Source organism: Balaenoptera physalus, assembly GCF_965194825.1.
Source record: "Balaenoptera physalus genome assembly, chromosome: 11".
NCBI lineage: Eukaryota > Metazoa > Chordata > Mammalia > Artiodactyla > Balaenopteridae > Balaenoptera > Balaenoptera physalus.
Genome location: NC_138896.1, coordinates 61,302,172 through 61,525,645, shown reverse-complemented (window position 1 = coordinate 61,525,645; position 223,474 = coordinate 61,302,172). Strand labels below are relative to the sequence as shown.

The 223,474-nt window shown below is 41.1% G+C and overlaps 1 protein-coding gene across 4 annotated transcripts; it reads right to left on the bottom strand.

Annotated features, from left to right (window-relative positions):
• Positions 1–20,934: 20,934 nt before the first annotated feature.
• Positions 20,935–121,491, bottom strand: STAC (SH3 and cysteine rich domain). 4 transcript variants are annotated; one of them, XM_082412946.1, is made up of 11 exons: positions 121,124–121,490; positions 84,834–85,077; positions 61,446–61,546; positions 59,842–59,923; positions 58,644–58,759; positions 55,390–55,468; positions 47,837–47,901; positions 46,401–46,489; positions 30,189–30,240; positions 29,957–30,094; positions 20,935–22,716 (listed from the first exon to the last, which is right to left on the bottom strand). In XM_082412946.1, the coding sequence occupies exons 1-11, from the start codon at positions 121,232–121,234 to the stop codon at positions 22,618–22,620; spliced, it is 1,176 nt and encodes a 391-aa protein (XP_082269072.1). In that variant the 5' UTR covers positions 121,235–121,490; the 3' UTR covers positions 20,935–22,617. The 4 variants fall into 4 exon arrangements, with proteins under 4 accessions (XP_082269072.1, XP_082269071.1, XP_082269073.1 ...); XM_082412945.1 differs by having other exon boundaries at positions 84,834–85,110; positions 121,124–121,488; XM_082412947.1 differs by lacking the exon at positions 29,957–30,094 and having other exon boundaries at positions 84,834–85,110; positions 121,124–121,491.
• Positions 121,492–223,474: the final 101,983 nt, after the last annotated feature.

The window sequence follows — 223,474 nt, the reverse complement described above, 5'->3', positions numbered from 1 at the left end:
TTGGTCTCACCGCATGGCTTGAAATATTTTTTTTGGTCTCACCGCGTGGCTGACCAGAAATTGAACCTGGGCCCTGGCAGTGAAAGTGCTGAGTCCTAACCACTGGACCGCCAGGGAATTCCCTGTAGATGTATCTTTGATATATTTGTGGGAGGAGTTGAGTTCCATGTCCTACTCCTCTGCCATCTTGATTCTCCATGACAAAATAAATCTTCTGTGTGCATGTTTAGATCACTGCCTAGCACTTAGCACCCAAGCGGTGTTGGCTATTATTATCTTATTGCCATACTTTATAATCTGTAACCTAACCAGCTGTACTCCCCGTTGCCTTTATTCGCTGGCTCCTCAGATGCTGGTCAGGGTTCCCCACCCTCCCACCAGGTCATCCGTATATGACAAACATAGCCTGCCCTGTGCAAGTTCCAGTGAGCCCAGGTCTCTAGGAGCCTAAGGAGGTGATCTGGGGGTTGTAGCCATCATGAGTGTCCCACAGCCTCATATAAGTCTGCAGGGACTGAGCCAACAAGAGAACACCCCAGTCCTCAACCCCCAAACCCCACAGGTTTCTGGATGTGATACACTGGGAAGGGTATGCATTGGTGGGTGCTCTGCCCGCTTTAACCTCTCTCTCTTTGTAAAAGGAGAAAGATGGTGTGTTTGTGGAGACCTTTTCTTCATTGGTGCAGACTGATCTTTCTTGCCACAATTAAAACACAGTTGGGGGACCTCCCTGGTGGCACAGTGGTTAAGAATCTGCTTGCCAACGCAGGGGATACGGGTTCAAGCCCTGGTCTGGGAAGATCCCACATGCCACGGAGCAACTAAGCCCGTGCGCCACAACTACTGAGCCTGCGCTCTAGAGTCCGCGAGCCACAACTACTGAGCCCCGTGCACCACAACTAGTGACGCCTGTGTGCCTAGAGCCCACGCTCTGCAACAAGAGAAGCCACCGCGATGAGAAGCCCACACACTGCAATGAAGAGTAGCCCCCACTCACCGCAACTAGAGAAAGCCCGTGCGCAGCAACGAAGACCCAACGCAGCCAAAAAATAAATAAATTTTAAAAAAAGAAAAAAAAATTTTAAATGCTTTTAAACAAACAAAAACAAACAAAACAAACAAACAAAAAAATAAAACATAGTTGGGGTGTGGGGTGAAAGGCTGTTTTACCCTTAAAGCCCAGAACACTCCTGTTTGTTGTGGAATCTCTTCCTGTGACCTCCCAGAGTGGCGTCTGGGAGGTCACAGCACATCCGATTGTGATTAGACTTGCTATGCTGGAAAAAAATTGAAGGCTGGGCCACAGGCTGGCTCTAAGAAGCTGCCGTCGAGGGTGGAAAAGTCTCTTATTCACACTCCTGGGATGACGTGTCAGAAACCTGGTGTTCTGGTCTCCCCTCTGAAGTCCCAAGTCTGCCCGACCATTGTCCCCCCACGCTGATCCTCCTCCCCATCTGCTTTACTCAGGCCCTTGAATTCTTCCTTTAGATTTAGCTTCACCGCATGGAGGAATCCGGATGGCCCCTCAAGTTTTTGATCAAGACCATGTCTGAATGGAAAGTCTTGGCTCGAAACCACTTCAACACTAACCTGTTCTGTCTGACTCTTGACCCTGCTGTCCGCCTGCCTCCACAAGGCTCATGGTGAATCCCTCTTGTCTGAACAGAGGACCTTTCTCCTTCCTGTCCGTGTGTGTAGTCCTCTTGGCCTCACCCCTTTAAGCCAGGAAGTCTTTCCTGGGTGTGGACATTTAGCAATAGAAACAACAACTTTAACCATTGGCTCAAGTCCCCTTGGAGGTTCCCTCTCATTCTGCTTCTGTGTGTATGGTCGTTTCATGCTTTTCTCCCACTGCAGACTGGATCAGATACCCACCTAGGAGCCAATAATTGGTGGCCAGGGGAGCCAGCAGTTACAAACATGACAAACCCAGGAGACTCATGTATACAGAGTGGGGGGTGGAGGAAGTGGGGGAGTTTGATGAAGAAGGGGCAGATCATCCCTTACTGATCATTATAGTAGGGATGCTTAGCTTGGCAGGAGAGCAGATACTAGGCATTCGTCAGCTTTTGCTGTAGTAACAAAGAACCCAGTTCTCAACAGAATAAAACACTTATTGCCTTCTGAAATGAAATGAAGCCTGCGAATTGGCTGCGATTCTGGAGGGCTTTCCTGGGCTCAAGGCATCTTCTCATTCCAGGACTCAGGCTAAAGCAGTAGCCTTTCTTTTCCATGCTGTTCTCATGGAAGAAGACAAGAATGCAAGAGTCCAAAGTAAAGGAAGTGAGCACATTCAAAGTTTCTGCTCATAAGTGGCAAATATCATGTTTGTCCACATTCTAGTGACCCACTGCAGTCCTGTGTCCAGCATGTCAGTGGGGGAGCCAGGGAAACACTCCAAGTCAGGTGGCAAGGGCTGTTGATGAATGATCTTCATCACTTATTGTGTGGGAGGGAGCAGGTGGTGAGCGTGAATGGGAGTTAGGGCAGGACCACACGTGCAGACTCCTCTTTCACGGAACTGGACATTTAAAGAAGTGGAGATGGTGGGACTTCCCCAGGAGTCCAGTGGTTAAGACTTCGCCTTCCAATGCAGCGGGGTGCGGGTTCAATCCCTGGTCGGGGAGATAAGATCCCATGTGCCTCGTGGCCAAAAAAAAATCAAAACATAAAACAGAAGTAATATTGTAAGAAATTCAATAAAGACTTTAAAAATGGTCCACATCAAATAAATAAATAAATAAATAAAGAAGTGGAGATGTGGTCAGTTGTGAGGGTGAATCGTAGATCAAGTTTTAAGTTTTTTAACGGAGGAGACTTTTCTGCATAGAAGTTGCAGAAGACACAGAGAGAATATGATGAAATAACTTAATTCTTTTAGCCTACATTCTTTGAGAAGTTACTTGGTGTGGCCATTTTACATTTGTCATCTTACCAGTCTTCACAGCTTCATGAGGCAGGTACTATTATTATTTTTGTTTTACCAACAAGGAGAGTGAGGCCGATATTATATAACTTGCTTAGTCACAGAGTAAGTGGAGTTGTACTTCACCCTAGTAGATGGACTGTAGTCTTTCCTTATTACTTATTTACTATATAAAGATGGTAGAAACATGTTCTTCTCCTCCCCTTCTCCCGCCGCATCCAAGAAATCCCATACACATGTAGGTGGTACTCTGCATGTCCTGGGGTAGATGGCAAATGTTTGAGATCATTGAAAGGCACGGGGTGAGCTCATCCTGCTCACATGGACATTTTGCCTTCCTAACTGACCCCAGGTGTGCTAAAAGTGTTGGGCAGCTTCACAAAGAATGCACTGGGCTTTTGGTAAGGCTTTCTGCATCTCTGCTAGATGTGGCCAAAGCAGCCAGAGCTCTTGGTGATTGCATCCAGATGTTGCCTTTAGCTGGAAAACAAACAAAGTCTACCTCAGTCTCTTTCTGGATCCAACAGAAGTTTTGGGTTTAGTGTACTTCTTGGTGGATTTGCTGACACATTTCTTTTTATTTAGGGCCAAATGTTCTGAAAGCAGAGCCTGCATTGTATTTGCCAAACATGCATAAGAACACAAACAAAACTCATGTTTGCAAGCCCCAAATAAGTGCTTCTTATGCCTTAAGTGCTTCTGGAAACCATCCAGCACCACAGTGTGTAAGCTCTCTGAACAATTCTTCATAATTGTGTATGCAAAGGATGTATATTCACAATGGCATGAATGTCTCTAATTGCCTTTGATTACATGGCACACTCTGTCCTACCCTCCTGAAATGAGGGTTCTTTAAAAACCAATGGCTTCCTAAATTTGATATAGGTTCCTGTGGAGTGGAATTTTGTACAATGGAATTTTCTAATTGGAGCTGGGATGAAAAGAGAGGGAGGAGAAATGGAAGGGACACCAAATTCTAAACAAATAAAAGAAAAATCCAAATGTAAATTATTACATCCACTGCTTTTCTCCCAAACAACTCTGGAGGCAGAATAGAACTGGCTCCTTGGCCAAGTTCCTGCTGGGTGGTAGACTTGTGCAGCATTAAACAGCATCTGATGCTTCTTGGAGTCTTGTTGGGTAAATGTAAAATTCAAAAGGGCCAACAATAGGCAAGACAGAAGATGTGGGAGAAGTGTGTTGCATATTTTCTTTTCATGCCTTCATAGTCCCCAGTACCAATCCCTCCCTGTCCAGGCTGGGGATGGGGTTGAACAAGACTTATGAGGGACCCTAGTCATCCGATGGTGGTTGCCCATGTGGATTGTTTGGATGGGGGATGGAGAGATTCTCCAGGATTACTTCACACTAGATGACAAGGAGTAATGCGTTGGCCGCTGGCAGTTCGTGATCCTTATCAGAAGGCAATGGAGTAAGTCAGAAAGAGAAAAAGAAATACCATATGCTAACACATATATATGGAATCTAAGAAAAAAAAAAAAAGGTCATGAAGAACCTAGGGGCAAGACGGGAATAAAGACACAGACCTACTAGAGGACGGACTTGAGGATATGGGGAGGGGGAAGGGTAAGATGTGACAAAGTGAGAGAGTGGCATGGACATATATACACTACCAAATGTAAAATAGATAGCTAGTGGGAAGCAACCGCATAGCACAGGGAGATCAGCTCCGTGCTTTGTGATCACCTAGAGGGGTGGGATAGGGAGGGTGGGAGGGAGGGAGACACAAGAGGGAAGAGATGTGGGAACATATGTATATGTATAACTGATTCACTTTGTTATAAAGCAGAAACTAACACACCATTGTAAAGCAATTATACTCCAATAAAGATGTTAAAAAAACAAAAACAAAAAAACAAAAGAAGGCAATGGAAAAGACAACAACTTAGCACCATCTTGGTTTACTCAAAACTCTTCAGTACTCATGCTACAAAGCTGAGCTGATTCCTGCCTGCTCTGGGTCCATTCATGTCCCTAGGGGCTAGGCCTACTTTTGTGTTCATATATTTGCTTAGTCATTCACGTTGGGGGAAAACTAATCAGACATAACAAATAAGTGCAGAGGTATGCTGACAGGGAAATATTTTATAGGCTATACATTTTATCAATTATACCCAGTTGTCACACAAACATTGTACATGTGCTTCAAGCAGAAAACTTAAAGCCAGCAGTGATACACATCATAACCAGTTTTCTCTGGAGTTTGAAGAATACTGTTGACCACACAATGTTTAAAAAAAATCTTTCTTAGCCATAGGTTCATAGCCAAAATTTTTCTTAATGAATTGAACCTGAATTTACCATTTTACAAAAGGCAACAAGAATATCAATCACACAAATGGACTACACACTCACACACCAGAAGACAGAACTGTCACAAATGCACTGAGAGGAGGACGGATATGGAGTCCCAAACAAACACTTCCCGACACAAATGGTCCTCAACATCAGACACACGTCAGAACCAACGGGCAAAATGCCCAGATAGCACCTCATGCTCAAAAGAGAAGTTTGCAGCGTGCGCACCGGTGGACTTACTCGGTCTTGGAGTTCGTCAGCTCGTCCTGAGGCATCTTTCCGTTGCACCAAGGAAAAGCGTTTGTTGGCAACCAGTGCCGAGCAGGGGAGAAACAGAGAGGGTTCCCAAAACGAATGGTTTGGGCAGCTGCTAGGAATGTCCCCCCAAATCCCCTCCCGGGGCCAGTGACGCAGGAGTAATGGGCTCCTCGCAGCCACCCGAGCGCGACGTCATGGCGGTGCCTCTGCTGGTGGGGAAGGAACCACCCCCTCACCGCACTGGGAGCCAGATATCGCGAGAGCGCAGTCTCGTGTCGGGAGCCAAAAATCTGTTAGCGAAAGTGGGTCCAGTTGCTTACCGCTCAAAAGCCAATAAAGAGGCAAGGTTGGTGGAAAGGAAAGTTTGTTTTATTTTGGAGGCTACCAACCCAGCAGTGGGGAGGCATAGGGCAAGAGCTTTTATAGGTGAAGGGAGGGGGCTGCATGCAGAAACAGCAGAGTCGGCTCTGACAGTCATCTTGAAATTGATCAGGCGGTGGTCTGATCAGCATCGTCTTGATTGTTTTAAGTACAGTGAGTCTTCAGTTGGAGGCTTAGTTTGTTCCCATTTGTTTGAGGCCAGTTCTCAGAACTGTGGCAGCTTAAGTCATGGCTACAGTCTGGTCATCATCATGTATTGAATAGTTAACTTCTTCCACCTGGTGAGGGTTTCAGTCTCTACAAAACAGCTCAAAGGATATGGCTTGTCTTCCTGCCCCTTTCCCCAGTGCTTGGTGTCTTGTAATATGTTTCAGACAGAGAAAATTGCTCAATAAAAATGCAACTCTACTTTTCTTAGCTGTGCTCTAGACCGTGGCTTTTTTGGTTAGTATTTGAGTTTTGTTTATTTGTTTGTTTTTGGCCACGCCACGAGGCTTGTGGGGGGGTCTTAGTTCCCCCACCAGGTGAAAGCACTGAGTCCTAACCACTGGACCACCAGGGAATTCCCTGTTTGTGGTTTTTGTTTGGGTTCTGCAGGGGATAAATCCAATCCAACTGTTTGGAATTGGGGAATGAAGAAGTTCAGTGAGTGAGAGTGGGGAGCATAGATATATGTCTTTGCAATAAAATACCATTTATTGAGCTATGTGCGCAATGAGCACTGCATTAGGGGCCTTTTGAAACATTTACCCCTCCAACAGATATGCAAGGCACATATTATTATTGCATTTTAACCAATGGGGAGACTGTCAGTCAGAGAGCATCAGACACTCTCCAGGCTTTGGAATATAACTGGATATGTCTGAATCCAGAAGACGTGATTTTTCTGATAATAGTCTGACTCATTTTGGAATTGCCAGGGTCTGTCCTCCAGTCCCTTTTTCCCTTGGATTCCCTTTTCCTAATCCCCAGTGCTCAGTGACAAGTCCTAGTGTGATCCTCTAGTACACTGAAGATTGATCTGATAGCAATAATTTATACTACTGCATTACTGATGTTGTTTCTATTTTGGAATGCATTTCGGAAATGGGGTTTTGGAGACCAGTTTCATGTAGAAGAGCTAACTGTTCCCAAAGGGCCTTACAGAAGTCTGAAGATGCTGGAATAAGGTTTGCCAGCATTGCTGCTTACAGAGTTTCGGTGGACAAAAATGAGGCCAAACAAGATAGTACCCTGCAAAGGGACCATGGTGCCCCTCCAAGATCCCCTATATTGAGCTGGTGTACCATCTTCCCAGCTTCCCTGAATGTTGGCTGCTAATGTTTCACAGCTGGAAAATTGTCCTGGGCTGAGGGAAGATACCTGGCCTGCAGAGCTACGGAAGTGACTAACATGGGAGCAAAAGCTCCTTTTACTTTAAGAAGTAGCCCCTCTGTAGATCAGGATAAGGCCAGACTGACTACACCTGAGCCTCTTCCTCTTCTCTTTGTTTCTCTAGTTCTTCACCTGTGAAATAGGAATAATAATAGTGCCTATCTCCTAGGATTTTAGTGAGGATTAAATGAGACAATACACGTGTATCACTCAGGGTTCGATCAGAGAAGCAGAACTGCTGTAAGTTACATAGAAAACAAAATTATTATAGGGATTGGACTCTGCAATTGTAGAAACTGGTGGAGGAATCTATGCCAGGCTGTTGTCTCTTCATCTAATGTTAAGCTTAAAGTAGCTTTATTTTTTTCCCCCAAGTTTTATTGAGATTCAATTGGCATGTAATGTTGTATTAGTTTATAAAGTAGCTTTAGGTTAAGCAGGTCCGCAGTAAGCTAGGGAAAGTGGGTGTGGTTGAGAACAAAGACAAACTGGAGCCCATGAGAATGAACTAGGACCCATGTCTGTCTCTGCCCACCTGCAAACTCAGTGCCATGGCTGACATGCAGGAGAAGCTGGTGCCCTTCACCAAGACGTCATGGATGCCTGTGGAGAAGCTGCAGGAGGAAACAGAGCAAGAGTTGGAGGAACTGACAATGACCACACGAGCCAGCTGCCATAGTGCCTGGTGCCTCATCCTGACCTTCGAAGCGTAAAAAATACGGTGGCTGCTTCACTTCCACATTTCAAGTCTCATGCAGAATTTCTCTTGTGACTACACTGACCTGGAACCACTCAGGGAAGGGAATTCTGGGAGATGTAGCTCCAGCTCAGCTATGTGGTCATAGTGCAAAGCCTACAAAGCCCCCACAGCGTGTTAAAGACTGGGCGTGTAGCATGATAATAAATGTTAACTATCGGTGTGCCTGAATTATGAGAAGAAACAGGCAGAGGGTTTCTGGTCTGAGAAATCCAGGAAGAAGGGTAGCGGTCCCCAAGGATCCACTGGAGGTGCACGTTTGAGGTGGAGGGGGTTACTCTGCGAGGTGGAAATCTTTCTGCTTCTTGATGTCATAGTTGCCGACACTGCCCCCAGCTGGCAAGTTGGACCTCCATCGTCTTGCGGCATATCAGAGCACTCTCCCCGTCCTGATGCACAAAGGCCTTCCTTCTTAGCCCCTCTTGAGCTCCTTTTCTTCTGAGAAGAGGCTGACTGTAGCCACAGGAACTCAGCTCAAAGGGGGAACTCTGTGTTTTGCACGACAGGTGCCTCAGCCTCTGGAGTTCTGGCTTATTTGCTTGTGTGATGTCAGTAACTCAGACTTATTTACCCAATCAGAGCACCCTCTGCCTCAATAACACCCACTCCTCCCCATCCTGTCCCATAAGACTCCTAATCATGTTAGCAGAATGGTGGGCTTTCTCCAAGAGACCCCGACCATGCTCTCTGGGGAGCCCTGTTGACACTCCGAGCGCTCCCGTGAAGCACTGACCGGTCTTCACGTATAAACTGAAAGTAAACAAGAGCGAAGAATCTGTAAAAAGCCCTCTGATGTATCCCCTCCATGCCTCAGTTTATTTGTATGGAAGATAAGGTTGTCAACCACCTTCCTCAAAAGGATATTCTGAGGTTTCACACTGGAGACTTGACATTTATTAACCAGGGTCGTATGAAAGCCCCGATTTAATCTCCAGAAAAATGCTTTGTGTTTCAGTCATAGGGACCATATAAGCATAAAGAATTTTGCCCATAGCTCTTGAAGAAGGCTGCAGGCAGTCAACAGGGGCGTGGGCCAATCCTTGGCATGTTCTGTTTATAGCTGTGTCCAGACAAGTGGAGAATCAGAGGAGATCAGTGTATACTAGGCCGGTTTATTAACTATTAACTGTTCACATACTGAACAAAGATATTCCGAAAATATTTACCGTAGAATAGAATAGAATCCTTCTAGTCAACAGGTTACAATTGGGCAACAGCCTCTTAATAGGATAAGACCACTCTTGGGGGACAACAGTAAATATCGTTGAGCCTTCTGTGTGCCGGCCACCACACTATACACTCATAAATATCTCCTTGAATTCTCGCAATAATTCTTCCAGGTGGGTATTATTATCTTTGAGGCTCAGAAAGGTCTAGTAATTTGTCCAAGGCCACAAGTTAGGAAGGAACTAAATCAGGGTTCTAACCTAAGTTGTATTAAAAAAAAAAGCCCTGCTCTTCTCACTGTATTATCAAACACCAATAGTTGCCTTCTGGGTCAACAGCTATATTATTAAGCACTTACTATTTATGCTCTTTTTGTGATGAAGTGGTAATATAAGTAGTAAAGATAAAACAATCTTTTAAGGACTATAGCTATTATATTTTAGAGTGCACAATTATTATGAGTTCTTATTAGCATAATATATTAATTAACCATATTAGTATAATATAATTAAATTATTAGTATACCTAGACTTATAAAAAAGCAAATAATGTCACTATTCTTGTGCGTTTGTGAAGCAGATTATACTCCTTGAAAGAAAGATTGTGTGGGAATTCCCTGGCAGTCCAGTGGTTAGTACTCTGTGCTTTCACCACCGAGGGTGAGGGTTCAATCCCTGGTCAGGGAACTAAGATCCTGTAAGCCTCGCGGCGCAGCCAAAAAAAAAAAAAAGATTATTTAAGTGGAAAACTAGTAACAGCTAAATTCTTGTGAAGGGGAGGCCAAATACATCCAGTTCTGGGAAGGAAGCTCCAAGGAACTGAAGAATACAAATGTTAAGAGAAACCAGAAGCATGATTTTAAAAAGCTTACTTGTGTAGTAAAATCATGGTACTTCAGGTCATTCCATTTCTGCCGTTTGGTCAGGAGTGTAATGTCTATTTCTCCAAGAGTAAATCATCACCAAGAATCCCTCATTGCTTCTTGTCTGCGGTATGTTGGAAAGGTGACTTTCCAAAAGTAGTCTATTTGCTGTAATTATCCAAATTTCAAATTAGAAACACAATAAAAATCCTTTTGTGCTCAGCATGGAAAGAAGACATTGGTAAGCAAATGAGCATGCATTTCACTCACATCAACAGTCAGCTGAATAAGCTGAGCTTACTCAATACATTGTACTTTTAACATCACTCATAACTTGAGATTTAAAAATAATAAAATGCAAACAATTCCCATTCTTTTTCCCCATTCCCCCACCCAACCTGAGCTGTGTCTAAAAGCAATACAGATGGAAAGGGGTAGGTGTACAAAGGGCCTTGTGGAGCCATGTCAGCAAGTGCTTTTTAAGTTGTTTTTCTGGAGGTGGTGATGAATCCGCCTCACTTTGTGACAGGGACTGGAACGGCATTCCCTGCCAAGGACAGAACAAAATCCAATCTCTAGTCCAGGTCCTGAATTTGATCTCTAACCTGGTGGGCTTTGCTGACTGATTTAACATGCTACAGGCAGACGTCATGGTCGTCTATTGCCATGACACAGATGTGCGAATAGATTGTGTGCTGGTCATGGCAGATCGGACTGGGGATTTTCCTGATGATGTCAATACTCATGGTACTCCGAACTTATCACAAAGATAGTGATTTCCTTCTCCAAGGCAATCTAGCCTGGCATTCTACCCTCAAGGAGTTTAGGGTCTATTCACTGAAATAAATGTAAAAAAATTACCACCAGTCAAGCAAGAAGTGATAGATGGCAGCTAAGTGGTTCTGGTCAGGGTTATGCAGCTTCAGAGGTGCTGAGCTTGGTCTGGGGCCACTGGACTTGCTGGGCTTGCTTCTGTAGAGCCTGGGAAGCCACTAGAGGGTTTTGTGACTAAGCCTGTGTGCCACAACTACTGAGCATGGAGGCAACAGGATCAAAACGATGCTGTAGGAAGATGATTCTGGCTTTGAGGCTGACTCTGAAAAAAACCCACTAGTCTTGTAGGTGGCACAAACTGGAGCTGTGATGTGATTCTCATCCAACAGTGATTGCTGTAATTTTTCTTTTAAAACTCCCTGAACCAATATTGAAATTTTCCAAGAATATTTTTAGAATCTCTTCACTTAAAACTGGTTCCTTGGGACTTCCCTGGTGGTCCAGTGGTAAAGAATCCACCTTCCAGTGCAGGGGATGTGGGTTCCATCCCTGGTTGGGGAACTAAGATCCCACATGCCACGGGGCAACTAAGCCCACGTGCCGCAACTACTGAGCTCGCGTGCCTCAACGAGAGAGCCTGTGTGCCACAAACTACAGAGCCCACATGCTCTGGAGCCCATGTGCCACAACTACAGAGCCCACACACCTTGGAGCCCGTGCGCCACAACTAGAGAGAAGCCTGCGTGCCCTGGCTAAGACCCAATGCAGCCAAAAAAATAAAGAAACAAACAAACAAACAAAAAACTAGCTCCTTTACAGTTTTCTCCAGGGAGCTAAAGAGAACGTTTACTTAGGAAATGACTTTGGTGATTCATCCTAAATGTAGAAGGGGAAGCTGTGGTGGAGAGCCCTGGTTGGCATTTCCTTCCTCCAAGGGCCGGCAGTAAAGAAGTGATTGGAGGTCCTTGCAAGGTGTCTCTCATTTCAGTCCCACGGCTGCTTGCTCTTGACTTCCTTGTCTTTAAGAAAGCACATTAGCAAAAGTAAATGAGAACATAGATGACCTGAATGTTTTAAGCATTTATTTAGTAGACACATACTGAGATTTACAGACTGCAGACATAGCTTTTCTTTTTTTTTGCCAGCATCCATTGAACGTTAGTAAGATTATTCACATATTAGAGAAAAAAAAAATCCAATTAATTCCTCAAAGCAGGAACCAGATGGACCATATTTTCTGAAAATGGTTTTAATCACATACACATGCACACACACACATGAAATAAAAAATCTGAGAGAAAAATCAAAACTGTAATTACAGAGTATTTTAAAATGAATGAAAATATGGTCAAAGCTGAACTCAGGAAAAGTTGTTGCCCTGGATGAGATTTTACCTTAATAAAGAATGAAAATAAATGAACTAATAAGCACATTTTCAAAGAGCTGTTTTAAAAGGAGTAGTAGACAAAGAAAAATACTGCCATGCATAGAAAAACATGGGGTCAGGTGAGTAACCTGAGAACCTGAGTAAATGAGGCCAGTGTAGGAAATCTAAAGATGACCCATCATTTTTCTTGGACATAGGTATTTTCCTTTTCCAGGGTGTATGTTCAGTACTTCAGTATATCCTGACTTCCATGAAGACATGGAAGATGTTTAATAGCTGTTTAAACTTGATGATGAGATGATAAAAAAAGATCTGCCACTTTCTCATTTTTAAAAAGGAACTATAAAATAAATTGCTATTAACTTGTTAAAATTTCAAGGTACCGTTAACAGTTTCTATTACCCACAGAAGACTGAGGACTATTTAAAACTCCTTATTGGAAGCTAAGGAAAAAATATATTCCAAGGGTCAAAAACACCAGGTGTTGTACAAAGCACACAACAGAATGGCAACTGAGAAAAATCTAAGAGATCGTTACAGGATGTCATCAAACTGTCGTTACAGGATGTCATTTTTTGTCCGAGTTGTTTGTAAGGGTTTTTGTTCTGTGATAAATCTGTGGAGCGCAACTGCTCACTCAGTTTCCTGGGGATGCTATTTTGGGTGATGCTGAACTTTCTTTTATTCTCAGATTTATACCACCAGCCTACGCCCTGCTGGTCAGTATTTGCTAAAGTTATCAGAACATGAAAAAGCCACTCTTCCTTGTGAGTTTTTCATCCCTTGGGGACACAGATCCCACTTTCTTCTACTCCCTGCTGACTTAGATTCCAGAGTAGACTATCTTTCAGCCTTCATTTTTTACTATGATTGCTCACTTTTGTCCTTTGCAATACCTCATAGGTATCTTAGTGATATTGTAGGAAGAAAGGGGCTATTAGGTGGACCCGATATTATATAAGAATTCTCTACTGAAGAATTTTCCAAACTATGTTCCTGAAGAATTTTCCAAACTATATTCTTTGGAATGTTCTAGTTGATGCTAATAGGTATTCCATAGTTCTAGATCACTTTATTTAAACCTAAGTTTCTATTTGAGCACACAACACTTTTTCACAGCTACCTGGGCCTGTCTGTAGGCTGGGGCTGACAGTAGGTTTCCTTCCTGGCTCTTTTGTCCTTGGAGCAGCCAGTGATCTGGACCAGCTTTTGGACTTCCATGGTGCTTCTTTTTTTTTTTTTTTTTTTTTTTGCCTTTTAGCAATACTTGGCACCAGGCTATTTACATGTGTTGTGATCTTCCCACCGATTTTATTTTTCTTTCTTTAATAGCAAAGAGGACAAACTCGAATAAGTTCCTATCATTTCACTAGTTGCTTTCAATATGTAATACAGCTGCTGGACTCTTCATCCTGATGGGAGTGTGTGTGTGTGTGTGTGTGTGTGTGTGTGTGTGGTATAGAGCTGTGGGGGGGAGCAGTCTGTGAAATCAATCCTACTGGTAGCCAGCTGGACATCTACATATGGGCTTTCTTTGCAGCCCCACTGCCCACGTTAGAGGTGCCTCAGATGTCTGCTAGTGATGGGAGGGTGAAAAAAGTTCTATTCTTCACCCCCTGGAGCCCTGAGGAAGGTTCAATGAGTTCTTCATTTCAAATTCACCACGATGGAATCCAATCCTACAGCACTGGTGGTGAAGTGTTGGGCACGGCACCTGTGGTTTAGCTAGATGTGTGCCATCCCTTAGCTGGAGGCAGGGGGAGGTAAGGGGATGCAAGGTTGTTCCTTCACACTGTGAAGAATATCCCCAGGCCCCCTTTTTCTTCTTCATATTAGCACTTTCCCCTCCTTTCCTGTCCCCTCACCTGGGTCTGTCTCCTGAGGTCTTCATCTCATCCCTATTCCAAAACTGTGGTCATTCTTCCAGACATTTCTTGAGTTGTGGAAACCTTCAAGACTTTGGTAGGTCGAGATTGGTTCAAGATGGTGCAGTAGAAGGACATGCGCTTACTCCCTCTTGCGAGAGCACCAGAATCACAACTAACTGCTGAACAATCATCGACAGGAAGACACTGGAACTCACCAAAAAAGATACCCCACATCCAAAGACAAAGGAGAAGCTGCAATGAGATGGTAGGAAGGGCACAATCACAATAAAATCAAATCCCATAACCACTGGGTGGGTGACTCACAAACTGGAGAACACTTATACCACAGAAGTTCACCCACTGGAGTGAAGGTTCTGAGCCCCATGTCAGGCTTCCCAACCTGGGGGTCTGGCAACAGGAGGAGGAATTCCCAGAGAATCAGACTTTGAAGGCTAGCAGGATTTGACTGCAGGACTTTGACAGGACTGGGGGAAACAGAGACTCCACTCTTGGAGGGCACACACAAAGTAGTGTGTGCATTAGGACCCAGGGGGAAGGAGCAGTGACCCCCATAGAAGACTGAACCAGACCTACCTGCTAGTGTTGGAGGGTCTCCTGCAGAGGGTAGAGGGTGCTGTGGCTCACTGTGGGGACAAGGACACTGGCAGCAGAAGTCCTGGGAAGTACTCCTTGGCATGAGCCCTCCCAGAGTCCACCATTAGCCCCACCAAAGAGCATGTAGGCTCCAGTGCTGGGTCGCCTCAGGCCAAACAACCAACAGGGAGGGAACTCAGACCCAACCATCAGCAGACAAGTGGATTAAAGCTTTACTGAGCTCTGTCCACCGGAGCACACCCAGCTCTACCCATCACCAGTCCCTTCCCATTAGGAAGCTTGCACAAGCCTCTTAGATGCCTCATCCACCAGACGGCAGACAGCAGAAGAAGAACTACAATCCTGCAGCCTGTGGAACAAAAACCACATTCACAGGAAGACAGACAAAATGAAAAAGGCAGAGGACTCTGTACCAGATGAAGGAACAAGATAAAACCCCAGAAAATCAACTAAATGAAGTGGCAACCTTCCAGAAAACGAATTCAAAATAATGATAGTGAACATGATCCAGGACCTTGGAAAAGAAATGGAGGCAAAGATCGAGAAGACACAAGAAATGTTTAACAAAGACTTAGAAGAATTAAAGAACAAACAAACAGAGATGAACAATACAATAGCTGAAATGAAAACTACACTAGAAGGAATCAATAGCAGAAAAACCGAGGCAGAAGAACGGATAAGTGACCTGGAAGACAGAATGGTGCAAATCACTGCTGTGGAACAGAATAAAGAAAAAAAGAATGAAAAGAAATGAAGACAGCCTAAGAGACCTCTGGGACAACATTAAATGCAACAACATTCACATTATAGGGGTCCCAGAAGGAGAAGAGAGAGAGAAAGGACCTGAGAAAATATTTGAAGAGATTATAGTCGAAAACATCTCTAACATGGGAAAGGAAATAGCCACCCAAGTCCAGGAAGCGCAGAGAGTCCCAGGCAGGATGAACCCAAGGAGAAACACCCCAAGACACATAGTAATCAAACTGACAAAAATTAAAGACAAAGAAAAATTATTAAAACAAGGGAAAAATGACAAATAACATACAAGAGAACTCCCATAAGGTTAAGAGCTGATTTCTCAGCAGAAACTCTACAAGCCAGAAGGGAGAGGCACAATATATTTAAAGTGATGAAAGGAAAGAAACTACATCCAAGATTACTGTACCCAGCAAGGATCTCATTCAGATTTGATGGAGTAATCAAAAGCTTTACAGACAAGCAAAAGCTAAGAGAATTCAGCACCACAAAACCAGCTTTACAACAAATGCTAAAGGAGCTTCTTTAAGTAGGAAACACAAGAGAAGAAAAGGACCTACAAAAACAAACCCAAAACAATTAGGAAAATGGTCACAGGAACATACATATTGATAATAACCTTAAATGTGAATGGATTAAATGCTCCAACTAAAAGACACAGGTTTGCTGAATGGATACAAAAACAAGACCCATATATATGCTGTCTACAAGAGACCCACTTCAGACCTAGGGACACATACAGACTGAAAGTGAGGGGATGAAAAAACATATTCCATGCAAATGGAAATCAAAAGAAAGCTGGAGTAGCAATACTCATATCAGATAAAATAGACTTTAAAATAAAGAATGTTACAAGAGACAAGGAAGGACACTACGTAATGATCAAGGGATCAATCCAAGAAGAAGATATAACAATTATAAATATATGTGCACCCAACATAGGAGCACCACAATACATAAGGCAAATGCTAACAGCTATAAAAGAGGAAATTGACAGTAACACAATAATAGTGGGGGACTTTAACACCTCACTTACACCAATGGACAGATCATCCAAAATGAAAATAAATAAGGAAACAGAAGCTTTAAACGACACAAAAGACCAGATAGATTTAATTGGTATTTATAGGACATTCCTTCTGAAAACAGCAGATTACACTTTCTTCTCAAGTGCACACGGAACATTCTCCAGGATAGATCACATCTTGGGGCACAAATCAAGCCTCAGTAAATTAAAGAAAATTGAAATCATATCAATCATCTTTTCTGACCACAACACTATGAGATTAGAAATAAATTACAGGGAAAAAACCGTAAAAACACAAACACATGAAGGCTAAACAATACGTTACTAAATAACCAAGAGATCACTGAAGAAATCAAAGAGGAGATAAAAAAATACCTAGAGACAAATGATAGCGAAAATACGATGATCCAAAACCTATGGGATTCAGCAAAAGCAATTCTAAGAAGGAAGTTTATAGCAATACAATCCTACCTCAAGAAACTAGAACTATCTGAAATAAACAATCTAACCTTGCACCTAAAGGAACTGGAGAAAGAAGAACAAACAAAACCCAAAGTTAGCAGAAGGAAAGAAACCATAAAGATCAGAGCAGAAATAAATGAAATAGAAACAAAGAAAACAAGAGCAAAGATCAATAAAACTAAAAGCTGGTTCTTTGAGAAGATAAACAAAATTGATAAACCATTAGCTAGACTCATCAAGAAGAAAGAGGGAGAGGACTCAAATCAATAAAATTAGAAATGAAAAAGGAGAAGTTACAATGGACACTGCAGAAATACAAAGCATCATAAGGGACTACTACAAGCAACTATATGCCAATAAAATGGACAACTTGGAAGAAATGGACAAATTCTTAGAAAGGTATAGCCTTCCAAGACTGAACCAGGAAGAAATAGAAAATATGAACAGACCAATCACAAGTAATTAAATTGAAACTGTGATTAAAAATCTTCCAACAAACAAAAGTCCAGGACCAGATGGCTTCACAGGTGAATTCTATCAAACATTTAGAGAAGAGCTAACACCCATCCTTCTCAAACTCTTCCAAAAAATTGCAGAGGAAGGAACACTCCCAAACTCATTCTACGAGGCTACCATCACCCTGATACCAAAACCAGACAAAGATACTACAAAAAAAGAAAATTACAGACCAGTATCACTGATGAATATAGATGCAAAAATCCTCAACAAAATACTAGCAAACAGAATTCAACACCACATTAAAAGGATCATACACCGTGATCAAGTGGGATTTATCCCAGGGATGCAAGGATTCTTCAATATATGCAAATCCATCAATGTGATACACCATATTAACAAACTGAAGAATAAACACCATATGATCATCTCAATAGATGCAGAAAAAGCTTTTGACAAAATTCAACACCAATTTATGATAAAAACTCTCCAGAAAGTGGGCATAGAGGGAACCGACCTCAACATGATAAAGGCCATATATGACAAACCCACAGCAAACATCATTCTCAATGGTGAAAAACTGAAAGCATTTCCTCTAAGATCAGGAACGAGACAAGGATGTCCACTCTCACCACTATTATTCAACATAGTTCTGGAAGTCTTAGCCACGGCAATCAGAGAAGAAAAAGAAATAAAAGGAATACAAATTGGAAAAGAAGAAGTAAAACTGTCACTGTTTGCAGATGACATGATACTATACATAGAGAGTCCTAAAGATGCCACCAGAAAACTACTAGAGCTTGTCAATGAATTTGGTAAAGTAGCAGGATACAAAATTAATGCACAGAAATCTCTTGCATTCCTATACACTAACAATGAAAGATCAGAAGAGAAATTAATGAAACAATCTCATTCACCACCGCAACAAAAAGAACCTAAGAATAAACCTACCTAAGGAGGTAAAAGACCTGTACTCAGAAAACTATAAAACACTGATGAAAGAAATTAAAGATGGCACAAACAGATGGAGAGATATACCATGTTCTTGCATTGGAAGAATCAATATTGTGAAAATGACTATACTACCCAAAGCAATCTACAGGTTCAGTGCAATCCCTATCAAATTACCAATGGCATTTTTTACAGAACTAGAACAAAGAAATCTTAAAATTTGTATGGAGACAGAAAAGACCCTGAATAGCCAAAGCAATCTTGAGGGAAAAAAACGGAGCTGGAGGAATCAGACTCCCTGACTTCAGACTATACTACAAAGCTACAGTAATCAAGACAATATGATTCTGGCACAAAAACAGAAACATAGATCAATGGAACAGGATAGAAAGCCCAGAGATAAACCCAGGCACCTATGGTCAACTAATCTATCACAAAGGAGGCAAGGATATACAATGGAGAAAAGACAGTCTCTTCAATAAGTGGTGCTGGGGAAAATGGACAGCTACATGTATAAGAATGAAATTAGAGCACTCCCTAACATCATACACAAAAATAAACTCAAAATGGATTAAAGACCTAAATTAAGACTGGACACTACAAAACTCTTAGAGGAAAACATAGGAAGAACACTCTTTGACATAAATCACAGCAAGGTCTTTTTTTGACCCACCTCCTAGAGTAATGGAAATAAAAACAAAAATAAACAAATGAGACCTAATGAAACTTAAAAGCTTTTGCACAGCAAAGGAAACTATAAATAAAATGAAAAGACAACCCTCGGAATGGGAGAAAACATTTGCAAATGAATCAACGGACAAAGGATTAACCCCCAAAATATATAAATAGCTCATGCAGCTCAATGTTAAAAAAACAAATAACCCAATCAAAAAATGGGCAGAAGACCTAAACAGACATTTCTCCAAAGAAGACATACAGATGACCAAGAGGCACATGAAAAGCTGCTCAACATCACTAATTATTAGAGAAATGCAAATCAAAACTACAATGAGGTATCACCTCACACCGGTTAGAATGGGCATCATCAGAAAATCTACAAACAACAAATGCTGGAGAGGGTGTGGAGAAAAGGGAACCCTCTTGCATGGTTAGTGGGAATGTAAATTGACACAGCCACTATGGAGAACAGTATGGATGTTCCTTAAAAAACTAAAAATAGAATTCCCATATGATCCAGCAATCCCATTACTGGGCATATACCCAGAGAAAAACATAATTCAAAAAGATACATGCACCCCAATGTTCACTGCAGCACTATTTACAATAGCCAGGTCATGGAAGCAACCTAAATTGTTGTCAACAGGCGAATGGATAAAGAAGATGTGGTACATATATACAATGGAATATTACTCAGCCATGAAAAGGAACGAAATTGAGTCATCTGTTGAGACGTGGGTGGACCTAGAGACTGTCATACAGAGTGAAGTAAGTCAGAAAGAGAAAAACAAATATCGTATGTTAATGCACATATGTGGAATCTAGAAAAATGGTACAGAAGGAACTGGTTTGCAAGGCAGAAATAGAGACACAGATGTAGAGAACAAACATATGGACACCAACGGGGGAAAGTTGGGGGGAGTGGGATGAACTGGGAGATTGGAATTGACATATATAGTCTAATATGTATAAAATAGATAACTAATAAGAACCTGCTGTATAAAGATTAAAAAAAGAAAAGACTCTGGTAGGTCATAGCAATCTTTGTTCTTGCCATTTCCACAGACAGGCAGGAGGAGAAACAGAGTGATGGCTCCTAAAATCTGTGTGTGTGTGTGTGTGTGTGTGTGTGTGTGTGTGTGTATAAGCATCCATGTCAATCTGTGCTGTAAGGAACATCTTGTTTTTTCTCTGATTATCTGCATGACTCCAGATCTTTAAGGAGCACTAGACATCTTGCATTTGGAGGGTTAACCTCCTGCCAATATTTGATGTTTGCAAAAACGTATGGGCCACACTGTGCAGAAAGTTTTTTTTCTCCTTTCTAACGCTGGCTCAAATTACAAAGTCCCTGTTCCAGTTATCTATTTCTGTGTAACAAATTACTCCCAAACTTAGTGACTTAAAAAACATATTTATCTTGCTCATAAATCTTACACTTGGGCATGGCTCAGCCAGATGATTGCTGCTCTGTGATGTCTGGGTTGTTCTCAGCTGCAGAAATGTGTGGTCCCGCACTGGTTTCTCTCCAGCATTGCGGCCTCAGCATAGATAAACTTACATGGCGGCTCAGGGTTCCAAGGGGGTAGTGTTCCAAGAGATCAAGGCAGAAGCTTCAGGGAGTTTTTTGACCTAGCCACGGATGTCATGGAGAATCACTTCTGCTGTAGTCTACTGGCCACATAAGACCAGCACAGACTCAGTGTGGGAGGGGCCTAAACAAAGTCAAGACTATCAGGAAGCAGGGATCACTGAGGGGATCACCTTGGAGCCTGGCTACCGTAGCCTCCTCCTGTTCAACTTCAAAAGGAAAACTGATCTTTTAAAATGCAAATTAAATTTGCATAGGATGTAACAAAACTGTACCCAAAAGCTTCAGTGGATATTCCACCAGAAAGAAGAGATCAGGACACATGTTTTCGATGCTCTTTCCAGCCATTGTGTTGTCTTTATTAAATGGAATATTGAATTAGAGGCAAAGAGTGTTCGTTTTCTGGCGTTCCATTTCATGGAATGGCGGTCATGTTATTCACCCTGGCTCTCGAAGAATCCATCTTGATTCTGTACACTCAGTTTTGCATGTTGTATCAGAGAGGGAGGAAATTCTGGATGCTGGCTTTAAAATGAGAGTAAGGCATCCAAACTACTGTGAAACCAGCAGCCATCCCGTCTCAGCTCCCAACTTCACACTGAGCAGTAACAAAAGAAATAAACGGAGACTAATGATGCTTTGGTTTGGGAAATAATGCTTACATGCACAGGATGCATCCACTTAAGTCTTTTAAAAACCAATTGCTCTAATGATTTTATTGCTCCGTAACAAAATAAACCAAACTGACATTAATTCGAAGGTCATTGTGAATTGAAGTTTAACTGCATTAATGACTGATAAGATGCAAGTTTGAATGCTAGGAGGAGGCTTGAGAAGGAAGGCATCACAGTATATTTCATTCTTGTAAACATTAGTACAAATACAGAGTAATAGAGATTCCTCTAGTTGATGCTTAATAGGCCCCAAGTTCCTCTGCTTTCAGAGGGATGAAGCATTAAGGATTATTTTCCACTTTATATATCTGCTGGGGCATAATATTCTGCCCTAAAGAAGAATGGATTCCTATTTGGCTACTTTTCTCCTAAGATGCTGTTTCTGGTTCTCCTCCGTGTTTCTGGTTCCCGGCAAGGTGGGCTCAAACTCCCTTCAAAAGGGAGTCCTACAGGATGGCAGGAGGGGAAACTGTCCCCAGACAGAGGATGTCAAATGAAGATGAAGCATTCATGGAGACTTTTTTCCACATTCACTTCCCCAGCTCCATCTCCTTGGGGAAAGGACTTCATAATTGAAAGGGCTGTATAATCATCAATAACTAAGAGCTCTTTGCCCCACCTTACCCCACTGGGCCCACTGTTTCCTTCCATGCCTCGTATCCTGCCTCCGTCACCTTTGTCGGTAACTAGAGTAGCAGGAGGGACTGCCTGACAGCAATTTTGGGGCAGATCAGATCTTTGCAGTTGGTGCCTCATCAACTTATCCCTCACATCTAACGCACGCCACCAGGACTTATTCGGAGGCCAGAGAGACAGCTCGATCACAGCGAGGGGGGCTTGCGGGGAGTACTGGGGGCTAGGAAGTAGGGCTTCCTGATGCTCTGCAGAGAGACTGCTGCGGGCTTAGATGTGATGATGCTGATTGGTCGGTACTGGGGACAAAGGTCTGGAACCAGAATCACACTTGGCTACGTGGATCTGAGCGTCAACCGGGGCCACTCCACAGACTGGAGCATACTCCAGAGGGTTAACTGACACCACATGGACAGGGAGGGAGTTGAGTCCTGGGGGACGGCGGTGGTTACCGCCTGCTGGGTACGGCACTCGGCTCTGCTGGCCGACTCTCTCAGCCTCACCCCCATCTCTGGGCAGCCTGGGTGTGCTGTGGGAGGCGCCTCCTGCCTTGTGGCTGTTCCCCCACAGTCTCAGACCCTTGAGTCTTGTCTCACTGTTTCCTGGGTGGCGGGTCAGCGCGGCAGCTCCTCTGGGTTAACACAGTGTGAGGTGAGGCATCACCGCAGTTTGCCGACTGCAGGAGGAGGAGGGGCCGGCAATCACACGTTTTCTAGAACGTCGAAGGGGACCAGACCTTTCTTCTTTCCACTGAGGACTCTGATAAAGCCGTCTTGTTCTTCTTCAGAAGTCACACAGATCTGGAAAAAAGGAAGAAAAAAAGAAACGTGTCAATGGGAAAGAAGCTAGAACCCGTGGCTTGAATCACCGCTGGTTGAAGTCAGTGGAACACCAAATTGGAAAAGGGAGACTGGTTTAGGGAAATCGTGCCTCGGTGAGAAAAATATTTGATAAGAAATTAAGCAATGCCCTGGGTTTGAAACTAGGTCCAGGCATTGAATGTTTTCTGAGATTCAGCTTTATGAATGAGGATCAGTAAAGCAGGATTGATGATTCTGGGTCCCCCTGCAGAGTCCCTATGAGGACAGAATGAGATAATGCTTACCATAGAGCCTAGCATGAGGCACGCAGTTGAGTCCTCAATATATTATTTTAAAATCCAAAATAATGGCTATCATGTAGCAGGCTCCTGTCATATGCCTGGAAGTTTATACATACAATGTCAGGAAGTCAAAGGAAGCTATTTCATTCTTGGTCACAAGAAAATAGATGCTATCATCTTGCATATTCCAGAGTAAGACCACCTATGCTGGACTTAAAAAAGGAGGTGGTTAAGATCCATTTGGGTATTTTGTCATTCACCACTAACAGGCCATTGCAGGGCGTGTAAGGGTGGCTGAGGCCAGTTGTCAATGAGAAGCGGTTTTGAAGGGCTGTTCGTGTGCTGTGAGCTTCTCCTGCTGAACCTGCTTCCAAGGGTGGTGAGTTTTGTCCCTGGTTGGACTGCCTAGAAACAGAGCCTGAGACAGGAATCCTTGTGCAAGTGACTTGCTGTGGGAGTGCTCTCGGGAGGTGGGACGTGAGGAAAGCAGGATGGGGCAGGAGAAGGAGCTAGGCAAGGGTGTGGTCTCAGCTGGAGGTGAACCTCAGCCTGATCCTACAGCGAGCGCCGGAGCGTTAACTGTGTCATAGGATTGACCCACTTTCAAGCAAGGGGTCTGGCATTTTGGACCCCACGTTAGTCCTTGGTCACTGGCTGACCTGCGGAGTGAGAGGCGTACCTCTGGTGAGGCAGCTCTTGTTCCACCAAGGGGTATTCGCTGGAGAAGGGGCAGCTATGAGCTGTTAGTCGCTGACATAGCAGCTGCAAGATGGGTTCACACACCTAGTGAAGGGGATGTAGGCAGGGCACCAACAGAAATCAACAGAGAGGGTTCTTCTTTTACACAGAATAAAGAGCTTTATGATTAAGTATTAGGATACTTAAAGAGCTTGATTTGTGACTCCTGAGGCTTGGGGCACACAATGGACTGGTATCTGATTCATGTTTCAGAAATCTACTACCTGCCGGTTAAGTGCCCCTCTTGGCTCAGTTCCATTTTAGTCCTATCTGGCTAAAGTCCTTCAGTCTAACCCACTTCCGGGAGCGCATATGCTGATAATGTCTAAGGTTTCCCCCTGCATTGCCTCCAAGCTCATTAACATTTAAATACGCTGCCACTTGGAGCAGAAGAACAGTCATTTTATTTAAAAAGATTTCTTGCCTAGCATTCTTAGACTCAGTCTTCCCCTCAAAATACCTGTGAAAAGATAGGGAGTTGGAGGTGGGGAAGAAATGTCAAAATACTGAACGCCCAGACTGACAGCCATTCCAGAAGCTGAAATTTCCATAAGACCTTTGGAGCTGAGCTCAACTGATGACAGAAGCAAGTTGTGCTGCTGGACCAAGGATAAATATCTACCAGCCTAAAAGATGATGCAGACCTTGTTGGTTGATATCAACAGTCATTACTGCCCCCTTCCCATGCAGCAGAGTCCGGACTTTTGCTCTGTTGTCTATGCTTACCCTGCAGGACTCAGGTAAATCCTAATTGGTCCAAGTCTGTTTCTATCCTCCTTGCTAATGATTCTTAGTGGTTCCCATGGGACTCAGTTCCAGCCAATGAAACAGGATGGAATATCTGCTCGGAAACTTCTGGGAAGGGTTGCTTTCCTCTTAAAAGAGATGCACTAGGAAGAAAATCTCTTTCTTGTTCTGGCAAGGATTCCTGGAGTGGCTGCAGCCATCTGTGACCACTAGGGCAGGTGGCTAACATTTTAAGCATAGCAGAACAGAGGGGTGGAGGAATCTAGATCCCTCCCTGATCATGGGATCAAGCTGCGGAATTACGAATCCAAGAACTGCCCTGTATCCAGACATCTTATTATATGAGTAAAATATACCTTTTGCGGTTGACTCAATTGGAGTTTTGTGACTTGAGATATGTATTAGTTCACTTCTGCTGTCATAAATTACCAGAAATTAGTGGCTTTCAACAACACAATCTATTATATCACAGTTCTCTAAATCCTATGTCTGGTGGGCTTGGGCAGTTTTCTCTGCTCTGGGTTTCACAAGGCCAATACCAGGGAGTCAGTAGGGTCCTATTCCTTTCTTTCTCTTCTATTTCTCTAGGAGAGACTCCAATTCCAGGCTCATTTAGGTTGTTGCCGAATTCAGTTACTTGTAGTTGTAGGACTGAGGTCCCTGTTTCCTTGCTGGCTGTCAGCCAAGGGTCATTCTCAGCTGCTAGAAGCCACCTGAAGTCCCTGACTTGTGGTCCCTTCCTACAGCTTCAAATCCAACAAGGGTGGGTTGAGTCCTTCTCACACTTAATCTCTTTCTGACCTGCCCTTCTGCCTCATCTCTCTTCTGCCCTCTTTTGCTGCATCTCTCTTTCTCCAGCCAGTTACATTTCACTGCTTTTAAGGGTACAAATGATTAGATTTGGCCAATGTAGACAATCCAGGCTACCTCCCTGTCACGTGGTCAATAACCTGCAACATAATCACATCTGCAAATTTGCTTTTACATAGGAAACAAATCCAAACAAATCTGGATTTGTTTCCTATGGTGGCTATAACAAATTACCACAAATTTTGTAGATTAAAACAACACAAATTTATTATCTTGCAGTCTTGGAGATCAGAGTCCCAAAATCAGGGTGTCATTAGGTCTGTGTTCCTTCTAGAGGCTCTAAGAGAGAATCTGTTTCCTTACCTTCAGCTTCTAGAGGCCACCTGCATTCCTTGGCTCATGGTCCCTTCCTGCATCTTCAAAGCCAACAGCACAGCATCTTCAAATCCCTCTCTTTCTTCCTCTCTACTTCTACTGTCACATCTCCTCTGACTCGGACCCTCCTGTCTGCCTCTTATAAGGACCCCTGTGATTACATTAGGTTTACGTGGGAACCTACTTAACTTAAAGAAAACCTGCTGTAGAGGAAAGTGGGCTGATTGGGAAGAAAATACTACAAGGAAATAAACACTAAATTAAGATCAATGTTAGAAGTGATGAAAGCCTGAATCAAACTTCAGAAAATTAAAGTGAAGTGCGGGACTATCTTGAAACATTCTCCTAGGAAGAAGTGAAGTGATAAAGTGGGAAGCAATAAAGAGATTAAAACCATAAGGGAAATACGATAAAACAGAGATGATTCAACTGAAGCATTATTAAGTCCCTGAAGGAAGAAGCATTAAGGTCAAAAGGCAAAGGACCAACTGGGGGAAACGTTGGCCACACATGATAGATCAGGTGTAAATATCTTTAAAGGACAGAAAACTTTTCCAGCAGTGTAAGAAAACAAGAAAGTACATAAACAGATTATTCGTAAAAGAAATACAAATGTGTTAAAATTTCAACCTCTCTAACCATCCAGGAAATGAGGATTAACATGAAATATTATTCACTTATCAAAACGACAGATATCGTTTTGTATGATATACAAATATGTAAAAAATAGTAACGTTCAGTTCTGGCAAGGATGTGGTAACCTGAATATCCTCATAAACAGCTGATGTGGGTGTAAATTGGCACAAATGTTTGGGAGGCAATTTGGCAGTATGTATCAAGAACTGTAAAAATTGTTTATCTGTTTTCCTGTAAATTCTAAAGCATATCCTAAAGAAGTAATCAGAGTTATAAAAAACAATTTAGGTTTAGAGGTGTTCATTGCAGTTATCCATAATAGTTTTTTAAAAACTCTGAATATCCAATCATAGAGGAAAACTTAATACATTCTTGTACACCTACACTAGGGGTTGGCAAAATTTTTCTGTAAAGGACTAAACAGGAAACATTTGCAGGCCACGTGGTCTCCACTGCAATGACTCAACCCAGCTGCTGTGGTGTGAAAGCAGCCACAGGCAACGCAGGCAATACACAGATGAATGAGTGCAGCAGTGTTCTAATAAACTTTATTGTAAAAACAGGGCCAGACTGATCCATTGGTTATAGTTTCCCAACCTCTGATCTACATGATGATATGTTATACAACTGCTAAAACATGTGTTTTGATAAACATTTAATAACTAAGTTTAAAAAAAAGTTGCAAAACTAAATATAATATGATATCAAAATAAGAATTAGAAGAAAAGTCTGGTGGGAAATAACACGAAAGTATTTATGTCGATAGTCGCTTGATGGCTGAATTACCTGTGACCTTTATATTCTTCTTTGTAATTTTTGAGGGTATTTTCCAAATTTTCTCCACAATAAAAGCATTTTAGTTTTATTGATCTAAAAATGATTTATCCAGTTTTCTTTAAAGCTTTTATAGAACACAAGAATCAATTAAAATAGTTCTCTGGGGATGACGGAACTATGGATGAATTAAAACATAGTTTTATGGTGTTTAAGTTGATTTAATAAGGATAGTTTTTACATTTCAAAAATGAAGAAAACATACTACTCGTGTCAATGCAAACTCTAGGTGTGTTCACAACAAAAAGATAACTTAATTCTATTTGCAGCAAAAGTTCTGTGAAAAAATAATGTAATAATTGTGAGACAAATTAACCCCCGAGGCAGAAATTTAATCGAAGAGATGCATTACATTTGTTTTCAGGATCTAATTTCTCCTACTTCCCAGCTAATGACCATTTGTCTCTTTACACTTTTAGAGTTTAAATATCATGCTATTTTCTGATGTTTACTAGGTAATTTTAGGTGGCACTGGCCACTGTAGATGGATTTCCCCTTTAGGCTTTTCTCTGAACGATGATGGCAGCAAGGGTAATGACCCCGCTCAGCACCCACGGTGGTCGGGCACTGTGCTGGTGCTTTACACAGGTGATACATGTAACTCTCACCCCCATGTCAAGAGATAGATGCTACTATGCCAATTTCACAGATGAGAACATGGACTTTCAGAGATGACTTTGTCAAAATCTCACAGGACATAGATCCATTTCTGTATGATACTGGAATCTGTGTTTTGCTACTACATTAGACTCCCCTCAATCAACAAGCATGTTTCGAACTTTTACACCTAAAATAATTTAAGACGTTAAAGTGGAGACAAATTTAAAAGTTTTTCTCAATAATAGATTTTTAAAATGGACTTTTCTTTCAGAGGGCTGATATTTTCCAAAACTTGGTAGCCACATTGATGACAAAGATCGAAAATAGAGATTTGTATAGGAGTAAAGAGATCTCAGTGCCTTTTGTTGACCCACATGTAATTGGAAATAAAAATGCCTTCAGTTGCCAAAGAACTACTATAGGACTTAAAAGTGAGAAATGGAAATGAAGGTCATTCTCAAATTTTAGCTTTGATCGGAACACCTGGGACGTCTGTAAAAAAGGCTGATTCCCTGCCTTTGCCCTGAAAGTTTCTGCTTCAGCAGGTGTGGGATGGAGTTAGAAATCTGCATTTTCAGGGACTTCCCTGGTGGCACAGTGGTTAAGAATCCGCCTGCCAATGCAGGGGACACGGGTTCAAGCCCTGGACCGGGAGGGTCCCACATGCCGTGGAGCAACTAAGCCCGTGCGCCACTACTTCTGAGCTTGCGCTTTAGGGCCCGCGAACCACAACTACTGAGCCCGTGTGCTGCAACTACTGAAGCCCGTGCGCCTAGAGCCCGTGCTCCGCAACAAGAGAAGCCACCGCAATGAGAAGTCCGCACACCGCAGCGAAGAGTAGCCCCCGCTCGCCGCAACTAGAGAAAGCCTGCGCGCAGCAACGAAGACCCAACACAGCCAGAAATAAAATGAATAAAAAAAAAAAAAAAGAAATATGCATTTTCAGCAAGCTCCCAGGTGATTCTGATTCACGTGGTGCAAAGACCACACCTTAGAAATACCAGGCTACACAAATATCAGGGTTACAGCCCTTCCTAAACAATTACGGGTAGATTCATGCGGTTCCAGGTTCAGGCCGAAATGCTGTGTTGTGTCTCAAGCATGTCTAATTAAAGATGCTGGGTTGTCTGTCTCACCCCCACCCCAGCAGGTTGTCAGTTCAACCATGAGAGTGGAGAATGTGAGTTCATTCCCAGAAAAATTTTTTTCGGGGGGAATATGGCCAAGGAATTGGTAGAAGTCTTTGAGCAACTGTTCTGCTTCTGGAAATTGATCAACTTAGGCAAATTTTAACTTGCCTTCTGCTTTCACTGATTTGTATTTTAATAACATAAAACAATGTTTAATCTCAAATGGGGAAGCACAAGATTATTCTGAGAAAAAAAATAAAACAAGCTAGCAAAATTATGTAATAATGCTTTGCCAATAAAGATGAACATCCTTCCCGAATGTATTTCATTCAAAAGACTTCCCAGATTTTGTAACAGGAAGGATACAGTGGGTAATCTTGGAGAAGTTTGAAACACTGGTGTGGAATCCAGCTGGGAAAAGTCCCATTTCCTTTGTGGGATGTTTATGGCATTAGAAATGGGGTCTCAGTCTGATGAGGGTGATTCCATTGCCTGTAATCAAGAATGACTCAGTAGGGCTTCTGTATGAGCAAGAATTTGTTTCCAAGGGCCCTTCTGGTCCTAGTACACTTGCCCTGAGGACACTTGCTTCCCTGGGAACCAAACTATGCAAAAGGCACTTGACATTCCCAGTTTGTTCCACATTGTCCAGGGCACATGGCTCAGTGGAAGGCACTGACTTGAAGCTTGCAGACCTATCTTTAAGTTCCAGCCTGGCCACTTACCAAGTTTTTGCCCCTTAAGCAAGGCACATCACCTCTATGAACCTTTGTTTCCTCATTTATAGGCCATGTATAGAAGTTCAAAAAAATGTAGGTATATAAGCTCTGTAAATAATATATAATCTATATGTTTGGTTCCCAGGGAAGGCAAGTGAGCTTCCTAACATTTTGGTTTTGCATGTTTAGATCCTCCTACACTAATATCATTGGACTAAGAATATCTTTTCTCAAAGTGAATACATCGCTTGTGACTCCACTTATTCAGACTTACATGTACTGCTATTTGTCAAAATGACTGTTACTCTGTTTTGGTCATACTTGGTATGAGTTTGTGTGCTTTACTCACCTGATTCTCTTTCAGTGTTATCTGCCCCTGTTCCTTACACCCAATGAAGGTTCTAACACATTTAAAAATCTTCTCATTTTGTTGTACTCTCTGAACAAAGTTGGCTGGAAAGAAGCCAATCCTGTCTTGAATTTTCCCCTGAAAGGAAAAAGGAGGCATGCATCCACAATTGTAGCATTCATTGTGATTATATTTACCAAATGACTTTTCGTAAAGAAAAAGAAATACTTACTTTCCACCAGTCTTCATTGGAGTCCTCTAGAAGAGTAATCATGTCTCCTGGCCTAAAATGAAGAAGGAATGAGTTGGGTGGGGAAGTAGAGGGGGTAAAAGAGAAAAAGATGGTCCTTTAAAGTCAGAAGTGGTAGCTTTTCACTTACACAAATAATCCTAAAATAAATAGGACTAAAATAAACATGACTTTTACCTGTTCTTCCCACCCATGAAAATAGCTTTGTTAGATACTGAAAGCAAGTGTAATTTCTGTGCTGTATTTTAAAAATAATCTTTAGCTTTATTTTTATACTATACGTAGATGATCATCTTTTTTTTTAAATTAATTAATTTATTTATTTTTGGATGTTTTGGATCTTAGTTTCTGTGCAAGGGCTTTCTCCAGTTGCGGCGAGCGGGGGCCACTCTTCATCGCGGTGCGCGGGCCTTTCACTGTCGCGGCCTCTGTTGTTGCGGAGCACAGGCTCCAGACGCGCAGAGCTCAGTAGTTGTGGCTCACAGGCCCAGTTGCTCCGTGGCATGTGGGATCTTCCCAGACCGGGGCACGAACCCGTGTCCCCTGCATTGGCAGGCAGATTCCCAACCACTGCGCCACCAGGGAAGCCCCCAGATGATCATCTTTGCATTGAAAAAACCTCTAAAATTTGGAAGTCTGAAATATGAAAACTGGAGTTTTTTCATATTCTGCCCCATAATCCTCCTCCCATTGCCCAGAGGTGACCATTGTGAGTGGTTTCCTGTGCCTCCTTCTGGACCCTTTTTCATGCACTGACATTTATATAGAGATATAGATGTATTTGGCTGTTTCTTTTGTTTACTAATGACATCTGGAATGAGACATTATCTTTATTATCAGCTATATCTTCTCAGTACCTTCTTGAAACCATTTTTACTTAGTTCCACTTCCCTTGTCTGCCACCTTTTATGCTGGTATAATCTGGAATTTTGTTTTAGACTTGTGTGTGTGTCTGTTATATCCTTCATCAAGAATTACTTGGTTTAACTGAAGAATTACATAATGTTTTTGCTCTTGGTATTGTTGTAGATATGGTGATTACTTGCCACTTCTTATTTGATTTTCGCAGCCACGTGTGTGTGTGTGTGTGGATGTGTCTTTTCATTCCTCCTTCTCTGCACCTAATGACACTTTTACAACCTGAAGATTGTACTCTTTTTCAACTTGGGAAAATCTTGTCTATTTTTTTCACTGTTTTCTCCCATTCATTTTTCTCTCTTCTTTCTTCCTGGAATTTCTATGCAACACATGTTGGACCTGCTGGATCAAGTATCTATATCTTTTGTCTTTCTTACACATTTTCTATCTTAAAAAAAAAACTCTGTTTGGGACTTCCCTGGTGGTCCAGTAGTAAAGAATCTGCCACAGCTAGAGAGAAGCCCGCACGCCGCAATGAAGAGCTCGTGTGCCGCGAGGAAAGATCCCGGATGCCGCAACTAAGACCCGATGTAGCCAAAAAACACAACAACAATAACAACCCCTACCCCCCAAAAAAAACAACTCTGTTCTAAAATTTTTTTCAATTTAATCTTCCTAATTGCTTAATGGGCTTGTCTCTTCTAATATTTATTATAATACTGAGAATTTTAAAAAAAATTGAATTTCCAAGCATTCTGTATTATTTTCTGAAAGTTTCCTTTTAACATTTGTCACTTTATGTTATGGATGGAATAGTATGATGGATCTTTCTGAGGATATTATTATATATTTAAAACAATATTTCTTCCCTTTATTGAATGATTTGTTTCCACTAGGATTAGTTAGCCTGTTCTTTATCATATTACTTTACTTCTCCTTCATATCAAGGGATTTTCTCCAACACCTGTTTCTCGGCTGTCTCTTTATATTCATGCTGAAAACAGAGAGTGTGAATCGCTGGTCAAGTTTCTCTGCTATCACATACATCTGTATCTGCAATGTATGAGGGTCAATTTCAGGCTCTGCTTAAGAGAGCAGGGTGTGTCAGTTGACGCATCTCATCTTTGGATGCTTGAGAGTATAGCAGACAAGCAGTCTGGAGCCTCCTACCACCACCCCAATGGCTAAAACAAGGGCGGCTTTCTTAACCCCGGGGAGAGAGAAGGTTAGATTATTTTCCTCTAAGTAGAGCTATCTTTTCCTTCCCTCCTGCTCTCTAGAAGCTCTGGAGGTCCAGAATTATCTCAACACAATTCTTTTTCTTTCTCAGTCTTCTGTGCCCACACAGGAGCCCTCCTTGGGCAGGGGTTCCCTTTCTTTAGAGTACAGGTAATGATTTAATTCTAGAGTCAAACACCATTGCTGCCTATTTCTCATTCTAAGTAGTAACACGGTGTTATGAACACTGTTGGGACTCTGTATCAGTTATATATTGCAATGATAATGCTGTGTAACAAACAGCCCCCAAACCTCAAAGACTCACTCACATTCTTGAGTGTTGGCTGCTGGCTGGGATGACTGGGTTGATTTTGCCTTATTCCATGTTTCTCATACCCCAGAAGGTCAGTTTGGACTTTCATAGCATTGCCAGGGCAGCAAATGGAAATGTGAAAAACACATAAGACCTCTATGGCCTAGGCTCAGAACTGACACATTTTCATTTCTGCCTCATTTTATTGGGCAAAGCAACTCTGCAGTGAGAGGAACTGTAAAGTCTCATGGCAAAGGGTATGGATACAGGGTTGGTGAAGAACTGGGGCCATTAATACAATTCAGTCACCAAGACATCATCATGCTCTTTAATGAACTTGTTGTGAATTCAGTGTCTCTTCTGTGCTCTTACATTTAAAGTTGTTTTTTTTTCCTGAGCATCCTTTGGTCTCTGGTCATCTGCCTTGTTCTCTATTTGCTGTAGTCTCCCAGGAAACTCCTCTAAGATTTTTTGGTCTCTGATAGTGTTATTTCTTATTTTCTAGTACTATGATGGATGTATTCTTTAAAAAATATATTTTCTGACATTTTAAGGGATTGGAGCAAGAAGGGAAGTAGATTTGTGTGCTCCTTTTGCTATTCTGGTTCAATCTCCTCTGCTGTCATTTTCAATTTTCAGTTAATATCTATCTTCTTAGGGGATTCCAAATACAACAGGCTTGTTGCACCTGAAGCATTAAACACAACTGGCATTTTGGTATTTCAACAGTCATAGTATCACGCTGATGCCACACAAAGTGAGAAGGCTGAAAATCACTCTTTTCTCAGGTGAGGGATTTAATTAAGCAGCAAGGATAAAAGTCAATGTAGAAAAGTCCTTCTAGCTCCAGCAGTTTTTATTTAGCCTAGTAACCTAAGAAACCATGTGTTAGCAACTACAGTGACTTTACTGATGGTTCAGTAGAAATTGTTAAGTAGGGAATCAAGGTTGGAAGAGGTGACTTTTCTAAGGGTGTAAAACAGTGCTGCCTGAATCCAGCTTCTATTTTTATGGTACAGAGAGTCAGTCTTCACCATGCCCAGATGTGGACAGTCCCTGAGCCCATGACCTATGTTAACTAAACCACACATTAGAATAAGGCACTCATTGGAATACAAGCTATAATTTTATGAGAAAGACCAGACATCCTGACATCCTGACAGCGTGATGGGGTTTCTGTCTTTTCCTATAAAAGAGCACTGCCAGCATCTAAAATTCCTTGGTGAGTGAGGAGAATTACATTCATCCCTTTATCCTTTGTTGTTTTGTTTACCCACTCATTCAACAAATATTACAGAACACTGACTCTGAAAGAGTGATTTTACTAGGCACTGGGTATATTTTGGTGAGTAAAGTCCTCACTGGAGCTAATATTCTAGTGAGAATGATAGATAACAAGCAAATGCATAATTAAACTTTTAATAAATATAGAATGTGTATATATAATAAATATATATGAAGGAAATAAACAGGATGCAGTCACAAAGAATAAGAGTGGACCCCTAATGATATGATTTAAATACTCTAATCATCAAGCAGAGACAGCTAATGTCTCTTTTTCACTTTGGGGAGGATCTTGCTCTAGGGCGGCACTTGAATCCAAGACAACAACTCTCTAACATCTGGGCAAGCACACATGTGGCTTGTGGGATTTCTACTGCCCTCTTGCCTCTGCCTGGTATTCTTTTCTTCTCTTCCCAGCATTCTTCCCCACTGAGGCTGCTTTAGATCCTTTCCCACACTGGGCTCCAGGCAGTTGATCTGAGTAGGCATGCAAGGTAAAAATCACTCTGTGTAATATAAGATTTTAAATTTATTTTTTAAAATATGTCTTGACCAGTTTTGAAACTCTGGCAAGAGATTGGTCAGTTCCCCCTTAAACATCTGATTAAATCAACACCCACACCACTTCCCTTATGAGGCTCAGATGCTCCCGGGCACTATGTACCAGCCCCATCCCTAAATGCCCTGGGGCCAGGTACCAGACAGCTAGGGACAGCCTCTGCACCCTGGAGCCTGTGAAATTATTCAAATTAGCTAACCCACAGGAAGCCTGGGAAACCTCACTAATCCCAGCTGCTGACCATATGTAAGCTGCTCCTACAGCTCCAGCTGCTGTTACCCTGACTCCCTGGTCGGCCAGTGTGGCCCTGTGTGGCAGCCCTTCACTCTCAACTGTGAGTTCTCTTCTAACCTGTTCTCAACTTAGTTCTTTTCTCCTACCTGTGGTGTCAGAGTGCCATGTCCTGCCATCAAAGAACTAAGTCAACACTCTGCCTACGTGCTGTACCTAGGAAGAGCCTTGCCATTGATCCTGGAGGAATGGAGGGCTAATGCTTAAAATTCTCCTTCCCTTGGTTGGTCCTAGGATGGACACTGCCAGCGCATGACTCTCTGTCTCTAGCTGTTTTTCATGCCTCTGTGGCTGACCAGGCCCCTTTCCATGAAACAGTTCTTTCTTATTTCACATTATCACACTCCAGGCATGTTAGTAGAAAGTCCTGCTCTGGTCTAACAGCTATTTTCTTTCTTCCAGGTGACTTTATGTTCCTGATCCATTATACATAGATTTTATAATTTAACTCTCTATTTCCAAATCTTGGAGATGAACTCGTCAGGCTCCCAAATAGTGAAAAAAAAAAGCTTACTTTTGCTTAATTCAATCAATCAGAGCATCCTAAGTTCAGGTAAAAATTCTGCTGTATTGTAACCCAGAATTTTATACATTGATAAAAAGTACAATGCTCTTCAGAAACAATACAAGCATGAGCCTCCTACTTGGAGCAGATAGATCAGAACACCGCAGCTGGCCTTTTCTTTTTGTTTGTTCAGTAAAATTGGTCTTAAACCCAGAGGAAAATTTTCAGGTTGATTATGTCATGATTCACGGAACATCCTGAAATGATGAGGGAACTGTGGGTTATCAATAGGAGTAGGAATAAAATAACAAAGCTAACTACAGAATCGTGGCTTCGTGGTGAGGAGGACAGAGCTTGTGTGTGTGTGTGTGTGTGTGTGTGTGTGTGTTTACGTGTATGTGCATGTGAGCCTGATGGTTGCTATCTGGGGTCACTTCCAGCAGTCCTCTGCCTCCCTCATTTCTCGATTTTCCACTTGGACACAGAACCCATCTCGCCCTCAACCAGGTAAACTGGTTTCAGGGACGCAGAGGGCACAGGGTACATGCAGCGTATGAATGATGCAAGCGAGCCTGGCTATCTACAGAGAACTCTTCTGCAAGGTGTTATGAAGATGGTTGAGTCTTTCATGGGTGGGAGCTCCTGGAGGGTGGATTGTGAGCTGTCCTGAGGCCCCCCATCCAGCCTCTCTCCAGTCCCCACATACAGCGCAGATTCCTAAGGGTGGAGATAACTGACACCCTTCCGATGAGGTCACTGCTTCCGAGAAATACCTTCTCCACTGTCTGAGACAACCTGAGACCTCAGCTCGGCCCTCCTATGGGAAGCCCATGGGCAAGGCAGGATGCTCTGGGCCTTCTTTGCTTTCATAATGTTTTGGATGTACTGAATATTTTGGACAACAAAGGAAATTTGTCTTTCTTTATCCCTCCATCTTTGTCTCTTGAGCCGAAGGAAATTATATGGCATTCAAGTATTTTTTGAATGCTTATGACACGTTAGGTGTTGGGTGTGCACTCAGGGTACAAAGATGAAAGGATTATTCTATGCATCAGTTTTCTTATCTGTCAGGTGAAGATAATAATTGTACCTACCTCAATTTTTTTGAGGATTAAATGAGTTAATACTTGTGAAGCACGTTTAGATAAGCCCACAAGAGATGGTGGCTATTATGGTTGTTAAGACATAGTTATTGCCATCAAGATGTTGGTGATCTCAAAGGGGAAAGACATGTAAACTGGTAACTTATAGTGCCATTGCTAACTGAGAAGAAATATGCTCGAGGGGCACAAACGTGTCGAATTGACCCTAAACAAAAATCGCAAACATACATGCCTCTTTGAGACTCAGCTACCTCAATTATATTTACATAATTACAAACTATGCATTATATCTATATCTGTATATCCATCTCTATACAGTGAACTACATTTACTTGGCAAAATTGCTATGTGAATTAAATGAGAATGCATATGCTGAAGTCTTCAGCACTGTGACTGATATACAATAAAGGCTTACAAATTCTAATTTCCTCCTAAAAATACAAGTTTTCACTGGGAAATGAGATTTAGTAATTAGTACTTTTAAATGAGGTTCTGGCAGGGACAGTTCCTTAATGTGATAGCCTTTGACCTCTTAAGTGGCTTCTGACGCTGAAGTTTGATGTGATTCAGAGTTTCGGAAAAGTGTTTCCCTCTCTTCATGCCCCCACCCCTCACCTCTTCTGCCCCTTGACTCCAGGTAGTGACCACAAAGGTGTGGCAGGGCCCGGGGTGGAGTGAGGATTCTACCACGCAGGTGGCTGATTGCAGGGGAGATGATGGAAGGGTTGAGGGGCTCCCACACAGCCTGGAGGGGACGGCAATGCTCACTGAATGAAGTGGGCGTGACCAGTAGCATTTTCACACAAGTAAGAAGGTCAAGAGAGACTTTACCACTTATAGGCAGGGTTTGATTCCACCACTAACTCCACTAGATCCGGCTGCCTCTTGTACCACCCAAACTTTGTGAAAACTCCTTGGAATTGCCCATTTTACCCTGCAACTATTTGGGGATTTTTAAAATTTCTTAACACTTTCCCATTTGTTAGGCAAAAAGAACCCCCAAATCAAGCTTACATCAACCATGGTCACTGGGCCCAAACAGATCTCCTGGAGAAACCAAGACAAGGGGAATAAAAAAGGAGCCAGCCAAACTGCTCCATTAATTTTAGATCTACTGCTTAATTTTTCGCTAGGCCCATTTCTCAATTTCTATAATCCTGGTCCAGAGACTTTTACAGTCTGAGCACATGGATCGATAACAAGGAACTCCTGAACTCTGTAGTTTGATTTTGTCTTAAGCCTGGCATCCATAAGGCTGCCTGCGTCTTCTCAATTCCAGAGACCAGCTCAGAGAAAAAGCATTCAGCTAAAGGGCCATTTGGATGGGATTTGGTAAATGTTCCTGAACTGTCATGGATCATGCTCTCCAGAACCTAATTGAAAAAGGCATCTGAGTGAGAGGGAGGCTCCTAAACACATTAGTGACATTCAGGAAGATCTGGGTTTCTTGACATAGTGCAGCATCAGAGCATAATATGCATCAGAGACTTTCCTCAAATAGCCTTAATTGCACTTTGATGTCCTGGTGACTGTGAAGATTATTTTTAAATCAAATTGGTACATAAGAATTACGTTTAGTTTTAATTAAGTTGATGCATTTGCCAAGCAGTAATGTACTTAGAGAATGGAAACGAGACACCAAATGAGTCTTATTTTGTCCTACCCTGTCTCAAGGGCTCTCCTTTTCTTATCTTATGGAGGGTTTATAAAACCTTACAGAGTGAAGCACATTACCAAATAAAAAGCCCCAATGCAGACCAGTGTACTGAGCATTGGCTGAGGGTCAGGAAACCTGCATTTTGGGTTGGCCACTGGCACACTACGCATCTTTGGAGAAGTCAGATAGGTCACAGTTGCTCTCAAATCTGGCAGGTAATCAGAATCCAGAGAAATACTTAACCATACAGATTTCCAAGTGGGATATGACTCTCTAGATCTGGGTGCAGCCCAGGAGTCTCTATTTTAATAACATTCTCCAGGAGATTCTTAAGGATTGGAACACGTGGTTTAACCATCCTAACCATAATTTTCTCTGTAAGATACTACTTGCTTGAATAACCCCACAGATTTCTTAAAAGAATGCAAGGGGCTGTCAGGGACAATTTGGAAGACTTTGAAACGGGCAAAACCGATGACTCATCTGGTGTCCTATGACACCATACCATCTGTGTGGTATGCCCTTCTGGGTAACCTCCCCCTTTCAATGTCTTTGAGCTATTGCACATCTCTGCAATAATGCAAATGATCCTTATCTATAGAAATGCAAGTGAATTGTGTCTGGCAGAATGTAGTCAATTACTACCCTGTGAATATCGACCAGTTTTGCATCTATTTGTAAATTCACATCAGCACTCCTAATTGCCTATATATGGGTGCTGTGTGAATTCTCCTTTGTACTGGTTCTCTCATTCATTAATGATTCAAATTAAATTTCTGACATGTGCTCATTTTATAATTGTATAACAGTTGTGATTTTATCTTTATTTTTAAAAATTGTCCTTGACCAGGAGTGACTTTTCATGAACCCACTGTATAGATCACAAGCTTCCTGTTCTTTTGAACCAGACTTAATAATCCAAATAGATTTATAAGGAGTGATGTGAGTGGCCAAAATGGGAGAAAGTAATGCATTATCTGAATCTGCTGATTAATATAAATTGTCAACCTTATCAGAGAGAAAACCTACCACAGTCAATGTAGGATGGAAGGTTTCGGGTGGGAGAAAGACAAGTGCACTGAGGGTCAGCCTCCCTGGGTAACTGCTCCGAGCCTCCACTTTCCACTTGTGAGTTCTTGGACTTGGTTCTCCCTCCCTCCCCTCAAAAGGGTAAAGGACCATAAACTGTCTCATTGGCATATGAACTAAACAGCTAGGTGTCCATTTGCTACACTTGGACACCTAGTCCATTCGCTAGACTGGGAGGAAGGTAAGAATCTAAATATGCTTCCGCGATGAATTTCCACCACTTCTTTTGTAATGGGGTTTGCAGTTGGCTCGCATTTGGCACCTCTTAAAATAATTCTCTTGTTCTATAGTTTAACCTATTCTTCCGTTATCCTTTCCTCCCTGGAAAGAGAGAATAGAATAACTGCTCACTATCCAAGCCGCACAGGCACCCGTGTCCCCTCTATCTGGAAGCCTTGGCTAGGCTGTGATGCCACCTCCTTGAAAAGCCTTCCCTGGCTTCCCAAGGCTGCTTCAATGCCTTCTTTTTTTTTTTTTTTTTTTAAGATTAAATGAAATGATGTATTGTAAAGAACTTGATACATAGTAGATGCTCCCTAAATATTAGTTTCCTTCCTCTTTTCCTCTTAAGTTTTAGGTCACAATCCTATTTTGCAGTGGGATGATGGTGGTCGGAAGCATTGATTCTTCCTAGGTGATGGTTCAATGCCTTCTTGAGGTGCAGTAGCAGCATCCTGGACTACATCCCCGCCCACAAGACCTCACATTGGAGGTACTTTCTTGTCTAGGGCTCTCAGCCTTACGGCCACTGGAGCTCTTTGAGAACAGGGCCTGCGAACTGCTCACCCTGCAGAGAGTACATGCTCATTCACCACGTGATGAGTGGTGGGTAGATGAAACAAATCCTGGAAACAGCCATACAAGGGTTAAAATCCCTTTTATCCTGATTGCAAGTGGTGCTTTCAATAAATCAGGAAGAGATGAATTCAGGCCATCCCATCTCCAGAGGTTCTTGTGAATATTAGCTAATGAGACAACGGGTTGCTTGGCTTTGTTCAGACTCACCCATGGAAAAATCCAGGACTCACTGCTTCCAAGAAAGAATTTGGCAATTCAAGACTATAAATCAGGAATCTAACTTGGAGTTACAAAAGAAGATATGTTTTTCTTTTAAGGCCCCCAAATTTAGGTGTTCTGACACACACACATGGAGTGGCAATTAATTTGTATCTCCCTTAAAATTTAATAATTTTAAATAATATTTTATTATTATAAATATTATAAATAATATTTATAATAATTTTAATAATATTCGAACAGCAGTCTCCTCATTCCCTCTCTTGACCCATAAGAATTTTTTTCCTCTCTTTTTTTCCCCCTTATGAAACATGGCCATTATCATATAAATCCATCTGGGGAGAAATAATAAAAATGAAAATGATTTAGATGTGGAAAACCAAAATGGATTCTTCGGAATAGGTATGGTCACTAAAATATGTATTTGAACCTTAGAGTCTTTTATTTATTCTTGATCTTTTATTTCAGAGTTGCTACCGTTGTTTTAGGGGTTTGTGCTTACTCAAAGTTTTTTACATCTGCTGATTATTTAAATGGTATGTCAACTTGGCAAAGCCACTAGAGTTATTCTTATTGATTTTAAAAAGATGCACTGGTGTGAATAATAAGTGATACCTCCATGAATGTTTTGCAGACTTCTGAACCCAGAAGCAGTGAGGGTAATGAGGCTGGTTACAGTGTAAATGTGGAGGGCAGGATTTACTTTCATCAAAAGGCTAAGCATGGGTTGTCAAGCTTTTGCTAATATGTGTGTGTAAAAATGCATGTGTATTTGAGTGTGCATATGTATGTGTGTGAGTGTGTGACTGTGTGTGAGTTTGTGTGTATCTGACTGTGAGTGTGTGGGACTGTATGTGCATATGTGATGTGTCACACACATACTCACGCACTTGGCCAGAATGATTGACACATGACCTTTGTGAATTCACGAGGCAGCGTAGGATGATAATGAAGCCAGTCCTGATTATAATGGGGTTCTCCAGTTTGTATTTCAAATAGCATTTTAAAAAGCTTTGCTCATGAATTAAGCTGGTATTCCATAAAGTGTAATTTTCAGGACTCTTCAAAAACTTGATAGTAAGGGTTCTTGGTGGAAATTGTCTAAGACCCTTAATGACAGAAAGTTATCTACTACACATGCTCATTACACTCAGACAGAGGAACCCGGGTGCCTCTTTAACGTTATGAGACCTTAAATCATCAGCAACGGTCTGGAGAGCCCTGCATGATGGCATCACAACTTATGTATCAGTGGTGAAATTCCATACCTAGAGCATGTCATGTCAGCAACCACAAAACCTACTCAGAAGATGAGGGGCAGGGTGTCACAGCATCCTTATCACCAGACCAATTAGATAAAGTCTCCTTGGATGTGCTCGAAGGCGAGACAGAGACTTAAACTGTGTTTTCTCTACTATATATCTTTAGGGTAATTGATCAGAAGACCAGGAAATAAAACACATTGTGAAAAGATGCAAATTATGAAGAGACGGTATCTAAAATATATTGTGTGGGCTTCCCTGGTGGCACAGTGGTTAAGAAGCCGCCTGCCAATGCAGGGGACACGGGTTCGAGCCCTGGTCCAGGAGGATCCCCCATGCCACGGAGCAACTAAGTCCGTGCGCCACAACTACTGAACCTGTGCTCTAAAGCCTGTGAGCCACAACTACTGAAAGCCCGCGTGCCACAACTACTGAAGCCCGCGCGCCTAGGGCCTGTGCTCTGCAACAAGAGAAGCCACCACAATGAGAAGCCTGCACACCGCAATGAAGAGTAGCCCCCGCTCGCTGCAACTAGAGAAAGCCCGTGCGCAGCAACGAAGACCGAACGCAGCCAGAAAAAAATACATATATATTGTGCACCTCACTTTGTACTGGGCATGAAATCTCACTTTTTTTTTTTTTTTAACATTATCTCGTTAAATAGGAACGAGATAGGAAGGAGAAAACGGAGGCTGCAAGAGATTAAACAGTTTGCTCAAACTGATGTAGCTAGCATGTGTCAGAGCTGGAAGGCAGACCCAGGTGTGACTCTTAGACACTGCTCCTTTCTGCCCTATGCCCTTGTTCTCTCCCGCTCTCTGCCCATGATGGTGGGAAGATTATCATGATCTGTAAGCTCCAGAGATTTGGGGAGGTAATAGCAGATGAATTTATGAAGGAAGTTTGCCCTGAAACTGTAGCAAAGCTGACTGTGTGAAGCCTCTGCCTTTAGACAGCGTTTGGAGACCAGCGATGGGACCACAGAAATTCTAAGAGGAGTACCATTGCCCTAAGAATAAGGAGGTAGCACTCTGGGCTCCTCCTCTCTAAGGCTCACTCCTCCATGCCCAAACTGCGTTTGGTTTAGCAGGGCTTCTGCCAAATTGTCTTAAACTCTTGTTCTTTGTGAATACGACTATGGGCTACTTTTGGTCTCTTTTTCTACAGTTTCTTCTGGACAAATCATATTCATCCTGGGCTCAAAGCCCATCTCCTCCAGGAAACAGGTCCTGGTTAAACCCTCTGAGTTGGGTTTGCTTCCTCTTTTATAGTTTCCATTATGTTATCATGGACTTTCTTTGCCCACTAATTGTATATGCCAGGCACGACATTAGTTCATTCATTTAATCTCCACAATACTCATTCATTCATTCATGAAATATTTATTAAGCATCTACTATATCTCAAGAACTGTACTACACTCCAGGGACATAAGGGTTCGCAAATGCAGACTCATTCTCATGGGCTTTACAAGGGTGACAGAAGTTAACCAAGTAACTCAAGAAATATATAAATACAAGGTGAGATAAGTACTTTGAAGAAAAGAAATATGGTGTCACGAAAGTATGTAACAGAGGATCTCACCCAGGTTGTGCGTATCAAGAAAGGCTGCACCAAGGAAGAGAAATATGAGCTGAGATCTAGTGGGTGCATAATAGTCAGCTGGAAGGTGTGTGTATGTGTGTGTGTGAGATGGTGGTGGTGGTGCGTGGGTAGGAGGGTGAGGGGAGAGGAGGAGCAGACCGCAGGAAGAAAAATTCCTTGGCAGGTGGTAGTGTGGTCCTTTTGGGGAACAAAAGATGGAGCAGAGAGGTGAGGGGAACAATGGTGCAAGACAAAGCAGAGAAGTCACCAGGGATGACACTGTGCGGGTCCCGGAGGTCCCTGTAAATATTCTGGTCTTGACCCAAGGAAGTGGGAGGACATTAGAGAGTTTTAAACAAAGATTTGAGTGTCACGAGCAGATCTAAGGCAGGCACAATGATTATCTCCTTTCACAAGTGTAGAAGCAGAGGCTCAGATGGCTTGTGGAACTTTCTCAGGCTTCCTGGGGGTCACACAGCTAAGTGAGTGGCTTGGCTAGGGCTTAAATCCAGGTCAAGTGATGCCCACACTCTTTATTCCTAAACATTCGGTGAATCCATGTCGTATGTCATTCTTTCTCTCTCACTTCTTAAGTCTGAAAAGGAAGCATCTACCTCTGGAGTATGAACAGAACTGATTGGAACCAATATTATTAAGCTCCTACTATGTTATCTTATTTAATCACAGCCATCCTACAAGGGCAGGGCTTATTATCACTATTTTCAAGATGAGAAAACAGAGGTTCAGAAAGTTAGGTAAGATGCCCTATTGTCAGAAAATAGAGATGAGAATGGTATTTTGTTAAAAGGATTTTTTCTACCGCATGGTTTAAGGAGAAAAAGATAATTCACAAAGCCCCAGTTCATTCAAGGAATGATACTAAATCCCCGAAGCATTGCCTTACACATTCTAAATCAAGAGCTTGGCTTTTAAAATGGGAACCTACAATCTCTTTGCAAAAAAAATGAGTATGATTTATCACTCCAATCTTGCAGTCTATGTAACGCAGACATTTCACTTCTGGGAATGAACAGTCCTGGTTTGCCTCGAAGCAGACTGTAAACGTTTGATTCGTGACCAGACAACTTGACTTTTAAAGGCCTGTAACCGACTAACTTAAGCATAAAAACTTACGACCACTGCCAGGCAGCTAGACTTTACTCCTCAGTACCCCAATAATTGTCTGGATTTCTCTGGAGTTATTTTTTCCATCTGATGACTTCAGAACAATCTTCTAATACAAAATTGTGGGATCTGCATAAAGGGGAGTTGTTAAATTTTAAATTCTAGACACCCAAATGATAATCTCAAGAAGGACCCAGTATACTATTTATTGCAAAGTAAATTTAAGTCAGCAGATAGTTAATGTGGACTGTCAGTTGAGGGCAAGGCACCACCTCGGCGATGAATTCTAGGCAGGCTCTGACTAGCAGAGTTTGCTGTATCTTTGATGGAATAGGGCTTCACCTGACAAATACCATCTCATCCTGCTGCACCTAAGCCAGGCTGTTTAGGTAATGTTTACAACTCCAGCCAGTGAGTTCAGCATGGTGATTCCTCCTCAAGGATGGAGAACATTCAGATGTACAATAACCTAATTGTCTGAAGGAATCTAAGGAGCTAGGAACCAGGCCTGAACTCTGCCCTGGAAAGGTCCAAGAATCAACTGGAAGCAGACCACAGACGAATAATGAAAACTGACCTTGGATGTGAGCGGGGGAGTTCCCAGACTCCTGCAGGACACCCACATCTGCAACGGAGTCCCTCTGGGTGTTGCACCAGGAGGGGCAGCTGAGCTGCCAACATTGACCCTGGTGGCATATGGGACCCGGGAAACAGGGTCTAAATGGAGGTTTTTGGTAGCTCTCTCCTTTTAAGGGGCTTTGGGGAAAGTGGAAGAGAAGGCTGATTTCACTGAGGAGGAACCACATTCAGGCAAAAGCCAGAGGGACCATGCCGGGGAAATGGCACAGACCTGAGATGCGGAAACGTTCAAAGAGCTCCAGGGTGGAGACAAGGCGTTCCAGAGCCATCTTCAGGGATGACCGGTGACTGACAACTTGACCTACACGGCATTCGGACAAGTGGAGTCCGCCATAAAAATGGAGGCTATTTCCCTAATACTCTGACATTTAAATGGTCTTCTGTGCTAATTTCTCTCTCCATGCTCTTCAGAAGAGGAGAGAACCCATCTCTAAGGGCCCATCTGGCCACAGAAGCAGCCCCTCGTATCCCGCTCTAGGACTGGGAAACACCAAAGCCCTCTCCTGAGATTACTTGTGTTTGGGGTCATAAATGGAGGGAAGGAGTGAGTTCTTTTCTTTGAGACAAGCCAGTGAACACGACATGGCAAACACCTTACTGACTACCAGTTCCTGAGTGTTTACCATGACGGTGCTGTATGTTTTAGGAACCTTACTCATTTCACCCTCACAAGTGCCTTAAGGGGAAAAGGTCATTATTATCCATTTATAAGGAAGGAAACCAGAGTAATGAGATGTTCAGACACTGCTTAAGGTCACACAGCAAGGAGGGTGTGAACACAGGACTGACTCCAGTCACAGTACCCCTGAAACGCGAACAGACTGTGGTCCAGAGAAGGGGTCAGACCTCACGAGGGCCCCGGGGCTCACCTGTCCTCCCGTTTCAGTTACCATGAAGTGGGATGGTTCCTGAAACAGAAGTAGCTCCGGGTAGGAGCCAGGGGGAGCTGCCAGTCTCCAGCAGGGTGAACAAAGAGTTTTAATTTGATTGGTCAATCAGTGTTAATTTGGGCAGTAAGTACATTTTTGGTTCCCTATTAGACCCCACAGGATGCCAAGTACATCTGATGCTCAACCTTCATGAAAACTCCCAGCAGCAGCTCTGGTGATGATGTGCTAACCGCTTTATTTATTTAATTTATTTATTTTTGGCTGCGTTGGGTCTTTGTTGCTGTGCACAGGCTTTCTCTAGTTGCAGCGAGCGGGGGCTTCTCTTGTTGCAGAGCACGGGCTCCAGGCACACAGGCTCAGTAGTTGTGGCGCATGGGCTCTAGAGCACAGGCTCTGTAGGTGTGGCGCATGGGCTTAGTTGCTCCGCGGCATGTGGGATCTTCCCGGACCAGGGCTCGAACCCGTGTCCCCTGCCTTGGCAGGCGGATTCTTAACCACTGCGCCACCAGGGAAGCCCTAACCGCACTTCTTAAAGACTGGTCCCTGGACCAGCAGCATCAGCACCGCTTGCAGACCAGCCAGAAATGCAGATTCTCAAGTCCCACCCCAGACGTGCTGAGTCACAAACCCCCAGGACAAAGTCCAGCGATCCGTGTTAACCAGCCCTGCACACTAACATTTGACAATTGTTGCTCTAAGACACTTGGAGGTAGCGCAGATTGAATTATATTTTTTCACATGGAATGATACTGACTTAAAATTTTTCTTTCATTCTATTTTTCCTTTAAGAATATTTTTACCTCATTTCCAGATCTTCATTCTCTTGTGGTAAAAATTTGTACAAGGCAACATAGGTGTTCATCTGTAATTGGTCTTTGGAAAGAGGTCCCTGAAAGAGAAAATAAAAGAAAAGTGAGAGAAGGAAGGAGGAAGAAATGGAGAGAAGAAAGAAAATAGGAAATGGAGAAGTTAAATGTAATTCCAGTGTATGGATCTTAAGTGTTAAAATACCTAACTGTTATTAAATACTTCGTTCCAAACATAGATTTATTTTTAATTTCCTGGCTGAGTTTGATTTCACCACAAACTATTTGAAAACATTAATGTAGAACTCTTTGTCAGAAATACTGCAATTTTCTTCAAATCAGTTTTTTTCTTTGATATAGTTGTTCATGAAAGGTGGGCGCAGGCAAGAGAATATTCTCTCTATAGACAGGAGACATGTGAATAGTAGTAAACAACTTCCATTTCCTAAGATGGACTTTTTATCAGTTAGCCTACAACTTTGTATCTAGCATATCAAAGGGATCTGGGTATATTCATCCTGAAATTCGTTCGTTCATGTTGTGGAAAAAGTACAGATTTTGGCATTAGACTGATTTAATTTATGTTATGGTATCACCATCTACTGGCTATGAAACCTTGCAGTAATGATGATAAAAGCTATCATTTTTGATAGCTTACTGTGTGCCAGGCATTATGGTACATGGATTAGCATACTCAAACCACACAACAGCCCTGTGAGGTCGAGTCTATTGTGTCCCCGATTTGTACACTATACAAGAGTCTTACAGGTATTGTATAAACATTAGCTATTATTATTAACTACATAAATGTTAATCCTGTATAAATGTTTATGCTTTATAACATACATAATTTAAAATTATATAATATGTAACAGATATTGTATGTTATATCATTATATATGTATATACTATATATGTAATATATAATTGTATACTATATTTAAATGCATAATATAATAAATATATGCCATATATAGAAAACATAAACAAAAGTTGTACACAACTACATTCTTTTTATCTGTGATTCACTCTGCTATCCAAAGCTCAAGTACTTTATGCAATATTATTCTATTCTAATTGCATATGTAAGTTAACATAAAATGTAATAAATATATACTTATGTACTTTAAAATAGTCATAATATATTACATAATTATATAATTAACACACTGTAGAGCATATATCAACTTGTATGTGACATACATAACAGAAACAAAAGCATACAGTATAATGCTTATCCTTTGTACCCCGGATGCACTGTAGTATTTGTTTTGCTCAATACTGTCTATGCTATGTGCCTTATGCTACATTATTCTCTAAAAATGCTGGTCTGGGTCCCCCTAAATCAATTTCATGACCCACTTGGGTGGTGACCTACAGAATGATCTAAGGACCCTGTCTGGTCTGTTTTCCAAGACGTCCATAAATACCTGGTGGTTTATGTTCTTTGCTTGGTCTCTGAAATCGTCAGTGCCATTTTCTGGATACGTAAACACTGAAGGAGACAAGAAAAAGCAGGAGCTTTATGAATCCAGTCACGCATGTTTTGGAAACATGCTTGAAAGATGTAGCTTTATTTCTTCCCAGCACCATACCTTCGACTTGACCTCTCCCCGCCTTTTCCTCATCCTCAGTGACCCAGCTCTCGTGTCATCTTCCACGTGATGCTCCCCCTGTCTCCCTTGAGCATCTTGCACCACCCCCTCTGCACGCCCACACCCTCGTACAGGCCTCCAGGCCAGCACACATTCTCCTGCATTGCTTGGTCTCATTTGGCAGAGTTCTTCTCAGGAGCCGAAACCATGTCATTAATCTTTGTTAAATGTATCAAATCATTTGTTAAGGGGATGGTAGGTGAGCTATGGCCCAATTTAATTGTATTTGAATTCAGTTTTTCAAATATCAGATTCTTTGATCTCTATTCAATATCTTGACTCTAGTTTCTTAATGATTTCTACATTCTATTTGCAGAGTAAAGCTTTAGTTTTAAACTTCAAAATACTTCCTCAATCTCTTATTGTCAATGCATTGGGGCTGCTGTTGAGAAAGAAAATTAAATAGTGGTTTCTCATTTAGTTTGTTCTTAGAATACATAATTCTCTGCCTTTTGCATTTAAGCAGCCACTCTGTGGCCTTCTCTGAAGAATAAGGCTTCTTACAATGGGCAGGAGTTTTCACTGTCCACACACACAGCTGTGGGAGGTCCCTGATGGGTATGGGGGGCTCTGCCTTAGCTAGTCCAATCAGTCACAACTATCTCAGAGACCAACATCATGTATTGTCTTAAATAAAAATAAAAGGTAGCAAGTGTTTCTGAGTCTATACAATAGGGTTGTAGTGTTGAAATTAATCTACCTTTTAGATGACCTGACATTCAAAAATAACACATTAGTCTTCCCTTTGGTCCTCCTTCAGAGGATCAAGGATACCAGCAGAGGAAGAGAAACGCACCATGGAAAGCTCTGTACCCTCTTTCAGTTAGTGCATCGACAATCTCCAATGTCCTTAAAATGGGCTCAATAACTGTGATGTAGAAAACACACTTCAGAACAAGAGCCCCTGTAAATGTACTGATGCTTAGCAAACATCTGTTGCCCATGGTTTATAGTTCCAGAGCCTGTGGGTGCAATTCCATTATCCCTAGGAAGCCAATATGCAGTCACTGGAGGCGCTCTGCTTTGTAGGAAAATGAAGGGCCTTGTCTGCCTCAATATTTGGCTACGCAACTTCCCGGTTTAAAAAGAGTAGAGACGAGCAAGAATTTTCTCTGGTTTTAAGTGATTACCTGAAATCTTGGCATAATTGGATTCCATAAGTATAAAACTGGATACATTTAAAGAATACTGAATGTCTGAATGGAAACATGGGAAGAGCATCTTAGAAAATTCTTGATTGATCTAAAAGGGGGACTACATAAGGTACATAGGCAATATTCAGTTTGACTGATTTTATAATTTTGTAATTTCACATTATTTTAGCTTTTCATTGACTATCTATTAGCCATCACAAAAATGTGTATCATTTTGTGAACTATGCTGAAAATTATTTGAAGTGACTCCCAATGTGTTTTCAGCTATATGGTTGCAAACAGAACTGGAACACTGCCAAAAAAAAAATGATTTTTTAAAAAACCCATTCCTTCTGGCTATTTCTAAGACTTTGATTTGAGGGGAAATGCATAAAGAAAGGTAACTATTTTACCAAAAAAAAGTATCAGACACCTTTTATGTTTGGTACTTTTAATTCATTTCATTAAAAATAATTTGGCCATTGATTTCACCATGGACACATTCAAAATCTATGTGCATTACACAGGCATATTTTCTTATGTTAGAGATGCAAAATGAATCTTTAGGTTTTGCTAGTCCCCAAAGAGCTTTCCTCTTTTCCATTTCTATATTCCGTCTTTTCTTTTTTACTTTGCAGTCCTGGGAGGCCCATGTCTGCCTCGAGATGATGATTTGGTTTTTCTTCTTTAACCTGGTCATGTACGAGTTACATTATCAGCTTATTTGACATTGACTCACATTTGCATCCCCGGAACAAGTTCAACTTGGTAATTATGCACTGCTTTTCGAAAATGCATTATTGGATTCAGTGCACTAAGATGATTTTGTTTCAGATTTCTGCATCCATATTCACGAGGGGGACTAGCCAGCGATTTTCTGTCTCGTGCTGTCTTCCTTTGATTTTGAGGTATTACACCAGTCCCATAAATTAAGTTAGAGAATACTGCTGCCCGTGCTCCCGTGCACCTCCTGTTGTCCTGAAAGAGCTTATGTAATCCGCAAATTTTACCTTCCTTAAATGTTTTTCTTTAAATAAATTTATTTATTTGTTTGTTTATTTTTGGCTGCATTGGTTCTTCATTGCTGCGTGCGGGCTTTCTCTAGTTGTGGCGAGCGGGGGCTACTCTTCGTCGCTGTGTGCGGGCTTCTCATCGCGGTGGCTTCTCTTTGTTGCCGAGCACGGGCTCTAGGCGCGCGGTCTTCAGTAGTTGTGGCTCGCTGGCTCTAGAGCTCCAGCTCAGTAGTTGTGGCGCAGGGAAGTCCCTCTACCCAACATTTAAGGAGGGACTTCCCTGGTGGTGCTGTGGTTAGGGATCCGCCTGCCAATGCAGGGGACACGGGTTTGAGCCCTGGTCTGGGAAGATCCCACATGCTGCAGAGCAACTAAGCCCATTCACCACAACTACTGAGCCTGCGCTCTAGAGCCAGTGAGCCACAACTACTGAGCCCACGTGCCACAACTACGGACGCCCGCGTGCCTAGAGCCTGTGCTCTGCAACAAGAGAAGCCACCACAATGAGAAGCCCTTGCACCGCAACGAAGAGTAGCCCCCGCTCGCTGCAACTAGAGAAAGCCTGTGCACAGCAACGAAGACCCAAAGCAGCCAAAAATAAATAAATAAATAAATTTATTTTAAAAAAAATGTTTGGTAGAGTTTATTTATAAAGTTGTCTGGGATAAAGTTGTCTGGGCCTGGTATTTTTGTTGTGCAAAATCATAAAATATTGATTGTTTCCACCATAATTGGAAGCAAAGTCAAGTTCTCTGTATTTCTATTTCCTCTTGAGTCAGACTTTGGTCATTGATAAGTTTCTTGGCATCTGTCCATTTAAAAACAGTTTTAAATGTATTGGTGTGAAGTTGGTCATAAGATTCTTTCTTGTCAACCTGTTACATTCCTCCTTTTTAATTACTTTTTGTTTCATCTCTCTCTCTCTTATTCATAAAAAATTATTAGTGATTGTAAATTTTATTTTTTTAAAGAACTGTTCTTAGAATTTATTGACCTACCTGTGTCACTTAATAATTTCTTGTCTTGTCTTTATTAATGCCTTCCTTCTGCATTCTTTGGGTTTGTTCTATTTCTTTTTCTGACCTCTTGAATATGATGCTTAGATTATTACTTTTCAGCTTTTATTTTTTAGTGGAATAATTTTAGCGCTAAATACTCTAGGCACAATTTTAGCTGCATCCCACAAGTTGTGATGGGTGTGTTTTCATTATTATTCAGTTTTAAATATATTTCAATTTTCATTATGACTTTTTCTGACATATGAGCTTTTTAAAAATATGTTTTTAATTTCCTAAAGTATGGGTTTTCCTAGTTATATTTTGAATATTGATTTCTATCTTGTTTGCATTGTAGTCAGAAAAATGTGTTTTGTATCATATTAATTCTGTGAAATGTGTGAAGCTTGCATTATGGTCCAGTAGGTGAGCAATTTTATTTATTTTTTTGCTGCATTGTGTGGCATACAGGATCTCAGTTCCCTGACCAGGGACTGAACCCACGCCCCCTGCAGTGGAAGTGCGGAGTCTTAACCACTGGACTGTCAGGGAAGTCTCACCAATTTTTATAATAGTTCCATACATTCTTAAGAAGAATGTGAATTTCCCATTTGTTAGATGGAGTGTCCTTTTAATTTTAATTTAATTTTTTATTATCTTATTTTTTAATTGAAGTATAGTTGGTTTACAATATTGTGTTAGTTTCAGGTGTACAGCCAAGTGATTCAGATATATATTCTTTTGGAGCATCCTTTTAAAGTCAATTAGATTTGGATTGTCAAGTGCATCCTCAGATCCTCCACGTCTGTACTGAATCTTTTTGTTTATCTGATTTGCCAGTGACTGAGAGGAGTGTTAAAATCTCTCATTATGAAGCGCGATGCCAATTTCCTAATAGTTCTGTCAATTTCTCCTTGAGTTTTTGTCATTTTGAGGCTATGTATTAGATAGATGCTTCTCTCTCTGCTCATGACCTTGCTTCCAGTGGAGTTTCTGGCAGTTAAGCCAAAGGTGAAGACCAACAAATTTGCCCATGTATATTTCTGATCCACCCAGGAATAGCATTGAAAACAACAACCAGAAACACTCAGACCTACCCAAGAGCTTTTATAATATAAGAGAGAAAGCAGAGACTGCACTCTTAGCACTAAAGACATGAGTATGAATTGTACCTTCTTCTGAGGTGGCCTTGGAAATATTTCTCAAGGATTTTGACATAACATCTGGCTGGCAGAAATAATACCTGTGTGCCCTATGTACATTTTAGAACATACATGAAACAGGTAAAGCAGAACCGGAAGATCTCCTTGCCAAGACTGTGAGGAGACGAGTGGGAACTTGGACTATATAAGCAGGGTGTTTTCTCTATGCTGTTTCTCAAACTACATGGACAGAGCATTAAATCCAAATCAAAGGAACACGTTTTGAAGCAAGCTGATGCATAATTAATCCCTCTCGCTTCTAAGAGTGCACATGAAGAAAGCTACTGCTGATCAAAGGAATAGCTAATAGATCTCCAAAGCTTTTTAGAGGTTTATCACTTGTTAAGTTCTTTCAACAGATTTCTTTGAATAAGACTGTGAAAATGCCCCTTAACATGAAAGAGACAGCAAATCATCAACTTTGTGTCCTTGAGTGTATTACTCCACGTCTCAATTTCCTTATCTATCCAGTATTTGCTGTGTGTGTATGTCTGTGTGTCCCTGTTTGTGTGTGTATATTGGAGGAGAGGGGTTAGACTAAATGGCCTCTAATCTGGCTTCTCAAACGTTAACAAGCATATGAATCACAGGTCTATATGGAAATTCTGATTTTTCAGGTCTGGGTCAGCCTGAGATTCTGCATTTCTAACGGGCTCTCAAGTTCTGCCCAGACCGCTGGGCCATGGGCCACATGTAGATTAGTGAGGCTCTAGGCTGCATCTCTGACACTTCGTGACCTGACGATGACTTCATTAATAGCAATGGTGCTTCATACTGACAATCCCTAAATACAGCTGTTCACATTATAAAACCCTAAGAAGACCATTTTTGAGTAAAGAAATCCCCAGGGCAAAAACAGACCTCAGCTGCTGAGGAATGGGTGACAGCATCCATAAAGCTGGACCAGGATGGTGGAGGCAGAGAGGGAAGATGTGGGCCCATGCTGGGTGTGATTTTGAAGAGCAGCAGATAAGATCTGCCAACAGATTGGATAAGAGGTGTGAGAAGAAGGGTGTCAAGGCTGATGCCACAAGTCTTGGCCTGATCATCTAGGAAAATGGCGTTCCTACAACTAAGCAGGAGCAACTGAGGAAGAGCTGGTTTTGGTAGGCGGGGGTGGGGGGTGAGTGAGGGAATCAAGAGTCCATTTGGGTGTGTTAACTTGAAGATGCCTGCTCTCCATTCAGATGGCCATTTCCAGTAGGCTACAGGCATCCAGAGGCAGCAAAGAGGCCTAATGCTAGGAATGAAGTTTCAGAGTCATCAGTGTATAGATAGCATTTACCTTTGTTATCTCATTTAAAGATCACAACACCCTATGGATTTGTGTTATTATTATGCTCATTTTAGAGGTGAGGTGACTGAAGCAGAGAGAGGCTAGGTCTCTTGAAGACCACATGATCACTAAGTGAAGTCCAGCATCTACCTCCACAGCAAGGAGGGGCCAAGGACCAAATATGTCCAGTGCAATTAATGATGAGGATGCCCCCTGCGATTTGGTGAGAAGTGCCAGGGGAAGAGGGCAGGCAGAACTCAGACTCAGGGGACAGAACAGCTGACAGACTTACAGCACTGAAATGCAGCTCTGGCTTACATTCCAGCCTCTGGTGAGTTTGGTCCTAAGATACTGACAAACTCCAGGGTTGCTCACCAAATTCAGTTGCTGGATCTGCAATGCTGGACAGAAGTGGGCTGGGAGGTCCTGCAGGGTTACTGCTCTGCCACGAGGTCCTCTGGCAGCTGGCACTCTCTGATTTGTCTTTCTAATGGCACTGCTAAGTGCTTGACGGATGTCTGCACTGATCTGAAAGTAGTGTTCTCCCCATTTGATGCCAAAGACTTCTTACCCTAGCAGTGTGCTTTAGCAGCTGGGTGGGCTTGGCAAAGGGGGCCCTAATGGACGCTGACGCTTATTTAGAAAGGAGGGTCATGGGGAGCTGCCTGAGGGAATCGCAGAGGCCCCATCTTAACTAGAGAAGAGAATGAATGGATTCCTAGAGCTAAGGAAGTGAAGTGATACCTTGTAAGACAGCAGCTGACAAAGCAGCTATGGGGTATTTGATGCAGAAGTCCTGCTTCCAGTCTGGAAATGGCAGGGACACTTAGTCAAGTGGAAAATCTGTCCAAGGTGGTGCATCCCTGTGCTTCACCTGCGGGTATTAGAGCTTCGAGGGATAACTTCTGCCAGGAGAATGCATTCAGCCCAAGGTAACAACGCAGGTCAGGACCTGCAACCGTGCTGGGTTATGAGTGACCCGAGGACAGCTTTGTGACCTATGTAGTTTTGCTGCTGGTAGTAAATACTTCATAAATAGTTTTTGGATAAATGAGTGGAAATTAAGTAGTTGTTGACATCAAGAGGCTCATCAAGATTCAGGCATAAGGTGCTGGTTATGTTTCTTTAAGTTCTGGTTTAAGAAGAGGTTCTTTCTCAATGTTAGCAAGCAATAGCATGTAGTCAGCATCTAATAAGTATTCTAGAAATTATTATAAGAAGGGCTTATGCTATTAGAAAACTAAACAATATTAATAAAGAATGTCTGGCTAGATTGTGCAGATCAGTTTTTGAGTCTCAGTTATCTCTGCTGGGGAGGAGCCAAGGTGAGGCCCACACTCCCCGGCACCACCCCTCACCTGGAGTACTTCCGGTGTAGGATGGAGTGGCTCTCTCTGGGATGCTTTGTTATCCAGTGTAGGTCAGTGGGGGAAGTGACGTGTTAACAGAAAGGCCTGGAAGGACCTCTATGTCCTTAGGGCATGAGAACTCAGAAGACAGAACTTAGGGAATGTTAGAGTCAAATCACTGAAATCCACCAGTGATTATGTCCGGTTTCCCTCCAGAATATCAAACACTTGCCCGGATTGAATTCCAGAGCTGGCAGAGAGAGGATCCTGGAAGTCAGGTGTGCCTGCCTGCTGACCTGGATGACGGATGTGATTCCCGTTTGTGCTGGGCGGTGCTAGATCCCCACACACCCCACTTACCGCTGTTGCTGCGTTTCCGTAGGCCATACACGCCTGCTGGCCCGTCAGCCTCTTCAGGAACCTCCACAAGATCTGAAATCTTGAAAAGAGGGAACAGTGTGGAATGAGCAATGTCATTTCAGGGGCCGACTGAGCAGAGACTGGGATACCAGTAGAAGAGCTAAGGTGGAATTTACATGACACTGTCTTAAGAATTACATCATTGCTCTTCTGTCTGTTTGGTTAACTTCAGAGAGGCTGTGTGTTGTCTTACGGGCACTGTCCCTCCCTCCCAGTGTCCAGAGCAGGCTCAGGGGTTGGCACATGACAGGTGAATGAGTGCCTATCTGCACAGGCCACAGTTAGGCTATTTCCCAGGAAGAGACGACAGAGAGAAATCAGAATTCCTGCCCACACCCTGTCACTTAAAATGGTCAGTAGAACTACAGCTCTTTCTAGGTGAGTGTTAAATATCAATTATAGAGAACAAGATGCACTACTGAGGGATGCATTACTTAGGTATGAGTTAAATGCTGTTTCCATTGCTGCGAAAAGTAATTGCTTTTGTAATAACAAATTCTGCCCTTTCTTGTGTATAAGAGAAGTCATAGTTATAATTTAGGTTACAGAAATAACAACAATAATGAAGCAGCACTCTAAATAGATAATTATTACCAATCATCTATCACGTGCTGTTTTTACATACTTTATATGAATCATCTCATGTATGCTTCACAATAATCCTCTGATAGGCCTATTTTTCAGATAGGAATCTGAAGCCCAGAGACAATCAAGAACTCAACTTGAGGTCTCAGAGCTCGTAAGTGGTGGAGCTGGAGTTTGAACCCCTGGTGTTGTCTCCAGAGCCCATGCTCTTTTTTTCTTTTAAAGTATAGTTGATTTACAAAATTATGTTAGTTTCAGGTGTACAGCATAATGATTCAGTACTTTGCAGACTGTACTCCATTAAAGTTATTTCAAGATAATGGCTATAATTCCCTGTGCTATACAGTAAATCCTTACAGCTTATCTATTTTATGTATAGTAGTTTGTATCTGTTGATCCCATATGCCTAATTTGTCCCTCTCCCCTTCCCTTTCCCCTTTTGGAACCATAAATTTATTTTCTATATCTGTGAGTCTGTTTCTGTTTCGCATATCCGTCATTTGTATTATTTTTTAGATTCCACATATAAGTGATATCAGACAGTACTTGTCTTCCTCTGTCTGACTTATTTCGCTGAGCATAACATTCTCTAGGTTCGTCTCTTAAGCACTGTGCTTCACCCAGCAGTATAGCTGGACTAGCTCACATGGGCTGGTGAGAGCCTTTAGGGTCATCACACTGGTAAGCTTGAAATTGGCCACAGTGGGAGTATTTACACCATGGAAATTGGCAAATGCTACAAATCGGGGTCCAGCCTTCGTTGGTCATTAAACAGTTACACCACAGATCGCCTCTTTCAAAGGGCCAGATGCCCTACTTCTATCTGTGCATCTCTCGTCTCTTTAAAAGAGGAATTTAGGGGGCCTTAGAGGACAGTCATATTTGTAAAACAATTTATTTATATCTTACTAGAGAGGAACAAGTTTGCCTTCCTAACTCTCCTCATCAGCTCCTAGAGTACTTTAGTACCACCTTCCTGAGACTGATTTCTTCTTACAATTTAGCTTTAAGATTTATTTCAGCCATTCTTCCTTTCACGACACATCAGAAAGAAGAAAAAAAATGTCACAGGGTCGCTAAGTCACTTGTACCCTGTTCCTCTGAAGCTCACTATTTCTGAATAGAAGTTGCTATTATTATGTTAATTTAATCTTACAAAACTGAAGATTATTCCTAAACTAGCTAACCAACTCCTAGAAAGTTTTCGAATTTGGTTTCTGCTGATCTTCCCAAAGCCGTCAAGCCTTCTCTATTCTAGAACATTTGAAAGCACTTGAGAAGAGACCTAACGATTTAGAAACAGCCAGGCAGCAACTTCCCAACAATGTAAAGCAAATGCCTCTACAGCCCTGGAAGAAAATCAACCTTTGCTATGTGGGAATATGTTCGCTTTAGGATATAACAATACTGCCAGGATGGCAAGAGGCTGAAGTTCATTACTACCTACCCTGCAGGAAGGAAGCAAAGTCATGTTAAAGTAGCAATCAATTGTTTCTGTTTGCTTCCACTGAGGCAAGTTGGACTCTGGGGAAAGAGTGAAGTGACAGATATTTAAGTACAATTTGATTTGTCTTTGTCTCCCTGCAGCTCTCAGAACAAAGCCTTCACAGAGCAAAATTCCGAGAAATATTTACTGATGGAACCAGTGCCAGGAAGTATAAGTGGAATATGATGAACGAACATGTTACTGACATTGAACAAACTATGCTTTTTGCCCCTAAAACCAGTCTGTAGGGTCGAGACACTGCTAGAAACAAAGCTGTTTTAGACACAAAAGCAGCCTGGACATCCCTCAATTATGCCTGTGATGGTCTTTCTGCTCGTAGCATCAGTCACAAATGTGGAGGCGAAAACGTTCACTGTCTCCCGCGGAGTGTTTCTCAGGATGTCTCCCTGCTGTGACGAGCAAGAGCTCAGAACCGCAGCAGCAGACATCGCTGCTCATGCGGGCAGGTCAGGCCCATCTCTGGGGAGCCTTCTCTCTGCTACAGAGTTGTGTGGCATCTTGGGGCATTCATAGAAATTCTGGTTGGGAAAGCCAGAGAGAGGATGATGACACCAGGCCACAGAGATGCACACAACACTCATTTTAGATCAGGTAAAACATAAGAGAGAGGTGCTTGGGAGGGTGTGTGTCCCACGGAGGGAAGCCCCCCCCTCCATTCCCCGCCCTCTCCCCGGGGAGGGCAGTGTTTGTGTGAAAGAAATCCAAGGGTGCACCTTGCCTTAGAGAGACAGGACTGAGAAAATGTGAGAAATGGCTGTATTCTTGAACTGGGATGTAGCTGGAAGGAGAACTGGACACAACTGGGACTTCTCTGCTTCTGCCCCTTGTTTGGGCCGAACCTTTCTATGTGTCGGGCGGATAAGCTAGTAGTGGTGGGAGGGGGAGGGAGAGAGAGTCAATGAGCCTGAGGCCAGGAGCTTGTTCTTTAGGAGGAAAGTAAAAGGATCTCTGGGGGTTGGCCCCAGAAGGTTAACCTTTAGTGGCCCAAAGGCACTTGGAGCTCCTTTTAAAGGCTGCCTGACCCCCAAGAGACTCCCCCCGCCTGATGCATTTAGGTGGGACCCACACTGCACGGTGCCCGAGGGAGGAAGAGGACAATTACCGAGGTTCCGTGAGGCGAATTGGAGCCGCTGCCAGAGCTGCCCTTCTTGGTTCTCTGGGCCAGGGAGGTGCCGAAGCGGAGGGTCTCATAGACAGGGTCCACCTTATTGCCGCAGGCTGCAGCAGAAGAGAAAGCTCACCTGAGAGAAGGGTTTCCTCATATCACGGTCAGGATAGATAACCACCTATCATACCTCCCGGGTTAATGGCTCGAAAAGTAGGTCCTGCACAAGAGACCCTCTTACCCCTGGGAAAATGGGGCTTTTGTGGTCAAGTTTCCTCGCATGCTGCCCCAAGACCTGTGCCCATTTCCCAGGTCCCTCCTCTGCACTCAGCCCTCTGTGCTCCCAAACCTTTGCTGATTGACTGGCTTTCCTCTTTGTTATCCACCCGCAGGACTCCAGTGCCCAGGTTCTTCCCAGAGACCAGCTTTATTTCCTCTAGTGAAAGGCCCTGCTCACCAAGGTACGAAGTCTCGTGACACAAAGTCTGCAGTAGGAGGTAACCGTTTTGAAAGACTTGGACATTACCAGGCTTCCTGGAGTTTCTAATTAAAAGCTTTCTAGTTTGTAAATTTCTAGTTTAAAAGTTCCTCCCCCTGCCCCCACCAAAAGGCAAACATAAATGTAGAGATTTTCAGAAAGGGAGAAGAAATGGAACTGAAAGATATTGTTGAGGAATATATTCAAGCCAGAAATACCTAAAAATATTAGACATTTTTTTCCTCATTAAAGAATAAACAATATTCAGTAAGCTCCTTCCAAGCATTGGTTTATAATGTATACCTATTTTCTACAAAAAATTATGCAAAGCAGCCATTGCTGTTTTCATTGTATAGGGTCCAGCAGGTTGAGTAGCTTGTTCAGACACACAGTTGGCCAATGGAGGAGCTGGGCTTTGACCCAGGTCTATGGGACGCCAGGCTCCATGCTCCTTCCACTCTGCCATGCTGCTGATGGCCTTTGGGACCTGGGTTCTTTGAAGCTTCATCAGGGAGAGGACAAAAATTTCTGGAGAATTTGGTTCACCTTAAGTTTCCCCTCCAGCAAAACAAACAACCATAACCCAATTAGCCACCAAACGAATGCCACCCCCTGGCCCCCCACTGGTACGGCAGCACCGGGACCTGGGAGAAGAGCAGCCATCAGCTCTGACGTCACTGCTCCAAACCCAGCTCAGCCCACCGGGTCCCAACTCACCAATGGGCATAACTTCTTTAATGCATCCAAATTGTTCATGAATGAGCAAGGGGGAGCTGTAGTAACGCCGAAACCCCTTTGGCTGGAGACAGAATGAGAAAGAGAAGGGCTCAATGTTATTGATGAGATGGAGAAAACCCCACGAGAACTCTAAAAATGAAACCAGTTGGTTCCTCTAGGGGTGCCTCCGTGTCTCCCTTTAAGACGCGGACACGTCCTATAATTTATCCCTGGGGTCGGGTCGGGAGGTACAGGTGTCAATAAGCAAGCTCCACTCCCTCCAGAAAGCAAGCCCCCAGCCCTGCCCTCCCCCGTCCTGCTTCTCCTCTGCAGGTGCACATTGCAGCCTCCTTTATGTTGGGCTCATTATTTCCCAGGATACAAATGGACCATTGTGTGTTATTTCACCACGTGGTTTATTAACATCATTAGAAGGCCTGGGCATGGGCAAGCAGACCTCATAGGTAGACCTGAAGTCCCTTGTATGTCTGATGAGCTCTACGCAGAGCTTTGTGTTCTAGATTCCGTTCTGTTTTTCTGACCTCTCATCCGTGGCTTCTGCCTTGGCTTGTGGGAATCACCACGGGAGGAGGAGGAGGGGAGCACGTGAGGCAGGGGTTTTGGAGAAAAGGACACTGCCAATCAGAGTACGGAGATGAACTCTCTAAGAATCCTGACTTACTGTACCCCAGTGTTAGAAGGGAACTTAAGGGTCCCACCCCTACTAGAATTCCAGAATCCCTTCCAATGTTCCTGGCAAGTGGTATCCTCCTGTGAACACTGCTGGGGATGTGGATAGCAGGAACTCTCACTAATCCTGGAGGCAGGTCTTTGGTGACATGATCTCTGATGGTTAAGACTTGGAACCTACTGATCCTAGGCCTTTTCCCTGAAGCCACAGAGGATGACAGAATTCTGTGTGACAGATCTTAAATTTTTCTGAAGACAGCTGTCATGCCCTAAGTATGTCTAGGGTAGACATTCTTGGTCCCTTCTATAATTCTTTGGCCATCTTAGTTTCAACTATTCTCAAAAGTGTTCTGGGTGGCTTTTTTATCATTGTGTGGCACCAGTATTGAAGTCCACCCCTGAGATGCGACAATCAGCCCAGGATGGGCCAGGCTGAGCCCCCAGCCCTTGGTTTGGCCACCATGATCTGTTACAGTGGTAAAGATGTTTACTACTCTCTCCACTTCTGTGGGGCGGTTCATCTCTATATCATTCTTGATACGCACTGAGCTGTCAGACAATTAAGCTGGGGCTGAGGGGGTTCCTGGGATGCCTGCTTTTTACTTGCAAAACCTGGACAGTCCCAATGCTAAAACCGGGAAAGTGCCAACCCAGGACAAGTTGTCCACTCTATGAAGGACACTGAGCCCTTTCCACACGTGCAACATGCATCTCCTAAGTTGACAAAGCTCCTCCTTGCTCAATCTTTATGCCAACTAGGAAGCCAAGTTGTCCAGCCAGAGACGTGCGGGGTACCTTCCCGGTGTCCAGTTCTCAGGGTGCTGCCGTGAAATATTTTGAATGGAGTGATCTCACCGGGCAGGCAGGGGCCCTGAGCAGCGGTTCCGGGGCACACTCTGGGCACCAGCCCTTACCAGCTTGCCCATGCACCGCTGGGGTGCCAGGCCGTCCATGCACTTGTGGTGGACACTCATCTTACAGGCCTTGCAGCGCAGTCCATGCTTAGCATTTGTTCCTGTCAGATACATGGTGAGCTTTGGTTAGGATACAACCTACTCTTCCCTGGCAACTTGTATGAAATCACTGAAAAAGTGGCCATTCCCATAACCCAGCTAATTCCTCTTTCCTGTGATGTTTATATGAACATTTAAAAATGGACAAAATATTACAGTAGATTCTTTTACCTTCTTCCATACTTTCTACCCAAAGTATCAGCTCTGGTTTCCTTCTGCCCCTTTCTTGTTTATTCCTCCAGACAATCTCAACCTCCTCTGCTTTCATTGCTCACTCAATTCAAGCTCGCAAATCCCACTTTCTTTGCTCTTCATGTGGATCACATTTCTGCTCTTCTGTGTATCTTGCTGAGTTGTCCAAGTCCTGAAATTCTACCCATTTTTACCTGAATTCCCATCACACAGTCTGAACTATTGGGCAAACTCTCTGGAAAGTGACCAATAAAGGGGCGACAGCGTGGTCTGTGTGAAAGTAGGGCTGATGATGGTCTAAAGTGGGGGATAGAGGGCTTGATCAGACACCAGCCCCTGCCTGGGGGAAAAGGAAGAGGAGGTGGGGGGCAGTGAAACTACCCCTGCAGTGAGTCACTTAGTGTCCTGGGACAGGGTGCCATAACGGGTGAGAAGAAAGCAAGCAGAGGAGGGAGGAGAGGCAGAGAGTCATCCTGGCCACTGTGTCCAAAATCTTGGCCTGCACCAAGGCCCAAGGCAGCAGCACTGGAGAGGCATCTGGAGGACAGACCAGAGGGCGGGATGTGGGAGCTTCAGGAAGACAGGAGTGGTGCTGGGCACCTCATTTGTTGTTTTAGAAAGTGGCTGGATGGAGGCGAAGAGAGGATGTTAAAATGGGATGTCTTCTGTCTCCACTGACTCCAGGACAGAGGATACAGGACAAGAGGTGCCATCTGCTCTGACTTATGAAAAGGAGGTAGTAGGCTTCCAAGGAGGTCTTAAAAATGAGGCGCCAAAATGGATTTCACAGTGCTTAGGTGACCAAGCAAATCAAGCCTATTGGAAAAGCGGAAGGGAGGTGGGAGACTGGAGGGAGAATTTCTTTGTAGAGTTGTTGAGGCACTATTAGTTTTATCCCTAAAACTATGCTTCTCTACATAATGAGAAGAAGGAGGTGCTTTCTTCTCTTCTCAGTCTCCTCCTACTGAGAGGGATTTTGAGGAGATTTGGACACATGGCTGTGGCCACACCCATGGGAGCGTGTAGGTGAGGGATATGGGTGACCAGTGGTCCTGCCAGCCTACCAAGGAGAAATAGCCATATAGGCAAGGCCCGCACCTTAAAAGCTTGTCAGCAAAAGGATGTGTGAATACTTTCCATGGATCACGTGGAATGCTGCCCAAGAAGACCAGCTGGAAAGGCAACGAGCCTCCCTCAGTAGGAATTAATATGTCCATAGGCCCTGACACATGAGGTCACAGGTCTCCCGGTATATCATAGCTGACCACAGACACAAAGCTAGGACAGCCCAACACACAGAAAATCCACCCTCTTCTCCACCACTGCCTCCTCCAAACCATCACCATGCCTTGTCCGGACCAATTCCTGACTGAATTGCCTTATCCACTTTTGCCTTCCTCCACTGTGTGTAGAACCTCCTACTTAATGGTCTCTCGGTAGGTTCTCCCTGCTTTTCTGATGTTATACAAAATGCTCACCATGGTGGCGAGACTTTGTATGATTTGGTGGGAGCCCATTTCTAACTTTGTCTCAGGCCGACCCCTCTTGTTCACCAGGGTCTAGCCACATGACCTTCTTCAAGTTCCTTAAATGCATGAGCTCTTGAATCCCTCAGGGTCTTTACACATGCTGCCCTGTGTGCCTGCAATGCTTGTCTGTAGCTCCTCACTTGTTTCACTGTCCTCATCCTTAGGGCCGCTTGTCACTTCTTCAATGAGGTCTTCTTGGGAACATTCCCCCTCCTCCACTCTAAATTATCTCTTTTTCCTGTTAGTCTTTTCACAGCGCTCTGTTGTTATCTTTCACAGGATTTATCACAGTTGTTATTTATTTGAGAGTTCGTTTTTGTCTTTTCCTCTGGACTATGAACTCAATGAGGCTAAGGACTGAGTCTGTCCATTTGCTACTGTATACCCAGCTCTGGGTATGATGCCCAATAAATACGTATTAAAGAAATTAATGAACGAATTCTTTTGTAGTCAGTCACACACACAATGAAATCAGTGGTGACTGATTTAGATAATTAATTTAAGTTGATTTCATCGATGGTGTAGGAATGGCATTCAAGAGCTGAAAGAGGACTTGGAGATCATCTATGTGTATGATTTTATTTTATATTATTTTTTTAACATCTTTATTGGAGTATAATTGCTTTACAATGGTGTATGTGTATGATTTTATTTCACAGACGAGAAGCCTGAGGGTCCAAGCAGTAGAATGACTTGCCTCACGTCAGAGGAGGTCCTGCTTAGTTTCACTCTTTCCCTGCTTGACCCAAACATGTCCTCCTTTTATTTGGCTTGTTTAACCTACATGAGGATGCAGTTGAGGATAATGAGATGATAAAATAGGGACTATGAGAACCTGACAGTCAGCTGAGAAAAGCAACAGGAAAACTCTTGACTGGACAAAGCCCTAGAAACCCTTCAGGAGGTATTACCTGAAAACTCCCTTCACGAAGGCAACATTTAACACAAAGTGTGTCTGCTGTTATAAACACAGAAAGTCGAAGTGACATATAAACACACCATAAATTACTGGGTATGTGTGCTTGTTCATAAATACTAGTTGGAAAATCTCTTTTTCATTTTGAGAATAACCACTTAGCTGAAAGTTTGCAATGTCTTCAAAAGACTGGACTTTGAAGGCAGTAACTTAATTTTTGTTTTCAAATAGAGAATGCTACTTGTGCCTTATGTCAGAATGTAAGTAAAAGCTTCAAAGAGGAAAGTTATTTCATTGTGTGCTGGACTCTGAAATAGAGCCATTATATGTTAAGGTATATTTTCCTTCAGACCTGAACACCATAATTTCACTTTTCCTTGCTTGTTCTAAAACACTCCACTGTATGAGTCAGACCACCGGCAATTATTTGGTTTTAGGTGTTCCAATTTCTACCATGGAATAACAAAAGTGATTGAAGAGGCAAGCTTGTATTCTGTGGCTCAGAGACTAGTTCAAAGGAATAATTTACATCCCAGCAGTGGCATTAGTTTACTGTAGCAAGATATGGAGAAGCTATAATCTAAGTTGTTTTATCACCACTGATCTGCATCACAAAGGCATCACTGAATGTGACCGTTATGCCTCAGTAGGGTGGGAAAAACATGATTTTAAATTTGAATCTGTCTCATGTGGGCTCTTTAAACTTAAGAAAACTACTAACATTCTTGGAGCTTCAGCTGTCTCATCATAAAATGGGAATAGTACTAACTACTCTCAGGGATGCTAATAGTAATAGCATCATAATATATGCAAAGGGGATGGCATGGATTTACACACTTGGAAAAATAAAGATATTACTGGATTTTGAGTAAATATGGTGGACTGGCAACATGAGTTTCCCACTTATTCATACCAAAACCCCACTAAAATTAGCAAGAATAAAAAAAATGGTATAAACGCCCAAATAACAGAGTTACTGGGAGGAGTGGCAAGAGTAGAAGAAAGTTCAACATACATTTGGAAGATAGCAACTGAAGGTGTGGTAAGCAATTTAGCAGAAGAGAGGAAGATTGGATTTCCCAATAGCAGCTTGGAAACTAGAAAGTCATGGAGCTTCAAAAACTGTGGAATTTCAAAATTCTGCAAGAAGAAAATTTCCAACCTAGAATTTTATACCCAGCCAAATTACTAACAAGTATGAAGGCAGAATAAACACATATTCAGATCCTCAGGAGTTAAAAATATTTAACTTTCCATACACGCTTTCTTAGAAAACTACTGAAGAATGTGCCTTAGAAAGATGAAGAAATAAATCAAGGAAGAGGAAAATATCAGACTCAGTGTGCAACACAAGAACAACACAGAGGACAGGTAAATGATATGCCCATATGACAACACAGTAATAGCCCTAGACAGGAGCCACAGATGAAGTGAGGCAGTAGACTTGGGAAAAAATGGAACTTAAACATTTATAGCGCTTTTTTAGATTTGGATATCATAATAGATATGGCATTAGACAGATATATGAGAGTATATAAAAAAAACAATTATAGGTGCATGAAAAGTCAAGGCAATGAAAAAGGCAATTTCCAGTATGAAGCAACATAAAACCTGTGTAAGGAAAGAAACGTAATCATGGTACAATACTAGAATCAGAAGTGAGCAATGGTCATAATAGTGTATAAAGTGACTAGTTAACACAAAATTGTGATAAAACTACTTGGGGAGATGAGAGAGCAAGGGAGCAGCAGACTGTGATGTGACTCTTGTGGGAAAGTGAGAGTGAGGAAGAAGTGAACAAGCAGGGGTTGCTGGAGGGGTTAGAGCTGAATCCTCATCCTCTATAGCAGGAAGCCAAGACATGTTTGATTCATCAATAAATAGTAGTAGAAGCACAGGATTTAGAAATACTGAAATGAATGCCAGAAGCAACAATTAAAAAGGATGAAAGTGGTTGCCTTTCAGAAGCGAGTCTGGGTTATAGGATGAGACAGTTTCCATTGTAGTATTTTCAGTACCATCAGTACCACCTTTAAACTAGTCTCATGTACTACTGTGACAAAAAGCAAAGTTGAACTTGCAGGAAACCAGGTCAAGTCAGCCCCTTGGAATGCTGTGGTCCTTGGAATATGGAGATATAGCGAAGACATGGGGCCAGATCTTCACAGAAACCATCAGTTCTTCCCTGGGATATGAACTTCTAGGAAAATCTAAGATAGTTCTATGAGTTACAGTTGAAAATTGTTAAGAATGTGACTTATGATATTGAGATGGATTTTGGAATGGATCAATGCAAACCAATACAACACTGATTAACTGTTGGGCACTGAGCCATTTTATGAGCCTGGTATCATTTGCCACTATGGATAAGTGAGCTGTCCATAGAAAACCAAGTGTTGAAGCTCCAGTGAATGAAGAAGTTTATATATAGATGTTAGGAGAAAATATTGAAGGGGTTTTCTCAATGCAAATGGCTGAATCAACTACATTGGATGACAGGCTTTTTAAAAGAAATGATATCCATTACAGATATCTATAAAACAATTGGCCAGACTAATTTTGATAAGATTTTGCCATCGAGGCATTGCTTACCCCTTGGTTGAATTTCATATAGTATCAGAGTTAAAGATAAAACAATTGTTGCCCTTGAGATCACTTACCTAGAGGAACAATATGGAGAATGGGTAAAAATAAGAAAAAGAAATGTGTAAGAAAAGAAATGTAATCAGTACGGTACTTAATCAGCGGTGAACAATAGTTAACATTGTTACTGATAATTAGTTTGCTTCCAGATTGTACAACCATGGCATCACTCCTACAATTTATTTGATAAAATTAATGTAAATTAGACAAGAAAGGTACCTTACCATGATATGGGAAAAAAAACTTTAAAAAATCTAGAAATAAATAATATATATGTTATAAATATGAATATCTAGAAATAGATTCATAAATATTTCTTGGATTACATAAAATATATATAAATGATTCAAAGGTAAATATAGATGAGATAGTTCAAAGATGTTCTAGGCCCCTGTTCTTATCGGTTTAGCTACTGGATTCCCCTCAGCCTCTGGCAGTACAGGCCACGGCTGGGAGAGGAGACTGCAAGGGATCAGGAGATCGCTTGCATCAAGAGTCTGCAAAGCCTCGGAGGGCCAGAAGCCAGGCTCACAGAAGGGCCTCAGAGCCACAGATGAGAGCAAAAGTGGAGGGTGTGTTTTCAGTGCCTGGGCAGACCAGAGGCATTTAAGGGCTAGGGACTATGCAAACAGTAGTAAAGATGACAGAGTTAGTATTTTTAAACTAAAGGCCTTAACAAAACCTCCGCTGGGTGATAAAAACCGGCATTATAATGCAGCTAGCATTATTCATGGGCCATTTGCCTTTGAATAAACACTAACGCAAGGAATGAAACAGAATTCCGTAGGATTCCCTCCCCGATGGGACCTCTGCTGACTCTCCTTGCTTCATTTTCAATATGCTCCACCTTGAGCTACTCCTTGGTTTTACCAGATCATTTGTGGCTCCTGGCAAGGGTGGCCGGCTCATGCCGCTTGAGCGTTGCTCACATTGCCTCCTCTGCCTTTCTTGCTCAGTTGCTAAACAGCTTCCCATTTTCTTGAAGTCCTTTTAAGGATTTTCCAAAGCCTCCTGCACACACACTCTCCCTGCTTCCATCACCTCAGGACCGACACTCTCCTCTGTTTCCAGGTACCTTTCACAAAAGGCCCTTGACTTGGAGTGATGGCTTATTCACCTCTAGAACTCCTGTGGCCAGGAAAGGGCTTGGCACAAAGAACATTCCTGTCCGTGAGGAATGATCAGCCTACTCAGACCTGGGCCAGAGAAGCGCCCAGGCTGAGAGAATGCTGGGGTTCTGCTCCACTCATGCTGTGGAAGGAGTGAGGTTCCTTCTTGTGGCCCCTGGCTCCTGGAGGTGTGCGTGACTACGGGGTTCTAGTCGCCTGCAGGTCTTTACTGTCTGGGCTCCCAGCTGGTCAGTCTTGCTTTTCATGCCGAAGTTCCAATGTGACTGCATCCTGGTTTGTTGGGACCCAGAACTCTCCAAGCTCCCGGTTGACCCTACAATCCAGGCCAGAATACTGTTCCATCTGATGACTGCCTGACCTAGGAAGGGGCTGAAAGCCGATTCTGGGAATCACTCCTTCCATCTCTGCTACTGATTCCTCAAACCCTCCTCAAAGCAGATGCTGATAACTATCTGGACCTGTCCTCATAGTGTGGTGTACTAGAAAGAGTGTGAGCTTCAGAATTCGAGCAATACAGCTTAAACTGCCCCCAAACTTCGGAAATCACTCAATAGTTAGAAAGTTTTCTGATAAAGGGGAAAAAACGGGAACATTTTTCCCATCACAGTTGAACTCTACTCATGAGAACTTGATGAAAAATAACCCATGCTATCTGTCCCCTACTATGAGTTCAATTGAACAAGATGGTTTGAAGACCCCTGGGCCATCTTTCCCTGACTATATTCCTCACTCCCTGCCACATTACATCTTTTCCAACTCCTTCCTAGCTTAAAAAAATTAATGGCATTCATTGTTTATAAATGCTTCTGTTGATCTTTCCTATTTCGGTTTCTGACTCCTAGTGGAAAAACTCTCCCTACTTCTCCCGCCCCTCACCCACACTGAGCTCCAAAAATAGCAACAGGAGTTGGGTTGGCTCAGGGCTTTGTGTTTGGAGTCCATAGCCTTTGCCCTCTGGGTCACCAGTTCACGTCCTAACACCATGGCCAGCAAGCTTTCCTTCTGTTACATGTGTGTAGCTTGAAGTTTTGAGACATGTCTTCTTGAATGATCACTTTCTCATGACCATCTGGAATACCCCTGACCTCAGTAATAATCTCTGCTGCTGTCTTCTCCTCTTCTCTGAGGTCTGCAGTTTTCACAGTCTCATTTGCTTTCTTCAGAATTGTTCTTCTAGCTTAGGGCTCAAGAATTTGTATTTATCCTCAGCTCTCCTAAGAATGGATTGGCCAATCTATGCTATACCCCGTCTCTCCATCTCCAAAGTGCTTTCCGAGGAATTTGGCATGCTATTAATCTCAACCTTTCATACATACAGATAGCTTTAATCATACTGAACAATTTTTGAGTTTTATAATCCACAAACAACATTCACTTGTATCAATGTATTTAATTATCAGTAAATTCCATGAAGTAGGTATTGTTATTTTCAATCTCATTTGAAAGACACTGGGATTAAAAGATGCTCAACATTGTTAATTATTAGAGAAATGCAAATCAAAACTACAATGAGGTATCACCTCACACTGATCAGAATGGCTATCATGAAAAACTCTACAAATAATAAATGCTGGAGAGGATGTGGAGAAAAAGGAACCTTCCCACACTGTTGGTGGGAATGTAAATTGGTAACAGCCGCTATGGAGAACAGTATGGAGGTTCCTTAAAAAACTAAAAATTGAGCTACCATATGATCCTGCAATCCCACTCCTGGGCACGTATCCAGAGAAAAACATAATTGGAAAAGACACATGCACCCCTACGTTCACAGCAGCACTATTTACAATAGCCAAGACATGGAAGTAAAACCTAAGTGTCCATTGACAGATGAATGGATAAAGAAGATGTGGTATACACACACACACACACACACACACACACACACACACACTGGAATATTACTCAGCCATAAAAAAGAATGAAATAATGCCATTTGCAGTAACATGGATGGACCTAGAGATGATCAGACTCAGTGAAGGAAGCCAGACAGAGAAAGACAAATATCCTATGATTATCACATATATGTGGAATCTAAAAAAATGATACAAATGAACTTATTTACAAAACAGAAATAGACTCACAGACATAGAAAGCAAATTTGTGGTTACCAAAGGGGAGCCAGCGGAGGAATAAATTAGGAATTTGGGATTAAAATATACAGATCACTATATATAAACTAGACAACCAGCAAGGACCTACTGTATGGCACAGAGAACTATTCTCAATAACTTGTAATAACCTATAATGGAAAAGAATGTAAAAAAGAATATATATTTATATATATGTATAACTGAACACTTTGCTGTACACCTGAAACTAACACAACACTGTAAACAAACTGTATTTCAATAAAAATTAAAAAAAAAGAAATTGGGACTGAGAGAAGGTAAAGCAATTGTCCAAGGTCACTCCATCTACTAAGTGTAGAGGCAGAATGCAAATACCCACCCCAACCTCTCTGCCCCATTCTGCCTCTCTCCTGGCTCTCTCTTGCAGTTCTGTATTTTGAATTTGTTTGCAATGATCCACTTGTAGATGCTCACTAGTGCCACTGATGATGACTGTCAGAGCAGTGAAAAAAGTTTCACTTCTATAAATCTGATGGGACAAAGCCCTTCTTTGCCTTTGTCAGCTACTGGAGGTTTTAGAATAAGCATCAAGCTAAGGAGCTTGAGTATAATTCTTTGGGCAATCAGGTCGAGCAAGCATTCCTGAGAAAAGCAGTAATTCGATGTCAGTTTGCTTTCAGAAGAGGATTGGGAGCAGTGTCAAGGGAAGATGAGGCAGTAGAGATGGATAAAAGAACATAGTTTAGGAAGTTCTTGAAACAGTTCACGTGAGATGTGCTGAAGCCTGGCCTGAGGCAGGAGCAGTGGGAAGAGGGGAGCAAGTTGGCCATGGAGAAGTCACAGAAGTAGAATTGACAGAGTGTGCTGCTCATGGGTGGGGTTTCTAGAGAGAGGGGCTGGGAGAAGTCAAAGATAGCCTTGAGGCTCTGGCCAGGTAGATGGGAGCACGCAGGTGCCATGTGCCCCAGTAGGAGAGGCCAGCAGTAAAGTGGCAGGTTTTATGGGGGAAGGAGATGATTTGCTTCACTGTGGGAAGATGTAGGCATTTCAGCATCCACAAGGCATCTGAGCAGCAGAGTTCTTGTAGCTGAAGTGAGAGACCAGAGCTTGGGAAAGAGGCCGGCCAGCACCAGTACGTGCCCCCTGGGACAGCAGGACAGGAAGACAGGGATAAGCAAAGAGCCCTGAACCTTACTGCTAAGTGGGCACCACTGCTTTGGGGCACTGTCTCATTGCATCTTTATGCCACATCTATCAGAGAGATATTTTTATTTCTATTTTTAAAACGAGAAAATGGATGCTCAGAGAATGTTCCTTGAAATCTCCTTCTCAAAGAGGGCTATCAGGCTGATCTCACGTGAAGTGATACAGTCCTTCTGGGTCAGAGTCAAGCTGGTTCACTGTCCTGCCTCGGTTATAATAAGTCATTCTTGTGACTTCTCTTTATGGCATTACAGTGCTTGGATCTTAGACTGTAAGGGATCAGAATGAAGCAGATGTAAACTCTTGAAGCCATGTTCTTGCCGTGTCAATGAAAACATACATTTCCCTGATTGAAGGTAAAGTGTGTGTGTGGTGAGCACACGTGCCGGCAGGTATCTACGTGTGCACTCCTGTGCTTGCTTGTTGTCATGTTGTTGGGACGAGGAGTGTGGGGTAGCTATAGGCTTCTGGATCTTTCCAGGTAAGCTTAGCATGTGATAGAATAGTCTATGCTTTATTTTTCTGGTTCAGCAACCAGACAGTGTTTGATCAACTACAAAGAAAATGCTTTAGTATTTCTCTTCCCCTCATCTTCTGTCCTTCATAGCTGGGTCACAGTGTATAGGTGTCTCCCTTACACACACACACACACACACACACACGTATATACACACACACACCTGCCGGATGCTTTGAGCCCCAGACACACAAAGGGCTGTCCTATTTTTTTTTTTTTTTTTTTTTTTACTACTGGCCCAGTTCTGTCATTTATGTGATATCCCTGGGGCTGCACAAGCAAAGGGACCTTTCTAAAGTAGGTCAGTGGAGCGTTCCCTGCCCTGGCAGCTGAATGCAGGCACAGGATACACATCTTCCAACAGGTCTCTGCCTCCCCTGTTTTTAACAGCAGATGGCCTATTCCAGGAGATCCCTAGCTTCCAAACACGGAATTAATCATGGGTCCTTTCTACATTTCTCTGCCACGGCTTGGTCTTAACCTCAAGCAGGAAGGCATAAATCGGCAACATCACAGTCAGGAAAATGTTTTGCAGCCACAAATTTAGAAAAGGCTTAAAGTGTATCCAGAATTCACCGTCTACTTTCTGTCCACCCAACTCCACCTTGATAGATTTCTCCTCCTTTCCTTCTGTCCTAGGCAGGTTTTTAATTTCTTGGTAGGTGGGACAAGGAGGAAATATATGAAGCACAGAGGGTCTCAGAAGAACATGGAAATACATATATTCAGAATCTATTGGCTATGATATTACTAAATAGCATCTAGCTGGTGACCTAGACCTTCAGAGAATGACTAAAAATGTAACAAAAGACTGCCTTGAATTATCATTCTCCCCTGTCCGGCCAGTTATTTATGCAGTGGAAATACTCTCCTGTACTGTCATTTCTTTCCACTAAGGTATGATTTTAAAAGGCTCCTGAAATACAGATCTCTTCTTTGGGGCACGAATAACATTATTTCTCTGGAAATCATGTTTATGCTGTGATTCAAGAAATCACCAAAACATCTGCAAACATCATGATGGATAATAATTTAAGAGGGACAGTCTCTTTCCTTTGGCTACCTTTTTTTTCACAATTTTCCCCTCAAATTTGGCCACTTAAGACTTTGGTCAGTTACTAGTAAAATAAACAGTTCACAGGAATGAAGTCCCTCATTTTCTTTCGTACACTGATAGGATAGCAGCAGTGTCTGACAGGCTGGGAAGTTTTTATTTTATTTTTTATGCATATAAAGATTCTCTCATCACCACCTGGTCCCTTTCTTATTCTCAATAATCATGAGATGTTTAAGGACAGGGTGGGAGGCAGTGCCCATGCCTTCCTAATGTCAGCAGATGTGTACCTTAAGAAAAACAACTTTAGGAACAGATGTGGAAGTATGGCTAACATCACTGAGATGAACCAGCCTCTAACAGTTCCTTTGGGTGCCCGACTTCCCCAACTAGTCCCCCAAACAGGACTCAGATATTCTCCCATCAGTGATGTGGCTTTGGGACATCCCAGTCTGATGCTCTGGATGGGGGTGTGGGATGGGATGGCCTTGGAAAGCCAGTGAGAGCATCACGAGGCCTGTTAAACCCACCCTCCCCAGTGGACACTGCAGCATCTGCATGGGAGGAGGCCCAGCAGGTCTTCATTTGAAAGAGTGAGGGGCTCCTCCTCACTTCTTCCAGTTTCTAGATAATTCTGGTCTCTTCTCCTTTGGTACCTCTCAGTGTCCTCACTTGAATTTATGAAGGTATTAGACACCAGCACCGGGCCGGTACACAGTTGGTGTTCAATGTTTGATGGATCCATGGCTGTTGAGATTACCTGCAGTTCTACCTTCTTAATTGTGAATATTTTTCTGTGTATAATAAAAATAATCATAACCATAATTCTGATAATAGTCATCAATGGTTGAGCAGTCATTTATCTATTAATTCATTCAACAGATTCATACTGAACACCTGTTACAGGATGGGTGCCAGACTCAGTGCTGAGGATGCTACAGTGAACACAACACACCACAGCCTCTGCCCTCAGGAGGTTACACCGTCAGATTTGCCATTCACCTCGTCTACGTGACTGCATTAATCACCTGTCTCCTTTGCTCCTTTCACAGTGTTGTAAGGGAAGATGCATTTTAAAGAATTATATTATACTAAACAGAAGACAATTATAGACAGCATCTGCTTTTGGTTGACAATAAAATAAAAGAGAACCAGATATTACAATAAAGGAGTCAAAAGAAGGAATAGGAACTTCCCTGGTGGTCCAGTGGTTAAGACTCCACGCTTCCATTGCAGGGGGTGAGGGTTTGATCCCTGGTTGGGGAACTAAGATCCCACATGCTGAGTGGTTCAGGGGGCCAAAAAAAAAAAAGAAGGAATAAAAAACCTGGAAGAATGCATGGGGAATACAGGACAGCAAAAAAATAAAATTTCACAATCAAAATCCTTATTAGAAGAAGTGAAGGTTAGAACTGATAGTACAGATGATTTAGTTACTATCATAAAGCAGCAGTTCTCAGATCTTTGGATTTCATGGACTAAAGTAAAAGGGGAGAGTGTGCAACTAGCTTCAGTGAGAGCAGAGTGGACAGAGGACAAAGCCGCAGAACAGGCTGAGGGACATTAAGTGGAAACCGCAGGAATTCCCGGATTGGACTCTGCTCACCATTCTGCCCCAATCTGCAAGAGACGCGTGAGCCAAGCAAGGGGGCCCATGGCAATGTCCTTCCTTATGCCTTTGGTGCCATATCCTCTTGAAAAATATTACTGGAAATATTCTGAACAACTGAGAAACAAAAATAAGAGCTGAAGAATGGAGATGTTACGTGAGAATAGAGCTGGTGGTAAATACTAAAATCAGTTAAAACTGGAAATGTCTAAATCAATGTATAAATCTTGTTATAAAAGGTATGTATATCTTAAGATTGATTCTCAAATGTCTGAATTGCAAAACATCGGAAGAGCAATAAAAATATGGATTGACAAGAGGGCCGTACTTAATTCGCAAAAAACAAGAAGTGGAAATACTATTGCTGGCACGATGGGAGTTGGGATTAAAAGTTGGATAAGCTTATCTGCAATAATAGAGGAATAAAAATATCATATTTATTTTACTTTTTAATAACTTGAAAAATGTGGAATAAAGAGTGCTTTTTGAAAACCTCAGAGGTAATTGTTAGGAGAAGAATATATTATATATCTTTCAAACTGTGGAGGTTCTAAAAGGAAAGAACATATAAATCACACATCATGCACATGCACACACACACACGAACTGGAAGGAAACAGGAAACACAGAATAGAAATCATGTAGTACCAGACAAAAGGAAGCCAAATATTTCACTCATAACAATGAATACTAATGCATAAACATCTTCCATTTAAGAAGAAAAATTTAGGATGGGAAAAAAAAGAAATCTAAAATCCAATTATGCTTATTTTCAAAAGAAGCACTTAGATGACATGACAAAAAAGGTTTAAAGTTACAGGTAGATAAAGGCATATCAGGCAAGTATTAAAAAACTAAGGTGGGGGCTTCCCTGGTGGCGCAGTGGTTGAGAGTCCGCCTGCCAATGCAGGGGACACGGGTTCGAGCCCTGGTCTGGGAAGATCCCACATGCCGCAGAGCAACTGGGCCCGTGAGCCACAACTACTGAGCCTGCGCGTCTGGAGCCTGTGCTCCGCAACAAGAGAGGCCGCGATAGTGAAGAGGCCCGCGCACAGCGATGAAGAGTGGCCCCCGCTTGCCGCAACTAGAGAAAGCCCTCGCACAAAAACGAAGACCCAACACAGCCAAAAATAAAAATATAAAAATAAATAAATAAAATATTACTATAAAAAAAAAACTAAGGTGGAAGCATTATTATAACAGTGGGATTCATGACAGAAGTATTAAACAGGATAGGAAGCTGTTTTATTTGGCTATGGATATAATTCACAATGAAGGAATCCATGTTATGACACTTTGTGCGCTGAGTAACTTTACATGAAAATATGCAACACAAAGGAGAAATACAGAGAAAGATGACAGATGAGAAAATTGGCCTTCTGTGTCAAGCTTCCTTTTGGGCAGGCTGGAGACTTGATACACCAGGGGAATGGCTTGCAAGGGGATTAGGGAGTTTTCCATGTTCTTCTATTTCTGTTGGTTGGTATTTAAGGCAGACGATTTTTTTCCCACTCACTCACTACTCTTTTTAAAATACCCACTACATGCCGGTGGGTGCTGTGCTGCCTGCTGTGGGAATAGGCACCTGCATCAGACCAGATCATGCCTTCAAGGGGTAGACTGTTTGAGAAATGACATGACAGTTCAGAGAAAGTGGTCACCACAGGAACTGGAGAAAGCCTTTTCATTGATTTGGTGCTGGCATGGATGGAGAAATGGGGCAGGAAGGAAGGGTGTCCCAGATCTTCCAGAAGGAAGAGCAAAAACGCTGGGGCACTGACAATGGGCTCAGAACGCATTAGGACCGTTGCAGGGTAGCGTGGTGAGCAATCTGGTAACACGGGCAGTCCTCTCCAACTCCCATGGTCCTGTCTTCTGTTTTGGCAGCAGGTCAAGTGATACCATGCAGTCCCATGTGAGGTCCCAGAGCATAACACTAGCCCCTGACAGAAGCTGCTTCCACCTCTGTGTGAGGCTCTAACATACCTCCTTCCTTGGAGCCTACCAACATCCATTTCTGCTCAATCTTTGCTGGAAGGCATGTGGTTTACTTTTTCATTTAAGTCATTTTAAATGAGAGAGAATGTATTTCTTAAAATACTTGGCAGCAGGCGTAAAATTTCAGGAAACTAATGGAAGACGCTAGCTGAAAAGTATTTTGTGCCCCTTTAGTTAAAAGGTGCTGAGTACAATATTCTCTGAGAACACGGGATCTGAACTGAAGTCTTAATAACTCTTTAATGAACTTGCTTTTGCAGGCACTGTAAAGGCTTTCCAAACTGTGTCCATTAAAGAGAGACATGCCAAAGAGCATTCAATGACAGCCGAGTGGAATTAGGGAAAAGAAAATCTTCAGGAGGGAGACCTCCGTTATTACCCATTTGCTCCACTGCCTCTGTTCTCCACTGATAACACTTGGTTGTCTTCAGGATAGCAGGACTTCCAAATGCTAACGTGTGCTGTGATTATACAAAGGGAGTGTACTGTACAGCATTTTCCAAACACATATTTTACTATAGAAAATCCTCCCTCCCCAAATCTACGAAGCCTACTTCTGGGATTACTTTTAGAAGCTCTTCCTTTTAGCATCTTGAACTCTGCCTCACTGTATCATCCATCATTGTGCGCCTGGGACCCCGAGCAAGTTTAAACCCTCTTCCAGATGAGATCACTTCAGCTATTTGAAGACAATGACGGTGTTCCCCAAAGTCTTCTCCCAGCCAAGCATTGCCACCTCCTGCAAACATTCCTCAGCCGGCAGGGTCACTATCTCCCTACCCTGGGTGTGCTCCAGTTTTTATTTACTTTCACTTAAAGCTCTGTCCCCAGAAGAAACACAACTCTCTCAAGGCGGCCAGATAAGCAAAGAATACAAAGAAATTACTTCTGTTGGACTAGGCATTACGTTGCCTTTTTGTCCCCTAGTAGAAAAGTAGCAGTTAACTTACTGCTACTTGTAAGCAATTAAGACTCCAGAGATTAACAATCCCATAGGGCAAACCACTGAGGTCTAGGTACCACATTTTATGATGGACACATACCACAGCCCAAAGGAAAATATACATCTGAAATTTAAGTAAAATGTTCTAGAGAGCACTTGTATTTTCTTATTTATAAGCTGCACAGCTCCTAAAACAACTGTCCAGCTAAATGACTGATGGCATCTCAAGAGTTTTAATTCCATCCTGAGAATACATAGATTTTACATTTGCTTTTTAATATTCCCCTTGATTTCTGTTTGGCGTTTCCCACCAAGAAACAACTTCAATGGTGAGCGAATATTTCCATTCCAGGTGTGGTTAATGTTTCAATGTTTATGGCTTTTTCAAGGAATCGGATGAGGTCCAAACAGGTCAGGAAACAACTAAATTAATGGTCAAACAAAAGCATAGCAGAAAGGTCCTGGACTCAGTGTAATGTAATATTTCCTCTCCTTATATTATTCATTATAATGATAACACAGTGTTATAGGTACAACAATGCCAAGGTCCATCTGCATTTCAAATTCATTCCTAGTGGAGGATGTTTTTATATTGCGTCTTGTAGCATTAAAGTGTGTTTACAGAGATACTGAGGCTGTTAGTGCCTCGCCTAGATTTTATTTATCGTACTGACACTGTGAGTATTGGCTCCGAATGGCTCACAGCTGCCCTTTTTCAGAGAATTGTTCTCAGCCAAATGGGATCCTCTTTGTCTGGGATGTCACACTCCCACTGCCCCCTGGGGGGCAGCCATGGCCAATGACTGAGCGACAGGAGTATACAAAGGCCAACACCCTGGTCTCAAGGTGGGGCTACTTGGCGATATGATAAAATCTGTGTTCCAGAGCTCCCCCTGGGTGGAATCATGTGACGTCAACTCCAGCTGAGACCACATCCTTGCTTAGCTCCTCCCCCTGCCCGGTCCTGTTTCTCTGATTCCCCTTCTCCTGCGGGCTCTCCCCATAATAAACCACTTTCACTAGGATCTCTAACTCTGTCCTGTTTTAGGGATTCTTACCCAAGACAAAGCCATTATTGTTTTCCCCAGTGGTTGCTACTCGGACAGTTAGAAAGTAAATGCGCCTTTGACTGCAGTGACTGTATGAGGAAACTTGACATTTTAGGCAATGAAATCCAGCCTTTTTGCTAAATATTGGTTTAGAAAATACGTGCCCATTTAATATGCTGTGTCTTCTAAGTGGCTGCCAACTAAAAACATTTAGCTAATTTAAAAATAGTTTTGGAAACAAGGTGTCAGAATGGAGTCCCTTAGGAAAACCTCCTTAATTGACAGAGTGGACTCATGCACTGAGTTAGTTATGCTAATAGTACATATTGACTTGTTCGAGTCTTTGCAATTCCAGTGAGATGCAGATTACTGCAAGGAAATTCAATGCTCTCCTGAAATGAGTCACTGTAGACAGTTCATTGTAAAGACAGAGTGCCCTAGATGGAATACATGTACTGGGTGTCCAGTGAAGACGAGTCCCCCACCCTAACTCCCACTGCCAAGGCCTAAAGATGGCAAGAGTGGACTGTTTTGGTGGAGGAAGTATTTTTCTTCTAAGCAAGTACAAGAGGATTCTCCTAGTCTAAGACTGGCTCTTGAATCCTGTTGACCCAAAGGCTTGGGCATCCAGCATTGGGGCTGGTGAACACACCTAACTGCTTATTTCTCTCATGTCTCCATGAAAGACTGGCTTGATCATCTTTGGCTTGCACAGGTGACCACATTTCTGGAAAGGAGGTGATCATAAAGGGTAGCCATGTCATGGAGGCGGGGGGCATGCCATAGTGCCTGCTTAACCCAAGGGGCCTAAGAGCAAGGTCAGCAGGGGAGGAGCAGTCTCAGGTGTCAAGTCTAAGGCCAAGGGCAACGCTGGCACTAGGGAATGAAGGCATGAGTGAAGGAGCCAAGGAAATTAGAAAGAGATGGGCAGGGAATGAGGCTGGGGTCCTGGTCTACTTTTACTGCTACTTTCTGGTGGCAAATGTTTAGGCTTTCCAGCTTTAAGGCCTAGGCAGCCAGGCGAGGCACACATATGAGACCCTGTAAACTCAACTCTGAGTGTCCGTGCCAACTTAGAAATCCTAGACAGCGAGGATGCCAGATTCCGTTTATTTTTACACAAATATCCATCAGCTAGAAACTGCACAAATGAGATTTGATTTTTCTTGGCCATCATTACATAACCTTTGGTTCTCAGTTGAAAGGAAAAAACCTGCTTTAATACGTTCTCTGGAATGTCATTCTAAGGGGATAGTAGCAGTGGTCTTTCCCCAGAATTTAGAAAATGAAGATAAGCTGAGGCTTAAAGAAAACAAATCTTCAGGTGATTATGTAGAGACAGGAGGTTAGGTTTGCGGAGTAAAGAAAAAGGGCAGATCAGCTGTGCTCTATCACAGATTACAAGCCCTGGGCAGTGTTTCGGGAAGGATAACGTCCCTCAGCCTCTGCTTTACCTCACTCCTCTTCCTCTCCTCGCCTCCTTCCTCTGCCTTTTCCCTCTCCCCGTTCCCTCCGGTCTCACATCACCTCTCTAATACCCTTTCTCCTTTCCTTGAAGGAGGCTACTATTTGGTTTACTTGGTTTTCATCTTTGAAAAGAGCAGTGTGCCTTGTTGACCGTTTTCTCTCTTTCTTCTCTTTCTTTTTATGTTAAAAAGGCGGTTACACTATACATTTAATTCTGAGAAGAGAAAAGTATAGTGAAATTCTCCTTAACACAAAGCATTTTTTTGGTGTGATTTTCAAAACAGAATCTTTCAAAATTGTCACTGTACTTGAGGTGTACCTGGAATCCTCTTTAGGGTAATGACTGTGACATTCCTCAGAGGTGAACTCATTTCCATTAGTTGTTTTAAAAAGACACAGGCTGTGGGTCTTTTCACACTCGTCATGAGACTGAAAATAGAGACTCATCATCACCTATTTAAGGGTTATGAATAGCACTGCCTTGAAAAGGACCGGTGGAAATCTGTGTGGAAATTGAAAATGATGCATCAAATTCCGAAGCTAGGTAGGTAGACACAAAAACGAAGTTGGAGGCCAAACTGCCTCAGAGTTCTGAGCAAAAGACATGATGAGACCCCCTCCCTGCCATGGTAACGGTCAGATGCCAGGCATCACTTCCAGATGCAGAAGGGATGTGGAAGGTAGTTTAGCTCTAAGACTTAGTAGTGTCTCCCAGACAAAAAAGGCTCCGTAGTGCAGAGGCCATCCTAAGCCCAGTGGTAGGCTGGATTATTAACATTCTTCACTCTGTCCTTCGCAGGTGGCTTTGCTATCCCTGCTACTGAGGGCAGAGTGCACTTCTCCATCCCTGGACATGGGTTTGACCCACATCCCGGTGGAGTACCCACAGAAGTGACAGTTGGGTTCCTCCAACCCAAGGCCCTAGGAAACTCTGTATGCCTCCACTTGTCCTTGCCATTAGAAGGACATGGCATGGCAGCCCATGGGTCCAAGGAAAGGGTAAGAGATAAGGAGGAGAGAGAAGACGCAATAACTGAGCTGAGTCTGGATCAGCCAAACCCCAGGTGATCTGAAGATGCTGAGTAAGAGTAAAAGAAAGCTGTTTTGAGCACGCTGGAGTTTTATAGTAGTTGTGATACAGCGATTTTTTGGAAATCCTTGACTGACACAAAGCACTCTTCCTAAATGTGGCCTGTTGGAAGGAAGAACATGAATAATAATAGTGACTAGAAAATGAGAGTGTAAATAGATAATGGTTTTCTGAGGATGAGGACAGGCCTGTGTGTATGGTTGCAAAAGGGGCTGGTGTTGCTCCCCATTTTGAATAAACACCCCCCACACACACCCTCCCCCCGCCAACTGGGTCTTGGCCAAGGGTGAAGGACACCGCAGAACCCTGCCTTCCCGGCTACACTGGAAACCACTGATATGTCCACGTTCAATGATGACAGACACTGGTCTCTTTGGGAAGCAGCAGGGTCTCATTTCAAAGAATATCGGATAATGAAGTAGGGGAAGATCTTCAAGACAACCTATGCCTGGGAGAAGTTAAACTACTCGCTACTCATAAGGCAGGCCCTTCAATTACCAGTCAAGTGCCTCAGTTAAATGGTTATATTCTCCCTGAAATTCGTCTTTTAACTTTACCCCTTGTTCCCAACCCTTCCCTGTAAAGGCACAGAGAGTAAGTCTCTTGACTTTTCCAATATGGTATTTTAAAACACAGTTGCACATCCAAAGTCTTTTCCACACCAAACTCCCAGGGTTTCCTCACAATCTTATTTTGGCACACCACTCACCATTCTGATCACTCTTCTAGACACCTGCTTGCTCGTTCATCTCCCTCACAGAATGGGAAATGCAGAATCAGAGACAATATTTAACGTGTATGTAAAACACTGCTGTGTAGACAAGGGACTAATTATTTTGTTACCATGACATTATTTTTTTAATTATTTATGCCTAAAAAGTGTCAAAAAAATTTTTTTTGTTACACTAATTTGGTTTACCCTCTAAATAGCTTTCTCTTCCTTAGGAAAATGACTATCTTCTTGTTTAATAATGATGATAATGATATCAATTCCAATAACCTTCCTCTGCTGAGGTCTATCAGATGCCTGGTACTTCCCTTCTGCCAGTTCATCAATCCGCACAAAACCCTGAGGGTGGTATTATCATCTCCACATAAAATGAGGACACAGGTTCAAAGAAGGCAAGTCACTGGCACGAGGTCACACAGCTGCACGGGGCTCTAATCCAGGCTGTCTGGCTCTACACGCATGGTCTTTCTACCATCCTCACTCCCTCATCTCATTTCATCTGGGAAGGGAAGGGGCTAATGGTTTCATGGGAAGAGCCAGGAGCAAAACATGGGTCAGCGCTCTCCCCGTTCTGTGTACCATATGGAAAGGTACCTCTCTGCCCACTTCAAAGTAAGATGGCCTCTCACCCTGTGACATCACAAAGCCTTTGGCTGGAATACAACTATCACATGACTGGCATCAGAGACAGGATGGAAAGGAATCAACAGAGGCCAGTCTTGTGATCTTCAACTAAGGTTTTCTTCTATTGCCATGGTGGACACTGCTGATGCCCTGCCCAGATACCCTGTACTGGATAGGTATAGGCAGAACAATGGCCTCCCAAAGATGTCCATGTCCTAACCCCCAGAACTGGTGAGTAGTTATGTTACGTGGCAAGGGGAACTCAAGGGTGCAAATGGAAGTAAGGCTGCTAATCAGGTGACCTTGAGATGGGAAGGTTATCCTGGTTTATCCAGGTAGGTCCAGTGTAATCACAAGAATCCTTAGGAAAGGGGGAGAGTCAGGACCAAAGAGATGGTGGTGTGAGAAAGACATGACCTGCCACTGCCATGCTTCATTGCACTGAAGATAAAAAGGGGTCACAAGCCAAGGTTTGGGCAGCCTCTAGAAGGTGGAAAAGACAAGAACATGGATTCTCCCCTAGAGCCTCCAGAAAGGAATGCAGCTCTGCGGACACCTTGATTTTAGCCCAGTGAGACTCACTGTGGACTTCTGATCTCCAGAACTATAAGATAATAAATCTGTGTGGTTTTAAGCTACCAAGTTTGTGGTAATTCGTTATAGCAGCAAAACCTCACTAATAACACTGGTGGTATCTGTGCTGGCTGCTCGTGGCTCACAGCTGTCCCTTTCTTCAGAAAATTGCCATCGGCAGAACATGAGCCACTTTGCTCAGGGATTTGAAATGACCTCCACCATGGGAGGAGGAGGGAAGCCCACTGATACCAAAGGCTGGGCTCAACGAAGGACCAACTGGTGGAATTCATGCTCCAGACTCCCGCAAGATCCATGTAAGACCACTTCCTAGTTTAGTTCCTTCCCTTCTCCATCCGCTTCCCTCGCTCCCTCTTGTCCTGAGAGCACCCTCTCAGTAAATTACGTGCGCTTGAGTCCCCATGTCAGGCTCTGCTTCTAGGGAATCCGACCTGAGACAACTGTCATACTCACAAGAGGTGCTGGGCCACGGGAAATGGGTACTGAAGGGGAAACGGGGGGCTGGGAAGGGTGGGTGTCAGGGCTGAGGAGCTGGAAGGTGAGATGAATGACATATCAGGGCCACAATGGGCCCTGGCTCCCAGCTTGGGAAACAGGCTCTTGATCTTAAAGTGTTCTTCCCTGAAGCCTTCACGGCCAAGCCCAGCACTGCAGCATCCAGGCCGTAAGTGAGCAGGAGGTACGGCGTGGGCCTGGCATTGGGACCCCACGTGGGGAAGGCCTGTCTCTCACACCTGTTACCCTCTCGGTGGCTGTCCAGGCACTCTAGGCTTTGCCTGGCTTCACATCTGCAGGATCAGCACCGTCTCCGGAAGATAGTCCCCATCTCGGTCAGCCTTGCATCTTTTGATGTCCAGCCTCATTTCCTCTCTTAATTCCAGCCTTCTGCCCTTCAACTTCTCCTAGGGTGGGTACACCCTAACTGCCCCCTGAGAGCACACATGGGCGTCTCCTTCCCCCTTCTCTCTTGTTCTGCAGTGACCCGTCAATCACCAGGACACGCTGCTGTTCTGGAAACAACGGGTTTCAATTCACTCTGAGTTCCACCCGAAGTACCTTTATGGTTTCCTCCATCTGTTTGGTCACTGGGTTTCCACCGTGGGACAGGCAGAAGAGTGTTTACTGCAGAATTTCTGTGCGCCTGGCTCTCAATGGCTCAGGTCTTCCTTCTAGCTGGGCCATTTTATAGGTCATTCTCTTCATCTGGGCACAACCCCCGAGACGCTCAGGCTATCACCATTTCTCTGAGGTAACACGAGTGAGTCCTTTCCAGGTCCAGAGTTGTAATCACCATTCCAACCGAATCCCCTGTCCTGCCTGGGTCAGTGCCTCCCTGAGGTCTCCTGCCTTCCACAGCTGCCTGTCTCGGTCATTCACCTGTAGCTCACCAAGCCACAGACCCCCTGTCCAGGCGACCCCAGATAGACACAGCCACGCATACTGGGGAGGACCCTGCAATGTGTCACTCAGATCTCCCTGCAGAACAGAGGCGTTCGAACCCCAACTGCCCAGCACCTTGATTGCCTCCCACGGATTTCCTCTCCCTTAACTGCCCTTAGCTAAAAAGAACTGCTCTGTTCAAGATTTTGCCCCCTCCCCAGGGGCTTCCCGTACCCGGTGAGAGGTGATGCAGGCGTACAAAGTCCCAGACCTCTGGCCTCAACACGAGATGACTGTACGGGGCTTGAGAGCTCCCTGGGGATGGGCTGGAAGCTTTCTTCCATCTATACCACAACCCAGCGTCTCCCTCCGCCCAGCCCTGCTTCCCTTACCTGTTGACACACACTGTTACCCCAAGCGCTCCCAAACAACCCTCCTGCATATCAGACAGGCTCAGAGTCTGTCCACGGGGACCTGGACTCAGGTACACCCCTCTCACCTGGCTTTCCAGGGATGCAGGGACCTGGAGGAGGAGGCAGAGGGACAGCTTACCCACGATCATGTGGTTGCAGACGTCACAGAAAGTGGGCTTCTTGAAGATGTGCTCCTGAAAGGCGTGGGCCTTGCCGCCGCCTGGGTACAGGCCGGCCCTGGTGACTGTGGACGTCAGGCATCCGGGGGAAGGGAGCAGGCTGGAGCTGGGGCTGACCTCCGAAAGCATGTCCGCCTGCAGTTTCACATCGCTGTTGGTTCGCTGGAAGAAGTTGTCAGCACTTTTGCTCCGTAAACTCTTGGTCTTGAAAGAAAGTGATCGTTTTAGTTTCTGGAGCTGCAATGCAATGACAGAACAGACTTACGATCAATTGTGCAGACTCCTGCTGTGGGGCTGAGGCCTGCTCCACGGACTGCTCTGTTCCTACGGACTTCCTCAGCCCCTGGGGAGGCTCACAGGTGTCCCTGAGGGGGGTGGATGATGCCAGCAGCCCCTATTCCACCGCCTGCCCCTCCTCTCTGCCTCCCTGCCCTCCCACCCACATGTTGTCAAAAGAGCCCACTGCTTTGGACACCATTTGCCTTTTGAATTGGAATCACTGGAAATATTAATTGTATGAACTCCTGGGCTCAAAGGCTGGGTCCCTCATGCTGGGGTCTCTGCTGGTCTTTCTCTGCTGTGGTCCTTTGGCAGCCATCTGTCTGTTCACACAGCAAAGCAGAGGAGGCCACTGTCTGACTCGGAATTAATCTGGCTAAAGTATCACAGAACACAAGCCGGAACTTCTCAAGCCTGCTTGGGTCCAAAGCAGTGTGTGTGCGTGTGCGTGTGCGTGTGTTTGAGGAGGGCACGGTGTGAAATTACCCATTTGACTTTCTCTCCTCCTCCCTGCGCCCTACCTCTCGGTTTTGGTCATGGCAAACTCGACCATTTCTCCTTTGCCTTTGGGACCCATGGAGTGGCACCACACGGGGCTGGAGGAATTCTAACTCGGTTTGGTCCAGTCTGCACCTCCAATCTAGTTTTCACGTGGCAGCCGGAAGGGTCTTTTGGAAACAAGATGTGAGCCTGTTGTTTAGAATCCTTCACAGAGTTTCCTTTGTTCTTTATAAATTTAAAGAAAAGCTCCTTGCCATGGGCTCCAGGGGCTGGTAGATTCTGGATCCCAACGACAGCTCACACCACCGTCCACCTTGCTCTGCCGATCCCAGCCACAGTGGCCTTTTAAGTCTCTGGCATTTATTATGCTTTTTAATCACCAGCCCTTAGTGCATCGTTTCCCCTCTCCCCAGATAAAAGAAACGAACCCCTTAGCAGCTACATGACCTGTAGTAGGTCACTTCACCTTTAAGGCAGTTTTCCTTTTGTGATTGAATATCCATGCCTGTTGCCTGGAATTAATGTCTAAGCCCCAAAGCTGTAGACAAAAAAGTGCTCATCACACTATTCTAATAAAGGCCTCCATCAAGTGTGGTCAGACACCCCTACTGGACACACAAGATGTCTTGATCTGGCCTTGCCGAGTCTAGCCACCTAACCTAGCCATCAGCCCCCCAACTTCTCCCGCAGAAGATCAGGAAGATGTGGTGGTCTTAGTGTTTGGGGTGGATGCCACAGTTCTCTACCCTTCCCCTTCCCACGCCCCTTTGCAAGGTGACCTCGCAGCTCCTCCCATCAAAACTGGAGTTCCTCGAATCTTGTTGGTTTGGGGAATTTGACCAATAGCAGGCGGCAGAGCAACTTTAAGCCACTTCCAAGCCCAAATCTCAAGGTGCCCTGTATGCTTCTGTCTGCCCTCTTGGAAACCTGCCAAACTGCCATATGGACAAACCCGATATAGCCTGAAAGGACGATGAGAGACACACAGTCCAGAAGCCCCCATCACTCGAGTGACACCCCCGAAGCAGAGCCACCCTGCTCCCTGCAGGGAATCAAGGAGCGTAGATGAGACCAGCAGAACTGCCCAGCTGAGCCCCGCTCAAACTGTCAACCCATAGAATCATCAACTAAAGAGATGGCTGGTGTTTTGAACCATTAAGCTGAGTATCTATCGTGTGTACACAGCAATACAGTGCTGTTCTCCCCACCTTCCAAACAGGTGGTGGGATTGTGCCTTGCTGCCCATTTGAAGTTGGCCGGCACCATGTGAAGCCAGTGTTCTACTTCAGGGAACTGTATGGCGTCGGGGGGGGAACACCCTGCAGGGCCCTCTAGAGAAGCCCCACTAAGACCAGCAATGGAGCATCGTCAGCCCGAAAGGGCTAGCCTGAGAAGCAGCAGTAACCTACGTAAAAGGTCAGAAACTGTGGGCCGCCAAGACTCTTGTCCCTTTCCCTCCGCCCTACAGCCCAGACCCAGCAGAGGGGCTGGAACTGCCAAAGGAGCAGGAAGGAGGAGCTCCTGGGTTATCTTGGAGTGTTTGTTACTGAACCGTAACCTAGCGCGTCCTCACTGATGCAGGGGAAGGGAGTCACGTGCCCTTAGCAGCACAGCACTTATTTTGAAGAGGACCCTCCATCTCCAGCAAAGCTAACTGCGAGGGGGCTATGAAGCAATCGCTCTGTGAGACTGAGCCCCACAGAGGTGAGGGCCTGGAACCAGCAAAGGAGCAGAACACACCTTCTGCACATCAAGTCCTTCTGGCTATAAATTGGACTGATGCTGGAGGAAGGCAGACTTAGGCAGGAGGCGAGTGATTCAGATACACACACACACACACACACACACATACACACACACACACATACATATACATATATACATATATAGTAGGATAGTAAGAGAGGTTCAAACTGCTAGGTATAAAATAAATAAGCTGCAAAGATGTAACATACAGCACAGGGAATATAGCCAATATTTTATAACTTTATATGGAATATAATCTATAAAAACATTGAACCACTATGTTGTACACCTGAAACTAATATAATATTGTAAGTCAACTATACTTCAATTGAAAAAAAAGAACTTGAACATAAGTATCTGAGTCTACATCTGGAGACTTTTCCATACTCTGGTTCTGCTATTTTGTATTGTGTTAACTCAAGAAAAACTTACTTAGGTGTTGAAAAAAGTGGCTAATGGATTGTCAGTTTACAGGCTGAATCCTTTGTGTATTTCATACACTGTTTCTGATCCTTGACTTTTCATTTTGAAAGCACTGCAGAACCCCTCTAAAGCTGCACGTTAGATTTATAGGAACCTAGTAAACGGTTTTTGGTTTAACAGCAGCTTGGAGAATCAGAGCAGCAAATAGAATCCCAATTCTGTTTAAAGCCCCATCTGATGCTTTCTCTGGTTTTAATAATCTATTTAGCTAAAGATAAGGGCTAAGGGCAGTTTCTTTTGTCAAATGAACAACAGATCTGCTTCTTTCAGATAATTAAGAAAAAACCCCAGAGTTAGATTACACCAAATGAGGAAAAAAAAAACTACTGATTTTAAACATTAGCTATTAGGTGTTAGAAAATTATTCTGAATTCTTCAATTCAGCAGGGCTCTGGATTGCTCACCTATGAAAGAGCAATGCAGTGAAAACTGCATGACCTATTTTTTTTTGAACTTTTTATTTAAAAATAATTTTAGTAATACAAAGATTGCAAAATAGTAGAATCCCCGTGTAACTTTCACTCACTTTCCCCTAATGTTAACGTCTTACATAGTACAATATAGTAAATTGATTGTAACCAGGAAACTAACACTGATATAAAACTGTTAAGTAATCTACAGATCTTATTAGATTTTCCAGTTGTCCCATAATGCCTTTTTTTCTGGTCCAGGATCCAATCCAGGATTCCATATTGCATTTAGTTTCGTTTCCTTAGTCTCTTCGATCTATGTTAGGTCCTCAGTCTTTCTTGTCTTTCATAACCTCTACCTTTTTGAGGTCTACAAAACAGTATTTGGTAGAATGTCCTTCAATTTGGGTTTGTCTGATGTTTTCTCATTATTAGATTGAGGTTATATATTTTCGGTAAGAATAGGACAAAAGTGATGTGTTCTTCTCAATGCAGCATATTAGGAGGTACCTGACGTCAGTATGTCCTGTTACTGGTGATATTAACTTTGGTCAGTGGGCTGAGGTGATATTAGCCAGGCTGCTCCACTGTAAAGTTACTATTTTTCTCTTTGTAATGAAAGAGTTTCACGTAGGGGAACTACTTTGAGATGATGTAAATATCCTGTTTCTGATCATGCATTTGTCCTCTAATTTCAACATCCATCCATGATTCTTGCCTGCAAAACTTATTACCTGGTGTTTGCCTAATGGTGATAGTCTATTTCCATTATGCTTCTATATTAATTAATTAGTATTCTCCTCCTCTTCACCTATTTATTAATTATTTGTTTCTATTAGTATGGACTGATGGATCTTTGCTTTATTCTGAGTTACAATTTCCTACTACCATCATTTTGTTACTCTAATTGTCCTAGGTTTGGTCACTGGAAGCTCCTTTAGGTTTGAATCTGTGTCCTTTTCCACATGCCCTGACTATCTTTGAAGACTTCCTTACTTGCTGACACTACAGGGTTCTCCAGGCTTATCTTATATTTTCCCTGTTCCAGTCTTGCAGCCAGCATTTCTCCAAGGAGCCCTGGTTAGTTTTATTAGGGAATGATACCTATGAACTGCTATCTGGGCAGAAAATAACTGCTCAAAATTTAATCATTATCTAGTAGTTTATAGATCTTTTTATTGTTATGTACATATTTTATAGATTTATAAAAACTTTATCTTCCATTTGTATAGCCAGGAAGAAATGAAAATGGATTTTGGTGAACAAATGCAGGTCTCTGCCTCAAGAAAATACTAGAAGCAATCAAATGTCCATCCATACAGAAACAGTTAATTAATCCAGTACCCCGTTCGATGGACTATTAGACCACAATTAAAGAGTGAGTTACATCTCCCATGCTTTTTTTTCACTCACAAGACTGAGTTTAGTGCTATAAAATGAATATCTGCCCATGTTATCTCCCCAAGTGAGATGAAAACTTTCCTCTCCTTGTCCCCTCAGTTTGTCATTCATCTTTTGACTTTATTTACTCAACGTGTTTACGGAGGATGAATTTAAAATTTTATGGAGTCAAAATTGATCAATGCTGCTGCTGCTGTTAACGGCCGACATTTACTGAAGATGTACTATTTGCTTATTCTATGTGATTCCTGAGGCTGCTGTCTCAGTCAACTAATGATATGTACTTACATTAACCTCGCTTCTGGCTCAAGACATAATACAAGGACTCTAACAACATCTACCTGACTCCTAAAGTGATCAAAGGCGACTGTTCTCACTATATTTAGGCAGAAATTCCAGATCTTGAAAAACTCGTTTCATTTAGAAATGAAAGAACATAAAACATAAACCAATAATATGGTGTGTGTGAAAACCTCTAAAACATAAGTAAATATTATACCACTCAGGTGGTAAAGGAAGAACATAGTTGTGAGAACGCTTACTATTGGAATAAAAAGTAAATTTTATATACACTCTGTGCTTTCAATACATTTGGAAACATATAATCTCTGAAAAATAAGATACGAAAGCTGAGATGATCAAACTCAGTTAGAAAGGAAGGGATTCGCTAGAGTTAAGAAAAGAATTTGTAGCAAGCAGTAAATACCACAGTAAAATTTAAAACAGGAAAGGTAAAAGCAAAAAGGACTCACTCTGCAGAAAGGTGATCCTACGATGTGGGGTTATGTTTGAGAAGCTCACATAAAACACAGGACTTATTACAAAGATACAAGAAGATGAAAATCATTAGAGAAGACATAAAGAAATAATTGGATCCTGAAGAAGACTTCAGAATGACTAGAACGGAAGCATTATTCAAAGATAACAGAGAATTCCTGGGCTAAATGAGGGAAGAAGACTTAAACCCATCAATGAGGGAACCACCATGTGTCGGGTCAGCCTGGTGAAAAGAGATATCTCTCTTCCTGCCAGCAGGTTCAAGTGTCCTGTCAGAACGTCAAGGTGTCAAAAGAAAAGGACATCCAAACACACAGGCAGGAAAGTGGGTCACCCACGAAGAAAGAAACCTCAGACTCACTTCAAGTTTCTCTTCTCCAATGTGAAACAATGTAAGACAAAGTTATGACCCAAGTATTCTCAACCCAGACAAATGACCACTCAGGAGCAGAGAAAACAAAAGCATGGGAAAATATGGAAAACTCGAGGCATAAAAGAACTTGTGCTTGAAATAATTTAAACATGGTTAAGTTACAATGACTGGTATAAACAGTTCACAAAGACAATTCACCTGTTATAAATACTTAATGAAACAGATGACACGTAATTTAGAACAGATGACACGTAATTTAGTTTTAACAGTAATAAAAATACCACGAGTTGTAGTAACAAAACACAAGTAGTGAGGGGGTGGAGGATGGAGGAGGAAGCCAGCTTCTGTTAACTTCCTCATTTCTGTGGAGGAGAAGTAACAAGGACAACAAGCATGGTATTAGTTACAGCTGACATTTGAGTCCTTCGGATGTGTCACATACTATTCCTACAACTTCACGTGTATCATCTCCTTTAATCCTCCAATCCACCTCATCAGGCAGTTACTGTGTGGCACCGTCCCATTAAACCCACACTACAGCTCAATGAGGGACTATTATTCCAATTTGTAGATGATGTCCTGGGAGTCAGAGTGGTAAAGGACATACTGTAAGTGATAAAGCCAAGAATCAGTCCTGCTTACTCTGACCAAGCCAGGCATTTGCAGCCAACCCAAGCTGACCATGTTCCTCCATCCTCACTCGGAATTTCAGCCATAAGTGACCAAGGAGGATATACTTTCCTGCCTCTGAGCCTCTGTTCATGCTGTTTCTCTGTCTGGGAACACGCCCTCACCCTTGGAGAAAGCCACCTGCTATATCAGGATTGTCACAATTGGAGTTCATTTTATTTGTTTAACTGTTTCTTGTCTCTGTCCTTAAAATGTGAACTCCATGAAGGCAGACAGGTTTTCTGTCTTGTTCACTGGGGAGACCTTTGCAATTAGTGTTGAAATGCCTAGTACATAGGAAGTGCTCAAATACATCAATGAAAATGCCTCCATCATTCCAATCAGAAGTAATTGCTCCTTGGGTCTACCATAACATAATGCTTGCATCACAGGTCCAGTTCTTATTTCAATTTGTATCATATTCACTCTCTTTTTGTGTGTCTCCCACCCTAAATTTGTAAATTCCTTGTAGATTAGATTAGGTCTCAGTCAACTTTACATCACTCCCAAAGCAGTTCTCAACCTTTTTTATTTTTGTAGGACTCTGCTTTTTTTTTTCTTGCCCCCCCCCTCCAAGGCAGACTCTGTTAGCTGTGTACCCAACTTCCAGTCCCTACTTCTCTTTTCCTTACAAAACCTCCATTTTTTCTTGGAACAGCAGTGTGTCCAGCTTTCCTGACAGCTGGAAATGGCTTATGACACAGTTCTGGCCAAGGCACTGTACATCCAATGTAGATTTCTCCAGAGTTTTGCTTTCCTGATAAAAGAGGGAAGACTTGGTTGCTCCTATCTTTCTCTCTTTCCTTCTTGTCTTGAACACAGACATGATGTCTAGAGCTACAGCAGCCCTCTTGCTATCCCACGACAATGAACAAGGGGACATAAGCCAACAGGCCAAGGTGGCAGAGAAAAGGAAGATCGTGATGGCTTCGCTGAGTAGCTAAGCCAAGGCCAGCAACTTCTTATCTCTAGGCTTCTTACTTTGTGAGAAAAACCAACCCATACTTGTTTAAATTACTGTAAGTTGGATTTTTTGGTCCCTTTAACCAAAATTTTCTTTAACTTGTCCAGCTGATATTCTTACCTGGTACAGCACTTACATGCTACCCTCCCATGGGTATATGCAGATTTTTGACAAACCCAAACTATTATTGCAGGAGAGTAAATCACTGCAAAATCCTGAACTATGAGGAGAAGGAGACTCCGAAAGGTTAAGTGTCTGCCCACAGTTATGCTGACAGTAAGCAGCAGAGTCGGAATCAAATTCAGGTTTCTCAAGACTGCCAAATCCATGCTGTGCCCTGCCCTTGTCACCTCATCACAAGGTATATGTGTGCCACCTGCAAAGCTGCATCCCTTGGCTAAATGGAGATATGGGGCCTCTGATCACTGCCTTTCAAAGACCTCACCTTGGAGGAACACTCTCCTTGGTGTAGCTGCCATGGTTTCAATTCCTATGATGAGGGTGCAACTTTGTTGGCCGAATATTGCCTGGCTGTCCTGGACACTTCTTTAAGGGCCACTTCAGAACATCCCCACCAGCACCCTTTCATCCTGGTCATCCTCCCAACCTAAGCTGGAAATACGTTCTGTGTGTTGGAGGAACGCCAAGGAGCTTGAGCACCGGTGACTAGGACAGACCGAGAGGGAGTTGAGGAGGCAGAGGATAAAGATAAGGTTACACACGCAGAGGCTGGTCCTGGAGGACCTCAGAGGCCTTGGGGGACGACTTTGCATTTATTCTCAGTGTGATGGAAAGTCACTGCCTGACTTTGAGTGATCTGTATCTGTAAAGGATTGCACTGGTTTATGCATGGAGAAAGGACTAACATTTTCATAGACAGATGATGGCTTAAGCGAGGGCCATGACAGTGGAAATAGTAAGAAGTGGTATGTTCTGGGCATATTCTGAAGTAGGGTTTCTTAGTGAGTTGGATGTGGTGTGTGAGGAAAAGAGAGAAGCCAAAGATGAATCCAAGGATTTTTGTCCTGAGCAGTTGCCATTGGAGGAAGGGCCATTTACTGGGATTATGGACAGTGGGAAGAAGCATGTCTGATGGGGAGAGGAGATGAATACTGGGCATTTGTTTTTGATGGGCTAATTTTGAGATGACTACTAGAGATCCATGTAAAGGTGTGGTTAAAGAGAGTTCAAATCCCCTAAATTTCCAGTCCCAAACATCACACCGATTTTTACCAGCCACAGGCCAGACGCAAGGCACCAGCATGAACTGTGTGGGCTCTGTCTGAAGATGAAGACAAACAACAACCAGGAATCCAAACAAACACTCTGAGATTTTAGCTTTTCAAACTCATTTTGCTGCTGAACCCATTAATATGTTACCAAGAAGATGGGTGTGTTTGTGAGAAATATACTTACCGATACTATTTTAATGCAGATAATAGAGAGAACTGCTCCCCTTTAAGACTGTCTCCAAAACAAACAAAAAATACACAAAGACACATATAAACATGGCTGTTCTGCAGCATGGTAATGTAATCAGTGGCAGAGGGCTCTGGGGAGCTGACTGCCTGAAATGGTCAAGCTGTCTGGGTCTGAGTCCTGGTTTTGATTCCTAATAGTTCTATTAACCTCTTCATGAATGGAAAACATAGGCTGTAGAGATAATGCAAAGAGATAATCTCCATAAAGCTTTTAGCACAAAGTCTGAGACATAGAATAAACCCAATAAATATTAGCTATTATCACTTACATTCACAGAAACATGTAATACAGACACACGTAACCCACTGAACACACACTTTCACACCTGTGCACTGAGAAACACACACTAGAAAATCTACATTTACGGTACATACATGCATATATACAGAAAATGCCTTAAATTTTCTCATTCCCTTGCTGCCTGTCTTGCTTGCCTTTGACTTGATAACATTCCTTTTTAATGATTTTCAAGAATGGAAGGATTATTTTCTTTTCCTTGCAAGAGCTGGCTATTACTACTGATGCCTGCCATGGCTCAGGGCTGGCTGTCCTCCTGAATGAATGACAAATACCCTCAGCAAATCACTTTCTCTAAAAATAGACCACCCCAGATGACGTTTGGCTTCCATTCTCATTTCCATATACCTTGAAAAGAAAAAATTCCATTCTTGTTAGAGACTAACTGCTAATCTATCCCAAGCAATGTGACTCGATAAAAATGAACAAATCTCTCAAGCTTTGCAAAATGCCCTAGTTTTGCCTCATATGTTTATTGGATTTATGTAAAATATAAATGGAAGGCTGACAGATTTCTCCATATTCTGCCCATTGAATGTTCATTCTGTTTGGCTTTATGGAGCCATTTACCTAGAGTATTTTACCCTGATAATTTAATGCGTGACTTGCCTTCTCTATCTCTTCCTCCAGATGTGTGTGAATGGACTGAGTGGCTACAAGATACCTTTCAAGTTATAGTCACTGTGTACAAGCAGATGAATTGCTTTCGGCATTATTAGCCAACTAAACTTCTGATGGACACAATTCCCCAAGAGTTCACTTGGTTTTCTGGGTCAAGGACTACACGGTTTATATCATCCATACTGTTGGGATGCATGTTTATGGCAAAACAAACAAACAAAATTAAAAAGAACATTTAGAGTGCATTTTATATTGGGAAAATCAATACTGTTGGCCCAATATGCATAAACCAACTAAATTCTGATTTGGACCACCCTGCTCCCTTGATTTGAATTGGAGAGAGGCACTCACTCAAGATCTTAACACCAAATCATTAACATCTCCTCTGAAGTCTGTCTTGGCACATTTACTCTGGATTTTCAAACCGGGGAGCACTGAATCTGGAAGACTATAGGGAACATGTCAAATCTATACTTATATCCTTCTAGATGCCATTCAGTAAAATCAGGGGCAATGGATTTTGCAAATTCCATGTTGGTAATTTGACATCATTCCCTGGACAGAGGTAACTCCTCTCTGTGTAACTGCTGTTATTATCATTATCTTCATCAGCATCATTAATATTTCCAACTACAGTATGTAAAGCAAGGGAACCACAATATTTCACACTGATTCACTCTGCTCTGGGGTGGGTACCACAATTTAAGATTGATATCCCCCCAGCCACATACAATCATTTAGGTACCTATGACTGCAAGTGTTAGGAAACCTAGATTCAACCTGGCTTAAGCATAATGATACTGCTTCACATAACACGAGGTCATAATGCAGGAGTCACTAGGGATGGCTAATTCAGCAGCAGAATGACATCACAGAGGACTCAGGTTCTCTCTATCAGATTACTCTGCCTTCTTCATCCCAGCCTTAAAGCTGGTTTCCCTCATGGTCAAAAAAATGGCTGCCAGTTTGCAAACATTCAGTAGCAGGAGGGTGATGGCATCTCCCCTTATGTCTGTTCTTACCAGCCTGCCTGGAAAACCTTTCCCTCAAGCTCACCATCAGATTTCCCTTCTTATTGGCCAGAACTGTAACCACATGTCCTTCCTAAACCAATCACTGGCAAGGAGAATGATCCACTTCGACCAGTCAGGATTTACCTTCTTGGTGCATGGGCTGAGAACACTTGTTTCCTGAAGAACAGGGCGATAGAGAGAAGGGTGGGCACCAGAGCAGTATTAGCATTTTATTAGGAAGGAGAAAGGAGTAAATGGCTCTGGGGTAGGCAACTAACAGAGTGTCGGAAACGTATGGCGCTCCCTGGTGGAGACCGACGTAACTAGCGGTAGGTGAAGGAGGAGGAAATGAAGGAGGAAGGAGGGGGCAGGAGAAGAAGACAACAAGGCCTTAGGGGAGCAAGAGCACATTATGCCCTCCCCTACAATACGGGAAGGACCTGTGAATAGGATGGGATAGTCACTTCCTTGGTTCGATTACATTGTATGAGAAGAGTGATGGGATAATCACTCCAGGGTTCCTGTGCCGTGTTGTATAAAACGCCATCCTAGCAGGCTGGAGTGAGACCGTCCTGTTGAAGTAAGCTTGAAGAAGAAGTAAGCTTCCAGTTGGGACCAAGGTGGCTTCTAGTTACTGAGAGCATCCCTGGCCTGCAGCTGGCAAGGAAATGGGGACCTTAGCCATGCAGCTGCAAGGAACTGAATTCTTCCCACAACCAGTGAGCTTGGAAGAGGACCCCGAGCCTCAGATGAGATGGTAAAGCTGGCTGACACCTTAATTTCGTCCTAGTAAGATGCTAAGCAAAGGAGCCGACTAACCTGTACCTAGATTCCTGACCCACAGAAACTGTGAGGTTAAATAAATGTGTTAAGGTGCTAAATTTGTGGTATTTTGTTACGCAGCAACAGAAAGTCATACACCGGTTTGGACTGTCAGATGAGAGAAATAAACGTATTCTTTGTGTTAAGCCGTTCAACTTTGGTGGTTCATAGCGGTGTGTTACCTTAACTAAATAAATGCAATGGCATTAACAAGGCTGCTCATATAAAGGCAGTAAAAGCCCCAGGAAATGCGCAGGGACTGTCTCCTCTGGAAATCTGGTCATGGAGGCGGTCTCCTGGGGCTGTACCCGCTCTTGAAATGGAATTCTGAACAGCTATGAGTTATTAGTTGTCACCCCGAGGTTACAGCACTTTTCGTTTATGGGATCTGGCTTGTTCCAATTAATTAGAATCTGTGCCAGAAATTAAAGCACGATACCTTTGAGAACACTGGGACTGTCTGTCACATTTATGCAGCAGGAAAGGCCTTGCATTTCTGGCAGGTACTAAGGTGTTGCTGTTTTTTAATAAAACAAGCAATAGTCTACCCAAATAGGGAAATAGGATTCCAGCCTTTTTTAGCTGTAAAATGTCGTACAACTTTTTGAATAGACCTAATGGCTCTCATTTAAGTGAACATATAGTATATACCAGGTACTGTGATAGAAATCCATACGTGCATCCTCATGTAATGTTTGTCTCAACCCTGAAAAAGAAGTAATATAAATCCCACTGTATTGATGAGGAACTTGAGGCTTAGAGAGGTTAAACGATGTACCTAAGGTCACAGCTTTTGAATGGCAGAGCCAAGAATCAAACCCAAGTCTGTGTGATTCATTCATCTACACATGAATTCATTTGTCATTCATCCAAAATTCCATTTCCAGGCACCAGTGAATTTCTATGAATTTACTCACATATAGTTTTACTTAAAAATTTCCATCAAATGAGTATATGACAAATATCATATGATATTGCTTATATGTGGAATCTAAAAAAAAGGGTACAAATGAACTTAGTTACAAAACAGAAGTAGAGTCACAGATGTAGAAAACAAACTTATGGTTACCAGGGGATGAGGAGGGGAGGGATAAACTGGGAGATTGGGATTGACCTATACACACTACTATATATAAAACAGATAACTAATAAGAACCTGCTGTATAGCACAGGGAACTCTACTCAGTACTCTGTAATGGCCTATATGGGAAAAGAATCTAAAAAGAAAAAGAGTGGATAAATATATATGTATAACTGATTCACTTTGCTGTACACCTGAAACTAACACAACATTGTAAATCAACTATACTCCAATAAAAATTTTTTAAAAATGAGTACAAGTAGGGACTTCCCTGGTGGCGCAGTGGTTAAGAATCCGCCTGCCAATGCAGGGGACACAGGTTTGATCCCTGGTCCGGGAAGATCCCACATGCCACGGACCAACTAAGCCTGTGCGCCACAACTACTGGGCCTGTGCTCTAGAGCCTGCGAGCCACAATCACTAAGCCCATGAGCTTATAGCCTGTGCTCCACAACAAGAGAAGCCACCGCAATGAGAAGCCCACGCCCCGCAACAAAGAGTAGCCCCCGCTCGCTGCAACTAGAGAAAGCCTGCACACAGCAACAAAGACCCAACGCAGCCAAAAATAAATAAATAGATAAATAAATAAATAAATTTATTTTAAAAAATGAGTACAAGTAACACTTGGGAAATCTGAGTAAAATAGGTGGATTTTATTAATGTCAATATCATGCTTATGATATTATGCTATAATTTAGCAAAATGTTATCACTGGAGTAAACTGGGTGTAACGTACAAGGGATCTCTCTGTATTATTTCTTATAATTGCATATGAATCTCTAATTATTTCAATAAACACTTCAATTAAAAGAAGTAAAAAATTTCCATCATCTATTTATTTTGATACTTTTTACATACATGAATTATCCTACACATTTTGTCCTGTGATTTGCTTTTTCCAAGTCAGATTATAGACAGAAATAACTAATTTTATTAATATTTCTCCATGCTACAGATATAGTGCATTGTACTTAATCATTATAACAGTGATGGAAACTTGAGGCTGCCCTAATTTTAGCTATTGCAAGCACTGCTCGAATGAACATTATCATACGTATATCTGCATGCACAGGTACATTTAATAAGAGTAATATAATAAAAACTAATATTGGTGGGTGCAACTTATGGGCTGGGTATTGTGGTAAGTGCTTTGCACGTGTTACGCATTTAATTGTCACAATTACCCTTTGAAGTAGGTTTCATTATGATCCCAATACTACAAATGAAGAGGCTGTGGCTTAGAGAAATGCCACTAATTCCCCAAGAAGGATGGCGGAATGGACTTGCTGGTTTTCATTTTTAAAAAACATGCTGTTGTTATATGATTGGAATTCACTTGAGTTTATGTATTTATTCAGAGTGGATTGACATCTTTACAGTATTAAGTCTTCTCATCTAAAAAATGTCATGCCTTTACACTAATTTAGGTCTCCTTATTTGCTTTCCATAATGTTGGCATGGTTCTTCACATTGCACATACACACTTCTTGTTAAAGATATTCTTCAGTATGTCATAGTTTTTGCTGGTGTAAAGAAAATTAATGGATTTTGTATTTTGAGCTTGTCACATACAGAATTATCTTAGATTAGTCATGAGAGTTTCATTTGATTACTTTAAACAGACTTTCATATAAACTGCTTGTCATGGCAATTTTGTCTCTTCATTTTACTATTTATTCTTCTTGCTTATTTTTCCATCCTGGCATTTCTGGAGCATTGTTGAGTAACACAGGCAAGAGTGAGCTTGTCTTGTTCCTCACTTTAAGGGGACTCATGATTCACTGCTACATGGGGTGTTTGCTTCAGTTTTCTGGTGGATAGTCTTTAGCAAGTAAATACATCCTAGTGTACCAGGAATCTTTTTGATAATCGGGAATTCCAAATGATTCTGCATCAGTGGAGTCAAAGCAATTTTCTTTTTTTTTTTTTTTTAAATCAAAGTAGGGAATTACATACATTTTAAATGTTTTGCTGCCCATGCTTTTTTGGGGTCCATTCTCCTTGGTTATGAGAAATTCATTTTTTAATATACTGATGGCTTTGTGAATGCTTTATGCAGTATTTAATTTGTACCTATGCTCTTTCAAGAGAGATGATGACTTTCTTTGCCAGAGTCATCCCAATGTCTTGATTTTGGATTCCAAGTTGAATGTACCCTTCCCTTAGAATCTGAAACCATGGTGCCTTTGACTTTTACACTCAGCCTGATGTGACTCATTCTCATTATGAGAAGGTCACCTATTTTTTAATTTCTGGAGACATTTAGGGATTTTTCTCTATTCTTGAGGTTTAGAAAGGTCATTATGACTCTGCTAATTGTGTATGTATAGTTCTTTCAATTTTACTTTTCATATCATTCTTATATTTTTGCTTTTACTGCTTGACACTTATATTTGACTATTGCTCACAAATTGCTTTCATTTTGAACATTTCTGAATCCAATATTTTTCTATTTAACTTTTTATTAATTTTCTTCATTTATTTTTCATATTTAAAAAATCCTTAATTTTTTTCTACTTGTTTCTTTAATTATCTTCTGACCTCCATTTCAGCTGTTCTGTCCTAGTGGAGATGACCCGTTGGCTTCCTGTTTCCACTTTCAATATCTCCAGACCTTTCCCTTACAAATTATCTTTCCTTTTCTATCTCTTTTGGGAAATTACCCTACTTTACCTTCCATTTTACTGATGCAGTCTTCAGATTTGTTCGTTGTATTTTTCAGGCCTTGCATTAATTTTGTTTTAGATTTTGGAAATCTTATTTTTTCCAAAAATTCATTCCTAGCATTGGTTGTCCCTTTTTTAAAAAAAATAGAAACCAGTTCTTTTGATATTGTCACAATACTTCTTGAATCTCTCTGAAGATACCAGTTAGAAAGTAATTTTATAGAGTTGCCATATGATCCAGCAATCCCACTCCTGGGCATATATCTGGACAAAATTCTAATTCCAAAAGATACAAGCACCCCTATGTTCACAGCAGCACTATTCACAAGAGCCAAGACATGGAAACAACCTAAATGTCCATCGACAGATGAATGGATAAGGAAGATATGGTACATATACACAATGGAATATTGCTCAGCTGTAATAATGCCATTTGCAGCAACATGGACAGACCTAGAGATGATCGTACTAAGTGAAGTTAAGTCAGAAAGAGAAAGATAAATACCATATGATATCACTTATGTGTGGCATCTAAAATACGACACAAATCTATTTACAAAACAGAAACAGACTCACAGACATAGAGAACAGACTTGTGGTTGCCAAGGGGGAGGGAGGGTGAGGGAGGGGTGGGTTGGGAGTTTGGGGTTAGCAGATGCAAACTATTATATAGAGAGTGGATAAACAACAAGGTTCTATTGTATAGCACAGGGAACTATATTCAATATCATGTGACAAATCATAATGGAAAAGAATATATAAAAAAAGAATGTGGCAATTCCCTGGTGGCACAGTGGTTGAGAATCTGCCTGCCAATGCAGGGGACACGGGTTTGAGCCCTGGTCTGGGAAGATCCCACATGCCACGGAGCAACTAGGCCCGTGAGCCACAACTACCGAGCCTGCGCGTCTGGAGCCTGTGCTCCGCAACAAGAGAGGCCACGATAGTGAGAGGCCTGCGCACCGCGATGAAGAGTGGCCCCCGCTTTCGCAACTAGAGAAAGCCCTCGCACAAAAACGAAGACCCCACACAGCCAAAAATAAATAAATAAATTAATTAATTTAAAAAAAAAAGAATGTATAACTGAATCACCTTGCTATGCAGAAGAAATTAAAACATTATAAATCAACTATACTTCAATAAAAAAATAGTTATTTTAGTCATAATCCTTGTGTTATCTCTCATTTCTCTCCGTTAGTTTATTTAGTTGTGCACACTGGTCCTTCTTACCTATGCTTTTGTTGTCTGTTCTTATTTATGGGTGAAAAACTAGCTTGATCACACAAGTAGCTGGGATGAGCTTCCTCTGCAGATAAGGCTCTGAGTACATCACTCCCTGGATCCATCTGAGTTGGGAAGGCTGACAGGCAGCCTCTGCTTTAGGATATCTGGGTGGGGATCGAAAAGGCAGGATGGAGGCTCCCACAAATCCCAGCGTATGGAGGGTTTTACTTTGAGATTTGAATGCTTTCATATATTTTACTCCTGGGTAGGGCTGCCTTCTGTCTATTATTTTCTTGGAGTTAACGGTTTTTGAAGTCAGGAGTTATCTTGGGCTCTTCTCCTCTGTCTGGCCCCTGAATCCATTCTGGGTGACTTCCTAGGCTAATGCTTTAGGTTGTTTAGACAGAAGTCCAGAGGTGTTAGCCTCCAGCAGGAGCCTATACTTCTAGCTCTTTGCATCCTTGGGGAATGAGGAGGAATGACAGAGCCTCTGGGTGGGTAACTGCCGAGACCACCCTTGCTCTTTGCATCTGCTAAGTCTCAACTTGGGCGGGGGGATCTCCTGAGCTCTGCTGGGAACATCTGCTCTCATGGTTGTAACTATTAACTCCAGAATCTGCTTTGGACAAGTTTTCTCTCATCTGCTTTCTCCATTACTTCAATGCTCTCTGCTTCATATCTTCCACAATTTCCTCACAAATTCTGGCCTGCTGATGGTATCATTTCTTGTTCTACCACCGTCACTGACATAATCTTTTAACCTACATTATCTGTTATATCAATGGGATTTTGCGAGGAAAGGCAATTAAATACCTACCCCTGGTCTAGATTTGAATGACGAGTCTTTAACGATCTTTAAAGTAAGGCTGACCATTCACCTGGACGAGTTACCTCCTCAGCCTCAGTTTGCTCACCTGTTGTTTGGATCAAATATTAACCTACCACAAGGGGACTGTTGTAAGGATTAGAAACTGGATTCAAAGTACCTGGGTGACAGGGACTCAGTACATGGCACCTGCTCTTACTATCTGCACTACAGCGATTTCGCTGTGCCTCACTGGAGGGGAACACTATACCTACCACTGGACGGACGGTGCGACTCAGCCCGACACGGGACACAACCTGCATGGCTTTCCTTACAGAAGAGCGAGAGTGAGCAGCCTTCAGCACCCAGCCTCAGCTACACACAGAGTGGGGAGGCTCAGGAGAGTTAACCAATGGCTGTAAGCTTCTGGCTTCTCATCTGTAAAGCGGGCATAAAAACAAGAGCTGTTTGGGAAGACTCTGTGCAGGTTAAATAAAATAAGGCCTGGAGAGTGGTATGTAGTGACCAGACCTTCCTCTGTCCTCTTTCTCCTCTTTTCATACTCACTCTTCCCCTCCCTCCATCCTCCTCCTTTCCTTCATCCTCTCTTCCTGTGCTTCCACTATTATCGTTGTTGTTGTTGCTACTGAACCAGGACCCGGAGAATGTATTAATCCTTTTATTCACTAAAAATAGTTTTTGAATATTTACCCTTTCTTTAGCCTCATAAGGGAATAAAATTTGAAAACAGATATAGTGCTTCCCCTACAAGCCGTTACTGCTTTTGGAATGTAGATGTGGAAAAGGTAAACCAAAGAAGCAAGCAAACCAACCAGCAAACAACCAACGGGAACTTAGAGCCAGAACTGGGTACAAATTTCAGTGTAGACTCGTATCAGTCAGCCCCCGGGGAAGTCGCTTTGCTTTCCTTAGCCTTGACCTTTGTGGTTTCCTCATCAGTAAAATGAGGAAGAAATGGAATGATGTACACGGATCACCTTGCACAGCAAGGCCTAGGGAAATGTCCATCCCCTCTCCCTTCCCCTTCCCTGGCTCCGCCAAACCCTGTAGTGGGGATCACACTGCAGGGCCAGCTTCATGGGGTCACCACCTGTGTATGGTCACTCAAAGCCCTGCACTGAGAAGAGCCCTGGGTTTGGTTTAATTCTCTGCTTTTGCTGTCGAAATTCTTAATAATGTTTGAACAAGGAGCTCTTATTGTCATTTTGCACTAGATCTGTAAATTATGCAGCTGGCTTTGCTTGCTGTGACACAATGCACGGAAGAATCTGTATTTCTGTCTTCCCAGTAGACAGGGAAGAAGCAGATTCCCAGATGCCTGAAGGCAGCAGCTACGGAATCTTATGGCCAGCTGTCTGTGGCTTCAGCTCTCCCAGTGTCATTTCTATCCAAGTTCCCAAAGCAGCTGGCACAGGGTTCCTTGGGTTTCCTGCAGCACTTGTAACTATAGCTCTGATTTGACACACTATTTTCTATCCAGGTCTTTAAGGTAGTTCTCTGCAAGGTTTTGGAAGTGAAGAAACTTCCTGCCTTTCTGTTAATGACTTCTAAAGGAATGAGCATGTTTGGAGGATAATAAAACTTCTAGGAATAGGCTGGAAAAGGCAGGCTCATGCTGTGCACGGACTAGAGTATGTCCTCGAACGTGAAACCCCTGCCAAGGAGATGCACAGCTGGGAGGTGTCCCTGCCTCCTTCCTGAACCTTCGGTTGGCCATCTGTTCCTTTATTTCCAGAGGGGACAGAGACTGCTTTTCACAAGCCAACATGACTTCCAAATGGAGGGACAGCAACCTTTGTAGAGGTTTGATTTCCCGGTTGTTTCAAAATGAACCCCAAAAGTTGTTTGTAGGTTTGAGCAAAGTTAATCTCAACCATATGAAGACCTCCTTTGCCTTCTTTACCCAAGTCCACAGCTGGGGAAGGAGGCAGGGGCTGTGGGAGGGGGAGAGAGGCTGGGCCAACCCAGCGTGGTCCTGGCACTTCCCTCCTCGCCAGCTGAGTTCACTCTGGCCATTTGTGGGGTGATAGAGGCTATGGCCTGAGCCCTTACATACACGCAGACCGTCTTGAGTCAAGAGAACATCTGTATGTAATTACAGCCACAGCAATAAATTAAGAGGATGGGTTCCACAAGGATGAAGGTACCTCAGTGGCAGTACTCAAAGTGTGGTCTCTGTACCAAGCGTCAACATCACCTGAACCTTCCAGCACCAAGAGTCTGCAACAACCAAGCACACCCCCCTTGTCTCTCGATTTACTGGCCTGTCATGGGGTGAGTGGCAGGAGCTTAGACTGGGTACCAGCCGTGCCCACCACCTCTCCCCCCAGACCCCTCGTTCACCCTCCTTCTGCCATATGACGCAGGTATGATGCAGTGGCGCGTTAGGGGGTAAGCAGCCAGTTCCCATGGCCTACAGCTCTTAACATGCTTTCATACGGTGGGTGTCTATCAAACATTTTTCAAATGTAGCGCTCTTTTTTTGACTAACAAATTAGCAAAATTCCTAACTGTAGGGCATGCAAGAGGGGAATGACTGCTCTGGCTGAAGCAGCGCAGGGAGAACCCCGAGGTAGTGGGTGCTGTTGGTGTCCTGCCCAGATCCTCTCTACTGGGGCCCTTGCACCCACCTCCCAGATGCCTAGGTTTGCAGATCATTCTTTCTTCCCAGAATTGCCCTCAGCTAATGGAAACTGTCTCCCCTGGGAGAATGTGCAATGTCTCCCCTCCCCTCCGCCGACCCCTGGGGTCAAAGACTGATCGATACAGAGTAAAGCAGTCCTGCCCGATTGCTTTAAGGCCGACACAACCCTGTGGGGCTGTCTGTGCCCCAGAGCCCCGCTGTGGATCGGGCCAAGACCGCCTGAGACTACATTCTTGATCAGCTCCATCTCCTGTCCTTTCCTGCTTTCCTTCCTCCTTGTAGGTTTCTCCTGCGAGTACACCCTCCATAAATTACATGCTTCTGAACCTCATGCTTTTCTTTTAGAGATCTCAACTTAAGGTGAAGGAGAAGGGAAAAAAAAAATAAACTCAGTAACTTCTGCAGCTACAGCAACTTTACATGTTGGAAATAGGCTTCCTGAAAGTTGGACCTATATGATTTGATGATTCTGACCACTGAGAATGAGGTCAAAGCTGTTGCTCTCCCCATGGGCCTCTGTCTACCCCACAGCTGCTGTCCAGAGCCTGGGAACCAAGGGCATGGGCTCTAAGAATGAGATTCAGGCTCTCTGTGCAGCTGTCCAACCAGGTCGTGGACAAACTTACAAGGGAAGGTCCAATTAAGAACCAGAAAGGGTCCTGCCATGAAGCTAGATGGCTTGGGATATTGCTCTTGGCTCCTGATATACAAGCTTAAAATATCTCCCATCTTCAACCCCATGATTTATTACAAATTAGAGTATCAGGTTTTTTACTTCCTGTTGTCTGCCAAAGTCACCCTATAGGCAGTCTATAAATGGAACTTTGCCAAAATAATTCTAACCACAAGGACTAACAAACAAATCACCTATAAAACCACTGCTTTCTCAGACAAGTTCATAAAATTCATGAAATTCTAGAGCCCTTGGGTTATCAGAACCAGACTGAAGTTACTCCTTCTGGAAAAGAGACCATTCAGTGATTAAGAATCTGCACATTTGAGACGCTTCAGTGGGTTGAGTTGTGGTCTGACATGAAACCTCCTGATCGTACATCGTGTTCTCTCTTTTATTCATCTGAAGAACCATAAACCACATGCTCTAATTTTGTAAGTTGGATTTTGTTCCTTTTGCTCTTTTTTTTTCTCTCACGCAACATATTCATGGAACATTTATTTTGGTAATGTTACTGTACTTCCAGGCTATATACCTGAGGAGAAGAGATAGAGTCCAGTATAGCAATTAGAAAAAAAATCACTCCATAGAAATTGACAATAATGAAACCTTCTATTTTCGACTTTATCTTTTCAAATGTTAACTGGAAGGTCAGATCCATTGGGGATGATCACCAGCAAACTAATCAACACATGAAGGATCCAGTACAAATGGATTAATGAAAAAAATGGATACCAGAAACTTGAGCTTAATCAATTTGTCCTTTAAACAAGAATTAAGAAATATCAAACCTATCAGGAACTCAGCAACTGATTATGGAAAATGCAGCTAAGAACCAGAAAATGTAAGCAAAAAGTCTGATGAACCAATCACTAGGTACAGTCACTAAGTAAAATCAAAACACTGAAAACCAAAAATCCTCTGTTTACTTCCCTGATAGCCCATTGAGTTCAGTTTCTGTTTCCTCTTAAGGAACATGAAATTCCAACTAGTGTGATGATTTATTTTCCAATACAAAAGCAAACGAAAAGAAGCATGTTAGAAGACTCAAAGTAGCCTGCAGAGAGAGGATGGTCTTTGTGTAGGAAGAGTATGAAAAATGTTAGAGTCAGACACAAGAAGCAGGAAGGCACAGCAGTATGGAGACAGTAGTGCAAGAGGAAAACTCTCCTGCACGCGAAAAGTTCAATAACTAGTGTTTAAAATGGTGATCCTGAATAATTAGGAAAAGGAAATTACAAAAGCAATATAATTGCTTTGAAATTTACAAAGCATTTGCAGCTCTATTATACGTGAATGAAATTCCATGTGGCATATTTTGCTTTTGAAAGCATGGAGATGTGAACCTTGCAGCAAAATTCTCAATAGGGAAATGCCTGGAACATAAAAGGACATGTTCTCTTTTATCTGGAAGGGTTGACCCTCCAGAATGACTCCTTTCCTGAGCATCCTTGCCTGAAAAGTTTTCTCTGTACTTTTTTACAATTGGAAAGATGGTGCAATCATTGTGCAAAGTCTTGGGAATGGTCACAGAAGTGGGTGGCAACATGGGACAGAGTGGAGACAAGATCTTAGGAAGAGGAAAGTTTAAGGACTTATGAAGTCAGGATATTTGGAAGAGTCATCTGCAGTATATGAAAATCACCGATGTTTATAACAGGGGTAGGGTTGGAATGAGTGAGAGTGAGCCTGGAGAACGGAGAGACCTACTCGGGTTGGTAGGGGACTGCTGATTTTAGCAGTGGGTAGAAGAGACTGAGTGTGTGGATTTTAAAGCTATATGTTTTAGAGGAGGAGAGATCAGAGTCTGGAAGCAGTAGTGAGGCAGCCTCCTCAACTACCGAGCCTGATGAGGGAGAAAAGAGCCACCATTTGAGAGGCTACAGGGGAATGGCTGGGAATCAGAGTCAGAAGTGAAGGACACATCAGAGACGTTGAGGAGAGAGAGGATTTACTGAAGAGTAAATTCCAGAGGGTAGAGTAGAGAGTACCGACCGCTGGGGACGGTGGCAGACAGAGTTGACGAGTAGATATGCAGACCTGTATGGAGATTAAACTGTGAGAAAGGAAGGGGGCTCTGCAGCCTTGCGCTCTTCTGGTGACTGACGTGCCAGGGAAAGGGGTGTCATGGGAATCTTTTCCAAGGTTTCCAAGTTACCTTGTTCTGATAAAACTGAGAGTGTTGGAGATGAAGGGAGGGAATGTGGGGGTCTTACCAGGGCACATAGTACTCTAGGACCTCTTTTCACTGCTGTCTCTCTCATGTCAGTTTGGAGGGCAAGGTAGCAGTGGCATTCCTGGGAGCCCAGGGTGTTCTGGATCCCTCCTCTTTATTCTTTCTCTTGTGCCTGACCTCAGTCCTTCATGCTGTGGTCACACTTGCTCCCAGACCTGAGGAAAACATGCTGACTGACACTTCAGCTATGGGGGCCATTAGGAACAGACAACAGGTGCAAGTTTCATTTTCAGATAAATGAAGCACCCTCTGAGGGCTGACAGACATCTTGTCTCCTGTCCACCTGCTTCCAAAAACCTCTCTATTCAGGCCCCCTGGGGGTCACTGAGGATGAGTTCTGGTTTTCTGGCTTGGCTGACTCCATGGATGATGCTCATCTCTGGATGAGAACACAAGAAGAACAACACACAAGAATTGAGCTGGCATCTGAGTTGAGAATGATGAGTTTAGCTGAGGGTAGGTTGAATTTAAAATATATGGAGGGCATCAAGACAGGTTGCCCTAAAGGCAGTGGGATATATTGGTCTGGAGCTCAGAAGAGTGATGTCTGTGTTGGCTTCAGATTTGGGAGTTATCAGCTGGTGGATGACATTAAAAGAATAGGTAAGATGTCCCAGAAAGACCCAGAGAGATTATGAAGAGTGAGAAGGGCTGAGGGCTGAGAATAGAATGCTGGGGAAGACCAACCCTTGAATGATGGGTGGAGGAGAATGTGATAGCCAATAGGACTAGAGAGGAACTGTTACGGCAGTAGAAAGGGAATCAAAGGAGAAAATGAGATTTAAGGAGAGAGCAAAGAGGGAGCACCTCTCTAGATAAGGTGGAAACGTAAGCACTGGTATTTAACTTTCCTGATTCCAAATCCAGATCTAAGGGACCACTGGTATATAAACACAGAGAACTACAAAAAAAGGGATTTCACAAGATAAGAACACATAGGAAGCCTGCTAGAAAGAGTGAGGATGAGATAAGATTGAAGGAAGGTCCCAGGGCTGTCCTATAATAACTCATCCAGAGATATTATGAAGATTTAAATGAAAGTAATAATTTTCAGGCAAAATACAAGTTAACAAACCTGATTCATGTCAGTTTAGGAAAAGAGAATAGAATGAAAAATACAAAAATGTTTTCAAATTTTATTTTAAAATAGGTGCCAGTTTTAGATATTGTCCCATTTTTTTCAAACATTCAAAGTGGAGATCTGGGTTCTACAAACTGTTCACAGAACAAAAACCAAAAAGAAACAAACAAAAACATCCATGTATGTCTTCCCAAATAATTTTTTTAAACTTGACATATCCTTAAAAATAATATCTGACCAAGGACACAAAATGACAGAGAACAATCTTGCTTATGTATATAGATGTAAAAATAATAAAGTACTGGCAATGAAAACCTAGCAGTTTATTAAAAGAAAATCCCCATGGTCAAGTGGGACCTTTTCCAGGAATGTAAGAAGAGTTTAATTTAGGCTATCTATTAATATAATCCATCACATAAAGAGGCCAAAGGACAAAAAAAAAAAAAAAAAAAATCACATGATTACTTTGATACTTGCCAAAAAGTCATTTGAAACAATTCCACATCCATTCCTGGTGGAAATTCTTAGTAAGCTAAGAACATTACCCAAATTTACATAAGAAACACTGTCTCAGTGTAATTGCAAACAGAGTGGGAAGTCTGGAATTTGTGTAGAAGGAGGACTTAAGAAATGATTTAGTTGGAAATGGATTTGTCTTAAAGTTAAATTTGCAAACTACCACCTGATGTTTCTCAGGCTGAATGTGTAAATTTTAAGTGGCTTGCAGAGTAACTTGAGATACAAGAGATCTAAGAGTACCCCTTAGTACCAACACTGTACAATATACACCTATACGCAATGTACACTTACAGCAAAACTTAGGTAGCACTTAAAGTTAGGTACTAGCCCAATACCTCCCCTGATACTTACTGTATTTTGGGATATCTACTGCAATAATATTCAGTCTCTACCTACCCCACTCCCCTAATCCCCAAAAGAGATAATTATAGTTAGAGAGGCAAAATTATTTTTGTAGATACTATGATAATCTAATAATAACAGCTAACATTGACTCACTATGTGCCATGCACTGTGTTAGGCACTCAGGATACACTCATTAACCTAACCCTAATGACAGTGCTGCAAAAGACCATTAGTATGCTCATTTTACAGAAAGAACAGTGAGGCTCAGAAAAGTAAAGGACAGAGAAGCTCATGAAGTGGCATCCCAAAGCCGTACATTGGGATTTGAACACAGCTGCTTCTGACTCCAGAGCCCACAATGAATCAGTAAGCAACCCTGTACTTCTTTATTAATGAATAAGAAATGGAATCTAAAAGACCTTAGATTACAAAATTAATATAAAACTAGTATAAAATATCCAGGAAATAGCTAACAGAGGATTGGGCAAAAGTATTTGAAGAAAATTACTAAGCGTTTATGAGTGGCATAAAAGACATTTCAATAACTAAAGATATATACTATGTTCCTGGATGAGAAATCCCACTATATGTAAAGATTTTGCTGAAACAATCTTAAAAGTTTCATGCAATTCTTCTCAAAATATTACAACTTGATGGAAAATCAAAATGGTGAGTGCAGTTAAATAAATAAATTCCCAGGAAGGTACCTGTATTATCAATTATCAGTCTATTATAAAGCTACAGTAATTCAAACATTATAATTGTAATGCCAAAGTAGAGTGTAGTAATAAATACAAAATCATTAGAATATAACAGATGACTGTAAAAGACAACCTAGTACATATTACCATTTATTACATAATAGATCCAACATTTCAAATCAGTGTAAAAATGAATTGTTCAACACGTAGTTTTTTCATTCAGAAAAAATTAAAGTTCTTCCTTACCACATAACAACATAAATTCTGGATGGATTAAAGTGATAAAAGTAAAAAGTATATAATAAGGAGCTAGAGAAACACACAGATTAATATTTATTTGCTCCCAGGGTGGGGAAGACCTTTCTAAATATAAATGGGAAAAAGAAGCCATAGCTAAATAAATTTGAGATATTTAACAACATAAAAAAATAATATTCCATGTTGAAAATGTAATAAAATTGAAAAATTTCAATCTGGGAAAACGTTAGCAACATATATGAAAGATTGTGGTTTTAATATTTATAAAGTATGTTTAAAAAATCAATAGGAAATAAATGCTCTATTAAAATAGATGAATATATAATTCACAAAAGAAAAAAAATTTTAATATAAAAATAACACTTTCTAGTGAATAAATGTAACTAAAACAATAAAAAATTTCAATACATCTTTGCCCTTCAAATTTGCTGATAAAAGGCTATAAATCTAAAAATAACAAAAATAACTAACAAAAAAGAAAACAACTCAAAAAACAGGCAAAGGCTTTGAATGGACATTTCTCCAAAAAAGATATACAAATGACCAATAAGCACATGAAATGATGCTCAACAACACTAATCAGTAGGGAAGTGCAAGCAAAAGCCACAATGAGATAGCATCTCACACCCACTAGGATTAAAAAAACCCCAGAAAATGACTAGTGTTGGTGAGGATGTAGAGAAATTGGAATCCTGTTCATTCCTGGTAGGAATCTAAAATGGTACAGCCATTGTGAAAAACAGTATGGTGAATCCTCAAAAAATTAAAGATAGAATTACCATATAATCCAGCAACCTCACTTCTGGCTATATACCTAAAGGAAATGAAAGCAGGGACTTGAACAGATATTTGTACATCCAAGTTCATAGCAGCATTATTCACAACAGTCCATTGATGGATGAATCGATAAAGAAATGTCGTATATACATAAAATGGAATATTATTCAGCCTTAAAAAAAGAAGGAAATTCTGACTTATACCACAACATGGATGGACCTGGAAGATTTATGTTATGTGAGATAAGCTACTTACAAAGGGACAAACATTAAATGATTCATCATATATGAGGTACCTAGAGTTAGTCAAATTCATAGAATCAGAAAGTAGAATAGTAGTGGTTGCCAGGAGCTGGAAAAAGTAGGAGATGGGGAATAACTGTTTAATGGGTACAGAACTTCAGTTTGGGAAGATGAAAAAGTTCTAAAGATGGTGACGGTTATACAACAATATGAATGTATTTAATGCCACAGAAAACTACATTTAAAATGTAACCATTTAAAAATTAGTAAGAAGGTAAATTTTATGTTATGTGTATTTTAACTCAAAAAAAATCCTAGGGAGATTGAATTTTACTGCCTACATATAGTGGAGATCTGAAAAGAAAGAATGAACACGAAACAAATTTCTCACCAATTCAGTTGATGAGAAAGAAAATCTTAATATAGACATAAGGTGGACAATAAACAAACAAATATCTCCTTGGGAATTCATAATCACAGATCTGCCTTCACATAGATTTGGGGCTTAAATTTATACAACTTGGTCTGAGAATCCCCAAACTGAAAAAAAGTAACAAAGAATTAGGTTCTCAGGTAATGATACCTTGGGGCACTTGGTGGAAGCAATCTCTGTACAGTGGACTCTATTACTGGAAGAACTAATAGTATGAGGATGTCCATTCTCTCCAAATGGATCTGTAGATTTAATGCAACCCCAGTCAAATTCCTAGCAGGTGTTTTTGTGGAAACTGATTAGCTGATTCTAAAATGCATAATGGAAATGTCAAGGGCCCAAAATAACCAAAACAGTTTTGAAAAAGCAAGGCAAAGCCAGAAGTCTTACTCTGCCAGATATCAAAACTTTTTAATAAAGCCATTATATTTAAGACAGTGCTGTGCTGGTACAAGGACAGACAAATAGACCAATGGGGCAGAGCAGCAACCTCCACATAAATCAAAAATATAGCCATCCAATTTATGGCAAAGGTGGCAGTGCAGTGCCATAATGAATCTTGACCCCTACCTCACACCCACAGCAATTTCAAATGGATTATAGACTTATGTGTGAAAGGCTAAGCAATAGCATTTCTAAGAAATACTAGGAGATATTCTAGGAGAATACTTTCATGCCTTTGGGGCAGGCAAAGATTTCATAAGGAGAACACAAAAAGCACTAACAACCATAAGTGAGAAAATTAATAATTTGACTACATTCAATAAGAATTTCTGTTAAGAAAAGAATAGCCACAGGATAGAAGAAGATATCTGCAACACATTTATCTTTAAAAGTACTTGGATCTAGAATATGTAAAGAATTCATATAAATTTTTAAAAATGACATATAAGCTAATAGGAAAATAGACAAAAGATTTGAATAACTACTTCACAAGAAGACATTCAAATGCCCCAAAGCATAAAAATTGCTTAATTCGGGACTTCCCTGGCAGTCCAGTGGTTAAGACTCTGCCCTCCCAATGCAGTGAGAAGGGTTTGATTCCTGGTCAGGGAACTAAGATCCCGCATGAGGCGTGGCCAAAAACAAAACAAAACAAAACAAAAAAACTGCTTAATTCATTAGTCACTGGGGACATACAAGTTAAAACCACGGCACAATACCACTAATCACCTATGAGAATGGCTGAACTGAGAAATATAGACAATACCAAATGTTGGTGGGATGAGGATCAGATGGAACTCTTATACATTGTTGGTGGGATTACGAATTGGTACAGATGCTTTGGAAAGTTGACAATATCTACTAACACTGAACTTATGTATACCCTACAGCCCAGCAATGTTGCTCCTAGGTATACACCCAACAGAGGTGCCACAAGGAACATGTATAAGGATGGTCAAAGTGGTATAACTTCTAGCAGCCAAAACCAAGAAACAATCCAAATGTCCACCATCAATAGAGTGGTTAGATAGTGGTCTATTCACACAGTGGAATTCTATATAGCAATGAAAACGAAAACTATTGCTACATGCAATGATATTAAATGAATCTCACAACATAATGCTAAGTGAAAGAAGCCAAGCATAAAACAGTACACACTGTATGATTCCATTTATATAAAGGAAGGTTAATTTATGTTGTTAGAAGTCAAAATACTATTTACCTTTGGGAAGGCAGTGACAGAAAAGGGTATGAGGGAGATTCTGGGGTGCTGATAACATTCTATTTCTTGATTTTTGTTTTGGTTACATACTGATCAATAACTTATTTTTTGAAAATTCATTGATCTGTAATCTTGTGTGCACTTTTTGGTATGATGTTATACTTCAAAGTTTACAAGAAAAAAAGCTATGATAGGGCTTCCCTGGTGGCGCAGTGGTTAAGAATCTGCCTGCCAATGCAGGGGACATGGGTTCAAGCCCTGGTCCGGGAAGATCCCGCATGCCGCGGAGCAACTAAGCCCGTGCGCCACAACTACTGAGCCTGCGCTCTAGAGCCCGCGAACCACAACTACTGAAGCCCGCGTGCCTAGAGCCCATGCTCCGCAATAAGAGAAGCCACCACAATGAGAAGTCCGTGCGCTGCAATGAAGAGTAGCCCCCTACTCGCCACAACTAGAGAAAGCCCGCGTGCAGCAACCAAGACCCAACACAGCCAATAAATAAAATAAAATTAATAATAAAAATAAAAATTCTAAAAAAAAAAGCTATGATAGATCTTTCTAGAGAGCGCTGTGTCAGTGAGAATAAAAGACCTTCAAAGTGTTTATATCCAGATCTAGCAATTTTACTTCCCATGAAACGAATCAGAAAAATATTCAAATGTTGATGTATCAGGAAGCCCGTTTAAATATTGATATTTTTTTAAAGCTTGAAAGCTGAGAAAGAATCTAAATGTACCATCAGAAGAGACTGACTAAATAGATATGGTACAACAATGACATATACCATCTTTAATACTTATCTAAGAATACAAGAAAACTGTTTATGTACAACATTAGGTAGAAGAAAAAACACAATGTGCATTTATGTATACATTATTTCAATTTTGTTTCAAGCGTGTGTGTGTGTGTGTGTGTGTGTGTGTGTGTGTGTGTGTGTGTAAAAGGAAACCTGAAAGAAATACAGCAAAAAAACCTAACAAGGGCTTCCCTGGTGGCGCAGTGGTTGAGAATCTGCCTGCCAATGCAGGGGACACGGGTTCGCGCCCTGGTCTGGGAGGATCCCACATGCCGCGGAGCAACTAGGCCCGTGAGCCACAACTACTGAGCCTGCGCGTCTGGAGCCTGTGCTCCACAACAAGAGAGGCCACGATAGTGAGAGGCCTGCGCACCACGATGAAGAGTGGTCCCCGCTTGCCACAACTATAGAAAGCCCTAGCACAGAAACGAAGACCCAACATAGCAATCAATCAATCAATCAATCAATCAATCAATAAATCTTTAAAAAAAAAAAAGATCTATGGTAATTATCATTACACCACTTACTTATAGAAAGAAGAAAGACAACAATAACCTGATTTAATCTAACCAAGGCAAAAGCAGGATGTATATAAAGCAAGGGAAAGAGAGAGGAGAAGGAAAAAAAAAAACCTAACAATACTTATGTCTAGGTCATTTTGTGATAAATGAATTTTTATATATTCTGTGCTTTCCAGTTTTCTACATTTAGTGCTTATTACTTTTATAATCATGAAAATAACTTAATAAGGACATAGTCAACCTTATAAATCCAGCTGTATCTGAGCAACGCTTAGATTCTTTGGCAATGTGGAGGAAACAGCAGGTTACTTTTGCCAGAACCATTTCTTTGGATTGAAGTATAAATGGGAAGTGAAGAAGAAGAGAAAGTAAATACAAATGATTCCAAGTATCTTGGCTGGAAGGGAAAATATCTTGCTTTCTTTGACATTCTGTAATTCTTTTAGTCTAGACCAGTGTTTCTCAAACTTGGCTGTACAATGAAATCACTAAGGAAGCTTTATAAAAATGCTGATTGCTAGGACCTTCACTCACAGATTTCAATTTAATAGGTCTAGTCTATGGTCTGGACCCGCCAGGGGATTTGAATGCAAGGCCAAGGTTCCATTTCCTTTCTTCTCCCCTGAGTAGAAGTTAAATTCCTTATCAATAATAGCTTCATATATATGTAATGGGTGAGCTGGCCACAAAGTAGGCAGTCAATAAATAGTTGCTGATTGATGGACACAGAAACCTTTCCGGGAGATGCAGGGCACATCTTCATGGTTAGGAATTGCTTCTCGATAGCTCAGAAGGTGGTCCAGATTCAGAGAGAACCATCCACGAATGAGGGGACACCTTGGTCCATGGCTCCATTGGTGCCCTAGGTGGCTTATATCAACCTTTCAAAATCAAAGTCACATGCTGGTGAGTCTATGGCTAATCTTCTTGGGGATGCAACATAGCTAAGATGAAATCTCACTGCAGTCAACAGTATAACTGAAAGTGCAAAGGGAGGAAAACTCAGTTATACTATTGGAACGTCATATTTGATTATTGAAATCCTTCCAGTGATGACATTTGTGATTGGTCAGTGACGGAATCATCTAATTTGAAGCAGGAAGGGAAAGTAAACAACGCTTTATGCTTACAACATATGCTTTCAACATATTGGGTGTTTCACCTATTCTCAGGCTTTACAAAAAGCCACGCCACCTGGGGATTAGCATCCCCATTCTAGATTTTAGGAAGCCGAGGCTCAGAGAGGTTAGGCAGCTTGCCCATGGACACAAAGATGGCAACTGATAAGAAGAGATTTGACCTCTTGTTTATTTGACCTCAAAACCTATAATCCCTTCATATCATCAAAATGTGACTTTGTGTCATATAAGTGATGGCAAAGGGCATCCATACAAAACTTCATGTGACACCTTAGTAAGATTTCTATGTTGTCAATAAGTTAGTAGGAGAAAAGACATTCATTGCAATAAGGGATGCTGAAACATGAAATTTTTCTTAGTATTCAATGGTCTCTGTCAAGCACTTAGAAAATAAATTAGATTGTGGTCTTTCTGGGATAGTTAGTGGAAAGATACAGGGGTGAGGTTCATTAGTGGCTTTCAAACTCTTTCAACGTGACTAATTTTATGAAAAACAAAACTACATAAACTAGATTATGACTTGTGCTTACCGGAATTTACTCTGAGGAAATTGTGCTGGGGTATCCAAGGTCCAAGACGGGGTTCTTAGACTATTGGCAGTAACTACCTGTGTGATCTTAGGCAAGTCACTACCTCTCTCTGGGCCTCGATTTACTCGACAGAGAAAAAAAAAAGGGAGGGGATATTTAAATAACCTTTGAAGGCTATAAACACTGCATTGAGCTGGTATAAACTATGGATCCTTTCCCCAGACAATGCACATATACATGTACACCAGCAATTTTGAAAGTTCTGGTTGTTCACAGATATTCCAAAGACAATTTGTGGACCTCCAAAGAATATACTGACCCTTGATTTAAAACACCTGGAGTATGTGAAAATGGGATTGTAGTCATGTTTACAAAAAGAGCCCTTATTCTTTAGAGATGCATCTGGAAATATTTACGAATGAAATGCTTTGATGTCTGGAACTTGCTTTAAAACGATCCAGTGTGCATGGGGAGGGGTGGGGGTAGTGCTGGGGGTAACAGATGAAACAAGGTCGTCCATGAATTGATAATTGGTGAAGCCAGGTGATTAGGTACATGATGGTTCTTTATAGTATTTTCTCTACTTTTGTGTGTTGAAATATTCCATAATAAAATAAATTTACACAATAAAAATTATCCATAATTTTACAAATACCCAGAATAGATCATTTCCAGTGTTTCCAATTCTAATATTCCATGATTTAGCATTCCAAAGAATCTGCAGAAATGGACTTCCGGAAACATTTTACATGCTCAGGGCATTGAATCATTATCATTCTTCTCTAATGGACCCTCTAGACCAAAGGGTTTGCTGTGGCCCGGTTTTCCAGATGGTTCTGTGATATTCCATTTAATCACTTCCGTAAATATACTTTTAGGGAAAGAGTAGCAAAATCAAATGCAAAGAAGCTGTATAAGAACTGGGCTTTAATCATTTCACATGATAATGCGGCTCAATTTATTTTCAAAGACTTCTTAAGATGAGAAGACCAAAATACAGTTGCAAATGGCTTTTAGTGGCATATAAAATACTTGGTTAGGATGTTAGGTGAAACAGTACAGGATGTAGAACAGTACACAGGCACGAGAGACGGCTGCAGGTGGTTGACAACTTGTCCTCCAGAGCCATGCTGTCTGGGTCCCTGTCCTTGCTGTGTCACTCAACTAACTATACAATCGTGGGGAAGTCACCTAACCTTTCTGAGTTTCCACTTCCCTATCCATAAAACAGAAATAATAGCACAATCTCCCTCACAGGGTTATCATGAAGGGTCAAGTTGTGCCTGACAGACCAAGCACTCAGTAGATGCTCACTATTGTTCTCTCAACTGTGTAAATATAAAAATCAATGAAAAGAGGCAAATATACAATCAAGATATCAGTAGTTGTCTCTGGACTGTGACCAGTGGGGAATTTTAAAAATATTTTTTCAGGACTTTTCAAATTTCCACAGAGTATTTGTTACTCTTATCATGAGAGAAAAAAGTTATTTTAAAAATGTGCAGTGAAACCTAATAATCAAAACAAATGAACATATATAACCAAACAGAAACGGACTCACAGATACAGAGAATAAAGTAGTGATTGCCAGAGGGGAGGGAGGTGGGGGGAATGAGTGAATGAGGTGAAGGGGATTAAGAGGTACAAACTACTAGGTATAAAATAAGCAAGTCACAGGGATGCAATGTACAGCACAAGGAATGTAGTTAATAATATTATAATAACTTTGCATGATGACTGATCTATACAGACATTGAATCGCTAGGTTGTACACCTGAAACTAATACAATACTGTAGGTCAACTAGGCTTTAATAAAATAAAAGAAAAAACTAATTTTAAAAGTCTTTCTTGAGTAAGTTTACTGTCCAGAGGGGCTGGACCATTCTGTCCCACACGGTATTTTGACAAACAAACCACTTCAGAGGAGAGGAAGATGGGATGACTACGTGTCCACATTCTCCTACCAGATGCTCATCCTCAGGGTGGAGGATCCTTGTTAACGCCAATAAGCTTTCAAATGTGGCACTGCCGGTGCAGAATAAATAGAGCCTGCCTCTACTCCTGTTTCATGCCATCCTCATGTTCCCTTACCATACCCCCTCCACATCAGCAGTTTAGTCTTTTTGAGAAGCATGGGCCTCTCAGAGAGTATCAAAAACACTATGTCCCCCCAAAATTTCACCTTCAGGCACACCATTTTGCATTCAATTTCTTGGGGTTCATGGGCCCCCCACAGTCCATCTCCACTGATTAAGAACACCTAAGCCATGACAGCAAATTTAGGAATGTATAAATACACTTTGAGAAAAACTGACGTGTGCAGATCCGAAACCATAAACCAGATAAGTTGGTGGATGATGATGGGTATTACATACGTAGGTTTTGCTTTGCCAAAGAATTTACATTAGGATATCTATAAATAGCAAGCCCATACAGTGTGTTTGAACTGTGCTGCTGTATAAGCAAATCCTAAGCGCTTTCCAGAACATACCTACTGCAGAGCAACAGGCCCAATTCAAAAAGTTGAATACTAGTTTCACTCTCGAGTTTAGCTGCGTTCATTTACAGTATTCTAGATCACCTTTGAAGTGGCCACTACCCCATATCACTTAGGTGAATGAAGGTCAATGATGGACAATGATGAGACAGCCAGAAACTTCTGGTCGGAGGGGTAACGGTCCATGTGTATAGGTTGTGAGACGGATTTGGAGTGAATCATCTATGGTGAGATGGATCCCATCTCCTTACCTCAGGAAGGAAAAGAGTAAACATGGATCGAGTCCTTACACTGTACTGGGATGTATAGTCCTTACACTGTACTTACTATGCCTCACAATGATTCTGGAAGGTGGGGTTTTGCTCCCATTTCCAACTGCGTTTTAGAAAAGTTGACACACATATTTCAGGTCAGAAATTTATCAAAAAAATAAAATAAAGATAATGCAAAGCTCTCCGCCTCGGATCAGCATCTCTGATGGTTAACTTTTGAAGGCTGGGGTACACACGGTGGGCAGCATCACTTAAACTGAGAGCCACTCAGCTGTGCTTTTGATCCTGCTGATTTGTCAATGGCTTCCAGGGATGTGTGTGAAGGGAGATAAGGATGGGACTCTTCTTTGCCCCATCTGACCTGCCCTCCAGACTGGCATCCTCCTTTCCTTCATTCCTACACAGGAACCGCCCCACATTCCAAAGACATCCAGGGAACGCAAAAGGAGATCTGGATAAAGAGCCAGGAGCCCTGCCCTTAAAAAATCCATATGACTACAAACTCCATCTTATGGTTTTCACTCCCGGCTGAGATGCCATTTGGCATCGCACAGCTAGCAGCTGCATTTTACTTTATCCTCTTCCAAGATTTCCAAACATGTGCCTGGCACCCACGAGAGTTTCAGAGGAAGTGTACCAGTGACAGAAGTGCTGCGGGGTTGGTTTTGTGTATGTCAGTGTAACTCTCATGAAAGCAAGTGTAAGTCCAAGGATTAACTTCCACAAGAGGAACATCAACTTTCCCGAGAACGCGTCATTTCCCTAGTTTTTCTGAAATGAGCTGTATCTGAGGTTAGGGATGAGCCCTGTTAAGCAAAGGGTCTCAGACCTTTGGGATACAGGCAAACCTCTGCTGCTCCGCAAGTGCCCCAGCTTTTCTGGAGGAGTATCCCTGGGCTGTTTGTCCCTCAGCCTTCAGAAGCCACCTAATACCTACACGCGCTTTGGGTACATGCAGGTTCAAAGCACAGAACCACGCCACCACCACCCAAGAAAGCTATCTGAACCCGGAGTCAACTGAATTGCGGGTGCTCGCAGGGTGGAAGCCCTGCGCGAAGCCCCCGGGCTGCGTGGGCAAAAAAGCTGGGTCTCCAGGGATGTGGTCCAGCATCGCTATCAGCGAGTCCTGCCGTACATTCAAGTCTCAAGGGAGGTACAGTCCTTGAGAAGCACTGGGGACGCGTCTCAGACTCTGGCGCCAGCGCCAGTAGGGAGGAAACAAAGGTGGACAGAGGAGAGAAGGAGAGTGAGTTTGTATCCTCTTGGGGCAAGCGTGCGCGGTACCTTGGATTCCTGGCTGCCGGTGGATGCAGGAGAGGGCGGTTGTTCGGCGTTCGTCGTCTCCTTGGGTAGCCCGTCCACGCCGTCCTCGCGGGCGCCGCTCGGGGGGATCATCTTGGCGGCGCGGGAAAGGTGTTGGGCTCCCGGAGGAAGAGCGAGGCTAGCCTCCCTGCGGCGCACCTTCCCCGCCGCGGGCCGGCTTGCTCAGCTCCGGAGGCCGGGGACTCCCATCCTCGCCGAGGTGCCGACGCGTCCTCCTCCGGCCTCGCCCCCGCCCCGGCCCTGCCCACCTCCCCGGCACCCCCGCGGGCAGGGGGAAAGCGCGCCGCCCCACCGCGCCCGCGGCCACCTCGCGGGGGACCGCACAGTCGTGACTGGGCTCGGGCTGGCCCGCCCCCCGGAGAAGAGGGGCGGGAGGTGGCTCCGGGGCGGGGCTGCGCGGGCCCCCGCGGGGAGCAGCGGGGCAGAAGTGGGCAGCGCCCTCGGGAGGCCCTCCGGGGAGGCTGGGCGCGCACAGCACGGTCGGGGAGATGCTTTAGGAAGTAGACGGAAAATTCAGACCAAACGCCCGAATGAATGATCCAGCCGGAGACCACCTGCAGCAACTCCCTCCTGCACCCTGAGAAACATCGACTCTCAGAGAGCCGGTGGCTTAGCCAAGTTATTTATAGGGTTCAGTGACGGAGGAAGCAGAGCTGGAGTTCCCTGGCCTGAGGGCGCTCCTCTTTCCTCGGTTCAGTTTTGGACTAAAGCAGGGGGATACTGCAAAATGTGGATGTGTCCTAGTTTTGTTGTGCATTTATGTGCTAAGCCGTCACACTTTTTACCGTATTTAATACTCAGAGCCTTATTAGGCTAAGTATTATCAGTCGCATTTATAGATGAGAAAACTGGGAGGCTCAGTAATTTGCTCCAAGTCGCTAAACTGTCAATGGTGGAGCTGGGATCTGAACCCATTTTGGCGTCAAAATCCATGCTTTTTGGACTGTGGAGCCTTAAATCTAGGCCAAATCTTCATAGCTGAGGAGCAAATGGGTGTTGCAGTATAGCAAGGATGTCAGGGCTGTTTACAGAGGGGCAAACCAGTACCTACGCCTTAGTAGATCTTTCGGAAACAGAGAGATGGCCCCATGGGATAAAGGGGCAGAAGAATCCAGTATCTTTTGAAGGAAACCTTCAGTGTGCAGGGAAAGGAAATACATCTGGATTTTTTAAAAATAAATTTATTTTATTTATTTATTTTTGGTTGCATTGGGTCTTCGTTGCTGTGCATGGGCTTTCTCTAGTTGTGGCGAGAGGGGGCTTCTCTTGCTGCAAAGCACGGGCTCTAGGCGCACAGGCTTCCGTAGTTGTGGCACGCGGGCTCAGCTGTTGTGGCTTGCAGGCTCTAGAGCGCAGGCTCAGTAGTTGTGGCGCACAGGCTTAGTTGCTTCGTGGCATGTGGGATCTTCCCGGACCAGGGATCGAACCCATGTCCCCTGCACTGGCAGGCGGATTCTTAACCACCGGGCCACCAGGGAAGTCCTACATCTGGATATTTAAAAGGCTTCCCCCCACCAAATACAAAACTCCTTAATTTTCCAACAGGAAACTACAAACTTATGTTCAGATTTTATTTAATAGCTATAAATGTTTGCAAGGCCAGCTTCACGGTGTTAGCAAATGCAAGTGCTTGTGCCCAATGCACAGTAAAGCCAAACAAACTGAAAAATCGGAGTTTGGAGCAGAGGAAGGTTTATTGAAGGGCCATGCAAGGAAACAGGTGGTTTGTGCCCCCAAACCCCCAAACTCCTCGAAGGGTTTCAGCAAAGCACTTTTAAAGGCAAGATGAAGGAAGGACGTGGTTAGTTGTTGCGAACTTCTTGGCGTAAGAATTCTTTGTTCTTCCAGTTATCCACATAGGTCAGGATGTTCCTGTAAACCTCTAACAAGGCAACTGTTATTCTCTGTTTTGCAACTTTTTATCGCTATATGGAAGGACTCTTAAAGGTCAGAGAATAGGCTATGCTGTATATTTCAGGCTATAGACAACATTCTTTTACAAAAGGTGCAGAGCCAGCATGACTAAGTGCAGACAACAGAACACAAAGGTTGAAGTGAAAAGGAACAGATGTAATATGGAATCAGATTTTCCTTCCCTATTACAATGGGTATGCAGCCTGTGCAGTCACACAGGGCCCTGCACTTGGGTTAATGCTCTTCTGTCACTGTCTTGAAATTCTTGATACTTTTTGAGCAAGAGGCTCTGCATTTTCATTTTGCACTGTACCCTGTGAATTATGTATTTGGTCCTGCATGTTTGCCCTAGCTCACGTCCTTTGGAAAAAACAAACCTATTACTCTTTCCATCCTGGACATCAGTTGAAAGCTTCTGTTCTAAGTGACAGCCTCTTACTTGGCCCTTGGCCCTGAGTGCTCTAAATACCCCCGTGACCCTTAGCCTCTCAAATGACCAGGCCATACTGGCTAACCTGATGACTACAGCTTTCTCCTCCTCAAAACACAATTCTTGTTTGCTCAGTCGAGATGAAATTGTAACAGCCAAAGTCACAGCAGTAACAGCACACAATGGCAGGAGCAGCAGAATCAACACATTTTTTTTTTTTAATAAATTTTATTTTATTTATTTATTTTTATTTTTCGGCTGCATTGGGTCTTCGTTGCTGCGCGTGGGCTTTCTCTAGTTGCGGCGAGCGGGGGCTACTCTTCGTTGCGGTGCACAGCTTCTCACTGAGGTGGCTTCTCTTTGTTGTGCAGCACGGGTTCTAGGCACGTGGGCTTCAGTAGTTGTGGCACTCGGGCTCCGCAGTTGTGGCTTGAGGGCTCTAGAGCGCAGGCTCAGTAGTTGTGGCACTCAGGCTTAGTTGCTCCACGGCATGTGGGATCTTCCCAGAGCAGGGCTCGAACCCGTGTCCCCTGCATTGACAGGTGGATTCTTAACTACGGCACCATCAGCTAAGTCCCAGAATCAACACATCTTTATCAAGCATGTATTTTGTACCAGACATTGTGCTAGAAACTAATGATACTGCAAAGAGAAAACAGAGATTTAAGACTGTTCTCCTGGAGTTATGTGGCAGCCTGGATCGGAGGGGAGTCTGGGGGAGGATGGATACATGTATATGTACAGCTGAGGTGCTTTGCTGTGCACCTGAAACTATAACATTGTTCATCGGCTATACTCCAATATAAAATAAAAAGTTAAAAAAAGAAAAAGACTGTTCTCCTGGAACTTTGAAACTGGTGAAAGATACAGATTAATTAAATCACACACACATTCACACACACGTGCACACACACACACACACACACATTTTTCATGAACTGTGAGAAGGAACAGTACAGGACTCTAATGAGTGTGTACAGATGCAGGGTCTGAACTAGTGTGGGACCAGAGAGGGGTTTCCTGAGAAAGTAAAGCGCCCAGGGTCCATGAAAAATTACAATCTTGGTGGGCAAGCACATTGTGGCTTATAAAAAGACATATTTCATCTTTGGTTTTTTTACGAATTGAAGAGCAGCTGTAAGATGTCATCTTTCATTTTAGTAAATGCTTAGCTTTGATTAACGCTAGTCATTCTCCAATAACGTAAGTTTAAACATGGTGCCCTTGAGGGAAATGTTAAAGGAGCTAGTACATCCTTCCTCCTCACTGCACCCCCATCCTAGTAACAGAAATCCTTGGTCTGATAAATAATAGCTACCTTTCCTAGGAAATTGTGGAATTACCTGTAGCTGCCAAAACTAATCAAGCCTTTCCTCGTATGTTGCTTTCACATAAATCCCTTTCCATCGCATGTTTTGTTATTTCGCTAACTTCTTTTGTTCTTCAAAACACATCTCCAAACATTTAGTACTCTTGAAGTCTCCTTCCTTGACTCCTTTAGTCTGATTTAGGTTTCCAAACCAATGCCGTGTTCTCATGCCATCCTTCCCTGAGTAATAAATGACAAAATGGCCTGTCCTCCTATGGGCTCTGAGCTCCACTAGGGCAGGACCATGCCATGCTCATCTCGTTTCCTCTGCCTCTAGCTGATGATGAAAGGAGACTGCTTTTGTAGCCTCCGAGTTCTGACATGCCCTAGGCATTAGTTACTCCATGTGCCCTGCATACTGTGAATGGAGAAAGACCCTGGATGCTTCTAGAAAACAGTATGATTTAAAATCAAACAAACTCCTAGATATTGAGGATTTTGTCTTTATTGGCTTAAGAGAGGACCTTAAACTGAGAGTCACGCTGTCTGTGAACGGGGAGTTCACTGGTTTGGGGAGGTAAGGGGTCTGCACAAAGGATGTTAGGTCCACAGCTTGTCTCTGGGAATGGGAGTGCAGGTGGACAGAACACTGCTTTGTCTCAGTCTGTGGGGAGAGGGCTGCTGGCAGAAGGGGATGGCACTATATTTGTGTAGGATGCCTTCAGGCTTGGGTCACAGGCATTGCCACCTTGGGCCCTAGGCGACCTTGCCTGATTCCAAGTCCTGGAGTGATGAGAGTCCTCCCACATTGTCATGAAAGCCGGCCCTGACCTGGTATTAAGGGGACACTGATATATTGGCAGTGATGCCCAGAGGACAGTGGAGAGGCCTGATGGTCTCCATGTACTGGAGTTAGTGGATGGTGATTCCCAGAGGTCACCTGATAAAGCGCTGACATCCCTGAGCAGAAGTGCACTTTTTCATGGCTCTGTGTGAGAAGTCCCTTCAGGACTCCCAGTGATGCTGGGGTGAGACCTCACAGAAGACTGGAGGCCCTGCATTAGAAGCTGTGGTGACATTTCAGCCATGGGTGTCAAGATGACCTCATTTCTATCGGAGGCTGGGAAATTCAAGTTGCAAATAATTATCCTAAGTCTCGGGACTGCGGCAGGACCCTGTGATTTTTGTAGCTTCCCTTCATGGTCCATTTCACTCTGGTTACTGGTTAAATATCAAGCCAGCAGAAGTGTGAGGTGTGCAGAAATGTATCTTCACAAACTTGAACTTGATGCTCCCTCTCCTGGTTTATTTACTCATTCATTCATTTGTAAAGAGACCAAAGCCCTCCTCCTGACTACATGCAACTGCCTTTTGCAGTAACACTGGTGAGCAGAAGAGTATATGATGCTTTCAGCCTTCTCCCATTGCTTTGCTCCAAGTTTGGATAAAAAGACTGGACTTTCATTCTATGGACTTTGGCTTCTTCTAGAGCCATTTAATAAAAACATACTATCAAGACTACTTAACTAAAACAGCCATAACTATGAAGGGTACAAAAAAGGACAACAAGGAAAAGGGAAAAGGGAGGATCATTAGAATGTCCAGGGGGTGGAGAACTGACAAGGGTAAAGGAGAGAGGGTCTCAATAAAGGAATGGTTCTCCATGTCTGATGCATCCGAGTCATCATGGGTAATGAGACATATGAAAAGGGCATAGGGTTTGGCAATTAGATTGTTGATAATAACAATGGCTAACATATATTGGGCTTCTACTACGTTATAGACATTTTCTATGTTATTTCATTTAATCCCTACAAAACCTTAGCAAGATAAAGATAATTATCCTAGGTTCCACAGTGAGCATGAGATTTGAACTTAGATCTATCCTGCTTCTAGGCCAAGTTTTGGCTCTGCTCTGCTAAACCTCAAACATTGGCAGAACCCAGATCTGGTGAAGAGGCCACAGGCCTTAAAGGGAAGGAATGATGCAATTTGAGAGCCAGAGGCATAATGAAAGGCACGGGGAGAGTCCTCAAAGAATGAAGCATTGCCCACTCCATTCTTTTATCTTAAGAGTAAATAATAACCACATCTACACTTTGAAAGGAATAGCCAAGAAGTCAAGACAAACTAGACATTCAACCTGTAAAGGAGGGCCAGGAATCCCAGCATTAATCCTCACCCTCTGGCTACCTTGTTTGATGCACCTGCCTTCAAGCCCAGAGAAATCAAGGGTTTTGTCCAAAGTCTTACAGCTAACAAAACAATAACAACAACAACAACAACCCCTACTGTGAGCAACTGTTAATGCCTGTCTGCAGTCCTCACGGCAACTCTGGTCTGGTCTCTCCTCAGCGACAAAGTGAATCATTAAATTTGGAGACATACTGTCAAGGTGAATGAGATCCAGCTGAAGCATCCTCACCTTGTTTTTTCTAAGTACCAATCAACAAGAATAACAGCAACATGAATAGTAGATAATATTTGGACAGCACTGTTTGGCTGCATTGGAATCGTCTCCCACTGGAGGTGCCTAGAAAAGGGCACAAGGTCCACGCCTCACATAGCTGCTTTCTGGTTAAGATCTGCCTTTTTCTCTAAAGACAGCATGCGTGGGCTGCTTCTAGTTGGTTATTATCTCGGTGAGAAGAGAGCAACTTTAATCTTTATTCTACATTTAGTGGAAAGGCCATGAACTTGAACTCCAAACATCCCAGCTCCTCTGCTCACAAGCAATGAGATCTTAGACAATTGGTTTGATGTCTCTCAGCCTTGGCTTCCTTGAGTCCAAAATGGTATAATAATCCCTATTTCAATGGATTTCTATAAGTATTAGAGGATTAAATGCCTGGTTTTGATATTATTATTAGTCATATGATTTTGGTCAAATATATTAGTTTTGAGTTAGGTTTTCTGTTCATTTCCAAAACAATAGCTTTATCATTATTCAAGCAGTATTCAAAAAGAATAGTGAAGAAAGTAAGAACCTTCCACCACCTATTGGTAATAACTATTAGCATTTTGGTAAGCCTCCTTCTAGAAGCACATGCATATATTGGTATATATATATTTTTTACATGTTTATTAGAGTATAATTGCTTTACAATGTCATGTTAGTTTCTGCTGTATAACATAGTGAATCAGCTATATGTATACATATATAACCATATCTCCTCCCTCTTGAGCCTCCCTCCCACCCTCCCTATCCCACCCCTCTACGTGGTCACAAAGCATCGAGCTTATCTCCCTGTGCCATGCAGCTGCTTCCCACTAGTTATCTATTTTATATTTGGTAGTGTATATATGTCGGTGCCACTCTCTCACTTCATCCCAGCTTCCCCTTCTCCCCCGAGTCCTCAAGTCTGTTCTCTATGTCTGCGTCCTTATTCCTGCCCTGCCGCTAGGTTCATCTGTACCTTTTTTTTTAGATTCCATATATGTGCGTTAGCATACGGTATTTGTTTTTCTCTTTCTGATTTACTTCATTCTGTTTGACAGACTCTAGGTCCATCCACCTCATTACAAATAACTCAATTTTGTTCCTTTTTATGGCTGAGTAATACTCCATTGTATATATGTGCCACATCTTCTTTATCCATTCATCTGTTGATGGACACGTAGGTTGCATCCATGTCCTGGCTATTGCAAAGAGTGCTGCAATGATCATTGGGGTGCATGTGTCTCTTTGAATTATGGTTTTCTCAGGGTATATGCCCAGTAGTGGGATTGCTGGGTCATAGGATAGTTCTATTTTTAGTTTTTTAAGGATACTGTTCATACCGTCCATACTGTTCTCCACAGTGGCTGTATCAATTTACATTCCCACCAACAGTGCACGAGGGTTCCCTTTTCTCCACACCCTCTCCAGCATTTATTGTTTCTACATTTTTTGATGATGGCCATTCTGACCGGTGTGAGGTGATACCTCATTGTGGTTTTGATTTGTATTTCTCTAATGATTAGTGATGTTGAGCATCTATTAATCATGATGTATCTTAAATGACACCCCTAGAAGTAAGCAGGAAGACTGATGTTCAAAACACAGAACAGGAACGCCAGCATAAACACCTAATAGCTCCTGCTGTTTATCCATAAAGCTTTGCATTTATTTTGAACAATGTTCTAAAAGCTTGTAGACTCATGCTGGGGACAAATGAATCTCAAAAATTCACTTTACAATGTTTTCCAGGGAGGGGTTATATTACTGCTTTGTCCTTCTGCCTTCTGTAACCCTCTGTGTTCCTCTGATAACTCACTTGGCAGCCCTGAGCCATCCATCAGGCACTTGACAATTGGCCTGGAAAAGATGACTCAGGCCTTAAGACTTAAACACCATTTTCTTCCCTCCATAGCCAAGGCAAACTTACCCATAGAGCCTGGACTTAGGAAACATACCTATGTTTCATCTGTCTTTTTTTCTTTTTTAAAATTATTTATTTATTTGTTTTTGGCTGCGTTGGGTCTTCGTTGCTGTGCGCGGGCTTTCTCTAGTTGCGGTGAGCAGGGGCTTCTCTTGCTGTGGAGCACAGGCTCTAGGCATGTAGGCTTCAGTAGTTAAAGCATGCGGGCTTCAGTAGTTGTGGCTCCCCGGCTCTTGAGCGCAGGCTCAGTAGTTGTGGCACTCGGGCTTAGTTGCTCCACGGCATGTGGGATCTTCCCAGACCAGGGCTTGAACCCGTGTCCCCTGCATTGGCAGGTGGATTCTTAACCACTGCGCCACCAGGTAAGTCCCTCATCTGTCTTTATTCTTGCAGAGTTGGCCAGAAAAATGGGAATTTTGCCTCTTCAGTTAATAATGATAACTTATTTGGTGCAGGGTACAGTGAGAGACGGTATCAATGGAGCTGTTATTCAACAAACCTTTGGAGGTAGTTGTTGTTTGCATCTTACTCCCCTGTTTCCTCCTCTAAACGCAAGCAGCTAAAACACCTAAGTCTACCAAGTAATGGCTGAGGACATTGAGGAAGCCCAGGCTGGCTAGTAACTCTACTGTGTGGAATCACTGAGTTCCTTAGAATGCAGTTAGACCTGCTAATGTATACAATGAGATAAACATCCAGATTTTTAATAAGATCTGCCCTATTTTATCACTTGCTTTTCTTTAACCCCCTTATCTAGTAAGTCACCATGTCTTCTTGCTTCTACCTCTTATGTGGTCATGGGGGTAAGGAGTTATTATTCAGCTTAAGATATTTGAGATCATTACAAAATAAGGTAGAGATATCTAAATAAATGAAGTCCTTAATTGATTCACTGATTTATTTATCGACAGTTGTTGAGACCTGCTATGTACCAGGCACTTTATTAGTTCCAGCATATTCCCTGGCCGAAAGAAAAATCCAGCTTAAAAAAGAAGGCAGAACTGGGACAAAGAGTAATCCTGTGTATGAAGAGCAGGCCACAGGAACCAGGGGAAGAAAGATTCACCAAAGGAAAGAAAAATTAATATTGGAAGGTAAAGTTGCAGTTTTCCAAAAGGAGCAGAAGAAGGTCATTCTAGAGATGAGGTGAGCACCCAGTGCCTGATACACCAGGATGAAGACTTCTTGCTATTCTACCTAAATACTCCAAAGCCATGTGGCTGACAGGGTCTTGGTGCTCCAGCCGGGTTTCAGGCCTGTGCCTCTGAGGTGGGAGAGCCGAGTTCAGGACATTGGTCCACTAGAGACCTCCCGGTCCCACGTAATATCAAACGGCAAAAGCTCTCCCAGAGATCTCCATCTCAACGCTAAGACCCAGCTCCACTCAACATCCAGCAAGCTACAGTGCTGGACACCCTATGCCAAACAATTAGCAAGACAGGAGCACAACCTCACCCATTAGCAGAGAAGCTGCCTAAAATCATAATAAGGTCACAGACCCCCCAAAACACACCACCTGCCCACCAGAAAGACAAGATCCAGCCTCATCCTCCAGAACATAGGCACTAGTACCCTCCACCAGGAAGCCTACACAACCCACTGAACCAACCTTACCCACTGGAGGCAGACATCAAAAAAACCCCAGGAATTACGAACCTGCAGCCTGTGAAAAGGAGACCCCAAACACAGTAAGGTAAGCAATATGAGAAGACAGAGAAACACACAGCAGATGAAGGAGCAAGGTAAAAACCCACCAGACCTAACAAATGAAGAGAAAATAGGCAGTTCACTTGAAAAAGAATTCAGAGTAATGATAGTAAAGATGATCTAAAATCTTGGAAATAGAATGGAGAAAATAAAAGAAACGTTTAACAAGGACCTAGAAGAACTAAAGAGCAAACAAACAATCATGAACAACACAATAAATGAAATTAAAAATTCTCTAGAAGGAATCAATAGCAGAATAACTGAGGTAGAAGAACAGATAAGTGATCTGGAAGATAAAATACTGGAAATAACTACTGCAGAGCAGAATAAAGAAAAAGGAATGAAAAGAATTGAGGAAAGTCTTAGAGACCTCTGGGACAACATTAAACGCACCAACATTCCAATTATAGGGGTCCCAGAAGAAGAAGAGAAAAAGAAAGGGACTGAGAAAATATTTGAAGAGATTATAGTTGAAAACTTCCCTAATATGGGAAAGGAAGTAGTCAATCAAGTCTAGGAAGCACAGAGAGTCCCATACAGGATAAATCCAAGGAGAAACACGCCAAGACACATATTAATCAAACTATCAAAATTAAATACGAAGAAAAATTATTGAAAGCAGCAAGGGAAAAACAACAAATAACATACAAAGGAATCCCCATAAGGGTAACAGCTGATCTCTCAGCAGAAACTCTGCAAGCCAGAAGGGGGTGGCAGGACATATTTAAAGGGATGAAAGGGAAAAACCTATAACCAAGATTACTCTACCCAGCAAGGATATCATTCAGATTTGACGGAGAATTCAAAACCTTTACAGACAAGCAAAAGCTAAGAGAATTCAGCACCACAAAACCAGCTTTACAACAAATGCTAAAGGAACTTCTCTAGGCAGGAAACACAAGAGAAGAAAATGACCTACAATAACAAATCCAAAACAATTAAGAAACTGGTAATAGGAACATACATATCGATAACTACCTTGAATGTAAACGGATTAAATACTGCAACCAAAAGACATAGACTGGCTGAATGGATACAAAAACAAGACCCGTATATATGCTGTCTACAAGAGACCCACTTCAGACCTAGGGACACATACAGACTGAAAGTGAGGGAATGGAAAAAGATATTCCATGCAAACGGAACTCAAAAGAAAGTTGGAGTAGCAATTCTCATATCAGACAAAATAGACTTTAAAATAAAGACTTTTACAAGAGACAAAGAAGGACACTACATAATGATCAAGGAATCAATCCAAGAAGAAGATATAACAATTGTAAATATTTATGCACCCAACATAGGAGCACCCCAATACATAAGGCAAATGCTAACAGCCATAAAAGGGGAAATCGACAGTAACACAATCATAGTAGGGGCCTTTAATACCCCACTTTCACCAATGGACAGATCATCCAAAATGAAAATAAATACGGAAACACAAGCTTTAAATGATACATTAAACAAGATGGACTTTACTGATATTTATAGGACATTCCATCCCAAAACAACAGAATACACTTTCTTCTCAAGTGCTCATGGAACATTCTCCAGGATAGATCATATCTTGGGTCACAAATAAAGCCTTGGTAAGTTTAAGAAAATTGAATTCGTATGATGTATCTTTCCCAACCACATCACTATGAGACTAGATATCAGTAACAGGAAAAAAAAATGTAAAAAATACAAACACATGGAGCCTAAACAATATGCTACTAAATAACCAAGAGATCACTGAAGAAATCAAAGAGGAAATCAAAAAATACCTAGAAACAAATGACAATGAAAACACGATGACCCAAAACCTATGTGATGCAGCAAAAGCAGTTTTAAGAGGGAATTTTTTAGCAATACAATCCTACCTCAAGAAACAAGAAACATCTCAAATAAACAACCTAACCTTACACCTAAAACAATTAGAGAAAGAAGAACAAAAATACCCCAAAGTTAGCAGAAGGAAAGAAATCATAAAGATCAGATCAGAAATAAATGAAAAAGAAAAGAAGGAAACAACAGCAAAGATCAACAACACTAAAAGCTGGTTCTTTGAGAAGATAAACAAAATTGATAAACCATTAGCCAGACTCATCAAGAAAAAAAGGAGGAGACTCAAATCAATAGAATTAGAAATGAAAAAGGAAAAGTAACAACTGACACTGCAGAAATACAAAGGATCATGAGAGATTACTACAAGCAACTCTATGCCAATGAAATGGACAACCTGGAAGAAATGGAGAAATTCTTAGAAAAGCACAACCATCCGAGACTGAACCAGGAAGAAATAGAAAATATAAACAGACCAATCACAAGCATTGAAATTGAAATTGAGAAACTGAACGGAAGTGACCGAGATTTTCAAGACCTGGAAAGCAAGCAAAGGTCATGGGTCGGGATGAAGGCCGTTGCCACACTCTCCCGCTGGTCAGCGAGCTGGAGCAGAGGTGGCTCCGGCCGCGAGGCATGTCATACCTGTAACCCTGTGCCGGAGCGTCTCGGCGAGTGTGATTCTCATACAGACGTGATACATATTCTCTGCTAGGGATCCAGTCCAAACGGTGCCCAGGGCAGCATCATAAAAATCTTCCAACAAACAAAAGCCCAGGACCAGATGGCTTCACAGGTAAATTCTATCAAACATTTAGAGAAGAGCTAACACCTATCCTTCTCAAACTCTACCAAAATATAGCAGAGGGAGGAACAGTCCCAAATTCATTCTACGAGGCCACCATCACCCTGATACCGAAACCAGGCAAAGATGTCACAAAGAAAGAAACTACAGGCCAATATCACTGATGAACATAGATGCAAAAATCCTCAACAAAATACTAGCAAACAGAATCCAACAGCACATTAAGAGGATCATAGACCATGATCAAGTGGGGTTTATCCCAGAAATGCAAGGATTCTTCAATATATGCAAATCCACCAATGTGATACACCATATTAACAAATTGAAGGAGAAAAACCATATGATCATCTCAATAGATGCATAAAAAGCTTTCGACAAAATTCAACACCCATTTATGATAAAAACCCTCCAGAAAGTAGGCATAGAGGGAACTTACCTCAACATAATAAAGGCAATATATGACAAATCCACAGCCAACATCGTTCTCAATGGTGAAAAACTGAAACCATTTCCACTAAGACCAGGAACAACACAAGGTTGTCCACTCTCACCACTATTATTCAACAAAGTTTTGGAAGTTTTAGCCACAGCAATCAGAGAAGAAAAAGAAATAAAAGGAATCCAAATCAGAAGAGAAGAAGTAAAACTGTCACTGTTTGCAGATGACATGATACTATACACAGAGAATCCTAAAGACTCTACCAGAAAACTTCTAGAGCTAATCAATGAATTTGGTAAAGTAGCAGGATACAAAACTAATGCACAGAATATCTCTTGCATTCCTAAACACTAATGATGAAAAATCTGAAAGAGAAATTAAGGAAACACTCCCATTTACCACTGCAACAAAAAGAATAAAATACCTAGGAATAAACCTACCTAAGGTGACAAAAGACCTGTATGCAGAAAACTGTAAGACACGGATGAAAGAAGTTAAAGATGATACAAACAGATGGAGAGATATAACATGTTCTTGGATTGTAAGAATCAATATTGTGAAAATGACTATACTACCCAAAGCAATCTACAGATTCAATGCAATCCCTATCAAACTACCAATGGCGTTCTTCACAGAACTAGAACAAAAAATTTTACAGTTTGTATGGAAACACAAAAGACCCCGAATAGCCAAAGCAATCTTGAGAAAGCAAAACAGAGCTGGAGGAATCAGGCTCCCAGACTTCAGACCATACTACAAAGCTACAGTAATCAAGACAGTATGGTACTGGCACAAAAACAGAAATACAGATCAATGGAATAGGATAGAAAGCCCAGAGATAAACCCACGCACATATGGTCACCTTATTTTTGATAAAGCAGGCAAGAATATATGATGGAGAAAAGACAGCCTCTTCAATAAGTGGTGCTGGGAAAACTGGACAGCTACATGTAAAAGAATGAAATTAGAAGATTCCCTAACACCATACAGAAAAATACACTCAAAATGGATTAAAGACCTAAATGTAAGGTCAGACACTATAAAACTCTTAGAGGAAAACATAGGCAGAACATGCTACGACATAAATCACAGCAAGATCCTTTTTGACCCACCTTCTACAGAAATGGAAATAAAAACAAAAATAAACAAATGGGACCTAATGAAACTTAAAAGCTTTTGCACAGCAAAGGAAACCATAAACGAGACAAAAAGACAACCCTCAGAATGGGAGAAAATATTTGCAAATGAAGCTAATGACAAAGGATTAATCTCCAAAATTTACAAGCAGCTCATGCAGCTCAGTATCAAAAAAACAAACAACCCAATCCAAAAATGGGCAGAAGACCTAAATAGACGTTTCTCCAAAGAAGATATACAGATTGCCAACAAACACATGAAAGAATGCTCAACATCACTAATCACTGGAGAAATGCAAATCAAAACTACAATGAGGTATCACCTCACAGAAGTCAGAATGGCTATCATCAAAAAATCTACAAACAATAAATGCTGGAGAGGGTGTGGAGAAAACGGAACCCTCTTGCACTGTTGGTGGGAATGTAAATTGATACAGCCACTATGGAGAACAGTATGGAGGTTTCTTAAAAAACTAAAAATGGAACTACCATATGACCCAGCAATCCCACTACTGAGCATATACCTTGAGAAAACCATAATTCAAAGAGTCATGTACCACAATGTTCAATGCAGCTCTATCTACAATAGCCAGGACATGGAAGCAACCTAAGTGTCCATTGACAGATGAATGGATAAAGAAGACGTGGCACATATATACAATGGAATAGTACTCAGCCATAAAAAGAAATGAAATTGAGTTATTTGTGGTGAGTTGGATGGACATAAGAGTCTGTCATACAGAGTGAAGTAAATCAGAAAGAGAAAAACAAATAACGTATGCTAACACATATATATGGAATCTAAAAAAAGAAAAAAAAAATAGTGGTTCTGAAGAACCTAGGGGCAGGACAGGAATAAAGTCGCAGACGTAGAGAATGGACTTGAGGACACGGGGAGGGGGAAGGGTAAGTTGGGACGAAGTGAGAGAGTGGCATGCACGTATATACACTACCAAATGTAAAATAGCTAGCTAGTGGGAAGCAGCTGCATAGCACAGGGAGATCAGCTCGGTGCTTTGTGACCACCTAGAGGGGTGGGATAGGGAGGGTGGGAGGGAGATGCAAGAGGGATCGGATATGGGGATATATGTATACATATACCTGATTCACTTTGTTATACAACAGAAACTAACACACCATTGTAAAGCAATTATACTCCAATAAAGATGTCTAAAAAAAAAAAAGAAGAAGAAAGTCATTCTAGGCATGTTAAGATGAGTATACTTCTCTGCTTATATTTTCTGTGGCTCTTTATTTTATTATTATTACTTTGGGGGTAGTGAAGGGACCTGGAATTTTCACCATCAAGTTTTGCAATTCTCCTTTTTCATTGAATTTGTTTTAGTCACTGTCCCAATATAACCCAATTCTCACTCAAAATTCCCTTCCTTCAGTGACACCCACTATATGTTTTTAAAGTATATATCTTATATTCGTACGCATACTAGAAAAATATGTGCAGTTAATTTGTGTATGTGTTCTAAATTGCATAAAACATTGCACTGTAGCATATTTTCTCTTTCTAACTTATTTCAGGAAACACAGTTTGATTTTTTTTAACTAGATTAAAAGTAAAATATGTAAAAATCAGTTTAAATGGATGAAGACCAATGCTGTTGAATGTATTCTCTTTCATTGTTGTATAGAATTCGATTGTATGAATCTGCCATAATTGATTTAATCCATCATCTGTTGATGGTTAGGTTGTTTTCATTTTTTGCCTATCATGAAAATAGTGCTGCTTTGAATATTCTTGTCTATGACTTTAGATGCAAATGCGTAAGCATGAATTAAGGGTTCCAGTTGTTTTCCCTAACGTGGATACTGCATTATTTTAAAATTTGATCACTGTGGCTTTATTTGCATTTCACCTTCACACTCTAATTTTCACATTTTCAATGTTTCTTCCATTGTAAGTCACTTCCACTTCCTGCTAATCAGATGTGGGGTTGACCCCTGCAAAGGAAGCAGTTCTACACATTGATTTAGACAGAAGACCCTTGCCATTTTGCATTTGCAGATGTGTTGAGGCACCTGAGTTAACACATGTCCCTGGCAATTGTATTCAAATCCAGGCTGCATCTCACCTCATCTCCTCCTTTCTTCCTTGGACTTACTTCCCCTTGATTCCACATCACACAGTCCCAGACTATATAAAGCATCACATAATAGTGTTTGGTCCCAGACAACCTGACATGAGATCACTCAGTATTGTCAACCTCTGTCTTAGATGAGGGTCTGACTGCATTGACTATTGTGGCCTATCCATAAACAGTGACCTAAGCTATGGCATTTAAATCACAGGAAACATTCAGCAAGGATGTTGAACCATCCAAGAGCAACAAGCATGTACTGAGTGCTTTAATGGGCCACCACTGTTTTAAGTGCTTTTATGTGCATTATCTCGCCTACGTGTGAGAGTAATAATATTATTTACACTTTGCAGATGAGGGCCCTGTGGCTCAGAGAGGTGACACATCTTGCCCAAGAGCACAAAGCTATTAAGTGAAGGCATTCTGGTTACAAAGTCATGTTTTGTATGTTATACTGCCTTCAAATTGAGCACCCTGCCAGGATTCAAAATACAAGTGGGAAATTCAGATATATTCGTGTGACTTAAGCACCTTATCTTTCATTTATAGGCACCTATAATTAGGGCCTATGGTATAAATTAGTTCAAACAAATTGGAGGAACTGATGCCACAAACACTGCTCTTATTGAAAAGCTCCCTCAATTTGGGTTTTGGAGCCCTAATGCATGTTCTTAAAAACATTCATCTTTTAGGTTCAGATGGAACTCAGACTGAAGATACGATAATGCTGTTGTCTATCAGGAAACAGCCATTTGGAAAGGCATTACTGAAGATTCTTTTGATAGTTCTGTCATAAAGGGGGAACCTGTTACCTTGAACACGGTTTTGCATTTCAGGATTACTGCAGTTGAGGGGGGCACTGAGTCAGGTGGAGCTCAGTTCAAAGGTGTGAAATATTAGCTTATAACTAATTCAAAAAAAGGAAAAATTTCAAAATGTAAGTATTGTACAGTATAATTACAGCTAGTGTAAATTGATGTCAATTTCTGACTTCCATTGGAATATGAACGCTCATGGCTATTGGATGTTATTTGAAGTTACTTAAAAGAAATTAAATACACATAATTGAAAAGTAAACGTTCACATATTTTCCTAATTGTGTTCCATTAGGACAGAATTTTAATTTTAAGGAAATTAATTCTGTTGAACTTGATGTTTAAGACAGAGAAGTGGAAAGAATCGAACCACTTTGCACTTAATTTTTTCAGGAGGCCATTAGCAAACCCACATATCCTTCCTGTGATGTAGTTCAGTTATTATATTCCCCATGCTTCCCCTGTGGGAGATGAATCAGGAAGATGTTATGCACCACGGAAGTCACAGAAAACAGAAAATTCAGCTGCTCAGACTTTGTTGTGCAGAGGCAATGGTTAAAAATAAGAAGAGAAAGTTGAATTTAAGGGGAAAACCCCCCCAAAAAACCACAGCCCTTCACCAAATAGCATTTAAGAATCTATTAACTGATGTAAGAAACACCCAAATAAACCAAAAAATCAGACAAACAAAAAATCACCATTGTTTATTTTTAAAATGTGTCCCAAATTTTATGGCTTTAGTAGTTACAGAGTATGCAGCACCCATAGGGCCACTCTGGACCTCTGGAAAAACTAAATTCTAGGTATAAGCATATAATCATACCACTAGTCACTATCTAGTTACTATTTATATAAGTACTTTATATGCATTATCATATTTAATACTCTCAGCAACCTAGGTGATAATTATTATTAGGATTTCCATATTATAGACGAGGAGACCCAAGTTTCAAAGGTGAAATAAATTATCCAGAGCCACTGAGTGTACCAGTTAGTTTTTATTCTATAATAAACTTATTCTATAACAAACAGCTATCGTTTATTTATCTCAGAAGTCTGTGGGCAAGCAACTGGGGTGGGTTTAGCTGCGCGGTTCTACCGCTAGTCTTGCTGGGCTCACACACAGGTTCGAGGGCGCCACCGCGTCTCACGGTCTCTGATCCAACAATAGGCTATTGGGCCATGCACATGGTGGTCCCAGGAACCCAAAGACAGGACAGCCCCAATGCTCAAGCTTCTGCTTGTTTCACAAAGCAAATGACCTGGCAGAGCCAAATGCAAGGAGTAAAGAAAGACTCTCTCTTGACTGGAGCAGCTGCAAAGTCACATTGTGAAGGGGAGTGGAAGGACTTTGGCTGCTTTGAAGTCCATTAGTCAGTAAGTGACAGAGCCAGCCTTTGTCCAGATTTCAAAACCCATGTCCCTAATAATGATCCTACAGTGCCTCTCAAAAACGGATCCCTTCATAGTTTTCAAGACGACTGTCCCGCTTTTTGAAGGGAACGTGCCTTCTTTTATTTTATAAGCCCCTGCTATCCTCCAACCCCTGACAAACATTAGTTCTCTCTGTACCACTGTTCTGTGCATCCATCCACTAGAGCATTTATCATATTATAATGAAGCATTTATCATAATACAGTGTTTACTCTCTAGACTACGCAGGGATCATGTCTAAGTATTATCTATAGCCCTGATGCTTGACCCAGACTTTGGTACAGAATTTGTGCTCAAAAACAACTTGCCGAAGAAAGTTACGATAATTTACCTGTTTCTAATCATCTGCTTCAGTCGTAGCTGACAATACTGAATAGTTAGCAACATTTACTGCTATCACCTTCAGTTAAACATCCTCAAGTCCTTTGAAAAACAGCAATGATAAAGCTTTTATTTTTGATCCCCCAATTTAAAAAAAGTTCTCCACTGCTTTGTTATTTTAGGTTTCCCCTATAATATCAGTAATATTAATTTTTAAAAAATTAGATGCACAGAGCAAGAAAGGAATTTGGAACCAATTTCACATCCAGTTTAGTAATGTCAAGGATGGGGTGTAGGTGAGGTTCTCCAGCTTGTCTGAGCTTTTTAAGAAGGCCACTTTCAGCACTCCAAGAGAAACAGGTGCTCAGAAGCCCCCTCCTTTCTTGGAAATTTAGCGGTACCATTGTGAAATACTGCCTGGACGGCCCACCGCTAGATTTAGAACCATTGCTTTACTTGTGATTTCCTTCTTTTCAGTAGCTGATGTAACTCCAGGATGCCTCCGTGGCCATTTCAGTTCTTTTCTCCGCCAAACTCCTCGAACTTCACGTCACTCTGGGCCTTACTCCTCATCTGTACTTTGCTGTTTGAATGTTCCTTGCACACTCTCTATGCACACAGAGGGAGGCATATGGGCAAGCACAAAGGAATGGGAAGTTGATGCAATTCACACTAGATGCAGGAGTGAAAGAGGTATAAGAGAAAAATACTCATAGATCGGCAACTTATTCTTTAACTTTTTCTTTAGTGTTTCCACTACCACCAAAAAGCTGGTAGAATGCTGACTTATCCACGTTCCCCAGATTAAATGAATCAATATTTACTCTGACTGTTACACACACAGCACTTCTGTACTTAACACTTGCCAGCTGGAAGACCTTGGCAAGCTACTAATCTGTGAGCTTCAGTTTTCTCCTGTGTATCCTGTGGCTTACAGTACTGATGGGAAGTTGAGACAGATTACGCATATAGAGCACACAGCCCTGTGCCTAACCCAGGGGAAGTACTCAATAAAATGGACTACTAGTGGGGACTTTCCCGGCAGTGGAGTGCTTAAGACTCCGCGCTTCCACTGCATGGGGAGTGGATTGGATCCCTGGTCAGGGAACTGAGATCCCACATGCTGTGCCTTGCGGCCAAAAAGAGAGAGAGAGAGATATTACCATTATTAGTATTATACAGTACACTGGTGTTCCCGAGTATATCTCAGTTTTTAGCTTAACTTTCTGTATTTTATCATTTTTGAGTTAAAGATATTTTAATTTAAAGAACAGATTAAAAGGAATTCCTTGCGGTCCAGTGGTTAGGACTCTATGCTTTAACTGCCAAGGGCACGAAGTCAATCAAAAAAAAAAAAAAAAAGAACAGATTAAAATACATAAAAATAAAAAATAGAACCCAAATTTCCACTACCATTAGCAAATCCAGTTATTTTCATTTTTCCATGTCCTTGTTCAGTCCTTATCCATACGTACAGGTAGTTTTTCTCTTAGTTGCAGTCATTGTGAAGGAAAGTACTTTGGTGTATTTAAAATTTTTTTACTAGTGTTATACCCTGAAATACATTTCAGTGGCCTGAATTTTAAAGGTTCAAGTAACAATAGCTAGATAGAATACCAGTGTTGTCATCCACAGTAAGTTACATAGTTCTTTATGTTTAGATAATGCTTTGCAATTTTTCATATATGCATTTTTATTTAACACAGTAATCTTGGAAGATTATAATAATGGAATGAATTACTATAAATAACGCTTTTAAGTGCTTACCATGTGCCAAGCCTATTCTAATCATTATTATCCCTATTTGACTCTCAGGGAAGCCAAGTGTCTTAGTGAATCTCACAAATCCAGTGAAACGTTGAAATGAGTCTAAAAATCCAGATCCTCTAGACTCCAGTCTTCTTTCCAATTTACCACCCCCTTCCAGAAAACCCCAACTGTTGGGTTCTAGATCCTTCACGGCATACATTCCCTCTGGGCACACGTGCTGCCATGTAATTTTCTGTTTCATTTTTTCACTTGGATACTTTTAAAGCTTGCCTTGGCCGCACATCTTGGGCACAGCCTCTTATCTTGGCAGGATCAGTTGGTGTAACCTGTAGGCACCTATGATAGCATTTATTGTCCCAGATCTTCCAGACAAGTCTGAACCTAGTGATTAAACCAAGAGCAGGAAAACCAAGCATGTCAGCAGGAATGGTCTACCCTACACTTTAAAGATGAATGCTCTTTCTATTGGTGTCATTCATTTCTAGAAGTACATTTCTTTTTTCTGGGACACACTAAGTCCAAGTATCACAGGGTCAAGAGTTCTTTCCACGTACAGTCTTTTCCTTTGGCATTATTAAAACCTCACTAATCAGCATTTGTCACTCTTGTTTAAAAGGTTCTAGACAGGGACTTAAGAGTTGTGATAGCTATTAACATAAAGCTAAAGATAATTGCCATGGCATGGAGGAAATACATGGCAAATCTATTCACTGACGTGCATCCCAGTTTCCTTTTGGTCAAATCAGGAAATTTGGTGAGATGTTCTTTACTATTTTACTTGCATCCTCCCTGCACTATGATTCTATTCTTGTTTCTTGAGGTATTTACCCACCCACAACTACCTACTTTGTTAACTGTCTAGTGGAAATTTTAAAAAATTCCATAAGTGTCATTACAAAGACATTCCCATGGGAGCATCCCGTGTGCCCATTTTCCTATTAGTATAACTACATTAAAGTGCTACTGAAGTTCTTCAGACTCTTTCTGTGTGAAATATTAGCATTGCTACAATTATAGACACAATGACTAATGCACAGAGGAAGATACGTAAAATAGCATAAATTCAAAAAGGAGACATAACTTCTAAAACTTAAACTAAAATGCTGACAAGTATTTATTTAGTCTTGTAATTCCTACTTTATGATCCTTAGGGACTGGAAATTTTAGAATTTATCTTTTGTTTGCAAGAACCATGAGATCAAGAGAGCTGGTCCTATTAAATTCATCAGACTTTTTGAGCTTATTAATTTGAAAAAGATACATGTGGTACAATTGTGTTACAGCCAATAGAATATAATATGTTAAAATGACACATTGTTAGGTAAGAACTCTCTTAATATTGCTAAGAGAGTTAGCAATTATTTTATGCTCCAAACATGTGTTAGTTTCTATATATTCTTTGTTTCCAAACTTGCCCCAAATTCTGCAATCCAGGTTCTATGAATTTCATGAATTCCGTTTTAAAATTCAGGAAATTGAGATTTAGTGAGTGACTAAAACATTGATCTCAGAATTGATATCAAAGAGGACTTCCCTGGTGGCGCAGTGCAGGGGACCTGGGTTTGAGCCCTGGCCTGGGAAGATCCCACATGCCGCAGAGCAACTAAGCCCGCGAGCCACAACTACTGAAGCCTGTGCGCCACAACTACTGAAGCCTGCGTGCCTAGAGCCCTTGCTCCACTACAAGAGAAGCCACTGCAATGCGAAGCTTGTGCACCGCAACGAAGAGTAGCCCTTGCTTGCTGCAACTAGAGAAAGCCCGTGCGCAGCAACGAAGACACAATGCAGCCAAAAATAAATAAATAAATAAATAAATTCATATAAAAAAGAATTATATAAAAAAAGAATTGATATCAAAGAGTAATTCAGTTTTTCCTTATGAACTAGTATACAGAAAACAACCACCTGCTTAATTAACTGGTCATATTTTATTTTCTTGGGTATATTTTTTAGGTCCTTCCCTCCTTCACTTTTCCTTCCTTTCCTTCCTTCCCTCCTTCCCTTTCCTTCCTTCCTGTCCTCCCTCCGTTCCTTCCCTCCCTTCCCTCCCTCCCTCCTTCCTTCCTTCCCTTCCCTCCTTCTTTTCCTTCCTTCCTAAATGCAAACAAGATACATGACATAGATGGCAATTATAAACAAAAATATTAATTACAAACACTCATGTACAAATGATCCAGCTTAAAAACAGAGCACTATCAACACCTTCACCGTCTCTCCCTCAACCCACTGCTATGGCTTTCTAGGGAGTTTCCTAAGACCAGTTAATGGAGAAGGAAAATGATAGTATCTCAGTCTGTTTGTGCTGTTGTAACAAAATACCACAGCTGGGTAGCTTTTAAACAACAGACATTTATATCTCATAGTTCTGGAACCTGGTTTCAGAGAGGGCTATGTCCTAATTGACATTACCCAATGATGATATGGCAGTTTTTTGTGCTCCCATGTATTCCCTATGTTAGAGTTTCAAACTTTTCTACACAAGAGAAAATCCTGGGTGGACTGGGGCAAAAGAGGTGAGTTAATGGGTGTGTCAGTCTATCTTGCATTTCCTTCTCAAAGTCCACTGTCCCGCTGTCTCTTGCACTTTCCATCCTACTCTCTGCTCAGGGAGGCTGTCCTATATGGAATTCACCAATGATCTAGGATTGCCAGATAAATATAGGATGCAGAGTTAACATTTGAATTTCAGATAAATAACAAAATAAAATTTTAGTCTGTCCTATTAAGTATTTGAGATATATTAAAAAGTCATTGGTTGTTAACCTGAAACTGGAATTTATCTGTGTGCCCTGCACTTTTAATTTGTTAAATCTGGCAACCCTACTTTCATCCCCTCTGGTTTCTGGTTGAGTTCCACCACTGGGGAACTCCAGTTGGACCGATGGGATGTAGGGCAGGAGTCCAGAATATTTGCTTTCCTGCCTCACTTTGTGTGAGTCACCTTGGGCTGGCTTTGTTCCTTGACTGAAGCCCACTGCTCCTTGTAAAGAGACCTTTTCTATGGGACTCTCCTTCCAGGCTCCAGGTACCAGTTCTTCCCCTTGATTCTGTAGGCAGAGGGACAGAGACAGCTCTACTGGTGTTCCTAGCCCTGTGTTACTGTGCTATCCTTGAGATCACCTCAAATCTCATTACCGCTTTGTAAATAGTCTCTTTGTAAATTAATCCTCCTTAAATTATCTTACTGAAGGAGCACCGAAAAGACCAAAGTCCAGGTACTTGCAAAAAATTGATTCTGTTGCAGAGTGAAAGATAAATGGAATTTAATCCTACAATTTCTTATTTAGTCCAATACCTCGCTTTCACTTTGGATCTATTGGAGTCCCTGATGTGTTTAGCCAGAGGGCGCGTCTCCATCCTCATGGAACTTCTAATCTAATAAAGACATCGAATGGGAGGGAAACCAACTTTGGTTCATCACCACTTCAGCTGTTTTATATGCATTTTCTTAAGTCATTCTCCTAACAGTTCAATGAAGAAGGTAGCTTTTCAGATTAGGGAAATGAGGCTTATGAAGGTTAATAGGAAATTTTAAGCATCTTTTCCAAAGATTTACCACCACAGCATGCCAGAACCCTAGTTCTCATGAGGCTCACCTTCCAGGCACTGTTCTAGCCAAGATTTATTGGGCCCATAATATAAGCCAGGCGTTGTTCTCAGCACTTTACATATATTTACTAATACAGTCCTCCCTAAAACCCTGTGAGGCAGGCACAAATATTAACACCATTTTACAGCTAAAAAAATTAGGCACAGAAAGGTAATTTTCCCAAGTGGTTTCACAGGCAGAACAAGTGGTAGGACCAGGATTTGTGCCCATTTAGATGGGCTCTAGAGCTCTCACGCCTACCCATCATGGCTCAGCGTCATGTCTTGCTCCAAATGAGGGCTGTTCTTAATCGTGTGGGTCAACCCCAAGAAACACGTGAGATAAGGCAACTGATGTGGGCATCTGGAGAAGTGACCTGCATGGTGCTGGGCCAGGGGTCTGTCTTCTGTGCAGTGAGATGCTGGGCAATCCTGCAAGTGGTTGTTCCTGGAGTTTGTCTGCATAAGGGATGGATGTTCTCTGGTTCAGAGGGAGCAGCAACAGCTGAGGGCCTCATTTTCCTCTGGTCCCTCAGCACCTTGCACAGATGGCCTACTGCCTCCAGCTCTCCCGCCCTCTAAGCTCACCCTCTTCAGAATCTGGCTACAGTGAGTTTTCTGCCTCCCCTCAACTCCTGAAAGCCACTGAGTTATGGGAACTTTGAATTTTTCTCTGAACCTCAACAACTTCCATTCCAACATAGAGCATTTTCTTTCTAGCAATATGAGACAGCCCAGTTAAGGAAGGTCATTAGGACAGAGAAAAGGAGAAGGATGTAAGAGGGGGAGATGTAGAAAAAAATTAAATTATTAGTATTGTTATTTTCAGATGGCATAGTTGTCAACCCAAAAAGCACAGGGAACTAACTTAAAGACTATTAAAACTCATTAGAAGATAAACAAGGTCCTACTGTAAAGCACAGGGGCCTATATTCAACAGCCTTTAATAAACCATAATGGAAAAGACTACGAAAAAGGATACATATATGTGTGTGTGTGTGTGTGTGTAACCGAATCACTATGCTGTACACCAGAAACTAACACAACATTGTAAATCAACTACAATAAAAAAATGGTGTTGGGAAAGTTGGACAGCACGTGTAAATCAATGAAGTTAGAACACACCCTTCACCATACACAAAAATAAACTCAAAATAGCTTATAGGCTTAAACCTAAGACATGATACCATAAAAGTCCTAGAAGAGATCATAGGCAAAACATTCTCTGACATAAATTGTACCAATGTTTTCTTAAGTCAGTCTCCCAACGTAATAGAAATAAAAACAAAAATAAACAAATGGGACCTAATCAAACTTACAAACTTCTGCACAGCAAAGGAAACCATAAACAAAACGAAAAGACAACCTACAGAATGGGAGAAAATACTTGCAAATGATGCGACCGACAAGAGCTTACTTTCCAAAATATACAAAGAGCTCATACAACTTGACAACAACAACAAAAAAACAACCCAATCGAAAAATGCGCAGAAGACCTAAACAGACATTTCTCCAAAGAAGACATACAGAATGTCCAAGAGGCACATGAAAAGATGCTCAACATCATTAATTATTAGAGAAATGCAAATCAAAACTACAATGAGGTATCACCTCACACTGGTTAGAATGGGCATCATCAGAAAATCTATGAACAACAAATGCTGGAGAGGGTGTGGAGAAAAGGGAACCCTCTTGCACTGTTGCTGGGAATGTAAATTGATACAACCACTATGGAGAACAGTATGGAGGTTCCTTAAAAAACTAAAAATAGAATTACCATATGACCCAGCAATCCCACTAGTGGGCATATAACATGAGAAAACCATAATTCAAAAAGACACATGCACCCCAATGTTCATTGCAGCACTATTTACAATAGCCAGGTCACGGAAGCAACCTAAATGCCCATTGACACACGAATGGATAAAGAAGATGTGGTACATATACACGATGGAATACTACTCAGCCATAAAAAAGAACAAAATAATGCCATTTGCAGCAACATGGATGGACCTAGAGATTATCATACTAAGGTGAAGTAAGTCATAAAGAAAAAGACAAATACCATGTGCTATCACTTATATGTGGAATCTAAAATATGACACAAATGAACCTATCTATGAAACAGAAACAGAATCATGGACATAGAGAACAGACTGGTGGTTGCCAAGAGGGAGGGGGTTGGGGGAGGGATGGAGTGGCAGGTTGGGGTTAGCAGATGTAAGCTTTTATATATAGAATGGATAAACAACAAGGTCCTACTGTATAGCACAGGGAAGTATATTCAATATCCTGTGATAAACCATAATGGAAAAGAATATTAAAAAAAGAATGTGTGTGTGTATATATATATATATATACCTGAATCACTTTGCTGTATAGCAGTAATTAACACAACATTGTAAATCAATTATACTTCAATAAAAAATATTGAAAATAAAACAAAACAAAACCAACAAACCAAACAAAAAACCCCCCAAAACTTATTAGAGAGTTCAATTGGGTGGTTAGTTAGAAAATTAAAGTGTAAATGGCAACAGGTTTTCTCTCTGCATGTAATAAATGAGAAATATAAAACAAACGAGGCCCCACTCAAATGGTAAGAATACTTCTAAAAAATATTAAGAAACAGAGTTCATAAAATTATGCGGAACTTACATATAATAAATGAAATAAAACACAACTATAACAACAAAAGCTACTACATGCCTGATGCACACACTAGGCACTTAGTCTGTAACTGCTGAAGGAGTAAATAGAGTACAAAACTAGAGATTTTAATAACTGGTGAGAGGTATCTTGTTTCTGAATGGGGAGCTATATTACCAAATAGATGTTGAGTGTCACCAAAATTATTATCAATTTTATTTTCCGTACTCTGATGTTTGAAATGTGGGCCAGTTTGAACTCAGACAAGACAATAAACTCTCCTGAGTTTTCATTTCCTCATCTTTACAATTTAAGTCATCCCCCGTAGTTGTCAAAATGACTAAATAATAAAATTGTCTTTGAAAGCTCTTTTTATAATGTGACTGATTATACACACATCCTTTGGTCAGAGAAGTCAGACCTGTGAGTAGAGTCATGCCACAGAAAGGGGTCACTCTGCTGGGATCTACACTGACATCTTTTTCTTTACTGCCGAGGACTCAGGTACTCACACACACTGCCACCTGTCCCCACAACCGTGCAGGCAGCCAGGAAAACAGGTTTCAAGCTCAGGCTCCTTGACATCACTTAGAATGACCAGGGTAGGACATGCATTCAGTTTGAGGACGGCCTCAAGGATCTTTGCGCCCTGACGTGATGCTCTTTCAGCCTCCTCAACAGTGACAATGGCAGAACACTCTGCAGGTGACTCATCACCCCATGCACATTAAAAGAGAATTGCGACCCCCCAGAGTTACGGGGTTTAGTAGAAAGGCAGAAGGGCATGATCATGTGGGCAGATATTTTTAACTTTAACGTAGGACAGAAAGTGGGCAGAATAGTCTGAGAGCCCTGTGCAGAGAATCCAACTGGAGTTTACATGACACCTAAACTGTCCTAGCCCCACCCTCACCTCCAGCCTAATTCCAGCCTCAAGATTTGAGATCACTGGGGTGAGTACTTCCTTGGAGTCTGTTGTGAAAAAGCAGCCACCCCTGAAAAAAAATGGAGCACGTCAAATGCAGGACTGTTCCAAATTAGTCTTGAAGCTGGGAGATGATAATGTAAATTGCCTTGGTAGGACCACCTAAAGGGAGCTTTCTTTGGAAAGTCTATTTTTAGCTCAGAGCCTGAGAGCAACAAAGACCAGCAAGAAGACTGCTCCTGCTTGACAAATGATGGAACGCACACACCCTGGAGTGGGCTTTCCATCCCCTTTCTCCAGCACCACACTTGGAAGGAGTAAGGTAGAGCCTAAGGATTAAGGATGCCAGGAAAGGCTGCACAGCCTCAGTTTCTGACATGGTTGTGAGGCCGATTCTGCTCAATTTCAGTGGCAGAATTCTTTATTTTAAGGGATTGGAAAGTGGTGGGGAGCTTCTCAGCTGAAGCACTGTCTAAGCACAGCATACCATGCCGGGACGTGATCGGCATGGCAGCTGCCCCTTTCTGTACCTCAGCAGCTTTCCTTGCTAGCAGGTGAAGGACGATGCTGTCTTTGAATAGTTGTGCTTCTCCAGCCCCTTCACCCTTCCCGTGACCACCTCTACTCCCACCCTCTGTCCCCCTAAAAGTTAAACAAAGAAAAAATCTGTGAAGGAAAACAATTTAGGACACCATCTCTTGCCTGGACTATTAAACTCAACTCCCAGATGGTTTTTCTTTCTCTTGTCCTGCTCATTCTTCTGAAAAGTGCCTAAGGGATATTTCCAAAACAAGCTGACTATGAACCCCTTGCAAGTGTACAAGCTCTTTCAAGGAAGTAATCATCTTTGTGTCCTTGGCTCTGGACCCAGTGTCTGGCACACAGTAGATGTTGAACCAATATTTGCTTAATTGGGACAGAACTGAAGGTCTGTCATTCATTAGCATGCATGACAAAGCTTTCTCCTCAACCCAAGTGGAGGTCTGTGTGTCTCCGCACCTCCACCAAATTTCCAAAGGCGGCATGACCTCACAGTTAGTCCGTAAAACACATTGTTCTACAAATGTTTCCCTGGCAAGAAATTGGAATTACCTAACAAGGCATAAGTGGAAAGAAGCAAGCTTTAAAACCTTCGAGTCCTGTATAATAGCATTCCACTAACCCATGGGAAATGTTCTGCTGAATAGCCCATCTGTAAAAGGCGTGCCTTAACTCCAAAGAAAACATACAGATGGCCAACAAATACATGAAAAGATGTTCAACATCACTAATTATTGGAGAAATGCAAATCAAAACTACAATGAGATATCACCTCACACCAGTCAGAATGGCCATCATTAAAAAATCTACAGGCAATAAACGCTGGAGGGGGTGTGGAGAAAAGAGAACCCTCTCGCACTGTTGGTGGGAATGTAAATTGATACAGCCACTATGGAGAACAGTATGAAGGTTCCTTAAAAAACTAAAAATAGAACTCCCATATGACCCAGCAATCTCACTACTGGGCATATACCCAGAGAAAACCATAATTCAAAAAGACACATGCACCCCAATGATCATTGCAGCACTATTTACAATAGGCAGGATGGACGCAACCTAAATGCCCATCAACAGAGGAATGGATAATGAAGATGTGGTACATATATACAATGGAATATTACTCAGCCATAGAAAAGGAATGAAATTGGGTAATTTGTAGAGATATGGATGGACCTAGAGACTATCATACAGAGTGAAGTAAGTCAGAAAGAGAAAAACAAATAATCGTATATTAACGCATATATGTGTAATCTAGAAAAATGGTATAGATGATCTTATTTGCAAAACAGAAATAGGGACACAGACATAGAGAAAAAACGTATGGACACCAAGGGGGGAAAGAGGGGGTGGGATGAATTGGGAGATTGGGATTGACACATATACCTATATATGTTTTATATCTATAAAATAGATAACTAATGAGAACCTACTGTATAGCTCAGGGAATTCTACTCAGTGCTCTGTGGTGACCTAAATGGGAAGGAAATCCAAAAAAGAGGGGATATATGTATACGTATAGCTGATTCACTTTGCTGTACAGTAGAAACTAACACAACATTGTAAAGCAACTATACTCCAATAAAAATTAATTTTTTAAAAAAAGGGGTGCCTTAAAGGCTATTCTTCGAAATTGTGGATATTAGCCACTTCATGACAAACAAAGCAGCAATTTCACATAGTTCAATATAATATTTACTGAGAGCCCACTAAGTGCCAAGGCTTGTAAGGGATATAGAAGGGAAATAGGCAGACCCAGTCCCTGCCTTTATGGACTTTGTAAGCCTCACATATAACATGCCTTGAGCTTTGTGACAGTGAAAAGTCAGGTGCTATAGGAATACATTATGGAGGGGGAGGAGAAGGGAGCCCTGTGGCAGAATCTGCTACCTTCTTGCCAAAATCCAAGTTCTCCTCTTCTTCCTGGGAATGCAGCTGGACTATATTTCCCCATCTCCCTTGCAGTTAGGCATGGTCCTAGGACTGACAATGGAATGTGAGAAGATGTGATGTGTGCCAATTTGGGGTCTGGCTCATAAAACCTCCTATATATGCTCCTCCGTGCTCTTACCCTGATCCAGCTGCCTGGGATGGAGATCATCATGGTGATCTTGGAAGCCATGCGTTGAAGAAGTTGACAACCATATCAGCCTGTGTACTTGAATTATCCTGCCTTGGATGGCTACATGAGTGAGACACGTAATTCTACTGGGTTTGAGCCATTTCTGTGCTGATGTCTATTTGTTATAGCAGCTAGATTTACCCTAAATAATACAGGGGACTATTTAAAGTCAGAAGAGCCCTGGTAGAAGTAACATTTGAGTTGAGACCTGAAATGTGAATTAAGGTTAGTTAGGCCATGCCCGAAGGGGAAAGTTAGCAGGGTGCAGGACCAAGTCTATAAAGGTGCTGAGAAAGCATCTGGGGAATGGAAGGGAGTCTAGTCAAGTTGGGAATCACGTAGCCTGAAACACACTTAGAGAGGAAGACTGAGGACAGATCCTACAGGATATTTTAATCATATTAAGGATCTGGGGTTTTCTTCTGGGGGAAAAGGGGGAATCTTTGAAGGATTTGAACCAGAGAAGCAACCTGTTGCACAGAGCTATATGCAAGCATTTTGCAGAAACATACATGTAACATTTCTCCTGAGAACGAGTGTGTTTGTGAAAATGAAACATGGTCAAATTACTTTCTCCTCCTGTACCAGTTCCTCCTCTCTACTGACTTGCTGCTTGAAATTTGTGAAATATTAAAGCAAAGGAATAAGGAATGACTTCCTCAGACAGACAGAGGAGCAAGTCCATGAAGGCAGAAGTGAGAAGCCTTTGGTGTCTCTGCATCCAAAATTTTCTTTGTCTTGGTCTTCTTCTTAGAGTATACTTCCCCCACTTTTAATGTCTAGTATAGGGAGATAGCATTCATTTATATTTTTTCAATAATCTAATAACAAATATTTGGTGAGTGCCTACTATGTGCCAAGAACTGTTTTAGGCTCTAGAATTGATATAACTGTGAATGGAGGAGGCAAAGCTCATGTTTTGTGAATCTTCCATTCTAGGGTATGAGATTAAAAAAAGTCATGTTATCATGCCAGTCAATATAAGTATTGTGGGAAAAAATAAAACAAGGAAGCAACCAAAGAGGGACTGCTATTCTATACAGATGTTCCATGGAAGGTCTTATTTGGAAATAACATTTGACGCAAGACCTGAATGAAATAAGAAAGTAAGCCATGGCAATTTGTGGAGGAAGAATCTTTCAGGAAGAGGGAGAAGCAAAGGTGAAATGCCCTGGATGGGCATGTGTCTGGCATACATGAAATTCATGAGTGTGTCAGGGAAAGAGACAGTCAAAGAGACGCCTCACCAGACCACTCTTATTCCAGGGTGACTGTGGGCATACCCAATTCTGCACCCCAATAAGGACAACATCAGAGGCTTAACACTGCAAGATGAGGGGATAGACTTCAATAAAATAATCCAACCAGTCACTAGACAAATAAAAAATCAAATAATAAGTCTAAGAAGGGGAGTACCTATATCCAGCCAGTTGTTATAATATTTTATCTAAAATATCCAGTTTCCAACAAAAAATTTATGAGGAATGCAAAGAAATAGGAAAGTATGACCCATATACCACAAAATGCAGGCAATGGAAACTGCTTCTAAAAGAGACCAGATGTCAGATAAAATATAAAAAGACTTCAAAGGAGCCATTATAAAAATGTTAAAGAACTAAAGAAAACAATGACTAAAGAAGTAAAGGAAGGTATGACAATAATGTTCCATCAAATAGGAAATATCAGTAATGATAGAAATCATATTAAAGGGAAAAGTGGAATTTCTTCCATTGAAAAGTAGAATAAATGAAATAAAAATTCATTTGAGGGACTTAACAATAGATTTGAACTGGCAGAAGAAACAAGTAGCAGCCTTGAAGATAGACCGATGGAGATTATGTAATCTGAAGAAGAAAGAGAAAAAATTAATAAAGAAAAATGAACAGAGCCTCAGAGGAACACTGGTGCATTAAATGTGCCAATGTGTGTATGATGAGAGTACCAGAAACAGAGAAGTGAAAACAGCAGAAGAAATATTGATGAAATAATGGGGATGAAAACATCCTAGATGAATGGAAAAACACTAACTCACACATCTAGGAAGCTCAGCAAACTTCGAGTAGAATAAATTTTCAAAGAGACGCAAATAGACACATCACAGCAAAAATGCTAAAAGCCAAAGATGACGAGAAAATCTGGAAAAGCATCAGGAGAAAAATGATTCGTTATTAACAAGGGAACCCAGTAAGATTAACATCTGACTTCTCAGCAGAAATAATGGATACCAGAAGGCAGTGGAATAACATATTCAAAGTGCTAGAGGAAAAAACCTGTCAATCAAGAATCCCAGAACTGATGTCACCAACATAATGACATAGGTTGTTCCTAACTTCACTCCTCCTCACAATAAGAACAACTAAAAACTATTCAAGAACATGACACCACTGAGAGAATCCTAGAATGTAGAAGTGAGGCTGAAGCCCCCCTGCCCACTGGAAATGTGCCCCCTGAAGTATGTTTCCAGTGAGAAGCTCATGTAGCCAGGTAATCGTTTATAAGAAGGAAAGGCTAAACTAAATGATCTTTGTGAAATATATTATTTTCCAGTCAGGTAGACCTGAAAAGTGCTGTGAATAAGCTGCAGGAAACAGGCTGGGGGCTGCTCTGCTCCTTACTTTTCAGTTGTTTTGTGGTCTAGATTGAAAAACAAATTGTTGGAGTGCATTTGTAATGCATTCCTCATAGCCCTTGCTGGGACTCTGAGAGGGAAACGGACGCTTTTCAGAAGACTGCTTAGTGGTAGGTATCAGACTAAATTCATATGAGTCTGATTTTATAGAGAAGGAAACTGAGATTGAGAATGTTCAAATGGTGTATCCAAGGACAGACAGCTAAGAAACCCAGTGGCCAGGTTCACACCCAGGTCCAAAGCCCTGAGATTTCTACTAAACCATACTGCCTTCTTTTATAGGTTAAGTAAAGTTAAAAAGCTAATCAAGCTTATTCCTCCCAAATCTGTCCCCAGATGTCTGCTCAGTAGAGTACCTATATTTTCTCAGGCAAAACCCATTGTATGAAAAGACTGAGCATAAGGCGGAAGTAAGCACACTTTTTTTATAAAGGACCAAAGAGTAAACGTTTTAGGTTTTGTGACGCTTACTGTCTCTTGTCCCAACTACTCAACTCTGCTCTTATAGTGTGAAAGCAGGCTTACTGCAGACAATATGTAAACAAATATGTGTGGCTGTATTCCAGTGAAACTTAATGACACTGAAATCTGAATTTCATATAATTTTCGCAGTATATATTTTTTTCCCCCTCTCAACCATTAAAAAATATAAAAACTATTCTTAACTCCTGGACTGTACAAAAACAGGAGGAAGGTAGGATTTGGTTTGGTTTGCAGGCCATAGTATACACACACACACACACACACACACACACACACACACACATACACACACAATACTTGATAGTACTCTGATCATTAAACTCCTTGAATCTAGAGAAGGATTTTTCTCATGCTGAACTTTCAATCTTAATTCAACACACAGTAGTAAAATAGTAGTGTTTTAGAATAGGTAGAGGAGATATAGAACATGATAGCAATAGTAGGAAAAAAAACAGGTGACAAGCAACAAGAATAAAAAATTAGATGTGCTAAACTTCTAGAACACAGTTGGTTACGCACGGGTAATGTGTTTATCAATTTGTTGGAACAATACCAGGCTTATGTATGTATTTAATTTAAAGCAGTCTCAAAGAAGACTTGTGGATTTTATAGAATTAATTTTTAGTGCAATCATTTAAAATGTCAAGATTGAATAGAGACTCATGTAAAATGAGCATAAGAGAAAAAGGCCTTTAACAGGATTCAATTATTTTGCTGTTTGGAGAGTGTTTTGGAGTGGACTCGATGGTTAAAGAAAAAAAAAAAGAGAAAAAAAGGAGTGGGATTTATGAATGACTGAGTGACAAGGGTTGCCTGTGGTTGGGAAACCATTTCTCATATTTCATGTCCAAAGAACTGAATTAATGATAATAACACATTGTATTTGTGTAATATTTCATTATTAACAAAAAAGCTTCCCCATATGGCGTCTTATTTAATTCATGTACATGCTTTGCTGAGGTAGGTGTTTTACTAGTTTAGTAATGAAAACAGAAGCTTATAAAGTTTAAGCGATTTTCAAGTGATACATTTAAGAATGTATGTTTAGAACTGGAACTCAAATATTTTCTGATTCTTAGTTGATTATCCTTTGGGATGTTGCTAGGTATTACATGAAAAAGACAGTTCTATAGCCAAACTATTTGAAAAATGCTGGGATAAACTGGTGTCTTTGCTTCAGGACTCCCCAGAACCTTTCATTAACTAATGTGAAATGTAAATTCCCAAAAGGAGAATATAGGATGTGGTGTTTCCCAAATTTATTTGGTTCTAGAGTCCTTCCAGGTCAAGAGCTTGTGTTTCACGTGGCTCTGAATAAGAGTTAAGATTGGGCAAAAGTACCTAAACCTCTCTAAGCCCCTGTGTCCTTGTCTCTAACAAGCAGAGACATGGAGTTGATGCACTTGGCCCAGTGTCTGCTACATGTAATTGCTTAATTATATGTAATTGCTGGATTACACATAATTGTTTGATAGCCATATATATATCAAGCACACACACTGGCAAATCCAATCTCTTTTCAAAGATGAAGAACAATTCAGGGAAGTGACATGGTTCTCTCAAGTCATGAGGCGAGTAAGAGAGAGCTGCAACACAGACTTAAGTCTTCTAAACCTAAGGGCACAGTTTTATTTATCAAAACAAGAAAAATGAAACCAGATACGTGTTTTGATATTCAGGTCTGAATGAAAACTGGAAGATCATGGTCCTCACCTAGATTTTTTAAAGAGATAAAATAAACATGTGAATATTTGGCAAGAGTGAGATGTCTGGCTGGTATTTTTGCTCACTTTCTGTCCAAGGGATGCGTTTTCCTCTTTGATGAGATTGATTTGTAACTCCCTGCATTGTTAAACTACTGATCTCAATTTAACTATACAATTTGGGAGAGTTGGGGCTGTGCAATTTTCCCAGAAAATGATTAAGAAAAACTCTAAGAATATTGTGAACTGTATCAGGAACATGAATTCCTCTAACGAGAAAGTGGATCACTACTGATATTTTTCTCTCTAATTGGACTTGGAGCCCTGATAGCTTTTCATGAGTGGTGGCAGCTTGCTTTCAGCAAATGCATTTTTCACTTTGCAGTGGAGTATAACATGCTCTCGAAAGCCTGTGACACTCCTTTTCTTTCTCTAATTTGTTCCCCAACTTGAAGGTGAACATGGAAGCTTTCAGATACCTGCTATTCACAGTGACATGATGTTCATTTGACTTTTGTAGCCCTACATGTACAATTTCTGTGTACCTGTAACATGTAGATGCATGGGGGTGGAGAGGGGTTGGTACAGAGCAGATGATGCCCAATGAGAAAATGGCTAAGGTAGTGGAGACACAGAAGAACCACAGTCATTCACACTCTTCCCCTTCACGCTTCATCTTGCTACTCCCCACTTGCCGGAGGAGGTGTTCCTCACAGGGTGGATTCCAAGACTGGAAATAAGTGACTTTATATATTTTATTGATATATGTATTTTGAAAGATAAGTTAAAGTCCCAAAGAATGCTGTGAGACTGTAATAGGGAAGAACAAATCTGACTCCATATTAGATCTGTTCCTTTTAGTTTAAACCTTTGTGCTCTGTTTCCTGTGTTTAGTCGTGCTGGCTTTGCATCTTTTGTAAAAGGATGTTGCCTATCAGACTTCCCTGGTGGCACAGTGGTTAAGAATCCGCCTGCCAATGCAGGGGACATGGGTTCGAGCCCTGGTCCAGGAAGATCCCACATGTCGCGGAGCAACTAAGCCCATGCACCACAACTACTGAGCCTGCACTCTAGAGCCCGAGAGCCACAACTGCATGCCACAACTACTGAAGCCCGTGCACCTAGAGCCCATGCTCTGCAATAAGAGAAGCCACCACAATGAGAAGCCCATGCACTGCAACAAAGGGTAGCCCCCGCTCGCCGTAACTAGAGAAAGGCCATGCACAGCAATGAAGACCCAACACAGCTAAACATAAATAAATAATTTTTTTAAAAAAAGGATGTTGCCTATAGCCTGCAATAAACAGGATAACTCATTCTCAAGGCTTTAGACCTTTAAGAGTCCACTCACATATAGAGATAAAAAGTGGCAGAACAGAGAATAACATTTGTCTTGTTGGAGGTTTACAGGAACATCATGACCTGACCTACACGGACAGATGTAAGAACAAAGGATTCTGACACCAAGAAGTTTGTAACAACTGACCACGCCCCTCCCTCACCTTGCCTTTAAAAGTGCTTTGCTGAAACCCTTTGAGGAGTTTGGGGTTTGTGGGGCACAAGCCACCCATCTCCTTACATGGCCCTGCAATAAAACTTTCTCTGCTCCAAACTCTGACATTTCGGTTTGTTTGGCACTGTGCATCGGGTAACAAGACGTCATGAGAAACATGTCCTCATGAAAATGGTTTCCTTGTTTAATGGGTTCTATTTGTTTAAAATGAGGTAGTAGTGGGGACTTCCCCGGTGGTCCAGTGGCTGAGACTCCACACTCCCAATGCAGGGGGCCCAGGTTCGATCCCTGGTCAGGGAAGTAGATCCCACATGCATGCCGCAACTAAGAGTTCACATGCCGCAACTAAAGATTCTGTATGCTGCAACTAAAAAGATCCCACATTCCGCAACAAAGATCCTGCATGCCACAACTAAGACCCGACACAGCCAAATAAATAAATACTTTAAAAAACAAAACGAAACAAAAAAGAAAATGGCTAAGGTGCAACTAGGGTGATTAGTGGAGCAGCAAGCCATACACTTTCACTCCAAGATGCCTACATGAATGTGCCATATAATTTACCATATTTGAATGATTTAACGGTACAAAACAGAAAGTTTCCAAATTATTTTTATCAGGCAGATACACATTCTTTCAAAAGTCTGCCAAAGCTAGCACAATAGAAAAAAAAACTACAGACCAAATTTAGTTATAAATATCCATGCAAATGTCTTAAAGTGTAGCAAGTGTATTCCAGTGTGCTTCCTGTGCCTGATGCTTAGGAGATGTAATGATTGACAAGTTGCAGTGCCTGTCCTCAAGTAGCCCAAATTTAGACTAGGGGATCAAGGTAGAAAAATGATTTTACTGCATAGTAGGGTAAGATAAGGACTATTGCGGATGACACATGTATTGCTAGGGGAGCTCAGAGGAAGGTACTTGGTAATATTTGGTTTGGGCATATGAATAACAACTTGGAAGAGCTGATCTTTTGAGTTGAGTGGTGAAGAATCATGGCTAAGGGTCTCAGTTCTGCCTTTGTTCTGCCCAAGTCCAAATCCCAAGTCTGGGATTTAATTCTTATATGCTATTTAACTGGTCCATCTTCATATGTAAGCTCATCTTTAGAGTCTGGGTACCCTGAAGAATACAGGGTCATACTAGGTTATTCTTGTTGGAAGTGATCACTTTCCTTACGTAGTTGTAATAGATAGCAAACATGGCCACAATTCTTTGTAGCTCCTCCCATCAAGAAGCAGAATCTGTTTCCTTATCCCTTGCATCTGGGCTGGCTTTGCCATTGACTTTGACTAGCAATGTGATGAAAATAGCAGTGTACCGGTTTCATCCCTGGTCTTTAAGCGGTCTTACATTTCCACTTACTGTTTTTTTCTTTTTTCTGTTTTGTTTTGTTTGTTTTGCTGAGACTTTTATCGATATTTATTTTTTAATAGGATTACAGAGCTGGAAAGGGTCTTGGAGATCTCGTCCTCATTCTTTTTTTTTTTAAATTTTATATTGGAGTATAGGTGATTAACAACGTTGTGTTAGTTTCAGGTGTACAGCAAAGTGATTCAGTTATACATGTACATACATCTATTCTTTTTTGGATTCTTTTCCCATATAGGTTATTACAGAGTGTTGAGTAGAGTTCCCTGTGCTATACAGTAGGTCCCTGTTGATTACCTATTTTATATAAAAATATGGAACGCTACATGAATTTGCCTGTCATCCTTGCACAGGGGCCATGGTAATCTTCCCTGGATGGTTCCAATTTTAGTACATGTGCTGCTGAAGAAAGCACTTGTCCTCATTCTTTTAAACTTCCGAGAATCTTCTTCTGAATTATAACCAATGCTCTTATGACACTTGCACACACACACTTCCCAGCCATAGTTTGGTGCAGGCTTTGGTAAATTTCTGGAACTATCCAGCCTTCCCTTTCTTGGCGGAGAAACTCACCCACTTTTTTAAAAGATTTATATGTTATTGAGGTACGTAAGTTTCATGTGTACAACATTATATTTCTACCTCTGTATATCCGACAGCTTGCTCTCCACCAAAAACTGTTTCCATCCATCACCCTACAGTTGATACCCTTTACTTTTTGCCCTACCTCACTCCCCTCCCCCTCTGGTAACCACTACTCTGTTCTCTGTATTTATGTGTCTGTTTTGGTTTGGATTGTTCATTAATTTTCTTTGTTTTTTTATATTCCCTACATGTGTGAAGTCATATGGTATTTGTCTTTCTCTGTCTGACTTATTCCACCTAGCATGATGCCCTCAAGGTCCATCCATGTTGTCACAAATGACAAGCTTTCATCTTTTTTTTTCTTTTTTGGTGTCCGTTTACTCACTGTTGATGGAGCCACATGCACAAGCTTGCACCATCCTGCTGGAGGATGAGACTGGGTGGAGAGAGGATCCAGTCATCCAGCTGTCCCAGCCCAACCCCAGACGTGTCAGCCTCACAAGTCAAGCCTGGCTGCTGCCAGGAATAGCCAAAAATTTTCCACCTTTTTGTTCGTGAGGACTGATTGCATTTAAAAGTTATTCTGTGTTCTTCAAAGTGTTCTAGCTGTGTGCGAGCCACAAAGTTGATGGACTTAAGTGAGCAGTTCTCATTAAGACTGTGAGGCATGTGAAAGCTATTCAAATGTGAGTCAGGAAACCCGGTTCCTGCACTAATGAACCATAGGGCTTAGAGCAAGACATTTGGCTTGAAGGGCTTTGATTTCCTCATCATGAAATGAGGGAGCAGAACTGGGTCTCCGGGGTTCCAGCACCTCCTGCCACTTTGAGTTGCTTTCCGGGTCCACTGCACACTAGGGTTAGCAGCAGTTCTCTGCTATAACAGAAAATAATTTCCACCTTCAAGTTTATATTATTTTATTTAGTTTTAATTATGCTCATTACTCATATACCAGTGATTTACCGGTATTCAGAAAACAGAGTATTCATATATGAAAAAAATCATCATATTCCCATAATTCAGATGTAAACTATGTGAACACTCTTAATAGCCCACCCTTATTTCTAATCAAATATGTATTCAAAAATAAATTCATAAAGTATGTATCCTCCTACCAACTGGTTTTTCAGTGTCAGTATACACACAGGTCTAGAGGTTAAAGGGCTGCATTCTGTCCTATGGATTAACCACCAGTCTATGTTTTCACATCCTAGCTAGCTATTGCCAATTTTTACTCTTATCAACAATGTTGTGACAAACAAGACTGGATTCCCTAAATTTGAGGAATAAATATTCGAAAAGCAGAGCTTCAGTGAGGATCTAGTCCAAATGACAAAAAATAAATCTATATTTTTATATGCTTCATTGTGACATCATGTATTAGATAGTTTCCTAAATTCACGTCTGAAGTGGGACACTGAAAAATTCTGCAATGAAAGTGTGTAGACCCCCTGCTGAATCTGATTAAAGTGAGGGTCTCCAGGGCAATCTTTAGATGCACAGCTAGCAAAAGCTTGCACAGACAGCATTTCTTTATTATATTTGTTTATTGATCTAATTAGAAAAGTGCCAGGGAACAAACCACTTTTAAAACCTTATCCCCATTAGCTATAGATGATGAGAGTTCCCAAAACTCAAAAACATATTCTGAGATCAATGAAATGAGCATCTAGGGAAATAACCTCCTGTTTCATTTCCAGACAGGCAGCAGAATTTCATTTTAGCCACAAAGAAGATTTAGAAGCCCATCAGAAACAATATAAGCCAGAGCTGCCCCTGAGGACAAACAAGAAAATCTGAACATTCACAAACCGAGTGGCACACTGCTCCACAGATGGTCACACGTGGTCTCCCATCATACCCTGCAGATCTTTAACCTTCTATTAATTTTTGTTCACTCCAAAAAAATTTTGTGTACCTCATAGATACCTGGCCAGGTACATTTTTTAACACCTCAAGTCAGATCTACCTTAAAATACACACACTCATCTCTTCCCTTGCCTGTCTCTCTTAATAGAGTGTGAGGCCATTGAGGGCAGGGTCCATTTGCTCTGACTGCATCTGGCACACAGGAATAATAAAACTGTTACTGGTTACTGTGTGTCAGGCATTGTGCTGAATGAATTTGCATATATGGCAGGTTAATTAGACTGTTTTCCTTCCTGGAGTTTCCCTCCTTTGTTGGTTATCAATGGGTAAGCAGCATTTGTGTTTCTCTGCCACAGGGATCTTTGCAGGACAAGAAGCAGATGTTGTAAGTATCACTGGCTCTTCCTAATGATTAGGACGGGACAGCTTGTGCTTGGTATCCTGGATGGTGAGGTAAGAGAGTGGTGGGTAGAAAAAGGAGGTCAGAGAGTTATATCGCCCTTCCCTAGCTCAAACTATTACAGATAAGTTAGAGGCCCAGGTACCCAGCATGTGGGATATTTAGTTTTTAAACCATGAAAGTCTCTGGCAAACTTGGATGGTTGGTCACCCTAGATGAGATGATAGTCCCTCAGAGAAGGCAAAGTCTTCAGTGGAGAGCTTGTGATTTCACCTGGAAAAAGAGGAAGACTCCAGATACAGGTGCTCCTACATTTGCTAAAGATTATTGTGCTCTAAGTGCAACCCAGAAATGACAGGGAGGCTGGGCCTGAAGACATTCTTGAGTTTGTGACAACAGGAAGCTCAGGAGAAACCAGGGTAGAAAATTAGAGCCTTCTCTGATGTCTTCGCGTCACCAAATATTTACCGAGCTTCTGATGTCTTCGCGTCACCAAATATTTACTGAGCTTCAAATATTGGCCGGTACTGCATGATGAACTGGGGATATAAGAATGGCTAACAAGTCACTGCCCTTGAAAGACTGAGGAAGGCAAAATAAAATTTACTCCACAATCTGGAAAAAGCTGCAAAAACAAAAGAGGGAAGCACCCAGAGCATGTTCTTTGGAGACAGCGGTGCTGGGATGCCTTCCCAGATAACGACAATGCCACAGGGTAGCCAGTCAGCCACTACCTCTGTGAGTTTATGTGAAGGGAAGAGAGAAAGCAAGGGTGCATTCGAGACTTCCTCAAGGAGCTTGCACCTTAATGGGGTTTATACCACACACACATCAACGACTTAGGGCAATTTCAGGGCAGCAGGGACAGTGCAAATTGATTGAACAAGAGAAGAACAGAAGTCCACAGGGGCCCCAGATAGAACCATCGGAATGAAGGGGGATGAATGTGTCTCCACAGAGTGAAGTTTTGAATCCAGACATCATACATGGATGGAAAGAGATTGGAAAGTGAAGTGAACATAGAGTAAACTTTCCTACTTTAAAAGTGAAAGTAAGTTGAACAGACAGCTTTCAAATGGAATAGCACCTCCACCCCCTTCTCTGGAGGTGTGTACTTGAACAGAAAAGACAATATCTGGAGGAAGGGATGTAGGAGATGAGACTGACTTGATTATCTCCTGTCAGCAGTGTAATTGGGGCCACCATGCTGAGGACTCCTCCAATTTTGTTGCAAAATTCAGGCAACATCTTCACCCTCACTCATCAGACCTGTTTCCTTCAAATTTTGTTCCAAAGAGGGTGGCTCCAGGTCTCATCCCTTGCTTCAGTCAGAACCACTATTTTTTGTTGTTGTTGTTATGTTTTATAGACTTCAGTTTTATTAAGGTTCCAAGTAAGACGTTTGAAATCTACTGAAAACGAAATCCTCCACACTGGACCATGACCGTGTGGTCCCTTGGGGCGGGAGGACCGTCTGTTCACCATCTGTGCCAGCGTGGAGCCTGTCCTGGGGGAGATCTACAGTCCCCATCCTAGGAGCGCAAGGGCAGGCCTGGGCACGTGGAGCTCTGTGAGAAGTCAGAAGAATGGAAAACATAGGATTTGCACCAATTCCTTAAAAACACTGGTCATGCTTCTCAAAATGTTTAATAAAGGGGAGTGTCACCGTCCTCAGCCAGACAGAGAGAACCCTTCATAAACAAGGCTGCCACTCGTAAATGCATTTCCTCCTCACAAATTACCAGCGAGATAGGCTTCCTGCGGGGCGGCTCTCAGGATCTGAGAGGGACTAGCGGTTGTGTCAGGAGAGCTCTCCCTCTAATAACAAGCTACTTTAATCACGTTATAGTTGTTTGAAGAAAACAGGCTGAGACTCACTAAACTGAATCCTATAACAACTCCCTACAAATGATGGCACTGCAGCCTTTTCTTCCCTTTCCTGAAATTCTCTCTCAAACCCAAACAGAACAACACTGCACATGTGTAACAGTTTAGGGATATAAAAGTAAAAATATGTAATCAAACACCCCTCTGGATGCCCTCCTTTAACTGCCCTGGGCGGAGTTAGCTGCTCCCACCTCCGAGTTCCCGTGGCTGTGGAGAAGTTCGTGGAAGCCTACCTCTATGGAAACAGCTGCCTCTGTGGAAGCATCACCCCTGTGGGCCTGAAGCCCAGGATCCCGTGTTGGGCTTGGGGCCACTGTTGGTCTGTAGGACCAGTGTTGGGAAGAAGAGCTGGACAGAAAACGCAGGCGGAGGGCCAGGAGAAAAAGCGGCCCATCATGTCCTCGGCATTGATTCATCACCATGTGTGACCACGAGGACCTTCTCAGAGTGGTACCCTCAGCTCTGGACAATTAAATGTATGTGTCGGGAGGTTAGCAGAGAAATCTGCACTTAAAAGTAGATGATGTGAATCAGCAGCAAACTGATCAAAGACAGATCATGAAAGGGAGAGAAAGAGAAAGCTGAGGATGGGACACAGGAGACGGAGTGTCTAGACAGGTTGGCTGAGCCAACTCAAAGGACACACCAACACCAAGGAGAGAGCTTCAGGGAGGAGCCATGTTCAGCAGAGTCACACGCAGAGGGGTGGAGTGAGGCCAGGGCTAGCCGGGCCAAGCAGTGTCTGCAGCTAACTTACCACTCTGGTTCTGGACTGGCGTTCTCAACACATTCCTTCCAAACCCCAATGTGAAGCAGAACCTTGCTGAGAAAAGGCAGCAATGTGGAATGTTTGGGTTTAGACCCACTGAATTTCACTATAAATCTCTGATTCTGATGAAAAAGCATTCAAAAAGTGGCCTGATCATTTCTAGTAAGTCAGTGCATTGCTGTTTATGCTGAAACTCCATGTAAGAAGTCTCTGAACCACATTTCTGAGTTCAGCTAAATTAAACACACACACCCACATAAACACACACACACACACTCTCTCATATGTATGGAGGATATACGTACCCACATACAAATATAGAGAATGTGATTTTTTTCCTAGCCATAATATTCCTCATTCCTTCATCATGCTGTTAAGATCATTTGGTTCTAAAATAAGAAAGCACTAAGTATCTATTTGAATGGTTTTCATAGACTTTGAAAATCTCCTCTAGGGTGTATTTTAAAATCATGCATGCATCCACAAGTTATCTCTTTTCCTGATGGATTCCCAGTTGAACTTTTGTGCTCCTAGGTATGTCCTTCCATAATTATAAAACAATCGGGGCTTCCCTGGGGGCGCAGTGGTTGAGAATCTGCCTGCCAATGCAGGGAACACGAGCTCGAGCCCTGGTCTGGGAAGATCCCACATGCCACGGAGCAGCTGGGCCCGTGAGCCACAACCGCTGAGACTGCGCGTCTGGAGCCTGTGCCCCGCAACGGGAGGGGCCGCAATAGTGAAAGGCCCGCGCACCGTGATGAAGAGTGGCCCCCGCTTGCCGCAACTAGAGAAAGCCCTCGCACGAACCGAAGACCCAACACAGCCAAAAATAAATAAATAAATAAATAAAGTAGCTATAAAACAATCGAATTCATGCTCTGCAATTCAGTTTAGCTAGTCGTTTAAAAAATCCTGTAAATAACAAACATCTTAAAATAAAAACCAAGCATGAGTTTATTCCTCTACCAACTGCCCTTTTGGGCTTTATCTAAAGAAGTGACAGAGATTTGCGCCTAAACCTCTAGAGAAGGGTTTACTAATCCAGAACCACACCTTTTGAAATGTTATCCTCTCCTCTCTCCTGCCATCTGCAGCAGGATCCCTCTGCCTCACTGATGTCCAGGAGACTTCCTCTAGCGTATTCACTACACCTGGCATGGTCGCAGGAAGAGGGTAGATTCTTAATACATGTTAGCTCTCCTACATATAGTCACTTTATTTCAAGCATTTGATTTGTTGGTCTATAGATCCTCCCACCTGCCTGCTTTAATAAAGAGAGAATTGGAGTGAAAATATTAACTTTTTCTTTATAAAATTTTATTAGGAAAAGTTAAGTATAAAAAATACCTATAACCTACTGTTTGGAATTCAAAAATCTAACTTTTTGTTATAATTTTGCATATTTTAAAATATAAGACATAGAAACGTGACTAATAAAATGAAAGTCCTCTTTGTACTCCCTTAGATTCCACATATGATTTGCCTATTATATACCAAATTCCCCTAATGAGTTATTTTGTTACTGGGCTATCCATTTAGACTTACTGACCCAGATTCTTTTAACTATTCCTCCACCGGTGCCATAATGCTTTAATTACTCTATCTTTATTTTGAGTTTTGATATTTTTGCTTTTTGTTACATTTTTTTAACCTTGAATTCCTATTCCTGGATAATGCTGTCATGTGACTTTTAGAATCAGTGATATTGACTATATGGATGAATTTGGGGAGAATTTATATCTTTAACATAACTGAGTCATTTCATTCATGAACAAAAGCTTACCTTTCTCTTTATTCGTGTATCTTCATTTATCCTTTATCTCCTATAATAACACTGGACAATTTCTGCACTAAGGTCACATTTGTCTTTTATTAGATATGTTCCCAAGTACCTTATGCTTCTTGTTCTTATTGTGAATGGGAACTTATTGGTTCTTACACTCCATGTAGATAAACACAACACCTGTACATACTTGTTCTGCCTTTTTCTTTCTAATCCTTGTGCCGCCCACTCCCCTACCTGCCGGCCCCGTCTTACTGAATTGAGTGGTGCCCTTTCAAATTAAACTATTTTCTGATCTTCAAGTAAGATGCCTCCCATGTGGGTGTCTCTGATGACTGTTGCTCAGGTATTTTCTCGTCTTTGTCTGTGAGCTTATTTTCTTTTTCTTTTTTTTTTGTCTAGTATTGTAATTTAGCCTGTATTTCTTTCTCATTAATTAGGAACATTATTATTTTTTAAAATTTTTATTGGAGTATAGTTGACTTACAATGCTGTGTTAGTTTCAGGTATACAGCAAAGTGAATCAGTTATACATATACATATATCCATTCTTTTCTTTTTTTTAGATTGTTTTTTCATATAGGCTAGAGTATTGAGTAGCGTTCCCTGTGCTATACAGTAGGTTCTTATTAGATATTTATTTTATATATAGTAGTGTGTATATGTCAATCCCAATCTGTGAGCTCATTTTCAACCTGAGTCCTCTTCTGTGTGGGTCTTAGGTGAGTTTTAGCTTGTGCAGACATTCCTATTGGAATGTCGGCGTTACATTCTGAGTTATTTCTCCTCTGGCCTTTATAGTTCATAGGTTCTGGACAAGTTTTTGCATCAGTCTCTTTGTGCTTCCACATCGCAAAGGTTTTAAAGATTTTAGGTCCCCAACATCCTGGGATCCAGTCTAGAAACTTTGCTTTCTTGCTGCTTGCTCTGTTTCTACCCATGTCCTAGGGCCCTCACCAGCCCCTGGGTCCTATCTTTGGGCTGATCATGTGAGCTTTCACAGATGGGGACACACTGCGTGGCTCCCAGATTTTTTTTTTTCATTGAAGTATAGTTGATTTACAATGTTGTGTTAGGTTCAGGTGTACAGAAAAACGATTCAGTTATATATATATATATATATATATATATATATATATATGTATATGTATATATTTATGTGTGTGTGTATTCTTTTTTATATTCTTTTCCATTATAGGTTATTACAAGATATTGAATAGAGTTCCCTGGGCTAGACAGTAAATCCTGTTATCTATTTCGTATATAGTAATGTGGATACTATATAAAATAGTTAACCAACAAGGATCCCAGATTTATTTACGTGGGGAGCTCACGGAAGAGTCAGGGTCTTGGCTATCATAGCCCTACTGCCTCCCATTATTTTTTTAAATGAAAGCAGCCTCTAAGGCCTATAACTGGTTTGGTTACTCTGACAGACCACGCGATTTTAGTTTCACTCACAAATGAAAGATTTTCTCTCTAACTTGCTGGCACTAGCAAAAGGTCTTTTCTTAATGTTGAGCATAGCTTTCTACTTTAAATTTAAAATATATATTTCACTAGCGTGTGTGTGTGTGTGTGTGTACTGTTTTGAAGAAAGATTCTCATCAAACATCAGTTTCTTTCAGAAAAGAAAATAATCTAGCGCAAGGGAAAAACGTCCAACAGCAGAGACAACAGGTACTTCATGAGAGCACTGCAATCCTTCTCCTTGGGTGGAGGTGGGGCAAGCAAAGAAAAAGACCGGGATATTTAAAGACTTGATGCATAATTTATGTGCAGGGCTATTTTTGCAGGCTGTTGTAATAGCAAAGGAGATGGGAAGGCATCAGCAAAAATCAAATGAAAGTGGAGCTTTGATTAATCTCAAAATAAGTCCCCAAGAAAGAAGCCCCATGAATTCCATAGTTCCTACCTCAACAACTATGGGCAGGTGTGGCTATTTAAAAGCCTCACAGAATTGTTAGGAAAAAAAGCCCATTTGCCCTTCAGATGAGGTCACTGGAAATGTCAGCGTTCTCTCCAGCATCAGTAATCTGCAGGGTGGAGATGGGGCATTTTGAAGCAGAAAACTGGAGCTCTTTCCCCCGAAAGCTAAAGCTTGATGAGTGCTGTACATTTATTATAGGCAGTGCCACAAATAATTTGTTGGTGAGTAATAAAAAAACTTATTCAGCAAGGTTGTAAAAATAGTCAACAATGTTCGTCCCTTGTGATGCAACAGAGGAGTTACAACTGGGCTCTCAGCAACAGCTATCTGTTGAGTGCCTGCTGTGTGCCAGGCCCTGCTCTAGGCTCTGGGCATTCGGCAGTGAACGAAGTTCCTCTACATTCCGTTCTAGCTGTGGAGGACAGATGATAGGCAAGTAAACAACTCTGTGAATAACATAATTCTGGGAAGTGGTAAGTGCTATGAAGACATTAAAATCGGATGACTAGATAGAAAGTTTCTAGATGAGGAGAGTGGCCTCAGCCAAGGCAGACAGAACAGGTTGCTTTGGAAAGGAGGAGTCATTTGACCTGAGTCCTGCATTATGGGAAGAAGGGAGGTGGGGAGAGGAAGAATTCTACGCAGGAGGTAGCAAGGGCACAGGCCCTCAGACCAGAATAAGCCGAGTTCTAGACACTGAGAGCAGACCAGTGCAGCTGGAGTGTGTGGGAGGAATGGGCAGACAGCACGGTATAGCATGATGGAGGACATGCATCTACTTGTCTAAACAAGACATGTATATACAAATCTGGATTTTAAGGGTGAAGCATAGAGTTTATTTATTAAATAACTGGAGGAAGGGTGGTGTGTATTTAGAAGCCTTTATATACTATTCCTTTAAATAGTAACGTTCCCTACCCACCTAGAGGGGGGGAATGTAATTCATTGTGTACATGTCATTTTGATAATAGTTTCTTATTTTCCAGGGCATGCTACTGAGGCTCAATGAAGTTAAAGGACTGTTCAAGGTCATAAAGCCAGGGCTGGTGCACAAGCCTGGCAGGTGTCAGTCCCCTCATGGAAGGGGGCTATGGCACAGGGGGCAACTTCCCCTGCCCCAGCTCATAGATGGTAAACCTCCCACTGGGCATGATGGCACAGCCCCTTCAAACTTTGTAAAGGAAGCCGTACTTATAAAGGCAGAAACACACCAGCAGTGCCCATGACATTTGCAAAAGCCTCACATTTCTACTGTAAATTGTCCTTTCAACAGGATAATATCAAAAAGATGAAGGTATGAACAACAGTAGTTGTCCAAACAAGGAATGCACCGAGTGCTGGGCTAAGGACAAAGAAGATATGTCTCTTTAAGAATTCACTCATGAAAAAAGAAGCGCTTGGTGTTTGCTGAAATGACCCCACAATGTGTGAGAACAAGAGTAGTTTGAAAGTTATTTGACAATTTCAACAGTTTTAAAAATGTTCTGTCCTTTGACCCAAGAATTTTGCTCCTGGGAACCTAAAAAAATTTGAAAAACTGTAAGAGTGTTACTTACACATGATTGTATCATTTACAGCACTATTTATAATGCATGAAAATAAAACAGAATGGAATATCCCCAAACAAGGGCAAATGGTAGATTGACCATGGAATAGGCTCTTGATGAATTATTGCGCTGACATTTAAATTAATCCTTATGAAGATGACACAGCTCCATGAAAAATTACCTAAAATGTAATATTTAGGTGAATAAAGCAGAAAAGGAAAGAATGAGCTAACCTTAATAACACTCTAAAAAATGTGTCAGCACATTTAGAAGACCAAAAACGAACAAGAAGAAAATGTTAAAACTGGCAGTCTGTACCTATGTTGCCATTTCAAGAAGTTTCTTTTGATGCCCTGCTTTTTTTTTTTTTTAAAGGAAATCCTTTATTTTTATTATTTATTTATTTATTTATTTTTAGCTCTGTTGGGTCTTCGTTTCTGTGCAAGGGCTTTCTCTAGTTGCGGCAAGCGGGGGCCACTCTTCATCGCGGTGTGCGGGCCTCTCACTATCGCGGCCTCTCTTGTTGCGGAGCACAGGCTCCAGACGTGCAGGCTCAGTAGTTGTGGCTCATAGGCCCAGTTGCTCCGCAGCATGTGGGATCTTCCCAGACCAGGGCTTGAACCCGTGTCCCCTGCATTGGCAGGCAGACTCTCAACCACTGCGCCACCAGGGAAGCCCTGATGCCCTGCTTTTTATTTTATTTCTATAATAACTAAAACACATTCTAGCAAATAATTTGTTTGGAGACCTGCTTTCATCTTGGATGTTGGAAATGACATCCTCCCATCACAGTCCTGTCTTCCGTCCAGTGGTCATCCTTGCTCAGAGCTGTGGGGCAAGGGGAGAGGAGGCAGCAGGAAAGGGAGTTGGAGGGGGGGCTCTGCGTGGTCAGCTCTTGCTCAGAATCATGGATGGACGCCGGTGGCAGAAGAACCTGAACATCTTCTGGTGGAGGTCACCCATCCACGTCCCGAGAAACCTTCCTCCCTGAAGAGTACAAGGGAGATGCTGTCATGACAAAGGGTTGCAGATGGTCTGAGATGGCAAACCTTCCATTTGCAGCCTTTGGAGAAATAAAACTCGATGCCAGAAGAACTGTCAGATATAATGGGCCAAAAGAATGGCCATGGAAGATGTTTGTTTCTTTGGCTTAGAGGCATCCAAAATAATTGCACTTCCTCTTCTTCTCTAGTTCATAGTTATTGGCCCCAGTGGGGTGAACAGTAAAAAGTAACATATAATCCCTAAAGTTCTGAATGCCTCACTTGCAATTGTTAGTAGATTTATCTTCCTAATGATCTTCCCATTGATATATCTGTGAAAACACACAGACACACACACACGCACACACACACCCAATAAAACCTTGCAATGCACTGGTAATGCAGGATATTGTTCAGCAATGGGCTACATTCTTGTAAAAGTTTCCCAAAGGGATTGAGAAATGTTGGAAGTTCACTCATCCCTAAGCATCTCTAAATGAACAGCACGTCAAAGCAAGAGAAAATGAGAAGGGCTTTTACTCCCCACCCCCCCCATATATCCTTACGTTAGAAACTCAGGGTCTGTGCTGCTGAACATACCACCTGCCTGAATATCCTTCCTCTCACCAAGCAGCATCCTGAGCCATCCACAGGCATTTGGTCCTTCCCTGAACTCCTCCCCTGGCCCAGCGGTACCACCCTTTAATATATCTGGCAGAGACAACTCTCAGGAATGTGAAGCAAATGAGGGTGAGAAAAGGAGACTAGCCAGTGCCTCCTGGGAGAAGCAGCAGCAGCAGCGGGGGTGACAGGAAGCCCACTCTCCCTATACTGCTTCTTGCATACAATTTTTATAATTATCGCAAGGTAAGTCAACCTTCCAATAGCCAGGGACCATTCAAGAGAAGACCTGGTTCAGTAGTGCTGCCCTAGATATGGGTCAACATTTGTCAGGAGCTGTGCTCAAACCCTTGCCCTCAGTTGACTGAGCTGACTGATTCTAAGAATACTACCAGGGAGATGGTGATAGGAACCGTGGGAAACACATACACCCCACGTGCTGGAAAATGCTGGCCCTGCTCAGAGCTCTCTTCATCCAGTCTGAAGACACAGAAATGCAAGTTAATGCTCAGAGAGAGAGTCTCTCACATAACAGAAGGGAGTATTTTCCCTGGATTTGCAGAGGAAAGGTGAATTTGTAAGAAGTATTTACTAAGGGGACCAAAAGGAAAATTTGGATAACATTTACTCTTTGTTCTCACTAATGTATGTGATAGTATTGTTTATAAAATTAGAGATTAGGAGTAGAAAGTTACAAATAAATGTTTAAGAATTAGAATGACCTTAACTTCATGTTGGCAAAACTGGAAAACACTACAATGGATCAATGCCTTTAATATACTGGGAAAAAAGGACTTCCCACCTAGAATATCTACCTAGTCATAAAGGTTTTGTTACATATGCAAAGCCTCAAAAAGTGAACTTCCCATACTGTGTTTCTGAGGAGGCTGCTAGTACTCTAAACAGAGAAGAACCGTGAAAACCTAGTCTTTGTGATGCCTTGAATGGCAGGGTGTGGGAGATGTCTTTCCTGCCTCTAGCTCTACACGCCATTCTTTTCCTCTGAACTTTATAACCGTTGGATGCAACATGCCACTGCCATTTTCACTGCACTATTTCCTGCACAATAGCTTTCTGGGAGTTTCAGTCTCTAAGGGGAGGGAGGAAAACATTTTAGATCTTTCAAAAAGCAGCAACCCCTTTGGATCAGCAACTTCTTGCCTAGAAAAGTATCTCACGGACTCCTCACAGCAGGCTGTACACACAAATGTGTGAGGACCAACACTGCAGCACTGAACTGGTGAAAACCCGGGGGCCCAGTGTCCATCACCGAGGGACCACTGGAGTAACTCCACAGAATGAAATTCTATGTAACAATGAAAAATGAAGGAGGTGCATGCATAGAACTGACCCAGCAAAATGTCCCCTGTTTATCAGAAGCCAGAGTTGCAGAACAGTAAATGAAACGTGCCAGAACTCTTCCGTTGGTGCCGCCCCTCTCCACCCTGTCCTAGGGCCCTGGGGACTGACCTGTGCTGAGGACCTCAAATTACATCCCTGCCCTCTGATTCTGGTTGGAACTCAGAAGAGGTGGGAGGGAAGAAGCAGAGGGTAGACTTTTATTTCCCTGGTTCTCTGTCTGCAAGCTGGCTGGGTCCTGTGGCTTGGGCCTCTGTGGGGTGTACCTTCTCTGTCTTCAGGTCTGGAACTACTCCCTTGGTTCTAGGGAGGTGATGGCACCTGCTGTTAAAGCCCCAGGGGACTGCAGTTTCCCTGCATTCATGCTGCTACAACTTTATACCTAATTCGGATATTAAACTCTCCTCACTCTGTTTTAATTTGAGGGTGTTATTTGTTTCATGTTGCGACGCTAACTGGTACATATAATACAATCCCATTTTTACAACAATGCTTTTCATGGTCAGTTACCTGGAGAGATGAATCCAAACTATAAACAGTTGTAAACTCTAGAAAGTAGATTTGGGAGAAGAAAGAGAAGGGACTACAACTTTTACATTATCTACTCCTGTATTATTGGAATGGTTGTGATGAATCTATGTTACATTACATTGTCTATTTATAAAATGAATTATAAATTTATTATAATAAACTAATAACTTAAATAGCAAAATCCCCACCCAAATACAGAAAATAAAATCAGTACTTAAATTTCTGATCAATAGACCTGGGGTTTCTGAACCCGAATCTAGTTACTGAGAAAGAGTTCATTTACCCTAGCTGATTTCATGTCAGCAGGTTTATATATAGGGAGTAATGGGCTTCTGAATTCATTAAAATATGTGTTTCAAAGCATTTACTGATGTTTCCAGATATAATGGGGGCCCAATGAGGCTTGATGAATGAGATTACTGTATCTCATGATTTAAAGTTTTACTTATATTACATCATATATCAACTTCCTTAAGATTTCAGTAACTAATGCTTTTATTTCATTTTCTGGAAAATTTTTTTAAGCATATTCCATTACAGCATAATATCTGAGAATTAAAAGTTATTTTTATGCTGTGCCTGTACTTAATTGGTAGGTTTCAGTTCTCCACATGGAAATTTCGTTTTGTGTCAGGACTTTGGAATTGGAGGTTTTGTTACTTCAAAATATAGCACTTCCTTTGGGAGTTGGGGCCACTATAATAAAGCCAAGTGGGACACAAGTTCAAGTTATTTTCCAGAAAAACCAAAGCATGTAAGAATGTATTTTTTGACTTTTAGAATTTTACTCCCATGAAATCAATACATGTCTAATAAATAAGATCTTTAATTAGTAAGTTTTCTATTGAAGACAAATTTGATTTTAAAAAAGGCTATACATTTGAGATAATTTATTCTGAATTTTGTCTCACCTCCATATTTGCTAAGATAAGCATATATGTCCCCACTGGAAGAACCTGATGAGAGGGCATAATCTCCCACAGAGGTATTAATTCAGGTCCCAGGAAGCAGCATTCAAGTGCACAAGAACATAAAACAATGTTTTAAGAATGTCTCATTCATTCCTCAGTAACTTAACAAGCGTGTTGCACAACTTTGACCTGAGGGATATCAAGGTAGAGACAAGCGCTTGTCCCTGAGAAGCTCTAATCTAGTTGAAGTAACAAGGCACATCTAGAGAAGCAGGGCTTCTAAACCTGAGGAGTGCAGAGATCCCTTTGCAGGAAAACAAAGTATTTCAGACCCCACAGATTGATATAAAATGGTTTATCATAATGTTATCTACAAAAGTATAAACAAGTAAAGCTATTTAAAGTTTTAATACTCCTTAAAATGATGACTTTCTTCATATGAAAACCAAATTAAATAAAAAGAAAACTACAAATTAAAGTACATGAAATTAACATTAAGGTAATGGGGAACATGGTTTTGTAGAAACCACACTGACACACATAGAATGAACTTGAACCACTGGGCTATGTATGGTTTGTTTTTTTATTCAGGTCATGGTTTTTTCATTCTTGTGGGCTGAGTGATGACTCAGTTCTCATATAAGTACTGTGGAACTTTTCACCCACCCACCCCCAGTTTGCCATCTCCCTATTTGCCTTCATGTAGCTTGAAAGCATCTCTGAAGAATGAAGCCTGCCTCTACTATTTCTTTGATATACCACTGTTAAAATAGAGCTCAAACATCAACTGAGGCACGGAAATTGTGTGCAGATGGTTAGACGATAGGTGATCCAGTAATAAAATACTTAATATTTACAAATGTTTATAAAACATAACTTAAAATATCATTGAGAAATTTAAGGCCAGAGTATACACCCACAATCCTCTTCAGGAATCCACAGACCCCTGTTTAGGAAATTCTCATAGATAGAATATAAATTAAACAAAATATAACAATATAACTTTCAATAAAATAAGTAGAAAAATATGAGAATGGACAGTGTGATTAGGAAAATAAAACTCTTCTGGGTGAACTGTTGGAAATGTTTTGAGAAGAATGTAATCACTCCCTACTTTTTAAACTTTACTGTTAAAGAAGGCTCTCAGGTGGTTTTAAGGAAGAAAAATGTTCCTTGGTCGACTCTTTGTCAGAAATATTACAGGTTCCCCCTTGAATTATGTGTTTTCTGAAATACTGCTTTGCAAATGCTGCTCTATTCATAACCGGAAGCTCAGTGTGTTCCTCAGAGCTGAATTCCAGTTGGCAAGGCTTCAATTTTTCTAATTCCTCACCAATAGAAGTTTGTTTTTTTAATTTTCATTAAGCCACAGCAGGTCTTCGAGGCCACAGGTTAAAACTCATTAATGTTCTGGAACACGAATGCTTAGTTTCTTGTTTTTTAATTGCTAATTTCAGCTTCTTTATTGCAGGTTACCTGGAGCCCAAATTTTATTTCCGCAACGGTCCTTTGCGTCACCAAACCCTGGGACATCCCTGAGCAAGAAATGCTATCACGTAAAGAACAAGCAAATTCAATCTGACAAATGACTTGTGCAGCCTAGCATAAAAAATCTGCTGTGCCTAATTGTGCTTACTTGAAATAATTATGGCAACTGGCTGATATAAACTTCAACGCATTAAAGAATAAACATGGAGCTGAGCAGGATATATGCATTTATGCACTGGTATCTGCATAGGTATATGTATTTATGTATTTGCATGCATATATTTATGTGCATATAGCTATCTATTTATAAAACGCTAAAACCAACATCAAGTAAACCTGCAACCACAAGTTGGGAAAATTAACTCTTGACAGGATTTATGCTGACTGGTGATTTGGATTCTGCAGTTACACTTCTAGTTCACAACTTATTTACCCTTTCAAGCAAAACAGGGCAAGAACTGCTTTTACTTGCTCAGCTTTCCAGATCTGTTTTCCCCAATTGTCTGGAAAATTCACATGTTAATTTTTCCTTTAAAAAATTTACAGTTCAATTACATTCTTAATGCCAATGATTCTAACACAGAGAACAAAAACAGACATCCTTGCCTCATGTCCCCAACCTTTCTCTTTTCACGGATAACCCTGTGAATAGATATGTGTGTGTCAGTCAGTCCCTTTCCTTGTACCTTACTAATGTTTATAAACATGTCTTTTTGCAGACGTAGAGAATGGACTTGAGGACACGGGGAGGGGGAAGGGTAAGCTGGGACGAAGTGAGAGAGTGGCATGGACATATATACACTACCAAATGTAAAACAGATAGCTAGTGGGAAGCAGCTGCATAGCACAGAGAGATAAGCTCGGTGCTTTGTGACCACCTAGAGGGGTGGGATAGGGACGGTGGGAGGGAGGCTCAAGAGGGAGGAGATATGGGGATATAAGTATACATATAACTGATTCACTTCGTTATACAGCAGAAACTAACACAACATTGTAAAGCAATTATACTCCAATAAAGATGTTAAAAAAAAAAGAAAGGCAACAAATACAGCAACTCATGAAAATTACATAGAGATCATGCAGACTTCATCTATAACGCTGAAATTATTAAAATCACAAGTAAGTTTCCTAAATGAAAATAAAAGCTCTTTTCTAAAGGCATAAAAAGTTATAAAACAAAAGATAAAAACATTAATTGAGTTTTAGAAGTTAGTATGATTATTGGTAATGCAAAAAGCATCCAAAAACCTGAAGCAAATACTGAATCTTCAATTCTAAACTGCAGCTTAAGCAAACAAGCAAGTGACAGCAAATCAAAGGAAACTTGATTTACTCATGAAGAAATTAAGAAAATCAAACCAACAAAATACACGGAATCCTCAGCCAATGTATTATATCATATTAATGTAATATTTGCCTTGCTAAAATAGCATTAATTTTGTTTGAATATGTACTAAAAGCACAACAACATTAAAATGTTTAACTTTTTTAGATTCTCATGTTATATTAACAAAGATTGGGATGAAGATAAAAAAATAAAAATAAACACGTCTTTCTATTTTTTCCTCATAAACAGTCTTGTATTGTATCAGAGGCACACATGTTCACTTAGCATGAGTAGGGAATATTTTGATGTCAGTAAATTATGTATATTTCACTATTTTTAATGGAAACAATCAATTATATGGATATTCCACAATTAATTGAAACATTCCTTTTCTGATGGGCATTAAAGTTGTTTTCCTTGTTTTTCATTATTCCACAATAAACTTCCTTGACTGTATAACTTTACACATGTGCAATAGCCTTGACTGGCTTCGTGGATGGGCAACGTTTGCATCCACACAGGGCTGCGTGCTCAGAAGAGGGGCCCCTTTGCTTTAATGTTGTGCTGTTATTGTCTTGAAATTCTCCATCACTTTTGAACAAGGGTCCTGCATTTTCCTTTTGCATTGGACCCCACAATTTGGGTAGCCAGTCATGTGGTGGTCTTTTTGAAAGACTGGAATAAAATTTCTGGGTCAAGGTGTATGTATGTATTACATTTTGATAGGCCCTGTCTAACTGCCCTCTTCCCTTATACTGCACGACAGAATGTGAGATCGCTCATTTCTCTTCGCTTCCCTCTATTCACGTGACTTTTTTTTGCCAATACAATGCACAAAAACCATTTCATTCGTAGTTAATATTTCATTTTTCATTAATATTTCATTGTTATTTAGTCTGTTTTCCCTGAATAGTAGCGAAGTTGAGATCATAATAGAGTTGGATGATTGTTTTTGACCCCAGTGCTTCAATCTTTTTTCTGCATTTCAAGTATTTTTCACCTTGTGATGCTTGCTGAGGAAGAAGCTACCTCTCACTGGAGGAATCGGAAATTCCAGCCAGCTGTGAGCACAGCCCCGTGGAAGGCAATGCTGAAGAAGGGTCACATGGGCAAATAGAAAGATCTTAGTTATTGGGATCAGACCTGCTTTTGTGTCTGTTTTCATTGTAACCTTGGACAAGGTCCCTCAATTTTCTGAGCCTTAGTTTTCTCATCTGCCAAACAGAAATACTTGTAATCCAGGCCTCATAGGGCTGTTGGGAGGATTAGGTGAAATAAATTATACATGGTGCTGGCTCTTTCTTGAGGCCCATAGGCTTAAACGACCTTTCTCTTCTACTCACTCTTAAAATGGCTAAAATTCTAACCACTGTATAAAATATGGTGAAAAGCAAATATACATTCATCTTAGAAATAAACACAATTGATAACACACTCTCATTTTTATCTGTGGTGGTATTTATAGACTCTTGAAAGTATTCATATACCACCTAGATAAAGATCATAACCCAACAAATCTTTTTTAAGAAGGGCTGGAGGAGGGGATCCAGGAACATGCATTTTGATAAGCATTTCAGGTGATTCTAATGCAGGTGGCTGATGCACCACACTTGGTAAATGCTGTCCTGGGGAGCTGAATAAGCTAATGTTTTCTGATGCTGTTTAATTAAAAGAAAATAATAAAATAGGTAATTGCTTTAGAGCTGCTCTAGTTTGCCTTTCCAGGCAAATCATCAGATCTTCCTGCCTCTCCTCACCACCTGTCTTCTTCCCGTCCCTACAATACACATACTCTTGATATTCCAGATCTTACACATTCATACTTTTGCTCACACTGTTTTGTTTCCTGGAATGTAAGCTCCTACTCATCCTTTAAGGTCCTACTCAAAGACTCCGCTCCCTCTGGGGATGTCGATTGCCACATTCAGTGGCGGAATCCAGTGCTTTCCTCTTTGTGTTTTCACAGCACACTGCACTTGTCCTGTGAATGAATCTTTGTTTATATGACTATTGTTTCAGGGTTAAGTTGTGGCCTCCTTGAGGCCAGAGACCATAGCTTGTTCGTTTTTGTATTTCCAGCATCTGATGCAGAAGATTCTGTCTGATATGCCATCTTTGTCTGACTGTGTGGACCTGACTGTGCTCATTCCTCTATTTCCCACTTCCACCTTAGGACTCCTGGTATTTCCTCCCTATGCTTTGATTATTCCCTCCATGGTTCCTCATTCTCTGGTAAGTGTTTAAATGCTAACAAGCTTGTTCTCACCATAGGGACTTTGCACCTGCTGTTCCCTTTGCCAAGAAAGGTCTGCCTACATACCTCCATGCGGCTTATTTTCTTCTCTTATTCAATTCAGTCTCTGCTCAAATAGTCCGTCCCCTGACCATCCACTCCAAAGCCGTCGCCACCCTACAAGTCACTCTCTTATCTTGGCCTGATTAAGTTACTGTATGGTGCTCTTCACCATCTGAAATTCTCCCGTGTATATATATATACACCTTTACTCTCTGACCTAGACATGGTATTGCCATTAGCCACGTACAGAAGAGACAATGGCTTATTCATTTTTTTAACCTTGGCATAGACAGGGGATTACTGCATTTTATTGAATCAGTAATGCTTGCCCTCTTATGGATAGAAAGCCAAGGAGTGATCAAGTCTCCGTAAGAGTTGTAATATTGGTGCACAGCCAAGTTTCCCTAAATGACAACCCATTCCTCTAACTTTCATTAGTGTTGGCAGTTAAAGCTGCCTCTTCTCCGAAGACTGGGAGCACCTTGAACAGAGGACTATGCATCTTTTTTCCTGGGGCTGACCACAGTCAATGACTGATTGGTATAGATGTGCAAAAGGCCAGCCCTCGCTTCTAGGCAGGGAGACCTATGCAGTGTGACGTATGCTCCCCAGCCTCCTGTGGAAGAGGACAAATACAGTTTCCAGAGACTACGTCTGAACTCAGTCCCCTTCCTTCCCCTCCATTATCCTTCTTCCTTTTCTTACAGATTTCTCTTGAGAGCTCTTCCTCAATAAATCATTTGCATCTGCATCGCTGTCTCAGGCTCTGCTTCTAGTGAGCCCATCCCAAGACAATGGTGTTGCTTGGTGGAATGTAAGACCAAGAATCTATGTCTTTATTCCTAAGGGGGTTGGAAAATAAAGAGTTCATCACAAATACATGAGGAAGGCCAACCTGAGGTGGAACAATCATAGATTTAGGATTGGATGTTATTCATGGCCTATTGACCAAACTCGCTTTCTAATGTAAAATAAAGGAAATCTGATTCACAGTTTTTTCCTCTGGCCTCCAGTATCAATTCCCAGACTGATGGGCTATTTCCTGATTCATAGATTTATACAATAAACACTACATGTTTTGGCATTGATTTAGGAGATGAGTTTTCAGTATTGAATAAGGCCAACAGTCTAGGCTCTGGGGCCAGACAGCGTTGGCTCAGGCATGTCCCAGCAATGACTCTAGACATGTCAGTGAACTTCTTGATCCTCATGTTTTCACCCGAAAAATACACCTGCTTTATGGGGTTCATATGGGGTTTCAACCACTCAGCATGGCATTTAGTAAGTGCTAACTTGGTGCTAGCAATTAGAGCTAGCATAAAAGAATATTTCTCTCCAAATGTGATTCATCTGTCAGTATGGGAATCCCTTATGATTCCTAACAAATTGAGAAATCAAATTTTATCAGGGGACAGAATATCTGGGAGCTCTTTGAAGTGTAATATGAAGTATCAACAGATTAAATTTAATATAACCAGATATATAAATTTATGCCCAAGCAGACACCATAGTACATTCATGATAGTACTGATGATGGTATTAGCTGTCAACATTTCCAGAAAATTTACAACAGGAAAATAATTAAGATTAAAACATAATTATCTGCTTCTTCTGCAAATTTGAGAAAGACAAAACAACAACCCTATATTTTATTTTAGTGGTGGCCCCAGAAAATACTTAGTTCCCAAGGGACGCTCATTTGTGAGCCTCTGATCTGAAGTCTCTCTTGGCTGTGGTCTACAAAATAAACAGCTGGAGGCTTTTTCTTTTGTTTCTTTCTGCAGTGGAAATAAGGACGGGGATTACATCACTGGTTCAGATAAATCTTATTTTTTGTATTAGCTAAGGCCCTGAAACAGTGCTGTGAATCAATGCTTTGCCAATCATTTTCTATTTTAATTGTGTTAGAAAGCTAGTATTTAAAGGACGCTTTGTCGAAGCTTACATAAATCAAAGTTCATTTTTGTTTTCAATGAGAACAACCTTTTGCCACTGCTTTCTTCTTGACTTATGATTCGTCACTTGTGGATTATCTAAATGTGTGCCCCAGAGATGATCCAGCTAGAATATGCCAGCTTCTCACAAGGTAGTTTGACCCAAAACCTGGGCAGGCAAGGATGGGACCTACTGGCTCCAGGTCTATGTGCTGCACACAACCTGTTTCCTGCATATGATGCCCTACTTTGTTTTTTCCCCCACACAGTTCCACAGAAAATTATGATTTTCCTTAAGGAGAGGGGTTTGAAATAGAGAGGGTTCTTCTGCTCTCAGAAAACAAAACACTCTGTTAAGGCTCAACATCTTTCCTACTTGTCCTCCTTTCCAGATTCAAGAGTTCTGTCCTAATTTGGGAGACATATGTTCTTTTTCCTCAGAGGTCTGCTCCACACACCTTGCCTGCCAGGAGGCTTCTTGTACTAGTTAGTCACCTTGGATGCAATGGTTGTGTTGCAGGCACCAGGGTAAGCCTGAGCCTTCCACAAATACAAGGCAGCTGTCTGCACACTTCCACACTTCCTTGGAGAAGGGTAGCACGCAGCTGGTCTCTGGTGTTGTCTGACCTGTGTTTCTCTTTGAGGGCTCCTGTCTGAGTCAACAGCTGCTCCTCCTGCCCTCCTGGGCTTTGCGCACAAATTAAAGACTGAGTAGTTATGGAACGAAGACTATGGCAGTAACCAGAGCTGGTGAGTTATTTAACTCAAGAGGCCCACTGAGGTTCTTTGAGTTGGAATAAATACCTAAAACTTTTAACAGGTGCTGCTTTTTTGGTCCTGCTTATTACAACATCACTGAAATTAAAAACAGTAGATTTCCATTTCCTTCTGGGAAAGTTAGAGCCCTGGGGATCCCACTTTATGATTTCCTTCCTCCTCCCCCACCCCTCCCTGTGATGAAGACTTTCCTGAGTTTAGAGGCTTGTGTTCCTATGAATGAACTGCATCTGTTTATTCATTTATCTCAATGTATGAAAAGATATCTTTCACATCTGTCTTCCCTTCCTCCCCACCAAGGTTGTAAGCTGTTTGAGAACAGGGGTCAGATCTGCCTTTTTATTCATCTATCTTATGCCTAAAGCCTAGTGGGTTGCTTTGGATAGAATAGATGCTCATTCTTTATTTATTTTTTTTAACATCTTTATCGGAGTATAATTGCTTTACAATGGTGTGTTAGTTTCTGCTTTATAACAAAGTGAATCAGCTATACATATACATATATCCCCATATCTCCTCCCTCTTGCGTCTCCCTCCCACCCTCCCTATCCCACCCCTGTAGGTGGTCACAAAGCACCGAGCTGATCTCCCTGTGCTATGCAGCTGCTTCCCACTAGCTATCTATTTTACATTTGGTAGTGTATATATGTCCATGCCACTCTCTCACTTCGTCCCAGCTTACCCTTCCCCCTCCCCGTGTCCTCAAGTCCATTCTCTATGTCTGCGTCTTTATTCCTGTCTTGCCCCTAGGTTCTTCAGAACCTTTTTTTTTTTTTTTTTTTTTAGATTCCATATATATGTGTTAGCATATGGTATTTGTTTTTCTCTTTCTGACTTACTTCACTCTGTATGACAGTCTCTAGGTCCATCCACCTGACTACAAATAACTCAATTTCATTCCTTTTTATGGCTGAGTAACATTCCATTGTATATATGTTCCACATCTCCTTTATCTATTCATCTGTCGATGGACACTTAGGTTGTTTCCATGTCCTGGCTATTGTAAATAGAGTTGCAATGAACATTTTGGTACATGACTCTTTTTGAATTATGGTTTTCCATTCTTTATTGTTAAATGAAATAAGGAAGGGAAGGAAGGAAGGAAGTAGGTTGGGGGGAAGAAAGATCAGTTTTTGAGTAATGACTACATGCATAGCTCTGAAAAAAGAAAAGAAAATCAAAATAAAAATTGCTTTATATATCGTTACTATATTTCTGGTTCATATTCTAAATAATTTGTATGTAATGTATCCACTTACCCATAAAACACCCTTTTGAAGAAGATTCTATTACCCCCATTTTATAGATAAGCAAGCTGAGGCCCTGAGCCAGAACACTAAAGAGTTAGGGGGGGAACACTGGCCCCTTGATTCCAGAGCTCAAACTTTTTTTTTTTTAAATTCAGAGCTCAAACTTTTAAATGTTACTATGTTGCTGTTTAGAATTTTAGTCTAAGTTTCTTTGTCTGATTTTTAAGAATTTTTATTTTTGAGAATTGGAAATTAATAACAAAATTGTGGACTTAAGTTCAAATAAATAGCAATAATAACACTAAGAATAAATGGTCTATATATCACAATTTAAAGTTTGAAATTGTCAGATTGGAAAAAACAGCAAGCCCCTACTATGTGACCCTAATAAGAAATTCACTTTAAATATAAAGAGACAACTATGTTAAAATTGAAAGGCTTGAAAAATATATACAACGTTGATACTAAACAAAAGTTAGCTGGAGTGGCCATACTCAAATGAGACAAAGTATATTTCTAAACAAAATATATTGTTGTTGGATAAAGAAGATATTTCATTATGGTAAAGGGGTCAGTTAATCAAGAGAATATAGTAATCCTAAACTTTTATGCACCTAATAAAAAACTATGGACTATATTAAGCAAAAACTAATAAGTGAAAGGAGAAGTATACAAATTCACAATTATTTTCAGAGATTTTTAACTTCCTTTCTCAGAAATTGTTAGGGCAACTAGACTGAAAATCAGTAAGGATATAGGAGACTTGAACAAAATGGTTGACCCACTGGACCTAATTTACATTTATAAAATGCTCCATCCAAAAACAGAAGGACATAAAATTTTCAAGTACACATGGAACATTTACTAAGATAGTCAAGTTTTGCTATGAAACAAGTCTTAATGAATTTAAAAGGATTCAAAGCATACAAAGACCACAATCGAATTAAATTAGAAATTAATGTCAGAAAGATCTCTAGGAAGTCCTCAATATGTGGAAACTAAATAACATACTTCCAAATTAACTATGGGTCAAATTAAAAAAATCAAAAGGGAAATGAAATCCCATTTTGTATTGCATGAAAATGTAAACAACATGTCAAAATGTGTGGTATGTATCTACAGCAGTATTCAGAGAGAAGTTTATAGCACTAAATGTTCATATTAGAAAGGAAAAGAGGTTTCAACTCAGCCACCTCAGCTTCCACCTTTAGGAAAGCAGAAAAAGAAGAGCAAGTTAGTCCCAAAGCAAGCAAAAGGAAAGGGGTGGGGGGACAAAGAATGGGAAGTAATGAAAAAAGAAAAACAATAGAGAAAATGAATGAAAACAAAATCTAGAGTTTTGAGATCATTAAAATTGATAAACCAGTGCTCAGACTGATCAAGGAAAAAGAGAGAGAGAGAGGAAGAGAGAAAGAAAAGGTATACAAATTATCACTGTTAGGAATGAAAGAGGTGACATCACCACAGATTGTATAGATATTGTTAGGATAACAGGCAAATATTTTGAACAACTTCATGCCATTAAATTTGGCAATGTAAATGGAATGGACAGATTCCTTGACAGACACACTGCCAAAACTCACTCAAAAGGAAGAGATAACCTCAGTATCTCTAAATCTATTAGAGAAATTGAAAACTCTAGACTCAGATGGATTCACTGATGAATTCTACCAAACATTTAAAGGAGGAAATAATACAATTCTAAAAACCTCTTTCATAAATTTTAAGAGGAGAGACTACTTTGCAACTCATTTTATGAGGCCAGAATTTTTCTGATAACAAAACCAGGCAAATACACTACATGGAAAGAAAGCTAAATAGTAACAGCCCTCATGAACACAGATGCACAATAACTTTAGTAAATTAAACAATGTATCAAAAGGAAATTGCATCCTGACCAAGTGGGGTTCATCCCAGAAATGCAAGGTTAGTTGAACATTCTAAAACCAATCTATATAATTCACTATGTCAAGAGACTGAAAAAGAAAAATAAAAACAAACAAACATGTGATAATTTCAATAGAGAAAAAGCATTTGGCAAAATCCATAATCCATTCTGGATAAAAGCTCTCATCAAACTGCAAAGAGAAGGAAACATCCTTGATTTGAAAAAGGACACCTACAAAAAGCGTATAGCTACTACAATATTTAATGGTGGGAGACAGTGCTTTCCTTACAGGATAAAGAACAAAGCAGAAATGTCTCTTGTCATCACATTTATTCAACGTGGTACTGGAGACTCTAGCTTGTGCAATGTGCAATAAAAATTAAATGAAACGCATCTGGGTTGGAAGAGGAGGAGTAAAATTATTTTTATTTAGGGACAACATGATTGTATGGAAAAATCCTACAGATCTATTAAAAACCTACTAGAACAAATGACTAAGTTTAGTAATTTTGCAGGAGATAGGATCAATATACAAACATTAACTATATTTCCTTATTCTAGCAACAAAGAATCTGAAAATGAAATTTTAAAATGTCATTTACCATAGTATCAAACATTGGAATTCTTAGGGAAAGTTCTGCAGCTATTACCCTCTTTCTCTCTGAGTTAAGCACTCTGGAGAGTGAGCTATTTTCAGCACTGTCTTCACCTGTTCCCAGTCCAGAGCGCTCACATTCCTGCCCTGACAACTCCACCAATACTGTGCTCATCCATATCACCAATGCCTTCCATGTGGACAAATATATTTCCCCATTTAAAATATTACTGTTCTTGGGACCTCCCTGGTGGCGCAGTGGTTAAGAATCTGCCTGCCAATGCAGGGGACACGGGTTCGAGCCCTGGCCCGGGAAGATCCCACATGCCGCGGAGCAACTAAGCCCGTGCGCCACAGCTACTGAGCCTGAGCTTTAGAGCCCATGTTCCACAGACACCGCAATGAGAAGCCCGCACACCGCACGAACAGGAGCCCCTCCTCGCCGCCCGCATGCAGCAATGAAGACCCAATGCAGCCAAAAATAAATAAATAAATTTAAATAAATAATAAATTACTGTTCTTTCTCGATCTCTTTATTGCCTCTCTGTCCTGGTTCTTTTAATACCACTAGAAAACATTTCAATAAATTTCGTGGATTACATTCCAGAATGACCTCCATGATTATGATGTTTCCTTTATTGATTAAGTGTGTACAGACTTAGCCATTGCATTATATGTATTCCATTAAAAATGAACTTACATTGTAGGGAGGATATGCCAATAAGCATTCATGTTCTAGGGGAAATGTACGTGTTCTCCATGGAAATATGCTAGAGCAATGCAGGGCAGGGATGGCATTCCACCAAGGGGGAAAAGCATGAGCAAAATATGAAGACATAAAGTAGCTAAGTGGGTAAAATATTTGGCCTCCCGTCTTTGAAGAATTTGGCATCTAATGCATAGTCTTCCTGTCTAACTCTCTTCCTGCTACGATCCAAGATGACAAATGTCTGAATGAATGACTCAGACAACATCTTGAGTTCATATTCAATGATCTCCCACGGCCACATCCTGAACCCTGCAATCACTGGAATCTACTCCTTTGCCTCTAAATCATAAATTTAGATTTCCCAGTTTCCGATCACAATTTCACGTCATTTCAGCCTGCTCACTGAGTTTCTCCCACATCCTCTGCCTTTTGATCTCATCTAATCCCCCAGTCTAACTTCTATTTTACACTTTCTTCTCTCTGATTCCCTGAAGCCATTGCCTCCATCACTCTTTTGACAACATTCTAGGTTTTCTCCACCCTCTGGTCTTTTGGTGCATCTCTATGTGCTCAGACTTTCCAGTGTCTCAGAACTGATCTGACTTCTGGAGAAGTAAACACCAAGACATACACACCAAGTAAACTTACATGCATATGCAGGACATGTGTATCTAAACTACCATGCCATCTTATTCTGTGTGTGTATGGTGTTGTATGTGCATTTGTATGATACATGTGCAGTGATGGGGCTACTTAGGTCCTCAATCCTGGTTGTCTTTTTTCCTGGAGTGGACATACTTGGAAAAACAGCTTTGTGATTGGAAGACTGTCTGGTTAGTATGGTATGTGAGCGAGAGTTATGGTCCTTGTGACCGAGTTATTTTTACCAAGCAGACAATTTTGTCATCATTTCTCCTGGGCACCCACTTGCCTTAGAGAGGGTTGAATGGACACTACAATATTTGTCTCCCTAACTTTCCCCTTTTTCCCAGTGTTTCTTAGTCTAGACAGTTACTTATTCTTGGACCATTCATGTTTAGATGTATTTCTACCCTCACTCAGGATGATGTCAAATCTTGCTGACCTTGGAATCATTTCATCTCTTTAAGGTAACTTGGCATATTTCTGCTTTGATCCTTATGTTGGTTTTTTATTTTGGTACTTATCTACAAATTCTAGGGTTCTTGTTATGGCTATTCTCATGTACTGACTGATGCATACAAACATAAGCACTTACACATTCATACACAAAGAACGATCACAAATAATTACACAAATATGTTCAACCCAAAAGGATGAGGGGTATCACCAACTACATATTTTATGGTAGCACAGACACAGATGTCACCAACTTAGTTAAATGACACAGTGAGTCACCAGAAACCAGTGGTACTAAAGGTAATAGGGGATATGTCATACTTTTTGACAAGCTATGATTGCAGCTCACACTCAGATGGAGAAGTATAATGGTAGGAATGTGCACAAACTCGAGGTAATGGCTGCCCCCATCTTTCCTGTGGTCTCTGAGTGGTTTTCTGTGCAGCTGTCACTATCCATCACGCAGCAAATTGGAAGCAAAAGTCTGTTGCAAATGGATGTCTGAAGAACGTAGATGAAACTGGGGACAGGGACCTCTCTCCCTTAGAAACATTCATGTAAAAAAAAAAAAATCAGATACTTCCTGGATTCCTGGTTCATGGGAGGTAATGAGGGTCACTTCAAACCCACATTAGCTGAGAATCAAGTAGGTGAAAAGTGCTGAGGCAGATACTGAAGGAGAGGCTCAGATAAGTACAACTTGGTCACTGACAGAAAAATAATACTCATAAAGAAGTAGTTGATGAGTAAACACTTCAGAAAAAAAATCCACGTCATAAATATATCATATGTGTGTATATATATATAGTTATTATAATCCTAGAAGAAGCAAATCTATATTTGTAGATTGATTGACAGTAGACTCTAGTCAGTTTTTAAGGATCTGGTCTCCAAATCTTCTCCTTTTTAATTACTAAGAGAAGACAACTTTAAGTCATCTCTCTATGGGCTGCACAGATGTGATCTCACTTTAAGTTTTTTGGTGAATTTACGTTACATGAGCTAACCCTCAAGTACATATGCTCTAAAATAGAGCCTTTAGGCAGCAAAAGAAGGGATGAGCTCCATCCTCCCCAAAGAAGCAGTGGAGCCATTTATAATGTGCATTTACAACCACTTACAAAGGAATATACATTGTTTTCCTTCAACCCCATAGCCCTGATTTAAGAGCAGTATGAAAATTGAGGGGATGAATCATTCTAGGGAGAATAATAACACAGGACCGCCAAAGATAATATATTCTTCAAGTGCCCTGAAGCTATGACATTTGAATCCCTGTCAGAAATGGCCATACGAATTAGTCTATCTATCATCTATCTATCTATCTATCATCTATCACCTAGAAAAGGAATGTTTCTGCATTACTACAGAGGGTAGAGTTTACTATAATTCGTCTCTTTTTTCAGAAATTCCATCCTAACTTGACTTTTATTCAGTTCCTATTAAAATTTCCCTGAGAATGTTGCTGAGAAGCATGATATGAGAGCTGATCCAGTCTTATGCTCTTTCATTTGTTCACTCATGCACTCATTCATACAGAGCTGTTCAGGCTCAGGGGACAATGATACAAAAGACAGTCTTTGCTCCTTAGTAGGTCTTAGAGTAGTAAGTTGGACAGATAAATGAATAAATGATCCAAGGGAAATAATGCAAATCATGGGATGAGACTATGAGAGTTTATAGGAGGATCACCTGAGCTATAATCACCAGTGCCAGGGATGAGGAGACCTCCCAGAGAAGATGGTGTCTGAGGTGAATATGGAGGGAGGAAAAGAGCCAAAGCCAAAGACATATCCTTGAGAGGAGGGGTGCCATACGCAAGGTCCTGCAACATACACATTTTTGAAACTCTGAAACATAAAAGGCTAATTGGGGAATGTTAAGAGATGAAGCTTGAGAGGAAAAGTAGGAATCAGATGATGATTGTCTTCTGTAAATTGATAAAGTGAAGAGAATCCACGTGGAGGGAAACAGGAGGCTTGGTATGATCAGAGCTGCATTTAGAAGGACCCACCTGGCAGCAGGAAGCTGAACTGATTGGGGAGTAATGAGAGGGAGGCAGAGAGACCAGTTAGGAAGCTGTTACAACATCCAGGTAGGCAAGATGAAGGCCTGAACGCAGGCAGTGATGATGGGAATGGAAAGGAAAGCACCACCCTGAGGGATGTTGAGGAGAATGAAGATGGAAATGGGAGGAATAAAGAATCACGATGCTTTGACTGACAACTGACCAGCACACTGGTTTAATGGAAGAAATGTTCTTTTCCCCCAGTCTAATGACTAGCATGTCTTTACATACAATAGATGCTCAAAAATTTGTGAAAAGTGGGAAAAACATTTTTGATGTCCATGTCACCTAGATGCCTATGTAATTCTTAAAAAGTAAACTTTTCAGGATTGTTGATGCTATTATCCAGTTTTTCAGATGAGGAAGGTGAAGCTTAAGAGAGTCAATAATTTCCCCAAGGTCACACAGAGCTCATAACCATATACACATTGTAAGCCATTAATTCCATTACCGCATGCAGAACCTTCAAGTAGTAATAATAATAACAATTGTACACACCACAGAGAAAACTTTGAACAAAAGGCATGAGCAGTTTGAAAAAGAAATACAAATGGCAAATTAACAAGAAAAAATGTTCAATCTCACTATTCAAAGTAGTACAAATTCAAAGTATTATAGTAGTGCAGTACTCACAAAAGAGCAAATTCAAAGAAAAGGATGTATGCCTCCTTTTTCTTTCTTTTTTTTAAAACTTATCAAGTGGGCAAGTTTTTTTTTTTTTTCAATAAAATGATATGTGCAACATTTAAAATCTGGGAAACATATGTATTTGGGAGGTAATACACTGTTTTAAAGTCAAATTTTGAAGTATAACAAATACACTGAATGGTATATGAATCATAGAGAAAACACATTGTTCTAACTACCCTCACATATGAAATAGAATGTTGACAGCATTCCAGAAGCTTCCCACCCCCCATTATCTTCCTATCCAAAGGTCACCTCTCTCCTTACTTTAACATCATAAATTCATTTTGCCTCTTTGTGGATTTTGTATAAATGAAATCATTTAGTATTGCTTCCTTCATTCAAGGTTATGTTTATGAAATTTATCCACAGTGCCTTATGTGGTCGTATTTTGTTTCACTGTCATTGCTACATAGCATTTGTTTGTAGGGATACATCATAATTAATACATTATTCTATTGTTAACAGTTGGGTCATTTGAGGTGTTTGAGACTATTTTGAATAACATCCTAGCATATGTTTATGGTGAATAATGTTGATTATAATGATAGAAACTGAATTCAGGGACTTAGGATAGCCATATCTTCAGTGTTCAGTAGATATCAACAACCGATTTTCCATTGTAATTGTGCTGATTACAATCCTACCTGTAGTGACTGGTTATGCTATAGTATTGTCAACCCTTGGAATTTTAGATACAAACCTAGTGGGTGTATAGTGTTATAAAACTGTGGGTTTTAATTTGCATTTTCTTGTGACTAATGAAATTGAACACCATTTCATATACTTTGGCATTTTGGATATCCGCTTTTGTAAATGTCAGTTCAAGTCTTTTACCTATTTTGGATTGTGCGCTTTCTATCTTTTAAAATTTACAGTATATATATAATTTACAGCATATATATATATATCATATAAATTATATATATATAATTTGCAGCCTATATATGATTGTTTTGATATATCTATTTTAAACAGCTTCTCCTACTCTTTGGGTTGCCTTTCCAATCTCTTAATGGAACATTTTGATGGACAAAAGTTTTTAATTTTAATGTAATCTAATTTATCAATTTTTGACTTTTTGGAAAGTGCTTTTTGTTTGTTGTTCAAGAAAACTTTTTCTATCCCAAAGTCATGAATATATTCTCATAATTTTCTTCTAAATCATTATTATTTTACCTTCTGTATTTAGATTAAAGATCTCTCTGGTATTGATTTTTTGTGTAAGTTAGGCATCAAATTTCATTTTTCCATATGGATATGTAATTGACTCAGCATTATTTTTTTGAAAAGACTACCCTCCCCTCACTGTTCTGAAGTACCTTCTTTTTACTTAAATCAAATGTTCATATATTTGCCTGCTTGTAGAATATTCTGTTCTATGTGTCTATCTTGCACCCATACCACACAATCTTAATTACTGGAGCTTTATAGTAAATCCTGAGGTGTGGTAGTGTAAGACCTCTAACTCACTCTTAGATTTTCATCTTCAAGATCATCATAGGTACTTTTAGTTCTTTGGATTTTCATATATTTATTAGAATTAGCTTGTTAACTAAAAATAACCTGCTGAGATTTTGACTGGAACTTCTTAGAGTCTTTAGATCAATTTGAAGGTAATTTAAGTCTTTCCAACATGAATCTTCATATCCGTAAACTTGTATATCCCTCTAATTATGTAGGTGTTAATTCCTCTTGAAAATGTTCTGTAGCTTTCAGTGTAATATTACATATCTATTAGATTGATGTCTAGGTATCTGATGTGTTTTGAATTATGCTGAATTATATCATTTATTCAATTTTATCTTCTAATTTTTCATTTAGAAATAAAATTGTTTTGATACATTGATCTTGTACCCAATGATTTTGCTAAATTCACGTGTTAATTCTAATAGGTTGTAGATTCGTTTGGATTCTCTGAGCTTTTTCTTTTGCTTTCCAGTTGTTTTTTCTGTTTTTCTGAGGACATTTAGGGAATTCTGAGAGTTATTTGGGCTACCCCTGGTGTCAAAGGTTCTTGCCCTTTTACATTTAAATTATTCTTTTGCTTTATCATTTCTATTTTGTCTTTGTATTTCCTCTTTGAGGTCTCAAAATTTCAATGGTTTTATAAAGATGTGTTTATCAAGTCTCATGGCATACTTATTATTTTTGATATAATTCGTTTGCTTTAAGCTCAGAGAAAAGCTTCTTGGCTCTCATATGGTAAGCCACAAGTATTTTTGAGTAGTTACATAGTATTTATTTCTCTAAAGCACTTGAACCCACTTTTTTCTTCCTTATCTCCTCCTTCTCTCCTTCTTTCCTTCACATAACAATACCTGGCATATGCCTCATGTTGCTGGTTCATCTTTCTGCCTTATCAATCTTCAGTAGCAGGTAGAATCCTTCCCTGAGGAGGTTTGCTGAAGCTTCTGCTCGCTTTTCCAAATCTAGTCAATACATCTTCCTCTCAGTTTTTGCTTTCCCAGATCCAATATTTATGGCATTATGAAGTCCTTCTTCATAGAAAAGTGCAGTGGTGTGGCTGCATTTGAGCTTATCAAAGATCTTATTTTATTTTTTGCCTTCTATTGTCCTCTTTCACTGGTTTCAGGGAAGACAGGAGGATAGAGGCATCTTTACTGTTTCTAAATATAAGTTGATTGCTTAATCGTATATAAAATATTACACAGATATTTTATCCTATATGCGTAGTACAAAAATCATTAAGATCTGAAATGACTTTGAATATTGGAAGGATAAAACTAGCACTTTGTAGATTGGAGGCTTGAAATAATGAAGCTTATTTGAACTATCTGGGACTCAAATATGTTTTTCATTGTTGCTTTACACTCTTCCATGAAAAACAAATGAATGTTTCTAAGAGATTCAGAAAGGCATTTCAAAGTTTATATTGTTCGGTTTTACTGACTGATCTCTTTTTATTTGTTTCCTGTGTGCAATTTTTGGTCACATAAACACAGCCATTTGATGTTGAAATTGAGGCAATCCCCTTTTCTTTAAATCCTCATTATCCATTACACAGGAAGAAGGGTTTTATCTTTCCATGAACAGATGGTGAACATTTTGATCTGGCTGAAACTAACCTTCAGCTCTTGGTACAGCAAGTGCTACGTGCCATTTTGCAGAAAGTAGAAAATTTACCATCCTTTGGCTTTCTTGAGTCATTGAGTCTATGGTGTTGATAACATCCTGTTACTGACTGACGATTACTACCACAGATTTCCACTAAGTTCTCAGTCTATAGCTGTGGTTTTTACTCACAGCAATACATTCTATCCTTTCAAAGGAGTGATACATGCCAGGAATCATCCCAAATTTTTGACTAAGGTTGATTCTTTTCTCCCAATTATCCTTTTTGATTACAGAGGTAAATCTGGAAGAAAACACACAGGCTGATAAAAGAATGAGCACAGCACTTATTGAATATTTTGTATGACCTAGGCACTGAACTAAACATGTTACAGATTTTTATTGTATTTCATCCTCACAACTTTAAAATAAGATTCTTGGTCCTTATTTAAAGCTGACAAAACTGTGGCTCAGACATTAAGTACTTGTTCAAGATCATATAGCCAATAAGTGGAAATTCTGGAATTTGAGGTCAGGTTTGCCTGATCCCAAAGTGCATGGCTGGTCTCCTTGAAGAGCTTTCTCGAGTCACAGTTACTGAGAGATGGTGTAGTGCCTGGTCAGCCTGCTTCCAGAACCTATTCTTTTGGCTGTTCTTTCCACTGTCTTCTTGGAGAGAGGAGTCATTTATTCTCTTCAAGTACTGGCACAGGGCCGGGTATGCATCAGAGACTCAAGGTATGTTTGTTTGAGGGTGAAAAATGAAAGAAGTTGGCATTGTTGACTTCTGTTTACCCCTCATGTTTTGCTACTTAAATCAGAAAAAAAAAACTACAGGCAAATAGGTATTCCAAGGTTGTTTATTGCTTTTATTTCCCCATGTTTTTCTGTATTTTTCTATTTTTCTTCTGTATAGTAAAAATCTATGTCTACGTAGCAACTAGATAATACAGGGAAAATGTTCAAATTGACCATAAAAAGAATCACCCAAATACAAGAGATAAAAACTGCACAGTGAAATAATCAGAATTTACTAAAAAAAAGTTTATTTTTATAGATTACTATGCCAAATTTAGGCATAGCAGGAAAATGTAAATACCTCACATTTTAGAAGTACCTTTGATTCAGAAAGTTGAAATGAAAAAAATCTGAATATATATTAGGATCTAATTAAAATGGTTCCTATTTTGGATTTGCTTTATGGGTGACATCACCTTTGAATTAGATTTCACCTGTTATACTTCATTGTCAATTTTCTCCAATTCATGTGATATGAATTTTACTCTTTGGGGAAGTGTTGTAACCATGTTCTAGTGAACAATATTGTTCTACATCCTGGACTATGCTTGGCACATAATAGTCCCTCAATAAATGTCTGATGATTGAGTAATACTCAAATTAACAATGTTTGATGATTGAATGAAAGAATGAATGAATGGCTTTGTAGGTTTAGCCAAAGAAAATTACTCAGAATACTTGTAAGGAAAATGCAGAACAGGAGGGTAAAGGTGGAGGGGAGGGGACCCATCCACTTCTGTACTGTGCAGATGAACTGTTTCCTTTAAACCCAAAATGAGAGAAAATGACAAATCTTCTGTTCAGACTCTCACATCTTGTGGAAAGTTTTGCTGCTATTACCAGTGCTTTTGTTCCATAAACATGTTTATTTTATCTTGTGTTTCATTAAGGCCCAAATCAAGCCCGTCTGTCTGAACAGATCAATGCCAATTTCTCTGAATCCTCTGACTCCTCATAAAAAGGGCCGATTTGCTGGTTTTATGACCACAGACTCTCAGTTATAGAACTTTTATTATTTATTGTCTTTTAAGGACAAGTGAACTTTTACTATCTAAAAATTTGGCATTATTTTTATAATAAGAAAGTAGGTATTTCTCTTCTGTGAGGCTAGAAGTATGTTTCAGTTAAAATAAAAGCAGGATTTGACAGGTCTAGAATGTTGTTGTGTTTCTGGTTTAATCCTAGGGTAGCAAAAAAATGCCTTTGGAGGCCCACAGACTCATCTGTCTGGGGAGACACTTGTGGATCTTAGTATAAGAATTGTCTGTACCCTTAGTATATCTCCACCTAACAATGGCTGTGCCACCTTAAAGCCTCCCTTATGATGTATTTGGGATTTTGTGCTTGTTGTCTCAAGTCTGTACAGATTTTCTGTAACCGCTTATTAGAGCTGCCCCCATTTTTAACATGAGGTCTCCAAGTTCCGTTGCTACGGTCCTTCCATCAGCATCTTCAGTAGCTTTTTTTGAAGCTATGTCTTCTTAGGATCTTGGATCTTGATTCTCCCTGGTGGAGACACTTCCATCCGCTTTGGTCTCCCTCCTCCATGAAATTCCTCTGTGCTCTGGTCACTGTTGTAAATTTCTTAACAGCTACGACAGCTCGTTTTTCTTCTGATTCCCTCTGTAAGAGTAGTTAAGTCTGGGCACATCTCCTTTTCTCTCTTATTTCCAGCTACTGTGTCCTTTTATTTATTTATTTTTTATTTAATATCTTTATTGGAATATAACTGCTTTACAATGTTCTGTTAGTTTCTGTTGTATAACAAAGTGAATCAGCTATATGTATACATATTATTTCCATTTCCCCTCCCTCTTGCATCTCCCTGCCACCCTCCCTAACCCACACCTCTAGGTGGTCACAAAGCATTGAGCTGATCTCCCTGTGCTATGCATGCAGCTGCTTCCCACTAGCTATCAATTTTACACTTGGTAGTGTATATATGTCAGTGCTATTCTCTCACTTCGTCCCAGCTTAGCCTTCCCCCTCCCCGTGTCCTCAATCCATTCTCTACATCTGTGTCTTTATTTCTGTCCTGCCCCTAGGTTCATCAGAACCTTTTTTTTTTTTTTTTTTTAGATTCCATATATATGTGTTAGCATACAGTATTTGTTTTTCTCTTTCTGACTTACTTCACTCTGTGTGACAGACTCAAAGTCCATCCACCTCACTACAAATAACTCAATTTCGTTTCTTTTTATGGCTGAGTAATATTCTATTGTATATATGTGCCACATCTTCTTTATCCATTCATCTGTCGATGGACACTTAGGTTGCTTCCATGTCTTGGCTACTGTAAACAGAGCTGCAATGAACACTGTGGTACATGATTCTTTTTGAATTATGGTTTTCTCAAGGTATATGCATAGTAGTGGGATTGCTGATTCATATGGTAGTTCTATTTTAGTTTTTTAAGGAACCTCCATACTGTTCTCCATAGTGGCTGTATCAATTTACATTCCCACCAACAGTGCAAGAGGGTTCCCTTTTCTCCACATCCTCTCCAGCATTTATCGTTTGTAGACATTTTGATGATGGCCATTCTGACCTGTGTGAGGTGATACCTCATTGAAGTTTTGATTTGCATTTCTCTAATGATTAGTGATGTTGAGCATCCTTTCATGTGTTTGTTGGCAAGCTGTAAAGCTTCTTTGGAGAAATGTCTATTTAGGTCTTCTGCCCATTTTTGGATTGGGTTGTTTGTTTTTTGGATATTGAGCTGCATGAGCTGCTTGTAAATTTTGGAGATTAATCCTTTGTCAGTTGCTTCCTTTGCAAATATTTTCTACCATTCTGAGGCTTGTCTTTTCATCTTGTTTAAGTTTTCCTTTGCTGTGCAAAAGCTTTTAAGTTTCATTAGGTCCCATTTGTTTATTTTTGTTTTTATTTCCGGTTCTCTAGGAGGTGGGTCAAAAGGGATCTTGCTGTGATTTATGTCATAGAGTGTTCTGCCTATGTTTTCCTCTAAGAGTTTTATAGTGTCTGGCCTTACATTTAGGTCTTTAATCCATTTTGAGTTTATTTTTGTGTAAGGTGTTAGGAAGTGTTCTAATTTCATACTTTTATATGTAGCTGTCCAGTTTTCCCAGCACCACTTACTGAAGAGGCTGTCTTTTCTCCATTGTATATTCTTGCCTCCTTTATCAAAGATAAGGTGACCATATGTGCGTGGGTTTATCTCTGGACTTTCTATCCTGTTCCATTGATCTATATTTCTGTTTTTGTGCCAGTACCATACTGTGTTGATTACTGTAGCTTTGTAGTACAGTCTGAAGTCAGGGAGCCTGATTCCTCCGGCTCCATTTTTCTTTCTCAAGATTGCTTTGGCAATTTGGGGTCTTTTGTGTTTCCATACAAATTGTGAAATTTTTTGCTCTAGTTCTGTGAAAAACCAGAACTATAAAACTAGAACTAAAAAACCACTGGTAGTTTGACAGGGATTGCATTGAATCTGTAGACTGCTTTGGGTAGTATAGTCATTTTCACAATGTTGATTCTTCCAATCCAAGAATATGGTATATCTCTCCATCTGTTTATATCATCTTTAATTTCTTTCATCGGTGTCTTATAGTTTTCTGCATATAGGTCTTTTGTCTCCTTAGGTAGGTTTATCCCTAAGTATTTTATTATTTTTGTTGCAATGGTAAATGGGTGTTTCCTTAATTTTTCTTTCAGATTTTTTATCATTAGTGTATAGGAATGCAAGAGATATCTGTGCACTAATTTTGTATCCCGTTACTTTACCAAATTCATTGATTAGCTCTAGTAGTTTTCTGGTAGCATCTTTAGGATTCTCTATGTATAGTGTCATGTCATCTGCAAACAGTGACAGTTTTACTTCTTCTTTTCTGATTTGGAATCCTTTTATTTCTTTTTCTTCTCTGATTGCTGTGGCTAAAACTTCCAAAACTATGTTGAATAATAATGGTGAGAGTGGGCAACCTTGCCTTTTTCCTGATCTTAGAGGAAATGCTTTCAGTTTTTCACCATTGAGAACAATGTTGGCTGTGGGTTTGTCATTTATAGCCTTTATAATGTTAAGGTAAGTTCCCTCTATGCCTACTTTCTGGAGAGTTTTTATCATGAATGGGTGTTGAATTTTGTTGAAAGCTTCTTCTGCATCTATTGAGATGATCATATGGTTTTTCTCCTTCAATTTGTTAATATGGTATATCACACTAATTGATTTGCATATATTGAAGGATCCTTGCATTCCTGGGATAAACCCCAGTTGATCATGGTGTATGATCCTTTTAATGTGCTATTGGATTCTGTGTGCTAGTATTCTGTTGAGGATTTTTGCATGTATGTTCATCAGTGATATTGGCCTGTAGTTTTGTTTCTTTGTGACGTCTTTGTCTAGTTTTGGTGTCAGGGTGATGGTGGCCTCCTAGAATGAGTTTGGGAGTGTTCCTCCTTCTGCTATATTTTGGAAGAGTTTGAGAAGGATAGGTGTTAGCTCTTCTCTAAATGTTTGATAGAATTCGCCTGTGAAGCCATCTGGTCCTGGGCTTTTGTTATTTGGAAGATTTTTAACCACAGTCTCAATTTCAGTGCTTGTGATTGGTCTGTTTGTATTTTCTATTTCTTCCTGATTCAGTCTTGGAAGGTTGTGCTTTTCCAACAATTTTTCCATTTCTTCCAGGCTGTCCATTTTATTGGCATATAGCTGCTTGTAGTAATCTCTCCTGATCCTTTGTATTTCTGCAGTGTCGGTTGTTACTTCTCTTTTTTCATTTCTAATTGTGTTGATTTGAGTCTTCTCCCTTTTTTTCTTCATGAATCTGGCTAATGGTTTATCAATTTTGTTTCTTCTCAAAGAACCAACTTTTTGTTTTAATGATCCTTGCTATTGTTTCCTTTACTTTTTTTTCATTTATTTCTGATCTGATCTTTATGATTTCTTTCCCTCTGCTAACTTTGGGGTTTTTTTGTTCTTCTTTCTCTAATTGCTTTAGGTGTAAGGTTAGGTTGTTTATTTGAGATGTTTCTTGTTTCTTGAGGTAGGATTGTATTGCTATAAACTTTCCTCTTAGAACTGCTTTTGCTGCATCGCATAGGTTTTGGGTTGTCATGTTTTCATTGTCATTTGTTTCTAGGTATTTTTTGATTTCCTCTTTGATTTCTTCAGTAATCTCTTGGTTATTTAGTAGTGTATTGTTTAGCCTCCATGTGTTTGTATTTAAAAATTTTTTTTTCCTGTAATTGATATCTAGTCTCATAGCACTGTGATCGGGAAACATACTTGATATGATTTCAATATTCTTAAATTTACCAAGGCTTGATTTGTGACCCAAGATATGATCTGCCCTGGAGAATGTTCCATGAGCACCTGAGAAGAAAGTGTATTCTGTTGTTTTTGGATGTAATGTCCTATAAATATCAATTAAGTCCATCTTGTCTAATGTGTCATTTAAAGCTTGTGTTTCATTATTTATTTTCATTTTGAATGATCTGTCCATTGGTAAAAGTGGGGTGTTAAAGTCTCTTACTATTATTATGTTACTGTCAATTTCCCCTTTTGTGGCTGTTAGCATTTGCCTTATGTATTGAGGTGCTCCTATGTTGGATGCACAAATATTTACAATTGTTATATCTTCTTCTTGGATTGATCCCTTGATTATTATGTAGTGTCCTTCTTTGTCTCTTGTAATAGTCTTTATTTTGTCTGATATGAGAATTGCTACTCCAACTTTCTTTTGATTTTCATTTGCATGGAATATCTTTTTCCATCCCCTCACTTTCAGTCTGTATGTGTCCCTAGGTCTGAAGTGGGTCTCTTGTAGACAGCATATATGCAGTTCTTGTTTTTGTATCCATTCAGCCAGTCTATGTCACTTGGTTGGAGCATTTAATCCATTTATAATTAAGGTAATTATCAATATGTATGTTCCTACTACCATTTTCTTAATTGTTTTGGGTTTGTTTTTGTAGGTCATTTCTTTCTCTTGTGTTTCCTGCCTAGGGAAGTTCCTTTAGCAATTGTTGTAAAGCTGGTTTTGTGGTGCTGAACTCTCTTAGCTTTTGCTCGTCTGTAAAGGTTTTAATTTCTCCATCGAATCTGAATGAGATCCTTGCTGGGTAGAGTAATCTTGGTTGTAGGTTTTTCCCTTTCATTACTTTAAATATGTCCTGCCACCCCCTTCTGGTTTGCACAGTTTCTGCTGAAAGATCAGCTGTTAACCTTATGGGGATTCCCTTGTATGTTATTTGTTGGTTTTCCCTTGCTGCTTTTAATATTTTCTCTTTGTATTTAATTTTTGATAGTTTGATTAATATGTGTCTTGGCATGCTTCTCCTTGGGTTTATCCTGTATGGGACTCTCTGCGCTTCTTGGACTTGGGTGGCTATCTCCTTTACAATGTTAGGGAAGTTTTCAACTATAATCTCTTCAAATATTTTCTCAGAACCTTTCTTAATCTATTCTTCTTCTGGGACCCCTATATTTCAAATGCTGGTGTGTTTAATATTGTCCCAGAAGTCTCTGAGACTGTCCTCAATTCTTTTCATTCTTTTTTCTTTATTCTGCTCTGCGCTGGTTATTTTCACTATTTTATCTTCCAGGTCACTTATCCATACTTCTGCCTCAGTTTTTCTTTTACTGATGCCTTCTAGAGAATTTTAAATTTCATTTATTGTGTTGTTCATGATTGTTTGTTTGCTCTTTAGTTCTTCTAGGTCCTTGTTAAACATTTCTTGTATTTTCTCCATTCTGTTTGCAAGATTTTGGATCATCTTTACTACCATTACTCTGAATTCTTTTTCAGGTAGACTGCCGATTTCCTCTTCATTTGTTTGGTCTCTTGGGTTTTTATCTTGCTCCTTCATCTGCAGTGTATTTCTGTCTTCTCATTTTGCTTCACTTACTGTGTTTGGGGTCTCCTTTTCGCAGGCTGCAGGTTCGTAGTTCCCGTTGTTTTTGGTGTCTGCCCCCAGTGGGTAAGGTTTGTTCAGTGGCTTGTGTAGGCTTCCTGTTGAAGGGGACTGGTGCCTGTGTTCTGGTGGGTGGGGTTGGATTTTGTCTTTCTGGTGGGCAGGGCCATGTCCGGTGGTGTGTTTTGGGGTGTCTGTGAATTTAGTATGATTTGAGGCTGCCTCTCTGCTAATGGGTGGGGTTGTGTTCCTGTCTTGCTAGTTGTTTGGCATGGGGCGTCCAGCACTGGAGCTTCCTGGCCGTTGGGTGCAGCTGGGTCTTAGCATTGAGACAGAGATCTCTGGGAGAGCTCTGGCCAATTGGTATTACGTGGGGCTGGGAGGTCTCTGGTGGTCCAATGTCCTGAACTCGGCTTTCCCACCTCACAGGCTCAGGCTGGAGCACCAAGACCCTGTCAGCCACATGGTTCAGAAGAAAAGGGAGAAAGAAAGAAAGAAAAATATATAAATAAAAAATTGTTTTTTAAATTATTAAAATAAAAAAATAGAAAATATTATTAAAATAAAAAAGTAATAATAATAATAAACAAAAAAAAAAGAAGAGAGAAACCAAACCGATAAACAAATCCACCAATGATAACAAGTGCTAAAAACTATACTAAAATAAGCATAAAAATCAGAAACAAGTCAGTTGCAGGCAGCAAACCCTAAGTCTACAGTTGCTCCCAAAGTCCACCGCCTCAATTCTGGGATGGTTCATTGTCTATTCAGGTATTCCATAGATGCAGGGTACGTCAAGTTGATTGTGGGGATTTAATCTTCTGCTCCTGAGTCTGCACGGAGAGATTTCCTTTTCTCTTTTTTGCTTGCAGAGCTCCTGGGGTTCAGCTTTGGTTTTGGCCCCAACTCTTTGTGTAGGTCACCCTCAGGCACCTTCTGGGAAGTCTGAGGTCTTCTGCCAGCGTTCAGTAGGTGTTCTGTAGGAGTTGTTCCACACGTAGATGTATTTTTGATGTATCTGTGGGGAGGAAGGTGATCTCCACATCTTACTCCTCCGCCATCTTGAAGGTCCCCTATCTACTGTGTCCTTTAACGTCTAATTTCCCCCTTAATATCTGCCCAGATTATAACATTTTAACCTTTATTTAAAGGATAGCTCTTTTTTTCTTCCAGCTTAATCAGTCTATCTTTTCTTATTTTGTCACAAGATGAAAGTGTCATTTTTAAAAGCATTTATTATTGCTTAATTTCTTGATTAATCTTAGTGTTTCAAACAGGCTTATAAAATTATTCAGAATCTTTTTGTCTGCAATAATTTCCTAAAAATCTTTTTCTTGTCCCAAAAAGATGGCATATTATTTTTAAAATAAGGACCCTCAATTTTAAAAATTTGTTTTTAAATAAAAGTGACCATCTTTCTATGGGTGAGGTCTCGTTTGGGTGTCTGAAATCTAAAGACATCATTAGAAGTAAGGTAAAAAGCAAGTCCAAAGTCACATTGAATATGTGTTGTAGGCAGTTTCTTTGGACCCGTGGACAAGCCACATAAACTGGAACCATAGCTCTTTTTGTGGTCCTAAATTCAGGGTGTCTAGCAACTTGAAAGAGTCAAATATTGTTAGGCTCATCAGTATTAAAATATTTTAATCCTGCCTCCAACTCTTCTTTGATACCAGGTGAAGCTGCAACTCTTTGGTTCAAGGTCAAGCTGCAGCAGCAGCTGCACCCTAAGACCCTGGCCTGGACCACCTCCTTTGGTAAAGCTTCCTGGTAGTCCTGCAGGCATCTGCTTAAGACCTGAGTGGGTTGTATTTTACTTGTGCCCTGTCTCAGCTTCTCTCCACAGGACAAAGCAATCATAAGCTGCAGTGACTAACCAAGGCCAGCACTTACTCCAGGTAACTTACAGCTCCCATCTAGACTCTGTGAGATGAAACCCAGCCACATACAATGTGAACCCCCACAAGCCATCACGATCAGAAATGCACATGTCCAACTCCATAAAAAGTCTTAAGGCCTTTGCTGTTCCCAATTGGCATTCCCTGTCTATTTTTTAAGACTCACAATCCATTGCTTAGATTTTGGGGCTTGAGAAGAGCCACATAAATGACTCTCGTTAGTAAACAGAAAGGATTCAAGTAGGTAGAGATAAAAATAACACCATTATTTTTTCTCAGCTGATAAAACCAGTTCAGAATGTGGTTCATATTTGCAAGCAGTTGAGCTTCCTAACACAAACCCAAGAATCAGAGATTTTGCCACACAGTTACTGCCATCATTGGGCAACCCAAGGATTCCCCCTATGGAAGTCTGTTCTTGACCCTGTGAAACTCTCCATGGAGAAGCAAACAGACTTTTACCTTCCTCTGAGTAGCCTAACTCCCAAGAGAGAAGCAGACATGGGTTAAGCTCAAGGAGGTTACGGTCCATTGAACTATATACAAATATTGCTTTAATTTGCATTTATCTGATAACTAATGAGATTGAGCATCACTTACCACATGGGCTAAGATCCGGTGAGAGAAGGCTTTGACCCTGGAGAATGTCCTTGTATTTTTACCTGCCCATTCTTCTACTGGGGGTCACAAACTTGATTCACAGGAACACAGTGTACTCCATATTCCTTGAACATATATACATCTTAAGTTGATGGCAATTTTAGAATGGTGATATCTGCATAATTGTTTTATTCCTGACCCTTTTAGAATTTCAGGGTTAATGAGTGGTGGCAAAATTTTACCTTTATAAAGAGCTGCATGACATACAAATAACTATTATATGCATTACCCCATCCTTTGCAATGACCCCCTAAGGTAGGACATGTTGCTCTTTGTTTTATAAAGAGGAGAAACATTTCAGAACATTAACTGATCTTTGGCCTAATATCATAACGGCTAGTTAGGTAGAGTTGCAAAAACTCAATAACCAAGATATTCTGACTGCAAGCTCATTTCTATTTCTACCATGGCAGCCTCTTTTTTCTAAGAAATGAAAAGACTTAAAAAGTATGTGTTTGCTAGTGGTGTGTGGTCATGACAAGGAGAAGAAAATGCAAGAAGAACCAAGAAATTCCGCCTCCCTCTGAAAGAGTGCTCACCTTTTAAATATGCAAAGAATTGCTCACTGTAGGTTCCTGAAAGTTCAGTCATTGGTGATTTATCGGGATGGTGATCAGGACTCTTGCTCTTTTCCTCTTAAATTCAGGTGATAGTCAACACAGTTATCCAAGGTTACTGAATAATCCCATCCCATTGTTTACTGGGCAGCAGAGCTACCTTGGTAAACAAGAGACCTTTAATGAAGTCCAACATGCTGATTACTTCCACTTGACATAAGAAGAATAATATTACCTCAGTCCTTCAGAGACTAATTTGGTGATACTTTGCCAAGGATAAAGAATTCCTCAATCTGACTTTAGCCAAAATAATGGTTTGTTAGGATAGCAAACATCAAATTTTACAGGCAGAAATTGATCTATTTACAGAGCTGCTGTCAGAGTGATTCAGGATGCCTGAAAGAGCCACATTAAGACTGCTCATAAATCAATAATCACCCTAATGAAACTCAGAGAGAACAAAGATAACACAAAGTTTGTAAATTATGGAGGATGAAGCGGTGATCAGGAAAACTAAGAAATGAAGATTTGCTATTTCTTATTTGTTCCTTTTCTAACAGAACTGGAGAACATGCACTAAAACTTGCATGCATACTTTGAGAAGACAAAGGAAAAAGAAAGAATAAATTCCAAACTCTTCCCCACAGCATTTTGGTCCAAAGCCACCTTATCTATTCTAAGGCTCTAGACACACACACCTCCTTACCACTCTAAGTTTCACACTTCTAAGTGACTCCTGGACAATTTCACCTTCCTGTGGCTTTTCTTGGAATATTCTCTCTGCCAGGAATGCTTTTCTTTGTCTTGTATTTATAAAAGCCTTACTCTTCCTTCATGGTCCACGCCAAATATCACCTTCTCCTTGAAGCCTTCTTGGATTCTCCTCTTTCAGACAAAGTCACTGTTCTGAACTTTCTTCTCCAGCGTTCTATCAGTGTATTCACCACAGCGGGTCACACTGCATCCTCCCCCAGCTTCCTATGAAGTCATGGATCACAGGGAAGGAATCCAATCATAGTTACAGTAACTCACAAGAGGCTCTGACTCAGTAAATGTTTATTGAGTATAGACTATATGTTACTGAGTCCAAGTTTGTACTTCTCGCCACACGACAGGCCAATTAATCAAGAGACGAGTTGTTGGGGCAAAGAATAGCGGCTTTATTTGGAAAGCCAGCAGACTGAGAAGATGGTGGACCAGTGTCCCAAAAAACCATCTTACCTGAATTAGAATTTATGTTATTTTCACCATTCAGTGGTCTTAAGACCACTTATACTAATAAAACCAAATAGCTAAGCAATTCATAGATACTTTTTCTTGCCACCTGATGTCCTCTGGCCTGGAATACCCCTAAAACATTTCAACTCCCCCTCTCACATCCCCCCTTCAAGATATTTCCATGGAACTCCCTGTCCCAGTCTTTGAGTTTAAAAGATGTTTCTTCAGAGATGTCTTTTCTGATGAGTCTCTCTGATGTAAGTTCCTCCTGGTTGTCTACTCTGTTATTTCCACCATCATATTTAAAATAAATGATACCATCTTGTTACTGCTACAACCACTGCCCTGTAGACATCATGAGGGCAGGGGCCAAGTCTCTCTTGGTCATTGCAGTATCTCAACAGTTAGCACAGTATCAGACATATTTTAGACAAGTGCTGTTTAACAGAAAGTTAATGTGAGCCACATATGTAATTTAAAATTTTCTAGGAGCCACACTAAAAATATACAGGGGAATAGGAAAACTTATTTTAATAATGTATTTTAGTTATTCCATAATATATGTTTAATATTATCATTTCAACATGTACTCAATAGAAAACGATTATTAGTGAGGTGTGCATTCCTTTTTTGTTCTTATGGCATCTTCAGAATCAGTATTTATTTTACACTTACAGCATATCTCTTTTTGGACTAGACGCTTTTCAAATCATCAATAGCCACATTGGCTGGTGGTTACCATGTTGGGCAGGACAACTCTAGACTGTCAATAAGCGTCTGTTGACTGATGGCAGCTATAATCTGCTGAGTGTGGATGTGCAGGTGGTGCCACATCTAGTGCCTCTCAGATCCCTTTTACCCTCTCTGTGCACACATCCCCGGCTTCTCAGTGCTTTGCTGCCAACAGCTATACCTCCATCCTGCAGAGGACTGCCCTGGGACACTGGGGTCCCCTCACTGGTACAACTCCCAGACAACAGGAGACCCATATAGCCTACCAATGACTGGTGTGGAAGGACAGATGCCAAGTTCTTTTGCCTCCATGCAAAGCACTCTGAAGCGTGATTTACACTCCAGAGCTCCCTGTTGGATAAGGCTGAGACTTAGAGTTTGCCTGAAATTATCCCTTGCTTTCCCTATCTTAATTTGCCTACTGTCTTGCTGAGTTCTCCTGGAGGCATTTTCTTAATAAAGCATTTGCTCCTAAATCCTTGGCTCAAGTCTGCTTCTGGGAAAACTCGAAGTGCTCAAATTGTAGGGTGTTCCTAATGCACAGCTGTGGGTGTTGCAATGGCTCAAGAAAGAGCACAGGTGGATTCTGTGTACATCAGGAATAATTATAACGTCCACTGTGTCTCTTCTTGTCTCAGATACAACACACTCCTGATAAAAATTCAATCATATGAAAAAAATCAGGTGAAAAATATGTGCTCTGCCCCTTCCTTCTCTTCCATAGTAACTGCTGTAATTTTTTCCATGTATCCTTGAACAAGTTTCTTATGCAAATTTAATATTCTTGTGTAAATATATTATTATATTTATAAAATATACTTATTTTTTCCTTCCATACAATGGGGTCAGAAATTTTTTTCTGCACATTGCTTATACCCTCAAAATTTTCATAAAATATTTTTCATATTTTTATAACTGGCTGTTTAACTTTATAAACATATTCCAATTTACTTTACCACTTTTATTCTTCTTTGTCTTAATTTGCTAACTCTTAATTTGCTTCTACTCCCTGATACAGATTCTATGTCTTTAGGTCTCTGACACTGCTCTCTATTTATGTGCCATTCTTGCCAGCTGATTTCAACCAAGAATATTCAAATGAAAAGTAATCGCAATTTCTGAGCCCAAACATACATCTCTTCATACTGAAGCAGAGGTTCTGAATCTGGGCTCCAGTGAGGTCCTGACCTTAAATGCATGTGTGTTACTGTAAATATGTATATATTTCTGAGAAGAAGGATCATTACTCTCACTAGAATCTCAAAGACATCCATGGCATTCAAGTTTCAGGCTTAAATGTACAAATATACACTGTATGATGTATTTTGTATAAATCTCTTGCAGCTTCATCTTCCCTGCCTCTCCTCATTAGATTAGCATTTAATTAATTAGCAGCTCCTAGATTTAGAGTACAGATTCTTCAGAGGCTGGGATCCAGCCTCACCCACGTTTATATTCCCCTAGCTGCCTAGTTCAATAGTACAGCGAGTATAGTTATTAATAGTTTCTTGAAAAATGGCTATGTTTTCTCTTCAGTATTTATGAATTCTCAGTGGAATACATTTAATTTTCTTCTGCTTCTGCCTTTTAGCCTGCTTTACTTTGATCTTGGGGGATTTAAGGACAGAAGTTCCTCTTCTGTAGAGACGGCACATAAATCATTTTGGACCAGGTGTACAAACTTGAAGCCGTTGAGTAGGAGGCAGACCGGACACAAACATCCAATCCAGTGTCCTCACTTAGGGCATGGTTTTAGCTGCCTGAAGGTCCAGCCTTAGCACTCCCACTCAGAGTCAAGGATGCTAGGCGTATGTCTGGTTTTTCCAATCTCTTCGATTATTGATAATCTTGTTTACAATCCCAAAGTAATTTAGAAATTTTTAAAAATAGTGAGTGGCTAAGCCATTTGCTATGGTCTGAACATTTCTGTCCCCCCAAAAACCATATGTTGAAATCCTAATCCCCAATATGATGGCACTAGGATTGAAACATATGGATTTTGGGGGGACATACACATTGAGACTCGATTATTTAATCTCTTCCATTCTTCTCATTCCTTCCTTAGTCTATAATATTTTGATGGCAGAACCTTGTTACGTTTTACTTAATATATATATATTCTTAGACCATCACTGTGAAAATGGTTCGCTGCTTGACATGAGAAATAAAGAGACAAAAAGGCAGTGCCAGCCCCCAGGGGGCTCAGGTTAGCATATAAACTCTATCTCTTACGATCAATTGCTCCCACTGCTGGAGCAGTGGGGTGTGGAGACAAAGAAGAGGAAAGGATTAATCTTGTTTTGGTTTAGGCAAGATTTAGAGAGAGGTGACACTTGGATAAATAGACATTCAATCCAGAGGGAGATTCTGCTTAGCTGAATGTCACACAGTTTTAAGATACTTTTCCTCTTTGCCTTGTTACTGCCTCCCTGGATGGCCTTGATCAAGTCTTGCTTTTTTCATCCCTTTTTTCTAGCTTCTAATGAAGATAACCACCTCTTCTCTAAGTCCTCCATTTCATAATTTCACTGCCATAGAGCACAACATTTGTGAAAAATAAAATGTTACAATTCTTTGAGAATTAAACCCACTGGCAGGACAATGAACTCTTTTCTTTTTTTTCCCCCCTGAATGTCTTGGGAATTTAAAAGGGAAGAATAATAAAATTCAGTTATCTTATTATAAATATATAGCAGTAAAATGACAGGTAGTAAATCAATATTCTAAGAACAAATTTCAAATAGCAGAGTCAATAGCACACCTCCAATACTAATTAATGTTTGGTGAAAAGCTCAGCATCCCAAATGGGGAAGAGCTTGCTGCCTGCATGGAGATGAGTGTGGCCTCACAAGGTCTGTTAAAGGAGAAGAGCCCAGGCTATGTATTACAAGCTGCTCTTGTATCGTCTGGCTCACCAAACCCCTGCAGCAGGTGGAAATCACCTTGATTTGTAACTAAACCTTCTACTTCGGAAGGTCCATGCCAGAGGATTCTAGACTTGTCCTACTCCATGACAAGAAGGTAGCAGGTGATAGTCCAAGTAGGGAGGAAGTGGGGTGCCTTAGGTTGGATTCCATGGAAGCAGAACCCCAGGAAGGATGCAAGTGCAAGTGATTCATCAAGGAAGTGCTTCTAGAGAAAACCAGTAAGGTAGTGGGAAGCAAGGAGGGAAGAAGAAAACCAAGCAAAGTCTTACAGAGGGTAGTTCTTCGCCTGATCCCACAGGGGAATTCTGGAGTGTAAGCTATACCACAGAGGACTTATGCCACAAGGATATCCCAAGGAATGGGAGATTAGGTTTACCTGGTAGGCTGTCCAGGATAAGAGGAATTTAAATTCCTAGACACTCTGGGTTCCCTTGGTGCAGGCGAGTGAGGCTACAAAAGCCTGAGGACAGTCCTCCTTTAAATGGGCATTAGTACTGGAAACAAAAGGGCATTGAGGGATATATATGTACAAAAATGGTAAAAGGGATCCAAACAGAGCAACCTGATTGTGTACTAAAAGAGTGGTACCCCAAAAAAGGTGACAAAATATCTTGATTAATAAGCAGCATAAGGAAATAGGGGTTACAGAAGTAGGCCACATGATGACATTCGGGTTGGCTATGGACGTGTTGGAGCAGGGAGCTGGTGCTACCCACTGCGTTCCACACAGGATCCAGTCCTTAATGGGACTGCTGAGAATAGGTTAAAGTGTCTCACTTAGGGCACCATGAGTGCCTGCCAGGATGTCAAAGCCAGGATACAATGTCCAAATCTAGGCTAGCAGCCCCTTGAGGTGAGGATGAGTCACCAGAAGATGGAACTGGGCTTCTGAGGTTACTTCCCAGGTCAGGCATGTCCCTGAACCTGGTCAGAGCTGAGCCTGCAGTCCTGGCAGCGGGGAAGGGAGGGGTGGATGGGATATTTGCTACTTAAAGCTAGTAACATGCTTAGGTTAGGAAAAAGGCAAGATTCTCAGAAGAGACTACGGTAGAACTAGATGTTACTCCATTCCTATATGCAGCAAAGGTCTTCATGGTTCAGATTTTTGTATTCATTGTTCCAAGTTCATATTCGCTATCATCTTTTCCTTTCTTTTTATTTTTATTTCATATCTATTTCTAATATGCTATTTTGCTATTCTAAATATCCTTAAGTGATTTTTACCACAATATATAAATAAGGGTAAGTCTATCTTAACTTTAGGGAATTCATTCAACACATATTTATTGAATATTTCTACATGTAAAATTTTTCCTGCTGGAGATTGAGAAATTATTCTGATATGGTCATTCCTTTAAGGAGTGCATGTGCATGAGTACCCTTGCAGCTCTATTTAAAAAGGAGAACCAGCGTGTCTCCTGGGAATACAATGTAAAAGGTACTTTAATAAAAGCTCTCCTTAAAATGGTATTGCCAGATAAAATACTAGACACAAGTATTTCTTGGGACATACTTATACTAAAAACTTAACCATTAGTTATCTTGTATTTTTATTTGCTAAATCTGACAACCCTCCCTGAAAAGACTCATCAGTGAGTATTTCATCTCCAGGAAGCAGGGCTCATCAGAGCTCACCAGGCAGTGGAGAGAGGCGTCACTGTGACTGGGGCAAGCTTAGTCAAGGGAACTATACAAACCTGCCCAGACTCAGATGGTATCTCTGCCAGCTACCACCTGAGGGTCCCTGAGCCAGGAATTCAGCTCTCTGAGCTATTTTTCATCTGTATAATGGGGAGAAAACAACCTACTTTCCAAAGTGATCATTAGATAGCAGATGTTCAGGGAAAAGTAATCTCAGACTTCTAAAAAAGAGACGATAAACATGAATTCTTCATTGAAAATGTTGTTTCCTCAAATGAGAAGAGGGTAAAGCATCAAGCAGAATTTTTAAGCTTCCATGGATTGCAATTCAGTCAAAAATACCATTTTATGAAGGGTGGCTGAGTCTGTCCTCCACCTCACAGGTGACAAACAGCAGAGCTCTGGCAGGTAAGGAAGGGTTGCACATGTCCACAAGTAACATGATTCATGATGACCAAGTCATATTTTGTATTGGTGAGAGGCAGTAAACAGCCAGATCCCCTCATAACTAGAATAATTTGTTCCCACAGTTCTTACGTATTTCAAACTCTGCCTTGCTGCCCCAGGAGCTTTGATTTTTGGGCTCTCCTATCTTTTATTGTTCTTTGGCAACAAGTGCCATACATCTGTCCTATCTGGATGAGGATCCAGAAGCTGGTTCTCCACTGAAGCATCCCCGTACCCACCTGTCACATAGACCATCTGTTTTCTTGTATCTGGTTCTCTTTGCCTGATGTACTTGCCCTCAGCAGAGCAACTGTTCATCAGCATATTTGTTTCTTACCTTGTAATGTACAAATAGAGCCCTAATTTTTTATGCAGATTACAGAATGATATTTTCCTGACTTAAAATGCAATAAAACGCACCAATTCATTATAGCAGAGTACATGGACATCCTCTTAGTAAGGTTCTTGCTTTCCTAGTTTAATCAACAATGCACCTTCCTGACAGCTGCCAAGGAAACACACCTCCCTAACCCTCATATGGCCCTTTGTGCACATTTAGAGAAATCATTCACTCTGATCATTTTCCACTGAGAAGTGGAATTGGTAATAACAAGGACTGCTAGATAGATTCTACTTCCTTTGGGACCCTAGAGAGAAAATACTTCCATTCCAATGATGAATAAAACAGAATATGGAGTAGCTGTGACTATATTTATTGATTTATTGTAAGAATTCAATAAATATCAGGTAATATTGCAAGAGAATAAAGACGGATGGACTGACAGATTGGTGACTGACTGACGTCAAAGGCCACAGGAGCCTACTAAAAGAGCTTACAATGAACGAAGTTGGAACAATTTGGGCAAAACAAGATAAATAAAATAATACTGGAATATAACCCAAGGAATAAAATAAATATCCGTGGTCCATACTTACATAAATAAATGATTGAATAATAAATGGGAAAGAAGAGACACCATCTCCTGTGCCATAAAATTCCAAATACATGTAGATACTCTGCCCTCAATCAAGGAGGGAGCATAACTCCCCACCCTCCTAAGTGTGGGCATAAGACTTTCTTCCAAAAAGTACAGTACAGAAAGTGGAAAAAGAGTAACTTTACAGTGGAGAAATCTGACAAACACTACAGCAGCCAGATGATCAAGGTTAACGTCAATAGTGATAAGTATGTACCCTCGATAGATGGGATGAGAATGACACTTTACCTCAATGATCTTCCTCCCCAAACTCCACAGCCCCAGTCTAATCATGAGAGAAACATCAGATAAATCCCAGATGAAGGCCAGTCTACAAAATACCTGTCCAATATTCCTCAAAACTGTCAAGGTCATCAAAAACAAGAAAAGTCTGAGAAACTGTCACAGCCAAGAGGAGTCTAAAAAGACATGACAAATAATGTGATAATGATGGGATTCTGGAATGGAAAAAGGACATTAGAAAATAAATAAATATGGATATAGTATAGACTTTAGTTTAAAATACTGTATCAATATTGGTTCATTAATTGTGAAAAATGTTCCCTACTAATTTAAAATGTTAACAATAGGGAAAACTAGGTGGGTTATATGGGAACTATCCATACTATTTTCACAAGTTTTCTGTAAATATAAATTATTTTAGCGTAAAAAAATTTATTTTAAAAATATAAGCCAGTAATTAAAAATCTGCCATAACATAATAAAACCAAAGGAATTGATAACTCAGGAAATGGTGCTGTGTAATTGTCTATCTGTATGAAGAAAAAGCAGATGAAACAAGAAACCCACCTAACCCTACACACGAAAAGAAAATCTGATCAATTAGAGACCTAAATATGGAAAAGCTGAAGCTATAAAAACTTTTTAAAAAATAAAAGAATCTTTATGACAAAGGATCTTATCAAATTGTGGTCCCAGGACCAGCAGGATCAACATCCTCAGGGAATTTGTTAGAAGTGCAAATTTTAGGGCCCCATCCAGAGAAACTCCAGAGGTAACATCCACCTATCCTTGTTTTAAAAGCCCTCCAAGTGGGTGTTAGGTATATAAGCGTGAGGACCACTGGGAGAGAGTAACACTTCATAAACAACATAGGGAAGACAAGCTGGAAAATGAAAGGTTGATAAAGTGTCTGTACTACTATTTAAAACATGAAATATTCAACAAACCATTGTCTTAGAAAAGAATAACTGACCTCAGAGTAGCATATAAAATATTCAGATAGATAAATATAGAGTAGTTGTCTTCAACTGGGGGTGATTTTGTCCTCTGGGGAATTTTGTAAATGTCTGATGACATTAGGTCATCAAAATTAATAATTATAATGCAGGAGGGCAGTCATTTAGTTGATACAGGACAGGGATGCTGCTAAACATTCCTACAGTGCACAGATAGCCCCACACAACAAAGAATTATCTGGCTCAAAATGCATATAGTGCTGAGTTTGAGAAACTTTGGTACTATAGAGAATTTCTTTAAATCATTAAGAAGATGATAATCGGCACATAGTTTGGGCAATTCACAAAGGAAAAACCAAAAATGACTAATATATGTATTGGGTTGGCCAAGAGTTTCCTTCGGTTTTTAAGTAAAAATAAAAGACACGTTTTTCATTTTCAGTAAGAACATTATTGACAATGTATTCACCGTTTTGTTCCACTACCTCCTGCCATTTTTCAGGCAACTTCATAATTCCGTCTTCCCAAAATTTTATCTTTATGAGAAAAGAACCGTTCCAGGTGCCTTTTACAGTCTTCCAGGGAACTGAAATTTTTTCCATTAAGAGGATTTGGTAAAGACCGAAATAAATGGAAATCTGAAGCTGCAGTTGTCTGGTGAATACGGTGGATGAGTCAGAACTTCCCAGCCAAGCTGTAACAGTTTTTGCCTGGTCATCAAAGAAACATGCGGTCTTGTGTTATCCTGATGGAAGATTATGTGTTTTCTGTTGACTAATTCCAGACGCTTTTCATCAAGTGCTGCTTTCAGTTGGTCTAATTGGGAGCAGTACTTGTTGGAATTAATCATTTGGTTTTCCGGAAGGAGCTCATAATAGAGGAGTTCTTTCCACTCCTACCATACACACATCACCTTCTTTGGATGAAGACCGGCCTTTGGTGTGGTTGGTGGTGGTTCATTTCGCTTGCCCCGCGATCTCCTCCGTTCCACATTACTGTACAGTATCCACTTTTCCAATTTGTTTTAAAAACGGAACGTTTTCATTGCGTTTCAGTCGAGAACCGCACTTGGAGATATGGTCAAGAAAGTTTTCTTCGTTTAACTTACATGGAACCCAAACACCAAAGCAACTAACATAACCAAGCTGGTGCAAACGATTTTCAATGCTTGATTTGGGTATTTTGAGTATGTCAGCTATCTCCCGTGTGGTATAACGTTGACTGCTCTCAGTTAATGTCTCGATTTGATCGCTATCAACGTCAATGGTCTACCCGACTGTGGAGCTTCGTCCAGCAAGAAATCTCCAGCATGAAACTTCGCAAACCACTTTTGACATGTTTGATCAGTCACAGCACATTTTCCATACACTGCACAAATCTTTTTTTGCGTTTTTACCTTTCTTGAAATAATAAAGCATAATATGCTGAAAATGTTGCTTTTTTTCTTCCATCTTCAATATTAAAATGGCTACACAAAAATTCACTAATTCGGTAGTGTTTTTTTTTAAAATGCATGCTGATATGACAGCTGTCACAATACAATCTAACAAAAGTGTTTCAAATGAAGCTAAAGACAACAAGTGCTGCTAGAGCCGACTTACGGGAAAAAAAAGAATGAACTTTTTGGCCAACCCAATATAAAAAGAGGCTCAAACAAACTAGTAGGTAGGTAAATACAAATCATCACAGCCCTCATTTTGGCAAAAACAAACAAACAAACAGAACACCAACACCGAGTCTTATAACATTATGTGTATTAGTTGCCTATTGCTGTTGTAACAGATTAACAAAAATTTAGTGGTTTCAAACAACTCAAGTGTATTATTCTACAGTTTGGGAGGTTAGTTGCTCATGATCCATCTCACTGGGTGAAAGTAAGGGTACTGGCATGGCTGGTTCCTTCTGAAGGCTCCAGAGGAGAATCTACTTCTTGTTTTTTCAGCTTCTAGATGTGGCCTGCATTCCTTGACTAGTGGCCCCTTCCTCCATCCTTCAAAGTCAGCAGTGTACAATCTTCAAATCTCTGACTCTCTGACCTCTTCCATCCTCACATACCTTTCTCTGACTCTCCTGACTCCTTATTATAATGACTCCTGTTATGACATTGGGCCCACGCGGATAATGCAGAAGTGGATAATCTCTCCATCTCAAACCTACATCTGCAAAGGTAATGTTCCAGGGACTTGGATGTGGACATCTTTGGAGGCCCATTATTCAGCTTACTGACTATATCATGTAATGAGGAAACTGTGGGGAAATGGTAACACTTTTACTTTGGAAATGTAAACTGGCACCACTACTATGGCAGGCAATTGGGCATATTTAGTGATGTTAAAGAACATCTTTCAACTTATCAGTAAACTTTCTTATGGCTACGTCTAAAGAATTCTCATACATAAACACACAAAGAAACGTGCCCCAGAAGACAGATACAAGAACGTTTATTGTAGCAGGGATTATAACAGTACAAAAGTGAGAAATAACTCCAGTTGTCTCTTAGTTGTAAGGTTAATTCAAATTGAGATTATAAGTGAACTAGATGTTTTTGTATCAACATGTATAAATCTCTCAACTTAAAGTTGAGGGGGACAAAGGAAGCTATAATAGGATGAATGTATTAGAATATGATTTACGTAAATTGTTAACCCTATGGATTTACACATACATAGTAGAGATACAAAACCATGCCTGAACATGTATTATACTAACTTCAGGGTGATGGTCAAGTCTGAGGAGGGAAAGATGAGGAAGGGATAAGAGAGAAGTGTGGCTTTAGGTAATTCTTTTAACTGTTTATTTAGATATTTGTTTAAGAATTTTTAAAAAATAAAAAGATAGAGAAATCTGAACCCAATATGGCAAAATGTTAATGTCTTTTTAGTTTCAGTAGTGAGTATTACAGATGTATGATAATATTTCAAAATAGATGTTTTTAACTCTCAGACATCCTGGACCCAAATAAATTACTTTTCCTAAGCTAATATCTTCTAGAGAGTTCTGATCATTAAGGCATTGCCAGCATTTTTGTTTTTTAAATTTTTGTCCTGAAAATCCATTTATTGTGAATTTGATTCATGAGAATCATTTCCTTAGAGCCTCATCATCTTTAAAGTAGGATCTAACCTAATTTCTGCTATAAGATGGCTAATTTCTCAGCCTAGTTTATTTGCTTTGCTTTTTTTCTACCGACCATTCCAGTAGCCATTAGGATACCTCTGATCCAGCTTTTACTTTTTGTGATTTCATGTAAATCACTTAATTGTCATTCTTCACTGATAAAATGATGGTAGTAGACTTAAGGATCTTCAAGTTTTAAAATTTGAGTCCTCTTTATTTTCTTTGACTTTTTAATATATAAAGCAATCTTGCTAATCTTGCTAGAGGATATGTTGTTATCCTCTAGTATTATCTACTAGGCTTGAAAGAATTGCTTTGGAGAATACCAACCTCTTAACTTGTTTTTAAAGGACCATTCAAATAATTAAAGACACAGACTTGCACCAGCACTGACAGTACTAAACTGCCACCAGAGTGCTATTGATAGGGTGCTTGAAGATCTAATTTTAAGTAATGAGGTGAAAGACAGTGCCCTAGTCTTCTTTCCAACACTTCAGTATTTAAATGATAAAAGATATGTTTATGGCTTGCTCTCTTAAGTCTATTAATCAAAATATTAGAATAGCAACGTGGCACATATGACCTCTTCCCATCCTTTCCTGTGTTACCACGTTAGCTTGCGGTCGTTCCCTGTATTATATGAATTAACTCCTTTTTAGCCTGGTGCATTAAATAATGAGTGTTTTAGAGTACATTATAGCTCACAAAGTTTCCATCTTTCTTAGGAACATGCATAGATTGTATGGAAGCAAGGTGGTGGCTTTAACAGATGAGAATATCCTGCCAAAGACAGAGAACAAAAAGTCTCAACCATATTCTCAAAGAGTTTACATTGTTTATTTTAATTTATGCTCAAAATAACTTTATAAAGTTATAAATTATTATGCTCATTTTACTGATGAGAAAATTGAGACTTATGATGAGAGACTAGGTATCTTGCCCAAGGCTGAATAATAGGAAGAGCCAAGATTTAATCTCTAAATTCACATTTTCTTCCGTTTGATTGTAATACTTCTCCTAGCAGAAAACATAAAATATAATAGCAAGGGGCTTCCCTGGTGGCGCAGTGGTTAAGAATCCGCCTGCCAACGCAGGGGACACGGGTTCGAGCCCTGGTCTGGGAAGATCCCACATGCCAAGGAGCAACTAAGCCCGTGCGCCACAACTATTGAGCCTGCGCTCTAGAGCCTGCGCTCTAGAGCCCGCGAGCCACAACTACTGAGACCCTGAGCCACAACTACTGAAGCCTGTGCACCTAGAGCCCGTGCTCTGCAACAAGAGAAGCCACCGCAATGAGAAGCCCACGCACTGCAACGAAGAGTAGCCTCCACTCGCTGCACCTAGAGAAAGCCTGCGTGCAGCAACAAAGACCCAACGCAGCCAAAAATAAATTAAAATAAATTTAAAAACATATATATATATATAATAGCAAGCCAAATCTTGACAAGTTAAAGAAATTACAAATTGGAGAGGTACTGAAGTCAGTTATTATTTTCTTAAAGCAAATTTCCTATTTGGAGCTTCTTCAGAGATGTTGAGAGAAAAGTATCCTGCTAACTAAGATGTGTCTACTTGGAGTCAGCAGCTTTAATTAATTTATTAAAAATGTACTGATAGTACCACTCTACTGCATGTTTGGTACTATCAGAGAATTATTCAGACACTTTTAGAAAATTATTTTGCATGCTGTTTAGCTATTTGCATGGAGATTACAGTTGTCCCCTCTGAACTGCTGTTTTACTTTGCTTTCCACAGTTTCAGTTACCTGTGGTCAACTGTGGTCTGAAAATATTAAATGAAAAATTCCAGAAATAAATAATTCATAAGTTTTAAATTGCCCACCATTCTGAGCAGCATGATTAAATCTTGTGCCATCCGCCTCCCTCCCGCCAGGGATCCCCAACCATTTACATTGTCTGCATCTGACACCCAACCATCGACATCATCATGGCTCCATGAGCCAGGATCACCCAAAGCAGATGATCCTTCTTCTGACTCACCGTCAGGAGGTCAGTAGTAGCCCAAAACTATGTCATTCACCTCATTTCATCTCATCACATGGGTGCTTTATCATCTCGCATCATCACAAGAAGAAGGGTGAGTATAGTACAATAAGATATTTTGAAAGAGAGAGACCACATTCATGTAACTTTCATTACACATATTGTTATACTTGTTCTATTTTATTGTTATTACTGCTAATCTCTTACTGTGCTTAATTTATAAATTGAACTTTATCATAGGTAGGTATGTATAGGAAAAAACATAGTATATGCAGCCTTTAGTAATACATGTGGTTTCAGGCATCCCCTGGGGGTCTTGAAACACAGCCCCACAGACAGGGGGGAGATTACTGTATTCACTCACATTTGAGGAGGTCAGTTGCAGTTTGAGTAAGAAACAAAGTCAAAATCAGGATTGATGAGAGAGAGCACAGAGAGAGGAGAAAAGGCAAAATTCAGGCAATCAGAGCATGATGAATCTTGTTTATAGTTTTTTGTATTTTGGGTTTTTTTTTTGGATAAACTGATTAGCTGGCAGCCGGCAGAGAGGGCAGTCTGGACACTCTGTCCTTGAGCAGCCTGATTAGTGGAATCAACAAAAAGCAATTTTAGTTGTTTATAGACTCTCCTTGCGAAATTTTAGCTGAGGAGCATGCGAGGGCAGTCTGCCTCTGAGTGACGTCACCTGGAGTCTCCATTGGCGTCTCCACCTTGGTTTGGGCTGATCTGTGCCATTCCCTTTCTGAGTGATTCTCAATACTGTCCTGTCCTCTATCCACTCCGTGATGGGGAGGTCTGAGATGAGGTTCCTGGATGCTTTTCCACTTAGGGAAACGTGAGGTTAGTGTTAAAAGGCTGATAGGATGGGAGGAATGGGGTGGTAGGATAGGTCATCATTTTAGAGACGTGAGGAATATGACAAGTCAATGGAAGGCTGCATGCACAAGTGACAGGGAACACCAGCGGCTTGGTACTTTGGAGTACTGGAAAGGCAGAGCTGAAGCTGCGAATGTCACAGGGGTAAAATTGGGGAAGACCCTGAAGGCCTCACCAACTTGTTAAGATTGTGTCCTGGGGGCAATGTGTGGGCATCCGAGATCTTTAAGCAGGGGTCCGGCATGAGTAGGTTGGCATTTCAGGATGTCTTCTCTGGCTACAGGGAGGGCTGGAGTCTGGAACCAGAGGCCAGAGGCAAGCCGTTGCAGGAGCTCCAGAGGGGGTTGTTTTTGTCTGCATCAGGGACTGCCTGGTGATATCTCGCATTTCTTTCAACTTTAAATATAAACAGTTTCAGGTAATTTAAAAAATCATAACCTCAAACTTCAGAAATCAAAGTCTTGTGAGAACTGAGGCTGAATTATTCTCAAATGCCTAATATTGTAAACATTTACTCAAATATCTCAACTTTGTTTACATTTTTAATTTGGTATTTGGAAATTCAATTTGGTGTTTTAAAGGCAATTATTCCTAAGCCCCTCAAAATTAGCGATGATTTTTCATTTAGAGGATCCTAAGGGGCATCCTAAATAAGTGTTTGAAAGTCCTCTGTTTGATACCAAAAGCTGTGTTTGCAAAGGTACAAGAAATCCTTTGGAGACAAGGGTCTCCTTTGCTGCATTCTCCGTCCACAGACTGTGTCTGGTTTGAAGCAGAGTTAGAAGGTGTCAATAATGCATTTTTAATACAAAATTCTCTTTTATATGAATTGCTGCAACATCTTTTAACTGGACTTCCTATCAGAAGTCCTGCCCCACCTCCATCCAACAGTTTCAATGGTTTGGGCAGTCTGATTTTCTACTTGAAATACTTCAAAATCTTCCCATGGTGGTGCAGTGGTTAAGAATCCACCTGCCAATGCAGGGGACACAGGTTCAAGCCCTGGTCCAGGAAGATCTCGCATGCCAAGGAGCAACCAAGCCCGTGTGCCACAACTACTGAGCCTGTGCTCTAGAGTCCGTGGGCCACAACTACTGAAGCCCACACTCCGAGAGCTCGTGCTCCGCAACAAGAGAAGCCACCGCAGTGAGAAGCCCGCGCACCACAACGAAGAGTAGCTCCCGCTCGCCGCAACTAGAGAAAACCCACGCACAGCAAAAAAGACCCAACACAGCCAAAAATAAATAAATTTATTAAAAAGAAAATCTTCCCGTGGTCTTTAGGGGAAAGTCTGAACTCCTTAATATTGCCCACATCGTTTTTAATGACATCAGTTCAATGTACTTCTCTTTCCACATCCCTTGCCTTAAAAGACACTTACATTTTATTTTTCTAGCCATACTTACCTTATCTCCTAACATCTTACCAAATATTGCATGATATTTTGTCTCTAGGCTTTTCCAAATGCTCCTCCCTCAACCTTGAAAGTAAAACCTAAAAACTATTTCCTCTCTCCTCTCTATGTTCAACCTCACAATCAACCATACACAGAAAACTCTTTATCTGGTAGCTCTTCTTACTACTATTTAGTGAAAGCCCAAAGAAGCAGGCTGTAACCTTGAATGATGACACAATGGGAAGACTAGATGTGTTTTGTTTGGGGAAAAGCCAAAGATATCTGACTGTAGAAATATATCATTGGGGAAACAAAGAAAAAAGATTCCTTTGCAATACCATTCACGTGAAACATTCAGAGTACTCTTGCCAAGACACTATGTACACACTGATGAGAGCTGATGAGATCCCAAATCAGCCAAGCTGGCAGGTGTGACAGGCAATCATCCCCTCAGCCTCCCGTGACCAGGTCCTACAGTTCATTTTGGGGGATGCAAATGAAGTTATGGCTGCCATTAATACCGAGAACAGGATCAACAGACTAGGAAAATGAGAACTTGAGATGCCAATGCATCGTAAATGCAATCTCATTCCCTATAACCTGTGCCCCTACAGCCTGGTTCTTGTATTGATAGACAGGACCTATTTAGTTAGCCTCACCTTCTTTATTAATTAATGGGATTAATAACACTTCCCAGATTTGGATACTGTGAGGATTAATTTAGGTATTAACATAACATTTGCACAGTCCTTGGCCTAAATTATCACAAAATTTTACCAATCTCTCTTACTACTGCATATGTACAGGATTTTGTATTTTCCCAGCATCTAAGGCAGGTACGAAATGCATGAGTATTAGAAGCATAAAGATCCCCTTTCTCTGATTCTTTGCTTACTGTCCTTTGACACATGTATCAGAAGGCAAGTGGTATCTCATCTATGAAACCTTTTCTGATCTTCCTGGTGTCATTTACTGTTTTCTCTTTTGTGTGCTCATGTAACTCCATACATAATTATGTCAGTCTCCACCTACTATAATGTAAGGCACTTTAAGGCAGGGTCTATGTCTTATGTTGTTTCTTTATTTCCATCATATATCATAGTACTTTTTTTTTGGGGGGCAGACAATGTTCTGTAAGTGTGTCCTGAATAAATGAATGATGAATGAATGAATTAGTGAGTCAACAATTAGCTAACAATGCATCTAGGGAAAGGACATGTGTATTCCTAAACAGAAGAGCATTTTACATATTAGGGTGGCAGCTGTCCACAGCAGGGTGTTGAGGAGTCTCTCTAATGACCTTTCTGATTCTGTGCCCACAGCCCTAAAACTCCCACAGTCAGGACCACAGACTACATCTCATCATTTACAGGCTTTGCCCCTCCCGAACTCATGCCAATCATGCTTCCAGAAAACGGAAGGAGAAAGGTTAAAGAGTCATAGAGTAACAGAGCATCAAATGGCATTTTCCTTGCCCTGGCCAGTTTTGAAGCTGAGTTTTAGCTAAGGCATTAGGGGCCTCAACCTAACATTTGTGACCAAGTTCTCACCATATACCTCAGTGTAGTGGATGCTGTGACAGACCTTCCAGATCTCCCTGCATGAGTAAAGGACTTACTGTCCCAGCTCCTAGGAGCACTGCCAGCAGACAGTACCTCAATTACATAGAGCAGCCTTTTCCAAAGTCACACCCCCTTCCCAGGGCTGCTTATATTATATACTATTACCGGCTGATGCAAGGACATAATGGCTTGGACACTTCATCCCATCATGGGACACTTATGAAGGATCATCCCAAACTCAGATCTTCTTCAACAACAGCTGGAGCCTTTGTTGACACTGCATCACAGCCCAAGTTCTCTCTTTGCCCAATACCTTTCCTCTCATAGGCCACATGGATTCTGGTGTCTAGGATAAGGCTGGGGAAATGGTACTACATAAAAATAAAGACGTCTCCCTAAGAAATTAGCCATCTGCAGGAACCTTCACAGAAACAGCCTTTATTACATGGTGACTTTCAGACTGACACTGTTAAGGAAACAGGAAACAACCCTCTAAGCTGTTATGATCACAAAACAAGCTATAATTTTGGAAACTGACACATGCAAAGGTGTTATATGTTAGCAACTACAATCAGAAAACTGCTGGTCAGAATGGAATGACAACAAAGAAGAGTCTGGTGGAAGAAAAGCTCTTTAGACAGGATTTGATTCCTGCAGAAAATTGCATGGCTGCCAGAACACTGATAATGAGACAGAAAAAGCTCATTATCAATGTTTAACTTAGTTTTTGAATGCTAGTTTCTGTCCCCTGGTCTTCTTTGCAGTCAAACCCTGAAGAAAAAGTACCCTGTTCAGATCACCAGTCTCACCTTCCAGGGCAGATAAATATGAGATATTATGAATACATGGTAACTTTATGGAGTTAAAGTCGATTTCAGAATACAAATTTTGTGTAACAAGTAAATTTTCTCTTTGGACTTCATAAAAAAAGTGTGGTCTCCATGCTATATCTGAAGCATTGAGAAAGCACCGGGTTCATACTAGAAACTTAATGATTACACTGGCATTAGAATCCCTTCCAAAATCTATGCTGTCTATAAGAAACCCACTTTAAACATAATGGTTTAAGTAGATTGAAAGTAAAAGGATTGAAAAAGATATACCATACATACACTAATAACAAATAAGCTGGAATAGCTATATTAATATCAATGGCAACTTTAGAACTTAGAAAATTGACAGAAATAAA

What these genes read in the sequence shown, in the direction of transcription:
- STAC (XM_082412945.1), bottom strand. Translation starts at nt 121,234, where the DNA reads ATGATCCCCCCGAGCGGCGCCCGCGAGGACGGCGTGGACGGGCTACCC. An exon ending in CAAAGAACATAAACCACCAG is followed by an intron (nt 46,490 to 47,836) that starts GTATTTATGGAC and finishes TTTCTCTTTCAG; the next exon opens with GGACCTCTTTCCAAAGACCA. An exon ending in TAACACTGAAAGAGAATCAG is followed by an intron (nt 22,717 to 29,956) that starts GTGAGTAAAGCA and finishes CCTTTTTTCCAG; the next exon opens with ATCTGTGTGACTTCTGAAGA.